Source organism: Nelusetta ayraudi, unplaced genomic scaffold (assembly GCF_046127955.1).
Source record: "Nelusetta ayraudi isolate G7.1 ecotype Tasmania unplaced genomic scaffold, CSIRO-AGI_Nayr_v1 ptg000160l, whole genome shotgun sequence".
NCBI lineage: Eukaryota > Metazoa > Chordata > Actinopteri > Tetraodontiformes > Monacanthidae > Nelusetta > Nelusetta ayraudi.
In genome coordinates this window covers 107-276,237 of record NW_027466210.1, presented here as the reverse complement: position 1 = coordinate 276,237, position 276,131 = coordinate 107, and the positions used below count along the sequence as shown (strand labels likewise).

At 47.4% G+C, this 276,131-nt stretch overlaps 19 protein-coding genes, 1 long non-coding RNA gene and 2 other non-coding genes across 39 annotated transcripts in view; 7 read left to right on the top strand and 15 right to left on the bottom strand.

Moving 5' to 3' along the window:
* kcnt1a (potassium sodium-activated channel subfamily T member 1a) overlaps positions 1–17,024 on the top strand; it is a 19,634-nt gene extending 2,610 nt beyond the window's left edge. The window contains exons 3-30 of one of the 3 annotated variants that reach the window (XM_076013862.1): positions 18–144; positions 807–854; positions 1,190–1,238; positions 1,432–1,491; positions 1,845–1,919; positions 2,800–2,883; positions 3,366–3,460; positions 3,875–4,055; positions 4,148–4,312; positions 4,509–4,645; positions 5,506–5,569; positions 5,760–5,868; positions 6,429–6,537; positions 7,622–7,771; positions 8,284–8,513; positions 8,599–8,818; positions 10,546–10,651; positions 10,768–10,940; positions 11,990–12,061; positions 12,153–12,287; positions 12,935–13,046; positions 13,225–13,326; positions 13,524–13,607; positions 13,692–13,820; positions 14,439–14,733; positions 14,833–14,895; positions 14,978–15,062; positions 15,412–17,024. In XM_076013862.1, coding sequence (XP_075869977.1) covers positions 18–144; positions 807–854; positions 1,190–1,238; positions 1,432–1,491; positions 1,845–1,919; positions 2,800–2,883; positions 3,366–3,460; positions 3,875–4,055; positions 4,148–4,312; positions 4,509–4,645; positions 5,506–5,569; positions 5,760–5,868; positions 6,429–6,537; positions 7,622–7,771; positions 8,284–8,513; positions 8,599–8,818; positions 10,546–10,651; positions 10,768–10,940; positions 11,990–12,061; positions 12,153–12,287; positions 12,935–13,046; positions 13,225–13,326; positions 13,524–13,607; positions 13,692–13,820; positions 14,439–14,733; positions 14,833–14,895; positions 14,978–15,062; positions 15,412–15,529 — 3,377 coding nt within the window. In that variant the 3' untranslated portion in view covers positions 15,530–17,024. Of the gene's footprint in view, positions 1–17; positions 145–806; positions 855–1,189; positions 1,239–1,431; positions 1,492–1,844; positions 1,920–2,799; positions 2,884–3,365; positions 3,461–3,874; positions 4,056–4,147; positions 4,313–4,508; positions 4,646–5,505; positions 5,570–5,759; positions 5,869–6,428; positions 6,538–7,621; positions 7,772–8,283; positions 8,514–8,598; positions 8,819–10,545; positions 10,652–10,767; positions 10,941–11,989; positions 12,062–12,152; positions 12,288–12,934; positions 13,047–13,224; positions 13,327–13,523; positions 13,608–13,691; positions 13,821–14,438; positions 14,896–14,977; positions 15,063–15,411 lie in introns of all 3 variants that reach the window. The other 2 variants (XM_076013861.1, XM_076013860.1) reach the window with 2 other exon arrangements.
* Positions 17,025–17,096: 72 nt separating this feature from the next.
* Positions 17,097–34,982, bottom strand: camsap1a (calmodulin regulated spectrin-associated protein 1a). The gene is made up of 21 exons (XM_076013863.1): positions 34,483–34,982; positions 33,693–33,920; positions 28,881–29,143; positions 27,591–27,752; positions 27,427–27,507; positions 26,532–26,564; positions 25,160–25,301; positions 24,605–24,744; positions 24,413–24,509; positions 24,195–24,321; positions 23,955–24,040; positions 23,535–23,619; positions 21,788–23,408; positions 21,164–21,679; positions 20,952–21,088; positions 20,645–20,853; positions 20,437–20,502; positions 19,883–19,970; positions 19,657–19,778; positions 18,813–18,931; positions 17,097–18,724 (listed from the first exon to the last, which is right to left on the bottom strand). The coding sequence occupies exons 2-21, from the start codon at positions 33,916–33,918 to the stop codon at positions 18,434–18,436; spliced, it is 4,611 nt and encodes a 1,536-aa protein (XP_075869978.1). The 5' UTR covers positions 33,919–33,920; positions 34,483–34,982; the 3' UTR covers positions 17,097–18,433.
* A 653-nt stretch (positions 34,983–35,635) lies between these two features.
* Positions 35,636–59,715, bottom strand: notch1a (notch receptor 1a). Of its 2 annotated transcripts, XM_076013807.1 has the most exons (33): positions 59,406–59,715; positions 58,120–58,201; positions 50,972–51,234; positions 50,533–50,871; positions 49,472–49,594; positions 49,155–49,388; positions 48,905–49,060; positions 48,612–48,797; positions 48,155–48,268; positions 47,442–47,555; positions 47,111–47,344; positions 46,917–47,027; positions 44,917–45,109; positions 44,679–44,824; positions 44,454–44,567; positions 43,710–43,829; positions 43,451–43,603; positions 43,129–43,357; positions 42,837–43,038; positions 42,591–42,744; positions 42,294–42,478; positions 42,054–42,186; positions 41,503–41,760; positions 41,302–41,414; positions 40,641–41,212; positions 39,892–40,332; positions 39,653–39,798; positions 39,356–39,569; positions 39,025–39,272; positions 38,596–38,894; positions 38,351–38,498; positions 38,152–38,249; positions 35,636–38,045 (listed from the first exon to the last, which is right to left on the bottom strand). In XM_076013807.1, the coding sequence occupies exons 1-33, from the start codon at positions 59,461–59,463 to the stop codon at positions 36,792–36,794; spliced, it is 7,434 nt and encodes a 2,477-aa protein (XP_075869922.1). In that variant the 5' UTR covers positions 59,464–59,715; the 3' UTR covers positions 35,636–36,791. The 2 variants fall into 2 exon arrangements, with proteins under 2 accessions (XP_075869922.1, XP_075869923.1); XM_076013808.1 differs by lacking the exon at positions 44,454–44,567.
* A 12,694-nt stretch (positions 59,716–72,409) lies between these two features.
* sec16a (SEC16 homolog A, endoplasmic reticulum export factor) lies at positions 72,410–88,435 on the top strand. Of its 6 annotated transcripts, XM_076013853.1 has the most exons (32): positions 72,410–72,496; positions 74,041–76,340; positions 76,944–77,516; positions 77,617–77,768; positions 77,955–78,043; positions 78,164–78,281; positions 78,388–78,586; positions 79,024–79,204; positions 79,297–79,439; positions 79,761–79,822; positions 79,910–80,048; positions 80,133–80,375; positions 80,480–80,577; positions 80,712–80,793; positions 80,880–80,997; positions 81,077–81,188; positions 81,275–81,380; positions 81,467–81,607; positions 81,707–81,820; positions 82,023–82,224; positions 82,317–82,762; positions 82,862–82,912; positions 83,421–83,585; positions 83,667–83,747; positions 83,870–83,926; positions 84,013–84,133; positions 84,214–84,360; positions 84,701–84,783; positions 84,877–84,948; positions 85,373–85,432; positions 87,112–87,180; positions 87,270–88,435. In XM_076013853.1, the coding sequence occupies exons 2-32, from the start codon at positions 74,094–74,096 to the stop codon at positions 87,342–87,344; spliced, it is 6,546 nt and encodes a 2,181-aa protein (XP_075869968.1). In that variant the 5' UTR covers positions 72,410–72,496; positions 74,041–74,093; the 3' UTR covers positions 87,345–88,435. The 6 variants fall into 6 exon arrangements, with proteins under 6 accessions (XP_075869968.1, XP_075869965.1, XP_075869966.1 ...); XM_076013850.1 differs by having other exon boundaries at positions 74,041–77,516; positions 84,214–84,351; XM_076013851.1 differs by having other exon boundaries at positions 74,041–77,516; positions 85,373–85,411.
* A 494-nt stretch (positions 88,436–88,929) lies between these two features.
* LOC142880153 (uncharacterized) lies at positions 88,930–91,380 on the bottom strand. The gene is made up of 6 exons (XM_076013857.1): positions 90,945–91,380; positions 90,626–90,740; positions 90,265–90,377; positions 90,064–90,163; positions 89,823–89,944; positions 88,930–89,501 (listed from the first exon to the last, which is right to left on the bottom strand). The coding sequence occupies exons 1-6, from the start codon at positions 91,036–91,038 to the stop codon at positions 89,398–89,400; spliced, it is 648 nt and encodes a 215-aa protein (XP_075869972.1). The 5' UTR covers positions 91,039–91,380; the 3' UTR covers positions 88,930–89,397.
* A 239-nt stretch (positions 91,381–91,619) lies between these two features.
* On the top strand, positions 91,620–93,116 carry rpl28 (ribosomal protein L28). The gene is made up of 5 exons (XM_076013859.1): positions 91,620–91,649; positions 92,141–92,228; positions 92,500–92,623; positions 92,734–92,852; positions 92,983–93,116. Exons 2-5 carry the CDS (start codon positions 92,148–92,150, stop codon positions 93,070–93,072), a joined length of 414 nt encoding a protein of 137 aa, XP_075869974.1. The 5' UTR covers positions 91,620–91,649; positions 92,141–92,147; the 3' UTR covers positions 93,073–93,116.
* A 2,451-nt stretch (positions 93,117–95,567) lies between these two features.
* On the bottom strand, positions 95,568–99,899 carry pdcl (phosducin-like). 2 transcript variants are annotated; one of them, XM_076013856.1, is made up of 4 exons: positions 99,756–99,899; positions 98,123–98,310; positions 97,766–97,965; positions 95,568–97,017 (listed from the first exon to the last, which is right to left on the bottom strand). In XM_076013856.1, exons 2-4 carry the CDS (start codon positions 98,295–98,297, stop codon positions 96,484–96,486), a joined length of 909 nt encoding a protein of 302 aa, XP_075869971.1. In that variant the 5' UTR covers positions 98,298–98,310; positions 99,756–99,899; the 3' UTR covers positions 95,568–96,483. The 2 variants fall into 2 exon arrangements, with proteins under 2 accessions (XP_075869971.1, XP_075869970.1); XM_076013855.1 differs by having other exon boundaries at positions 95,576–97,041; positions 97,784–97,965; positions 99,756–99,898.
* Positions 99,900–100,817: 918 nt separating this feature from the next.
* LOC142880151 (prostaglandin G/H synthase 1-like) lies at positions 100,818–109,868 on the bottom strand. The gene is made up of 11 exons (XM_076013854.1): positions 109,708–109,868; positions 109,516–109,602; positions 106,518–106,634; positions 105,622–105,762; positions 105,387–105,530; positions 104,668–104,849; positions 104,117–104,200; positions 103,796–104,042; positions 102,548–102,834; positions 101,653–101,800; positions 100,818–101,404 (listed from the first exon to the last, which is right to left on the bottom strand). The coding sequence occupies exons 1-11, from the start codon at positions 109,712–109,714 to the stop codon at positions 101,046–101,048; spliced, it is 1,803 nt and encodes a 600-aa protein (XP_075869969.1). The 5' UTR covers positions 109,715–109,868; the 3' UTR covers positions 100,818–101,045.
* Positions 109,869–111,242: 1,374 nt separating this feature from the next.
* Positions 111,243–113,309, bottom strand: rpl37 (ribosomal protein L37). The gene is made up of 4 exons (XM_076013865.1): positions 113,188–113,309; positions 112,312–112,447; positions 112,068–112,152; positions 111,243–111,354 (listed from the first exon to the last, which is right to left on the bottom strand). Exons 1-4 carry the CDS (start codon positions 113,188–113,190, stop codon positions 111,285–111,287), a joined length of 294 nt encoding a protein of 97 aa, XP_075869980.1. The 5' UTR covers positions 113,191–113,309; the 3' UTR covers positions 111,243–111,284.
* On the bottom strand, positions 111,645–111,723 carry LOC142880194 (small nucleolar RNA SNORD72). The gene has a single exon (XR_012925400.1). It is a non-coding gene; the product is annotated as a small nucleolar RNA SNORD72 (small nucleolar RNA).
* On the bottom strand, positions 112,531–112,610 carry LOC142880190 (small nucleolar RNA SNORD72). Its single transcript, XR_012925396.1, has one exon. It is a non-coding gene; the product is annotated as a small nucleolar RNA SNORD72 (small nucleolar RNA).
* A 1,933-nt stretch (positions 113,310–115,242) lies between the features above and the next one.
* Positions 115,243–128,491, top strand: st8sia5 (ST8 alpha-N-acetyl-neuraminide alpha-2,8-sialyltransferase 5). 4 transcript variants are annotated; one of them, XM_076013869.1, is made up of 10 exons: positions 115,243–115,351; positions 115,506–115,886; positions 119,799–119,906; positions 120,334–120,429; positions 122,781–122,873; positions 124,253–124,339; positions 125,378–125,522; positions 125,792–125,904; positions 126,024–126,116; positions 126,195–128,491. In XM_076013869.1, exons 2-10 carry the CDS (start codon positions 115,741–115,743, stop codon positions 126,655–126,657), a joined length of 1,344 nt encoding a protein of 447 aa, XP_075869984.1. In that variant the 5' UTR covers positions 115,243–115,351; positions 115,506–115,740; the 3' UTR covers positions 126,658–128,491. The 4 variants fall into 4 exon arrangements, with proteins under 4 accessions (XP_075869984.1, XP_075869983.1, XP_075869986.1 ...); XM_076013868.1 differs by lacking the exon at positions 115,243–115,351 and having other exon boundaries at positions 115,389–115,886; XM_076013871.1 differs by lacking the exons at positions 115,243–115,351; positions 120,334–120,429 and having other exon boundaries at positions 115,389–115,886.
* On the bottom strand, positions 124,732–125,343 carry LOC142880163 (uncharacterized). The gene is made up of 2 exons (XR_012925391.1): positions 125,052–125,343; positions 124,732–124,926 (listed from the first exon to the last, which is right to left on the bottom strand). It is a non-coding gene; the product is annotated as an uncharacterized LOC142880163 (long non-coding RNA).
* Positions 128,492–130,489: 1,998 nt separating the features above from the next.
* loxhd1a (lipoxygenase homology PLAT domains 1a) lies at positions 130,490–154,528 on the top strand. Its single transcript, XM_076013910.1, has 40 exons — positions 130,490–131,189; positions 134,348–134,462; positions 136,522–136,602; positions 137,649–137,833; positions 138,299–138,397; positions 138,586–138,734; positions 138,827–138,950; positions 139,156–139,406; positions 139,491–139,626; positions 139,718–139,878; positions 139,979–140,201; positions 140,286–140,440; positions 140,522–140,682; positions 140,810–140,886; positions 140,981–141,177; positions 141,262–141,454; positions 141,536–141,696; positions 141,778–142,111; positions 142,239–142,390; positions 143,194–143,327; positions 143,701–143,849; positions 143,970–144,074; positions 144,491–144,616; positions 144,696–144,863; positions 144,946–145,127; positions 145,223–145,339; positions 145,536–145,698; positions 145,801–145,955; positions 146,300–146,509; positions 146,595–146,718; positions 146,836–147,044; positions 147,159–147,344; positions 147,671–147,798; positions 147,880–147,997; positions 149,882–150,059; positions 151,125–151,310; positions 151,554–151,724; positions 152,002–152,140; positions 152,442–152,597; positions 153,473–154,528. Exons 1-40 carry the CDS (start codon positions 130,490–130,492, stop codon positions 153,951–153,953), a joined length of 7,239 nt encoding a protein of 2,412 aa, XP_075870025.1. The 3' UTR covers positions 153,954–154,528.
* A 2,244-nt stretch (positions 154,529–156,772) lies between these two features.
* On the bottom strand, positions 156,773–169,610 carry ark2ca (arkadia (RNF111) C-terminal like ring finger ubiquitin ligase 2Ca). Its single transcript, XM_076013880.1, has 8 exons — positions 169,353–169,610; positions 161,915–162,215; positions 161,679–161,807; positions 161,442–161,571; positions 160,971–161,075; positions 160,568–160,663; positions 160,013–160,116; positions 156,773–159,062 (listed from the first exon to the last, which is right to left on the bottom strand). The coding sequence occupies exons 1-8, from the start codon at positions 169,411–169,413 to the stop codon at positions 158,945–158,947; spliced, it is 1,044 nt and encodes a 347-aa protein (XP_075869995.1). The 5' UTR covers positions 169,414–169,610; the 3' UTR covers positions 156,773–158,944.
* A 2,720-nt stretch (positions 169,611–172,330) lies between these two features.
* On the bottom strand, positions 172,331–182,964 carry ark2n (arkadia (rnf111) N-terminal like PKA signaling regulator 2n). 4 transcript variants are annotated; one of them, XM_076013876.1, is made up of 5 exons: positions 182,710–182,964; positions 180,789–181,691; positions 176,051–176,221; positions 175,499–175,610; positions 172,331–174,867 (listed from the first exon to the last, which is right to left on the bottom strand). In XM_076013876.1, exons 2-5 carry the CDS (start codon positions 181,624–181,626, stop codon positions 174,678–174,680), a joined length of 1,311 nt encoding a protein of 436 aa, XP_075869991.1. In that variant the 5' UTR covers positions 181,627–181,691; positions 182,710–182,964; the 3' UTR covers positions 172,331–174,677. The 4 variants fall into 4 exon arrangements, with proteins under 4 accessions (XP_075869991.1, XP_075869990.1, XP_075869994.1 ...); XM_076013875.1 differs by having other exon boundaries at positions 180,789–181,694; positions 182,710–182,963; XM_076013879.1 differs by lacking the exon at positions 176,051–176,221 and having other exon boundaries at positions 180,789–181,694; positions 182,710–182,960.
* A 392-nt stretch (positions 182,965–183,356) lies between these two features.
* atp5fa1 (ATP synthase F1 subunit alpha) lies at positions 183,357–187,342 on the top strand. The gene is made up of 11 exons (XM_076013874.1): positions 183,357–183,509; positions 184,419–184,494; positions 184,592–184,761; positions 184,865–185,038; positions 185,133–185,299; positions 185,422–185,722; positions 185,810–186,034; positions 186,441–186,548; positions 186,642–186,786; positions 186,875–187,025; positions 187,114–187,342. Exons 1-11 carry the CDS (start codon positions 183,450–183,452, stop codon positions 187,190–187,192), a joined length of 1,656 nt encoding a protein of 551 aa, XP_075869989.1. The 5' UTR covers positions 183,357–183,449; the 3' UTR covers positions 187,193–187,342.
* Positions 187,343–187,597: 255 nt separating this feature from the next.
* hwa (huluwa) lies at positions 187,598–190,396 on the bottom strand. Its single transcript, XM_076013906.1, has 3 exons — positions 189,304–190,396; positions 188,214–188,403; positions 187,598–188,135 (listed from the first exon to the last, which is right to left on the bottom strand). Exons 1-3 carry the CDS (start codon positions 189,898–189,900, stop codon positions 187,969–187,971), a joined length of 954 nt encoding a protein of 317 aa, XP_075870021.1. The 5' UTR covers positions 189,901–190,396; the 3' UTR covers positions 187,598–187,968.
* A 749-nt stretch (positions 190,397–191,145) lies between these two features.
* Positions 191,146–195,196, bottom strand: LOC142880173 (dnaJ homolog subfamily B member 5). Its single transcript, XM_076013905.1, has 4 exons — positions 194,838–195,196; positions 193,713–193,971; positions 193,005–193,543; positions 191,146–192,024 (listed from the first exon to the last, which is right to left on the bottom strand). Exons 1-4 carry the CDS (start codon positions 194,943–194,945, stop codon positions 191,791–191,793), a joined length of 1,140 nt encoding a protein of 379 aa, XP_075870020.1. The 5' UTR covers positions 194,946–195,196; the 3' UTR covers positions 191,146–191,790.
* An 11,186-nt stretch (positions 195,197–206,382) lies between these two features.
* On the bottom strand, positions 206,383–221,286 carry thbs4b (thrombospondin 4b). The gene is made up of 22 exons (XM_076013866.1): positions 220,931–221,286; positions 217,559–217,756; positions 216,142–216,392; positions 215,592–215,694; positions 215,293–215,375; positions 215,143–215,194; positions 214,912–215,057; positions 214,200–214,337; positions 213,480–213,557; positions 213,206–213,358; positions 212,992–213,096; positions 212,583–212,690; positions 211,513–211,672; positions 210,354–210,472; positions 209,923–209,975; positions 209,632–209,825; positions 208,803–208,981; positions 208,489–208,537; positions 208,201–208,397; positions 207,935–208,107; positions 207,291–207,430; positions 206,383–206,975 (listed from the first exon to the last, which is right to left on the bottom strand). The coding sequence occupies exons 1-22, from the start codon at positions 220,995–220,997 to the stop codon at positions 206,917–206,919; spliced, it is 2,805 nt and encodes a 934-aa protein (XP_075869981.1). The 5' UTR covers positions 220,998–221,286; the 3' UTR covers positions 206,383–206,916.
* Positions 221,287–228,359: 7,073 nt separating this feature from the next.
* LOC142880141 (BCL2/adenovirus E1B 19 kDa protein-interacting protein 3) lies at positions 228,360–234,982 on the bottom strand. Its single transcript, XM_076013834.1, has 6 exons — positions 234,728–234,982; positions 231,754–231,904; positions 231,594–231,675; positions 230,731–230,804; positions 229,640–229,786; positions 228,360–229,277 (listed from the first exon to the last, which is right to left on the bottom strand). The coding sequence occupies exons 1-6, from the start codon at positions 234,768–234,770 to the stop codon at positions 229,229–229,231; spliced, it is 546 nt and encodes a 181-aa protein (XP_075869949.1). The 5' UTR covers positions 234,771–234,982; the 3' UTR covers positions 228,360–229,228.
* A 7,670-nt stretch (positions 234,983–242,652) lies between these two features.
* Positions 242,653–274,630, top strand: LOC142880175 (uncharacterized). 3 transcript variants are annotated; one of them, XM_076013908.1, is made up of 4 exons: positions 242,657–242,990; positions 249,368–253,113; positions 254,930–255,001; positions 274,092–274,630. In XM_076013908.1, the coding sequence occupies exons 2-4, from the start codon at positions 250,136–250,138 to the stop codon at positions 274,279–274,281; spliced, it is 3,240 nt and encodes a 1,079-aa protein (XP_075870023.1). In that variant the 5' UTR covers positions 242,657–242,990; positions 249,368–250,135; the 3' UTR covers positions 274,282–274,630. The 3 variants fall into 3 exon arrangements, with proteins under 3 accessions (XP_075870024.1, XP_075870023.1, XP_075870022.1); XM_076013907.1 differs by having other exon boundaries at positions 242,658–242,990; positions 254,927–255,001; XM_076013909.1 differs by lacking the exon at positions 254,930–255,001 and having other exon boundaries at positions 242,653–242,990.
* Positions 274,631–276,131: the final 1,501 nt, after the last annotated feature.

Genomic DNA, 276,131 nt, shown 5'->3' with positions numbered 1-276,131 from the left:
GTTTCCCTTCCCATCAGGTCTTCGAATCCGCGTGTTCAACTTCTCTCTGAAGCTGCTGACGTGTCTGCTGTACATGATCCGAGTGGTGACGGACAACCCCGCCCCCCACGGCTCCGGACAGCAGAGCGCTCCCAATGGAAAATGGTTTGTGGACAACCGCAAGTCAAGCTAGTGTTTTGTATCAAATTGCTGGAGAGTTAAAGGTTAAGTGTGTAATAGTTGGAGGTTTTGAGAAGAAACAGCGACGTCACGTGGTTACGGTTTTAGATCACAGCGCTCCCGCTCCTTCTCCCGAGCTTGCCAGGGAACTACAGTGGCCTGCACACACAAATCTACATACTATGCCCACTGTCAAAGCTGTCAGACGGGCTGGATTGTCCACACCAGCTTCCATAGACATATGGCAGTGCAAGACAGCAGCTAACTGGGAGCTAACACCAGACCCAGGTGTTATTTTCAGCCGAGGCTCCAGAGGCAAAGCCTAGTAGCAACGTGAATTATCTCAAAACAAAACCAAACTAAAAACACTCCCATAGATCTGCGGAAAACACTATATTTAGCCCTCTGTTTATAGCCTTTGGCAAAAAATGCTCAGGTTTAGTGAGAAGAGCCAACGAGATGGCAATGTAGTCAAACAAATCACGTCATATGAGAACTTTGAATATTACAGGAACTGATGAGATATGAATAAATCTAAAATTAAGCACAACCGTACGTACACATGTATAATACATTATATAATTAGAGGCATTTTTTTCTCTCTCTGCTAAATATTCTCTCTTCCTCCCATCGCCTCTCCTCTGCAGCATCGACTGCCAGTGGAACGGATCGGTGCAAGACAGAGAAATAAACTGGTAAGCGGCACAAGGTGTGATTTCTCTCGGGATCAAATTATTCCGCTGCCTCTGGTGGAAGCTGTAATCTGTTCAGATAGTTTGTTTGCTCTCAGCTGACACGAGAGAACAGAGGCGTTTAGTATCTGATGAAACATTTGGATCCGCTCACACCTGTCTTCTCAGCAAAGAGCAATGTGGACGCATCGGTTTCAATTTCCTCCGAATTGATAATTAGTATCCATCCCTTTTCAATACTCGGTTGCAGGGACATATTTTTGTATTCAATGAAATTCTAATGATTTGATAAATATATATGAAAATTAATACGTGTGGGTTTACACTTTGTCTTACAGGGAGTTGATTTTCTGGGTGGACAGAAAACTTCCTGTCTGGGCCATTCAAGTGAGTTGCAATTAAATATTTGCATGTCAAAACTAACATTTAAGGTTCTATATAATAATAATAATAAAAAAGTACATTTTATTATTATGAATTATGTAGAAGGTACAACAAGGAAGCGTTTTTTTTTTCAGGAAGCTGTAAACAGAGAGTTAAAATGTTGTGTGTTTGCTGCTTCCTGTTTCCTTTCACGCAGGTGATTGTGGCCATAATCAGTTTTCTGGAGACCATGTTGCTGATGTATCTGAGCTACAAGGTAACACAGAGAGAGAGAGAGAGAGAGAGACACACACACACACACTCCCTTCAGGCATGCTTACAGAATGCAGTCTTTACAACGAGCCACTTGCAGTGTGAGAGTGACAGTCCGTAAGTGAGCGCAATTAGCCAAAGTCATTCGTCACAGCCACACTCAGGATGGACGTTAATTGCAGGATCTGGTGGAGGTGAAGGATTAAGTGTTTCGGGGAGGAGGGGGAATTTGCAGAGCCACGTCAGGGCTTTATTTATTTTATTTATTTTTTGAGAACCTGCGCAGTGACTCACTCACTGTCTGTTGTTTTCCTTTGGGGTGAAAGTGGTAAAATGTCTGTGCATGTGTATTTTCAGGGGAACATTTGGGAGCAGATGTTCCAGGTGTCTTTTCTCCTGGAGATGATCAACACGGTTCCCTTCATCATCACGGTAAAAAAAAAAAAAAAAAAAAATGTTATTGTTATTTTGTATATTTACTCCAACTTACAAACTTTTCTTTTTGAGGATGACAAACACAAACTTTCCCCAATTTACTGTCCTCGTTTGGGAAATTTCATTAACAACAACAAATAAAAGCCACAAATGCTTGCCATTAGCGAGTGCAAGGCATAACTAGACAAATTCTGAAATTGTGCGGGGCTTCATAAAGAGTCCCAGCTGTGCTCTGGTTGAGCTGAGCTGCACTAAGAGCAAACAAATCCATCTGTTTGTCATTGCTTCATCGTCGAGGAGGTGCGGGCAGTCGTGTCGGCGTGCCACTGTTGAGCTTGTGATGGAAAATGACAAAGTAACCAATAAGGGGAATCTGGGACGGATTTTACACCTCTTGTAGGTCGTAAATCGTAAGCAATCTCAGCCACAACATCAGCTTTGGTGTTGCAATGTTAATGGGAGACACCTGGAACAAGTAGCAGCTTGTCAAGTTGTGAAGTTGCAACAGGAAGTGCGTTACTCTTACGGAAACGTTAATCTCATGAACACATTTGAAAAGAAAGCTCCATGTGTTATTGTTCTTTAATCAAAGGTTCAGTATTGGACTCATTTTCATCTTTAATTTCAATTCTGTGACGCAGCCTCACAAAATTAATCATCCAAAAGATCTCCCGAGCTCCAGAAAGTATCATATTTAGCTCTCTGTTTACAACCTCCCGCCAACACCCTCCAAAACATTTTCCTATTTGGCCGTTGGCTCAAACCAATCTCTGTTATTGTTGCAAATTCCATACGTTTCGTGAGTCACAAAGTAAATAACAGGAAGCTGGGAAGATTACATGACAGCCACTAAAATGTAATCCGCCGTGTTCCTCAGATCTTCTGGCCTTCAATACGGAACATCTTCATCCCGGTGTTCCTCAACTGCTGGCTGGCTAAGTGCGCCTTGGAGAACATGATCGTGAGTCACTCTGCCTCCCCCCCACTTCATCCCTCTCCTCCCCCCCGACCGTCCTCCAAAGACATTCCCTTAATTGTCTCCTGCTAATGACTTGTTTTCAATCAACACTTTAATGACTCGGTTAACGCAAGGCACCCTGAGCCTCGCTACTGGCGGGTCAGCCGACATCTATTCCCGCCACGACCATTACACGTCTTAACTGCGCCGACATCGAGGCTGCGGCGCCTCGGCAGCCGCTCGACACCCCCCCACACCCCCTCCCCGGCCTTTTCAGCTGCGTGCACCCCGCCGGGCGACTGCTGGAAGCCTCTTCTGCGTTTGATCACGCTGTTCCCCCCCATCACGTCCTCCCACGGCCGAGCCATCGTTGCATTTTCTTTTTTCCTACGAAAGCTAATGACGTGAGCGACGACTGACGATGACCCTGGCTGAAGGAACCAAATGTCTCATTTTTTGAGTGTGTTGTGTCTGTCGTCGGGCAGAATGACGTCCACAGAGCCATCCAGAGGACCAACTCGGCCATGTTCAACCAGGTGCTCATCCTGATCTGCACGCTGCTCTGCCTCGTCTTCACGGGGTTAGTCAGCCGGATCTATTTTGTTCTTCACTGGATGATGTGCCCAGTGGAGAAACTCTTATTATTTTTTTTAAATATTTATTTTACATCCTCAACGTACTTTCAACCGATAGGACGTCCTTACCAGGCCAGCAATCCTAAACACACCGACTAACTAAAATGCAAATGAGGACCTTCAGAATAGAAATACATCCATGCACCTCAGTCGTTCGGTGAGCTCAGAGAGGCCAAAAACATAATGCAGCCACTGTCACAGTGCCCCCTCCAGGACCGGGTGTCTTATTACAACGTAAATGATTGATTTCGTGCGCGGTGCACTGCTTAAGCAGCATGTTCACACGGTCCCAAGAGCTGTCGTACATTTTCGTAATCATGCCGTTTTTATTCACAAGTAACGTCAAGTGTTCTTCGCAGCACATGTGGCATCCAGCACCTGGAGCGAGCGGGGAAAAACCTCTCCCTCTTCAACTCCTTCTACTTCTGCATCGTCACCTTCTCCACGGTGGGCTTCGGGGACGTCACGCCTCGCATATGGCCCTCGCAGCTGCTGGTGGTCATCATGATCTGCGTGGCCCTGGTGGTGCTGCCCCTGCAGGTACTCAAGCGTCGGCATCCAAACCCCCGCAGTCCCCACATCACGCCCAACGTTCTCCGCCGCCGGCGTTGACTCGACTTGCTGTCCGTCAGTTCGAGGAGCTGATCTACCTGTGGATGGAGAGGCAGAAGTCCGGGGGGAACTACAGCCGGCACAGGGCGCAGACGGAGAAGCACGTGGTGCTCTGTGTCAGCGCGCTAAAGATAGATCTGCTCATGGATTTCCTCAACGAGTTCTACGCACATCCCAGACTGCAGGTAGTGAAACGGCGAGGTTTTTCTTGTCTCATGAGAAAACGCACAAGATTTAATCATAGGCTTGCATGCGATGTTTTGAAATCAATCCATTTTCCTGGGTCGCAGGGTTGTGGAGCCTGTCCCGACTATCACAGGGTGAACATCAGCCGCAGCTCTTTAATCTTCTTCTCGTTCTCCTTCTGCTCTTCTTGTGAAGGATTACTACGTGGTCATCCTGTGCCCCACGGAAATGGACATCCAGGTGCGGCGGGTGCTGCAGATACCCCTGTGGTCCCAGAGGGTCATCTACCTGCAAGGCTCGGTCCTCAAAGACCAGGACCTGCTGAGAGCAAAGTAAGCTGTTCTCTTTGGAAATGATCACCCTCACGTTGAGGACCCTGCGTTGCATAATTCCAGTTGTTATTATCAGGCAATTACAATCATGAGACAAACGAGGCAATCTCATCATCTTCAGGTGCTTCATCTCCATCTGTCCTCTGTTATTTGCTCCGCTGCTCTGCTTCAGGCTGATACTTATTTCTTCCATCAGCAGCTGCAGGTCAAAGGTCATTGGAAGGAGTTCCACAATTTCGCAGGGACATCGCTCTCTCCCTCACTCTTATTTTTCTCTCACCTCTCTTTTGTGGGCTTTTGTGCTTCATCGCGAGTTGTGTCACAGCGTACTGCTTCTTGGTTCAGGCTGTACCTTTGGCAAAAAGTTTTATTTATTTATTTATTTATAAAAAAAAAAAAAAAGAAGAGCCCAGTGTTTGTTGTTTTTTTCACAACCTGTGTCCCTTGCAGCATAAAAAAAAAAAACGGTGCAAAGTAAATGTGAAACCCTCCAACAGAAAGCAAGAAAAAGTTGCTGTGACTTGGGCAACGGTTGTGTAACTTCACTCCACCGCATATATTTTCCATGGGTTTGACAGAGCAATTAGGAGGGAGGAGATTAGCTGTCGACTTCCTGCACCTGGCACCATCACAGACCCCCACACACTTATTTTGCATTTTTGCACTCTCCCGTCAGCGCTAATGCTATGCGTGCACACAAACAGAGCGCATATACTGTACATTCCAGGACGGTCCATCTGTCCATCTGCATCTGGTCCATGTTGTATCTAGTTCCCTTTGCAGCTGATGTTGTGAACCTGATGTCCATAACGTTGTTGTTGTTGTTGTTGTTGTTGTTGTTGTTTGCTGCGCTGTGACAGAATGGATGACGCAGAGGCTTGCTTCATCCTGAGCAGCCGCAACGAGGTGGACCGCATGGCAGCGGTAAGCAGGAGCGTAATGAGCTCAGCTCATAGATGATTCATAATCATCTCTGAGCTGTCGTTCATGTGTGGACAGGAAGACAAGTCATTAATCAAACGATGTCAATTCAAGTGGATTTTCTTTTTCTTTTTCTTTTTCTGCAAAAATTTAAGAATGAAATAAGAAGGTTTGCGCATGTGCTCCCTGCTAGGACCACCAGACCATCCTGAGAGCCTGGGCGGTCAAGGACTTTGCCCCCAACTGCCCTCTCTACGTCCAGATACTCAAACCGGAAAATAAGTTCCATGTCAAATTCGCAGGTGAGAGTTTTTTTGGAACCGTCGGCATTTGCGGCCGCGGTGTTGATATTTAGATATTTTGTTCAGTCCAGTCCAGTTCTGGTCACTAGAAACACTCGTAAAATGTGTTTCCTCGGAGTTAGTTAGTTTGTTCCAGAAGGTATTTGACAAAAACCTTTTTGTTTTTCTTCCTCCCATCTTTCATTTCTTCTTTTTTCCATCTGTCCTTCCTTCTGTCAACCAACAACAAATGAGCAGTAATGAATAATGAATGGATAGAGGCGGGTGCCATCCTAACAGAGCTTGCTTTGTTGTCCGTGGGTTTGTCTAGACGTGAAAAAGAAACGTAAACTGCAATACAACACAAAGTCTCGCAACTCTTGTCGACAACGACAAACCGCACACATTTTCTGATTCAGGCCGTCTCGCGCTTGACTGGCAGAGCGGCACGTGTGGCCCAATGTGACATCATTAGGCGTCTTTCTCTGTGCAAGACACGATGAATAATGAAAAAAAAAAAAAAAAAAAAGGAACACACCTTCCACTTGGCATAAAACCTCTGATCATCTGCTCCCTTTCAGATCACGTCGTGTGCGAGGAGGAGTTCAAGTACGCCATGTTGGCCCTTAACTGCGTGTGTCCCGCCACCTCCACTCTGGTCACGCTCCTCGTGCACACCTCCCGCGGACGGTTAGTCACCTCGCGCTGCCGAAAAAGAACCTGCGATGGTCTCGGGGAAAAGTTCAGAATTTATTCGGGCATTGCTTTTTTTGTTGTTTTTTTTACGTCTGCGTATTGATCGGCCCGCTCAGCCGAACGAGCAACGGAGAGGTGAACAAGTCCAAGGAAAGACAAAAGTCTGAGTCCATTGTGCGACGCAACAGGAAGCTGAGAGGGCGAATAAATGCCATGAAAGAGAACAGGCAGAGCCGAGATGGCTTTTTTTTCTTTTTAGGATGTGCTCTGAAAAGCGGTGTGAAAAGCTCTCTGGTGGAAAATGATTTCTCACAGCATGCTTACGGATCACTTTTAAAAGCTGATGTCAATGGCTGAGGGAAGCTGCGTGGGGGGGCCGGTGGGGGAGGAGGGGATTAATGGGCTGTGGCACTGACTGTGTTCTTGACGTGTCTTTGAAAAGTGCAGCTTTGTGTGTTTTATTGCACAAAAGGCACAAAGGCTCCGAGTTTCCTGTCGCCGCCAAGATAGCAGCCTTGTTGCGCGTGTGCATTTTAATTCTCCTTTTTTTATGCAAATGTACACGTACGTTTTTTTAAAAAAACAAAAAAACAAAACATGGCTGCGACCGGAGACAAACTTTACACTTTGCAAAGTTTTTTTTTTTTTTTTTTTTTTTTTTTCCTGGGCAGAGATACGAGAGCTGCTAATTTGCTTGCCATCTAGTTCAGTCATTTTGACTGATGTTGCTCATTTTGTTCACCGGGAAAGTTGTCAGCCGGAAGATATCTGTAATGCTGTTACGCCTGACGACAGTGAGGGTGAAATCACATTCAGTGTATGAATTGTTGCCCGAGCCGACTCAAAATGATAATATCGTGACGATAAAGAAAATCAGAGTGGATCAGCGATTGCTGTGACTGCCAAAGTGGCGCACACTTTTCCAAATAATGACGATGACTGACTGATGACTGGAGGGAATGTTCAAAGGCAGCGGATGAGAGTGTGGATGCACGTTGAAAGAAGGCGACCGGGTTCCCTGATTTGACCTGCCTGATTCCTGTTTTGTGTGTTGCTACGCTGTCCTGCCTGAACCCAGAGAAGGACAGCAGTCTCCGGAGCAGTGGCAGCGCATGTACGGCTGCTGCTCGGGCAACGAGGTCTACCACATCCGACTGTGCGACAGCAAGTTCTTCGGAGAGTATAGCGGCAAGAGCTTCACGTACGCCTCCTTTCACGCTCACAAGAAGTGAGTGGACGCCTCGGCGACAGCATCACTTTTAGACGTCCGGGAAAAACAATCCATCACACATTAGCAAAACGAAACTCACTTTAGCAATGCTGGGAGTTCTCTAGTAATGTCAACACACTTGACAGGAAGTGTGGAGGTGTCTGGGAGTGTGTGTTAAAACACACAGCTTTCAAACACCCTACTTGATGTGGGTGTAATTTGGGATTTTCAAATCTGCCCCAATACAGTTTAAAAAGCAGGAATTATAGCAGTCAAATTCAGCCGTAATTAGCCTTTAGCACGCAGAAATGAAATGTGTCTGTTCTTTCTGGACTTTCACATATAAATGCAACAGTTTTTAATCTAAATTTAACTTGTTAAAAGTCAGACTATCTGTGTCGAGCAACAGCTAGCAGTGCATTAGCCAGGATGCCTACGCCACTGAATCACTTGTGGACTCTTATTTTACACTCACTTGCAAGTTAGCAAGCCTGTGACTTTCGCCACTAAGTCTTTCATGCGCCGCGCAGGTACGGAGTGTGTCTGATCGGTATCAAGCGCGAGGACGACAAGAGCATCCTGCTGAACCCCGGCCCACGCCACATCATGGCGGCCGCAGACACCTGCTACTACATCAACATGACCAAGGAGGAGAACTCCGCCTTCATCTTCAACCAGGAGGAGAGGAAGGGCCGCCCGGCCGGCGGCCTCTTCGACGGGCCCTCGCAGCTGCCGGTGCACAGCATCATCGCCAGCATGGGTGAGGGACCACCCGAGTTAGCTTGGCATCGGATCGCCGACCTATGATTATGTGATTTAAGGGTTTGTTTGGATTTTGCTCCCAGGAACCGTCGCCATTGACCTGCAGAACTCAAGTCCGCCCGATCCCTCCAGTGGCAAACTGGTCCCGCCGCCCACAGTGAACGGAACCGGGGGCCGGCGGCCGAGCATCGCCCCGGTTCAGGAGATCGCAGACTCCTCCTCCATTCTGCCGTGTGAGCTCCTCAGTGACCAATCAGAAGATGACTCTGTTTTCACGGACGAGAAAGGAGACTCGTCTACTGAGTAAGGTTTCTGCTTCTTTGCGTCTATTTATATGCAAAAACAGGTTTATTTCCGAGGAAATGTTTTTGAAAATCATTTCAACTTTCCTGATGGATGTACGTGTAATCTAAAAAATGATGTTTTCTCAATCGAATCCAAACACTTGCTTTTCCTCTCTGCATTTGATTGTATTTTTGCAGTGCCTGTAGTCAGACTTTAATTGCACTGCAGTCATTTTGATGACTAATCCTCCAGTTTATTTCTAATGACCCTAACTTGATGAGGTGCGTTTCCGTTCACCTTGGGAAAATGTGCAAGCTGAAATTAAACCAAAAAAAAAAAGCAAAAATGTTTTATTTCACTTCCATTGGCTGGTATTTGGTTTCATTCTAGTTGGCACATTTTGCAAAGCTCAAATGAAAATATCTTTGTATTTGTTGTTGTTGTTGTTGTTGTTGTATTAGACACAAATTCACAAATTCAGTGGAAATGGTTGGAAAGAAACCTCGGCAACAGCAGTGACAGTGATGTCCAGCTGTTACTGTGGAAATAAACCTGCAGAAATTTAAAACATCCGCTGCCATGGAGGGTTAGAGAACACACACACACACACACACACACACACACACACACACAAGAATTCTGTTCTTCCGATCGTTCCAGGCAGACGCAAACACCCCGAGCGCAGAGACAGAGGACTCTCAGGGGTGATTAAGCGAGGTCTAATTATCAAAGACGGTCTCAAACTCCCTGCCAGTGACAGCAGAGTGGGTCGCAGAGGCTGACAGAAAGTGCGAGTGGCTGGCTGCAGGCGGTAGAAATCACTTTAGAAATCGCCACCAGACTCCTGCTGGAGCTGAGTTGGTAAATGGTGGTTGAACTTGAGTGCATTTGGTCTATGGTGTTCATTAACCTCGATCTGGACTGTTGGAAGGAAGTTGGTTTTCTTTTTTCTTGGTATTGTGATCAAATGAAACCTCTTTATTCTGTGACTAAAAGTTCAGCAGCTTGCAGACATTTTCAACCTTTAAATTCTGCCAAGCTTTTAAACAGTCCGGTGTAGTAATGATGAAAAGCACGTGGTGGTGGATATTCCAGGTTTTACCTCCGATGCAGCAACTGCACTGTCTATTAACTCTAACTTCTGTTGCAGAGGTTTCTCTCACCATTTGATATCCCTGCTTTGAGACTTTTTTTACTCTTAAAATTTGAAGAGTAACCCACACATCACGCGTCAGGTGGTGATCTTTTTGACTGACAGTTGCTCTAAATGCCAAGCAAGTGTTTCGAGTGCAGTTTCGGGAAACGCGTCTTTCTCAAAAAGCCTTAAAAACTCACCTCATGCATTTGCATGACAGCTTTTTTTTTTTTTTTTTTTTTTACACCGACGTTCCGGCATAGCCTGTTTTCTATTTGCACATTTTTATTTTGTGAAATTTCAAGGTTAATGAAAACGCACCTCCTAAAAGAACAGAAATAGCGGGTTCCGTCGCCTGGCATGCCAGATGGAACGTTTCCTGCATCCCTCACATTTATCCCGTTCGCTAAAGAGCCAATATGAAGCCTTTGGAAGTGGGGTGGTGAAAGTGGAAGTTGAGCGGACAAAACTTTCTCTCGGTAACTCTTAGAAAAAAAAAAAAAAAAAAAGCAACGATTTCTGCGTCCGGGGGACCCGAGCATCCGCTGTGCTTGAGCCGAGCCGGCCATGACAAAAAATGAAAATGCGCTCCGCATGCTTTTACTTGCAGCTACGTGAAAGGTTACCCCCCGAACTCTCCATACATTGGGAGCTCGCCAACCCTGTGCCATCTGCTGGCTGAGAAAGCCCCGTTCTGCTGCCTACGCCTCGACCAGGTGGGCTCCACTCTCCCGCTCCTCGTCGAAACGCGAGTCGCCGACTGCCTCCGTCTGTCCTCGCCGCAAAAAACAAGGCCACCCCCGCCTCACCCTTTGTCACCTTGCTTTCCCAGGGCTGCAGGCACAACAGCTTCGAGGACGCCAAGGCCTACGGCTTCAAGAACAAGCTCATCATCGTGTCGGCCGAGACCGCCGGCAACGGCCTCTACAACTTCATCGTGCCGCTGCGGGCGTATTACCGGCCCAGGAAGGAGCTCAACCCCATCGTCCTGCTGCTGGACAACCCGTGAGTCCACCAGCGCGCAGAAACACAAGGAGTGGGGGGCTTTGTTCACACCAGGCGAGCCCGCGTCAGCAGCGGGCACTCAGGACGAGGCTGCGGAGGTGGTGGCGCTCTATTCTGGGTCCCGATGTGAGGTTACTTGCCTCTGCTCGCAGTGACGCCGTGTTTTTGAGCGACAGAGAAAAAATGGGATGGGGGGGGGGGGGGGCTAAAACGCCGCTCAGAGCGGCTCCAGACGGTAACCATGGCAACCGCGCTCGGCCTTGAACCTGAATGATATATATTGCAACAAGAGAGGGTGGGATGGAGAGACAGAGGGAGGGAGGGAGGGAGGGAGGGGCGAGGACGAAGTTTGTTTCACCGGAGAAACGCCGAGCGGACTTTTATTGACAAGCCTGACTCTTCAGTCTCTCTCTCAGCCCCCACACGCACGCACACTCCCGGGGAACTTGCCTTGGAAACGCACATATAGCCACGAGCGCGCTCCCTCGGCGCTCTCTCTCTCTCTCTCTCTCTCTCTCTCTCTCTCTCTCTCTCTCTCCCTCTCACGCCCTTCCCTCCGCTTTGCCAACACAAACACAAAAACACCCACACAGTCGGCAGACGCAATTCGGGCACTTACGGCAGGCGGCCTCGGTTCTGCAGTCGGCAGGAGGGGCCAGGTGCCTCACTAGGCGAGTCGCATTCTGACGGCAGTGTGACGCGCACGTCGCACGAGGAGGACAATTAGTAACAGTAATGATAATAACAATAATAAAGCGATCACAGACGAATCCATCCGCTAATGAGACGCTAAGTGGGGGGACGTCAGCGGTCTCGCTTTCATTTCTTTCCCGTTCCCCCCCTCCGGAGACAAACAGGAACTGTAACAATGAACGTGAACATTTTGAATGTCATTTTTCGAAGTCAAGCCGTTTCTCCACAAAAGTGCCCTAGAATAAAGATTTCTGAAAGCACTTAGTGTCGTTTAGAGAACGTATTTAGTGGATTTTCTTTTTCTGTCAAGTCGAAATCAATGCAGTTATTATTTGTGATTATTTTTTTTCTCCTAGGCCAGATAATCACTTTCTGGAAGCAATCTGCTGCTTCCCTATGGTCTACTACATGGCAGGGACCATAGACAAGTAAGTGCAGTAATCACCTCCTAATTGATTGCCTACATTTGTTGCCTTATTTCATGCCTGTGTTTTGTTTTGTTTTGCTTTTTTTTCCCAGTCTGGACAGCCTGCTGCAGTGCGGCATTATATACGCCGATAACCTGGTGGTTGTGGATAAGGAGAGCACGATGAGTGCCGAGGAAGATTACATGGCCGATGCCAAAACTATTGTCAACGTGCAGACAATGTTTCGGTAAACACACTCGAGTTTATCCATGTTGTTCACATCATGTCGTTTATGTTATGTTGTAACGCGCCTGCCGCTTTAAGCGTGTCCCAAATTGAATATTTCTGTCAGTCTGCGTCAGTTTAGTACCTGCACGAATCTCCATCAAACAAGTCGTGCCGCACCAACTGCCGCACCGTTTTGCACTGGGCTGAAGTGACAATGTGTTTTTTGAATCACCAAATTTCCAAACACACCACAAACTTATTGTCGCAGCTAAAGTTTGGAGTATTATCAGCTAAGGTTTCTTTAGCACTTTTAGAGTTTTGGACTTTTGTCACGTGAGGTTGCAAAGTGGACGGTGTGACAGCGTGAGGTCTATTTCAGTCTGGTCTATCATTCCAGGTGTGGTTGTATTATGTCACAACACATCATCTCTGAATGAAAGTTGACTACGTTTGTTGCCTGTGGAGATTTCATCAATGTGCTGCAGGAGTTTGTGAAGTATCCATTGTTTCCTGCTTACAAGACATCACTCTTGATATTAGTATGCACCCAATTGCATCTGGAACAGAAATATCAGGGACAACCGCAACAAAAAAAACTGATGTGATTGTTCCTCTTTTTTCGGTGATTGAGACACTTTTTTCATGTGGCACTTGTCTGTTTTCCAGATTGTTTCCTAGTCTCAGTATCATCACGGAGCTTACTCATCCATCCAACATGAGATTCATGCAGTTCAGAGCTAAGGACTGCTACTCACTGGCCCTCTCGAAGCTGGAGAAGGTGAGACATCACAAGAGGTTTCACCGCCAAATGGTATGCATTAATTGAACCGGACAACTCGGTGATCATTCCTTTAAACCATACGGCCTTTACACAGCCGTCCACTTCGCCCCATCACGACCACTTTTTTTCCGAGTTTGCTGGCTAAACGCTGCCAACCCTGCTTGTCCTTCCGCAGAAAGAGCGCGATAGAGGCTCCAACTTGGCCTTCATGTTTCGCCTACCTTTCGCCGCAGGCAGAGTGTTCAGCATCAGCATGCTGGACACTCTGCTCTATCAGGTTGGTACAATGTCGAGCACATCAGAGGACATTGCTGAAATACCAGGTGAAAGACATGAGTGCCTAACTGGCATACAGTCATGAAGCACAAGTGCCCTCTTGTGTTCAGCCATTGATATGAAAAACTGTTGTTTGCCCTCTCGTCTTAACTCACAGTTTTAAATTGTTTCTGTCTTTTGGGTTATGAACGGGAGCAGTCTTTTGTGAAAGACTACATGATCCCCATTGTAAGGCTGCTGCTGGGGCTGGACACCACCCCAGGGTCTGGATACCTCTGTGCTGTAAGTCAGAGGGGATACGAATCTCGAATCAAGCCCACATGACTCAATTCATTCAGCCCAGGTTGTGTTTATACCCTGTTTCAGATGAAAGTCACAGAGGAGGACCTGTGGATCGGAACGTACGGCAGACTGTTCCAGAAACTCTGCTCCTCCAGTGCTGAGATCCCCATCGGGATCTACCGGACTGAGTCCCACATTTTCTCGACTTCTGAGGTCAGTCGTCGTGCCGCTCTCGAAAAGACATATCGGTGCGATCTTAGTATAGGAATGTATAGCAATCCACTAAGGCCACGTTCAGACTGCCAGCCAAAATCCGATTTTTAACCCATCCAGATTGAAACCGGATGGCTCTTTTGTAGTCTGAACAGTCACAAATCACATGAAATCCAATTTTTGCAAAACGGATTGAAACCACTTTCGGGAGGTAGTTTCAAATGGCATTTGGACGGATGCGTTTCAGTCTGAACAGCTCCAAACACACCAATCGGTTTTGACTGTCCGTGACGTCACTCTACGCAACGCAGGACCCAATGCGTCAGACCAGAGAGTGCCATTCGAGGTGCGCAGCTTCAACGTAATGGAGCAGACAGAAGAAGTAGAAAACACCAGGTCGATAATGTGGGCCAGTCTGAACAGAGCCAGATCCCATTTGGACACTTGTTAAAAACAGTCAACAGTCAGCCCTAAAAATTGGATTTGACCTGAATCAGATTCGCCTGCAGTCTGAACACAGCCTAACTGTCCAAGACTAGACAAGACAAGAGGAACACTCTTTCTACTTTTCCCAGCTGCTCCAAGGTTTAAAAAATTCAGTCTCGTCTTTTCACCAAGTCACAGGTGTCGGTCAGCGTGGACGACTGCGAGGACACCAAGGAGAGGGTGGAGGAGCCGAGGGCCAACGAGCCGTCAGAGCACCCCCTCCTGAGGAAGAAGAGCATGCAGTGGGCCCGACGGCTGAGCAAGAAGAGCGTCAGGTGGCAGGGCGTGAGCCGGGACTCCAGCAAGGACCACGCTCAGCGCATCGCCCAGCAACGCCTCAACCTCTACCGCCGCTCCGAGAGGGAGGAGCTGTCGGAGCTGGTCCGCAACAGAATGAGGCACCTGGGCCTCCCCACGTCGGGATACCGTGGGCGTGCACGCCGCTCCAAGCCAAAAGTTTTTTCTCGTTTGTCTTCCTCAGTGTCGCTGACGCCAAGTCTCTCCCTTATTCAAATGCTGTTTGCAGAGGACCTCACAAATCTGACCGCCAGCGACGTCATGAACCGAGTCAACCTGGGCTACTTGCAAGGTGAAAGTTTGAACTACTAGCGCATGACGTATTGCCATAGTTGGTGGCGGGCCTGCTGAATGAGGCCATGTGTCTGTTTCAGATGAGCAGGACCATCATCAGAACACTCTGTCCTACGTCCTGATCAATCCGTCTCCTGACACGAGGCTGGAGCTCAACGACATTGTGTAAGGATGGGTCCGCCATTGGTTGTGTGGGTGGAAAGAATGTTTGCAAGTGTTAGCCCTTTAGCCCTGTTCCGTTCGAAGTTGAACTTGGCTTGGCTTCTTTGCAGTATATTTCGGATAGACTACAGAACCTTCCATGCACCCTTCCTCCTACATAGCGTTGAACATATGTCATTAAACCATTGATTCAGACATCTGTATTGGTCTGTATTTGGTTCTGACCAAATTATAGACTTTCATTCTGTTTCTTCAAGGCTTCACTTTAGAACGGGATGAAACACTTCCTGAATGCATGCAGGACTATTGAGCAGCTTCTCACAGTTTTTCTTCTTATCTTCATCCCGCTCAGCTACTTGATCCGATCGGACCCTCTGGCTCACGTCCCGGAGGAGCTTCCGCTTCACAGCAGCAGCCTGAAAGAGCGTCGCGAGCCCAGTACAGAGCCCAGAGAGGACACTCAACTCTGAAGAACACAACCGATCTCAAGGCCTACCCCCATGTCCATGTCCCTCTCAGCTCCCAAGCAGGTCGGGGCTGGAGGAGGAGGAGGTGGAGAAAGAGTTGGAGGAGGAAGAGGAGGAGGACAGCTAATCTAGCACTGCAGTCTGCAGCTGTTTTAATGAGTGCCTAGTGTTCGGCAGATGACGCACCCTCTCGCGTGTCATTTTGCTCCTCTTGTTACTGAACACTCAAATTGTATTAAACTGTATAAAAAGTGCTTTTAGATGACGGGTCAAAGGCCATCGTGTTATTACTAATAATCAGGATGTGAAGGAATTTCTATTTATCCTACAGTGTTGTCTTTAGAACTAGATATATAGGGCTGCCTATTTTTTAAAATGTCACTCAAGTCTCCTAATTTTGGACTAAATTATACAATTTGTCTCCACTATTTAGGAACGTGAGCTCCTTCAGGAAAAAACACAAACTCCAGGCTTTTAAAATTACCTCTAAAGTTCCCATATCATTCCCATGTTCCGGTCCTTAATCTTTATCAAGGGCCATCAAGTGCCTCAGCCTCAGTGGATTAGCCATCCAAAAACTTTATCGACCCATCAGAAAATAATATATTTAGCCTTCTGTTTACAGCCTTCTGCGAAACCCACGGTTTTAGCTTTAAGCTAAAACGCTTTTGGACTGCCAACGTGTACATACAAGGTACATATTCATGTTGGAAAACATTGGTCAGTTTGAGACCTATAAAAACGAACTGTTAACAATTGCATTTAATGTCGAAACACTTTGTGACATCATGTTGGATATTGCATCGAAGCCTTTATTTGAAGCTGATTCCCTAGAGGTAGTTATTCAGTGGTTTAGCGGTTAGTCAGTTATGTACTATGACGCAGTTACATATTCACTGCTGTGCAATTCTAGGTTTGGATGAGCTTTTAGGGTGACGCGAGCCGAGTTCAACCCTTTAAACAGGACTTGCCATATGTTTACTAGCGTGCCATGAACGGATTGATTTGGTTGGAACGATAATTGGTCATGCAAAAAAAAACTAATCTGCAGCAACGTTTTGTAGTTTTTCTAGCATAAAGATTGTTGTTTCAAAATCATTCCTACATTTTATCGGCTTGTAACGCGGAGAACGGCAGCCCTGCCGCTGACAGAGCAACTTAGAGCCAGACAAGATATTCTCCCCGGTACAAGCCGCTGGATCGTTAAAAAACAAACAAACAAAAAAACATTTTTAAACTCCCATTTTGAGGTAGAAAAACTGCATAATGCTGCTTCAACCTCAGCACTGCTCAGTGAAAGACTTTGCTTCTCTATTTGGTGGCTGTTTTGTCAAGTATGTATTTATAAAATGCTACGTCCTTGAAATAGGAGATTTTGACGGATAAATTATTACTATATAAATATATACAGTATCTATATTTAAATGTCGAACATATTTGTACTGTCTATTTTAATTTAAGCACTGAAGTGCTATATTATGAAAATAAATACTTAGAAGTTGAAGGGAGTTTGTCTGTTTGTGTTTGGAGTGGTCGAACGTGGGGCGACAATTTCAACAAGCACACACGCTCAGTGAGAAAATGTACCTAGGTGCATTTTATTTTGTCTTTTCAAAATAAATAAACATAAATATAACACGTTAAAATAAGACTTTGAACACCTCTGCGACAGCCTGCAACAGAACCTCGGAATAGTGACTGCTTTTGTCGTTAACTTATACGTAAGGTACAAAAAATACTACTCAGAAATGTACAAAATGCAGCAAACATAAATATATATATATGTATATCAAGTATTGTGCAGTCGTCCCCTTCCCCTCAACACACATACAAACATTACACCAGCTGCTGACGGCCACGACGGGGTAATTATTCTTGTTGAGCGGCCGAACGTCGGATTAAAACAGTAAAATTGTTCATCTCACCTGAACTCTGCGGGCACATGAAAGAGCAGCAAACATCCCAGTAGCATAGCTTAGCTCGTTTTGGTTTCGCAGTGAGAGCCGATTACAGATCTCAGGCGGCTCGTCTTGTACGTGTTGGAGTACGAGTATGAGGTTAATACAATATGACTTACTGCTGGAAAAGGTTTAAAATAATGCACTGAGCGTCCCCGTCCCCCACCCCCCACCCCCCACACCGCCGCCAGCTGTAAACACACCCTTTGTCTTCCAACCGTGGCAGCAGCTCGCTGTCTCTGAAGGTAAAAAAAAAAAAAAAAAAAAAAAAAACAGACAGCCGCAGACGTTAAAGCATAATCAAAGTGAGAAAAACCACATTCAGAGACAGGATGGCCTCACAGCGTCACCTTCAACGAGAACTCACGTCATACATCCCCCTTGATAACACTGGACTTCAACCCTCTCGCCATAACATCCATACTTCCGTTAAAAAAACTCCCTCTCCGTCAAAGCACTGACTAGTAGTTATAACATGTTTATAAACGCATGTTTGTTTTTTTTGCATGAATTGAATCAGAATCATTAATTGATTATTTTTTTGTTTTTTTGTTTTTTTTTAACAACACACTGAGTTCATGTTCACGTCCTACCTGTAGTTGCACTTGGTATCAGTAGTCTGCTCGCTCCTCTACTGAGCGTCGATTCAGTTCTTGACTCAGAGCTGCTACACCAGAGTCAGTCTGTCATCACTTGTGCCTATTCTCGGTGGGTTTACTTTCAAAGTAAAAAGACGAAAAAGAGTGACATGCAGAAGAGGAAGCTAACAAGACTAGAGAAATAAAATCAAGGATTTTTTTTGTGGGGGGGGTTCAATCTGCCACAAATGAGACTTGCTAAACCCCCACCTTACCGAGTCGCTGACCTCACGCGAACCTTTGTGGATGTCATTGGGTCCGGCCCAACAGCATTAAAAGTAAAGACACAGCGACGGAGAGTTTTCCTCTCCTCACTTCCTGCGTGCGCTCCCCGGCCTCTTGACCTGCCAGAGGTGGTTGTGGATGGTCAGGGCGTCCACGCTGACTGACACAGACTTGGCCGGGATGACGGTGAACTGCTTGCGGTCCGAGCTGTACTTGTACAGCTTGTCCACCATCTTTGCGCTGATGGCACGCGGCCCCGTGCCGGTGAACTTGACAATCTCCTCCGTGTCGGGCGAGTACGAGTAGATGCCGCGGAACTGGCAGCCGCCGTCCCGGAAGAGGATGATGAGGTGATTCGACTCACACTTTTCCAGCTCCTGCAGGGGGGAGGAAAGCAGTGAAGCATGACTTGCAAGTATTCAAACAAGTGCTGCGTATATTAAAGGCCAAGGCAGAGGCACCGACCTCCAGAACAGCATTCTTCTGGCTTTCATTCACTTTTCCAGCCAGACAACAGTGAGCGATGGCATTGATGATGATCGGCTTGTTCGACTTGGAACTCGGCTCCTTGAACAGTTTAGGACCTTGTGAAAATAAAAAGAAAGAAAGAAAGAAAGAAAGAAAGAAAGAAAGAAAGAAAGAAAGACAAAGAAAGAAGGAAAGAAAATAGCAAAGCAATTGGTTGAACTGATGAGAAAAACCTTTGGAAGAATATAAACCTTATACTTATGCTTTTAACTGTGGGTAACTGGGTTAATCCACCATCCATCCAGTCTACTCCAGTCGACTTTACTCACGAAATTTCATCTTTTTTAACGTCGACTTTATTGATGAAATTTTGTCTTTTTTACGGCAACTTTTTTTTTTTGCGAAATTTTGACTTTATTCATGAAATTTCAACTTAAAACTCGAAATGAAAAATTCAATAAAAGTCTCCTTCCTGTAATATTTTTTTCTATTTTTGTGGCCCTAATCCTCTTTCGTAGCTAATGTGTTTGGACATCACCAGACGGGTGATGTCCAAACACATTTGGTGTTGATTAAACTCTCTGGTACAGCAAGTGTGACAATAAGCAGGATTTCTGATGATGACAGAGTCTTGAGTAAGTTCAGTTAAGCACAGTGTTGTGCAATAATAAAGTCATTGAAGAAAGCAACTCAATAGTCAGTCCACATATTTTATGGTATTTTGGGTGCAACATCTTAATGGAGTGTTGCCACGTAACAAACAGCGCACAGAGAAAAAAAAAAAAACATCTTAAGAAAGAACACGTTAAAGTTCAGCTGAAAATGCTCAGTGTCTTCTGACCATTGTACTCCATGGAGGTGATGGAGGAGGCGATGGAGCCGTTCTCCCAGTCCCTCTCCATGTTCCTGCTGGATGCTCGGCTCAGGCCAGGGATGGACTCCATGGAGCACACGGAACCAGCCCTGGAGGACACGTCAGTCATCAATCATCAGTCACCAGTCGACCAGCGCCACCCATCTGTCACATATATCCAATGTCCCTGGGCGTGGACGCAGCAGGCTCTTACCTCTGAGACTCCGCCCCTCCGGAGATGACACTGTCCGCCTCGGTGGCCAGAGAGAGCGTCGATCCCAGGTGGCTGCAGCTCAGGTCGGCTGAAAAACACAGAAAGATGTTGACTTCACTCGAGAAAATACAGCTTTTCATGTTAAACAAAAAAAGGGCGGGGGGCGGGGGGGAGGGAAGACGTAACAAAAACAGGACACAACTCAGTCAGTCCCATATTGTGGCCATTTTTCCCAAAGAATTCTGTGAAACTTTTAAGACTTTTATTGTCATTGTACAGATTGACAATAATAACGTTGTACTAATAATACAATTATTGTATTAATAAGAATACAATTATAAAGGATGGACTTTTTTAATTTTCGAGACTCAAGACACATCGTTAGATAACATTGCTAAACTGAACACTGCATAATATGGGACCTTTACTTAAGGTTAGCTTTTCCTAACCTTAATAAAATAAAATAAAATAAGATAAAATAATATATTTGAAGGAAGAAATATGGGCAATGTATGGTTGACATGACATCATGCAGAGCAGGTTGGAAGGTTCACCTCCCCTGCTGCTGCCTGCTGCAGAGCCCTGGGCTTTGATCAGCACGGGCACCTTCTGAGGTTTACCTGCGTGACACACACACACACGTGCACCCACACACACACACATAGGGTGACCGCATACGGATGAAGTGCACGGTGTGACGCTGCGCATCACGCAGACGACGGCCGAGCGTGCCGCGTGTGGAAGGCAACGTCAGATTCTTACGTGTGGTGGAGCCCTTGGAGAGGCTGCTGTAGCCGTCGCGGTGCAGCGACTTGGGCCTGCTCCGCCTGGATTTGGTCCGGGGGCGGGGCTTGGCCAGACCCTGCTCCTCCATGAGAGCCTGCTGCTTCCTCCGCAGGTACTCCTGCTTGATGAGCTCCCGCCGCGCCTTCTCCTCCTCCTTGCGAATGCGATCCTCCTCCGCCTTGCGCCTGGAGGAGGAGGAGTCGTTAAGACAGGCGGCTGTCTGACACTTTTGTTTGTGTGTTTGAGTGTGTGTGTGTGTGTGTGTGTGTGTGTGTGTGTGTACCTGGTCTCGTCGCGTTTCAGCTCGCTCTCGGCCTCTTGCTGCTGTTTGCGCAGTCGGCTCTCCTCGGCTTTGCGCTGCTGCTTGAGGAGGAAGGCGGCGCGGCGTTTGGCCATCTCGTCCTCCGCCTTCTCTTCATCCTGGAAGATAAACGTTGTTCCGTGAGCTTCACAGGGGCATCGCAACGGCTAAAATTTCAACACACACAAGCGCACCTTGAAGAAGAACCCCAGGACGTTCCTCTGCTCGGGACCGCCGGCGGCGGCGTTCTCCGCCGGCTCCCTCAGCTCCGACAGGTCGACCTCGATCAGCTGACCTTTGACCCTGGCGTTTTCTGCTCCGCCGAAAGCCTCTTTCCCCGAGTCGGTGACGTCGCTCTTCTCCTCCGCCTGCGACGGAGACGTGGCGGCGCTGGAGGTCACCTCCGACTCCTCCGCTTCCTTCCTGGCGGCTCCGCCGTCCGGGACTCTGAAGGTGGAGTTTCTCTGAAGGTTCCTCTCCAGTCTGGAGGCCTCGGCGGTGGCGGCGGCGGCGGCGGCCACCTTCTGGTCTTCGTTGCACTTTCCTTGAGGGCTGAGCGTCACGCCGTCCCCGCTCTGCTTCCGCTCCGAGCCTCTCCTGCGCTGGCTGGAGCTCAGCTTGGGCGGGCGGCGGGCGGGGGCGGTGCCGCTGTCGCCGATGTCGACGAAGTGGACGGCAAAGCGCCGCGACTCCGAGGCGGAGGGCGGCGACTGCGGCGGCTCGTCGGGGGCGGCGTCAGCATCGTTGGCGTGCTCCTGAGTTGGCGGTGGTGGTGGCGGTGGTAGCGCTCGCGCTGGGGCTGGCACTGGCGCTGGCACTGGCGCTGGCACTGGCGCTGGGGCTGGCACTGGTGGCGCTGGCGCCGGAGGCGGCGACACCACGTGCTTCATGAGCAGGTCCTGCTGCAGCGAGAGCTGCATCATCTGCTGCTGGATGGAGGAGATGGCTTCGTTGAGGAGGTCGATGGAGTGCGAGCGCTCGCCGCCTCCGTCCGGCTCGTCGCTCAGCCTGTTGTCGCCGTGTCCTCGGCCGGCCTTCGCCTGCACCTTCAGCACCTCCAGGCAGGAGTCGTCCCGGCACGACTGGACCTTCGCTCGGCGCCGGTCGGCCATCTCCGCCGACTCCGAGTGCTTCATGGGCAGCGGCAGCGTGTCGCTCCTGCCGACGCCGCCGCCGCCCTTCTTCACGATGTTGAGGAAGGCGGCCTTGCCGAGCTTCAGCCGCTGCCGCGCCGACAGCGTCTCCACCTTCTTCTTCTGGTGCTCGATGGCCCGCCGCTGCTCCTCCAGCTGCATGTGGAGCTGCAGCAGCTCGGCAGGCACCGCCGAGGGACTCGGCAGGGGGAACGGCTCCTTGGCCACGCGGCCGCCGTCGCTCTTCAGCTGCCAGGGGGGGCAGGCGGTGGCCTCGGAGCCGTCGGGCGTGGTCTTCTGGGAGCTGCTGGCGCTGGAGAGGGCGTCGCGCAGGCCGAGCTTCAGCAGCTTCCGCTCTGCGAAACTGGTCATGCGGACGCCGGCGCTGACCGAGGCGCTGCAGCTGCTGGCCCAGGAGGCGGTGCTGAGGCAGGGGCTGGAGCGCCCGCTGCAGCAGTCCTCCTTGTCGTCGCGCTCGCTGACCTTCAGGTCGTCCCTCAGCTTCGCCGACTCGCCCTCGCCAAACTCGCACGCCGCCGGCCGGCCCCGCGCCCTCCTCGCCGCCTCGCGGCTCAGCAGCTCCGCCGCCGGCTCCTCGTCCTCCTCGTCCTCCTCCAGGTCGGCGATGTCCGAGTCGGAGTCCAGCCCCACCTCCATGCCGGTGGAGAAGGAGCTGTGGTGCTCCGGCTCCTCGGACAGATGCAGGTAGAAACCCTGCGGCTGTTTGTGGCCCGACCAGGACAGCGAGCCGTCGGTCGGCGGCCGGAAGGACTCGGCCTCGGGCGTGGAGGCGTTCGACTCGGAGCTCTTCCTCTGCGAGCCGCTCGGGACTTTCCTCGCCCCTCGGCCGTGACTCTCGCCGCTCTCCTCCTCCTTGTTCAGGCTGATGCTCTTCTCCTTGGCCGTTCTCGGGGCGGTGGGCATCAGCGGCTCCAGGTAGTAGCCGTCGGCCTGGCAGGGGGAGCGGCCGGCGCTCCTGGACGGCGTCGCGGCGCCGCCCGGCACTTCCAGCTCGTCCTGCTCCATGTCGCTGCCGAGGCGGCGGCGGGGGAGCGCCGCCGGGTGGATGATGGCCACAAGCTCCTCCTCCTCCACTTCCTCCACCTCGTCCTCGATGTGCACGTGGCTGAGCAGGCTCTGGCCGCTGAGCCTGTGCTGGTGGCCCGGCCGCAGCAGGTGCTTGGGGGTGGCGCTCGACAGGCTGGAGGCCAGGCTGTCCTTGCTGATGGTGCGGGCGAGGCTGACGCCGTCGGCGTCGTCCTCCAGCGGGTAGTGCAGAGCGTAGGGCACCGGCTGGGACACAGGCCTGGGAGGGAGGGACGAGGGCGGGGGGGGGGCAATAAATCAAGTTATGGCAACTCTTTTCTTTTGCAGCTGCACATTAAAAATGAGTCATTACATGTAATAACCCCAGAAGGCCGACCGCTCTCACCTCGGCCTTCTCTCTGGCCAGGCCAGCACTGATCCGTGGTGCTGTCCATCTGGACGTGCCACAGAGTTGGATCTGTTTCGCAGCTCTGCACACAGGAAACACGACGAAATAATGTGCCACACATATTGCATATTGGCACTATGAGGGGGATTCACACAGAATTTCTGGGACCATCACTGATATTGTGCTACTGGACGCACATTAGTAATTAAAACAAACAGTAATTGCTAAATAGTTTATTCAAATCAAAAGGCATGAGACCCCTCGTGGTGTCCCTGTGGTCTATAGTTGCAGCTGCTCACTGTCAAAATGTCAAATTACAATTTAGCCTTACAACTGACCCCAAATAAACAGACTAAAGTGACAAAGCATCACTTCCACAGTCTACAAGTGCATTCAACCTCACATTCTGTACAGTACCTGAAGGGCTCTCCTCGTCTGCTTTCTGATGCCTCTGTCTTAGTGGCAGCAAAGAGTGAGATGGGCTTAATGAGCTTGGCTTAGGGCTGAAAGAGAGAAAGGGAAAGGTTTGCGTTGAATATTACATACAGATCAGAATTTAGAGGCAATGTAACGTGCGATGATAATTTCTAGTGAGAAAGAGCAAACAGGAACAGCTCATGCGTGAAAGCGTTAGTAACACAGTTAGGGAGTAAATACTTGAGGTCAGGGCTGGAGGGCAAGGTCAAGGTGTCAGCGGAGTTGGATGTTGTCAGGAAACTACGCTTGCCGATGTTGGAGACACAAACGTGCGATCGCGAGCCCTTAGGCTGCAGCAGCATTCTCACTGGAGACGAAAACAACAAAGCAAACAAAAGCTGTTAGAAAATGGCAATGGAAAAACACACAATTTGAGGTGCATGATGTGTTTGTCGTACCGTCTCTGACTTCCTGAAGGTCTCTTGGCTGTACGAAATCTGGCTTCACGACTTCGAACCACCAAAAGAGCTCAGCGATGAAGACCATCACATTGTTCTGTTGAAGGTGGAACACAGAGAAGTGACAACCGAGCCTGCTTTCCAGTCAGACTAGGACAGCAGGATGGGACTTTTCTGGTTGTTTTTTTTTACCTTTAACACTGGTGGAGAATATAACAAGTCTTCAGGCCTGAGATAGAAGCATTTGTTCAGGTATTCCTGGGAAAATTCCTTGAGCAGCCGGATGTTGTACACGCTGTCTGCTATGGAGGGAACCTCCTTCAGACAGATATCTGCGGGGAGCACGAACAGCAGGTGGCTTCAGTAGCTGCGTTTCCATGACACTTCTTCGCAAAATGAAAGCGATAGTTCTAAAATTTCGACAAAGGCGGCTTGCAGGCGTTTCCATTGAATGGTGTGAAGCGTGTGAGTCGTAATTCGAAGAGAGGTTTTCGAAGTTTAGGCTTTTCCATTCCCAGTTTTTTATTGCAATATTTAGGTTTTGCGTAATTCTAGGGGTAATGGAAACGCAGGTAGTGTTACATGCAGCTATTCATGAGTGACGACAAACAGTGAAATTGGCTTCGAAAAACCAGACTTAAAAGCATACCTACTCCTATCAATGAATTCCACAGAAATTGGAAAAAATTGCTTCAATTTCTCCAAGTTTTTGGACCACGCGGCTCTGAAAACCAGTTGTTGCCGTACCTTCCAGTCTGATGAGCTCCGGGCAGTAGAAGTGGATCACGGCCAGCAGCGCAGCGCCATCGCACACGTCCTTCAACAGGTCATCCAACAGGGGGAAGTGCTGCAGCGTCCGACCCGAGAGGTGATCTCTCCTGTAGCGCACCTGCAACCGGGGCACAGGCGTGAGCGCGGCTCAGTACAGCACGTTCATGGGATCACCGTGTACTGCACACAAAACACCATTAACTTCTCTAAATGTCCTGTTACAACATTGTAGCAACACATTTCTTAATAATAACATAATAGGACATGAGATAACTGAGCGCACAATGTGCCTGTATGTGCCACATGACACCAGCGTGGGTAGACGTCTGGGCAGGAAGTGTGTTATACGGTGTTACGCAATTAAATTTGAACTGTTTTTTTTTTTTTTAATTATCTGAGCTGGATCGAGACAGCAAGTTGCAGAGAGTGACTGACGAACAAATGTGGATAATTACTGCGAAAAAAACCCACAAAAATTAGTGATGCAAAACAAAAGCAAGGAAAGAAAGTTTGTCGTTTCTTCATTTGCCAGTGAAAGGGCTCTTTGTCACCCACGCGCTGCTTGCCTGAATTGGTTTACACATCATTAAATTTCATTTCTGGAAATGCAACGCTTAAAGTGAACGTTTCTAATTTTTTATTTTTTTGCCTGACTTTACTTGAAGACAAATACACACACACACACACACACACTGGGGCTGTGCGATTAATCGATTTTAAATCGAAATCGGTCAAGATGATCTTAAAATCGATTTTTGCCTCTATTTACAAAATGTGAAAGTTTTGCACTTTATTCATTCATCGTTGTTCAAGATGATAGAAAAAAACTTGATGTTTGGCGAAAGACAGTTAAGGTTGTCACTTTATCCACAGGGAGATTCATTTGTGTTTGGTTCTTAAGTTATCACTTTATTCACAAACAAGGGAACTTCAGCTTTGTTCATGAAGAACCTGTTCATTTTCAATTGAAGCTTGGTGAAAGTGAGGTCCTCACTTCATTAATCCCAAGGGATTCATCTTTGTTTGGTCAGGAAGACTGTGAATGTTGTCACTTTACTAAACGGAGGATTTCAGTTGCACTTCATTCCCAGTGGGGAAATGTAGTTGCTATTTTTCTTAAAAAAAAATAAAGATGAAATATTTGAAATAATTAATTCTATTGTCTTTTGTAGTTTTACCAAAAATAATGAAATTAAAAATCGAGTTTTCAGAGAAAAAAAAAATCGGCATTTTATTTTTGTCCAAAATCGCCCAGCCCTAACACACAAACACACACACACAGACAGACACAACACGGACAATGACACACGATCACAGGGGGAGACGGACAGCTAGCGGTTGCACTTACAGGTACCAGCTTCCAGTACCATTTGGAGGGAGACTAGTGTCCAAGAGGCAGGGAGGGTTGGGAGGGTTATGGGAAGACACAAGGAGGGAGACCAGCAGACAAGTCAGAGGTCGAGGGTCACGCATTATGTCATGTGATTATCCCCCCGTGACGGCACGGAGGCGGACCTGATATCGAGGGGTTTTCTGGGGGGGGGGGGGCAGGGCTGGGGTGAGGGTTAGACAGAGAGTTAGGAAGGTTTGGCAAAGAAGAGAGACAGGCTGAATGGTTTCGCCGTGTTTGAGATTAATGCAACAGTGCGCCTGTGCATCCCCAGCAAAACAACAGTTATAGCTGGTTCCACTTCGGCCAAAAGCATGCAGAATACATTGTTGCACAGCGACGCCAAATGTTTCATCCCCGAAAACCAATGGGAGCGCTGGTCAAAAGCAAGGAGAACTAAACTGTTCAGTCTGTGAATGATGGATCGGGTGCTCATCAATTCACAGAGGAAGCGTCATCAAAAGGAATGAATCAACAAGAGAGAGAGGCAACAAGAAAATGCAGTATAGCATCGATGCAGAGGGAGTATCGTCATGAACATAATAAGCAGACACTCTGCAACTCATTAACAAATGAAACTAGGTAAGTTCATGTCATTGGTCAGTGTTGGTGTTTTTATATTTTCACAGACAAGAAAAGGGGATGTTTTGGTCTCCCCATCAGTTGACATTGATCTATTGTTGTTGTTGCTGAGATGCCGTCAGCGTAAGCATTCGTCATACTGTATTTCGAGAGTCAGAGTCAGAGTTCCAAAGTGAAAAACTGCTTTAAATCCACCCCAAAACGTAAACAGCCATCAAGGGGTAGAAGAGAATGCGAGACGCGGCTCTGGTGGCGCCACGCAGGCCGCTACCTTCTGGTGACTGGGCGACTCCAGCAGGTGGTGCTTCATCTTCAGCTCCTTGGCGGCGATCTCCCTCATCTTAATGTTGACCTGCAGCAGCCGGACCCCGCAGATTAGCGTACGAGGAAACGGCCGAGCGGCTAACTCCAGACTCTCTTTTTGTCGCTCCGTACCTTGTTGATCCAAAAGAGCATGGCGTCTTCCAGGTCGAAAGGCATCTCCTTGGAGGCACTGAAGTTGGAGAAACGCTTGACGCTGGACACCACCTTCTCCGTGCTGATCATCTCCACGACGTAGGCCATCATCAGGGCGTCGATGAGGTGGATGTGGCAGCTCTGGAGAGACATGACAACGTTTGTGTTCAGAAATTGTAAAAATAAATAAATACAAAAAAAACACACACACACACATACATATATATATATAAATATTAGGGTTGTCAGTCGCTTAAAATCTTTAATCGCGATTAATGGCATTAGTGTCCTGAGTTAATTCACGATTAATTGCACAGTTTTTTACCCGCTCCATATGTAACTTAACAAGATATGTATTGTGTTTCTTTTTCCTCTAGGCAAAATTGGAGAAGATAATAATAATTCCTTTGTGCCCCTTCCTACAGTTTTTTTCATGCACCACCACCCCCCCACACACACACAAATTTGCTTCGCTGCCCCCCCCCCACTTAGACGTGACTCTGCGCCACTTTGAGAAACACTGCTTTAATGGCAAGACTAGTAAAGCGTTTTAATAAGGGCAATTACAGTCACCTAACTAAGACTAAAATGGAATCTGCAGTGCGGTGACCCCACCAAAGAGCCCTGGAAGGCGGCCGGGTTTCAGACCACATGGTATTTTGGTATCACGTTATGCACGCAGTCTAAGAAATACTGACTCTGCAATCAATGGAGCTGCTCCATCACTGCATTACCATGGAAACTGGGTCGAATTTCATGACCGGAGAACGCAGAGAGTTTTTATGAGACCATCTCTGCGCTATTGCTGCATGACTCATTCACTGCTTTTCTTTCGTGCAAATGAACTGAAAGTAAAGCAGCAGGATGCAAAATGAACAATTTGGGGGAAAAAATAATTCTCCAAGCTTGGAATGTGGTTCCAAAGTTCCAACGTTAAGCCAATTATCAGAACTAGTGGAGCAGCGCTGCATGATAATTTATTCTGCCCCCATTAAAAAACAATTTTTAACAAATGATAATAACTTCCTTTATAAAATACTCAGCGTTAGCATCATCCTATAACTGTGTTTGGAATGGGACAAAAACCAGGCAGCTGCAATGAGTTTCACAGTGTCTCCACTGTCTGGTCGACCACTGTGACATCACAAAGGGCTGGTCTCAAAACTCCAAAATGTGTGTTTTTGCATACACTCTCTAAAGAGGGGAAGAAGCAAAGTTTTGCATAAAACTTTGACTAAAAAAGAACACAAATGTGCACCATCCACCCACCATCTTGATGGGAGCCGAGCTCAGATCCAGGTCGGAGACGGCCGTGTTGTCCATCTGCAGGACATAGATGCCCTTCCTGGACAGGGCCTGGAGGACAGACTGGTGGCTGTGGAGGGACGCGGCCTGCTCGGCGTGCAGGATGAGGCCGCACACCCTGCAGTAGAGCTCCCCGGAGAGCAGCAGGCGGATAATGGGGGGCTTGATGTGCTCCTGGTCATACTGGTCAGTGTAGAAGGGGTCCCGTAAGTCTGCAGGGATGTGATCTGGAAAAACATATGGTAAAGCTTTGTAGTACGATCCTTGTAATAAGCATTTTTAATAGGTAATAAGGACCCCATAAGCTGCTTATTGACATTAGTAAGTGTTAATAACACTGATTTAATATAGTTAATATGAGATAACTATGCACTTGTTTACGGTTAATTATGCTTTTTGCAGCTAGCGGATCTAAAGCGAGAACAATACCTTATTATGGCTAATAAATGGTTTATTATATATTTATCAATGGCTACAATTGACTTTGACCTGATGAAATTTGAAGAAAAAAAACGCACAACACAACTGTTCAAAAGACACCCAAAATTGTTTTAATTGCTGCATGAGGCATTAAAGGGTACTTATTACCTCTTCACTGATGCTTATTACAAGGACCTTAACGCTTATTACTGTTAATAAGCCTCTTATAGGGTAGTTATTACCTATTAACTAAGTAACGTGTATACCCCGAGATAGAATGAGAGTTGTTTGTTTCCTTTGACTTGTGTTTTAAATCACAAAGCGCATCGCAAATCGCAGCTTCATTAGCGCACGTGTCCGGCAAAGCTCGGCCATGTTACATAAGAGAGGGCAAACACTTTCAAGGTATTAGACTGTCTAAGAAGACGCACTGAGACAAAGTTGGCGGTTGCGCCGCATGCCGCACGGAGCAGCCTTCAAGGCCCTGTGGACGAGCTGGAGGCTTTATGGCAGTGAGCCGCGGGACTTAGCGGTGACACTTAAGCTGATGGTGTCGTCCCGGCCAGCGGGGTGGTTTCCTGCTCATGGGAACAGACATGGGGCGGCTATTTTTAAATGCCTCGGGCCACGTTAATCCAGAATTAAGGCGCTGGATGTCTCTCTTCGAGTAGCTGGTGATTTAGGTTGGAATAAACGAGGGGACTGAGAGGGAATTCTGAAAAAGGGTAACTTGGGTCAAAAAAAAAGTTAATCATTTGCAAAACCAATAAATAAATAAATTCTCGAAAGGTCTCACATTGCACTTGATCAACATTTGATGGATTCCTCCCCCCGTCCCCCCCCCCCCAAAAAAAAATGCTAATTTACCCTGTGGTTGCAGTCTCCAGCAAAAACATTGGGTTTTAGCTCAGCTTTAACCTCCATGTGTTTGGAGCGGTGCTGTTGTGTGTGTGGGATCTTTAAGTATTTTGGGTTCTCCCTGCTATTCTCACATATTGATCAGTGGCTCCACCCTTTTTTTGAATGAATCAATGATCAAAGCTTCACTGACCCTTTCCATCTCACATCAAACAATGAAGACCATAACTAGTAGCGCACACACGTACAGCAACCTCAGAGCTACACTGTGCATACAACGGAAACAGGGCCCTTTCCTGGAACGGACTTCCCACAGTTTGCGTCTCACTCTCGGCTGCGGCCATATGCTCACAAGAATTCTACTTTATGCGAGACGTTGCGCGTTTTGCAATCTTCACAGGACTGTCTCAATGTGGCATTTTTAAGATGATGATTCTTAACAAACACTGCAGACAGCGGCTGACATCTCTGATATCCCTTGCTGTCACTTCCTGAGCTCTAACGAGACAAGCAGTCCCAGGCTTAATTATTGTTCAGCCATGGATCATTATTTTCCGTTGGCATTTAAAGGATTGTTTTAGTTCTTTTTATTTCAGTGGATGAGTAACTAGGATTTGGAAAAAAAAAAAAAAGTGATTAACATTTTACGGCCTTAAGAATTTATGGGTACGAACGATCAGGCTCAGCTGCCCCCGAATGCCCCTCCATCGTCCATGGTTGCCATGGTGATGGGGATGGGGATGCCAGCATGGCCTGAGGTGGGGGCTGGGCTGCTGTCCCGTCTCCTCAGTGGGAGCTGCTCATTGGACGGTTTTATAGGTCCTGACATCAGGAGAGAGTGTGTGTGTGTGTGTGTTCGGATGGTGTGAAGAATTGGAAGAGCAGGGGGAGGTTAGGCCTGCGCTCTAATCCAACTTGCTAATACTACTTAGATATTTATTATCCACCTGATCCAAGCATTAAAGCCCAGCCCAGTGATTGTGTGTGCATGTGTGTGTGTGTGCGTGTGCAATGATGTGTGTGTGAAATCAAGCGGAGGGGGCGCAGGGAGAGGCAGACACATGGTGAGATTGATCAACAGATCTCTCCCAGACAGTCAGGACAGGGAAGTGCAGATGGTGCAGGTGGAAATGCAACTGCATTTCTTCCATTGGAAAAGAATGAAGGAAAAATGTACCCTGTTAAACATCAATAGTATTTTTAGAAAGTCATACGGAAAGTGTAAGCGTGGGGGCAAGATTTTCAAACATGACTGTTTAAACCACATGTCCATCGCCTACAAACGGACCAATCAGATTTGAGTATGGAATCCAGTGACATTTTAAGCCGGGCTTGCAAGAAATTAGTCTCACATTTTTTTGCCAAAGATTGCTGCAAAACAGTTTGAGTTTGCTGCACCATGAATGAAGCCGTCATGACTCTGGCCGCAATAAAGGGGACGCAAGCCTTCAGGTCCAAATCCCATTAAACACTTAAACATGTGATCGGCTGTGATGACTTTCACACACGCACACACACACACAAAATGCAGGCCACCCAGCGCTACAATGTTGGAGGGCCACAGCTCTAATCTAATAGGAGTGTTGTGCTTCTTCTTCGACCTCGGCGCTGACTGTCAGTGACCTGAAACTGGATCACAGTGCGCCAACACAACACAGGAAAACACTGACACTGACTTGTGGATACTCTTTGGCCCCTGTACGGCTTAGCTAGTGGTTAATCTCTGCAAGGTATTATTATTATTATTATTACTATTGGCAAATTTCATCTGATCTTTTCAAAACTTTATGGTTAACCACAAACTTTACTGTGACGTTTGTGTTACAAAGATTGCATAAAACTCAGCATATCCACAGGTTTATCCTGCCTTTGAATCAAAATAAATCTATTACTCTCCATTTTATAGAAAAGTGACGAACTCTAGCTAGCTATAGGTGTGACACAGATCAGGGAAGCCACTAATAACCTCACTGCTAAATTCAGGGTAAATCTTGTCAAAATGTGGAATGAAGATAACAGTTTATGTTTGTTTGTGTTTGTTTTGTGCGTTTATTCAATTAAAACTACTATTTGAGAGCCAAGCTGTGGTTGACATGTGCCACCGTCATGTATACAGGAAACTGTCAATGTCACGGAAGCTGCTTCACATGGACGAGATAGTGAACAAACTCAGTCTTAAGCTCCATGAGACATCTAAGTAATCTTGGCACCCTCATGCCAGCAGGAGCGAATCAGATTAGGAAAGCAGGAAGCCTGGCAGGGAGACTGTTTATTATGGGCACGTTGTTCTAGAACAGCGCAGTATTGGGTAACGCAGCGTTAAAGAGGTCCAGCAAAGCAGGGCTGATTAATGTCGGACTAGTGCTGATACAGTGCGGAGTCACTCTTTTCAACGTGTGCACACGTGAGATTCATAATGGATGCTTGGGCTTTTCAAGCTCTGCTGTGTGGTTGAACCACCTCTGAATTTTATAGTTGCAATCTACTGAGTCATCCTCCCCAGAGCAGGGCCTGCAGGACAGGAAACACTTACAGTCTGGTTTGGACAGTAAGATGATTACGATGACAAAGGGCTTTTACATTAACAGCAATCGGAATCTGCGCCCAATGACTCGTTGTTGTTTTGGTTTTTTTCAAGCTAGAAGATAAAATTTGCGGCTTGCGTGAGGGAAAGCAGCGGAGGTCCTGCTCACACGAGTGACACCAAAACCCACATTCAGGGAATAATTTAGCCCACATTCACTCACCACCCTGGACGTGATGTGTGGAGCGAGCGTTTTTAATTGTCCAAGTGGCTCTCGTCAGAGCGGGCGCGGCTAGTGACCTGTGCATAAAGGACTTTGTCTGATCGTGAGACGTCAGCCGCGGCCTTCACTCGCAAGCTCAGAGGTCCAGACTCCTTCTGAGCTTCTGTTGTTACATAATCTGCATGATATCTAATAACGCTGTGAAGACAACTCTGTCGCGGTCAGCAGAAAGTTTTGCAACTTTAAACGCGTGATACTTTGCTCGATTCCTTTAGTTTTGGTTTGATTTATGCTTAAACATTCTGAAAGGGACGTATTGTGACTACTGTCAGCTCTAACTCCAGTGGAGCAGCCTTGCATGCCGAGCCAGTAATAAAACTTGACCTCCTGAAAACAGCACATTTGTACCTCTGTTTACAGCCTTTGCCCTAAATGTTTGTTTCAGCTTCCTGCTAAAACACTTTTCTAGAGTTTGGAAAGGGGCAAACAGGGGGGATGTTGTCACTAAACTGGAAGAGGTAGAGGGGTGTCCCTTGTGACATCACAAAGGGATGATTTGCAAAAACTAAGTATTTTGGATGAAAGGGGATCTTTGAAGAAAATTGCAAAACAAATCAATTAAAAAAAACTCTAAGACAAAATGACTTTTGCAAACAAATCAAGTAAGATAAACAGGCAAGTAAACATACGACGTGTGAGTGAAACAAAACACGCAGGCACACACACAGACACACACAGTCTCAGGCCTTACCTGTGCCATAAGCTTTGGCGAACAGCCAGCGGAGATTTGCGTCTATTTTGGCTCTGGCAGAGTCATACAGTTCCAGAGGCACGACCTGAGCCTCCATGCCTCCTCCTCCTACACCTCCCCCTCTGGCATCATCATCATCATCACCATCAGCTGCTGCTGCTGCTGCTGGTGTTGGTGGTGCCCTCCTCCAGGTGCTGTCCCTGCCAGCACCCACATTGACATCCATCCCTGCATGGTAGATGCAAGGAAAAATATGATTGCCAATCCCAGCCATGACATCACCGAGATGGAGAACAACAACCAGGGCCTGTCCCACTGTCAGGCACCTGCTGTGCTGATGAATAGTGAGGTGTTGGGGGGTGGGGATGATCAAATGTCTCTGTTCGCGTCGTTAAAACCAAGTGCAAGAGCAGGTGTTGCCAATTTAAGCGGATGCGCCACCGAATAGAATCACATTTAATAGATTGATAGGATATCTGCACATTGTTTTAGCTGCTGGTCAGCTGCTGGTGTGGAGCAAAATGGGAAAATACCCACTGTGTGCTCGGTAGACACTGCCACGGTCTTAATTAGCTCGCCAGGAAGAAAGAAAAAAAACAACGAATAGTGGCATCTTCAAACGATATATATATATTTTTTTTTTTTTTTCGTGAACGTCAAAACGAAAATGGCTAATTAACTAAACTAGACGGAGCCCGACCTGCAGCGTTTGAAATACCACAAGCTAGGTTAGCTAGCTAAAGTCGCGCGCAGTGCGGTTTGAGTACAAATGGCACAACAAAAGGCTCACCTTCTACGAGCTCATTTGCTCCTCGCCGACAGCTCTCGCCTCCCGAGGTGGATGTGCTGTTAAAACATGCCTGCCTGTCTCCTGCTTCCAGCCGGAATAATAACACAGGGCTCCTCCCAGCGCGGCCACTCAAATCTCTGGCCTCTCAGGATAAAGCTGCGGCTGGCGGCTGATGGTCGTTAATCCAATAATAATAATACAGAGGGTTGGAGGGGAAAAAAATCCATTTGGCAAGCATTTTCCAGTGTGATTTCGAGGAAATTAATTACGTCTGCATGACAGCTGTCTCGGAGCGTGGCTGTCACCGTCCCGCGGTCGGATGGCTAGCCGGTGTAACGGTGCCTGCCTGGCCAGCCCTGTTGTCGGAGCCTGTCTCTATGGGGACGATTGTTATCCCTTGCCCAAGGGCTGGCTGGCAATATGACGGCCCGCCTGCTGGGGGTGCTGTTGCACAGCAAAAGCCCCACCGCTTTCGACTAGTGAACTTTCGACTGCTATGGTGAGTTTTCGCTGGTGTACGGTTGATCAAATTAAGCGGGATTGCGGCCTGAGAGGGACAATTTATGTCAGAAAGGAACCTTGATTAAAAAAAAAAAAAAAAAATGAAGTTACCTTGAATCGTTCGTTCGTTCATTCATTTCAAACACAAAAGAACAACAAAAGGTTCATTTTTATTCGCCACGTTTGTGGGTTGTCTCAGTAGATGTTATGTAAAAGTCTCAGGTTTGCAATGTTTTTGACGGTTCTTGACGAAAACCACACCTGCCCAGAATTGTTTCATTCTAAAAATCAAAAGGCATTCATATATCGCTACCAGAGGGTAATTCAACTCCAAAGTTTATCTATATTTATTTTTTTTATTTTTTTTTATTTTTTTAATCGCCTGGCATCAATATAGGTCTCTATTCTATTCTATCTCATTTTCATACTTTCTTAATTTGTTGTAACAATAAGAAGAAGAAGAAGAAGAAGAAGAAGAAGAAGAATTTGCAAGATGGTTCAGATGCATTGTTTATACGTATGTTATTGTCTAATAGGGAACATTGCTGATCAATTTTTTACAGTGTATCACCACTAGAGGGGGTTAGTTCTTTGTTCGAAATTAGGAAACCCTATCTGATTAGAAGAACATCGACAAAGGATAAACCAGAAATTAGTGCTTAACAGCAAGGTTTATTGACTGAGGACAATTTTTACAAAACATTTTAATCATGAAATACTTCTTTGCAAACTACAACTTTGCATGAACATTGATTCTGAATTACATCTTCTCCTTAAAAACATCTTTATCTTTGAATTAGTTTATAAAACATGACATTTAAACACCTTCGACCACACTCTTACACAAAGTGCAGGTGGTGTTGTTAAACGCACAAAGGTCCCTGTTTCTTCACACACAATGCTCTTCATGATGAAGACATTTTAGCAAGAAATCTCACAAGCATGTTGCTTTTCTTAGGAAAAACAAATCATCGCACTGGCACTATTTTAAACCGTGGCAATTGTGACATTTAAACATTCTAGTAGACGTCAGAAATTTAAGGACAAATCCACAATCATAGCACCAACCCAGATCTGTATTCAATATAAAATAAGTTTGCGTAAAAATGTTCTTTTCACGCGATAGGCTATTGTTTGTTCTGTGCGTCAAGGTCCCAAATCTCCAAAAGTAAAATGCATAAATCTGTGTTTACTCAGTTCAGTTACTCTCCAACATTTCACCAGAAGAGGGCAATGTAGAGAGCTGCATTATTTCACATATATCTGATCATCATCTAACACAGACTCAGTGATAAGACTAAGTAAAATGTAGCTCGGCATCAAAACCCGTGTCACTTACAAACACAAAGGAGGTTAAATTTTAATTAATTAATACTGAAAATTTTGAAATAATCTATAAAAATTGAAAAGAAATATGTACAAACGTAATGCAAATCCCCAAATAAAATTTATAAAGGCTGATGCATCGGAAGAATAAAATAAATCCCGTGAAATAACAACACAAAACACAAATAAATAGCCAGTGTATACATAAAGGAGGCTTTCTTTTTGAGAAGACACTCCTTCAAAACAGTTTCTTCTCTCCCATACAAAACATAAAAACAAAAAATAAAAAAGCATAAATATAAAAGCATCTTTTTTTATATTTCAGGTCAAAAAAAGCACATAAATAAATACAAAATAACTAAAGCTGTCCTTTGCGTTAGTATAAAAACTGATAAAATAGAGAGCTTCTTGAATCTTTAGTATTAACTTTGTCTTTTTGTCTTTTTTTTCCTCCATTCAGCAGTTCTGTTTCGCACAGGTCTCTACTTGAACTGGTCTGGGATCAGATTCATCTGTGAGTGGATACTCGTGGGCGGGCTGGAGATGCCTTCCGACCAATCGGACATGTTGGAATGTGGCGACGAGCTGGACCACTGGTCGGGGGAGCCTGGGGAGGGAGTCAGAAAAGGGTGGTCGGGCACCTGCAGCTGGTGGTTGGGCGTGTTGTCCATGGGGCCAGAATAGCTGTGCTGGGAGGGAGGCGTGAGAAACTGCGTGCCGAGGATCTGGGTCTCCTGTGGCATCACGGTGTGGATGGGCATGGAGCGGCCGTTGCTCTGCGCCATGTCGGAGCCGTTGAGCTCCACGTTGGGGAAGCCCTGGTTCAGCGGCTGCCCGGCGGTGGTGGAGTTGGAGTTCTGGTGCTGCAGCTGCCTGGAGCGAGCCTGCTGCATCATGTGCGCCGGCGAACCCAGGTGGCTCGTCTGCAGGTTTTGGTAGCCCATGATCTGAGACAGGGTGGCGGTGCTGACGCCCTGCAGGGCGCCCATCAGGTTGTGGGACATGGGCGGCCCCTGGGCGAAGCTGCCTTGCTGGCCTACGCCCGGGTGCATCCTGGTCATCCAGTCGCACTGTCCGCCTCTGCCTCCGCCCATGGGTGCGTTGCCCTGATTGTTGGGGCTGGACACGGGCAGGTGGGACAGACGCGGCGGGTTTGGGTCGAAAGGCATGCAGCCAACATCTTTCCCCATGCTCATCTGGCCCATGTGGTCGCCATTACCCTGCAGGTGGTTTAGAGACATGGGCGGAGACTGATGGAAGGGCGACGTCATGGGAGGAGAGGCCACGTCAGACAGGTAGCCGTGCGGCGACTCCAGAGAATCCACCGGGGAGAGGACGGCCGTTGTGTCCAGCAGGTTGCCCTTCCCGTCCAGCGACTTCTTCTTCTTCACCTTGCTGTCCTTGCCGCCGTCTTTGTTCCCCTTGCCGCCGGAGCTCAGCTTGCGAACCTTCTTGGCGGACAGGGCTGGCTTCAGGTTGCTAAGGTAGTCGTTGGGGGAGGAGAGGGGCGGCGAGAGGCTGGAGGTGCTGAGGGGGGCGCTGTGGAGCCCCGGGCTCCTGACCACGTTGTACTCGTCCAGGAGGCGGACGATGTCGTGGTGCATGCGCTCCTGGGCGATGTCTCGTGGCAGCTGGTCGAGGTGGTCGGTGATCTCGCGGTTGGCAAAGTGCTCCAGGAGGACCTTGGCCGTCTCGAAGCTGCCCTCACGGGCTGCGAGGAACAGTGGCGTCTCCTCCTACACAGCGAGACAGCAAAAAAAAAAAAACAATGAACATTTAACATTGCAAATGAGCAGAAACACCTTGAGGTAGACTTAGGTTCCATCAAAGCACATCACAAACCTTGTTGTCTTGCATGTCCTTGTTGGCGCCGTTTTTCAGCAGCACCACCGCCGCCTCCACGTTGTTCACGGCTGCGGCCCAGTGAAGAGCAGATTTACCTGTGGTGAAAGGGAGTAAGGGGGTTTACCATCATAGCACTTTGCAACTCATGCGCGGCATTCTGGTCTGGTGGAGACGAGTCGATCAGAACGCGGCGTACCGGAGTCGTCGGTGGCGTTGGCGTCGGCGTGGCAGTTGATAAGCTCCTCCACCATGCCGTCGACGGCCAAGCGGGCGGCCAGGATCAGCGGCGTCGTTCCGTCGTGCATGCGGGCGTCGAGGTCTGTGGCGCGGTTTCGGATTAGGATCTGCAAAGGGCGCGGTGCATTTAGTCAGTGAGAGGGCCGTCTTCTGTTTGAGCCGCAAAGAGAAACCGAAACATCTTCGGAGAAAGCCCCGCGTTACCTGGAAGACGCCCTGCGCGTCGGCGGCCACGGCGGCGTGGAGGGGCGTGCGGCCCATGTTGTCCTGGACGTTGGCGTCGGCGCTGGACTCCAGCAGGCGCTTGGCGGCGTCCGAGCGGGCGTAGCGGGCGGCCAGGTGGAGGGCGGTCTCGCCCGTGCGGTCCGTCTGGTTGTGGAGGTTGGCGCCCTGGTAGATGAAGTCGGTGATGATCTCCGCCGAGGGGTCTTCCTCCTCCTCGCTGTTGCCCGTCTCCAAGCCTCCGCCGCTGCAGGACGCGATCATCAGGGGGGTGAAACCATCTGGAGGTGGTGGAGACAAAGAGAGAAAGGCACTGTAATCTTCCCAAAAACAACAAAACTGTGCTTTTGATAGAGTTCACTGTACACTGCATTGCAGTATACTGGCAGAGGAAAGCCGTTTTGAACGTACCTGGCCCTCTAACGTTGACATCCATGCAGTCGTTCTCAATCTCTCCCTGAGGCGGAGTGGCAATGGACGCAATGCGAAGGTCGGCTGCATCCAGATGCTGCTGCGTCCACTTCCTCTGATCGGTGCGGTCGCCCAGGTCCAGCATGGCCTGCTCCTCGAACTGCCTGAAGCGCCTGCAGTCTGGGTCCTCGGTGTCCCATTCGTTTTGATTGTCGTCCATCAGGTTTATGTCAGAGTTCTTCATGGGCCTGTCGAAAAAGAGCCGAGCGGTTAGAGGAGGTAGGACGCTAAAAGACCAGGCTCAGGGTTGACAGGAAGCTGTCCTATCTACCTCAGTCCAACAGAATCCTCTCCCAGCGGCTCTCTGCGTTTCTTCTTGGTGGGCTCCGAAACTTTGAATCCCTCGGGGAACCAGAGCTGGCCGTGCTCTCGCCGGCGTTTCCGCGAGACCAGAACGCCGAGGCAGACGAAGCCCAGAGCAGCCAGGCCCAGGAAGACCACGTACATGGGGTAGAGCTCCAAACTGCGGTTCGTCGGTCTCACGCCTGGAGGAGAAGATTCGGGGTTATTCTGCCGTCCATGTTGATGCTGTTCAACATCATGAACTTAGTGACGTAGAGCCACGTACTGGTGACGGCCTCAATGTAGGGCACGTTGAGGTTCCCGCTGGAGGCCAGAGCTCCGAGGAACGCTGCCACGTCTGTGGCGCTCTGGAAGCACTCGCTGGACTGCTGGTAACACTGGCGGTTGTCGATCTCCAGGTAAACCACAGACCTGCAAGCAGAGGAGAGTCGAAACGTTAGCGGTTGCAGATTAATTATATGAACTGATGAAGATGATGATCAACAATTGATTAAGAGGCCCTACCCTTTGACTTGAAGGGGATCCAGCTCTCTGCGTTTCCGCGGGCTGACCATGGCGGACACGCTCTCCTTCATCTGACCCAGGACGTCGGCGGGCACTGAGGCCCACTCGGGCCAGCCGTCGGCGGAGCGCTTCAGCACGGTGTGCTTGACCAGGTCCTGTTCGTTGCCATAGTAAGGGAAGATCATGGGCTCCCCTTTGGCGTCGCGGCGGAACACCACGTTGGTGTGCAGGACGCTGCTGAGCTCTCGGAGGAAGGCCGACGAGCGGTTCTTGAGCTGCTCGGGTGGGATGTGGACCACCAGGACCAGGTGGCCGTCCGCCAGCTTCTCGGGCATGTTGTTGGCGCAGTCCAAGCCGTCCCACTCGCACTCGGCGTTGTTGCAGCCCTGGTCGCAGTGTCCATCGGCGTAGTGGTCTTTGCAGTACTGGTCGTACAGAGGGCTGCAGGGAAAGGAAGGAGGTGGGATTAGTTTTAGGGTAAAAGTCAGGGTGAAAGTTTTACCCTGATGAAGGCAATAAGCTGAAACGCGTAGGTCCAATCTTTTATCTGTGTGTCCCTGCCAAAATAAAGGCTTTTTACTTTATATGTAAAACAGAGTCGCCTTGGATTTCTCAGTTTCTCGTCCTGCACTTCACTTGTCCACTTCCCTTTTTTTTTTTTTTGTGCAAGGATTTAAGGATTAGTGTTTTAAGCGGCAATGGTGAAAGGTGGAAATATGTTTGCTTTGGTTTGGTTTTCGAAAACTTACTTGCACTGGCCCTCTTGTCCTTGACAGTCGAAGCCATCGTAGAGGCACCCTGGGCTGTTGCACTGGCCGTCGCACTTGCCGTCGTTGAAGTAGCGCCAGCACTGCAGAGCGGCCGAGCAGTTCTGCCAGGGGTCGTCGAAGTTCAGCGAGCAGTCGCCGCCGTCCCAGCCGCAGGCGTGGTTGTTACACAGCGAGTCGCAGATGTGGTTTCCCGCCCACTCGTCGCACTGCGGAATCTCGCAGCTGACCTCCACTTCCGGGGGCGGCGTGATGTCCCGGCCCAGGCCGCCGACAAAGGAATAGTCCAGAATGTGGCACAGCAGGCCGTTGAAGTTGCTGGGACAGCTGCAGCGGAAGAACGGCACATCTGGGGTGATCTGGCATGTGCCGCCGTTGTAGCACGGGTTAGATATGCACAGGCTGTCGGTGGGGGTCTGGCACTCGGGGCCGGTGAAGGTCGTCGGACAGAGGCAGCGCGGGCCGAGGTGGCCGGACACGCATGTGCCTCCATTCCGGCAGTTCAGGCTGCCGCAGGAGCGGGAATCGTACTCGCAAGAGGAGCCGGTGAAGCCCTGCAAGGAAGGAAACCGGTCAAGGTGATTGGCTACACTTGTGGCGGAGACGGCAGGGTTCAAGCGGCGGCCCAGGTGGTTTCACTCACCGGCGGACACTTGCAGATGTAACCGTGCGGGGTGTTGCTGGCGACGGCGCACGAGCCTCCGTTCCTGCAGGGTCTCCCCTTGCAGCCGTCAAACACCCTGTCGCAACGCTGGCCTGGAGGAGGGCCAGAGAAATGTCACCATCTGCATTTAAAATGTGCTCGGTCGAGCAGCGCACAAGAGAGAACGCGGCGAATACGTACCCGTGTATCCCGTGCGGCATTCGCAGCGGTAGCTGTTGGTGAGCTGCACGCAGTTGTAGGAGCCTCTGGGGTCGCAGGGGTCCGACAGGCACTCGTTGACGTCGCCCTCGCAGCGCTCGCCCACGTAGCCCGGCGGGCACAGGCACTGGTAGCCGCCGATGCGGTCCACGCACTTGCCGTTGTTGAAGCACTTGGGCTCGTTGGTCAGCGGGTCGGTGGAGGGGGTGCAGTCGTCCAGGTTGATCTCACAGTGGATGCCTGTTGAAAGGAGGAGGTCAAAAATGTACTTTTCAGAAACTTAAAAATATACCAAACAAATTAGTATAAAAATACTAATATAATACTAACAAAAAAAAAGATTACTAAGCTATTTTACAAGGACATCACAGGACGAATGAGAACCACAGTCTCTTTATTGAGGTAGCAGCTCTCAGGTCCAGCAGTTAAAGCGCAAAATGTTAAAAAGAAAGCAGAAAAATCTACAACTATAAGTGAAACTATGGCAATAAATAATTTTAGGAGTTACTATTATATTATTGTCACGTAGGTACCTTGTGTTCCTCTTGGACAGGAGCACTTGTACGTGTTGATGAGGTCGATGCAGGTGCCCCCATTCTGACAGGGCTGAGACTGGCACTCGTTGATCTCCTTGGAGCAGTTGACGCCGTGGTAACCCGGGACACACTGGCAGAAAAAAAAAGGCAATAGTGTTAAGAGAGTTGAATTTCGAAGGAAATTCCTAAATCTCGCAACGGGCGATGTTTCATTTCATTTCATTGGTGCCAACTTACCTCACAGCTGTAGCCTCCCAGGTAGTCGGTGCAGACGGCTCCATTCTGGCAGGGATTGGGCGAGCACTCGTCCACTTGCTCCTGGCAGTAGCTCCCAGTGTAGCCGGCCTGGCACCTGCAGTAGTGAGTGTTGCCCGCATCCAGACACTGGCCGGAGTTCCTGCACAGGTGAGCCACGTCCACCCCTAAAGACAAAGTCATGCAGGAAGGGAAATGGCAGGAAGTTAAATATGAGAATTACAGCTGTGTGTTTTAATGCGGTACTTGGGAAAAATAACTTTGGGGCGATCAGCGTACCTTGCCGTTTGGCCGCCACCTCACACGACACGCTGGGGATGTCGCAGTAGAGACCAGTCCACCCAGTCTGGCACTGGCAGGTGTATGAGGGGCCCTGCTGCCAGCACGAACCCCCGTTTTTACACGGGGAGGAATCACACCAGCGCACAAGACTCTGCAAGGGGAACGAAACAACACTTTTAATTGACTTTGCAGCTTAAAGAGAAAAAAAGGAAAGAGAAAATCACACTGGTAATTTTGTCCCACCTGGCAATTCACTCCAGTGAAACCATGAGGGCACGTGCACTTGTACGTCCCGTAACTGTCCAGGCAAGTCCCACCGTTGAGGCACGGCTTGGAGTCGCACTCGTTGATGTCATACTGGCAGTAGCTGCCGGTGAAGCCGGGCAGGCAGAGGCAAGTGAAGACGTTGATTCCGTCCACGCAGGTGCCGCCGTTGAAGCAAGAGCTGAAGGAGGGAACGGGAAACAAATATAAAAACTGCAAAACTTGGCCGTTGCTGCTAATTGCAAAATGCTAACAGGGCCGTGCGGGCTACCTGTCGGTGCAGTCGTTGGTGTTGATCTCGCAGTTGATGCCGCTGAAGCCCGGCGGGCAGGTGCAGGTGTAGCTGTTTACGAAGTCGGTGCAGTTGGCGCCGTTCTTGCAAGGGTTGCTCTCGCACTCGTTGATGTCCTGCTCGCACCTCGAACCCCGGAAGCCCGGCAGACACGTGCAGGAGAAGCTGTTGACGCCGTCGCGGCACAGACCGCCGTTGCTGCACGGATCTGAAAATGAAGAAAAAAAGTGAAGGGAGTGAGTTTTTTTTTTTTACACCAAGATGAGGTCACAGGAGAGTGAGAAATCTGTCTGTTCCTTACTGGGTTTGCAGTCGTCCGTGTCCGTCTCGCACCTCTGGCCGGTGTAGCCCGGCTGACACACGCACTGGTAGCCGCCCATCGTGTTCTGGCAAACGGCACCGTTGCGGCACGGGGCTTTGACGCACTCGTTGATGTCAATTTCACACGTTTGACCTTGAGAAGTCGGAAAAAGGCGGAAAAATCAGTGGTTTAAAAAGGTCACGTTGTAAATTGGTGCATTGCTACTTTGATGCAGGAGCAGGAATAGTTGGACGGATACCTTGCCATCCTTCGGGGCAGATGCAGGAGAAGCTTTGGTAGTCCTCAGATTCCTTACACACGCCACCATTTTTGCAGGGTCTGGGGCTGCACGGCGCTAGAAGGATCTCACAGTTGTCACCTGGTGGCAGAGGAAAAAAAAAAATCAGACTCAAAACATTGGATTCCCTCACAATATTTCTGGAGAGCAACTTTTTCAAGAGTGACATAAATCCCAGTTTAAATCCCTCTTCCTCATCCATTTCCATGTGGCTGCAGCCAAACAGGAAGGGCCTTTGTTTCCTGCCATTGTGCCATCACAGACAGGAAACAGGAAGTGGGGACGCAACTGGCGCAGGCTATAGTTTTCCCTCTACATTAGCCATTGTGGCATGTTGTTTCAAAACATTCAAAACACACACACACACACACACACACACACACACACACACACACACACACACACACACACACACACACACACACACACACACACAGCGTTGAGGCTGCAAGGCAGTCATGCAGACCTTCGCGCACAGAAACAAGCATCCCTGTCTGTGGCCGCTGGCTAACGCTAGGCTAACCAAAACAACAAAAACGGAGGGAACTTAATAAACCTTCTGCGTGCAAAGTGAAATTATGTTTATTTATGTTTGCATGCCTTTAGATTTCGACTGCGGTCAGCGACTGCCGGAAGTAAACAGTTAACAGTAAACCAAACCCGGTTTAAACCTAGCCTGATCCTTCTTGCGGCTACCCAACGTACCGGTGTAAGGCAGCAAGCAGTTGCACTTGTATCCAGCCACGCCATCGATGCAGGTGCCCTGGTTGAGGCAGGGGTTGGAGGCGCACTCGTTGATGTTAGTTTGGCAGTTAGGCCCTGCGTTGGCGGGATTAGAGAAGCTCGGGTTAAACACAAGCTAGGAGCTCACACACAAAATAAAAGGAAGTCAAACGGTGGAAAAGTGGACGCCGGACGTTGGCGATTTACCGGTGAAGCCGGCCCTGCAAGTGCAGTGGTATCCGCTGGTCATATCCCTGCAGGTCCCTCCGTTCATGCACGGGTTGGATTCACACTCGTTGTTGTTGATGTCACAGTTGCGTCCGCTCCAGCCAGAGTCGCATGTGCATTTGTAGCTAAAGCGCAACAGAAATTTGCATTAACGACGGTGTTTCACGGCGGGCACCACCTTCGCTTCTCTGCGAACTTGGACACATGGTCAACTCACCCGTTGATGAGATCCTGACAGTGGCCGTGGATGCAGGGGTTGCTGCTGCACTCGTCCACCTGCGACAGACAGGTGGCGTCGTTGTAGCCCTCCGGGCACAGGCAGGTGAAGCCGTTGATGCCGTCCACGCACGTGCCACCATTGTGGCACGGGTTGATGGCGCATTCGTCGATGTTGATGTTGCACATTGATCCTGGGCGGGGAAAATAACACGCACGCACACAGCATTAAAGATGACTGAAAAACGAATTTGACCGGTTTCTTCGGGATTTAAAGCCAGCATGTGGCAGCATTTTGGGTTTTACGACATTGAGAGGGAAAACGAAACTCGACAAAAGTCACAGTGTTTGCAAGCTGTGTCACGCTACAAACAAATATTGTGGGAACGCGGCGAACTTGAGGAACTTTTATCGCCTCCGCTGGCACATGGAGTCGGAGGAAAAGACCGATAATCTTCCAGTTGCTCTGAACCAGACAGCCAGTCCCAACACCAGGACAAAGCTGCCAATACAGTTGCAAAGGCCAATTACAAAATCCATTGGGACTTTGTCCTTCCTCGGTATGTTGCATGCTTTGGATTCATATATATATATATGAATCGTGATAAATCGCGATTCTCGATTAATCGCGAATTAACTGCATCGTAGCCCTCTGTATCGGAATGGAATTGAATCGTCAGGTAGCCAGCGATTCCCATCCCCAGTGGTTGCCCCGCTGGTCTCACAGCTGGACACCTTTTTTTGGTGTGGTGTGTGGTATGCTTTGAGGCTTTTACACGGTGCTCGCGAGGTGGCTTTCGGACAATAGTCACCAAAGCCTCCCTGGGTAATCAACAGGCCAAAGCTGGAGAAGCCCCGGTGTAAGCCCAGCCTGCTGGCGGCCCCCGGGAGACCCCTTCGCCTCTCCTGCTTTGATTGAAAGGGTCCCTTCTGAATAGGCAGAAGGAGCGTTTCAGGCGGGGGAGGGGTCGGCGGGGGGGATCTGCCAAGGGACTGGGGGGAGAGCGGCGGCTACTCTGCCTATTCACACACGCACAAATTTAAAAGCTACCCCCCCCCCGCCCCCCCTCACATACTCCCAGCCAGGGGGAGCTAACCTCACCCAGGGCTGTTTACAAGGACAGAAGGCCAGAGCCATTTCACACACAGCCGAGTAACAATTAACCCCCCCCCCCCGCCCACGATCCACTACCCCCGATCCTCCCTCCCTCCTCCTTCACCCCCCTCCCTTCATCAATCAGGAGGGGAGGGCCCAACTGCCTGATCTTCACTCACAATAGTCCTCTGTCCCTCGTCGTCCCGTCGTGCCCTCTGCACACAACACATTCAAACAAAAAGATGGAGGAGACCATGAGGAGGAGGTGAAGGGGGAAGGGGGGTGCGCTCAGAAGCCTGCACACATACACGTCTTTCTCCCCTGCCCCCCCACCGCCCCCTTCCCTTTCCAGAATAATCACACGGCCACTACCAGTCAGAACCGGCTCAATGAAAGGGAGAACCAAAAAAAAAATGAGGGAGGGAGAGAGAGAGAGAGAGAGAGAGAGAGGGGTCCAGTTTTGGATTTTAGGACCGCTGGCTGATCGAAAAACATCACATCACACGAGGTGGTAAACACATCCGCCGGGGAGCTTTCGAGGGCGTCTGCAGTTGCAGTGACGCATCCACACAATCAAACTGTCTGGTTTCTTTTCCCTTTTTTTTTCTCGGCGTTTCACCTTACAGACCAGGCGCGACGTCACGGCCCTTTGAAAAAAACGGGAACAAGGTTGGCGCATTGTGTGCGAACCAGGTTGCGGACTTGTTCTTTTCACCACCGGCCCCCTCCCTCACTCACCCCGCCCCCCCGGCCTCATTCATCGCTGGGAATCCTACACCATTGTTCCACAGGAGTGGACCCACCAGCCACCTGGCCCTACCTGCCCCTCCCAAAAAGCTCAGGGGACCCTCCACCCCCTCCCCCGCCACCACTGCACCTGTAAAACTCCGCCCACTGGCGCTCACCTGTGTAGCCGGGCTCACAGGCACATTCGTAGCCGTTGATTTTGTCGATGCACCGGCCGTAGTCGCAGGGTTGGCTCTTGCAGTCGTCCAGGTTGATCTCGCAGTTGAAACCTGCGGGTTTGGGACACACGTTGAGCAACACGGCAAAAAAATAATAATACAAGGTAACTCTGCCGATGTCTGACACGTCTTACCAGCGGTGCCTTTCGGGCAGGCGCAGATGTAGGAGTTCTCCCTGTCCTGGCAAGTGCCGCCGTTCTTGCAGGGCTGGCTGAGGCACTCGTTGATGTTGGTCTCGCACAGGCGGCCGGTGTAGCCGGGACGGCAGTAGCAGGTGAAGGAGGCCAGGCCATCCTTGCAGGTGCCGTAGTGGCAGGGGTCCGAGTAGCACTCGTTGATGTCGGTCTCGCAGTGCTGCCCCGTGTAACCTGGGGGGAAGAAGAAGAGTTTGGATTTGTAACAAGAACTCTAGAAGTAACTGGAAAAAAAATGATGCAGCCGTAAAAAAAAATATATGATGGGTACCTTCTGCACATTCACAGGTGTACTTGTTGGGCCCGTCTGTACACTTGGCTCCATTCTTGCAGGGAGTGCTGGCGCACTCGTCAATGTCCACCTGGCAAAGACTGCCTGAAAAACCTAAAAACACATAAGGAATGAAAAACAAACATTAAGATGAATGTTTTTTTTTAGAAACACTCTTCACCCTGACTCACTCTCTTCATTTTGTCTGATTTATAACTTTGAGTGGGATTCTGGGACAGTTGAAAGCGCCACTGGGCCATTTTAAAAATACAGCTTAAGACTCCACCCCCGCCTGCCCGGGCTCTTACTGTGCAGAGAAATCTTTCTTTCAAAGCACAACACAATAGCCTCTGGCTTACACACCGTAAAACCACCCTCCCCTGCCCCCTGCTCCCCCCTCTCCCATTATGGCGCTAAGCTCCAACACAAACTCAAGTGCCCGCCAAATATGCTAATGTCTCGGCAACATGGCCCACTGGCGCGTCTGCTAACTTCCACGAAAAAAAAAAAAAAAAAACACCATTAGTTAGTCGCACAAGTTAATAATTTACATCAAATCAGTTAGTCGTTATGTGGGGGGGGGCTTTACTGATTAACAGCTAAAATAAATGATCCACACTGTTGCAGCCGCTCATTGGTCGGACAGAATGGATGGATCCAATAAACCCAACCAACTTTCACTCCGTTAATTCCGGCGCCCGTCACGTTCTCACCTTTAGGACACTCGCAGTGGAAGGAGTTGATCTTGTCGACGCACTTGCCGTTGTTGAGGCAGGGCTGGCTGGCGCACTCGTCTGTGTTGATGTGGCAGAAGACGCCCTCGTACCCTGATATTCGACAAAAAAAAAAGAAAAATGGTAAATGGACTGCACTTACGTAGCGTTTTCCAGCACCCTCACAATGGCCTCTCATTCACCCACACACTCATACACCAATTAGTGGCTGCTGGCATGCAAGGCACTGCCAGCACCATTGGGAGCAATTTAGGGTGAAGTGTCTCGCCCAAGGACCCAACGACAGACTGGGATGGAGCGGGATTTGAACCGCCAACCTTTCGGTCATTGGACAACCCGTTCTACCTACAGTCGCCCCCAAATAAAGCCATTAATACACCTGGAGCCATCTCCATACTCTTTAGTCCGTCCTTTCTGTCCACGCCAAACGGCTTACCTGGCATGCAGATGCAGTGGAAGCCTCCGATCTGGTCCAGGCAGGTTGCGTCGTTGTGGCACGGGTTGGACATGCACTCGTTGACGTCCATCTCGCAACGGGGCCCCTCGTAGCCCTGGAGACACTTGCACTGGAACGAGCCTTTGGTGTTGAGGCAGCGGCCGCCGTGCTCACAGGGATTGGCACCTGCAACGTTTTAAGGAGCAGTTAGTCACACGGGCCGCCATTTGTTGCGGGATTTTCTGGGCGAAAGAGGGAAGTGAATAAAGACTGGTGGTAGCTTCAGAACTCACCAAGGGCGCACTCGTCTATGTCCAGGTTGCAGGCCGAGCCCGTGTAGCCGGGCGGGCAGGTGCAGATTGCCTTGCCGTTGACGGGGTTGGTGTCACAGTTGGAGCCCTTCTGGCACGGGTTGCTGATGCAGGCGTCGTCGAGGTGGCACAGCAGACCTGCACGAGCACAAGACAGAGAGAGACACGCCGTCAAAACCTGCACACCGTCTCATTACCTGGAGTCGTCAAGCAGAAGGACGAAGGGTCGCACCTGTGCGTCCGTGCGGGCACTCGCAGAAGAACGAGGCCACGCGGTCGTGGCAGGTGGCGCCGTGGTAGCAGGCGGCGCTGGCGCAGTCGTCGATGTTCTCGCTGCAGTCGTCGCCCGTCCAGCCGTTGACGCAGACGCAGTGGTAGCTGCCGTGCGTGTCGTGGCAGGTGCCGCCGTTCTGGCAGGCGTTGGGCATCAGCTCGCACTCGTCCACGTTCTCCGTGCAGTACTGGCCTGGAAGGCGAGCGGAAAGGTTGAAGGGCCCGACTCTGTACGAGTATTGAAGATGGAATGCATTCCGGTGGCAAAATTGTCACCTGTGTAATGGGGCGGGCACTGGCAGTTGTAGGTGTTGACGCCGTCCACGCACACGCCGCCATTCTGGCAGTTGTGGCCTGGGCAGTCGTCGATGTTGTGCTCGCAGTGCAGACCGTTGAAACCTGGAGAACGGGGAAAAAAAGACAACGGGCGAAATGAGACGTTGGCGAGGTGCACGGCAACACCAGACGTTATGTTGGAGCAGGTTCGCGGTTAATAATAATCAAGACTCTCCTGTCGTTTATTGCATCGGAGTCTCCTGAGCAACTGATAAGCTCCCTCTGCCCTCGTGCCAGATTTCTTTTTTTTTTTTTTTTTTTTTGGTCAAGCGCCTTGCCGAAGCGTGCGACTCATCTCCTTCCTTTAAACATCAAAGGCATGCGCGGGATTTTACAGCCCACAATGGGCTGATTAACAATCAGCCCCACAACTCAGCAGGTGCTCGCGCGGCCCCGCTATCTGGTCACATTCCAGCACGGACGCCCAGGGGAAGAGCCCAGCGTGAGTTAAACTTTAACGCTCAGCCTATGAATATCCCTTTTTTTCATTAAAGCTCAATCAGACAATTATAGCACCTACTAAAAAAACGAGGAGAGAGCGGTTTAACTTGGGTTAGACTAAAAAAAGTTGCCCTGACCGCTGCAATTTAGCCTAAACCGAGGTCATAAACCGTAGTTCAACACAACACCGCAAACAGCTCCAGGTGCCAGTGCAGGGGAGGTGCCAGAGTAGGGCCGCTGTGCTCAGCAGAAAAACAGGATGATATAGAATGTGTGCGAAAAAGCTCGGAACAGGGCGTGTCCGCGTATACGTCTCTGCAAATGCGCCCATCCCCGGCGTTGCCAGGCGGTTATCAGGAGGAAACGTCTGTGTGACCGCATCCTGCTGGTGCAGACTGGCAAAACGGAGCGAGTGGCTCTCGAGATTACGCGCTCTGATTTTACTACGTCAACAACAGACTTTGTGTTTTGAGGTCAACAGAGGCAGAAAGGTAAACAGGAGTCAGCCGCAGCGCTCGCCGCGACTGCCTCGAAGTGCGTCTCTGTGAGTTGTGACCTACCGGGCAGGCAGCTGCAGTCGAAGGTGGTGTCCCCCTTCTGGACGCAGGTGCCGCCGTTGAGGCACGGGGAGGGGCTGCAGGGCGTGTAGGGCACGTCGCAGTGCTGGCCGGTGAACTCCTGGGGGCAGCGGCAGTGGTACGAGCCCACCTCGTTCACGCACACGCCGCCGTTGAGGCACAGGGAGGGCATCCGGGAGCACTCGTTCACGTCCTGCTTGCACGTCTGGCCGTGGAAGGCCGGCGGGCAGGTGCAGACGTAGGCCGAGTCGAACGCCGAGCACTGGCCGCCGTTGGCGCACGGGTTGGAGGCGCACGGGTCGGCGAGATGGCACATTTTACCTTTAGAGGGAAAAGAATAGGGAAAAGTTACAGTCTGAGGAGGAACAGGGAGAGGAGGGGAGGTGAGGATCAGATCAGAGCGGCACTCATTCATGCGTACCTGACCAGCCTGGCGGGCAGCGGCAGCGGTAGAGGGTGAGGGTGACCAGGTCGCACGTTCCCCCATTGCGGCAGGGCGAGCTCATGCAGGCGTGGTTGGTGGGGGTCAGGCACAGCCGGTCGCTGAAGCCCAGGCGGCACACGCAGCTGAAGTCAAAGGTGTTGCCATGGGAGACAGCGCGGCACTCGCCGCCGTTGCGGCAGGGCGAGGGGCTGCAGGGGCTCGGGTACTGGCAGCGGCTGCCCACGTAGTCGCCGGGACACCTGGAGGAGGGTGAGAACGGATTGGATCAGTTGGAGGACGGGCGGGGTAGGATGTTTTCATTCAAACGATAATCCGAACAAAAGGCAGCAGGAGGAGAGGGAGGGATTAGCAGAAAGGGGGAGCAGACGGGGGGTGAAAGTTTTCCCGCTCTTGCATCGTCCCAGAGGTGGAGAGGGGGATCGGGCGGGCGGGCAGGCGCGGCGGCGTGTTGTTGTAGCACGCCGCGCGGGATTAGAGCCCCTCTGAACCCTGAAAACACATTCTGCCGGGACAACGGCCGTTCCCATCTACCTTTCACCCCACCGCTGTCCACACTCATCGCCAGTGACCAGAGAGATCAAGGGGACCGCGCCGGCACTGGGACGCCCTGCATGGCCGCGCTGCATTCAGAGGTCTAAGCCCCGGCCGGACTGAGCGACAGTCACATGACTTCAAACTTTTATGAAAAAAAAAAATAAAAAAAGAAGAAGAAGAAAAGAAAGAAAAAAACATTCTGCAGAAACTCAGTGTGAAGTGGTGATTTTCAACTGCTTTGGGTCCAATTTTAAGATGCTGAGTGACTTAAAAGAAATCTCTGGGAGATTGTTTACTTTTGAATTTAGCCTGTGTGTGTGTGTGTGTGTGTGTGTGTGTGTGTGTGTGTGTGTGTGTGTGTGTGTGTGTGTGTGTGTGTGCGTGCGTGTGGCTGCAGCGCGACACCAAGTGTTTATGCGTGAAAGGGGACGGCATCTGTTGGTCCCGGGCTATCTCCGCAGGGAGCAGGTGCGCATGTTAATGAAGGCAGCTGTTGGACAGGGTTCTTCCTCCTCCCCCTCTGTCCCCTCCCCCTCCTGTGTCCTCCTCCCCCTGTCCCCCCTGTCAGATGGGGGGGTAGGGGGAGGGTGCTGGCAAGCCGAACCTCTCCTCCGGGGACATAAAGGACCCATGTGAAGTCAGCTGTTGCAACTTCTGTCCCCTCGCCCACGCCGTGCTCCACGCTCAGTCCTAAATCCTCACTTCCTTACCTGTTTCCTCCTTCCACTTCCTTTTCTATCAAAAAAAGCCTATTTTTTCATCCACTTCTCCTCCTTAAGCCGACGCCAACTTTTATATCCGCTGACCTACTGAGTCTCTACACTGTTTTCTTAGACCCATTCAGTATTTTTTTAATCCAACTTTACAAAGCGACTCTCTGTAATGCAATAATTCTAATTTCATTACTGGTATTTCACATGAATAAATCCCTTTTTGTGCCCTTTTCAAAGACACTCAATGTCTTGAAAACCAATTTACTATTTGAGGCCAACTTAATTACAATTTCGCTGCGCTTGCAAACAGACAATAAAAGCTTGTCGACGTTTTCTTTATTTCTCTCCCTTTCCTTCACTGCTCTGTTTTCTCCTTCCTGCAGCCCTTGGGAGCTTTTTACGACTCGGAGCAGTTTGCTTTTTACAGCGTCTTCCTTATGTCACACGGGACTGCCGAAAACTCCCTTGTTTACTCAGTTAGGTGAGACCAATCACAGGGTTTTTTAACAGTCCCGTGTGCCCGCTCAGACTGTCGCAATTGGCAGAAGATTGTAAAAAGCAAAAAAAAAAAAAAAGAAGAAGCATTTGGGGAGGAGGACGTCTTTCTCTTTGAAGCCCTCTTGCTTCCAGCCCCCTCCTTCTACAGTCGCCGGGTGACTAATCAATGCTCAGGCAGAAATTGCCACTCGGCGGCCCAATGAAACAGATGTTACGACTGCCCTGCGTGAGCTTCTCGTGTGTCGTCCCACGCCAACTGTAATGGATCCCCTTTGTCCGGCGGTCGGCCCCGGCCCAGATAAAGATCCACCCACACGCTTGAAGAAAAAAAAAAAAAAAAAGCTAAAGCAGCAACACACACCACGGCAACAGGTCTCTCCCGGGCGCTGCAATGTCCCCTCAGGCCACAGCAGATGCTTCCCCGACCTCTGACCCTCCCACCCCAAAACACTTTTGTGACTGAGGGCCGGCCCCCTTTTGCCTTCTCTTCCCTCTCTCCTCACCAGACACCCCCGCTGCGCCTGATCTGCCATCTGCCACTCTGGGGGTGACTTTATCGGCCAACACAAACAGCAACACTGTGCGGCTGCAAAATGCCACCGCTGTGGAAAATGTTATGTAAATGATCCGGTGTGGCGTACAGTGATTCGGAGCGCCGGTGCGAGCCTTGCTACCTTCTTGTTGCGGCGTTCACTTAAGCGCCGACATTGCAAACCCTTGTTTTATTGGAGAGGTATTGTTTCCTCCTCATTCATTTTGTGGGGCGGACAGATGGATGTATCTAATTATCCAGCCGAGTTCTGACCTCTGAGTTTCATATTTCAGATTCATTGTGAAATTTACAATGCTGGTTCGTTTTGTCTCAGGTGATGAGGAATCATCTCTAATCCTCGATTTCTACGATCAAAGAAAAAATAATTTTGAGAAACACGCTTGTTTTGAATGACTTCCACAGCACTATTTCAAAATCAAACTAGGAGCCTAAAGTGATGTTTTAGTGACACAAAATGTTTTGGAAACGGACGATTCCCGGAATGATTAAGCAATTTCCTGTCTCGTACTAAACTGAGCGAGGTTAAGCAAGATTTATAGGGGTCAGTCACGGTGACAGGGGGTGAAACCCGCCTGACGAATGGCCACAAGATCTCTTTTTCGGGCAGAGCCGACTCGTTAACACAGACACGGGTGGCATCCTTTGCTGGGATAGTCTTTGGAGGTACCAGAAAAGCACACTTTCCAAACCTCGGATGGTTTCTGGAGACTCAGGAACTCATGGTGGAACACAAAAGGCAAACACCTGCCTTCTCCGATTGCTTCTGTCCTGTGATGGTTATCAGTGGCAACACATCAGCCTGAGTACCTTCAGCCTGGAGTCATTCACACAGTCCACCGTGATTCATCTCCCTTCTCCAGCTGATATATGGCATTAGGAAACGCGTGTTCCAGACAGCAGCTGATAAGGCACACTCTTATCTGATAATATCGCCTCTATTAAGAATTGTGCCGGAAAACTTACATGCAAACATTTTTATTGACCCTATTAACCCATTTAGCCACATCCTGTAACCTACTGGAACTGACGCACTCGGCCCTTTTAAACTAGTGTGCAGCTCTGCGAACACTCAGCACCCATTGAGGCCAACTAGACCCTTATCTCAGTGCTCTGGCAGCACGGCTTTGATGCTCTTAGTCTGAAAGTCTCCAGACTCGCAGGATCCTGATCCTCAACTCAAACTACTCTGAGGCCCTTTGTCCTCTTTTAAAAATGCGTGGAAATTATTGTCTTTGCGTCGACGGATTCTCCTCCGCCAGGGCGCTTTGAGGGTTTGTCCGAAGCAGTCTGATTAAGATTTGGAACGGGCAGAGTTTTAAGGCGATTGCACCCGCGGTTCCCTCATTCAGCGGTGCAACACAGGGCCCCTGGCATCTTGGGAATGGGCCCGGCCGGGGGAGTGGCAGCCTCAGAAGCTTAAACCCCAATGAAAGCCCAGCACCAGCAGGAGCACTTGACCCAGTCATGCACTTGTACGCTTCGGAATCGCGTAAGCCCACATGAAGTTGAGCCTTAACAGAGACCTGTTGGGGTAATCCTATAGGAGGACAAATGAAGAGCGGCATTCCTTGAGGGAACGGTGGACGTCTCTTTTTTTTTTTCTTCTTCCTCCTCTCGAGGTGCCAGGTCCGCTCCAGACAGCCCTCTTGTGTGAGACATTTTATCGGTAGTGCGCAACACCAGACAGCTCCGTGCAAGGTCACCGGGGTCTGATCGCACCAACCGTTGGAGACTTTCAGCCAAATTTTCAGTCTGGAGAGTCTATTTCCGTCTCGGGCCTCGAGAGGCACTTTGAGATGTTTATTATTAACAGCCACTTCGCACCAAAACAGTGTCTATTTCAGCAAAGCAGCACCGACAGTCAGTCAGACATGCGAAAGGCGCGCTGAGGCCGTCAACCTTTCAACCCTACCGTGCCCTCGTTACGGTCTCACGAGTACAACTAAATTTGGCTCTCACAATGCGCCGCCTCGCGCATCTTGAAGCCGCCGACACTCAAGGGAAACAGGAAGCTACAGACCTTCAGATAACCTCTTACTTCACAGAACTAAAAGTGAGGGTTTTCCCAATATGGGACCCTGCTGTTGTTTCAAATACGCCTCCATTTCTTTTTTTCAACCAAAAGGAGGCTTCGTGTGACAGTCTTGCAGTGCAGCTGCCATTAAGGATGATGACTAGAAACCCCAAAACTGAGTTTGCAGTTTTGCACTCAAACTCCTAATGTGAGTGGAATTGTTTGCAATTCGCTGGCATTAAATACATCATAGACTTTTATCACTTTAAAAATTAAGGTCTAACGTGGCGGCCCATGTTTTTTTTTCCTCTTGACGTCACCTTTTGTTTGACTGCCCTCAGCCTTTAAAGGAAGATTGCACCAAACCACAGATAAACAGGACGCTAGCCAGTTTCCTGGATGATCCGTATTGGGGAGATTTAAATTAAGGGTTGACTAATTTTAGCACGGAAGGACAACAAAACATCCTTTCTGTGAGGGATGTGGGGGGGAGGAAACGGCGCGCTAATTTGCGTCCGTACAGTGGCTTAATCTGGCTAAACCCATCCGCAAGACAACCGATTACGACGGTCTGCACTGTCACCGGTGAGTCTAAAGCCCTTATTCCACCATGCCAGCATGTGACTCCGCTCTCTGTTCTCCACACGCGTGGGAACCGGGCTGAAAGAGGATTTAACAAAAAAAAGAAAAAATCAGACCGACCGCTCAAATCTGTGTCGCCGTATGCTGACGCACAGCTGCGCAAGCCGCAACACTCGCAGCGACTCTCATAAGGGAAAACAAGCGTTGCATGCGTGCGTGTGTGCGACTTGGAAACGTGTTAACAATTACGAGCCCATTCATTAAGCATTATGACAGGACAACTCCCACACCCACACACACAGATGCACACACACAGCAAAATATCTTAGTTCTTCAGCCTATTTTTTTTTCACTTTCAACACATGTGCGCGGCATTAGCTTGTGCCATGTGTCGCCAAAGTTAAACTGGCGGATAGCGTCACTAAAACCTCAACACACGACACACAAGGTACGAGTTGCACCACTCTTGGAAGGCTCCGTCCGCGCCACCCCGACCACCACCAGAGAGCGGGAGATGCTGAATGTCACGGTGACTGATGGCCGCTTGGCTTCGGCGGGGGGGAATGAATGATTAATGGGAGGCGAGAGCGAAGAGGAAGGGAAGCCACTGCGAGTGGATGAAGTGATGCTCTTATCCTGTCTGTTTTTAATTGGGCCGAGCGGAGACGGGCGCCACAATAACAGCTTTGTAGAGGAGGGAGGGGGGTGTGGAGGGAGGGGAGAGGTTCTGTGGGGGGTGCGGGGTGAACGTGTGCACACGTGCGCCGGGCTGTGTGTGTGTGCGCGCGTGCGCGCGTGTGCACGATGAATATTCTGAATCGGCGGTCCCCAGCACTAGCATCTTGGGCTTTTCGACACCCCCTCCTGCACCCTCCCTTGTCCCTGCAGACCAGAGAAGCGCCTGCCATGACCACATGCCCCGAGGGGAAACCAGGCCACCCATGAGTGTCCTGACAGTTGAAAGAAAGAAAGAAAAAAAAAAAAAGCTCCACAACTGGAGCACGATGGAATTGTTACAGCCAAGAGTTGGAAAACGGACAATTTCCTAACTCGATCTCTTCATTTTTTCTTTTACCTCATCTTTTGTCTCCTACGTCCGAGGCGCCTCGCCGTGCTCCCCAAACTCACATGTAGGTCAGACTAACGAGACCATGCCTGCGTATTATGTGTCACCCGCAAACTATTAACATCAATCCGTGGTCAAAACAAACAGCCCACAATCTGCCGCTCTGTCTGTTCCCACTGGCTCGCCTTAAAATTTCTGCACTTTATTCCAATTAATCTCACTCTCTTGACATCCAATCCAATTACATCTCGCGGCCATCTGGCTTTCTAATGGAGATCATAAGCGGGTGAGGCGGGCGGGCGGGTGGGTGGCAGCGGTGGTTGGATCCATTCAGAAAGCAGGAGACAAGCCTTTTTTTTTTCCGGGAGGGGGCGGGGGGTTGGTTGGGGTTATGGCAGGGGTTTGGTGTGTGTGTTGTGGTGTTTGGGGTGGCTGTGGCATGATGGGAAGCCCCACTCAGATTAGTCACACAGCATTACTCTGACTGCAAGACAATGGGTGACGGGCGGCGGGCGAGCCCCAGCTGTCGCCCATGAAAGGGCAGAAAAACAAGATTTAGGGCTGGACGCGTCCTCTCACTTTGCTGCTGAAGGGGTCCTGCATTCATTAACCAGCCCAGTGAGGAGCAGAAGAGGAGGTTGGGGAGGGGAGCCGGGTTTGCGAGGTGGGCCTTTGTCCGGCCAGCCTTGCCTCACCTCTCGGGCAACCGCACGCCGCCTTCTTTTTTACTTTCTTCGCTCTTTTCTCCCTCTTGCTGGTGAATGTGTGCGGCCTCGTAAGCACAATGCGGCGCGGCTCCTCGCTGGGGTACAGCAACGCACCGGCACACAGAAGGAAAACCCCAAAAAAATGGGCCTCCGGTTGCTGGGCGCAGCGCCGGCTCAAAGGTTGGAATGAAAAGGGGGTAATATGTAGCCCCCTTGATTTCCTTCTCCCGCCCTCGCGGAGAAAAAAAAAAGAAGGGGGGGGGGACTTTCAAGTGGCGAAAATTACACCAGACTGCACTTCTAAAGGCTGCGAGAATTCCAAAGCACGACAACAAAAGCAGCAGTGAGCTCCAAATTTTTTTGTAGATGAATGCAGGCGCTGAGGTGGTCCAGCATCATCACGACGAGTTTCACTTGTTGAAGGTTTTTTTTTTTTGTTTTTTTTTTTGTTACTTACTTGCATTCTCCATTTCCGTTGGAGGTGGCTTCGCACCTTCCTCCGTTCAGGCATGATTCAGTGGGTAGGGAGCATTTCAGACCTGAAACAAACACAATACGATAAACACACAATGTTAAAAACTCCAAATGTTTGGGCTGAATTATTCATTGGAATGATGTTTAATGCACATTTATTCTGAGCGAGTTTCTTTTTTTATTATTATTATCGCGTGCACACGCTGCGACCCCGGGTTAATTTTTTTTTTTTTTTTTTTTTGATTTATTCCAAATTGATTTGCTACACACTTGGGCCCCGTAGGGGATAGCGGGGGAGCCTGTTGCGGACACCGGTGAGGCCGCAACAACGCGTGGTGCCTGGCTTTTTTTTTTTTTTTCTTTTTTTTTCTTGAGGGAGGGGGAGCATGAGAAGGGGGTGGGGGGGGGGCACGCTTTTTGCGGGGAGGGGGGAGGAGGAGGGGCTTAGGGGGGGGGGAGAAAGCGCAGCAGCAGCAGCAGCTGCGCGGCTCAGACGCGGAACAAAAGAAATCAGAGTCCAGCACGAGCCATAAAACACTCTCCTCGGGCATTGTTTACCGGGTGCAGACGGGAATAACAGCGACCCTCCTCCACCCGGCGCGCAACAGCACTCTCCCACACATGCGGGACAAAAGGGGGTGAGCGCCCTCCCCCCACACGCGCGCGCGTCCCTCCTGCCTGCCCACACCCCCCCCCCCCCTTCCCCCAAACACACGCACCAAACTTCCATTATGTCCTGCGTTATTTGAAACCCGCTTCCAAGATGCTGCAAAGATGGAATAAAGACACGGAGCTAAATCTTAAAAGAGAAAATATCGCCTTTTCTGATTGGAAACCACCAAGTGTAGTTACATGTACTATCAAAGTTTGATTGTATGAGTTTCAGCTCATTCAAACGGCTGCATTGCCAATTAGCATCCGAGATTAAAAAACGGCTTAGCCGGAAAACTAGACAACTTTCACAAAAGCGACCAGCGCTGCTGCTGCTGCTGCTGCTGCTGCACCTGGAGCGAACTCTTCCCACGACCGAGACAAGTTCCCGAAATAACCCCGCCGCCGGGTCTGGGGGAGGCGTGGGGGGGGGGGGGTGCTCTGGTGAGCGTTTTCTGCGGTTCACAGCTCCTCAACCAGAAACACACTCATATCGACACTTTCGAGAAAGAAACAAACAAACAAAAAGTTCCCAGAAGCTTTCCACTCGCGTCTCGCAGCCTCCGACTGCATGAACTTGATAATAGTCTTTTCATTTGGTTTCCTCTCACAACTTACCTTGTGAGATGACGATCGCTGGAATCAGAAATGTCAGTTTCACAAAGACACGATACATTCCTCCTCTTCAGCTTCACAAACGTCGTGGACTCCCGCGTAGGGTTGGCATAGATCCGCACTTTTGGTGGTGTACTCCAGATGTTGTCCGAGAAAGTGTGTATCCTCTGGCGGGCGAACAGGTAAAAATCCGGCAGTGAGGAAGAAGGGCGGGGAGAAAGAGAGAGGCGAGGGTCTCCGGAGCAGGACTCAGTTCATAGATGTTCACCTGATGCGTTCCGCGTTCTCAATGCAGTGTGCGGGCGAGGAGCGGACGACTCTCCAGAAGTTCCTCCCACCGCTCGGCCTTCTTTCCCTCCTCCTCCTCCTCCTCCTCCTCCTCCTCCTCCTCCTGCTGTTGCTGCTGCTGCTGCTGCTGCTGCTGCTCCCCTCCTCCACCTCCTCCACCTCTCCGGCCAAATAAAAGCCGCCACTCTCTGGCTGCCTGTTGCAAAAAGAACAAAACACCTCTATTCTATTCTGGGGGGAAAAAATTATATATACCATATATATATATATATATGACAAGGCTGTTTTGTGCTCTTTCCTATTAAAGTCGCACTGCTGTAACGCAGGCTGGCATTAGCCAGTCTCTTTGGAAATGTGATGCTCAGTTTTAAGTTAATTGCAATTAAAAGATTAAGGCATGTCCCATTTTTTTTCACTGGGGTTATGTCAAAATGGATTATCATTGTCATTAACATTAACATTTAAGCACCATTAGCGGATCGGGTTCTCAGCGCGTTGTTCTTTGTTTTAACGGTATTGTATTTGTTGAAGTGAAGTGAAGGATGCATACAGTGAAAAGACACCAAGACACAAATTTGATTATATAAAATATATACTTACAGTACATATACAGTACATATATATGTTTAGGTTGTGTTGTTTGATGGAATTGTTAGATTTTATGAAAGGCAAACAGGAACCTCAAACAACCTCTCACCTAAAGGTCGAAGATTCATTTATTTATAAAGTAGCTCTGTTGTTTTTTTTACGACTATTTGAAGCACATGGTGATATTTGTCCATTTATGAAGCCAGGTGATTTTTGCCTGAATGAGATGTTTGAGCGCACAGGATTAAAATGCTAGTGTATGAACTGTGGGACTGGAGAAGCAAAATGTTTTGCACGCGGCCTCGTGTGCGTGCATTGCACAGAATCCCGATCTCTGCGCAGTCGGCCCCTCATCTTGAACTTATTTGCACCGCCGTCGTTTAATAAACTGAGCACATAATTAGTTTCTGTTGCACTTTTATCCCGAGCTCGTAAATCCTCTCGGATCTTTACTGAAGCTTCCAAAATGCATCATCTCGCCACAAGTAAAGCATGCTAGGAGACATGACTACGCTAACTGCACTGATATACGGCATGACAGTGAGAGCATGTCTGCGCCAGATTTTACCCCCACTCCGCCCCCCCAACCACCGTCTCAGGGCAAGTGAAACTGTGAGGGAGTATCTGCAGAGTTTCAGCACCCCAGGGCAAAGATTATTTTATTATGATCCCACGCACATGCTGGTCCTTCTGCTGGCTCGACTGCCAAATGGACGGATGCCAAAAGGGGCTCGGTCTCTCGAGGTGCAAGAAGTGTGGGAAACACCGGGGGCTGGAGACGAGGATCACGGGAGAAAGTGTGAGCAATTTTTTTTATTGCATAACAGTTTAGAGGCACACAAATGAAAGGTGTCGGAGCGACGATCGACAAAGAGATGTGCACGGGCATGCAGCGCGGCGGAGGGGAGAAAAACACCTGACCGTCCGTGAGAAAAGTCAAATCAGCCAGGCACACGCTCAGACCGAGCCCAGCCCGCTGTCAACACACGCCTTCCTGTATCGCCAACACGTGGCCAAGGCGCGGCCTGCTCCACAAAGTGCTGATTTGTTAGAAGTTCGGCGAGCAGAGCGAGTCTTATCTGCAGCAAAATCTCATTAAATCTCTTGCTTGCCGTGCAAGACTCTCTCTCCCTCTCCCTCTCTCTCGCTTTGACTGTTGAGACGTATTTGTTTTTTCGAGTGGAAATTTAAGGCCATGGGAAAATGCACCACAATTGATTCACAAGATTGGGAATGGGGGGGGAAACCCAAAGCTCGGAAAACAAACTCCATCAAAGCTTAATATAGAAGCAAAACAGAAAAGGTCGATGCGCAGTGCAAGATAACAGAGTAATTTCTTTAAGCTTGAATATAAATACGAGTGCCCTCTGCTGCGTAAACTCAGGCGGCACAGACTCTGACCCGCAGCACATTGCGTATCCTTCACCTCATACTCCCTTCCTTCCTTCCTTCCTTCCTTCCTTCCTTCTTTCCCTTCTTCCCTGGGAGCCCGGAAGGGAGAGAGGCCAGAGGCTAAGATAAAAAAAAAATGTGGCTTTCTTGACAAGAACTACATGATGTCAGCTCGCTATCAGACCTCAAAGTTTGAACAGAGCCTGAGGCAACATGTTTTCATTGTGTTGGGCCTGCGGCAACGTCTCAAAATGGCAGGATGACTCAAGCAGTTATCTCATGTGCAGGAAGGACTAAATTCTAATACGTGGTCCAATTACATGGCAAGCTAAGCAAATATTTGAATTATTCAAAGCTAAGAAAACCCAACAAAAAAAAAAGCCTAGTCAGTGGTTTGGGGCCTGGTTCGTCCTGCAGACGTTCTTTATTGTGAATGCCAGTTTAGCAAACCTGTAAGTCAGCTCAGCCAGTGCCAGCTCCCAAGTATCAAGAATCAGTGTAGAGGATTAAACAAAATCTGTCCAAAGTCATTCTGCAGAAACACAGAATAATTTCAAGACTTTACATATATCAAAACAACTCTCACCCAAACATAACAAGCACCATCTTAATTTGCAGATTTTTTTTTAAAGGCACTTGGTAGGTCATATTTCCAATTATCAAGCAATAATTCTGCCTTTTCCTTTTTTTTTCTCCCAAAGCATCATTTTACTTTACAGTCCTAAGAAAGGAGAGTTTGGCTAATCTGCTGTTATCTGTTGTCGCACAAGGTTTCTTCACACTCTTGTCTCTGTCCATCAGATAGGCCAGTGTTTACTGGGCAACCGAGACCGAGTGGGCCGCTGTTTGTTGGAAAACAAAGCTCTTTGTGGGCTAAGGCTAAGATAAGCGATTGGGAAAGTTCATTTGTTTCTTTTTATCAGGGGGAGCCCTAACAGGACTCTTCTGACACCAGCACGAGTGGGGCCTCTGTTTGTTTTCACTCGATGCCGAGATCAGAGAACAGAGGTTCTCAGGTGTCACAATTATCACTTGGCTCTGATGGCCTCGGCAATCAGCATATATGCAATCCAGTCGTGTGTGCGTGTGTGTGGCTCATGCTAATGCCGGGCAGGCCCAGGCACTCACCAATTAAAATAGAGTGCCAGAGATCAAGCACTTTGCCACATGAGCATTGCACCTAATCCCCGGGAGCAGGAAAGACCAAACCTACATGTCACAACATAGTTGAAGAAAGGCCAAGAGAGCCTTGTGTTCTTAAGAAAAACAGTTAAAGAACACTTTGCATATTGTAATTGAATAACAGCTGAGCTGTAACCTGGCAAACCAGACAAATGTTTTCCAAAGCCTTGGGATTTGTTGCACGTACCCAACTGAAAAAAAGCCCCTGTATGAAAAAGGAGATAAAAAGTTATGTTGATGCTAACGTTAGCTCTGCATAGCGATTCACTGGCATTTAGTGCTTCCTCTTCGTCTTCTTCGGTGGCTTCTACAGGTGGCCTGCGACAGTTGCTTCCTGTTTTGTCGCAACTACGGGGAGCTGATTGCTTGTGGTAACTAATGCGGTCGTAAGTATGGTGAATGGTCTCTGACAGAGATGGGAGACGCACGTGAGCGGTGAAATTTATCGTGCACGGTGCTGGATTTAAACCACCGAGGGCAACCTGTCGGCAGTACTGCTAAAACATTTATCACAACATGCAAACAAAGCTTTTAAGTCAGTTTCGGAAACTTAGCTCTGTAAAATGTGGATTAAATCGTGACTGAATCTGTGAAATTTTCTGCCGAAAAATAATTTCATGTTACGGCAATACAAACATTTTCCAGATGTTTCTCCTGCATTTTCTTCTTTCCAAATCGACACATTCCTGTGTGTGTGTTTTTGTTGGAGAACAATTAAAAACAGGAAGGGGGCCAGGCTCCGAGCTGTCCTGGATGAGCTCGAGGCAACAACGGCATTGGTCCTTCCCCCGTCTTTTAATACCTGAGGTGAGAAGAGGGCAGGAAATAGGCCCTAGTTCACGAGTTTGTGTCAGAGAACAACTGGGAGGGAAGCAACTCTCACCTGACACGCACGCACCCTAAATGCAGAAATCCACTGTGTCAGTAAAATGTTAAGAAAAAAAAGAAACTGTAATTAGATTTGCTGCCCCACTAAGCAGCAGAAGAGGACATTGCGGGGTCTTGGCTGGAGTGCAGCGGAGTGGGGCCAGGCACGCAGTTGGCCTATAGAGGACTGCTGATCCGATCCATAATGGCTGCAAGAGGGGGTCAGGGTAGCACAGTTGGGGGCCTGTCTTCACCTTTGTGGCTCGCTAACAACCTTTAACCATCCTTGTCTGCCTGTCTGTCTGGCTGACTGTCTGTGCAGGCCTTTATACCCATCGGCCCTCTCAATAGGAGTCCCAATAGACCCGTAAATACCGCAACACAGGCACAAAAAATGAAAATAAAATCATTGTCGTGTACCTCAAACTTGCCCAATTATGACAAGTCGAAATCGAGGGAAAGAAGCGGCGAGATGGTGGAAGGGGGGGAACAAAGTGGAAAAGGATAAATGTGATCAGCGAAAATGATCCCCGGTCCCCGGTCGATTTTCTGCCGTGTCCAGAAAACGCCAGCCGCCCGTTCAGGTGCACAACTGCACACTCGGGGAAACACTCTTGTGTGCGTCTGCACATGCACAATGTGCGTCTGCGCGAGCACAAAGAGTGGGAATATCCACCGTGAGGGGAGATATTTGTTCAGCCGGGGAATTTACTGATGAGATTAGCTCTGGTTAGGGGGTTTGGGGGAGTGGAATGTAAACAAGCAGAGAGAAAGGACCCCCACCACCCCCACCACCACCACCACCACCACCGCCACCATCCCTTTTGCGCTCAAGCTGCGAGTATTAAAATATTAAGCGAGGTTGCAGGCAATTTGCATAGAACCAAAAACAAAAGCATTTGTTTGAAAAAAAAAAGAAGAAGCGTTAATCGCCTTTACTACGTGTGGGAGTGGACACCTCAGAGGACGGAGGTGGATTCTAAACCAGGACATCCTGTGCAAGGATTGCAAATGTTGACTTTCCTCCTCCGAAGCCCCCGATTGGCTCCACCAAGTGGGATTTTAGCACTGTTTTTCTGGCTGCTCTCTTCTAAGCCGTGGCGTGATAGTTGATGTAGTGTGAGGGGCCAAAAGTAGCACGCTGCAAAATTAAAGCCACAGTGTCAAAAGTTGCCTGTAAGCTTAATTCTAAAAGTGTTAAGCCCCCAGGAAAACCATTTATACAATTAGACCTTCCCATCTTCGGAGTTCCCCCGTTGCCTTGGGAGGTTACTGTCGCCATAAGGAAAAGTCCGGGGATCACCGTCACCATCAAAGGCCCAACATCTGTCTTTGTGTGCGGTGACTGAAGCGAAATTTCACTGAAAATTGTCATTTCCCTGAATGCAGCCTGGATAATACCAAAATGATGATGTCCAGGAATTATCCTGCAAAGAGGATTTTGCTGTGTAGTGACACACACACTCTCTCTCTCTCTCTCTCTCTCTCTCTCTCTCACACACACACACACACACACACACACACACACACACACACACACACACACACACATACACTTTTGTCCAGGGAAATAGACCTCATCATGTGATCATGTTTACCACTAAGTAAACATCCACTTCAGAGAAAAACTACTGTACTACTGCTTGTGGCAAGAGTGTTGGGTCCATCATGATGGATGTGGAAGTCTGTTCCCACGAGACGTTGCCTTTAGTCAAAGGGCCTGCGTGAGTGTGTGATTTGAAAAAAAAAAAAAAGGAGAAAAAAAAAGAGGTCAACAGACACTAGCTTCCATCCACCACTTAGTTCTGGGTTCATTACAAATCCGTCCAGAGCGGAGCGAGCGCTAAGACACTCCAAATTAACCCTGAGAGTGACAGAAGCAGCGTCAGCTGTCCCCGGTATCACTTTCCATCCAAATGGTATGGACGGGGGGTCCGACAACTGTCACCCTGACCTTGCCTCTCCACACCACTCTCACCAGACTCGCTGCACTCTCTGCGGTGGGAGGGCGGGCTGAGACCAGCGACATCCACCGCTTCCCCCCCTGTCTCTGCGGAAACGCGGCCATCTGCCAGGCCCCCCCGACATGAACTTGTGATTCAGGTTGAGGTTCGGGTTGCTTTGTTGAAAACCTGTTGGCAAATTTACTTTTGCTGGTACCGAAATAGAGAATGCAGCCGTCCTCGAACGGCGCAGAAAACACAAAGAGGAAGTACCAGAGAGAACCTGCATAACTGCTGGAAGACACGGCCGAAATGAGTCGGATGAAAGAGATTCGGATAGAAAGATAAACGCGCTCAACACAAATTCCATTTCAATAAATCGCTGGGGAATAAATATGTGCGAAATCTGCCTGTTATGAAGAACAGCAGCAGCTGAGGCAAAGCTGTGTTCTTTAGTGCTTGAAAATAATTATCCAGACAAGACTGAAGTGATCTCCTGACAAAGAGTATAATTAGCCCTCTGTTTACAGCTTCCTGCCAACACTGACGCTACGTTGGGACCTTCCACGTGTTTTGAAACGGGACAAAAAAAAAACAAGGCGACCAGATGGTAGTTACAGAGGCGGTGGAAACACCTGGAGGTTGGCCACTAACCTGGGAGAAGTATCAGTGAGACCTGTGCGCCTTTTGTGACATCACAGATGACCGATTTTGAAAGTGAGTTTTAGCACATTCTCTCTGAAAGTTGAAACAAAAGATGTCGAAGACTCTCCTCATTTTCAATGACAGGTCAGAAACAGACATTCGCTGCGTTTCCAAAATAAAAGCGTTATTTCTAAAAATTTCGACAAAGTGCAATTGCGATTTGCAGGTGTTTCCATTAACTTGTGTGAATTGCCGTATTTCTAAATTCTAAAATCTCATCCTGTGAGATTTTACAAGAATTAGGTTTTCTTTTGTTTGTTTAGCTGTGTTTAGCTGTGTGTGCTGTCAAAGAACGGTTGCTATATTTTTCTCTTTGATTTTCCATGATGCGTTTGCGATATACCTCTATATCGATTCGTCTGAAAAACCACCTCGTGAGAGCATCAAAACCTTTTAGCCATATATGAGAGGTTTTGCGAAGTTTAGGTGTTTCCATGACCCGTTTTTTTATTGCGATATTTCGTTTTTTGCGCAATTCTAGGGGTCATGGAAACGCAGAAAATGTTAAATGTAAACATAACACGGGACCTTTAAAATGCCGATTGATTTGAAGAAAATTTCCCATGAGGCTGCAGGTTTGGTGACAGCTGTCTGTCTAATCAATGAGACAGTTGCTAAGGTGGCGACGGGGTTGTTGAAAAAAAAAAAAGCAACGGGAACTCGTGAGCCTATTCATAACAGACGACTTGAGCCGCGGCTCTGGAATTAGCTATTTCTGTACACGTCAGATGGTAAGTGTGCGACGTACGGAGCAGGCGGACGCTCTTTTGTCGACGCGTCGAGGCCACTCGCGGCCACTACGGCCCGCTGCCAAGGAATGCCCCCCCTCTGCTCAGAGCCAGGACTCTGTCTTCGCATTAAACCGTTTCCTGATATACGATCGAGACCCCCGTTCTTTCCAGCCGGGGCCGAGCGAGGGAGGCGACGGAGGGCAGCGTCCTCTGGGGGATGCTGCCGGGGGGCGTGCGAGGCAGCGGCCTGCGTGCCGTCGGCCAGCCGCCCGAGAGGGAGGCACATGGTGCCAACAGCTGCCGCGGTGAAACGCTAACCCCTCTAAACGCTCCGGCCAGTAAACAACGCAGGGCCGAGCACATGCCAGTGAGGAGGGGTGCTGGTGGGGGGGGGAGGAGCGGCAAAGGGGGCGAAGGAAGGGGAATGAGGAGGCCCAGCTGACGGCGTGGAGAAAGGAGAATTGACCCCTGTGAAATGGCTTATTAAAGTGCGGCGGTGGTTACCATTCTGGGCGGTGGGTGGCGGTGGCGGTGGCGGTTGAGGGTGGTGGTGGTGTTGGGGGTCCTGCACGGGGGGGGGGGGGGACAAGACAGTGAGAGAAACCTAAAACCGCCTCTGGCAAAAGCTGAGCAGCGTGCAGCGACGCAAGCCACCACAGGTGGGCGGGAGGCGGCGGGCGGGAGGCGAGATCCATCCCACACTTTTATTATTATTAGATATCGTTATTTGCATAGACGGAACGCGCGGCGTGCGTGAGATACTCATGACGGGCGCGTTTATTTTCTGACCCCAGACACTCTGGCAGGCGGAGCTTTTTATAAATCACCTCGATAACCAAGTTGGGAGGGGGCAGGGGGGCTTTGAGGTTGGTATACATCCTTCATCCTAGTGTTGTAGTACTCAAGACCGGTCTTGGTCTCAAGACCGGTCTAAAGACCACTTTTTAAGGGTCTCAGTCTTGTCTCGGCCTCGGACTGGGTCTTTTTTTTTTTTTAAGTTTATTTTATTGACAAATGAGGTTCACCCCTAAACAGCCTGTTGCTGCAGCCTTCGCAGCCACCGACGATTCCCATGCTCCGGGGCCTTGGAGGGAGTGGCAGGAACAGATGTGACATCCACTCTCCCTCACCCGGCCCCGGCCCTCCTACTCGGCCCTCCGCCGCTCGGAAAACAATCCATCTTCCCCTTATAAAAACATTACACTCTGCGTCCGTCATCCCGTCTAACGAGCCTCCCCGCAATCAAGCGGGGGGGGAAACATAAAGTGATACCTCGTCGTCTCGTGCCGTCGTAATTGCATCCAGTCGTGACGTGGTTCTATCACATTAATTGAATGGCGGCGTTCCGGTCCGTTGTTTCTCTTCATTCTCACCGTTTAGCCACTGAAGTACCTGAAAACAGTAAAATGACAGACATGCCTATAAAAAAAGCTTAGTAAGGGACATGAAGAAGAAGAGCATGAGAATTTATCATTTATCTTTCAAGCGACTACGCCCCCATCTGGTTAAATTCTCACCAGGCCCGAGGGCAGGCAGGCGTGCCCTGTGTCTGCATAATGATTAAGGAGAGCGAGTTACAGCGCAGGGCGGCTTGTTCAGGCCGTGTAACGGATTAACTTCAGTGTTAGTTGTGTTTCTTAAGTGTTTTTCTTGAAATCATTATCATTAATTGAAGCCGTGGAATGTTTCTGCGTGTGAGAACACATTCGATACTATAGTAATTGATTGTTTTTCTATTTTACAGATTTATTTCAATTCAATATATCATTATCCTCAGAATCCTTTAATTTGTCTACCACTTGGAAATATGTAATTTAAAAAAAATTATATTTGTCATGAATTTAATTTCTTTTCTTTCCTTCTCATGACTATTGACATTGCAGTTTCTCACTGAAGGCATCAAAACTATGTACAAACACACTTGGAATTATATAGGGAACAATAAAAGTGGAAAAGAACTCTCACATGTTTTACATTTAAATTATTCAAAATAGCCACCTTTCATAAAAAGCATATTCAGAGTTATTTAACATGTTTTCATATATGCAACTATGCAGCATGTTTTCTTTGCTGCATAGTTGCATATATCTTGCTCATATGTTTGATGTCTTAAGTGTAGAAAGTTGCATGAGAAGGTGTGTCCAAACTTTTGACTGGTAGTGTATTTACATTATGACATCATCATTATTATTCAAAGTTAAGCTTAAACCTGGCTTACGACAGCTAAACCTCAAAGTTCTGTTTGCACAAGTAATTCAGTTCGCGGAAAAAATGGTGATCTTCCCCCGGTTTCATGTGAACACTACAGAAAGGGACGGGTTTCCCACGCAAGCAAGAAGACTGCTGAAAGCTGTGGATTTTTTTGTTTTTTTTTTGGGGTTGTTTTTTTTTTTTTTTACAAATGGTTGAGAAAGATTCCCCAGATACGTGATGCTGATGATACCAACCTAATCTCTGCATCCTGCGGTGTGAAACCAGGCCCACACCTGTCCGTGCAATCTCCTCTAGCGCCCTGTTGACCACGGCGGCGTGTGTCATGTGCACGGTGCGTGTGTTTGTATGTGAAGGAGACTGAGAGGGAAATAAAACAAAGAAGATGCTCCGCACACCCCATTGTTTGATTCCTAGCACCGCTGCTCAAGGAAACCGCCTGCTGGCCTCTAATCTGATCGCTCACACACACACACACACACACACACACACACACACACACACACACACACACACACACACACACACACCTGCCACATATGCTACGGCAGCATGCGGGCCTCTGCAGAGATGAACTCACTCTGGGGGCCATTGTTCGGAGACCCTGTGCCATCAACGGACTGCTGGGCTCCGGCCTTATCAGCCATTTTGACAGCGGTTTAACCAAACATAAGCCACCCGCCTGGCTTTCCTGTAAACAAGACTTTAACGACAAGGCCACGGAAGACAAACACAGTGGCGCATACACGGCGCACTGACAGGAAGTGGTTGCAGGCCAAAGATACCATTGATTAACCAGGCCTTGCTGTGACAAAGTGATCACAGCGCTTAGATATCCATTGTGCTAAAAGTTCAGCATTCAGTCATAACTCGGCCGTCTTTGCCGCTGCGTGACTTTGCTTTTCTCTTTTCATACACAGAAGCTTTTTCCAAACCAAGTGCCCCATACTTGGAAACAGCAGTTAAATACTTGATACAATTGAACAATACAAAGTCAACCCGCTTGTTTGGTTATTAGATGCGTCATGCGGACAGGCCTCGGAAATGTACACTGTTTACACTGCGCAGAGGGGAACTGGCTCAGAGGTTCGATGTGTAATGGCAAGGTCTGTTCTAACCTGCCCGCGGATGTGTAATCTCCTCACACACACACGCACACACACACACACACACGCACACACACTCACCGAGGTTTCGGCTAACAAGTCTGAGCAAAAGGTGGAAAATGAAGCGTGTTCACATGTAGGTTGACACGCTGCGGGAATTTAAGCGGCAGAAGGTCAGAGAAACTTCTGGCATCGTGTTCTGTGCTCACAGGTCGACAAGTGCCATGGTTCCTGTGCCCTGAGGACCGTGAGTTCAAGTATTCTTGTCCTGTTTTGCCCTTTGGAAATACTCGACCTCATTACGAATAATGACTTCACGAGTAGCGACCCTATGTCTTTGTAAACTGAAGCTTCTCTGATTGCTTGACGACATGCCAATTATTTTGGAGGTGCAATTTCATGATGTGCAAGACTGTAACGCGTCCTTTAACATGAACACCGAGCTAGACATCTGTCCCTGCGGAGCACGTCATGAATACAAACTGGTTGCTCATGTTATTCAAGAGGACAGCACAGCCACCAAAGGCTCTTCTAACACTGGTTTAAACCACACCTGAGGCTACTCTTCTTCAACTTACTCTTACCTATTCATCTCAGCTATATGCCCTTACTCTTCCACGAAATAAAAGCTACAAATGCCAACAGGGTAATCAAAAATGTAACATGAAAGAAAGGTATGAAATTTTTTTTTTTTTTTAATGTAAAATTGAAGAAAAGCAATGAGGAGTGTGAGGTAATCCTTCTTTCGAAGCCCCTCCCCTGCCAACTCTGCCAAATAAAAAGTGAGAGAGAATATGGCATGCATAATTTACCACTGCTTACCCCTAACTTCTGCATATTTCAGCTGATGTCACAGAATGGCCTGTAGCGCGATACATTATAAACTGGCCCTTCAACTGTACTGCTGACTCTGTAACAAGCAGATATAAGCGCATCAGTAGACATCATAAAGTTCCGCAGAGGCTGCTTCCTCGACAAATCAATTTAGTCTAAGTAAAGAAATCACGATGAGACAATTAATAGATTGCGGGTTACCTCCGCTACGAGTTTCAAGTCAATCGGATAGTTGAGTTATATGTTGACATAGTGCCCTCTGGTGGACAAAATCAATTAGCCAGCTGCTTTTCAGGAACTTGAGCACAATACGAGGGAGCCAGTCGACTTTTACCTTCCGCAAAATCATAGAATACTAAGGGTATATGTTTATTATTGCTTTATGTTGTTTATTATTTACTCTATTTTAATTTTTATACATCATATTTTCTTCCCCAGTGATTTGTTATAATGTTGTTTACATATATGTACACATATTTGCATATATAAATTGTAGTTTCCCTTCAGAACACATCATTTATCATGTGACAATCCGTGCGGGAACTTAAATGTTTAATGCATGGATGTTAGTGTGTTTTGCACATTGCATTGTAGTGTGTTTAAGTGAACAAAACGTGGATTTTGGCTCTGCTTCTACAAGATGTACAGTGTGACATCCTCCTCTCCTCAGTGCAAGCATCAGGGTCCCAAACTGGTTGGCCACAAGTTAATCCTTCTTGTAGCACTAGTCTACATCAGTCTCCACTGGAGAAGATCCACTCCCTCTGCCCCAGGCCTGCGACACTGACGCTCTTCCACCTGCTGTCTTATCCCATTGACAGTGTTCTACAAATCTCCGTAACCAAACTCCTCTGTTTGATTGTATTGTAAAAGATAAACAATGTATCAAAATGAAATGCAACAATTGTTGTGACAACGGTATGCAGCACTGAACTTGTAATTTCAATAAATGTAAAGATTTCAACATGAAATGGCAGGCATTTCTAACGTCTAATTATTGTAATGTTAATGTTGAAGACAGGACATCCGGGTTGACGCGATAGTTGCTTGGATACTTTATGCTTAATTTAAAAAAAAAAAAAAAAAAGATGGACGTATTTCCACTTTGCTCAAATGACCTTTAACAGGACCCGCCCTCTGATGACGCAACTGTTGTTTGGCCCGTGACGCTGCATGTACACGTAGCCCAGAAGGATGTGTTCATTGAAGATGGTGGCGGTGTGTCAGACTCGCTGCCCTGCACATTTGTAAGAATTTATTCCTATTTGTACACATTTCTGACATCGGGTAAGAGTCGGCGTAGGGTGTAACTTAACGTGTTAAGCTGTACACGTTTTAATGCGATTTCTGTTACTAGTACGAAACTGTTGATCCTGCACTTAGCACTGGCGACCTAGCCAGTGTCGCTAGCTTAGCACCAATGCTAACGTTAGCTGAGCGGACCCGGAGCCGATAAATGATCCTCGACGAGCGGCCAGTGACCTGTACCTGCTTGGTGTTTGCTAGTTGACAGCTTCGAAAATCGTGGGTGGTGAAAGGATCGTTTACTCCCGACCGGTGATAGCTCATAGTTTTACAGCGAAATTACGAATCTGGATGATTATTTTGCTGAGTACGGCGTTTGGGACGTGCATAGCAGGGTAACTTAGCGTTACCGTTAGCTGTTGATCCCTGAAATATTTCCTCATCGGTAACTCCATTTGTAAATTAACCAGATTGTGACAGGGGAAAAAAGCAACATCCGGACCGTGTAGAATCTAACCAACGTATAACAATCGCCAGGATTTATTTGGTGTGTGTTTTATTGTGCCAACTTTGTAATCTTATTTCCTATGGTTTGTTGCTGGAGGTTCATGTCGCTGATGCTAAACGTTAGCCTTGTGGAATAGGTTATTGTTTGTGGTGAATTATAAACCCGGATCGCATGAAATGTCTGTTGTTGCTTGTTTGGTCATCTTCTCACAGCTTGTTATCTAAGAGCATTTGTTTGTTTTGTTTTCCCCGCGTCGCCTTTCAGTAGTAAAAACGCTTGAGTCCCTTCCTTGTTAGCTTCACCAGTCCACTGACAGATGTAATTTCCAAGTGTATTTGATATATCTGCAAGATACAATCGGAACATTGCTAGTGATGATATGTTTCTCGTTCTTACGTGGCATCCGTTAAAATCAGGAACCAGTCTTAAAACAGACTAAATCGCACTGGGTTCTGACATTATGCTACCTATATCATGCTAACTGGGTTCTGATACTGTGTTTCCTATGTCCTGCTATCAGTTCCTAGTTAACTCTTGCTTTCTAACAATGGACTTAATCAACACGTTCTCAGAAAATGCGGTGTCTCAATCACCTTATTCACGGACTACCAGTCAGTTGTGTCTGAAAGCTACAAAATAAGGAAATCCCTTCAGATGAGGCCTGGTATACAGAAGTATTTAGTATTAAACAGTTGTACAGACGCATATTATGGACAAAATGCTGAACAATTTATTTGCTGTGACTTGATTTGTTTTTCTGTATGTTCTTTGTGGAGAGTAAAACAAACGCAGCTTTCTGTAATAATTGTTTTTATCTTGTGACACAAAATGCAACATAGTATTTATTACTAGCAACATTTCCATTGTTTAATATCATGACATTTTTCTTTCGACTGCTGCCCCTGACTGAAGTAGGATTTGCCACGTTGGATGTGCCATCTGTTTGCACAGGATCACCAACTTTTGGTCAAATAAAGGCGTGGTGCACATCATTAGTTGCATGTTTTTGTTTAACTATCCCTCCATGTTTCTTTACAGCTCAGACTGACTTCAGCCTCTTTAGTGACGTCGGACCTGCAAGCTCCTCAGTCATGCAGCCCCCTCCTCGGACTGGTCCTCCAGGAGCCTCTGGCCCTCCGCCCTCGGGACCCAATATGTTCCGAAGGACAAGGCCTCACAAGCATCCAGCTGCAGCTGCAGCCCCGATGCCACCAGTTACTCAACCCATGACAGACCCATTTGCCTTTGTGAGAGCACCCCCTCCTATGGCGGCAGGGGGTCTACCAACAGTACCCAACAATGGCCCTCCCCAAATGCAAGCCGCGCCTAACACCGCGTACTCCCAACCTGGCCCAGGGCTGGTTCCGCATTCACATCCACCAGAGGTTGTCCAGGGTGGTCTTCCGGGCCCCTCATCGTCATCATCATCAACATCATCTTTTCCTGCTTTGACTCTGTTCAGCCCCCATGGTACAGCATCCCCCAGCTTTGCCCCAGCACCCATTCCAGCAGGATATGCGTCCTACTCGCTGGGGGAGCAGGCTTATTTTAATTCGAAAGAACAGACGCCATCCACCGCCTCAGAGCCACCACACATGGCCTCAGGCCCAGTACCGTCTCAAACCGCTTCCAATCAGGAATTTTACGGACAGCCACCCCCTCAGCCTGTGCCCTTCCAGCCTTTACCCCCCCAAAACCCCTCCACCCCGTGGCCTTCCGACCACGGAAGCAGGCCTCCATCGGTTCAGAACTATTTTCAGCCTACTAATGACCCTCCGCAGCAATCTTTTAATTTACCTGCACAGAGCCAAATGTACCCCTCAGCCCAACAGTCCATGGTGCCGCCCCATCACCCCAATCCTACCACAACGCCACAACCTGGTCACCCTCAGGACCAAGCCCCTCCTCCTTTTCAGAATCCTGCCAGTTCTCAATGGCCTGATCCAAATGCGCCACAGCATCATAATTCCCATTTCCAAATGCAGGGCTACTTCACTCAGAGCTCTACGCCACAAGACTCGTGGTTCAACCAACCTCCGTCGGACTCGGGCTACCATCAAATGGGAACGAGCATGGACCACCCTCAGTCCAGGCCTGACTCGGCTAGCTCTCACCATCTGTCAAACACTGGGCCTGGGGCTAACTCTGCCCCTGTCCCGGTTCCGTACTCCCAGGAGTCTGGTACTCTCTCAATGTTCTTTAATGACAATGATGTAGAAAATGAAGAAACTCTGGCTGGAGAGAAAAACAAGGCAGTAAACGGTGGCCCTGGATCATTTCACCATCACAGCCATCCACAACCCTACACAGGCCATGGAGATGGCCCTCTGGATTATCAAGGACCCCCCTTGCAAGACCATTCACAAATACCATACATGAACGACGGCAACTGCTCAGCTCAGGGCGTAACCCTGAAGCCTCACAATTCCCACAATGAGCATGTCGAGAATTTGGAATGTGTCCCAAACTTGGAAGTTCTACCAAGTGAAACCCTTGGCGCTGCTGCTGCTGCTGCTGCTGCTGCTGTAGTAGACCAGTTTGAGACTGGCCCCAACTTGGAGACACCAGATTCCATTTCCAGACCAATGAGATCTGCAAGTGTGTCATCCAATTACAGCAATATGAGCCACGGCAGTGGGACGGCCTCTCGCCGGCATCAGGGAGTGATGGGTACTTTCATTCAGCAGGAGAGTCCACGCCTCACCGATGAAGCCCACTTGCCCTTGGCCACTGGCGGCTACTTTGAACAGATTGACACTTCCCCGGCTGGAGACGTGGCCGCGCAGCAGAGTTCCCTGGAGCAGACGTGGCCTTCCACACCGAGCCCTCCCAAACCAACTGGGGTCTTTCAGGCCAGTGCCAACAGTTCTTTTGAACCTGTGCGCTCACACGGAGTTGGGGTACGCCCTCCTGAAGTTGACCGGGCTAAGGTAGTAGCGGAAGGTGGAGCAGATTCCACTCCAGGAAACCTGGAGCAGCCGCCTGATAATATGGAAAATATCTATAGTTCTGGGCAACCCCTGTCCGCTGGGGTGGGAGTTGTCCCTCATCTGGCACATCCCGTCATTCACTCCCACTCTAGACCTTCATCCCGTGCTTTTGGGGCTAGCCGACCATGTGAGAGCCCTGCTACTACTTTGTGGGCACAGAATGACCCGACTAGCTTGGCTGCTAATATTCTCCTAGCCCCTGCTGCCCCAACTGTTCTTGCCCCTTTACGCGAGCCCAGTGCTGATGTCATCCAGCCTCCTGAGGACGGCCCACTGGACCTACAGCCTGCCCATAGATCCCAGCCCTCCTCACAACAACACTTGGAGAACCTCGAGAACCCACCTAAGGTGAGTGAGGCAGAGCCAGCCGACCCACAAGGCATCCAGGGGTATGCGTCTCTGCTTGTGCCCGACTCGCTCCAGCAGCCTGTTTTGATTGCCCCTCCAGTTTCCAGTTACAGTGTGATTACCCCCAGCACCTCTGCTCTGGAAAGCAGTCCGACTAGTGCCGCAGAATCTGCCTGTAATTTGTCAGCAAGACCAATCGCACAGGGGCTTGGTGCTGGTACTTCCAAGTCCGCTTCAGTCGCTTCAAGCCAGAATCCACTGTTTGCACCAGGGCCAATCAACTTCAGTCCTTCAGCCTCTCACCAGAACCCTCTAAATCTGACCCATGACAAAGCGGACGCAAAATCAGACCCAGCGGCTCCGTCACAGCCTCAGCAAGTTCGCCCTCCTCTCTCAAGAGGCCAGTCGCAGGGTGGTGACAACCACTCTTCTCTTCAAGTTAATCCTCAGGCCTCTCTTGTGACTACTGCTGCCTCCAATCAGCCGTCAAATTACGAACTCCTTGATTTTTCTATGCACCAATCACAAAACCAAATTCAGGCTTCCAGCCATCCTTCCCCTCTCCACGAATCGCAGCAGTCTGCTAATGGGTTTTACCTGCAGGTCACCAAAGATGCTCAGCAGGGCATAAAGGTGAAAGGAAATCCACCTGCACAGACGCCGGCCCTTTCGTCCAACATGCAGACAGCACCACCGACAGCTTCCCACGCAACTGCGAGCGCTCCGCCGCCAGCTGAGCCCAAGAAGACATCTGATCCCAGTGTCGCGGCACAGGGACCGAATGTCGTACCTGTTGTTCCAGTGAGTGGAGCACCAACCTCCCAGGGTCAGTACCCTGTTCCTGCGCATGGTCCTGCACCAGGAAGTGCTCCCCCTCCTTTCAATGCATACCCTCAAGGCCCCCAAGGTCCCGTACCTCCAGGAACTTCCCAGCCAGCTCCTACAGAGCCACCACGACCACCCTCGTCTGCTGGCAGCCATCACGGAAGCCAGCACGGCAGCCAGCACGGTAGCCAGCATGGCAGCCAGCATGGCCACGGGCCCTCTTATCCGCCTCCCGGACAGATGTATAGTGGCTATTATGGCTATTATGGAGAATACAATGACGGTAGAGCAGCTTATCCTCCGGGCCAGTACCCACCGTATCCTGGAGATCCGAGATATAAATATTACCAGGTATATTAAAGTTTACCTCTTGTTTTTTAGGTTTTTTTTCAGATGTGTGGGTTGGAAACTTCTGCTGTAATAGAAATTGTGTTTATTTCCTGTCCCTCAGGACGGTTTTTACAGGGGCAGAAACGATCCTTGGTATGGCAAGTATAAAGGACAGCCAGCAGCTTATCGAGATCCAAATTACACATATAGAGAGCCTCCACCAGAGCGACCCAGCTCCAGAGCTAGCCAGTACTCTGACAGACCTTCTTCCAGGTCAGTGAAAAAGCTTCAGTCCCCCCCTGTCCTTAGTATCGCTAATCTGCTCCGTTTTTAATACAGTTTCTTTCTGCAGTTTAAAGTCAAATATGCCCAAGAATCCTCCACGCATAACCTAGTTTGTATATTATGTGTATAATTAGTTTATCACTTGTTTTAATGGTAGTTTTCTTTCCTCCACAGGCAAGGCTATCCTGAAGATTACCAGAGAGCAAACCAAAGTGCCTACAGTGATCATTATGTAGATTACCCCAAGCCTTATGATTATTCAGGTATGAGCTACTCAGCCGAAAGCTACACTCACTAAAAACGTACAAGCCAGAATCATTGTAACCTCGCCGGGTTTTTTTGTTTTGTTTTTTTCCGTCTTTCCCACTCGCTGTCCATAACAGGATACAACTACGGACAGTATGACCCTCATTACAAGGCATACTATGATTCCTATTGGTCTAATCATGATGAGAGCTACAGAGGCAGAGACTACTACAATTCAACCGTCTATCCACCCAGGTATGTCTTTTAAAAAAGGTTTGCGCGTTACAATGTAAGATTGCGTGTGATCTAAGATTATGTGATCTATCTAGAACTAACTTCTACAACAATCTTCTGCCCACAGGACCGAGGACTACGACAATCAGTGGCAGTACTATCCCGGGTACGATACCAGCTTTGACGACGACTACCGGCGGCCCAGAGACGCGAGCGCGGACGATTTCGACCGGCGCAGCGTCCGCAGCGAGCACTCTGCACGCAGCGTTCAAAGCTCCCACAGCCACCACAGCAGACGAAGCAGCTTCAGCTCACAGTCACAGCAGGTCATTTATTGTTTGTTTGTTTGTTTTTTTGGAGCGTGTAGGATTTTTCTGAACAACTTCTCCAGTCAGCCCAGGTGTAAAAGCTCCCTCAATCTCGCTCCCGGCAAGAAATGAACATTTTTATCTTTTCAGCCCTTGAACTCTTATCACTCGCTCCTAAGTCCACAGCAAGAGTGTTGCGCTCAAACGTCCCCTTCATCGTCTCATTTCTGCTATTATCCACGCTTTGCTCCTGTCTCATGATCATTCTCGGGTCTCAGCTCTCCCATTCACTAGCATTTTAAGTATTTATGTCTCCCCGGGCATGATGGAAAAACAAAGAGTAAGATTCAGTCGGAAGCACGTATTTGAACACAATGATAACTTTGACGTAATGCATTGGCAGTATAAAGCTCAGGTCGAAGCTGTCGTGTTCATGTTGTCCTCTCATCTTGCAGAGCCAGGTATACAGGAACCAGCCTGACCCAGTGTCAGCGGCCTATGACACCACAGTGTCCACTTTGGCTGCTGAGTACTCGTACGGGCCGTACGCGCACCAGGCGGACGCTTCCCAGAACTACTACTCCATGTATCCCTCTGAGTACAACGCAGACAACACCTGGAGCGCTCCTGAGCAACGTAAGCTGAGTCCTTAGTTTTGGCTCTTTGCGAGTCATGTTGCCAGTACAACTGTATAATCTGGCTGTGCCCCCTTTCTCTCCCCCCTCCAGCTCCTCCTCGTCCTGCAACCCCAGAAAAGTTCACCGTGCCCCACCGCTGTGCCCGCTTCGGACCAGGCGGTCATCTCATCCAAGTTCTGCCCAATCTGCCTTCAGATGGACAGCCTGCTCTTGTGGACATCCACAGCATGGAGGTACATTTAGGGTTTTAGTTTTTTTTAATGTGAATTTATTGAGCGTTTATTTTTAAACAGTTTGCATGGCAGCTAACTCATGACAACTGAAGCCATGAAATCAGATTATTGCTGGAAAAAGAACCAGATTAAATTTAACTCACAGCAGCACAGAGACAAAAGCCTGAGTTGTTTTATTTACTCTGAAGTTTAACGTAAGAAACCTCATTGAAAAGATGCCCGTCTGGATGTGGTTTCCGTGTGTTTGTGTTAAACGGTCACCTGGTGAGTTTTATTGCCCAACATTACTAGACTTAATTTGAACTATTTCTCCATTGGCAGACGATCCTGCAGGACAGCCGAGATCAGACGGAACTCCGGGGCTTCCCCGGGCCTCTCGTCAAGTAAGTGCAAAAGGTTTTTGCTGATACATTTTTTTTAGTCAGTCATCACAAGACCATGAAAGCTGATATTGAAAAATGCTTCATCAGGGAGGAGACGCACAAGGTGGATGTGATAAAGTTCTCCCAGAGCAAAGCCCTGGAGTGTTCGCGAGACAACGACCTCTTGGACAGGGACTCTGCCTGTCTGCTCTGGGACTTCATTATGCTTCTCTGCAGACAGAACGGGGTAGGAGGATCGAAATTAGGCCCGTTGTGAGCATTGATTGTCTTGTGTGTTTGCCTGAACGCAACTTTGCTTGCTTTTCTTTAGACCGTGGTGGGGACGGACATTGCCGACCTCTTGTTGAAGGAGCACCGCTCCGTTTGGCTGCCAGGCAAAAGTCCCAATGAGGCAAACCTCATCGATTTTAACAACGAACCACTGGCACGGGCCGAGGAAGAGCCGGGCGCCGGACCACTGTCCCTCCTGTCGGACACGTTCATGACCGTCCCGGAGAACGTCGGCAAAGAGACGGAGCGCTTCAGGGAGCTGCTGCTGTTTGGCAGGAAGAAGGTCAGAAAATCAGTTTCAACGTACTGTATATCACGGAAACTGAGCCTGTAGTTTGTGCTTGGATATCGAACTCAAGAGCCTTGCATTCTTGTCTAATCAAACAGGATGCACTTGAAGCAGCTATGAAAGGAGGACTGTGGGGCCACGCCCTGCTCTTAGCCAGTAAAATGGACAACCGGACTCACGCACGTGTCATGATAAGGTAAAAAAGAAAAGAAAAAAATACCACGTGTGTGTATATAAATAAAGAAAATATATATAAATATATATTTTTGTGAGTGGACATCTAAATATGTTTTGATGCACTGCTGAATTGTTCTATATTTTCTTGTGCAGGTTTGCCAACAGTTTGCCCATCAATGATCCTCTTCAGACAGTGTACCAGCTGATGTCGGGAAGGATGCCTGCATCCGCCACTGTATGTACTGCCTGTGTATTCGCTTCCATTCCGTCTTGCTGCGTATTCGCCCTCCCTCAAGATGAATCTCTGTGTTGCCTCTCCAGTGCTGTGGAGAGGAGAAGTGGGGTGACTGGCGCCCTCACCTGGCCATGGTTTTGTCCAATCTCACACACAGCCAAGACCTGGATACCCGCACCATCAGCACCATGGGTGACACTCTTGGTATGCACCGGTCCTCTTTACCGCAAAGTTCATCTCGCCTTCCACGCTGTTTCTCAACAATTATTCTGTTTTGTGGCAGCATCCAAAGGGCTGATCGACGCCGCCCACTTTTGCTACTTGATGGCCCAGGTTGGTCTGGGAGTTTACACCAAGAAGAGCACCAAGATGGTTCTCATTGGCTCCAACCACAGGTCAGACACAGAGCCACAGGCAACAACACTGTTCGATGGTTGTGCGTCTCCCGTGTGACTGAATCCCTCCGTCCTCCTCGTTCCAGTTTGCCCTTCTCCCACTTTGCCACCAATGAAGCCATTCAGAGGACCGAGGCCTACGAGTACGCTCAGTCGCTGGGCTCCCAGCCGTGCTCGTTGCCCAACTTCCAGGTACAATGGATTTTAAGTCAAACAAATAAAACAAACAGCAGACGTGAGCTAAGGCCGTGTTTCTGCCACTTATCGTCTCTTTTCAGGTGTTCAAGTTGATCTATGCATGCCGATTGGCTGAAGCGGGACTGAGTGCGCAGGCCTTTCACTACTGTGAAGTGATCTCCAGGACTGTCCTCCAGCAGCCGGGTTACTATTCGCCTATTTTCATAAGCCAAATCATCCAGGTGGGAACCCCAGCTGTCTGTTAGTGACCATGTCTAATCAGTTATTTTGTTTTTTTACTAAATTATACTATCTCACTAATATTTTTTTTTTGTCAACAGATGTCAGAAAAGCTGCGATTCTTTGATCCGCAACTGAAGGAGAAGCCAGAAATTGAGCTGTTCAACGAGCCCGAATGGCTGATCCACCTCAGACAGTTGGATGGACAGATCAGGGTAAAGAAAACTGGAAATGTTTGTTTCTGTTTGCATATAATTTATTTATTCACGCAAAGCCTTTCTGTACAGCAGTGCATCTCTTTGCTTGTGGTTTTTAAAGGCGCAGTGTCACATTTATTTCCCTTCTGCTTTCCGTTAAGTTCAAATTGAAAACAATTTGTCTAAATGAAGCCGGAGACTCATTCCTTGGTGTTTTTAGACGGGGCAGATTAAATACAGCGAAGACAGAAGAACTCCGACCCAGTTCGAGTGCAGCACCCCAAGTTCAGACATGGATGAGTCCAGTCCATCTGAACCTTACAACATGCCTGTGGAGATGGACGGGCCCGCACCTGACAACCCGCTGATGAGCACCTTGCTGCCTGGGCCTCCTCCGCAGGGAGTGCAGCTCATGCCTCCAGGTGCGTCTTTGCACTGCCGAGCCTTCTTCTTTTTTTTTTAATACTTTACAATCGGATAACACCAAAAAAACCTCACTTGTATCTTTTCCCAGCTCCGACCTCCATCCTCCAAGATGGCATGCCGCCTCCTCAGATTCCTCACGAGGTGCCCCAGTTCTACCCGGTGCCCCCCAGTGGACCGCCGGGCCAGATCCCCATGTCCGGCTACCCCTCTCAGGATCCTGGTTTCGCACCTCCACCCTTCCAGCCCCAACCGGAACAGTTAGAAACGTACCCGGCGCCTCCGCAGCCGGGACCCCCGCCTCATCAGCCGGGCCAGATGTCGCCACACGTGCCCCCTCAGGTGCAGCATTCCCCCGTGCAGATGAATCCGCCTGTGTTCCACATGCCCCAGCACGTGCCCCAGCACATGCCCCCTTCCCCCGGCCACATGCCCCACATGGAGCACCTGCCCCGGTCCACGCCAGAGATGTCCTCCTCCCCACCGAGAAGCTCCTTCACGCCGCAGAAGGATTTCTACGACCAAATGGCTCACATGGTCAGTATTGTTACTGGGTAGGGTTTGCAGCACATATTAAAAAAACAAAATAAAAACTGTGTTTTTGTGTTGAGCTTGAGGTCATTTCTGTCACTGCAGGGCCCGGGGAGGAGGTCAAGGACAACATCGCAATCATCTCTCACTCACATGGTGTGTTTTTTTTGCAGCCTGTTAAATTATGCTTTCAGTGAGGTTTCCCAGTCTACAGCCACACTGGCTGCATTTCCATTACCCATAGAATTGCACAAAACCTAAATATCGCTAATGGAAACACTTACATTTTGAAAATATCTCTAAAACGGAGGAGGACAGAATATTTTTTACAAGTAATCAAAGAGAAAAATATAACAACCATTCCTGACAGAAAACGAACGTCAACAAACAAAAGCCAACGTAATTCTCGTCAATCGCGTGGGACGAGATTTTGCGAGATTTACGGCTCATGCGATTGACACCATTCAATGGAAACACCTGCAAATCGCAATTGTACTTTGTCGAAATTTTAGAAATATTGCTTTTATTATCTGAAAAAAATGTAATGGAAACACAGCTACTGCCATACCAAAACCAGCCTTCTGCTTTTTTAAAAAAATAAAAATAAAATGAAAATAAAGCCCTTCGTACAACATTGATATCAAGTTTTTTTTCTGGTCTACAGGCACCAGGTCGCCGCTCACGCACCACGTCCGAGTCGTCCACTCACTCGGGCGGAAGGGAGAGAAGCAACTCGGCCATCAAGCAGACCTCTCCTCCGCCTCCTTCAATTCCTGAACAGCCCCGCAAGGAAGAGCAGAAGAAAGAGAGGAGGGACTCCCCAAAGAAGGTTCGCACTCGCTCAGAAGCTCTGCGTTTCTCCTGTCCCATGTGCCAGTGATCTCAGGAGTTTAAAATTCCTTTGCTACAGAGCCGTGTTGGTGGCTGGATAAAAAACTGGCTGTGGAAAGGGAAGAATGAGGCTCACTTGCCAGCTGACGACAAACCATCTGTAAGTTCCTGGATTTTTTTTTTCTCTTAGAATTCTCTGCATTTGGTTCTCAGCTACTCAAGTATGAGTTTATGCCCTTCACTACAAGTGGTACCGGGACTGATGATGTTCGTATTTGTCAGATTGTGTGGGACGAGACGAAGCAGAAGTGGGTCGACTTGAACGAGCCGGAGGAGGAGGTCCGTAAGACAGTGTACAAGACAGAAGTGTCTCTCTGTGGCGGCAAAACTTTTGCAAATAAACATTTTTTGTTTTGTTCTACCAGAGCAAGCCCCTCGCACCTCCACCATCCGGCTTCCCCTCGATGCCTCAGATGCCGAGGCCCGGAGGCCCCGGCGGCCCGCCGGGTGGTGGCCCGCCTGTCAACATGTTCTCCAGGAAGGCGGGTGAGTCGACGGTGTTAAAGCCTCACAGACACAAGGGTTGCTCTGTTCCGTCCCGCTCTGATGCGTTTGCTTCTTACCAGGTCCGAGGAGCAGATACGTGGATGTCCTGAACCCAGGTGGTACCACTAAACCCGGCGGGTTGGCACCGCCCCCTGCAGACATCTTTGCACCTCTGGCCCCGATGGCCATGCCTGCAAATCTGTTTGTGCCTAGCTCAGGTGTGTGTCGTGAGTAAAAGCTTTTAAATCATGGGTTGACTTTGCATACATATGTAAAAAAAAATTAAAACAACAACAATTAATCAATTATCAATTCATTGTTCATTAAGAATTTAATTGATTAAATTAAATTTGTCGCAATTAATTGAACATTTTTTTACACTGAATAATGTGTTCCTTACACATTTTTCATTGTGAAATTTAGGTTCTCAGGAAAAAAAATCACCGCTGATCAATTAATCGTTAATCGGTTGATACGGTCAATCAACTAACAACAAGTGCATTATTAGACAATTTGCATCCTCAGTTTCAATATCTGAGGGAAGTAAATCCACCATCTCTGTTGCAGCGCCTGACGATCAGCAGCCTCTAGAGGGCAGCGAAGGAGGAAACCAGGAGCAGAACTCTCCCCACGCCAGTGCGGCTCCGCAGGTAACTCAGCTTCTATGGGAAAAACTAAATCCTACGTTGATGAATGAATGAATTTATGTTTTTCCCCTGTTGGGATGTAATGCATATTTTCAGATGTTCAATCCAACTTTGGTGCCACCTGCCCCGGAAGTCCCTGTAGTGCCTGATGGCTCACAGTCTGGAGAGGTGAGACCAGCCGTTCTCGTTTCGCGCTTCACTCGTTGCCATCGTGCCACCACTGAATTGTGCTCAAAAAACCTTAACCAGCCAGTGCAGTTTTGCCTGTATGTATTAATTGAAGTTAACATCAGAGATGGTCTGGTGGGGAGGGGAGGGGAGGGGGTAATGCATGCATGTCAGCAAGTCTTTGCCCATCTTCATGCTAAATTCACTGCTCTGATGAAATGAAATCTCCATTTGCTTTATAATTGAATTCTCTTTATCTCATGTTTCTAGTCATCAATTTTTTTTTTTTTTGATATTCTGAACTGTTGGATAATTTATACAACTCTAATCTTGTGCATGGGCAATAATTAACGTGTTTGTGGTTTTGTGTTTTTTGCTCTCTGCTCTTTGTTTGTTTTGTTTTTTTACCTCTTGCTGTCCGTAGCTGTCACGTTCTAGCTCAATGAGTTCTTTATCACGCGAAGTGAGTCAGCATTTAAACCAGGTACCTCTGGCTGGACCTTCAGCGGTCCACCCCCATCCACCACCTTCACCACCTCCCCCTATGGCTGTCCCCCACTCACCCACCCACCCACCCAGCTCGCCACATCACCAGTAGCACGCTTCGTCGTAGGGCTGCAACGATTAGTCGACGTAATCGATTGTAATCGCTGAAATTGATGCGTCGACGCGCCCTGTTGTTGTTGTTGTTGTTGTTGTAAATTGCTGAACGATAAAATCACACTCCAGCCGCTACGTGCTCATTTGTACCTGCAGTGCAGTACTGCACACTGAGGGTGGCAGTGTCGCTCGTTGTTTACAACCTGCAAAAAACAGAGAAGAACGGCTTCTCCTTCTTCTTCTTCTTCTTCTCTGAAAAGGCTCGAAAACTCCGACCCAAAGTTTCTTAAGTTTAGGAATATTTCATAGAAAATGAAGCAGCGAAACACGTTAGGTGCAAACTCTGTGAAGCTCACCTAGCATTCCATGCTAACACTACGGCGGCCCGCGAACACCGACACCCCGGAGTCGCTGACCGCCGAGACGAGTTCACAAATAACGTCGAGGAGAATCATTTTGTGGTTATTTAAAACAACAAATAAACAAAACGAAAAACTTATATGCTTATTTGTTAATTAATCATCAGCCTACGACGCAAAAACATACGTAACTTTTTTCGCACGTCGGAAAATCATGGAACAAGCTAGCTGAGCGAACGATAGTTCATTTAGGTAAATGCGCACTTTACGGCAGTAATTAGTGAATTATAGCCCCTGCCAATACTAGCTAGCGTTTACACTGATTTGTAACTCTTATCACTCATTAACTATGTTATTTAGGGCATATTTAATTCGATAGCTATTCAAGTTAAAATACATCTGTTTACGGTATTTAACTGCGATAAACATTGCATATGATCTTTAAATCGTGAATTAATATACCTATGATATTTTACGTTGAAAAATGTAACAGCTATGTCACAGATAAATGCTTTGTGTGTCATTATTTTAGATGTATTTTAAAAAAAAAAAAAAAAACGTATGTTGTCAGAGTCCATTATAACAGGTGTGAAGATTTAAGCAAGTTAGGCTTAACAAAAGTCCAAAATAGGTGGCAAAAATAAAGAAGATAATCGTGAATAATCCAAAAAAAATACTCAATAGATTAGTCGACAACAAAAATAATTGTTGCAGCCCTACTCCGCCGGTCGCCCCCCCCCCACCACCACTGCACAGTCTAACCCACGAGTGTCTGCATGCGGTCCTGCATGCCATCTCCAGCATCTTTTTCTAATTCAAGGAGAGACAATAAGTTAATGAGAATAATTTTTAAACCACATTCGACTTCATGTTTTGCGTTAGCCACAACACGACCCCAGGCCTTATTTATTTTGCAACAGATCCTCCGTCTTTGTAAGCGATGCCAGATTTAGAGATTCAAATGCGCGAGATGCTGGAGGCGGCTGCAGGACAATTAGTCTGCTTGCAACACGACAACACAGCTCTCAGTCACTAATCACTCAACCCGGTCTGCATGGCGACTAAAACCAGCAAAGCCCTGCCTCACTCGACTCATCAACCTCTTGTTGTGTGACGCTGTCCAATCACGTCGCGGCACCAGCAGTGCATCGACCCCCTTTATCGCTGCCCGTGACAGTAACGGTGTAACCTCCATGTGTTCCAGAATCATCCTGGCCAGGCAGCCCCGCCCACCGGAGGCGTCACCTTCTATAACCCTGCACAGTTTGCACAGGTAAGGATAAGACGAAGGAAAATAAAATTCTTTGGAGGTTTTCAAAATTCCTTTCCCCGCCCCTCACAGTGTTCTTTCTTTGCTCTCAGACAAGTGCGCCATCAGGTGGTGGACACCGCGCCGGCCGTCTGGGCGGTCAGCGGCAGTACCCGGTGTTGAAATGAAATGATCTCGGCGAGCGATTTGCTTAGAGACTTGTTGGATTCGCCCGCTCTGCCGAGTAAATGAAGCACATGGACATGCAGCTCTCGCTCTCTCTTTAAAGGACCCGTCTCTGTTTGCCTGCACGCCCTCACAAGATCATAATCAACAACAGCCTCCAGCCTGTCTGTCTCTGTCCAGCAGCTTCGACCGCCTCCGTCTTCACATCTTTACTTGTCAGCCGCCGCGTTTGAGAACTCCGATTTTTCAACTCACTTTAGCCCCGAAGGTCACATAAACACGAGTATCCCAGGCCCTGTTTTAGTTTTCCCTAAATGTGTGAAGTCCAAATGTCTATGGTTAACTATAATGTATATGATGACTGAGAGAGAAAATGGTGCTTTTGTTGTTTGGTTTTTTTTGGATCATGTGAGAATGAATCACGCCTGTATGTTTGATGTCTTTCAGTCACCCTCCAGTTAAGAGCAGACATGGTTTGACACGGGGAAAGTGACTCCAGGCCTCGAGCCGAGACCTGGAGGAGAGAACGTTTTTTTTTTTGGGTGCTGCTCATTACAGATATTTATTCGAATGTCCTTCCAGCCCATGAACGACTCCTGACTGAAAAGACGTGTCCGGGGTGGCGTTTTTCGTCCAAAGTCAGGTTCTGGTTTTACCTCCATCAGTCTGACGGCATCTACTGTAAAGACGACGTTGAGCGGCCAGAGCTGCATTTTAAATGTTGCTAGAATATGAATCTATCCAAATATTTGTATATCAGATTGATTGTATTTATGAACTGTAGGCATAAACGTGTGTGTGTGTGAGTGTGAGTGGAGAGCAACTAATTTCCTTCCTGGTTAGCTTTGAAGAGATGCATTTATAACTCACAAGACGTCGATTCATATTATCATTTGTATTGACTGCTTCTACAGACGAATAAAACCTAAAGATGAGAAAATAAAATGATAAAATGGGAGCTTCTCGCCTTTCCCCGTAATCGTGATTCACTTCTAGGATTTCAAAATTGAGCCCCGGTGTTTCTGATTTTGTAGACGGGCAGATTATGATCAAAGGGTCCTTTGCTGTTTCAGAAGAGAAATTACCCCCCACCCCCCACCAAAAAAATAAATAAATACCGAAGTGTTTTAGCATTTCTTCTGTAAAATTCTTGAAATGAAATGGTAAATACGACAAATGTAAACTAAAAGTAATAAAGTTATTTTCTGCGCTCCGTAGCACTAACAAAAGATCTCTGTTGTCTTTGTTTATGAAAGAATTTAGGGGTTAGAAAAAACTAACTTTACCTTTTTTTTTTAACCAACATTTAAAGTTAGTTAACTGGGGTGTGAGGAAAGTGACAATTTTGAATTTAGATATCGTGTAAAAAGCTTGATATAGAAACAATATATTCATGGAGATGTTATAAAAGTACACAATGTTGGAAGGAATTGCAGCTTGTAAAATTACACATTTTTCTCTAGTAGTGAAAAGCCCCTTATTATATTATAGTGTTTCTACATTCCATAGTGTGCTTGGTTTTGTTCTGTTTTATTATTGTTAGTCCGCTCCAGTGGAGACTGCAATGAAAAATGAATATTGAAAAACTGGTATAACATGGAACCTTTAATAAAAACATATCAAATATGGATTATCATAAATAAGTAGGAAGACAGAATTATTTTTCTTGTTAGCAAAAACATCTTACCAAATAACTTTAGATACAGCAGGAAACAGCATATTCAAAGTGCCACATAACACGATGGCACCTTTTTAAAATCCAGTTGTCAAATGTGACATAATACTGGCCAAATCTAAATAACTGTGCTTTTATCTAGTTGAGGTTTATTTTGATAATTATATTAATTTTATTTCAATGTATTAATCTCTTTAAAACAAGATAAACTGCAGCTTATAAGCAAAGAATCTTTTTTCTTTTTTGATCCTCATGGGGTGACATGTCAACCCTTCCCTTTCGGATGACATTCTAGAAATTCCCGCATGTACAGTAATTCACTCTACACAATATCTGGTAGTGTGACTTGTTTTACCCTGCGGCGTTTGATCAGAAAGGCTTCAATTGTCCAGCGCTGCTTGTGCTTTCTGAACAGCCTTGGCCAGCGTTGACTGGTCACAGAGCAGCTGCTGCAGAGCGGCTGAGTCCATCTCCAGCAGCATTCCTATACAAATATGCACAATGGTGATCGTAAGCACATTTACGATGTTCATGCAGTCATTCTCTTGTTTCGTACTTTTTTTCCACTCCCTAAGAATGACAATATTTTGTCTGAGATATTTTTAAGCAACCTCAGCTCAAACCAATAGTTAATAACTGGCAAAAATAGTAATACCAAAATAGTGTCATTGTTTATAAAGGAGCGGGACAACATTTCACCGCTAGGTGTCGTAGTTCTGCAAGAAAGCGACTCTCCGTGTTTCAAAATAAATAGTTTTAAAGAACCCTAGTATGCGTGGACAAAGTCACAAATGTATCACTGCACCTGTAATATCATTTGCTCGAAGTGGATCCAGTTTCTCCACCAGTGAGAAGAGCTTGTCTCCCAGCCGCTCCTTGTCATCAGCATCTGATGAGTCACTGGCATCGGTTTCCTCCACGGCCTGCCTGGAACAAAACAGCACAAAGAAGGATTTACCTGTGGTGTTGCAATAAATGTTTTCTTTTTCTGTTCAATTCATTTTCTTTTCATAGTTGCACTCAGAAAGCATCAATAAATCACATACTCCTGCAGTGTCTTCAGGGCGAAGTTCACCTTCTCTTCAAGGAGTTTGGGATTAGACAGAAGGTTCAAAACAGCCTCTTTATGTTGCTCCAACAGCATCCCTGTTCAAGAAAAGCCTTCTGTCATCAATCAGATCAGCTGACATGATGTCATTTCCTCACTGGCATCTCTAAACAACACTGATTCATTTAAGAGCTCCTACCTGTGATTTTCTGAGAGTGGCCAGTGTTGTACACGTCCACCAAGTCAAACAGCTGCTCCCCCAGAGAGTCCGAGGACGCAGACGCATCATCCTCATCCTTACATGGCTCTTTGCTGGAGACAGAGTGGAGGTGGCATGGCTTATGAACCTATGGCCAATGATTATGCATTTCACGGCTTATTGTTTTAGAAATCGTACACCAGCAAAAACCTGCTAAGGCTGATTAGACAATACAATTTCTGATGCATGCAATACTCATCGCCCAGGTTGTATATTTGCCTCAGAGAAACTGAAAAGACTAGCTTGTTAGTGATGCTGGGACAAACTCATCAGTCTTGATAACAGGTGGGTGTTGCAGAACCTGGACTCTTGTGCCACCTGCAGGGCCCCGAATGCTTTATCCACAGCTGCAGTGAGAACAGCTTCATCCTGCAGTATCCGGGTTATGACAGGAACGGGCAGCTCAAGCAACATACCTAAGACACAAGTGTTAGGACAAAAAACAAACAAAAAAAGAAACACACACTCTGAAACTTGAAAATTTAAAAATCCACAACAAAACCGAACTAAAACCATGAACATTTTTACATTCAATGTACATCCATAAAAGGTAGCATAGCAACCCTTTGGTTCTCAAGCTAACTTGCCTCATTGTACAGTGATGAGGCAAGTCTCCTCACCTGTGAGTTTCCCAGCGTCCTCCTTGTGTTTAGAGTAAATCGCAGTGTACAGCTGCTCCCCAAGTGTCTCCAAATCCTCTTCATGTTCATCCATTTTTGACTCACAATAACAAAATGCTTTCAGGTACTTTGCTGCAACATGCTAATTTTATTTTCTAAAACAAGTGACTGATTGCTGGCATACTAGTACACAACCCTCAATGAAATTTCGATATAAAGTAGAAAATATGTATCAAATAGATGTGGTATATCTAATTATTCAAAAGACGGTTTATAAATTGTGGTCGTACTATTGATTCCGTGCTCGTCCTCAACGTCACCAAATATTAAGAATAAAAAATAAACCCCGTTGAGAGTGATGTATCTGCTATTTGGAACCGTTTGACGGCAGTCTGTAAACACGAGTCGCATGCTAGTGACGCCATTGCTCGTCGCCACATACTTCAACGAGAACGTGTTACTCCGCGGCGCACCGTAAAGTAGGTCCCCTAACATCACACTCAAATTATTATAAATTCAATGGTTTTTGATGGTATATTCATCTTTTAAAAAATATTCCATATCAATTCCATGTATTTATGATTTGCTGACATGTAGATTTAAAGAGAAATGTTTGCCGGAACGTATTTGTATGGCGCAATGATATGTGACAAAAGACCCGTAAAGCGGTTTCCGCCTTCTCCAGTCCTTTTCCTCCGCTAAAAGGTAACGTGGTGGCCTCGCCTGCTAACTGCTAGGGGTAAAAGTGTTATATTTTGGTGTTCTTCGTTTCGATTGGAGTCTCATAAAGTGAAATTGTGTCCCCGTGGTGTTATTCTGCACACATTGTGTTCTTAAAAACGTCTGTTCGAAGTGTAGAAGCAGAGATATCTGAGCTCCCAGCTCAGCCTTTCGGCCTGGCCGTGCCGCGTCGGTCCCATGTAGTGAGCAGTGAAGCTAACGTTAGCACAGTGTGCTTCACGCCGTACGATTGTTGCGTTTGAAATACTTAAGTACCATCTGGTATCAAACCTCAGTACCGTGGCGGAAATGTTACTTTAGTGTTGGCCACGGTCGTTAGCAAGGAAGATCCACGTAGACTGCTTTGGCTAAACCTATATGCTAAGGAATTAAATTACGCCTGTCACTCAAATGACGCCTGTCTAAGTTATTGAATTGTCGGGTTTTTTTCCCTCACACGTGTCCTTCCTTTGCAGGTTCATCATGTCGTCCCATTTGCAGTGGATGGTCATCAGGAACTGCTCCAGCTTCCTCCTCAAGAGGAACGGACAGACATACAGCACCGTAAGTAACTGTTTACCAGGCCGAACGACGTTCGAATTTGGTTAAACATGAAATGCTGGTTACATTGTGACATCTCACCCTACTAAATATCACTGGAATGATATTTTGTCGGACTGGGCAGAGACAGAATTCACTATTTGATACCGTTTAGTTGATTGCATTAGCGTTGACCCCTGAGCTTTTACCATGCTAGAATAATTTATGAATTAAAGTTTTTACGACTGTGACTCCCCGACTGTGTTCGTTTCATTTTAATCCACTCGTCTTACAGGAACCCAACAACCTGAAGGCAAGGAACTCTTTCCGCTTCAATGGTTTGGTGCACAAGAAGACCGTCGGTGTGCAGCCGGCAGCCGATGGCAAGGGAGTCGTGGTCGTGCTGAAGAAGCGCAGAGGTAGTCTATCATTTGTTGGCATTATTATTATTTTTTTTTTTTTTTAAAGTTCCTCAGTGGCGTGTTGACATCAAGAGCCGAGTCGCTGAAACCTTTTTAACGTTGCACAGGTCAGAACAAACCCGTCTCCTCTTATGAGAAGATCACCATCAACAAGAACTCTCGTGCCACCCTCAACAGCGTGAGACACATTATCAGGAAGAACAAGTACAGGAAGGACCTGCGCATGGTGAGCTCAGCTTCAGATTTTAAATTTTTTTTTACAACATTAAGATCTAAGAAAAATTGTCTGTTGTTTCAAGTGAATTGATTTTTTATATGTAGCTGTATTTCACCGTTGTCTGTATTTGTGTTCCCAGGCTGCCCTGCGTCGTGCCAGCGCTATTCTGAAGAGCCAGAAGCCTGTTGTGGTCAAGAAGAAGCGCACCAGGGCTGCCAAGACAGCATAAACACATGATTAATCAATAAAATGTTCATGTTTGGAGAAAAAAAACCCTCAACTGTCTGTTTCATAATGTGTCTTATGTGTTTTTTGTGACTGCTGGAACTTACGGGCGATTGAACAACGTTGTTCAAGAGCAATTCCGTATTTGGTGGTAATAATTTAATCAGTTTTTGGGATATTGTGAAACTCGTGACTGCTTGGAGATTTTTTTTTCAGTAATGCTTTAGAACAATGGCCTGACGTCCATCCTTCACGTGACAGTTGACAACCAGTTTTTAAAAAGTTCTGAATCATATCTACAGTTTTCAATGGCTCACTTATATTCTACTTTGATCATTTATTATTCAATTTTAACTTAAAGTTTGAATGGTGTATAAACATTTGGAATATTTCAAGTGGATCATACAGAAGCATGCGGCTGCTTTGGCGATTGTGGTCGCTGGTGTGGAAGCGATGGATGGATTTTAAAGCAGCCCTGCGGCGGCTTTCCACCCGTGGCCTTGGAAAGAGACCGTTGTCACCTCCCCTCTGCAGACAAAGCATCGAGCACCGCGCAGTCCTGCAGTGAAACAAACTTTTCTCTTTGAATGGGATTCACTTTCCCCTACGAGAGGCACCACCGTCCGAAGATGTGATTTTTGTCCCCGGAACCAAGGCCGCCATGAGGGGACCGAAGCCGCTGCTATTCTTGGCGCCCCTCGTCCTGCTGGTCCTGCCGACGTTGAACTTTGAGCTTCAGGATACCATCCATGCTCTGATCGAGGAAAACATCCACCTTCACGACCAGCTGGAGAACCTGACCAATGCCCTGAAGGAGCTCAAACGGATGCTGTGGCACCACGCAAATGGTACTCGGTTATGTAGTATGCAGCCAATTAAATAATCAATGCAACAGCTATGATTGTACATGGATGTCATAATGTTCTAAGAATTATTTAGATATATTCATTGAGCTCCTTAAGAGTTGTTAAACAGATATTTAAATTTGGACTATACAAAACATTTGTATATTTGGACACTTCTCTTTAAATGTCAACCAATTTCCTAACTCTCAAGTCGTAGGGTTGCACAGCTTTTATTGGTGCAGTTAGAGCATATGTTGTTGAACTCACAAATACTAATCACAAGCTAAAAGTGTATGATAATAAGAAACAAGCTCTAGAAATTTGTTGTGTGAGGCAAAGCAAAGTTTTTCACTAGAACTAATTTCCTGTTTGTGTTACTATCACTTAACTATGCTTTTCTGGTATGTATTTATTTGAATGCACATGTGCAACAACCTTCACTGTTTGAATAAGCTTTTCGGTGTGTTCTGACAGAACCGGACCACCACGAGCACCACGAGCATCACGAGCATCACGACGAGAGCGTGCAGCATCTGTGGGACGAGTGGTCGGCACACGGTGTGTATCACTCTTCGGACACGTTGGCTCATTAACAAAACCCAGAGGCTCCTAATGGAAAGAGTGCATTAAGGGTGCGGAGGCCATTTGTTAATTTGCATCGACCCTCCTGGAGGTCACGTCCCTCGTGGACCACAATGAACACAGGAGGGGATTTTAGTTTGGCTTTGAAAAAATATAGATTTAGAAAGTTTTGAAAAAAGACTGAGCCGTTATGACCTGATTTTTCTCTTCTGGCAGGAATCAGTGCGGAGACCCATCTGCTCCTGGAGCAAACTTTTTGTGAACACAACTCTGCAACATCCCTCCACCAGGGAACTGCTGTCCCACTGCTATTGCTGCTGCTGCTGCCCGTCCTCATCCTGCTGCTGATGCGCCGTCTGTAGGATACGAGGGCGCTGATGCACTTCACACATCTTTCACTGCCGTGGATATAGCCTTTTTTTTTTTTTTTTTTTTAGTCCTGCATTAGCTAAAGGCTCACTTGCACCAGTGCAAATATAACAAACCACTGCATTGTAATTTTCTTTTCTTCTTTTCCGGCTCCTGTTCAGTCCGACTGCTGGCCAGGATCGAGTAAGTTGACCCAAGCTGTGCTGCAGCGAATTACCTTCAGGGAGAGCACTGAACCGGAAACAGGCTTGTCGATGCTGCCGGATCAGCGGCGCAGAGGAGGCCGTGTCGCTGTAGGTTAAAGCTGTAGTTTAAAGCTTTCATTGCTTTTACTGTGGCCATGAGGACAAGTCTTTTTTTTTTTTTCTTAGTCACCCAAAGCAATGTCTTCAGTAACTAACCATATTTATTTTTTGATGCATAAAGGCCAACTTGAGCTTGACTTCACAGCAGGCAAGTTGTCTCAAGCACAGCTGCAGCTGGTTCATAATTAAGAGTAAACATCCACAACACCTGTGTTTGAAAAGCAAGAACCTCTGCTGTGGCCACAGTTGTCTGTGACAGTTTGTGCATCTGATAAATGGATAGAATTTAGGATGAGTGGACACGGAGTGGCAATTTAAAGGCTCAGTATGTAGTTTTTATTGGCTTTCAAAGGGATGTAGAAGCCGCAATGAGAATTCCGAAAATGAAGTCTTTAGATATCAGTTTGTTGGAAACAAATTTGTTTTTCTGCTTCAAAGTAGAGCATTTTCTGCCTCAAACAAAATGTCCCACAGTGCTGATGAGCAATTTGCAATTTCACCGGGATCCCAAGAACTCCCCAGAAGAAGGAATTTATAAGAACTGGCATTGAAAATAAGTGTGGCGTGAGCCCACTGCGTGGATTAGCAACACAAGCAGTGACATGTTTGAGCAATAAAAAGCTGAATGAAAAACACCTTTGTCTGAGGAATTTGAATGTTTAGTTGTTTTTTTTCTTCCCGAAAGCAAATTGGCAACTAGCAGATAAAACACTGTACATTATGAAATATACAAGCATTTATTTATTTGCAAAATTCTTTACCATTAGATGAGACGAGATCTCTAAACGCTAAACTAAATGGACTCTAATTCATTGCGTCACGCTCGTCTTGGTTGACAGACAAGCCAAACGACAAGAGACGCGTTCGGTCCAAACGTGTTTATTTTATCCCACTATTTTAAAATGGTACCACACACATACAAAAAAAATATATAAAATCAACTCCAGAGCCTGTATGAACTCTGGAGTCAATCAGAACGAGTGAAACAAAAACATCAAAATATCTTTTACAACACTGAATAAATAGATAACAACCATAGTTGCAACAAAACATTAAAACTAACACCTGCACCGTCCTGCACTGAGAAATATAACTTATGCTGATCAAGGAATGATTTGACAAAACCCCCTCGTACTATGTGTGAACCTCGCATTTGGCTTCAAGCTCGTCGTACGTTGCGCCGTGACTAAAGCTTAGGCTCCTCCCCCGGTCCACCGTCGCTACAAAAAAGGTCCTCTTACACGTCCATGCAGACTGTACATGTGTTGTTGTTGCTTTTTTTTTTTACAAGCTTCGGATGCGCGGTTACGGCTCCTAGTCGATGTCCAGGTCGGAGTCGTCGCTCAGCACCGTCTGTATGATGGTTCCGTTGCGGACCACCTGCTTGCCGAGGTGGGGGATCTTGTCGGTGAGCAGGCCGTGCTCCTGCAGCAGCACCTCCACGTCCACGGCGAAGAAGTCGTCGCCGAGCTGGTCGGTCAGCCGCACAAAGTTGCCCACCATGTCCCCGCCCTGGTAGACGAGCAGCGCGGGCAGGGCGCTGTCCCGGAACAGCTCGCTGGTGCTGATGCACGAGCTGCGCACGCTGCAGAACTTGATGCGCGTGTACTCCTGCGCGAGGCACAGCAGGCTGCCCCTCATGGCCTCGCAGCCCGGCACGTCCGGCTCGTAGATGTGGATGATCACGATCGTGTGCCGGTCCTCCTTGTCCAGCGCGTCCAGGAAGTCCTGGCCGTCGTTGAGCTCGAAGACCTGCGCGAAGCGTTTGACGGTGTAGTGGTGGCGCTTCATCTCCTCCATGCGCTGCATGCGGTACTGCTGCAGGAAGGCTTCGTCGTCGTCGTCGTCCTCGTCCTCGTCTTGGATGGCCAGCTGGACAGAGGAGAAACGTTGGACGTTTCGGTCATGTTCGCATGTATACATGGGCTTTTCTTTATTTCTGTCCACATGCAAAAATATTTTTTTTAGTACACTGAACATTTAAAAAAAAAAAGAAAAGAAAATTCTATCACTATTATTACTACTGTTGAGCTGAATTTCAGAATCTCAGGAATACTACACTTCCCAGAGTGCAGCAGCAAGGAGGTGCTTGACGCCTGATCATCACTGATTTAGAGCACCTGGGAAGGACTGGGTCCTGATTGTTGTTTTGTTTGTTTTTTCAAATGAGGAATGAGGTTGAATTAACATATTTCATTTTTAGTTTAGATTAAGTAAAAATATAGAATATATTAGGATATATATTCTGTTAAATGTTAACTAAACTGTTGATTATTCTTTACTCATTTAAAAAGCTTAAAATGTGGACACTTTCTAAAAATGTGATTATTCTTTATTTAATTTAAAAGGCTTAATGAATTGATTAAAGTAAAATGTTTAATGTGCCAACTTTGGTTTTGTGTTTGAGGAGTTAACTTTTTTTTCTGTCTTTAAAGGTTCACAACCTGTTGTGGAAGACCAACCAACCAACTAAAAGAAAATAAAAGTTTGGAAACCTAAATTGAGTTGTCTTTGGAGGGAAATAGAAGTGGACTTGACAACGATTAAACTACGATTGGCTTGTTTTCTTTGATTGAAAGGATCTTTTGCGCCTGACGTGTGTTTGCAGGCGCACCTTGTCTTTGATTTTTTCCTGAAGCTGCTTCTTCTTCTCCTCGTCCTTCTCCAGGTCGAGGTCCGAGCGGCAGGTCATGGAGAGCTTCTTGATCAACCGCTCCATCTCCCTCTTCTGCTCCTGCTTCTGCTCCACCTTCATCTGCTTGTACTTCCTGAAGTCGTTAATGACGCCTTTCGGTCCTGCGAAAGATAAACCGGCATTGTTTGTTGTGTTGTGACTTGGAATATTTCTGCAGTCCCTTGAATTTAACCGACACATGCCACCGCGCATCTCCGTCTTTCACACCAAGGTGTGGGTGTGTGTGTGTGTGTGTGTGTGTGTGTGTTCTATCATCACCTGTGTTGACAGCGCTTCCATCTGTGCTCTGGTAAATCTCAGGCTCGCTGGCGGTAGCGTCCCGGATGGTCTTGCTTTCTCCTTCCCCGTCCTCATTGTCGCTGCCCTCGTCCTCGCTGCTGCTGCAGTAGTACTGCAGCTTCTCCCCGAGGATCTTGTCATCCAGAGTCGTCATGGCAACCGTTTGCCTGTTAGAAGTAGGCGATGCAACTTAGTAAGACAACTTTGTGGAGGTGCTATTCTAATGCATCGTAATGTTAGCATAGTCTTTGTAGAACAACAAAAACAAAATAAAAACACTGCAGTCAAATCCGGTTGGATTTTGGTCCAATAATATGCACAGTTGTGCGCTGACAGATCACAACAAACACAATACATCCGCTTCATCTTGAAGACTGAGGCACCTTATAGAGTCACTGGAGCGTGCTGATGGACGCTGACAGCCTTCTAAGCCCATTGGGGGGAAAACAACGACAGAAAATAGGACATCTACACTAAACCTAGCTTAAGGGAGGGCGTCAATATGAACCAAATTTCCTTTAATGAAGCACTGAGCCGTGACTAAGCTTCACTTGTTGGCCCAGATGGGGTGACAACCAGGGCGACATCCATCATAACGCTTCGGATTAGGAGGTAAAAGTAATGGCGACTGCAACATGGACAGCCAACCCCACTCCAGTCCGCTACACACGACAATAACATTTTGATGTGCAGAAGTTCCCCCCCAAAAAACGAAGATTTAGCGGTCAGTTTTGCCTCGAGACAAGTCAGTGACAGTCAGCATGGTTTGCAAGCTTGTACCGTGTATTCTTATCAACTACTCGGCCCAGGGTCGACAGAAAAGAGGATAACTGCTATCCAATTAGCCTGGTGACTGAGCAGGACCCGAGCAACAACACAGCGAGCAGTAGGGGGGGGGAATATGTTACATGAGCTTAATCCACCACTAGCAAAAAAGAGTCCATCACTGACTGACCATTAGAGTCTACACAGCAACTACACACACTCACGATTCTAGTCTCACTTTGACTCGTAGCCGAATAATATTGGTAAAATATGTCGCTAGCTTAACTGTCCTTTCCTGAGTGACAAGCAGAGCGACATTCATTAAACTATCTCAATTTAGTCGGATGGAGAGGTAAAAAACAATGGTTTAATAAGTGTGCAGCTAGCCGTGTATTGATTGCGAAACAAAACACGAACAATCCACTATATTTGACATTCAAATATAAGAGACAGGGAACAGGAAGTGTAAAGGTTTAGACCACGGAAGAACGGAGTCGAGGGTGTTCAGTCTGTTTGACAGCTTGAGAAGTTCACGATAATGGTCGAACGTGTTAACGAATCTTTTGGCATGCATTCTAATAAACCATAGGGTCTAAATATGAGAGAAAAATAGTCTAATGACTATCCAGTTTGCCGTTTTATTAAGCACGACCAGGGCCAAAGCAGTGATGCTAACAATAGCTACATTAGCTATCGCCTCCACAACTAGCTTACGTTGACAATCAAGGAGAGACGGGCGTTAACAGAGCAAATATTGCGTTTGAGTTTCAACAGCTTACATACGCCGACTTAAAAAAAAAGAAAAAGAAAAAAGGAAGAGGCAACGGATGTACCATTTCGATCTTACCTGGATTTATGGCCAACTAACAGTGGTAATGTACAGATGCTGCTTCCACTGCTCCTGGTTAAACTGGAACAAACCACCCAGCCCAGTGATGCCTTCGTTGCCGTCGTAAATATGCGATCTAAATAGCTATCTAGACATCTTTCGTTTATGACTCTCAAGTTATACTACGAACTCGACCCAATTTTTCCTACACAGAAGTTATTTGTTATTTGAGTTTTCATTTTTGTCTCTCGGATTGCGAACACGAATTTTAAAGGTTTAGAGAACAGCTTTGGACGAAATTGTTGGCGATTAATGCATACTTTTCAAGAGCACTTGAAGGCAGCACGATACCACGGGCTTATCCCTCTGACGTAAAAAGCAATGAATTATTTAGATGGATGAAGATGTGCCTTGTCCTATTTAAGGTATCTTTGTTATTGCAGTTAAATAAATAAATAAATAAAAATCTAAATAAAATCTAAATTCTGCACTGTCGTTCCATAGAGGAATAAAAAAAACTGAAAAATGGTGGTGTAAAATGTACTTAAAACACAGTACAAGACAACATTATCCTTAATAAAGGAGATGGCAAATCAAAATAAATATTCGTTTGGATGGTTGTATTTGTCTGACGTCAAGTTTCTAGATTTCAAGAAGAATGTCATCCTCCACCACTAGATGGGGGTGTTGTTAAAGATTCTGACGCTAGCGAATCTGACTCATGAATTTCCTTCCTTGTTATTACTTCATTTCCTCCTTTGAAAACGACATTTGTAAATGATTTGATTTGGGAGAGTATTGTTAGTATTGCTAACTGCTCTTTGGTCACAATTTATTAAATAAAAATAAAGTAAATATTTACTTTTCTGTAGCTCCTAATAAAAATCTGAGCCTGAGAAATGAATGAGCACACAGCACTGTGAACACAAAGAATTTAATCACGACCAACTGAAATGATTCATCATGAATTTTGAATTCTAATATCTACGAGAAATTGATGATGTCATTTGGAAAACGATCTGGTGACAACATTGTTGATCATTCACATACTGGTGAATAAAAACCGCTTGGCACGCTGCATTAAAAGAATCAAATTTCCTATTTGTTCATTCGACCGTGAGACAAACTGGGCAGATAAAAATAAATGATTTTCCTTCCAAGTCTGAGGGTGTAATTTTCCGGCAGTACTTAGACAGACTTAACTGGATGGATGTCATCTACACAAACATTTAAAACACTCAAACGCGTAACAACAGCCCCAGTTTCTATCTTCATTTTGGGATGTTAAACACTGGCGCCTGCTGAGGGTCATAGCTCGTCCGTCCTTGCTTTGCTGCCGTCGCGTCGGTGTGACTTCTCCCCGTGCGGAATTCGAAAGGCCACGTAAGGGCACGTCTTAACATTTAAACAGACGAGTTTCTTGAGAGTGGCCGAGTTCACCATGTCAAACCCGACTTGGCCTCCGAATGTGCTGGGCTTCCAGTACTCGGGGGAACAAATGGGGTTTCCTAAGAGGCCCTTCAGTGAAAATGGGGCTCCCATCTCGACGATGCTCTCTCCAAATATGGCACCCGGTCTCGCTCTCTCCAGCATGAGGCCGGGGTAAAATTCAACAGCGTCGATGTCACCGTAGAACTCTTCCAGTTCCCGGGCGATTTCTTCGTTGTCTGCAAAATGGTGACCGCAATTAAAGTACAGTTTAGCGAATATATATAAATCTAACAATGTGCATTATTTATCACACGTTTTGCTGTGACCGGAGACTTCTTTTAACAAACGGGAGACGTTGTAAAACCATAAAGGAAAGAAGAGCCTAAATGGAACGGTGCCTTTTAAGGCAAGCATGTCTGTTCGGGTTCTCGTCATGGACGTGTTAAAAGTGGATATCACTGGTGTTCGAAGGCTGTCGTCTCACCGGTGAATTCCCTGAACGAGGCGTAGGGCTTGAGGTTGAAGCGCTTCCTGTACTCATTGTAGGGCTGCACACGGAGCTCACGTCCCTCCTTTATGGTCCTCACAGCGACGTTGGTCACCTGCGCGGGTATGTTGTGGCCGCCGTTGATCTGCGGGAGGGGGGGGGGGGGGATTACAGTGTCCTGGAGACAGTTCTGAAGTTGTTCCCTCATATTCTAATTTCCGCCAGCGCTGGACACCCATTGTGGATGAGATCTGATTTGCGTGTATTGCTGTAAATGAATGTATATGAGTGAAAATAGTTCTCTGTGTTGAAATCCCTGTTCTTGCTGCCTGCTGAGTCATATTTCTCAATCACAGCTAAGCAGTCAAGCACATAGTATGTACATAGTAGATGCTGGTCAGCCAGTTCTGTGAACATTGTCTATATTCTTCTTAATATATATTTTTTAAAATTTTTTAAATCTTATAATTTACTATTTCATTCCCATATTTTGATCTATTGTTCCTGCAGCTGTAAGGTGCAACTTTCCCATGGGAGTTTAAGGTCTATTCTATTCTATTGTATTCTGTTCTAAACTAATATGTGTGGACTGGCTACTGAAAGTTAGCAGACTGGTTTTGAAGCGTCCCTGCTTGCGAAAGGATTTTCTTGGGTTCTGGCCAACGTCAATGCTTCACACGGATCAAATCTCATCCTTGCAATCTCAGCCACGACTAAAGAAAGAAAGAACCTTATCGCCCCGACTGGGCACCTTTTCAGAATGCCAGGGCTTAACAGGGCAGGTACGATTAGGTCACCAGGTCAAATATCCTTTCCAGGTACATCAGACATGAGACATAACTACTTCACCAAATGTTAGTTTCGGACGACATGATTGTCTTTGGTTTGCTACCTGGCCAGCGACCTGCCTGGAGAAGGAGGCCACAATCTTCTCGATGCCGTAGTGCGTGAGGACGGAGGTGTTGTAGAGGAACTGCTTGTACGACAGCTCGTCTCCGTCGATGACGAAGCTGTCGGGCATGAGCGGGTGCCAGTGGTAGAGGTGGCTGAACTCCAGAGCGATGCGGTTCCCGTACTGGAAGTGGGAATTGAAGAGCAGGGTGGGGTCGAACTTCAGCTGCAGCATGTAGCCGCTGAGGTGCTGCACGTACTCCTCGATCACTATTTTGATGGTCTCACCTGAGAGAGAGAAAGAGAGATAGAGAGATAGACAGATAGGTAGATAGAGAGAGAGAGAGACGAGCAGAATAGCACATTTTCAAACTTTAAGACAACAGTGGCACCTGCAGAAATTGGCCAGTAGGGGGCCAATGAACTAGAAAGCCTTAACGTTAAACAGAATTTCATGCATTTGATTCGATTATCGATTAATTGTCGATTGAGAATTTAATCGATTAAAGTAAATTAGTCGCAATTAATTGAACATTTCTTACACAGGTAGTTAATATCATTATAACAGTGTCCATCAATCGATCAATAAGGTCAATCAACTAACAATTAATGAAATAATCGATCATTTGCATCACTATTGTACTGTATATAGTATATATATAAGTCTACTCAAAATTTAGAACTCCACACTGGCTGAAATTATTCATTTTTCATTTCAGGCTGTTGCTGCTGAATGTTGAGGTTAGGGAAAGCCAACAGTGTCAGAGTAAGTGCGTACCTGCACCTCGTAGCACCGTTGATCTTGACTGAATGAATCAGACCCAAGGCTTTAGTGTAAGCGCGCTGAGCTAAGACTTCAGATATGTAAACATGAAAGAGTTGCAATAACTGGATACCTTGCGAAGGCAGGCCTGTTTGTCTCTCCAGCAGAGAATTTAATAAACACTTTTAATGTCATATCTGTTTATGCAATGGTGCATCCAGCAGCCGTGTAACCTCCAAAACCGTCAGTGTTGCTTTTTGCCATGCTAACGCTTTGCTTTGGTATTTCTCACCTCCGTTTTCCCCAAAAATGCTAAAAACGCTTTTCTGCGATTGTTCATTTACAGGGGTGGTGCACTTTGTTTTAATATTGCAATACTTCCCTTTTTGACTGACTCATTGGCCGAAAAATTTCAGTGAATTTAATGTGAACAAGGTGTTCAAAATAAAACCTATCTGCGCGTGTGCACATCCAGCTCACTCTCACCGATGATGATGAGTCGCGCGGTCTGGAAGAGCTGCTCGTCGTCCCAGGTGGGATGCTCCGCCCTCAGGACGTCGCACACTCGGTTGTGCTCCCGCAGCCACAGCGTGGCGTACATTCCCAAACCGGGAAGGAGTCCGAACACCTCGTGGCCGATGGCGATCTTGTCCTGAGGGGGGATCCAGGGTGGGTAGTTCATCCTGATGGGAACCTCGTCCACAGTGGGAGGGTACATCTCGCCGTTGACCAGCTGTTGAGAAGACAACAGTCGTGAGATTCGTCTCTGTGGTGAAAAAAACATCGATGAAACCTTCGATTCTTTACCTGATACTTGAGTTTTCCGTCTTTGAGAAGCCGCAGCTGGAGCTGGCGTTGCAGGTTGTCCCCGTATACGTGTCCTGCATCCACCTGCGCGTCACGAGAGCAAAAGTCAGGAGAAATATATGGCTTGGGATCCAATTTACATCATGCCCACTAGTGCGTGTTCATTCGTTTTCATGCTGACTCAGATTTTGATTGAAACAGTCAGTAGAAAGTTCAAAGTAACAGAAGTCCAAAATGTTTAATTCAATTAATCAGTTCATAAAATCAAAAGTATTAATGTTATTTCAAAAGCATATTCATTACTGTTCAAAAATCAAAGCCTTTATTTTGCAAACAAAGCTTAGTTCAAATCCATTCACTCTTTATTTAGAACTTTTGTCGTTAGTTAATTAATTTATTTGTGTTGCGCAGTTAATTAAAGCAATTTTTAAGTGCATGGCCATTGTTTTTTCAACAAACTAGCCCTTTAAAATGGCACACAATAACAGTATTACCATTTTATAACAGTGTAATTACATAACCGTGTGGCTACAAGCTGCAAACAGACTGACCCCATGACTGAGAGCCTTAGTGAAGCCCAGGCCCATGCGGTTGAAGGTCTTAAAGAACTGGTGGGTGAAGTGCTGCGCGAAAAAGGCGAACATGAGGTTGGAGCCCTGTGGGTCGGGCCTGAACGTCCTTCTCTTCAGCAGCCGCTCCACCAGCAGCTCAGGGTCGGGCAGCCCAGCTTTGCCTGAGTGAGAGAAAAAAAAAGACAAAATCATACAAGTCAAAGGTGTCTCGGATACATCCAGCTGCTAGTCACGATACTGTAGCGGTGCGTCTGTCAAAACAGCCCTGGTAGAGTTAATGCATCACGCCGCACTGGCGAAGCGTCCAAGGTCAACAAACCTCTGACAAGTTGCTGCGCAGGAAACCCGAGCCTTAGCTGAAAGAACATAAAGGGCTGCGAGATGAAACTCGAACGTATTATTATGTTTTATCTTGTTCAAATATTATTTTTGGACTCCAGTGGAGCTGCTTTGTACAAATGACAACACCAATATCTTTCTAGATCTCTGGGAAACAGCATATTTAGCCCGCTGTTTAAAGCTTCCAGCTCAGTTTTAGCTTCCAGCAGCAAGTAAAAGATGCAGAGGATGGTCTTCTCTTATTCCTGGGAATAACTCACTGAGAAGACGGAGGCACATCATCAATATTATTATCAGAAAGAATATTGAATATAAAAATATTATATATATATCATAAAATTGATATAAAGCCTCCTAACCTTTGACCCCCAGAGGAGTGGGACAGTCCTCTGGCACTGGGGGCAGCAGCCGCGTGTAGTAGCTGAGATTATAGTAGGATTCCCAGTTGAGGTAGCCATATTTTGAGTTGTAGGTCGGCGGGCTGGGAATCAGGTTGGACCTCACTGTCAAGCAAAAAAAGACATATTAAAAAGAAAATAGCCGATTAGAGACAGTAAATACGTGACAGTGGATTTGAAGTTGAACTTGACAAACCTGTGAGAACCAGCCGCATGAGAACATCTCGTAGGAAGGTGTTGTTGACGATGTCCCACAGCCAGTGGAAGTGGGTGAGAATGTAATGCACAACATTTGGTTTGGGCTTCAAGAAGTGACGCACCCTGGTCCAGAACTCAGCTGCGGGGAAAACAAGACGAAACTTTAAATGATCGTCAAGACGGGAAAATTCAATTCTATCTCTATTTGGCCCTAAGCTTTCAGGGAAGTTCCGATAGTTCCGATCTCAACCTACAAAGCCTCATTCATTATCTTGCCGGCCTTCAATAGAGGCCGGCAGATTTTTATTGCTGTAAAATTTCAATGTATTCCATCACCCCTCCACAAAAGGTGGGAGGATTGAGAGTATCGAGTGATTACTCAGAAAAGAAATCCAAAGAAGGCCAAGAAGAGAGAGTTCAGGCTGGATGCTACTCTATTCCTCCCCTTTGATTATTCTCTCTGGACCGGCTACACAATGACTAATTGTTTTGCCGCCTGATGAGAGTGATGTAACTGCATAACTGTCAGCCAAACACATCACATTTGATTAGGCACCACAGTGACAGAGGGTCGCCGGTGGCTGTGAAGCTGACTTGGCAGAGTGAGCTGATGGCTCACTGAGGAGATTGAGGCAAGCGGTTTGAAGGCAGCCATTCTCCTCACGTCTCCACTTCTGTTTTTTTTTTTTCGCCCTGATATTTGAGTCTAGGCAAGAACCTCGGAATCTCTGTGTCTGGTGCTGCTCTATTTCCTAATCAAAACAAGTTTTGTTTTCTTGTTTTCCCTCAGACTACCATCCAAGCCTTCCCATCTTATGAACAAAAAGAATATTTCAAATTCCTCCAAAAGCAATAAATCCATGGAGGATATGAAGGACACACTGGGGGACTCACGGACAGTGCAGTTCTCTCCGTAGTAGCCGGTGCGCGTGCAGTCACACTCGTAGCTGCTCTCGCCATATCTCACGCACACTCCCCAGTGCTGGCAAGGCAGATAGCAGCAGGGGTTCACTGTGGAAAAGAGGAGCAAGACATCTGTGGGAAAGGCAGATCCGCCCAAGAGACGGCTGGGGAAAAACCTGACATTTGCAGTTGCAATTATCGCAGAAGACTTCCAGTTCTGGCCGGCTGGCTGACAACACGGTTGCATCACCTCACCTCCGGTCTGCACTATCTGGAAGTGCACGCCTTGTATCGAGAAGTGACGCCTGCGATTGAGCTCACGGTAGCGGTCACAGTCACTTCCACGTGATACAAAAATAGACAAATAAATCAAGATGTGCATCTACTACAGAGTGCTTTTGGAGGATGTTTCGCCCCTGTTTATGACAATATACTGATAGTTGACACCAATTGTAGACAAATCCACAGTTACGGATGACTTATATGTTGTAAAAAGAAAATGAAAAAGCACATAGTCAGTCTGTTTGGTTTCTATGTGATAGACTGTCTTTTTCAAAAATATACAAATTCCAGGTTGTATAAGAAGACAAGGATATGCTTGAAAAAGGTTAACTGAGGTAAACTGACTGCACGTGACATTTCCCTCCCTGAGACAGATGTGCAAGCGACGTCATACACTCGACGACGCCCTAACGACGACTGTGGCAAAAGTTGACGAAACTGCAAAAACTGCAGAGATTTATCTGGCTTACATTCTGTTTGTTAGCGATCCGTTAGTCATAGGGCGTCGCATTTTCTGGTGTTAACGCAGATGACCGCAGACCCCCCCCCCAAACCCCCAATAGAAACAGAATCAAACTGCTGAGATTTAATGTAAATCCTTTACTATTCAAACAGCAAGGAGTGGTGCAATGGTTTTTAGCTAGATAAGCCAGGCTTTGTTCTGAAGGCCGGTAAATAGGGGGCGGAAGACAAGAAACAGACCCGTTGGCGTAGAGTTTGTACACGCTGAGATCAGGTGAACAACTTTTAATCCCTTTTGCATGACGTCATGGACGACACATAAATAAATAATAATTGTCTGTACCAGGCTCTGCCTTAAGATTCACGCACGTGGCAAATGCGCATTCGAATGGATCAATCAATCTACAGTTACCCGCGAAGGGCACAAAAGGCATTGCTGGGAACAATTCACATTCCCCGACATGCAAAGGCATGCCTCCCCCCTTCCCTGCCAATACCACCCCCATCCTTCCGCTGCAGAGATCAGTCACACACACCAATCTAATCTGCATCTGTCTGTAAAGGAAAAACACAGAAACCCCGGTGGAGGTGGAAGAAGATGGCTAAACTTGCTTTTGTCTACACTACACCAAGGCAGGGTGTCTGGTTGCACCTATCCACGCAAGAGGACATGGGCAAGAACGAGAGCCAATGAATGGCCTGACGCAAGAGTGGTACCGTGAAAAAATAAATAAATAAATAAATTATTAAAAAATAATATTATTATTATTATTGGTTAAGTGTTTGTTAATATCTGTAAAGTGCACTTTAGTTCAAAGAAATGAAAAAAAAAAAACATCCACTAACATCTCTTACGCTACTGTTAGTAATGCATCTGCCAGCAGTTTCGAATACATTTGCATGAAACAGACTGCAAACGACAGAACAATTGGATGGATAAGTACTGAGATGTGAGCCTCACACCAGAAAATGTGGTATGTGGCAGTGCGGGCTCGACAGGAAAAGTAGTGTCTGGAACTGCATAACTTTAAAAAAATGGACTCTTTTTTTTTTTTTTTTTGTTACAACATCACACTTTCAGAATCATTGTTTGAGCCACGCATGGGTAGAGTTAGGACTACTAGACTAGTATAACATTTGATGTCTGTTTGAAAAAAAAAAATGGGACATTCAAAGACACTTCACGTAAAAATTGATCAACCCTCGCCGAAATTCCCGTGGACATCTCGAGTCATGCCCACTTTCACCAAAACGATAAACCCTGCTTTATGGATGCTGTTCAACGGTGAGCCTTTTCCTCTCCCTAGGTGCTCACTATAGTGAAAGGCTTAACATAGCATGTCTGAAATCAGTAATCAAATTCCTCCCAATTTCTTTTGACAAAGTAGAAGTGGGCATGACTTGAGATATCCAGGTGGAAATTTGGTGATGGTCGGTCACTGTTTTTGGACATTAGGCTACGTTAAGGTTTTTACGTTAAGCGTTTTAGGACGGCACCGCCAAAACAAACAAAAAAAAAAAGAAAAAAAAAAAGCCACACAATGAATCCCTTTCATGCTCACTCTTTCCAAGGAAAATAAGCCATCAACCACGAAATATGTTATGTTTTTTGGGAAGTGTTTCAGCCATGTTATTTTTACAGGAGCCTGCCGCAGCCTGTCTTTGTTTTGAGGGCCCCTGCAAAGGCTAAAGTGACAACTTGACACACGGGGGTGCGAGGAAGACCTGAGCAAGCTGCAGAAATAAAGAACCCCCCCCCACCACCACCACCACCACCACACACACACACACACACACACACACACACACACACACACACCCTCTCTCTATCTCTCTGCCCTGATGGACTTGCGTTTCTTGAACATTATCCTTCAATGAGTCAAGTTGGAAAAATGAAAGTCACATTGGAGAGGTGACATTTAAAAAAAATCACAGAGGGGAAACCAAAAATTTGCTTGTAGATAGATAGATAGATAGATAGATAGATAGATAGACACTCCGGTCCCGGTGCAGCCAAGTGTAAAAGACAACAGAATAAATAACTAATTATAAAAATAGAATGTGCAATAAATAAAAGAAAATGAGAATAAGATAACACAACACCGGCACAACAAATAACATCACAAAAATAAGGTAGTGTGCAAAGTTAAAGTGACAACGAGACCAGTGAAAGTGACGAGACATAAATATATAAAGACAGAAAGCCAACCCAATTATCAATGTCCAGGTGGAGCTTCTCACCCACCTGAGTCAGAGGCAGCCACGTCGTCACCCCGGCATGACGGCAGTCTCAGGAGCAGGAGAAAAGCCAAAAGTGACCCTAGGGCAGAGGCTTTGCACAAAGTTCGGAATCAAGCTGTGCGTCTGGGAAAGAGTTGCAAAGGGGGGGTGAAAAAGGCGGAAAGACTCCTCCGCGCGGAGAGTCTCGTGTACTCACATCTCATTACAGCAGCCGCGATTCAGGAAAACGTCATTCCAACTTTTAAGAGAAGACACGGAGGGGTAAAAAAAAAGCCTGACTCGGTGGAAGGTCCGAGGGCAGAGGACGGAGAGCGGCCGAGTGATCCGACAGGTTCTCCCGTCTGGCTGCAACAGCGCAGCTGCACGTTAGTATCCTGGGACGTCGACTACCGCCCCCTGCTGGTTGACTAGGACGACTACATGCATGCACGTTTGTCGGGAATGTTCACAGAAAATATATTTTAAAAAACATGTTTTCAAGAAAATGGAGACTCGTTTCCTAAAATGAATCAATGTTTTTGATGTCCAAAGTAATTTGACATTTCTTTTTGTTATGGACTGTAGAGTTGTTATGGACAAAATCCAGAGCAAGTCAATGTTTGGGACTGCAGAAACCTGGTGTTGCAATACAGCCAGACCCTTACAGATCGGCTTGCTCTTATTGTACGTAATGTTGATTTTACTGACAAATAAAACAATTATTTATTTTTAGAAAAACAAATGTTTACATATGTTTATGATATTTCTCCCTGGGAGATTACACATTGACCCTACAAATCTGACAGTATGTCGTTGTTTAATATAATTACATCTCCTCGGTCAGCTTGTTTCCTTCAAACATCGTATGAGGAAAGTTTATGGCAACCTTGTCAACATAATAGGATTTTTAAAAAAATAGTATAGAATACGGTGTCAACGGGTTCGGGCAGATTCTTGGCAGCCAAAAGGGGAAACCCAGTGCCAGCATGGAAATACCAATCCTGAGAAATGCCTGCAGCCTTATCTGTGACTGACTGCAGACCTCCACCTCTGTAGACACAGGTTATATTAAATTCCAGATGCATCAACAGATTAACACTTGTTTAGAGTCTGGTACTGCAGATGTGGCAAGCAAAAATAAATAAATCCAATAACTCAGAACTAAACAAGTATAACCTTGGAGGATCTTTATCAAAGAATAGAAGTCTCATCTTTGTCAGTGAAGAATTATCCATGGACAGGATTCTGCAGTTTCCTCAACGTGGTTGGTCTCCACTGACAAACTCCAGCTGCTACCATAAAATTTAACCTTCTCATCTGTAAACCCAACTTCCCTCCCAGGCAAAATCCAAGAGATTGCATCATGGTTTGGTCCTGGCTAAATATTTACGCTAGTTTTGCTGTTAAAGATGTCAGGAATGAGAGTCAAGCACTTACTTACACACACACACGCACGCACGCACGCACACACACACACTTGTAGTTATGGGACACAGGATAACAGCTGAGGTTTTCTCAGTGGATCTAAGCTGTCTGTTCAGCATTAAAAAAAAATGGACATATCCACTTAATTGACAAGAACAGGACTAAATTCTCATTGAACAGTTTATTTTAGAACTGCGGTCACAGCTGAAAAATGACATTTAAATGTTACTATATGAGTGGTCTAGACATGTACATGGTATTGTCACTCCATTTATAGCCATGAAAATGCAATAAACTCAAAACAAAAGTAAAGACAGAACAGAGCACTTGTTTTATACCATCCAATTTATTTAATCAAAAACGTGTGTTTTAGGATGAGCTGGATGCGGCCACTGCAGCACGTCTGGGTTTGGGGGTGGTTCCTTCCCTGAAGCCATTCCTGGAAGATAAAAACAATAGTGAGGCTGACACGTTCAACATCTAATTCATTATTATTATTATTATTATTATTATTATTATTTTATCAGTAAACTTCAACTTACTTAAACTATTCTATGTGGTTATATGCAGAACATTAAGATATTAAGTGAGGTCAAATTTTTGCCAATGTACAGGACAGTGTCCATTTCTATATATAAATAAATAAATAAAATTCAGGCTTCTCTTTCCTTTTACTGGAACCACATTTGAGTTGCACAGACACATTTCAATGTCACTGACTTGAAATATTGCTCACCTCAGCAAAAAGGCTGAAATCACTTTGAATTCATTTGTTCAGACATTTATTTTGAAGCATCATTGGTGAGCCGCATTAATGTGTCTAATTACATACATTAGAAACTCACTTTCACTTTAAAAATCCTGAAAATGTCCACAATTGGGTTTACAGTGAACTATATTGTCTCAAATGCTAGTGGATGTTATTTTATGACTTCCTGCTATCCTGACCAGTTTAATTCAATATTGTTGGAACCGATAAACAACTCTGTGGTGTAATGGTACTACTAATTTGACATGGCTGTTTATGGATGCGTCCACAAAAAAACCCACAATCAATCATGACAGACACACAGCTCATTCAGAATTTTAAATTCTGCCTTGTTTGCATCAAGCCAAATACATTTCAGTGAGGGACGAGACCAAGCAGCTCACCTGAATCTGCGGTAGACAACCTTGAGGTGTCTCAGACGGCCAGTACCAGTGGTGCTCCTTCTCTTGGCCTTTGCACTCCAGTTGTCTACAAAACAAAGACATGTGCATCACAGAACTGTCTTTTTTTCTTACACATTCTTAATTCCATCCGCAGACATACCCACTGACACTGAGCACAACAACAAGCACCCCTCATGACACTGAACACAAATCATAAGTTTAGTACTAAAAATGGAATACATACACTTTCTCTTGCGCTTCTCAGGGTACCCGCACTTGCCACATGAGGACTTCTGGAGGTGGTAAGCCTTGGCCCCACAACGACGGCACAGAGTGTGCGTCTTGTTCCGGCGCTTACCAAAAGATGACGTTCCCTTGGTCTAACGAGAAACAGGAAACAATGAAATTAAAAGATAGGGTCAGAAAGTGCACAAAGCTGTTCAACGCTCGATTACTTCTCACTGTCTTGTCTCAGCACAGAAAAATGAATCACAGTAAGTCATATGTTCAGACATTTGTGTTTGAATACATCACTGACAAGACTTGAGTGGCAAAGAATTTGACGTGAGATGTCAACTTGGTACAATGATATAACTGCAATTCAACCATACGTCGACTTCATCCAAACACGCATACCATACAAATATCACTTTAATTTGTAACTGAAGATTTGAGGCACAGGAATACGCTATTGTTTATTCTAAAGACACAGCATGCTAACCCAGTGCGAGGAGACAGTACTGCAATACACAGTTAGCAAGTTAAGCTAACCGCTAAAGTTACTCGACTACAACTGGCCCCTCCAAAAAGGACCCCGATTCCTTTCAGTTACTTGCAAAGTACAACTGGTTATGCCCGAAATAATCTAATAGTTGTTATTCCCCCAAATGCACCAAGACCATTGAAGCATTTAGCCGCAATGCTATATGGCAACATATGAACGCTGCCAGGCTCCGATGGTAAAAGCGTTAAATCCTTTAAAATGACGTTATATTTTATCAATAGTCAAACTAGATAGTAGGAACAGTTTTCCGACATCAGTTTACAAACGTTGCGAGTCAGATAACTTTAGATTAAGACAGATGTTAGAGGATTTCTGTGTTCCAACCTAACAGCTTACCATTTTCGTCCGGTGGCTAAGGGAAAAGAGGCCGGAAGGGGCGCGTGCACACCATCAAATTACATCCGTCATATTTCCTGTGTTACAAAGAAAGGTGACCGCGCAGACGACCCGTCTCGAAAAAAAAAAACAAAAAAAACAACAACCCGAAAACATTTTACGTCCAAAACCCAAATCAGACAGCGTTTTTAGACGCATATTTTCATTTACATTAAAACATAAAATGAAATTCCTGTTTCTAAATTCTTTTTTACCCGAGTTAAACAATTCCGTCCACAAACATCACAATACAGCAAAACTAAAGATTGGTCTACATACATGAAAGATGCCCTATTAATATTACATGTTCAGAAACGTTTATTAGCCTGTTAGCGTATGTAAGTTTGTCAAAACTGCATCCGAATGTTTTGCCCGAGGACCTAGACTGTTCTGTAGCGACACCCAGAGGAGGGAAGTTGAAAGTTGTGTCATACGGGGATGATTCTTCATTGAGTTTTTTGCTTACTTATTCTCACCTATATATCTGAAAAATAAATAATCATTATATGGACAAACATTATAACAAATGTGCAAACCAAGGTTGTATCCAAGTGTTTTTTTTTGTTACATTATTCTCATTGTGATCTATTATACTGAACCAAGAGTATGTGGCATTGCTAATGTAATGTTAGGCACGTTGGTGTCACATGTTTGTTGTACACCAACAACAAACATGTATTTTAAAGCAGTTTTTTATTGTGTATAAGTGTGAAAATCAAGCATGTGGTTGAAATGTGGATTGGTGTTGCTTGCTGATCTATTCCTACTGGTATACCTGGGCCTTTGAATGCTCAGTGTGTAATGTACAGACACCTGGACATAAAACTGAAAACAAAATAAATGTGTTTAGTGAAATAAAGTAACTAAAATCTGATTTCTTATTGGTTTGTAAAAATTTTCGATTCAATATTTCTCACCACTGCTATTGTTTAGTTGTCGCCAAAGGTGCTCAATTGTAAAGAAAAATGTTACAAGGTATTTTTCATGTTGATGCTATTTAGAGCCCTGCTGACAGGATGGATCTTGAAACTGAAGTGTATGCTGACACAGAGTGGAAGGAAGGATGCATATAAGCAAGAAGCGACGCCACATTTAGTACCCTGTTGTCCAGCAGATTAACAGTCGGGATGATCTGCCCCATGATGCAAGTTCCTGGTGGTGACACAGGGAGTAAGACAGCAAACCCAGCACAGAAATGAGCCTCTTCTGTCGGGTCAGAGGGTCACTGAGCTGAGAGAAACAAAGTCCCAACACGCTCACTTTTAGAGATATTACGTGTCTGTCCAACTGGGAGGAGCCCGGGGGTAGACCCAGATCATACTAGTGGGACTACATATTCAATCTGGCTTGGCACTGTCTCAATGTCCTGAGGGCCGGAGCTTAAAGTAGGATGTCTGGGCGCAGCCTGTTGCAATACTTGACCCAAATATGATAGGCAGCTAGAAATAAGATGGCTGCAACTTTAAGTAATGAGATTAGTAATAAGAATTCAGCGTTTAATCTTAATTCGGAGTCAGTGACGCAAATCAAGAGCTACAGGGTAGCACATTTAACAGTGGTGATATCTCAGTCAAACAGTTTTGGAAGCAGGCTGTGGTTGATATAACATGTTAGAAACACCTGGGCTTTTCCTTCTTGTTCTATCAGGTTTATGCTTGCCTGTAACTCAAACTCTCCACCTGATATCAAATCCTTCTACTTTTGTGGAGAGTCCATACTTGAAGTGTCCTTCTAGAATAGAGCACAGATAAGGATTTTACAGCCTCAGCAATTACATATTCAGTGGCGCTCCTTCAATGTAATTCCAGTGGGAGATGCTTATCTGTCACTTAATGTAGTGGTGAAAGAGCCAGATAAACCAGTCAGTCATTTTCCACCCGGACAGGTACATCAACACAAAGAAGATGTGTGACCTTGTGTTTTTCCGGTTGGGGAGCACGTTAATGGGAGGCAGCGCGCGAGCAGCTCCCGAGGAGAACTGAGAGAAGGCGCGCCCTCTTCCTTTTACATTGCAGTCACGCAGCTTTGCTCGGATTTGAGGTGCAGCGTGGTGAAGGATGCGAGCCGCTCTCCTCCGCGCAAACGCTCCCCCCTCGCGCACGTCGTGCATTTCTAATTGAAAGAGGTTGGTCCGTTTTGCGTTTGGAGCAAGCGCGTTTACATTTGGTTAATTCGCATGTGATAGAGCCGAGAAAAACAACACAATCCCCCCCACCGACTACGTGTTTTTTTTTTTTTTTTAGGCTTTGTAGCATTAACGCTCAAGGGTTCATTTGCAGGGGGAAGCGGACGCCGATTCCTCGCGCAGCTGCGGTCATATCCGCCGATTGATGCGATTCGTGGCGGTGATGCTGCGGCATGGAAACAATGGTAAACGGGGTTGGGAAAAAAAAAAATAGCCTAAAAGAAAGCGAAGTGATGGATATCGTCCCGTCCAGAGGGTAGAAGGCAGCAACGGTGCCGGTTCTGAATGCAGCGGGGAGAGACACCTGAGCGGGTGTCACCGTCAGCCGGATGCTGCGCCGAAGGATGGCATATGTCGACCCCTCGTCGGGGAAAGACATACTCGGCAACAGATCTCTTTGTTTCATATTCATTTGCGCATTTGGACTCGTTACCCTCCTGCAGCAGATCCTCTATGGGAAAAACTACATCAAGAGGTAGGTGTTGTGTTTGCTTTTGATCCTCCCTAATTGGCAATTAAAGCTCAGGCCTGGTTTATACCGCAGTTTTCTTCTATTTCTCGTGGTGATAAACAACATTGGAAGCATGCCTTTTAATTGATATATTTATATGTATTGCTGATGCATAGATTATGTGCTTACATGGATGCATGGGGGTATTCTGACACATCAGAGGGAGCACTTATTGGGCAGGGGGTATGGGGGGGGGGGGGGGGGGGAAAGAAGCTTTACTTGGCTGCAAAGGACAATAGCAATTAACCATCCATCTTTTTTTCCCAGCGGCATAGAAGCAGTTTCCATTGGATTTATTTTCATTGGTATTTCTCTGAAAAAAAAAAAAGAAGCATCACATTCATACCATACACAGCGCTCTGCCAGTGTATGGTAATGGTTTTTTTCCCTTACTTTCACCAGAGATTTTTTTTGGGTTGTTTTTTCTGTTTCAGCCTCCTTGACTGGTCGTAGCCTACATCTCATGTAATTTTTAAACATCAAAAAGAAAGAAAAGAAGCCGTGACTGCAGAAGTCAACAACGATGCCAGCAAACGCTACAGATGTGTGTTTCTTCTGGGTCCTCAGTTTAATAATTTATTTGACCATGGGCTGCACTTAACTGAACACACAGCCACTGCAGAGCCTTGTTTTGTAATTCCTCTGCAACAGAAGGGCCTGCTGATGTCCCGCGTCATTTCACGAGTCGAACTCAGGGGAGCGTTTTCGCCGTCAAACCTCATGTCCCTTTAATAACAAACAACAACAAGCAACAAAACAAATCCTGAGACTTGAGACGAGCAGATTCTGAGAAGCCAGGATGTTTGATTTTGAGAACGTCACAACGCACCGAACAATCTGAAAATATCTTTGTCCCCACTGACAGATTTGCTTCCCCCCAAAACAATTTTTTTCCAAACAGCACATATATGTTTACAACGATGCAAACATACATGCGCTGCAGTCTGGAGACCCGCCTCCCCCGCCCTCCTTCACAGCCTAAACCAACCAACCAACCAACCCCACCCCTCCCTCCCCCTAGCTGCCACCCCGCTGGGCTGTTCTGACGGTACCACATGGATTCATGGCATCCCGACACATCCGCAGTGGAATGCATGAATCCAGAGCCGACACGCACCTTTCTTACTCCGCCTGCCTGCAGCCTCCCGAGGCCGCTCTGCTACTCTCACTCCGCCTGGGAGGCAATTAGAAAAAAAAAGAAAAAAAAGTGGGGAAGCAGGCAGCACAGGGGGGGTGGAAACCAGCTGGCTCAGCAGCAGCCATTTTGCTACAGCCTGCCTACACACACACACACACACACGCACACACCTCGGTGCAAGCGGAGGCTGGAGGGGGATATGGAGATAACGGCGGGGAGAATGCTGAAATCTGTGTGTGTGTGTGTTTTTTTTTTTTGTGTGTGTGTGTGTGTGTGTGTGTGTGCACGCGCGTATGGCCATGTGTGATGCAGAGAAGATGGGAGAGAAGATGTCATCTCCCAGTCACAGTCACATGGGTTCGAACACACCCAAGCCACAGCCGTATCCAGGGACTGGGGGACGTGCTGGGCTGGCAGGGTGTCTGTCGTGACAGAACCTAAATTTAGAGGCAGTCAGAGGAGACATTTGGGTTGGCTTGGATTGAGAAAAAAAAAAGCAAATAACAAACAGCACCAGAGCCAAACTGGAGCCAAATTCTGCTCCTGTAATGTGGGTGGACGGGCTTAAAAGTCAAAATCAGTCGTCGAGGGAGCTGAACTCGATGGATCCGTCTCTTTGCGTTACGCGGGACGGCATTTGAGGAGTCGCATGAATAGACCTGCCTGCCTTTTCTCCGGCCAGATTAGCTTGAAGTTCCACGGAAAATGCAAGACTGATTGTCACGCTTCTGTAAATGAAGACATGTCATCTTTCAACTCTATCTGACTCAAGGAGGTTGAGGTCTAAAAATAGTCCCCGGGCAGAAAGAGTTGTGCCGAGGGGCCATCGGCTGAAAGTGGGTTGGTTTTAATGGAAAATGAGGATGGTGCATTATTTGCCCTCAACTCCTTCACGAGTTAAAATGTTGATAATTGCATTCCTCGAGAAAGGAAATATCTTGAATAGGAGTTCCAGTTGTTCAATTGTTCTTTAGGTGAACGTTAGAAATAAATTAAACAAAGTGTGCATTTATACCTGCAACAGCTTTTCATATTTAGATCACTTGAATAGAATTTACTGCAAACAAACAACAAAAAAACCTTGAGTTAAACCATCCACTGTCCTTTACTGGCCCTCTGACGAGCAGATAAGTACTGCAGAGCAACTAAGTGCTCGTTGTTTGTCTCATCTAATGCTTATAGATCCCTGTCTGAAACGTCCTCATAATTGAGTCGGTGGGAGGCAAATGGGTTTTTATTATGTCAAGCGAGGAAGGGAGCGGACTGATTTGTGAGTCAGAGGCAAACAAGCCGAAACATTGGAAAGTGTCACTTTTTAAACACTCTGCGCTCCCAGGGACAGATTGACATTTTGGCAAACTTGCCAAGATATAAATAGGGTTTGATGAGCGGCCCAGCATCCACATTGGGAATGTAGTTTCAGCACTGTATTTACCATAAAAAAAAAAAAAAAAACAGCTGTGTAATGTTCCATTATCATTTCAGAGCGTGGTGAATGTGCAGGTCTCTACTCCTCCGCAGGAGCGTTTTGGAGCTGGAGGAGGGAACGGACCTATTCGTATGACTGGAGGGATTAAGCCAGTAGGCGAAATTGCCAAAACTGTTGAACTATCCTTTTAGGTTTTGCCAGAGGCTGTGAGCAGAGGGCCAAGAGTGCTCTACTGTGGGGACCCGTAGAGATTTTTTGATATTTCACCACGCGAGGCCTCTCCGCCGGATGAAAAAGATCCAACTCGATGCGAGACTTTCCTAAAAAGCATCTCTCTGAAAAGAAATAGCTGTGGTTTTTCTGCTCGGCGGCTGGCTGCGCGCGAGGAAAAAAAAAAAACGCAGCCGAGTGTCATTGACGCGTCAAAGTAGCACTCACAGAGCACGGCTGCAGAGATGCGCTGGTGGAAGCTCACGCCGATGAATTTCCCCTCACATAATGGAGCCAGAGAAGCCTCGCTGTGGCCGGTGTCTCTGTTGAGTTGGGCAGAACACCCACGGAGCACTCAGTGGAGTGAGTCACACGTGGACGCATAATGATGAGCCCAGAGTCAGAGAAGTCGGACGCCCGCGGACATTTTGATGTGTGGTGCTGGGTCAGTGCGCTCACAGATGAGGACAAATTCCACGAGAAAGTGCAAAATTGATGGATTATTATTTCCTGACAGATTATTTGATCCTGGTTTTATTGATTGCTTTCACTTAATCCATACAAAAACCAACCAATGTGCTCCTGTTCAAAAAACTCACTTCAGCAAACTTTGGTGATGATGGAGAATTACTGAGTAAGATGACTGATACATATACACACAACTAAACTGTGTATATATAGTAGTAGTTTCAGTAGAGCAGTCTGCTTTCGATTTCACATTTATGAATCACAACTGAGTGTGAGTATAGTAAGTGATATATTAACATATGAGGTCTAACAGTTATGCAGGTCAGACAGGATTGAATGGAACAACACAAATATCACAGCATGACACAAAAAGTGAACTGTGCCTGGTTTGACTTTCTTTCTAACTGTTTTCCTTGAGCCTTAACGTTGCTCCAGCTCACTGTATTTATTCATGTGTTCATGAGTGTGCACATTTGAGTTGTGTGAATTATTATTATTATTATTATTATTATTATTATTATTATTATTATTTTTTTTTTTAAAGGTGCAAGGGTGTTGGTTGTGTGTGTTCTGACATTTACGCAACAAGGACGCTAAACGCTATTGTGAACTGCCTGCATTTTCTTACTAGTTCGCAACAGTTTAGCCGACTCAAAGGGGACGAGACAGGAAATTGGACCGGTCCTGTTAATTTCTCGGATGATGGATCTCTGAAGCCGGCCAGAAATGGAAGGAAAAGGTACCTTTCCAGCGTGACTGACTGCACAACACCTCTGAGGGAAAGAGAGTGTGTGTGTGTGTGTGTGTGTGTGTGTGTGAGAGCGAGAGCGAGAGAGAGAGAGAGAGAGACAGAGAGAGAGTGAGAGAGAGAGAGAGAGAGAGAGAGAGAGAGAGAGAGAGAAAGACAACACAAGTTTCAGATGCATCGTAGTGATGAAGCCAGAACGCTTGCATGTGTGGACAGGGGCTCATGGGAAGCTTTACAGAGTAATGGGGATTAACTCCTGTACAGCAGCATATTCACATCTCTTTTGTTTGTCCTTTTCTTCCTTTCTAAAAAACCTCTACTTGTTTCTGAGAGCGGCAGGTTTAGGAAGTGAGTGCTGATGTCATCAGGGCCGCATCACGCTTTCAGCCTCTAACTTGACCTGTCTGCATGTTGACAGATGTTTCCGTCAGAATTTACAGCCTGATTCACAGATCTCCGTAATAGTCACACCCTGCCTAGCCGATATTAAGAAGAAAAAAAAACGCCCTCAAAGGTAGGCCTGTTTGAAGGCATTTTTAAATATTTTATTTTCACAGAAACCCAAAGAATGCCTCTTTTTGTTCCATTAGTTTTCCCTTCTTTCTTTCTTTTTAATTTTTTGACAAATTAAAGGTACAAACTCTCATATTTTTGCAGTGGTGGTTGCACTTCAGATTTGCTCCTTTTTGCATGTTGTCTGATCCCGTTCACCTTGACCCCCCTCCCCCTCCCCCTCCCCCTCCCCGCAGATGTCCGTCCCCCCCCCCCGTCCTTCCCCGAAGCTGCTTGAACCTGCGGCTTCCTGTCGATGTACCGGCTTCTCCTCGTTCCCTTCTGTATCCCATCCAGCACCATCTCCAAAATGCCTTGTCCTGCCCGAAAACCTGTGTCTCATGTGTTCTGCACAGCTTTGTGTGTGCACGCCATGTACATATCGTGGACGACTGCTCTCTACTGCCCCCCTCCCCCCGCTCCCCTTCTCACATCTGCATTGTCTCTCTCTGCGACGTGGATAGAACCCCCCCCCCCCCCGCTGGTCCAGGAACGTAACAGAATCCCCCCAACCGCCCGCCTACAAAAACAAGTTTCCAACCATGATTTGCACACAGCCAAAATTAGTCTGGATTGGTTAGAGATCGACATCGACCTGAGATGAAGATGCCTAGAAACACGTGCAATCGTAGCTAAAAACGAGCATGAGAAGCTTTGACAGGGAACGTCAGGAACACGCCGCACCATCAGCCGGATGTAGACAACCAGTTCCATCGTTTCTCATCCGTATGATTTCATCCCCGGCATCTTGTTCTGTTCTGTGCATCCCTTCACCGTACTGCTTGCCGTCTTCTGTTTCTTTTCTTCCTCTTTTCAATGACTGCCATTGTTCCCATGGTTTTTTACACTCATGTCATTTTGCCTCCACAGCCGCGGGTGACGTCCCGCGACACTCAGACGCATTCCGAATCCATTGAATGTCGCGAGCACATTCCGTTTAATTCTCATTCATGTAGATCTGTAAAACACAAGTGCTGAAATCTCAAAATGCTCAAAATGTGAAGACATTCCCATGCTAATGTTCTAGCATTTTGGGACTGTTTGGAGCTAAAATGTATAATGCTAAAGCTCATTAACATGTATAATGAATATATATATCTATATATATATATATATATATATATATATATATATATATATATATATATATATATATATATATATATATATACATGAATATACATGAATAATCAATAATTCATAATTAATGCAAAAGAAAAATGGCAATAATTAATTCATCTAAAAGAGTAAGCAGCGAAAAAAAAGAAAATATTTGTGCAGTAATGCTGCTCAATAAAAAATGCTAAAAAAAAAAAAAGGGAAAATGTGCAGTATTGTCACTTTGACAGCACTCTTTTCAACGTCAATGTTTGTCCACACAGCAGCATAAAAGTGGATGACGGCCTTAATTTTAGATCGCTGTGTCCACTGCTTCAATGTAATAATAAAAAGCCTCCATCCTGACCACCCTCTTGTCCAAACACACACTCCCACGAGCGCACTCCTATTCATGTTGCACGCTGATTGCATGGGATTAAGAAAAACCAGACACATTCGCTGCAAGTCACGAGGCATCAGCATCCACACTTACTGACACCTCAGTGTTAATTTTAGACAACCAACACGAAAAACACACGATTTATGTCTTTCTTTTTGGGTTCACGTTGCCATTTCAATAAGATGCTCTTATACATGTGTCAATGTAAAAAAGGAAAGGCCTTTTATTTATGATTAGATGTTTGCATGCACATCTGTGTATGTGTTTATCTGCACGATGCACCAACAAGTCCCCTGTGTAATAATGCAACCGTCCAACGTGACATCACATTATCGCCCGTATGCATTGAATAACACATGGGTAGATTTTATCACTGCAGCTCGGTCACAGCACGCTGCTATAGCCCTCTAGCAGGCTATGCACTGGAATCGAGGTTGTCCTCCTTTTCAGGCTGCCTCCTTTCAACCCAGTATGCCAGAGCCAAACCATTAAAGTTGCCATCAAATCAATTAAATCAGTAAAAATATGAGAGGTGTTATTGTTCTGCGCTCAGCACAGTCAACTTAAGAACCACAATATAAATAGAATCGGATGAAAGTGTCCCAGTGTTTCCATGTCCTTGTATGTGACGCCCCCCGAGTCTCATCCCTTCTGTCATGTGTCACCCAACAATCCGACACTTTTCTTCTTTTCTTTCTTTTCAAAGTCCAACCGACACATTTTGATCAATGTACATGTAAAATGTCGACTGCATCTTTCCTCCATGTGTTGCCGTGACACTATTTGGGCGACGATGACGCTGTCTATCCCTCCAGGTTTCTGGAAAATTATGATGGATCCTTTGAGTTCAACTCCACTGCGTGCAGGGAGCTCAGACAGGAGATCATGGACGTCAAAGTCCTGACAATGTGAGTGATCCGGACATGGCAGGCAAATGTTTACCTCTCTGCGCCGCATAAAGTAATGCTGAAGCAGCGTGCGGATGTACTGCGCGCAAGTCATGAAAACTACATATGTCATACAGTGTTTACAATGTACAGAAGCGTATTGGATTCACTTGGAAAAGAAAAAGCTCTGTTTTTCGCTGTAATTATGTCTGTTTTTTGATGTTTGATCTTTATTGAGAGCTGGATTTAGTGCGATCAGTTGGACATATATGGCATGCTCCACGGATACGAGATGATGCATTTGAAATGCATTCAGGCTGGCTACGTGGTGACCCAAGAGACGATCAGGAAGCACGGCGTGGAGCTGAGGCGCCGCTAAATTACCACGAAAAACAGGGAAAAATTAGTCTGAAAAATATCACACAGAAAAACAGAAAAAAATAAATGACTCCAAAAACAGGGAAAAAAATAATTACCGCGAAAAACAGAGCTTTTTTTTTTCTCCAAGTGAATGCAATACGCTTCCGTAACAATGCAAGCACACTTATAATCGTGTCCCACACTGTGTTTGTATCCTGTGTCTTTAACGGGCACAGCAGGAAGGGAATGCTTGCTGGTGCAGCTCATTCCAGTGTGAGTTTGGTATTAGCTGGAGAACAAGGTTGTTAAAGAGAATCAAATATATATTATTTCTGCTCTGAAAGGGACATAAACATCTCCACTTTTTCATCCATGTGGGCATGTTCTCCTAAGTCAGCGGATTTATCTTTAGATACCTCCCTTCAAAGCGACCGTTGCGTCGAATTAATGGGAAACCAATTGACCGGCCAAGACACAAAGTGGCCGCAATGCTGATGACGCACAAGAGACACTTTGTGTGTCTACTTTAGGACTTACAGAAAACTATGAGTCCCCCATTTATGCAACACCGTTTATTATTTGGTCAGATTTATCACGCTCTGCGTCAATAGCCGAGGCCAATCCGAGGTTCGCCTCTCCTCCAATGTGACAGTGAACATTGTCCAGTGACCTTCAGCTCCGGAACCCGGCGGCTGTCGAAACTTAAATGTCGAACATCGTCTCAGCCAGCGCGAGTGGCTGAGAGCCACGCCTGGCTGAGACAGAAAGCAGCTGCTGTCGCTCTGCCAGAGAGACGGGAAGACACGTAACGGTGCCACCCTGTCTCCCAGAGCAAATCACATCTCCCAGTCAAGTATCAGTTCAAGGGCGGCTATTTGCAGACAAGAGGCACCCACTCAGAGATCCTGATCCAGTTGTAAGCACACGGCAGAGTTGACCAACTTTTCCCTCCGTTTGCTTCTTTCCCAGTCTGCGAGCTGTCATGTTTTGGCACCACTGTGATTTTCCTCATTTCACTAAACCCTCTGCCTGCATGACAGGGTGAAAACCTCAGACCTGTTTGAGAGATGGAGAAACTTGCAGGTGTGCAAATGGGAGCAGAACAAGGAGGAGACGAGCAACTTCAAGTAAGAACTAGAGATCTTAGACAGCTAAGATCTCCAACATTTCCTCACTCCTCTTTTTTTTAATTTTTTTTTTTTTTTTAATAATTTTTTAGGTTTATTTATCTATTTATTTTTAATCATTCTGAATTAAATTTTGATTTGGCAACCTGGTATGCCAGATCAAACTTTTCTTTTTTCAAAGGGACCCTACAGTGGCCACTTCCAGATCTAATAAATGAATTTTGGTTTCCCCTCCCCTATCTGCTCCATCCGTGGCTCCGCCTTGTAACAGCCTACACAACTATGATAACCAGGCTGTTTCTTTCAATGGAAAGCCGCCTCAGAATCTGAACGGCTCATTTTGAGGCAATGGCATGGAAAAAGGCAGCCCGTCTAGAAACACTGTCGTCAAAGAGTGTTGTGTTAGTTGGCAAACCAGTAACGCAAAAGACCCTTTTGAATGTGTCCAAGTTTTTCAGAAACCCAATGCTAATCTTTTATAGCAGCAGTCACTGTTTCCAGCTGTCAGTCTCCTCTTCCTGGTCTTCTTCCGAGTTTTTTCTACTTCTCACGTACTTCTAGGCTCTTTATTTTTTAAGGAAACGAACCTGTCAAAACAAACAGAAACCAATATCATCTTGCGCCACTCCGAAAAAACCTTAGCATTAGTGGTAATGAAAGATCGTCAACCAAGACTATATTAGTCCATACATGTTCCATGGTGGCATGTCACCTCCAGCCCAAGACCTCACAATCTCTCTGTGACACTGTTAAATCTTCCATGGAGTCTGAGAACTCTGTCAGTGGAGTTTAAAAGCTTCTCAGAGTCTTATTGTCCACCTGAAGGAACCCCTGAAAGCCATTTAGTTTAGTACAGTAAGACCATAAGGAAAGATTTTATAATGATATTTCTATACTTACAGACATTGGGGTCATTGGGCTTTCAAACAATGAGGTAAAACCAATTTCAACACAAGAGTGAAGCTATTTTTGGATGCGACCGTCCCCCGGTTGTGTCCGGATGAGCTGACCACAGTGCTCTGCTCTGTCCTCTTGAAGGATGTCTCTGTCTCGCTGCTGCAACGCCCCATCCTTCCTGTTCACCACCAAGAGGAACACTCCCGCTGGAACCAAGCTGAGGTACGAGGTGGACACCAGCGGCATCCTGTCCATCACCACCGAGGTCTTCAAGATGTTCCCTGACGTGAGTTCATCACCTTCTCAAGTTCAAGACCGCACCAAACGAGACCAAGACCTTGTCTTGACTGGTCGAAAATCCAGAGTCAGCCCAGTCCGAGACCGAGACAAGACCGAGTAAAAATGCCCCCGAGTCCGGGATGAGACCAAGGCCTTTAAAAAGAGGTCTTGAGACCAATCTCGAGTACTACAATACTACTTTTGTCCCACCTGGGCGTGTAAGCTGCATTTGAATATTCCAAGTAAATTGTGTGTGTGTGTGTGTGCTCCCCGCAGGACATGCCCTATTCCAAATCCCAGTTCAAGAAGTGCGCTGTGGTCGGAAACGGTGGCATCATCAAGACCAGCAAGTGCGGGAAGGAGATTGACTCAGCGGACTTTGTGTTTAGGTAGGCCTCACACGGCACAGCGGCGCTCGCTGCCAATTTGAAGTCTTGAGGGTGTTCGTCATCAAAATTAAAACTCAATATTGTCACAGATTAGCATGAGTTTCTTTCCCTTTCTGCAGGTGCAACATCCCTCCCATCAATGAGAAGTACGCGGCCGACGTCGGCACCAAAACAGATCTGGTGACCATAAATCCGAGCATCATCACTGAGAGGTAATGTCTCCGCCCCCATCGACCTAGCCTCCCCTGCCCCCTGTGCGTCTCCTCACACCTCCATCTCTTTCCGTGCAGGTTCCAGAAGCTGGAGAAGTGGCGGCGCCCGTTCTACGAGGTCCTCCAGAACTACGAGAACGCGTCCGTGGTGCTCCCGGCGTTCTACAACACCCGCAACACCGACGTGTCCTTCCGGGTCAAGTACATGCTGGACGACTTTGACTCGCAGAGGGGCGTGTTCTTCTTCCACCCGCAGTACCTGCTCAACGTGCAGCGCTTCTGGGCGGTGCAGGGCGTGCGCGCCAAGAGGCTGAGCAGCGGCCTGATGCTGGTGACCGCCGCCATGGAGATGTGCGAGGAGGTCCACCTCTACGGCTTCTGGGCGTTTCCCATGAACCCCTCCGGCGTCTTCATCACCCACCACTACTATGACAATGTCAAGCCGCGGCCGGGCTTCCACGCCATGCCCAACGAGATTTTTAATTTCATTCACATGCACACGCGCGGGATCGTCCGCGTGCACACAGGGCAGTGCACGTGATTCCCGAGTTTGTTCAGTTCAAATCAGGTTGTGTTTTTCTTCATTTTCCCCCCCGTATTTCTGCCTGTTAGACAGAGAGGCAGCCACCTAAGTGAACACATCCACAGTTGCTTGCTTTACTTCACCCTCCCTATTTATAATGTCTACCTTCAGATTTTTATTTTTTAGATTTATCTATTGTTTTTTGTTTTTAATATGGCCCACGACTGGCCGTCAATGACTACAGTTACCCTCGACTGGCACCATAGGATGCTTGTTTTTAAATGTGAACGGTGTTCTTCATTGTGATGCAGTTTTTGTGTGAAGTTTTCTAGTGGCTCTGCTTGTACAGACGTGTTGTTTTCTACTAGACGTTGCACAAATATTTACCGGGCTGCAGTGTGGCGTGTCTTTGTGCTCGCCCCTCTCCTCCTTCCCCCCCACACACTTTATCTCAGACACCTCACAGGTGGGCCAACTTAAAAAAAAATGGACTGTAAGTAAAATCAAATCCAAAAGCCACAAGCCCAAAATGATGAATGAAGGCTGGCCACACACTAGGTGATAGTCTAAACTTCAAGAAAAGAAATGTTGTGGCCTGCAGACATATGGACAGTATTTACTAGACTTGTTTTCTTACAATAAAATCCTCTGAACTCCAATGACTCAAGGTCGCACGTGACTTCATCCGCTCTTTATGTAAATATCGTAAATAGCGATCGTGTTTGCTATTTATGATTCAGTATCACTGTGGTTCTGACTCAATTGGGGTTAAAAACAATTGTATTGAGGTCAGACACTTGATGCCGGACTCACGTAATATGTCCAGCATAAGCAGGTAAAATTCAACCATCAGTTGTCAGCTTTTGTAATCTATTTCACCAAGTTTACCAGGTAAATCTTTTGAAGATTAGCACCACGGCCTGTTTTCAGCGGCCAATCTCCCCCCGCCACCCTTTTAAATAAATTTCTGTTGAAATCAGAATGAAAAGTAATTTTAAATAAAACAGATTTTAACAATTCTACTGCTTTAGCTAAACCTGGAAAAGCCAAACAGAGCTCGCCCTCTCGCTGTCATTCATGTCTTAAAGCCATGCTGCCTTATGGGATATCACACGGCGCACCCATGTGTTTTGGTTTTCCCTTCCTGCTAATCTCCGACATCACGGACTGAATCTTAGTTGGTCTTCCTGAGTCATAGGGGACATTTGAGCGCGAGTGTGCCGGCGCTCGCCAGCTTGTGTTTTCCGTAGGAGCAAAGTGAAGTCTTGACTCTCTGTGAAATCCACTCATAACCACGTGATGCTCTGCATGACTGCTCTATACTTGGCTTTGTGTGTGCCTGCCTCGATGATCACTGAAATATGTTTACACTTATGCCTCGACTGACCTTCACGGAATTGTATACTCAAACCTTCACGCAGAAACGTAACAGGTGGGTGTGTCGCAGCGAGTTGCACAGTAGCGGATGCTGAGCTCAGCCATTTAAAAAAAAAAAAAAAAAAAAAAATTGAGAGTGATGATGTCGTTTGCAGCCCTTATATGAAGTGTTAGAAACATTTATCATCCGATAGCAATTCCACCGTTTTGTCATTCCTTTTTTTTTTTTTTTTTACCTGCTTAGCTTTGCATTGTGTTTCTTTTGTTTTTCTAAAAGGCACCCGTTGTGTCTTTGTTGTATTAAGAGGTTTAAGTTGATCAAATCTGAGTTCCAGCTAAATCATAAATGGAAAAGACAGGAAACTGGTCTGTGGGCTGAAGGGAGGGAATAACGTAGCTGCAGTGTTTCTTAACTGACTCTTGGACATTCTTTCTACTGTAATTGTGTTTGTAAATAAACTTGTTTGGAATTTTCTCACTTGCACTTTTATGGGATGTTTATTTTGCACGTGTTTGTTTCTGATATCTGACAATCTGAAGCTTTTCCAGAAGTAAAAATGGGATTTTTTTTTTTTGCTTGGCGCTGATGGGAAAGTGCCAGACCTGCTCCCAGATGACACGAGACTCATTATGGTTAACTGGTCATTTCAGACTAGTTAACCTGTGGTTTGTCCGGTACAATTAGCTCTCGCCAAGCAAACGCTCTGTCAACATCTCAATTATTAAGCAGCAACTGGTGTCCAGTCATCGACTCTAACTGTTGAGGTCTTCAAGTTCCACCGTGTCCTCCAAATTGTTTGGGGAAATTAGTTAAAGACTCAGGCATCTCAGAGCAAAACTAAGTTTATATTGTGGTTTTTGTCCTTTTGGCACAATAGATAAAAAGTGTACTTTTGTTTAGCAACATTAAAGAAAATGTGGCAGGTGGCCTGCAACACATCAAGACAGACACAAAAGTGGCCTTTTCTAATCACAAAGATATCCGTAAGTAAGTAGATCACACAACCCCATTATCAGATTGCATTGAAATCATGCAGCGTGGTGTGAGCACCTGGTGAGATATGATTCCTTGGCATATTGGGTCAAATAAGGTTTAGGTTCGCTGCCATGCGCCAGTTGGGTAATGTGACGCTGAAAGATCAATAAAGTCTGAAATTAAACTCTCTGCCCTTCTCTCCCGAGGCCGCATTGTCAGGTAGCAGGTGGCGGCAATAACGCTAATGGGATAATTTGGCTCGCGGTCAGGTGCAGATGTGCGCAGCGTCTCAACGAGAGGGAACCGTGTGCACGGGGGGGGGGGAATTAATGCCTTTCCAAACAAACAGAGATAACGCAAATCCGAGTTTGCTGGATTTTCTCTGCAGTCGTCAGGGATTTAGCTGCTGATGAGTCAGCGAGTCAGTTTTATTCAAATGAAGCTTTTAGAGATTTTTGCTAGACCACATTTAGTCATACAATAAAGTTTTGAGCAAATACACAAAAACAAGAAGCTGATACTGACAAATGTTCTAAAGCGCGACATGAAATTCTATCTGAAACAGTCAAGGTGACAAAGTGCTGATGTTAACTGATCCTCTGTGAGTGCAGCAGACCTATGCAGGGACAGTCTCACACCTCAAACAGTCACACAACCATAAATATGCGATCGACTTGATTGTTTCCACGCCAGGAGTTACAGTGTAAACAACTGGTTTTGCTGCTTCCTGCACTGATACCTCCTCCAGGTTTAGTGGAGAAGGTATGACACTTACTTGTTTATGTCCACTTCCAAACATATCACATTTTAGTAGGAAGCTCTTTTTTGGAGAGGCTGATTGTAAACAGAGTGCTAAATATGCTGTTTTAAGACAAAATATCTATTCTTGGGGCGGTTGTAATTAACCGTGCAAGACTGCTCCACTGCAGACAGGGATGACAAATAAAGACGTGCAAATGGAGGGACCTTTCTGTAAATGAATTTGAAAGACACACAAGCAAATAGTTCCCACTCTGCACACAAGAATCCAAGTTCCTCCGCTGCATCGCTCCTTTCTGAATGAACAAAAGGCAACTAGTTGTAAGCAAGAGCCTGTGTGTGTGCGTGTGTGCATGCACGTTTGACTGCAGCGAGACGTCCCGGGCCCGTAAAGCGATCCTGACACCATGAATAATAGAGAGTGCTGAGGCAGGGAGGATACCTTTTCTGCACAAGGCTCCTTTTTCACAGGGCTTTCTCCTGCCAGTCACGTGACCGCTGAGGTGACAGTAATTTTTCATGAGTGTTGCGCGCTGGCGTCTCGGCAGGTTCCACCGACGCCCAGGTACTCGATGTCCGGAGTAGCCGTGTGAGTGGCCCGACTCTGCTTACCTGCCCTGAACCCCGATGACCGCAGAGCCACCGCTGCAGCCAAGGGTCAAATGAATTGTCTTACACAATTAGAAACTCAAGGCAGCCGTTACGAAACTAAAGGCCAGGCAAGTGGATGAATAAAAGATGCCGTCCAAACAGAAGAAATCCACAGCTTCGGAAGAAACCGAAGAAGTCGATGACGAGGTTGAGGGGACGGAGCCGCAGCTGAAGGACGGCCCAGCGGACGCCGCCAAAGGTGAGAAGAGTCGGAAGAAGCACAAGAGTAGGGAGAGATCAGAGGCCAAGGAGGCCACAGACAGGGAGAAGAAGAAGAAAGAGGGCGAGAAGGATAAAAAGAAGAAAAAGAAACCAGATGACGAGGCTAAAGATGGATTGATTGGAAACAAATCTCAGGAAGATGAGCAAAACAACAACAACGGCCCCACCAACGATTCCAAAAGGGAAGAGTCTAAGTCCGCAGAGGAAGTGACAGAAGGCGCGAAGGAGGAAAAGAAGAAAAAGAAGAAGAAATCTCCCGGAGATAACCCGACGGAGGAAGCGATGGGATCCAAGGACAAGAAGTCTAAGGACGGCAAGAAGAAGAAGAAGTCCCACAACGATGACGACGAGGAGCCCCTGATTGAGGAGGAGGAGGAGGATGCAAAGAAGAAGAAAAAGAAGAAGGCAAAGAAGGGCTCGGCCGACAGTGACGAGGACAAGAAGAAAAAGGGTAAAAAGTCCAAAAGCAAGCAGGTGGACTACGCCGCCATGTACCAGAAGGAGCTGCTGGAATACCACACAGACTCTTCCGATGGCTACGAGGATGAGTATTACAAAAAGAAAGGTAGGAAAAGAAGGAAAGAATGAAAGAGATCTCACACAACTGCAGCTGGAATCCAACACCTGCCTTTTTAAAGGCTTGGCGAGGGTCAAATCAATTTTCAGCGGTGAGCTGGGGAGCACCGCAGGGAATCCCCTGCTGCTGTAATTGTTCCCGCGTGAAAGCTCAGTTATGTTCCACATGATTAGAGGCCAACAGAAGGTCGGGGCAGACGAGCGCTGGGTGCCGTCCCAGTGGCAGGACAGCTGCTGGAGCCAGGGCAGGGCACGGCCTCCAACCAGGACACGTGCGAGCAGTAATTAATATACAGCTGCACATCCGCTGGTGAAAAAAAATCCAAGTGGGGTGCGAGGTATGCAGACTAAGTGTGGTATTACTCAAACAACTCCAACCAAGTTTCAAAAAAAGCTATTTTTCCAAAATGTAGAAGTTGAACCTCATACTACACAATTTAATCAGACATTCAAACCATGACATTTGACCTGAGATTATGAAGCAGATATGCAGGTGGTGTTGCTGTAGCAACCTTTAAAAGGTGGGACGACTTTGCTTTTCCCATTTGGTATTTGCGGGTGACTCATGGCTTTTGGTTACCATGGAAAACAAGCTGAACTTCAGACTCTTGACTTATTGGCAAGTGCTTGATTGTAGTGCAATAGAGTTCCAATTTGCCATGCGAACACTTCGCTAAACTCAAATACAAGTTACTGCCATAAATGTACAGGTCCTGTGGTCATTTTTACATTCTAAACCCAGTCTCCATGCTGCTGTCAGACTGCTTCTAAATCGATTTTCCCCAGACAGCCTGTTGAGGAAAAGATTAGATTTGCTCTTTGTGCTGCTGTGCTTCATACTGAGCAGCTCCTGTCGCACTGCATTTGACTGTGTTGTGTCTAAAGTTGCGGTTAACATTTTGAAATTGGGTTTTGGGCAGCCTGCCGGACTGGGCACCATCTGTAGCATCAGATGGAAAATTGCATTAGATGTGATGTTTGTATGCTCGCCTAATCTTACGGGGGGAGATGGATTTTGATGCAATCTGGACATGCCAAAGAAAAAAGATTAAAAAAGAATCAAGGAATGTGACTCACAGTCTGTTCAGGTGCCGATACACAAGTTTCTGGGAGCAGCAAAATGCACATAAACAGAAAACACCATCAGATTTATATCAGTGAGATTATCATTGTGGTTGGTTCACACAGTCCTCTGACTCTCTGAGGCATTGCTCACTTTCAGCAGACCAACGGTCCTACTCTTTAATCTGGTTGTAATAGCTCTGCTCACTGTTAATTATGTGTCCAAGTTCCTGTCGGACAAGCTGAATTGCTTTTTATCAGGTCTTGGCCCCTCCAGCTTGATAATCTGTCTCCCTGCTCTGTTTCCTTGAAGCTCTTAGATCGGATTCATCTCCTCCTGCATTCCTTCCCCAAGTTGATTATAATATAGGATTACTTTGGCCTTGTTTTTGCTTCACCTTGGCTGTTGTTTGACCCAAATTCACACAGGCTGTCCAGTCTTACATATTACATAATGGCCAGTCTTACATAACCAGGAAAGGTGTGGGGTGGGTTTACCTTTACATGCTGTAACACAACCTGTCTATAGATTAACACCTGGATAAGCGAAGCTATTGAGTCACAGGCAGCAGCCAAGCGTTGGCCAACCTCTCGCTGAAGACTGAGTTTGACTTCATATGAATAAAAGTGTAAAATATTAGGGCTGTCAAACGATTCATTTTTTTAATCGTGATTCATCTCAGAATCTTCATAGTTAACTGCGATTAATCACAGTTTGAATTGCATGTGTAAAAATCTGTTATTTTGCATTTCAAGGTAGTTTTAACCCCATAATGCAAAGTATTCCAGCGGGGCCCACTACAGGGTAGTAAAAGGGACAAAAAGGCTTAGGCCGGATGCAAATTTCCCTGCAGAGACACAAGATAAGCAGCCACTGGACTCTTTCTGAGTTGATTGAGACAGAAGCTTGAACAACTGCGCCCTGTCAGATAGCAAGAACTGCCTGCCGATGTCACTTTTTCAATGCATTTGTTAAGCAGTACAATGGTCCTTCCCTTAATTTTGTTCACATTGCAAAACATGTTCATGTTGCTTTGCCAAGGAACCCAGAGGAGGAGGACTTTGGATTTTGACAGACTATGCAGACTGAAGAAGTGCTTTTGGTCAAAGTAAACAGGATGAACGATAAGCTTAAAAAAAAAAAAAAAAAAAAAGGAAAAAAAATACCCTTATAAAAACCAAAGCAAGCTGGACTTCCTGTGGTAAACAGCTGTTTGCAGAGAGACCATTGAGCAGGGAGTGAATACTGGAATGGAGCTGATAAACTGTGTGCTGACGAGCTGATGAGCTGACAATAACCAGATGGGCTTCATCACTGAGGCAGAGCAGGTGTGGATCGTTGTGAGAGGCTGACCAAACTGTGCAGAAGGAGGGGCCAGAAAAGACAAACGCCATCAACGGAACTCTCACCCAGTAGCACGTTGTCATAAATATGTGTCTACTCTGTCAGTGACCTCCACAGAAATATCCAAATTCCATCATTGAGCTGTATTTTTAGCTGCGCTTCCCACTTTATCCAGAGAGCACCTTGTTTTCTAAATATGCGGAAGGTCCAAAAAATGTGCATTTGTAACAGAAAATGAAGACTTGGACTTACTTGCAGGAGGCTGTAAATAGATGTTTACAAGTTGTTTTCTGAAACTTCACAGTGTTGAGGGTGAACAGTAAAGAGCAGAAAACAGATGTAACATTGGACTTTTTATTAAAGAGTGATGAAGCCAAAAGACCCCCCCCCCCCACCTGTCTCCTTTTTTGGTCGGCTGCCTTCCTCTTGCAAACTTGGCAACTTTACACACACAAAGCAGAGTTTTTACCCCATTTACCTCCCAGTAGACCAGGCGCCAGACAAAGAGACGCGTGTTTGTTGAAATTTGAGACATGCTCGGCCAGCATGTCTCGCCAGGCATAGAATCGCTGCAGATTTGCCGCATTGAATTCTCTGGCAGCGATGCATGCGATGAAACACAACACTGCCAACATGATTCATAGATCATTGGGTGTGAGGACACAGTGCTGCTTTTTTTTGGGGTTCGTTTTGTCTTTTCAGGATGCTCTTTGTGACCTCTCCTTTCGTCTGTCTTTCAGTGTACGAGGTGGTCACTGTCAGCGGTGATGTAAAAGGAGCTGGGACGGATGCTAATGTGTTTGTTACCCTCTTTGGGGACTTTGGCGTCTCGCCAAAGGTTCACCTGGCAAGCAAGTGAGTCGAAAGAGTTGACACCAGTGTGGCTATCTTCGTAAACATCACATTTGGAAAAGAGAGTCACTTTATCTTGCTCTTTTTTATTTTCACAGTCCGATGAATCCATTGGTTATCAGTCTCAGCTTGTCATTTATCAAATGTAAAATTTTAGTCTCCTTTTTTCCCCCTCTTCAATCTTCAGCACAGCAAAGAGGTATTATCTTTTGATCCTGCCAAACTATGTGACTGTCCTTGTGTTGGGTTGTGTTGTGCCTAAAACACTGTATAGGAGACAATTCCTGCTGAACGACAACCTCTCAAAGTTGCCAGCATTCAAAGGCCCAACGTGTTCATTCATCAGAGGGGCATCGAGGGGCATGCGGCAACTGATGTCAGTCCCCGTTTTCTGACATCCCCTCTTTCTTACACCAGCTTAAGCTTCAGCAGCCAGGTTTAAATCAGGAACATCATACAACACAACAAAATATGTCTGTGTTGTTTATGCAACATTATATGTATACTACTACAAAATTACAAAAACTATTAAGCAAAATACACGTCTGAATCTTTTAAAGTCAATTGCATGAAATGAAACCCCTTTAAAATGTTCCACGTTGGGTCTTTCAATTAAATGAAGTGTCAAACACAGACCCTGTAGTGTTTTGGCTTCAAGGTTTTGGTCATGAAGCAGGAATGTCCCCTGTATACAGTCCCCACTCCCTCCAAAAAAAGTCTTGGACACAGAATATCTGGAGTAAGGAGGAACTATGTGACATGGCCGGTCTTCTTTTCCATTCAGAGGCAAATGAAAGAAGACCACGATGTCAGTTCCGAGGATGATCAGATGACTCTCGGGGGATCCTATCGGCGGACGGCCCCCTTTATCACAGTAGACATTGACTGACAGCTCGGATTACCGGCGCGGCGTAAAGGATATACCGAGTTATTGTACGTCGCACGGGAGCGTGTCGCCGGCCACTCGCGGTGGTCTCATTCAGCGCCGACGTGCCCTGTATTCAGTGTCTTCTCCACGCTGAGAGGCCGCATGGCCGCTCAGCTGGTGGAACACGATACATGGACATTGACGTGTCACTTGGGTCATTAACTGAGCATTCTGCACAGCCAAGGAGTTTCACCTTACTCCAATATAGACACGGTCCTGCCTGTATGATTGATTGAGAGTCTTCAACATGATACAGTTAAGAAACGGGGAAGTATAGCCGGTGATCGAATGATAGAACATGCCAAGTCTTTGGAAAATCAGTGTGATTGAGGCGGATTCAGATTGCATGATTTCCAAAGTTTGCATTGTGTTTGTTCACTGTCACTGCATTAGCATCCCTTTCCCCCATTGTTCTCCCTCAAGTAATTGGAAGAAATAGGAAACAAATGGCACACATCCATCCATGAACCTGGCACAAGAGTTAGAATTTTTCCTGAATACCCATCTGGTAAAGAGTCCACAGAAAACCTGGAGGGAGACTGAACAAACCTTCTGTCTGTCACAGTCAAAGCTGACCAAAAAAAATCCCATCCAGGTCTAATAAAACTGCAGCTGCTGCAACATCTGAGCTAATTGCTACAGCAGCAGCTAGGCTTGCTGTCACTTCCTCTCTATCTTCTTCATGTTTCCCCTGGGGCCTTTTAGAGGCAGCAGTTGCCTCCTGGTCTCGTCACAGCTGAATGGAAGGTCATTAGTTGCATCACATGAAAACTGACTGCAAATTTCAAAGGTGAAATTGTTTGACGGTACGCAGGCCGTTACATTGCTGAGGTAGAAAACTGTGAGAGGTGGAGAACAGATGGAGATGAGGGTCAGGAATTCTCTTTCAATGAAGGAAAGAGGGTCAAATTCATTGTGTCTGCCGGAGGCTCTTCACTGTTCCTGTGACTGAGGGTTAGAATCCCTATTATCCCACTGCCATGCGTCTGCCGGTCAACATAAACCGGATGAGTAATTTTTCTTTTTCAGAGAGCTAAATTTAGGTTTCTTTTTTTCCTGGACTGTTTATTTCTTAACTGCACGCTTGGTTTGAATGGAATTTCTGACATCTTTCACATGTCCTTGATTTTCCAGGAGCCGAACTGCCTTTGAAAGGAACAAAACCGATGTTTTCCGCATCAAAACGCACAACGTTGGGCCTCTAAAGAAGATGAGGTACCCAACTCCATCTGGTTGCGATACATGTGATGAATCTGAATAGTAGTAGTAGTAAATAGTGTCTAGATGTTGTTTTCATATGACTGTCATATGACTGATCTCTGATGATGAGGACTTTGATTTCATATAATAATAATAATAATAATAATAATAATAATAATAATAATAATAAAACACACTCCCTCTTTGCTCTTCTTGCACTGCTGCAGATAATACACAAAACACAACAGATTAACAACACTGTTAATGTTTCACAGTTGGTTGAACTTCAGGCAGGATAACAGCAGCTTATGTAGGGGATCACACACACACACACACACACACACACACACACACACACACACACACACACACACACACACACACACACACACACACACACACACACTTCTCACTTATTCTCTTCAACTGTGCTGCTGGCCATCAACGGATTTGAACCAAGTGGCAGTAGGTTAAGCCCCATCTGCTGTTGCTGTTGGCAAGTTATTTGTCTTAGTGAGAGTGAGGGGAAAGAGCAAAGCAAAAATGCAGATATAGTACGAGTGTTGATGTGCTGATTGCATTATTGGCACTGGTTCTAGTCCTTCAAAAATATTTCGACAGGAAAAAGCCAGATGAGACTGAAATGCATCTGATCACTCCAATTATGCTGCACAGTGTGAATAATTACACAATGACGCCAAGAAGCCGCTGGCACCTCCGAGCGCTCTCCAGCTTATGTGTCTAAAAATACCTCTTTTTTCGAATACAGCAGAGCAGAGATTATTCCGCTTATGTTGATTTAAAATGACATTTGCCACCAACCCGGAAGATTACAAAGCGCTTGCAGCCTTTTAGATGTTGCTCAAACAGCTTTGCTTTAGCCCGGGTCTATTATTCAGAGGCCTGGCTACAACTTTGTGTCAGCCGGTGAACTGCTTCACAAGAAACAAGCGTGGGCGGGTGTGTCCGTGTGACGCGAGAAGCTCTATTGTTTTCTCTCTCTCCGTCTCCTCTCCCCTCGATTCCCCACGGCAATAACTCATGTCACATTGGCCGCCCAGGATCGAGCACGACAACACGGGGATGAACGCCAGCTGGTTCCTGGACAGGGTGGTGGTCACCGACATGAGCCGTCCCCACTTGCGCTTCTGCTTCGCCTGCAACAACTGGCTGAGCCGGGAGGAAGGGGACAACCTGTACGTCAGAGACCTGTTGGGCAGCTTGAATCCCATGGACGTCCCAAAATGTAGGTCGCCCCTGGGACCACTGTGTAAAAACAAGAAAGTGGACGCAAATGTTCACAGAGATTAAAATGTAAAAAAGAAAAGAAGAAGAGATGATTGAAATTTCCAGAACATCCACCACTGGCATCAGATGATGAAGGGAAAGACCAAAAAAATACATTTAATATTTGAAGAGGTCCTCATGTTTCCAGGTAAATACCCAGAGTTGCAATGTGAGCCAACAGCTCAGTCCCTGAAATCAATCAAGCGGCTGCTCGTAAAGCCCAAAAAGCTGATGTAAAGCCTTCATGACACTGCATGGGCAATGTGGCTCACCAACCACACAATGAATATTTAACCTGGAAAGCATCCCAGCGAGGGGCAGAGAGGAACAGTTGAGAAGTGCAACTAATCACCATTACGGATCGGATTATTGTTTTCTTTTCTTTTGTTTTTTTGACGGTCGTGACTTCACACGTGCCTTGCAGTGAACAAGTACATTGTGAGCGTGTTCACGGCTGACATGAAAGGAAGTGGAACTGATGCCGACGTCTTCCTGAACATCTTCGGAGAGTACGGTGACACAGGTAGAGCAACCACTACTGCGACAGCAATCCTTTTCTATTTTTTGTACATCTTAAAGTTTACAAAAACACCCATCAATACATGTTAGTTGCTTGTGATTGATTATCACTGCAAAAAATGTAATAAGCAATTTCAATGTAAGCAGATGTTCTTAATCAACCTGTCCAATCCTGCAAACCCCTTTCCTAAGGAGAGAGACGACTGGACAGCGACAAAGACAACTTTGAACGCGGCTCAGAAGACAAATTCACGATAGAGTCGCCGAACCTGGGTAGGCTGAAGAAAATCACCATCGGCCACAACAACAGAGGCTCCTCAGCCGGCTGGTTTCTGGACAAGGCATGTGCAGCAACACACACGTTTTGTGCACTGGAAGTGTGTATGTCAACGCACATGCTTGATCACGTCGGTGTGCCGTGTGTCGCTACCAGGTCGTGATCGACGACATGGGCAATAAAGAGGTGTACGAGTTCCCTGTGAACCGCTGGTTTGCCATGGACGAAGACGACGGCAAAATACAGAGGGACGTGTTGGTCGGCTCCATGCAACCCATGGGTGAGAGCTGCTCAGGGCAACAGCTCGTTCTTTTCGAGCTTCCAGTTTGGACACCATTTGGAAGATTGGAGAGGATTTGAGTCTATCCCAGCTGTTAACATTTTAGGCTGATAAATGAATGCCATGTTACGGTACTGTTAAATATTATACAATCCTATTGACTGATGGATAGGTTTATTTCCTTTTGTACCCTATCATTCCTTAGGAATTATTTACAATGTTCAAGTGATGACTGGAGATGTGAGGGGCGCGGGCACCAACTCTAAGATCCACATGGTCATGCACGGCTCCAAGGGCTCGAAGAACAGCGGCAAAGTCTTCCTGGAGGGCGGTGCGTTCGAGCGTGGCCTCATTGACATTTTCAACGTGGAGATCTGCGAGCTCATCAGCCCCCTCAGCAGGGTCACCATCGGGCATGACAACGGCGCTGTCGGGGCTGGATGGTATTGTGAAAAGGTACCGTTTGGCCGCTCCGTTCTTTGTTGCAAAAACAAACCCGTTAATTAGAATTCTCTCATTGGGCCTTCGTTCCTCTTCCAGGTGGTGATATACTGTCCATTCACGGGCATCGAACAGACGTTTCCGTGCGGGATGTGGCTGGATGAGGACGAAGGGGATGGCCTGATCGAGAGGGAGCTGTACGAGATGGTGTCACTCAGGCAGAAGAAGCAGAAGAGTGGGTGACCTCAAGTGAATCACACAATCCTTCTCTTGGATTTGCGTTTAAAATGTCATATTACTTTCGACCCCCCCCCTCTTGACTGCAGAGTTCCCATGGTCCTTGTGGATCTGGACGTCGGATGTAAAGGGGGCAGGTACCGACGCCCAGGTGTTTCTGCAAATCTTTGGCGAGAGGGGCAAGTCGGATGAGATCAAACTGGAGAACAACTCGGACAGTTTTGAGCAGGCCCAGCTTGATAAATTCATGGTCAGGCCAAGAGTGCCTCCTAAACTGAGTGCCTTACTATCCTGATAGGTTAGAAGATCTCATTGATCTGCATCGTCTTGTCTTGTATGTGGCACCTTAGATTGAAATGCCAGACGTGGGGAAGCTACTGAAGCTGCGCATCTGGCACGAGAAGAGACACCCATTTTCTGGTTGGCATCTAGCAAAGGTGACTTTGCTTAAGACCCTGACGACGGAGAAATATTCCTTCACTTGCGGCCGCTGGCTGGACGTAAACGAGGACGACAACGAGATCGTCAGAGAACTCCCAGCCATGGGCACGCTCATCGATGAGCCACTTCCCTGTGAGTGCATTGGCACGTGGGCACGTAACGCTGCATTTTAACACCGAGATGTGTCACCAAACGAACGTCACCTTTGTGCCACAGTGCTAAAATATCGTGTGACCATCTGCACCGGCAACGTTGGCGGTAGCGGCACCGATGCCAGCGTCTTCCTCAACATCATCGGTGACCTGGGCGACACCGGGGAGCGTCTCATGATCATGAGCAAGAACAACGTCAACAAGTTTGAGAAAGGCAACGTAAGCGCAGAACGGCGTAAGCAGAAAATTCAAAAAATTTGACAAAATACTCTGCAAAAATTGTGTCTATGTTCCAATCAGCACGATGAGTTTCTCATTGAGTCTGTGTCCCTGGGTCGGGTGCACCGGGTGCGGGTCGGCCATGATGGCCGAGGTGGAGGCTGTGGCTGGTTCCTGGATAAAGTGATGGTCAGGGAGGAAGGTCAGCCAGAGTCCATGGCCACTGAGTTCCCCTGTTTTAGGCAAGCACCACATTTTCCTTTAAAATCTTTGAACAAAGTCAAAAGACGTACGTTCCCATCCTCAAAGAACATGCCACATATTAGAAACTACTTTGTAGCAAAGTAATGTGAATGAATTCATCTCCAGGTGGCTGGATCGTAACGAGGATGACGGGCAGATCGTCCGTGAGTTGGTTCCAGCTGGAGATGGCCTACGTCTATTTAGTAAGCGTGATAATAACATAATAACACAAACCCCGAGCACAGTCGCAGAAGCTTCTTGATTGGTGTGTTTTGGACTAATTTTTACTTTCAATAGACGTCAGCTACCATATAGCCATCAAGACGGGCAGTGTGAATGGGGCCAGCTCGGATTCCAAAGTGTTTGTCAAGCTGTATGGAGAGAAGGGCGACACCAGCAAGATGATACTGGCGGTTTCCGACAACGACCTAAGGAACTACTTTGAGACGGGGCGCACTGACATCTTCACCATTGAGACCTTTGACATTGGCCAAGCAAGTTCCTCACAACACGTACAGAATCTGGGGATCACACACTTGTGCTTACCTTTTTAATTGATTCAAAACTGTGTTTTGTAGGTGAACCGTCTTCTGATTGGTCACACCAACGAAGGTCTGCGTGCCGGCTGGTTCCTGGACAGCGTGCAGATCTCTGTGCCAGTTCACGGGCAGCAGTACATGTTCCCGAGCCACCGCTGGCTCTGCAAAGACGAGGCCGACGGCAAAGTGGAGGTGGAAATCTACCCCAGCGAGGTCTTGGATATTGAAAAGTGTAAATAACAGCTTATATCCCCCTAAAATTTAGTTCAACAGTGATAAATGACTAATGGCTCTGGTATGTCTTCTTTGAAAGTGATCAACTACGAGGTAACAGTGGTCACGGGCGATGTGCGGGCAGCCGGCACCAATGCCAACGTCTTCTGTCAGATTTATGGCGAGGAAGGGAAAACAGAGGTTCTGTCCCTCAAAAGCCGCTCCAACAATTTTGAGCGAGGCACCACTGAGATCTTCAAGGTCTGCGTGAAGCTTTTGATATCGGATCAACGAACCTCAGAAGTCTCTGGTTTGATCACTCTGCCATCGCCCGCATTGCAGATTGAGGCTCAGGATGTCGGGAAGCTCTACAAGATGCGCATCTGCCACGACGGCAAGGGCATCGGAGACGGCTGGTTCCTGGAGACGGTGGACATCAAGCTGCTGACGATGGCCATGGTGCGGGTCGAGGTGAAGAAGGAGGAGACCAAGAAGGACAAGAAGAAGGACAAGAAGAAGAAGAAGAAGGAAGAGGAGGAGGAAGTGGAGACGGTGGAGGAGCTGCAGGAGGTGGTGGAGACTTTCTCGTTCCCCTGCCACCGCTGGCTGGCGCGGGATGAGGAGGATGGGGAGATCGTAGTGGAGCTGCTGACCGAGGACAACGAAGACCTGGAGGGTGAGAAGAGCGCGTGACGTCGGACGTGTTGACCTGCTTGTTGTTTACCCTCGGAGGCGAGGTGGTTTGTTTTCAGCCGGATGTTCTAAATGAAAGGCACTGTGCCTTATTGTGTTTTCTCTCTCAGTGAACTCATATGAGGTCCACGTGTTTACTGGGACCATGTGGGGGGCCGGGACCGACGCTAATGTTTACGTCAACATTTACGGGGAGACTGGCGACACAGGGGAGCGACGACTCAGGAAGTCAAACAATCTGAACAAATTTGAGAAAGGACAGGTGTGTTTTAGCTGACCGCAGTGTATCTCTGCATTTTCAAGTGTTTTATGGTTTAACATAATATCTGACAATGTGAACACATGCAGGCAGACAGGCTCCCATATTTTCATGTCATTTAATTGCAGACTCCAATAGAGTGGCCTGGCATGATTAATGACCCATAAATCCTATAGTGCTCCAGAAAACTGCATATTTGGCCCTCTATGTACAGCCTTCTGCAAAAATACTGAACGCGAGTAGTTTTAGCTTCCAGCTATTCATATAATTTAATTTATTTCAAGCAAGTGAATTAAGCATTTCACAGCACAAATTACCTGCATACAACAGTATCTGATAATAGAAAAACTAAAAGGAGTGGGAAGATGAAAACTCATTTAATCCCACCCACATTTTTCCTCTATAACTAGCCTGATACAATAATGTATCAATTACTTCCTATCAGTGTTCCTTTGTTAGACTATGCATTACATGTTGCAGTCAAATAATCCAGAGTCAAAGAGTTCAGCAACGGAGGATAAGTGGAAAATTTAAGCTTGATAACATTTGCTGATCCTGAAATTCCCCTTAACCAAACGCAGTCAAGCTGTATGTCAAGCCTGTTGGTTTCACCATGACTGAGATGGTTATCTATGATATGGTGTACTGGATACCCCACTGCTGTCAAACAAATGCTGGATCTAAAGAGCCACGCGGGTTAAATACAGATCAGATTAATAAGTGATGAGGGTCTTGCAAAGCGCTAGCGGGCCTGTGTGACATGTCTTGACCAAGTGTGACGCCGGCTTGTTCCTCGGGTGACCCAGGAGGACGTTTTCGACATCGCGGCCGTTGACCTGGGCGTCCTGAAGAAGCTGAGGATCCGCCATGACAACAGTCAGGCCAGCGCCGGCTGGTTTTTGGACAGAGTGGAGATCGTGGACAACAAAGATGACACCACGTAAGAGGAAACGTCAGGAGGGCAGGCATCCATCCAGCAACAGTGCGACTGACGATTTCTATCCATTTGAACTATTTCCACATCCACTCGCTGACAATCAGATAAATCACCCATTTTCAAGTCATTTAAAAGGTACAAATCAGTGATGGAGGGTTTTACAAAATGTCACCCGATGGCACAGCAGAGATCATTTATACTCAAAGAGCTCCACTCTGTGGTCTGAAACGGTACTGTGAGATGCATGACTTCTCAGGGATGGCTCCCTTAAGCCTCACGATGAGACACTTTTCCAGAGAAAGCAATGTGTTGTTGTGGCGCTATGCCACATAAGGTGTGTATTAATGTCTCTCTCTGTGTGTGTGTGTGTGTGCAGGTACTTCTTCCCCTGTAAGCGCTGGCTGGCTGTTGATGAGGATGACGGGCAGCTGGCTCGTGAGCTGGTGCCTGTGGACGAGGCCTTTATGAGGAAGGGCGACGACGAAGACGAAGACTCTGAAGCCACTCTTGGCCTGGAGCAGAAAGGTAACTGCAATATTGCATGAGCTCTGAGAAAAGGAGAGAACTGCTACAGGAGAGGGTGCATCATGTTGAATTGCAGTGGTCCCAATATTTGTTTCCATTTGTTATTTGTTATTTCTTCAGCCATGTCAACAACGTACACCTTGAGGATAAAAACAGGTGACAAGGAATATGCAGGAACGGATGCTAATGTTTTTATGACCCTATACGGCACCAAGGATGACACTGGTAATTCTACACACTTTTATCTGCATGCATATGTAAAAACAGCGGCACTGCAATAGGGAAAACAGACATGTAGTTGTTCCTGTTTGATTGGTCGACAGCATTGTTAAGATGAAACCACGTAATATCTTTGATAGATATAGAAACTCACTGAGATGTGCCAACCTTCTCGAAAGGAGGTTTTCAGACTACTTTTTCTGTACTATATTTTTCTACAACATAAAGCCACTTTTGGAAAATAACATCAGTTTGTCAGCGTTTGTCGAGCAGTGAGAGGTAAAGGTTCGGAATGTTTACCAGCTGATGCATGAAAGCACTGGCAATGTATATTTAGAGGGCTGCCTGGGGCCAAAGGAATCTCTAGAAATGCCCCTGTCAATTAAAACAGGCCAGTAAAACTCTGATGTGCATCCCTGCAGGGATTATCAACTTGAAGGCCTCAAAGACACACAAAAACAAATTTGAGCGGGGAATGACTGACGAGTTCACGGTGGAAGCTGTGGACATCGGGCCGCTGAAGAAACTTCGTATTGGACACGATAACTGCGGTACAGCAGGAAGGACCTCCTGACCAGCCGACTACACAATTTCACCTGATGATCGAGTTCATGTTTTACATTTCAGGGGGAGGATCCGCTGGCTGGTTCCTTGACTGGGTGGAAATCGACGCCCCGTCGCTTGGACAAAAGTTGCGCTTCCCGTGCGGCCGCTGGCTGGACAAAGGAGAGGATGACGGGGCCATCGTCCGGGACCTTTTCCCAAACTCACTTCAGACGCAGTTCTACACACCCTGTATGTGTGCAGGAGAGCGCACGACACACTTGGTGCCGGCAGTTATTTCATCCATTTCATATAATTTTCTCCCATCCCGCAGTTGTTCCATATGAGATCAAAATCTTCACGAGCGACGTGTTTGCTGCCGGCACCGACGCCGACGTCTTCATCGTCCTGTACGGACGAAACGCCGTTTGCACCCAGCAGAAGTCCCTGTGCGTCAACAAGAGGGAGAGGAGGATGTACTTTGAGAGGGGAGCTGAGGACATGTTCATCGTTGAGGTTGGGATTCAGCTCAAGGGAATTATTTAGCTGGCTTCCGTCAATGTGATATGGGTATCATGTATGAGCACATTTGCTAATGACTTGGTGTGCAGCTTGCAGACGTGGGAGACATTATTGAGAAGATCCGAATTGGCCACGACAACCGTGGAGTGAACCCTGGGTGGCACATGGACCGAGTGGAGATCAGACGTTTGCTCAGGAAGGGGAAGGTACAGATACAGAATTTGTTTTTTGTTTTTTTGTTTTTTTTCCCAAAGGACCCTTATTGTGGAAATTCTTTTCCTCTTTGGTACATGAAATTATGAGCAGAGGGAGCGTCCTCACACATCAGTCAGTGACACTTTTGGTCAATAGGGGGTGATGTTCTCCCTAAAGATGGAAACCAAAACACTCCTTTCTTTCCAGGGCTCAGAAACTGTAATCTTTCCCTGTGAATGTTGGCTCGCTAAGTCAGAGGACGATAAGGAGACGGTTAGAGAGCTGGTGCCCTCCAATATCATCACTGAGAAACTCTCACGGGATGGAAACCTCAAAGTCACTGATGTGGACGTAGAAGATGCTCTGGAAAGTAAGTCAACGAGTCAAGAGGATAATTTGCTCTGACAGAATTTCCACTCGTAAAAACCAGAGACTAATGAGTTTCTGTTGGGCCTCGTCTGACCTTTTACAGCTCACACCTACAAAGTGTCTGTGATGACAGGCGATGTGTACGGTGCAGGGACCGATGCCAACGTCTTCCTCACCATTTATGGGGACCAGGGAGACACGGGAGAGAGGAAACTGAGAAAGTCAGAGACAAACGGCAACAAGTTTGAACGGGGAGCCGTAAGAAAGCAAACATTTTGTTTTCAGCCTCTTTTTAAAGGTTCCCATATGATGAAGAAATAGGAAAATGAGAAAAGTCCTTTTATTTACTTTTCTGCTTGCTCTGTAGAAGGTCCAATAAAGTCAAGTGCTTTCTGCAAGGTTGTAAACAGAGGGCTAAATGGAGATTTGGAGATCAGGAGAGTTGTGAAGATTTTTAGATCATTAAAACTGTCTCCACTTGACTCTGAGATAAAACAAACAAACAATAGAGATTTGAAGATGGGACCTTTAAGATGATCCAAAGAAACGCTTCCATAATAATATGTACTTTCATCAGTGACCATTGTTTTTCCCTCCCGCAGGTGGATAAGTTCACCATAGAGGCGGTTGACCTCGGACAGGTGTACAAGATCAAAATACACCATGACAATAGCATGATGAGCGCAGACTGGTACTTGGACCAGGTGGAGGTGGTGGACGAGGACACGAAGGAGGTCTTCCTCTTCCTGTGCGAGCGCTGGCTGTCCAGGAAGAGGGAGGACCGTCGCATTGATAGAGTCTTCTATGTCAAGGTAGGACTCCCGTCTCCGGGAAAATGTGAAGGTCGTAGCTGTTTGAGCTAATCTGCATCGCTGCGTCTTCTTTTTTTTCTTTCAGGGCTACGAAGGAGTTCGAGAAAGCCTCGACAGTAAAAAGAATTCCTCCGTGACGGTGAAAAGCGTCGACAGTAACATGAACAAAAAGAGCAAAAAGAAGAAAGAGGAAGAAATTGAGCTCCCGAGTAAGAAAACTCCTCTACGTGACTCACGTCCTCACCTAAGACAGTATGAAAGCACTGATCTGAGAGACATTTGCAGCCAATTTTCAGCTCCAATACTGCTTTGCTCTTCCTGCGCAGTCATACCGTACCACATCACCATCTGCACTGGCCTGGAGCGTGACGCTAGCACCACCAGCAGGGCCTACGTGATCATAATCGGGGCCAATCACACCCAGACAGAGAGGCTGTGGCTGGACCTGGCCGATGGGAGGAAGGGCTTCGAGGCCGGCTCGCTGGAGAGCTTCGAGTCCCGGGGTTCAGATGTGGGGGAAATCAAAAAGGTTGAGGTGAGAGGTTGGCTGGGATTGGTTTTCAGAGTTCGGCGAGGACTGGACACCCACATGCGCGGAGCACACATACGCACACACACAGCCAGTAAGTGCCTCTCCCACTGCCTGCAGCTCGGCCACGATGGGGCCACTCCGGAGAGCTGCTGGTTGGTTGATGAGCTGTCTGTTGCCGTGCCAACCAAAGGGGTCAAATATGTCTTTGCTTGCAAGTGCTGGCTGGCCAAAGACCGAGGGGACGGTTTGACTGCCAGGGTGTTCAACACGCTGGACGCCGAGGGCGTCTCTATCTCCAGGAAGGTACATACATTTCAGGCAGTTTAATGGCAAGTGCAGAGAATTCTTAGCGTGCAATTCTCAATAAAAGAAGCTAAATTAAAATGTGCCTTCGAGGCCCAGTGTGTAAGATGTAGTGGCATCTAGTGGTAGGAAAGTATACTACAAAAACACCAGTTTATTTAGAACCAGAAGCCTTCATATTTAAAAATTAAAGTACAATCTGATTGGTCGGCTAAATCACAACTTTGATTGCTTTTCAACAAATGATAAGATCATGATGATACCGAATGAGGTGATTGACATCTGTCCCTGGTGGAAACACATGCACTCTTTTTCCTTTCCCTCAGGTGATTTACGAGGTGACCGTTGCGACAGGAGACGTGCAGAACGCCGGAACGGACACCGAGATCTACATGTCTGTGTTTGGAGCCAACGGCAGCACCGAGGAGATGCTGCTGCAGAAGAACGAGGACAGGTGAACTCGCAGCCATCAGATGAAAGAAGAAGAAGAAGAAAAACTGCAGGTTCTGAACTTCTCCTCTCTGGTGGACCGCAGGTTCGAGCGCGGTCAGGAGGACACCTTCAACATGGAGATAGACGACATCGCCCCGCTCAGGAAAATGAGGCTCCGCATCGATGGTTCTGGCAGTCGGCCTGACTGGTTTCTGGATCAGGTGCGTTGAGTCTTAAAACATTTTCCACGAAAGGAAGTCCTTAAGATAAGCTGAGTACAGTCGAAACAATGTTTAAATGTTGTATTCTTACATTAAATCCCCAGTGTGTTAGATCTAGTAGCATCTAACGGTAAGAAAGCCTGCGATCGGCTTTCTGAGTAATTTCGTAATCACTATAGTGATATGGACTGTTTGCCACTAGCGTATGGATTTTGCCTGGAAATCCAGTTGTTGACGAGTGCAAAAAAAAAATCAATAGACCTGGTTGGGAAATAAGAATTATACTCTTGCTTTAAACTGAATTGACAGACACTTGTTTAATCGATGTGTGAATTCAGCTTAATTGGTCGAACGTTCAGCAGCTCCAATAAGGAAGAAAAAAAAGGTTTAAAGAGGATTAGCCATTGGCATGAGAGTTCCTCAGCGTCTTATCAAAAGCTAATTGGTTTCTAGGAAGAGAAACCGAGGAGCCGATCCATTAATCATAAAGGCAGAACAGTAACAACAACAACAAAAAAAAGCAGCGTCTATCGGCCGCTTCCAAGATCAATAGTACAGAGCAGTGGGTTTGTTTTTGTTTTCTCACTGTATGCTGGAGGTCAGAGGATCGGCAGTCTATTGTGTCGCGCACACACACACACACACACACACACACACGGTCAATGATTCATCCACCCACAGACACAGACAGAGAGACACATGCAGACGAGCCCAGAGTTCCTGGAGAGAACATATTGACCCAATTTGTTCAAAATGCTGTTTCTGCATCACACACACACACACACACACACACACACACACACACACACACACACACACACACACACACACACACACACACACACACACAAAATAATAAGCCCATAATGCTCCTCCATTTTTTTTTCCTCTGAAGGAAAATAAATAAATCCATAATTGCGACTTTATGCCAGGGCAGCAAAAATCATCTGCTGTGTTAATGAATGCAGCTTTCTTTGCCTCCTCCGATGACCCCGTGTGGGTAACATCTTAGCAGCCTACCCACAAACTCACTTGCACGCTGCCTCCAGCCGAAACACTTTGATGCAACTGAACACATTTCCTGTGCAAAAGTCTCTTCTGGTCAGAGCGGCGGGCCTGCAGAGTGGCGCCGCAGTCAGGAGCGATACACCGGCCTGTCCGTCGGCGGCACCGTCGCGCTCGCTGGCTGCCAGCGTCTCCTTGACTTGACCCAGCGTGCAGCCTTTGTGTGTTCGGCATCACAAGCAGATGTGTGCGCCTTTATGGATTTGTGTGTCGAAATGGACTCAACGGCGTGCCGGGCGAAATGCCAGTTTAGTAAGCCGCCCGAATAAATATGCAGAGCGGCAAGCTCGCGCCAGCGCGGCTGCCTGCGATGAGACCTTTTGTTTTCCAGAGTAATGGGATGTTACCCACGGATGGCGGCTGAAAATCCTGGATTTAAAAAGGGGTTTATCTGTGATTTGTTGAGATGCTAATTCATGATCATGGCTGAGATTTCATCAGGTGTTTAGTGGTTTTAAAAGGTCCCCTTATTATACAAAATGGATTGATTCCTAAGAAAACAAGCCAGTACATTCCCTAGAAATTAGTCCATCCTTTACTTATTTTGATTGTAACCACCATTTGTGATGTCACAAAGGGCACACTCCAAGCCAGAGATTTTTTCTGGGAAGATCAACCGCATTGTAGCTGCAGGAGACTCTAAACAGAGGGTTAAATATGCTGTTTTCCAGAGCTCCATCAAGTTTTAAATTAAAATGAATCAATCAAGTTCCTCCAATGGAGTCCGTGATCAAAATATGAGCCCTTTCTCACGTTTGTTCCACCAGGGTTAAACTGTAGCATTTCACAGGTGTGATAAAGAGAACTCTGTGCACCCAGGTCATCATGCGCAACCTGACCACGGAGGAGGTGTCCGTGTTCACCTACGAGGAGTGGCTCTCCAGGACGCGGGGGCCCAAGAGGACCGTGATCTGCGAGATGGCTGCGGTGGTGGACGAGGAGGTGATGGTGGAGGAGACCACTTACACCATCCAGATCAAGACTGGGGACGTCGCAGGTTCGAATCCCCCGTCTGAATTAAGACTACTTGGCTGCAAAGGTCGCAAAACAAGGCATTTGAGGTGTTTCTAGCTTCAATTGGAACCCTAGACACACACAACTTGGCTTCATTATCCCCCTCAAGAGCCCCCACCCCCACCCCCACCCTGTGTATTAATTCTGTAGTGCTGCCGATCAGTCTGATAGCGTATGCAAAAGTCTGGGCCGACTTCAAAGGACCGTCTCCTTGCCTTCGGCACTTTCTAGAAGCTAAGATATAGCTGTGTGCTACCACTGAGGCTCTGTGAGGAATTCTGAGCCAGACACACACACACACACACACACACACACACACACACACATTAGAAATGTTCTCTTTTTTGGGTTTTCTGCAGAGGGGTTTTGCATGTGACAAGCGTATAAAGAGAAGAGAATCAATTCAAGCGTGTCAAGGTTAATTTTCCGAGCGGTTTCATCACTTAAGATACATAATCGAGCTGTGGGTTGAAATGCAGAATTGTAGCCACAGACGAGGGTTGAATCTAGGACACGAGGAGGGAAAAAAAAACACATGGTGCAGACGCGAGGGAGGTTCGTGCTCCATGTTGTGTAACGCGTTCACCCGCTTGTCTGAGCGAGAGTCATAAAATAGGACAAAAAAAACAGAGATATTTTTTTCAATGGTTATGAGATAGCGTAGGGTTGCATAAAGAGGCAGGATGTCATTCCTGAAAGACAATGAGCAGATGAAAAAATAATTAATGGAACCAACCAACAATTATGTTTCTCCAAATCTGTCTCATGTCTTTCATGTGTCCCTCTGGGCCAGAGCTCATAGAAAACACTTTTCAAGTAGAGGTCCTGGAAGGTGATTGGTAGAAGGTGCTACATTGGTTAGGTACCAACTTTGGCCCGAGACGCGCTGGCATAGGTTGCAAGCAACTCAGTGACCCCGAGAGCAGTAAAGTGGCCTCAGGCGAGGGGGAAAGCCGAGCAGGAGGGGATTCAGCCAGGCCGAGTAGAGCAAGAAAGCAGAATTAGATTAGCTGATGCTCAACAGGTCGACTGTCTCCTGTCTGTGCAGCCGCAGGCACCGACGCCAAGGTGTGGATCATCGTTTTCGGGGAGAACGGAGACACGGGCACACTGTTGCTGAGGGACAGCAACAAGTCCAACAAGTTTGAGCGCAAGCAGGTGGACATGTTCCGCTTCTCCGACATCCTGAGTCTGGGGGAGCTGTCCAAAGTGCGAGTGTGGCACAACAACTCAGGTGAGACACGCTAACTGAGTCTCTGAAAGTGAAATCACTTTGTTGTTTTCTTCTTTCTGTAACAACACAAACGCCCACGGTTTTCCGTCAGACAGCTCAAGAGACGCCTGAGTCACCGCTTTCTAATTACGGTCCAACTTTACACCGTTGAAGCTTTCATTGAGCTGCACTGACGACCGTTTTGAAAGACCCTGAACGGCTGATGAAACAGTAATAACTGTACCTCACCCGTGTCATTCCCAGGCGTCGCTCCGGGCTGGTTCTTGGAGTACGTGGAAGTGAAGGACGAGCTCCTGGACAAAACATTCCGGTTCCCCTGCGACCGCTGGCTGGCGAAGAACGACGACGACGGGCAGATAATGAGAGAGCTGGCCTGCGCCAACAACGACTACTTGGACCTCAACGAGAAGACGAGTAAGGCCGGGACGGGTGGCTGATTGTTTTTTTTTTCTTTAAAGTTTCATTAGTGATGATTACAGCCCTAAGTGACGGTGATCCCTGTGGTCGTCATGGCAACAAGAGGGAGCAGAGTCCCTGAAAGCTGCTTTTGGAAAATGAATCATACCCCACCGTAAAATTTGGCCTCATTTTTTTTTTTTTTTATTTGTGTGTGACATAAGAGAGAGGATGAGACGTTACGCACCGGTCACACTTGATTAATTGGTACATTTGCATCTTTTTTTGGGGATAGAGTACGAAATTTGTGTCACAACGGCGGACGCAGAAGATGCTGAAACCAAAGAGAACGCCTGGGTGATACTGGAGGGGAAGAAGGGCCAGTCAAAAGAATTTGTGATGGAGAACTCCTCCAAGAAGAAGAGGTTCATGCGGTAGGTGTTTGCTGCTGGATTAACTCCACATTTAAAAAAAAAAATAAAATAAAAAAGCTTAAAGAAACGTGCTTTCGCTCACTTAAATTCTCCTGCTCCACTTAGAATGATAATCCTCTCAGTACCGAGTATTTAACCCCAGACCTGCGCTACTACTATGAATAATACCATCTGAGTGAAAAAATAAAATCATTCAAACACACAGCTCAAGGTGACCATAGGGTGGCATCAAAAAAGTTGTAGCAGGTGGTTTGAGGTGAGCAGAAGCAAACCCCCAACACGCTTTTCTCTCCATTTCCAGGGGAAACGTTGACAGGTTTGAGTTTTCATCCAAGAACCTGGGCGACATCGCCGGTATCTGCCTGGGCCACACGCCCAAGGACGGGAAGAAAGTGAAGGGGGAGGTGTACTGGCGCGTGAAGGAGGTCGTCATCACGGAGAAGGAGCTGGGAAACAAGTGAGCTGCTGTCGTCGCTCACGCACGTTCACCACACTTTTCCTCCCACCCCATCATCTTCATCCCATATTGCAGTGCAGCACACCTCAGTCATTAATCTGGAATAGGGTATATAGTGGTGGGGAGGCAGAAGATTGAGATGACTCACCTGGAGGTCGGGGAGCAGAGCTGGAAAGTGTCTCATGGCAGCGGGGGAGTGAGTGTGGAGCTGGTGGAGCTCTGCTGGGGCTGATTGCAGGGGTGGAGCCACAGGTGTGGTTGATTGCTGGAGTGGGGCCACAGGTGTGGCTGATTGACTGAGTGAGGGCAGGTGTGGCCCTAGTGGAAGAAGCTCCTGAATTTGAATGAGTGTCAGGCTTCCAGAGCTGGAGAAGTGAAGCAAGCCAAAAAGAATCATTGCCATTTCTGAAGAGTTTCCTGAAAGACCAGAGACACATATTACTATTTTTAAACAACATTGTTAAAGCATTTCTGTTGAAAATGATTAGTCCTTAATTATGCATTACAGCAAGGTCATTATCTTGATTATTTTTTTCTTAAACTCTCAAAAAAACAAACAAAAAAAAACAGAAAAACATCTCCAGAAAACAGCATTTTTAGCCCGCTGTTTACAACCTCCTCCGAAAATGATCAGTTTTGGCTTCCAGTGATTCTTGGATCCCCCATATTTTGTTGATATCAGTGCCCTTTGTGACATCACAAAGCGTGATGATGGACGATGCATGGACTTTCCTCCTTTCTGTGGAGACACGTTCTACTGTCAGGAAACCACTGGGAAAGTACATTTTGAATTTTGGACCCTTCAGCAACAATAAAAATTCCATTCCATTGTTCGTTATCTCAGCTTCTCACTTCTGTGGAATTTCAACCTGCAGGTACATCTTCATTTGCAACGCCCAGATCCCCCTCTCGCCGAAGAGGGACGAATTCCTGACCTTCGAGTGCACAAAGACCACGGAGAGCTTCGCCAGCAAGGCCCGCAGCCTGGTGCCCGTCAAGTACGAGATCATCGTCATCACGGGCGACGAGAAGGGGGCGGGCACCGACGCCAACGTCTTCCTCACCATCTACGGCACCAACGGCGACTCGGGCTGCCGGCAGTTGCGGCAGAAGTTCCGCAACCTTTTCGAGCGCGAGCAGACGGACCGCTTCCTGCTGGAGATGCTGGACATGGGGGAGCTGCTGAAGGTGCGCGTGGAGCACGACAACAGCGGCCTCAGTCCCGGCTGGCTGCTGGGCCGCGTGGAGGTCACCAACACGGCCAGCGGCGTCACCACCATCTTCCTCTGCGGGAAGTGGTTGGACACCGAGAGGGCGGACGGGCAGCTCGCCAGGGTCCTCCACCCAAAATATTAAGATCTTTATCCCAGGACCAAAGAACTTTATAGACCCCAGTTTCCACCAGTCTAGATTTAGTCCCGCTCCAGGATTAGTTCTTTCTTTTTTTTTTAAAGACACGGCTTCTTTGGGATCAGGGGCTACAGACTCGTGGGGGAGGGGCTGTTGTCATAGGTCAGGTTTTTATTTCACCAGGAAGCTTTGTGCCCAAGTCGAATCAGCAGAATTGCGGAGTAACTCCTTCCTGTTTGTACTGACGCTGCTTTTGTGTTTCGCCGTTGACGCAGACGTGAGGGAATAGCAGCGGCAGACTGACAACAACGGTTCAGGCCTTGCCTAGCATTTTTTGAACTGAAATTCTGAGTATGTATTGCTCAGGAAATGAGACAGAAGTTTTCTTGTATTGAAACATATTATTACACTCATAATATTTATTACAACATGGACACTGTACTGTGGAACGTGAATTTAGTGAAATATTCTCACGTTCTCTGAGGTCAGGAAACTAAATGTGCCATTGTTTTTAATGTCAGGGATGGTTTTCTTATGCTTTGTTATAATGGAAGTTTGTAAAAGAATAAAGTCTGTTTTTTTACTCTTATGTCTCTTCAGGACTGTTTCTTTTCAAATATCAGCACTCCATTTTATTGTCTTTCCACATCAGGAGTTGACTCTGAGACGACCAAATCTGTCTCCGTTATGCTTTTCTTTTCTTTCTTTTTTTGCAATATGAGACACAAACACAAATACTTGGCCATTTTCTCCATTTATTACAAAAAGAGCACATACAAAAGGATAATATACAAGCAATGAAATAAATTTGAAATAAAAAACAAAACAGAACAGTTTGGGTTTAGCAATGCAAAGTCAGAAATCATTATCGTTATTATTAGTAGTAATAAATAAAGTACAAAATTCCACCACATGTGAATCTAACATTTACTCATAATAAGCTCATCCATTTCGTCAACACACTCACCACCATTAATGCGCTATTGCTTTAATATTAATGATAAATAGTTCTATTTTGAGATAAAATATCCTATATTGAAAAACATTGCGCAGTCACAGCTAAACAGCAGATTTTCATATACAAGGATGGCGGCAGCCCTTTCACTGGCACTTTTTTGGGGATTTTTTTTTTGTTTTGTCTTTTCCCCCCTCAGCTTTGTTGTTTTTTTGAGTTTCAAACAGCAACAAAATCAATATTTTTTCTGTTATAATCTTTGTATATATTTTCACCATATATTATTAAACCACTGAAACCTGAGAAAACATGCATTTTGTTTTATAATTTTTTTTAGAAAACGTTGTGCTTTAGAATCCTTGATTTCCTTTTAGAAGGTGAAAGGAAACAGAGGATAGAGACTGAGATGTGAGACAGACGGTTGGTTGGAAAAAAAAAAAACGCAGAAGAGCAGAACATAGGAGGTAAACAGTAAACAAAAAAAAAGAACCATGGAAGAATTTTTGCAGTGTTTGAAAAAGCCCACAGTGAGACATGCCTCTTGAAACGACTTGTTTTCACAATATGGAATCGCTGGACTGCGACAAAACCACAGCTGTTCTGGCCAGTTTGGGATTTTTGAGGATAATGGCTTTTTGTAGTCACCTCTTGCAGCTCCTTCATGACTCATTCTCTTTTGAATTAATTATGCAACCAATAAGGCATGGTGGCTTTATGGACTGACTTATTGTTAATGCTTTCAGTCATATGAAAATATCCCCTAAAACACATAAAGCGAGGCACTTGTCATGTCTAAAAAGAAGAAGAAGAAGAAGAAGAACAAACAAAGAAGAAGAAGCACTGAGGGGAAAGAAAAAACAGCCTGAGAAATTAAAACTCTGGACAAAAAAAAAGGGGAACATGCTTCACAGATGAGCATCACAATAATAAGACCTGCAGTGCATCGTGAGAAGCAGAGCACAAAAAGGAAGTAGGGTTGATCAGAGTAAATCATCCAAACGGTTTTCTGCCAGTGAGAGGGTTCCCATAGTCAAACCAAGTGAGTGCAAAAAAGAAAAGAAAAGAACAGGAACACAAACTAAAACCCAAATACTTCATTGATTGCAGTTTTTTTTTTGTCCACTACTTCACAGCATGAAGACGGGGAGAGATAGATAGATAGATAGATAGATAGATAGAGAGAGAGAGAGAGTGAGTGAGAGAGAGAGAGGTGGGGGGTGGAGCTGACAAATTGCATTGAATGGAATGTAACCAAGATCCACAGCACCACATGGGGAGGAAAGGTAGAGTGACATAGCGAGAGAGAAAGAGAGAGAGAGTGGGGGGGGAGTAAGAAAGAGAGAGTGGGCTCAGTAGCTCAGGTTTGGACAGTAAACATCGCAGTTAGCTCGCGGTGATCGAACAGCCCGCCTTGTTGTTATTATTATTATTTTTTTCTTTTTTCTTTTTTGTCTTCTGTTCACTTTAGCAGTAAAAGAAAAATAAAGATCAAGACTGCATGCAAAGCATTCCCATCAAAAACAATGCAGCAAAAAAAAAAAGAAATGAGGTAATCGTTTTTTTTAATAGCATTTTTGTGTTATTTCTAAATAAATAAATTATGATTCAGTCACCCTCCCACGCGCCAAACAAACAAAAAGAAACTATGTATAAAAAATTAAATACATAACCACAATATCTACAGTTAGTAATAAATTATGATTGTTAAATACTTAAGGCATCTCAACTGACAACACCCTGTGTAAACTATGAGGACTTCGTCACAGATGACTCCACTACAGCAGGGGGCAGTGTCAACACTGGCAGTGCACAAACCAGGAAGAATATCAAGAGATTGTGGGACCCTCTGAACTATTTCTTCTTTTTAAAAAAAAAAAGAAGAAAAAAAAAGTAAAATTAATTTAATTTTAATCCTCCTCGATCACAGTGCATAGGACCAGTCCAGGTCCTGAAGGCATCCTCGTCACACATGGCCCCAGTGAAACCAGCAAGACGGAAATGTGTGTGTGTGGTGTGAGTGGGTGTGGACTTGTTTTAACAGCCCAAATGTTTTCCTGTGTGTTTGCTGTCTCGTCTCCTGCGTGTGTGTGTGTGTGTGTGTGTGTGTGTGCACTGCAAGAGCGAACTGCCCCCGTCGCATCACCACCACCACGTTCTACATGTTCTAGCGAAACAGCATAGCAACCAGCGTAGCAACCATGAGGGGAGGTCTGTCACAGGAATACACGAGATCAATACGCAAGCTCTCCTCTTGCTGCCGGAGGGGGGGGGGAAAGAAGCACTGCAGCAGGATGGATCTACATCTAGAAAACGCAACACCGAGGATTTTTTTTTTCTTTTCTGGATACATCTACTGTTACATGTGCTTGTTCTTTAGGCAGTTAGGTAAACATCGACCAGGATCCCGGTGCTGCCACCAAAAGAAAAGGAAAGGAAGGGTTGAACACACGCTACAAGTCAGGGAAAGCAGCCACTGACACCGTGCTCAAAATTGTAATGTATTCATTTTTTATTTATTTTTTTGTCTGTTGTTTGTTAAGTTTTAACTAGATAGTCCCAGCTCAGATTCCACAAAGTCATGCAAAGCCATCTGTGCACCTTTTTTAAGACGTAGAAGCGCTACGGGAACTTGCAGCCCAAAATCAATGGCAGAAAAACAAAACAAACAAAAAAAATACATGCAAGTTTTTAGCACACACTGTTCTGCCCCTGAGCCGGGTGAAGATGCAGGTAAAGGGCAGCTAAGAATCTTCCTCCCACGTTAGTCTACTCTGCATTGCACAACGCTTTTCCTTTTTTTCCTCCCCATCCATTTTTTTCTTGTTTTTTTTGGCTTTGTGTTGTATAAGAACTCAAGTGGCCATGCCATTCATCCGCAGCAGGTAAATGTCAAGGTGTTGCCCCCAAACCACTTGGAACAAACACGCTAGCACTCTCCGGCCAAGCACGCATTTGTGTGACACACTCTCCACACATACAGACACACGCACACACGGTCTTGTGTGCTCAGACCAAGCTACAAGAAAGAGACAGAGCATTTTGGTTAAAAAAAAAAGAAAATACTAAGAAAAGAAAAGAAAACACTTTCTATTTTTATAAAACACACAACGACTCGATCACTGGGCTCGGTTTTCCGTGGAAGCGATAGAGAAGTACTCGCACGACAGCATCGTCACATGACACTGACCACCCGAAAGGTGAATGCACGACCATATTGCAAAAATGTCCAAAGCTGCATGATAGAATTCAAACACTATAGCTAGCTGGTGCTGCGCATCATCGCCCCCCTGTGGAGGGGGGTAAAGGGCGACGGCGCACCGTCACTTGGTTGGTTACTGCTACCCTACGACGACCACAGATGATCTTTTTCGGTAAACATGGCATCAGAGCAAGTAGGTTTTGCTTGTGTGGCACAATATTCATTTTTGATTGAATTGTGTTTTTCCGACAGAGAGAAATATATATATTTATATATATATATATGTGGATAGATATAAAGAGAGAAAGAGAGTAGCCAGCTCATTGTGGGGTTATGCATTTTTCCACCGTCGGGATATTACAGTAAGTCATGGCTTTGAGGACATGCTACACAGTCCGGGGCTACCTACAGTACGACAACACCACAGCGACAACAACCCACTTACAACCAGCAAGCTACAAGTAAACCCTGTGTACATGAGTCTGCGCATTTGTGTGTGTGTGTGTGTGTGTGTGTGTGTGTGTGTATATATGTGTGTGTTTGATTTGCCTCCAGAAGGATGTGCTTCTATAGAAAGAGAGAGCTCCGTGTGGACCCTCGTGCAGTTAGTTATCCTGGCTTGGCTCAGTAAGCGTGAGTCAGAAAAGTGTGGCGATATCACGTGAAGTCTGGAGACATTTGGCAAAAAAGCACCCGAGGTGGGACTAGACGGGGGCGGGGCCGACGAGCCGGGGGCGGGGGAGGAGCGTTGACTAAAGCAGGGAACCACGCGGCGGTGATTGACAAGGTTTGAGGGGGGAGGGGGAGTCGGAGGTCGGTCGGGGGTGGGCTGTTTGAGTCCCATCAGCTGTCGGGGTTCAGCTGTGTTTCGATGTCAACCCGACAGATCGGACACTTCCGGCTGGTGGCCAGCCACTGGTCCACGCAGCCCTGGTGGAAGAGGTGCATGCAGGGTAATCTCCTGGAGGACGGAAAGAGAGAGAAGGAGAAGAAGAAGAAGAAGAAGAAGAAGAAGGAGAAAAAAAAAAGCAGGTTTCAGCGTTGTTGATTGGCATTGACAAGCACGAGTCTGCCGACGACATGTGCAGCAGCGTGCCCACGGACTTGAGTGAGCTCACTCCGGCACGCAGGCACTGCTACTTCTTCTCGTTGACTCATCGGCCTCACGCGCCTGTCGGACAGCTGTACGCTGTAAACCGACACTCTCCCCGTCAACCTTCCCTCCCCCTACCCATGCACTTCCCCTGGCGCCCAGATTTCCCTCCGCGGCAGTTCCTTAAATGAACACGAAGGTGCGTTTAGCTAAAAGACTTGAGTTAAAACACTTAAACCCTCCGGCGGACAGTAAAATGAGATCAATAGTAGCTCCAGTAACGGGCCATTTAATGCCGAGACGCAGCCCGCAGCTAGTTAGCGGCTCGGTTTAGCAGAGTGACAGCAAACAGGTGGGAACAAGCGGCCCGGCTCCGGTGCTCTGTCGGGAAATCTAAATTGTCTTATCCATTGTTGTGTCAGCTGCTTGAAGCTGAATCAGGAAGATTATAGTTGGACTTGTTTTAATGCAGAGACAGTTTAATGTTTCGTGCGTGCGGGCGGTTCGCTGATGGTCAGAGATATATCGGGCGGTTCACACATTATCAGGTCGCTAATGCGGTGACACAAGATCCAACAGCTGTTATGCAATACACCATTACTGTTCTGTCTTATATTCCGAGAAAAAAAAAAAAAAAAAAAAAGACCCAGCAACTTGACAGAGCTAGCAATTACCGAGTCTTTCTGAAACTCCCGGTCGTGTTTCCTAAAGCCTTTGAATCCAAAAAAAACGATGCTTGAGTCAGCGGAGTGACTCACGATTCGCGCCTACCGGGCAGAAAACAAATGGTGCTCGCGGTTCTGTGAAGGGTTTCTGACCTGACGTCTTCACCGTCCTCCAACATGGACAAGCAGATGGTGCATTTCTCATCCACATCTGTCTCCTCCTCCTCCTCCCCGATCTTCAGCTGCAGGGGCTTTCTCTGTACACAGGTCAGATCGGATAGGTTTTAGAGAACAAAGAAAAAAAGCCCACGCTGGATTCATAATAAAGGTTCCACATTATGCCCTTTATCGGATCTTCATTTGTTTCACTGCAGACCCTTGAGCAGTTATCAGATAGGTCAGAAAACAGCATGTTTATTCGTTTATTTACAGGTTCTTACAAAATAAAAGCTCGCTTGTAACTTCCTGCTAAAACTGATGCTCTGTTGGGGTTGAGTGTTGTCTGACCTAGGAGAGGCATCAGTGCCCTTTGTGACATCACAATGAGCTGATTTACAGCAATGTTGTTGGTAAAAAGAAAAGAAGTGATGGATGGACTGTTCTCTTTTCTTTGGAGTTTACAGAAAGGTGACAAACACGTCTGAAAACACTGACATGGAACATTTGAACCGTTGAACCGATGCAATGCTATTGTTTTGACCATGTTACCTTCTTATATTTGTGTGGAAAGGTGAACCTCTCGATGGTTGTCTGAACTGCTCCTCTGCTGACACTCCCCAGTCGGTCCTCTAACTGCAGCAGCTCCTGATAGAGAGAGAAGCAGAGACAAGAGTGGAATTTAACAAATCCCTGTCTTACGAGTTAAATGGAACGGGATTTGAAATTCTCATGCGATGAAAAAACATCTGCAATTTGTGCGACTGTGGAGACAGTTAAGACCACGGCAGCCGCTGAGTGAAGCTACAGATGAAACAGTGTTCTGTCAACTTGCGCCAGAGCTCCCGAATACACTGAAATACACGCTCAGTGGGGCGGCTCTGCTACAAGGCTTTACTGTAATGCATGGACGGCAGCTGGGTGCATGCAGCGTATTCATTGGGCAGTCACTTACCTCGTAACTCTCTCGCACGGCCGTGGCGTGCCGCGATGGATTCAGGCTCTGCAGCGCCAACAGGTGCAGCTGGGGGTAGGGGTAGTTTCTGATCTCGTGCACAACCTGATCAAAAAAAAGAGATAAAACTCTTTGTCACATAGCGGCAATGCTAACAGTGCAGTCAGCACTCAACTCGGTGCTTGAGGTGCAAAAATATAAAAGCTTATCTGCTAAAGAAAATACATTAAGTAATGTAATAATTAGCAGTGGTTGTCAAGTCTTGTCAGAGAGATTTCATGTCTTTTTTTTTTTCTTTGCACCCACATCTTTTGGACACATCCTATCGGTCGAGGGAGATCATTAGCATCCTCTCGATATTCACACAGGAGATGCAAAAAAAAAAAAAAAAAAAAAAAAAAAAAAAAAAAAGAGCGAGAGAGAAGAGGGTGTTATTTAATTTCTGAATTTAAAAATAGCCTGATGACTCACCACTTGTGCAGAGGATGTGTTCCTGGGGAAGTGGTGCATTCGCGGGGAGGCCAGGTAGTGCTGATAGTGCTGCGGGAGCTGCTGGAGCTGGTACTGGTGGTGCGGGAGGCCAGCGTCCACGCTGAGGTCCCTGCGGACGGACGGGCGACAGGATGAGTGTCATGGTCGGCGCTCCCTGACAGCCAAACAGAGGGGACAAGCGGAGCCCCCTTTGCTTATCTCAGACAGGTGACTCACCAGTCGGTGCCCTCGGCCAGGTACCGCTGCTGCTGCTGTGTCATCGGCTGGGGAACATGGAGGGGAGCGGAGTACTCGTAGCCTGAGCGCAGCCTGTGAGGGTTGAGAGGGATACGCTCCTGGGCTCTTCTGCAAAAATCAAACAGAAGAGATCAAATGTTTGCATCCCCCACCACTCCCCCCGCCCCCAACAACCTCCACCCTTTAGCGGCACCACACTGGGGAGGACAGCCTACCTGGAATGCGGGAGAATCCTGCGGTGCTGCGCTTCGAGAAGCTGCTGCTGGATGAGGTATTGCTGGTGTAAGGCCTGAGGTAGGAATGGAGGCCCCGGAACATCCTGGAACTGGGGGGGCGCAGGCAGGGTGGTGAGGGGCGGATGATGTGCCGGGGGCAGGTGGGCGGCCAGGCCGTTCTGCGGCGGCTGGCCGGCGTGTCCTAGTGGGAACTCTGCTGAGATGGGCGCCTGGGGAGAGCCCAGGTGAAAGTGTCGGCACGAGGTAGCATGGCTGTGTTGATGCCTGGTGAAGTGTGCTCCTGGGAGAGGGGGCGACAACGCAAGCGGTCAGGGATTGGAGCCCGCAGAGGCCTGCTGGTGCCTCTCACTCAAACCAGACACGGCGGGAAGGAAAGCGGGACACGCTGACGGGAGGGATGGCAAATACTTTCTGGCAACCTCACGCACGCAAACACGTCACTGCGGGCCCTCGCCGAGTGGATGTGATGGCGGGAGGCTGAATTGGGCCCCGCAAGGTTTTGAAAACCCCCCACCACCCAGATTTATGGGTAAGACTCTCACAGGCTCGCTTCCATGCTGCTAAAGAGTCAAGCTTGGCAGCGAGGAGTCATTTCTTGCGGCTCTATTCTTTATGCAAGCTGCCATTCAATGGGAAGCCCTGAATCCTAGCAACAATGCCAGAGAGCAGCTGGCAGGGAGAGGAGCCAGGATGCCTCCAACCTTTGATTCCCAGGTAGGAATCTTGTCTGTTTTGTATATATTTTTTAAATACTCAATACTTAATCTTGGATTATTTTTGAGTATTAACAGACTTGCGCCATAAACCTGCCTCTACTTTCACTGAAAAAATGCAGGAGTAAAAGTGTGGAAAGTAAACTGCCACCTTGAGTATAAATGATTCTTATTTTTTCAATTCTGGTTCTGACTCTGTTGCTGAAGATCCAGACTTCAACAAGGCACTAACATCATTCAGAGAGATTTCTAGTGCGAGGACATAGTCCTTGAGTCAGTGCTTTACTACATGCTGCCATCCAATGGGATTCCCCGACTTGGTCCAAGGGATGAGGACCCCACGCTGACCCAGTCGCAGGAGAGCCAAACTTGCCGACAAAGCAGCGTGATCAATCTCTGGTCACGGGACCCGTCAACTGTCACAATGGCAATAGCTAAGATGAGAGGAGACAGGAGGCAGACAAGGCGGCAGATGGGAGGGGACACAAATATTGAAACCCCTGCCGATCGACGTCTGAACACGCTGAACACAGACTGCACCCAGTGGGCTGTCTGCACACTCGTTGCGCAGCCCGCAGGGAGGAGGGATCCTCGTTAACAACTTGGGCCGTTTCCAAGATGACCCACAGCGCCGGGGGCTATCCTGGTGTCCACCACTCCCTTTCAATTCCAATGGATCCGGCCTCTAAAATGATGTCTCGTCTCCACAAAAGCGCCCCGATTGCATCGGCCATAAGATGTTCGGCGTCTGCTTCAAACTCCCGCCCGCCGCTCTCCCTTCATTTCAGAGGGGACGCCAGATTGTATATTAGTCCCAGTGAATCAGCGCGGCGTCGGATCGCGACGAGCAATCGATACAAATTACTCTGAGACGAGAGAGGACGGCTGGAGGGAGGCAGCGAGGAGGAGAACAACAAGTTACTACTTCAGGCCCATTATGCTCTACAGCTCTGTGGGAACAGAGGGTCTCGAGGACATGGCTGTGGACAATGTGCTGCGAGGGAATTAACGAGCGCCTCAAGCTGAGTCACGTTAAGACCGGACTTGCTAAACAGAACATGAGGCGACAAGAGTTTGTGTCGCACGAAGCGGGGGGCGGATCTGTTTGCATTCTGTGTCAAAACCCAAGGATCAGCATAGAGCTTTCAAAGGTCCAATCCATCCATCCTCTTGCGAGCATCGCGAACTCAAAAGGTCACGTATAATGCAAAATCGACTTCAATGCACTCATCTGTGTCGGTAGCTTGTCACTGAACGCCGCAGAAATTTGTTTTTAGTAAACGTGTGCTAAAATACCCAGTTCAGGAAAACTGAAATCTGCCACTTGTGATGTCACAAAGGGCAATTTCCCCCGGGAAGGTGTTCGTCCTGCCTAATGAGACCACCTGTGGATACCTTGACTTGATAGCAAAAAGCTATAAATGAGACTCGCTGTTTTCTGGATAATTAAATTCTTCCATTACGGAGATAATGTGAAAATGGGCCCTTCAAGATATATTAAAAATAAAGAATTTGAGAAATCGTCTCCTTTTTATGTTTTCTTTTACTTTGAACAGCCTCAGCTGACGCCGGGTGTCAACCCCCCCCCGCCCCCGACAAACGACAAACTGCTCCTTTAGCTATTGCCATTCTTCCGACGCGTTGTCGTTAGCCTGCGCCGCGCGACGGCCTCGGGACACGGGGATCCGTTGAACCTTGAAAGCCGCGGGCAAACTGAAGACGTCATTTGGCGGAGGAACTGGAGCAGAAACGTCAGACTGGTTTTTGGGAATCGAGGAGTGGAGGCTGTGTGACGCCCTTTGTGTAACGCCCGTGACCCGCTAAGGCCCGACTCGGCGCTCGGCTTGGAGTAAATACCAGATCACTTTGTCTCTGGGCTCCCTCACAGCGTGAGTGTCTGACATTAATATCTGACATATTGCAGCGCTGCCAGCACAGGCTGGCCACTGATGTGACTGTCGGGTTCCCTGCTTTTGATTTTTGCCCTACAGAAGAAAGAGGGAGAGGGGGAAAAAAATAAATAAAATATATATATATATATATATATATATTCACGATTGGTGCAGAGCAAGATCCCCAATGATTCAATCCACCCAGAATTCCGTGCACTTGGCTGACAAACAGAGCCAACGCGCACCTCCCCTCCCCTCATCCCAGAGCTCCTGAACAGGCAGACACCCTCCCCCATGCTTTGGCTGCGGCATGGCGTCCCAGTGTGAGTGACAGCCTGTAAGCCCTGCCCAGCAGCAACTGCAGCAGCCTGACATCGAACCTGGCTCCCTCCCCTCCCTCCCTCACCCCTTCCACTCCCCTCCCCTCCCCTGCCACACATAATCCTGTCTCCTGCATGGTGCGGTGGTCTTCCATCATGTTGCACTGCGAGCTGTTTGCATGCAGCGCGCCCTCTCGAAAGCCCCCTCGGCATGCTGAGCAGGCCTTTTATAATGTAATAATAATAATAATGTATGTATGAGGGAAATGGGCCTCGGTGCTCAGAAGCTGGACTGAAGATCTGCATACAAACAGCACTGCGTTGCACACATGAACACGGACGCACATACACCCACACACATAGAGCGGCTGACCTTGATGTTACACGCCGGTCAAATGAGGACACATGCGGAGCTGCTGCATGAAAGACAAAATGTCTGATGTTGGCGTGTTCAAATGTCAGCAGCGCAGCAGCCACTCCGAGGGGAGTGCAAGCATCGCGGCTGTTAAGGAGTTATTGAGGGGGCTGTCTGAGGGGAGAAGACGAGCGCGAGTGGCGCGCTCGCTGCGTCTCAGACACACCTTGTTTATGCACATACTGTAAATAACTCGGGACTATTTCAGACGCGGCGAACAGATGCGGGACTCAAGTGACTGGAATGCGACAGCCAGCCGTCCTGGGAAGACTTCTTCTCGTCTTAACGTGGAGAGTTGCTGGCGTTACGTCTAAGATAAAAGTGAGTTTGAGATGATTAACGCCGGGGATATTTGACATCATCTCAAAAAGGTGCTGAAATCAATTAAAGTGTCAAGGAGTTTTGTTTTTTAAATCAACGTACATAGTGAGAAGAAATCTAATTTAGGTAGTCACATTACAGAGAATTATTAATATACATTTGATTTGATATGAACGACACAGAAATTAGCTAAACTTTTCTGTGTTCTTAACCGTACAGTTCAGAAAAGTATCCCTTTATGATGTCACAAAGGGTGCAGCGACCTAAATGACACCTCTTCCAGGTTAGTGTGACCATCACTTGCCAAATGTTTGTTCTCTGCAGCTCTATGTTACAGCCTATCTAACTACAACAAACAGTCACCAACAGGTCTAAAAACTCCCAGACAGACGTTGCTATATTTTAAATTTAAAAGGGGTTTGTGTCCCAAACTATGCTGGATTCCATTTCATGGCCTAGATACAGTGGGCTACATTACCAAATGAAGATGTACTTTGTTGTACAATGAGCATTTGCGGTGTTGCAGGAAGGATTTTCTTACATTCCATGAGATGAAGAAGCTATGAAATGTTTAAGTCAGGGTTAAGAACATCGAGACAATAAAACTAAGTACATTCATTGTTGTGTTCTTTTGTTGTTTTTTATGCTTTCAACTGCAATAAACAAGACAGAAATAATGGATTTTCTCATCTTACTTTGTCACTAAGATAATGACTTCTATTACTACTCAACGGGTTAAAGAAAACCCCCAAAATGATGTTTTTAATCTAATATTCCAATTGGATTTAGATAAAACAGACTGTTCCTATGTAGTTTAATGCTAAAATAACCAGCTTACATAAAGAAGGGGCTATTTTCTACATTGCCTGAGGTCGTTTCAAATGTAAACGTACCGCCGATGAGTGGATGAGCGGGCGGGAGGCTGCTTTGTTCTGTACAGGACAGTTGTATGGATTAGGCAGAATGACAGCGTTTCTCATCAAAGGCAAAAACGTTTCGCGGCCAATGTGCCTTTGTTTCACCCCAATGGACAGAACATTTTGTTTGCATCTAGTCTAAAAAGTTAGCAGAGCATCAACTTGAAGAGAATGAGAGCACATAGAGAGTGAGGGGGGATGCCCTCGGTGACAGCACGGTGTGGAGGGGAAGGAACACATGGAAAATCAGCAAAAAGCACACTGAGGGTTAGAAAGAAAACTACAGTCTTTATTGGGAGATATTAGTACGTGTGGCACTGTGTGATAATAGTAATAATAAGCGGAAAATCTACGTCATAACCATGAAAATACCATGCAGATAGAGACCAAAGGCAAGGCCTGGCCATGCTCTCTGTAGGGTTAACAGAACAGAAGCAGCATCCAATGAGTAGATGTGTATGCTTACAGCACAGTTCAGTATAGCAGGGACATCTCTACACAGAGTTTACATTGGAATCTGCCGTTTAATGTGGAGAGAAACAAAATAGTTAAAAAAAAAAAAAAAGTATAAAAAATGACCATGCATTAGGTTCTAATACAAGAACATGAGGTAGAGAAAACCACAACCAAAGAATAAAAAGACATTTTCATTCTAAAACAAAAAAAGGAGTTCTACAGCAGTGCAGGATATACACATCCCTGTAAAATGGATAGCATTCTGGAGGTGTCTGAGGAAACACTCAGGGGCTGTGAATGGCAGTGGACGGACAGAATAGTGCGATTTGCTATTATTTATGTTTATGCTCGACAAAAGAGCCAGAGTCTCGCCAATTTACGGTGACTCATTAAATCAATTCAGCCGGCATGAACAAAGGCCCTCGCACGTGGACCGGGATTATGACCAGCTGTCTGGGATGCCACTATAACAGGTGCAGTGGACCATAAAATGGTGCAAAACAACATTTCACAAATCATCGATCTTTTAGTCTGGAGTGTGTCGTGCCCAATTGGTGAGTTACAGCCGGGCGATTTTTGGAAAGGATGACCGCAGTCGTGACAAAAGCTGGTACAATGCACCTTTGGAGTGAGTCTAAAGGGTGCGTGTGTGTGTGTGTAGTAGTAGTGGTGGTAGGGGGAGAGGGGGGGGGGGGGGGGAATGGAGGCATATTTTTTTTTCGATCAAGCCTGGCTGTAATCGAATCAGCGGTGGCGGGGTGGGGGTGGCGGTTAGAGGGGGATCAAAATGTATCCACTTTACAGAAATTTACAGCAGAATGTAGTCTATCCACACTGAATGGGAGAATCACAATGACAGTCTGTAGTAAAAAAGTCTAATGCTACAATGGGTTATTCACTGAAGAGCAACATGACAGTTTTTGGTTTAGGTAAAGACAAACTGCTTGGTGTGTTTCTACAGGAGGTGTTATTCTTTAGTTACACAGAAGGATACGGCATGAGTGGGTGCAAGTGTGGTTTGCTTTTTTTTTTTTTTTTTTAATGCCAATGTCGTCTTCAGATGGAAAAAAAGAGGAAAATGAGGAAGAAGGGGGGTTTCACAATACAGCTAGATGCAGAGAACAGGCAGAGGCTACGGCAGACAGCAGCAGATGATCGTTAGCTACACAATGGAGGGGGGGACAAAGGTCTGAGAAATGCGGAATGTAGAGCCAGCCTCGATACTATGGAACAGGAAAAAAGAACACAAATAAAAGCACAATGAAATCATTGGTGCTACTGCATGTACTTGTAACAAATGCAAGTCACAGGATCACTAGCACTGCTACGACTACTACTACTACTACTATTATTATTACATAATCAACACAGATAGCCCGCTGCAGTGGAGATTATTTGTTCTTATTTGGTGACTAATTCGGCGTGCGGTTTGCGGGGGTGGGGGTGGGGGCGGGGGGGCACAGATTTGTGCGGTTGGGATTTTCACCGCAACACCAATACCAAGTAACAGCGGCGACGGCGCGGTTTACGGGGATTTTATTAATATTAATATTATTATTATTGTGACGTTTTAGTACTTCAAGAACGTTACATTATTATTTTTTTTAAAGCTACAGATAAAGCATAAACATACAGGTAAATGTCACAATTTCATAGCCAACCATATACGTGTGTGTCGACAACAGCGGCTACACAAAAATAAGGGAGGGGAGGGGAGGGGAGGGGAACGTCGCATGTCATTATCGGCGGTCAAGATGGCCAAATTAATCACAAATCCACAAAGGGATGAGGTGGGATTATTAGCTAAAGCCGAGCTATTAAAATGGAAGTGTCACTCACAAACACGCACGCACACATACACACATACATACATACATACATACAAAAGATGGAAACCTAGCTAGCGGCTGTTATTTGGTTTTATTAGTCGCACCGGATTGTCGCGGATGCACGTAAAAACGCCGCGCGGTGGCGAATGAAGAGTAGCACGCGCACCGCTGAGCAGCTGAAGGGGGATGAAATAAAAGGAGGCAGAAGCGGGGCTGCCATTTGACAGCTGCGCTCACTTCACAAGCGGTTAGGAGGGCCTAAAACGCCCAGACACATGGTCCTTAGACACATTCGTCACTTTAGGTCGTGCCTAAATGGCATTCTGTGTACGGTTTTGGGGCGAAATTCACGCCGTAGCGAGGCTAATGGATGAGCTAACGAGCCCGGACAGCCGCGGCGATGCTGGCTTCTTGCTAGCAGGTGTCAGCTCTGTTTACATCGTTCGAGGACATTTAAAACAGGAGGAGAAGAAGAACGAACGAACGGGGTTGCCGACGAGGTTTTTTTTTTTGGTTAGGGTTAGGGTGGATAAATATACAGAGACCAGTCATACCTCTGTTTCTAACTGAGCCGAAGACGGGGAGAACCAGATATCCGACATGTACTAACACCATCCTGGGTCCTTCTTTGTTGTGTGGGTAGCCAGAGAGACAGATGGTCCATGGAAATGATCCCCTCCAGTCCCCAGCAGATTCAAATGGACAGGCTGCGCCGACTGCACACACCGAGCCGGCTAGCCAATCACTGTAGCCTTTCGAGCAGGACCCTCCGGCTTTGGCACCGCGCTCCACCAATGGGGTGAGAGCGGGGGCGGGGACGTCTGTGTTTTGGATAGTGCTTATTTGAGATTTGACATACATACTACGGAAATAGAGGCCTGCCTACATTGTCAATTGTATGGTGTACATATGTATACATATTCTTCAAGATGATGTTTTCTGTAGGGAAACTTAATTTCGATTTTGGTTGTTCAGTGTAATGTTTTAAGACGAATATGTAAAAAAAAAAAAAAAAAAAAAAAAGTATACAACTACATAACTTGAAATGTGTTTGAGAAAGTTGGCTGGCAAACTGAGGCTCCTTCAACCAATAGCATAACAATGCTGATGTTTTCTAGGTGTCACTGACCTCAGAAGCTCAAGACTTGCCTGACTGGGGTTATCTGGAGAAAAGGCAGAAAAACATACAGGTTCATTGTACTGTCTATCTGAAATGCAGCGGAACCAACAGAGGAGCAAAACGAGTGTCAAAATTGGTTCAGCATCACAGTGGTAGAAGACAACGACATGCCGGGTTTGCCACTTTCCTGCTAGATAGGTAAGCTAACAAAGTGCAAAGCATCTAACGTCCATCTAAGCTAAGACAAAAAAAAAAAAAAAAACAGACCGTAATAACATAATCGCGTTTATCTTCTAACAGCAGCTGAAGTCCTCACAGTCCCACCAAGAGTTTTGGCATTGTCAAAATTAGATAAATTTAAGGTTAAGTTCCTAACTCACTATGTTAGCATTATTGATGGATACATCTAGTTGTTCTACATCACATTTCACTGAAACAAAGAGGATTTTCCTAAACTCATTTGACATATTATTATTCTATTACAACCTTTAATTAACATTGGTTTTGAGCCTCATGTCAATTAATTTGGATGTGGCTTAATCCCAGTCTGAGCCCTCCCACACAGTTTATTTAGAGAGAGAAAATCTTAGTCAATTTTGTCTTAAATATAATCCCCAGTAATTAATATAACATATTTTGCCTACATGACAGCTTCCGTAAATGGTATAAGCACATTTTACTGGGACAGCTGTAATGTCAGGAGGAAGTTTTTAAGCACTGACATGATCAAACATGTTTGGTCTCACATCTAACATCAAGAATGCTGCACAACAACCACAGATAGTTCCTTTTTCACCCCCACCTTTTCTACTCCCTTGATAAAAGCTGCCGCCCGAGACAAAAAAAAAAATAAAAAAAAAATCAAAGTTTCAGGTGACTAATCACATGTCAAGGCAGCAGCAGCAACACGCAGCTGTTTCCAGACAGTAGGCCTGATCAACTCTACACCTCGGGGTTATTGTTGTTTAGTATTTCAAAAGGTTTCATTAATAACCTTGTGTTGACGACTGATGGGTTTCTCAAAGCGTCTCCTGAAGACACTAAAGACTTTACCGTGACTCACGTCTCACCATTTGTGCTTCTGTCAGTGCATTTCTCTCTTAACACAGTAAGACAGTAAACATAATATTATAGGTTCTTAAGAATCAGACAATCAGATGAAATACTTTTGTGTTTGTGCCCACTGGGCTTTGTCGCCTCAATCTACTTCTAGCTGGATGCAGCCAGCTCAGTGGCCTGTCCCTGTGTTGAACCATTTTTCTGTCTTCCTCCGCCGTAAGTGTTAAGCCTGAAGGGTGAAGGAACAGATGGGCATAAGGAGGCTGAGGGGGTCACAAAACTCTTAGTCCCATATGTCCCCGTCTTCTATTTCCCACGTCTAATGCTCTAAGCCTGTGGTGCTGCACAAAGACTCTTTCACAGTGCTGCACCCTCAGACTAGGTCAAAGGATGCAATCAGTTCAACTCGTCTGTAATAACGGAGCTTAGACTTAAATTCTCTCAAACCTTTGCCTCAAACATAGCACACTGTGGCCCAAAAAATACAAAATCTTCTACAAAAATTTTCATCAAAGATACACAAACACAAACAAATTTCCAGAAACCTTTGATTAACATGAACACTTTTCTAAGAAAACAAAAAAGGGTCCAGATAAATGACACATGGATATCAGTAACAGGTAAAAGCAATGTATCGCGTGACACCTGCTGACAACTGGCAGCTGAAGTCGAGCTATCGTTTTCTTCTTCTCTGGCACAGAGCCTTCTAACAGGCCAGAGCAATCCGGTCATAACCCGGAATAAAGCACTCAAGCTGCATCTTTCACCACTACAAAGGCATCCGCGGGAGAATTTATATCTGTGTTTGCAGAGTGAGCCAGCGCACTCACTGCTGCTGCTGCTGCTGCGGCCGCCACCACCACCACCACCCTGTAAAAATTAGCATACAGCTGATGTTCTGCCCCCAGGGTGAAAAGAGCTGGCTAAAGGGCTTTGGTTGAAGGGGACGGGCCCCGCCGCTGAATTGCTCCGCTCTCTCATTGTTCTCTTCACGTGAACTCCATATGTCCCCCTAGTGGCAGGTGTCACTGCGTGACCCCTGACCCGACATGCCACTTTTTGTGAATGTGGGCCAAGTTGCATTGTTAGCGGCCAGGCAGTTGTCTAGACTTTTTGTCTGTAGAATAGTACTTAGAAAAAAATGATAAGACCCCTCATTAAAAGTTGTGCCTGTGCAGATGATTATTGTTGCTTGTATACACATGTCCAAAATGATCAGTTCAAACATGAGTAAAAAAAAAATATATATTCCTATGTGATGTATGGTAATAGTTAAAAGCCAAGAGCGCATGCAGCTGTTAAAAAGAAAGAAACCACTTGTTTTTTAGATACAGGAAAACTTCCACACAACACTTTCATTAAATAACGCTCTATTTATTTAATCTTAAAATAGTTTTTTTTTTGTTTGTTCTACAGACATTTCAGAGGAAGTCAAGGACTTGCAGAAGCAACAAAATAAACACTTTTTTTTGTTAATTTACAACACTGAGTTAGGTGAAACAAATAAACCATTATAATAATAATAATAATAATAATAATGATAGGGGAGCAAAGTTAAACCACTACTGAGGAGGATATCTGACTTTAGGTTGAAGACATGACCGAACATGCTATGTGCAGCCATAACCAAACAGTGCCGCCCCTGTTTTCTACCAAACGTCTATTGCTAGAGACATGAGCCTTATATTAACATTTCACAACAACAACAATAACAAAAAAAAAAAAGAAGCAGAGAGCAGTCTGGTAGAACTCCATTTGCAGCAGTAGCAGCATACAGTGGAAGTAACTGGCCGAGGAAAAACTGAAGAAAACAAACCCACTTAGAAAGTCTGGAAACAGAATTCACCCACAGGCTTTCAACATTTGGACAAATAATAATTTGGAACTGGGGAAGAAAACTAAATGGGAAAAACAAAAATTCCACTCAGACTTTGGTTTGGTTTCATATATTTATACTCTCCCTTCCCTTCTGTGACCAGCAGAAGTAAAATAATTTGACTAGAATTTTCAAGCATCACTTGAGTAAAGTGTTAATCCACATGCAGTGAAAGCAATTTGTGACCACATCAAGCTAGATCATTAGTTACAGAGACCGGCGTGCAGCCAGCGGACGCACGACGGGACAAAAATAAAACGAGACCACGCGAGAAGATCAGGGTACAAAGTTCATAAAAGTCTCCTCGGTAAACACACAAACTCACCATCACGTTCACTGTTTTTGTGTGCGCGTGTGCTAAATTCACCTCTATTAATAAAATATCTATCGTTGATAGCAAAATCTGTTGCTTTGTAAGGTAAAAGAATAAGCTTTGAAACAGTTCTAAAAGGAAATAGTGCACGTTTCAAAGCATTTTTAGGCCGCCTTGCTTTGCAGTACTCGAGATGGAAAGAAATACATTTCCACAGTTTGCTGTAAAGGGGTTTTCCCCACCCGAAAGTCGGAGGCGTTTGCTTCCCGCTGAGCTCAAGTCATGTACGCAAGCGATGATTCAGCCCTGCGGGGTCGTACATTCACTGATCACCACAGAAACCCGGGACACTCAGACCGCCCATCTCCCAACGCAGAATATGCAAAACAAACAGGCTTTCTATTGCTGTTACATGACCACTGTGGTATTGCAGTGGTGGAAATGAGCAGTGTTTGCGTTTCGTGCCCAGAGTCTGTGTTTTTTTTTTTTTTTTTTACATCAGTGGCTTTGTTGTGATTAAAGTTAAACGGTGCAGTGACATGGGGGGCAACAGAAACCATAGAAAAAAAAAAAACATTTGGAAAATGGCATTGATCTGATGAGTGCCAACAGAGGATCTGTCTATTGCGATGCAAAGTTACAGCTAGCCGCGGTTCAGCTTAGCACAAGGATAGAAAATGCGTGAAAGTGTGTGCCAGCGTTTTGTTTCGGTCTGGGGGATTATTGTTGATAGGATGGATTTGTGGGTGTTGGCTGATACCGACCGTCCTGTTTACAATGTTTTCGCTCATCTAGATTCCATCCTCATATTTTGAAGAGATATGATAATGTCGTCGATTTTTCAGACTAAGTTTCCCCCCCCTCCCAAAAAACACAGAAAAACAACATACAGCAAAGCACTCGAAGCAGATCTATCGCAGTTTGAAACCAGTGGTGAGACTTAAAGAGCACAAAATCCTTGCTGTCAATCCACAATGAAATGTAAAAAAAGAAAAGAAAAAAAGAAGACATAAAAACATATCAGCAGGCACCTTGGACTGCAGATAATACCAAACTCATTTAGAACATATGCCGTTGTAGTGAAATGAGTCCCCACGACTGTTCTCGGGGGGTAACTGAGGTATTAAATGAAGGTAGGGTATTGCTATTGCTTACAGATAAATCACGGTTACGAGCATTTCAGCCAGCACCCGAGGTGCTGATCCACTTCTTTAGTACGACTAAACTTAGAGCTGTTGGGATCCGGTCGGATGGGGAGGGTGCAAACAAAACAAAACAAAAAAAAATCACATCAGTAGAATGGCTTTAAAACATGATGGTTGGAGAGGAAGTTTTAAAAATTGCAGGCGGTTAGGTGGCGAGGAGCAGGAAGCGTCCCGGAGCGGTCACGGGTCCGGGCCGCCACTCTAAAGGGTTTGTTCAGCCGCAGTCACGGAAGGCAAAGGCAGAGACGGACGAGGAGAAAGCAAACGGCGCGGCGGAGGAAGTCCTCGGCGTACGGGGGGGGGCGTTCAAAGCAGGAGCTTGTGGCCCCCGTCCTCGTCCAGCGTCAGGTCCACCACTTCGGGCGGCGACACCCAGGTGGGCTGAGGGGAAACAGTAGTCCAGAGCTGTGCTTGGTTTGTGCTGTTCAGCTGCTCCACCGGCGCGTCCTTCCAGGAGGACAGGCTCTTTATCACGCCGCCGCTCGGATGTGCACACCTGCGAGCGGCGAGAAATGGAGCAAGGGAAGGGACAGCGGGAGTGTCAGCGAAAAAAGACTGAAAAAAAATGAAGAAGGCTGCAAAACTGTTTGCTCCACAGTTGCCGACCTCTGAGAATGCTGCTACCTTTTTTCTCTCTCTCTGGCCCACTGCGCTGTTTTTTTAGCTGTACAGAAAACTTTTCCTCTGACCTCAAGGTCCTGCAATCCACTTTGAATTAAGTTGTGCAATATGGATCATGCAAACAGGAAGAACGAGCACACTCAAGGTGGAAAAATTGTTGGTTCTCGGCCAAAGAATGAAAATCAAAAAGGGCCAGCCACAAGTTTTCACTCACTCGTCAACAGACTAACGCGGACCGGTTTCGACAAAGAGTCTTCGTCAATGTGCTGAGTGGGGGATAAATAGCCAACACCACAGCTACTCGGCTGCGTGGCATCAAACAATCAGGACTCAGGAAGAAGACTCTTTGTTGAATCCGGTTTGTTTTAGTTGATTCGTGATTAAATATATTTTTGGAAGGACACGGTGTGTCTGGCCCTTTTGGACTCTTTTCAATATATGTGCAGTGTCATACGAGATGCATGTATCTCGATATGTGCAGGCCGGCGTTTCTCGCCAATATTTACCGTGATTTCTCTTGCACCCCGACTATTTCCACCTCGCTGTCAGAAGAGGCAATGTTAATCTGGCCTTTGAGATGAGAACCCTCCTTGCGCGACAGCTCCACCTGCATGTGCCCTGAAACAAAGAAAGAAAGAAAGGAAAAATAAAATAAGGGGAGGGGAGGGGACAAGGAGTCACATTTGGTGAAGAGGACCAGAGGCGGCAGGCCTGCGGCTGCTTTGAAGTCAGGCAGAAACAACAACGGTGATATCAAATAAATCAATCAATAAAATGGTTTCATGGATGGACAGTGACAAATTGACAGTGACATTGGACAAAACACAGACTGTCAACTTATCCTGGTGTGAAAGGTCAATTACAACTGTACTGAGGCAGAACAGACTCTAACAGCACCAAAAGCGAAACCAGACGGGGTCGGAGAAGCCGTCAAAAAAAAAAAAAAAAAAAAAAAGGCGATGGAAAGTGGCATCTCTTTGCACCCCGCCCGCCTCTAAAAGTCTTCAGTGTGAGGAGTGGAAACGATCGGTTTGGGGTTTACCGGGTTTGTAACTGACCTGAGATAGAGCTCAGCGCTCTTATACACCCGGAGTGAGCTGCCAAATCCTGGCCTCTGTGTGTTTTTAGCTCATGCGTTATCACGCTGGGCCGGACTGTCTCCACACTCATACTCTCCTGGTTAGAATCAGTGTCTGAAATATCAAAGTGACCCACTACTGGCGGCCCGTCTGCAGGAAACAAAGAGAACACTTCATTATTCAAATCATGCCTGGAATCAGGAAGAGGAGGAGGCGGAGGAGGACGGTTTAGACCCTGCTGCCTGCAACATCTGGATTATCAATGAAAGAAAGAACAGCCCGTATACCCCAGATTGAAAAAGGGTGAAGTGTGCGATTCATGGCGTTTGGTACATTTTTATTATATTATGACGCTAGTTTTGAATTTCGGAGTGGTTGCGTCTGGAGTGCAGAATAATAAATCCCATTTTAGACAGATTTTTTTTTCCTTCTCTGTTTATTGCTTTCAAAATAACAGCCATTCACATAAAAACTACATAAGGATACAGTTGTTACAAAAAAAATGTTCAAATTCGAATCAGTCAGTGAATGAAACGTAGTGGGACACAAGAGACTGAGTAACAGAAAGAAACGCTCCGTGGAAGAGCTGGAACACTTATCTCTGTTATACCCTGTGAAGGAGTCCCACCAGACGGATACACACACACACACACACACACACTGCTGTTCAGAAGAACGTCGAGAGAGTGTGAGTATGTGTGTGTGTGCACCGTCTAGACAGTGGTTGATGCAAGGTTACCAAATTTACTAAAGTCTTGCCAATGTAAAAGGCCAAGTTTAATTTTTTTTTTTGTTGACAAACAAACAAACAAAATAACAGACTCATGTAAACCAGGATAGTCTCTTTGGTAAACAATGGACTGTCCTTAGTGTTGCTTCACATGCATACATATTGTGTGTCCGTATGCGCAAGGCTCCCTTTATGTTAACGTAACAAACGAACAACAAGGAAAAAAAAAACACTGATAATTGTACAATCTGAACTGAAAGGCAACAGGTCAACACAATCCAACTAAAAAAAACAAAACAAAAAAAAAATGATAAAAATGTTCCACCGATCGCCGGGTACTAGCATAAAGCGATGCTACACCTCACACACATGCCGGTGATGAACTAATGTGGTCTTGCACATCCTACATACTAATTTAATCACATGCAAACAGGTGGGGAGAGAAAGGCTCCTGTCATCGCTCTACCTACACACACACACACACACACACACACACACGCACACACACATTTCAAAGATCTAAAAACAAGTATGATGAGGCCAAAGAGTGTTAGCAGGGATTGTAACCAGCACACCGTCTCCATCCGCATTAGTTTGAGTAGTTTAAAAGTCCCAAATTATGTAAAATTCCCATTTATTTATTTTTTAGAAACAACATTTATTTCAGGTCCATGGATGAACCGGACAGGAAGTCCATCCTGCTTGCTCCAATTTTCTGACTTGCGAAAACATACAATTATGGAAAATAAGCCCTTTGTGATGTCGCAAAGGGCACTCACATCTCACTGACATCACCAGACAGGTGTTCTGTCCACCAGCCTCACGGCTGCTTTGCTTTTGTGGTCAAAACCACACAACATTAGTCATCGTGGCCGTCAGCTAAAAGTTAGCATATTTAGGCTGCAAACAGAGATTTTTGTTTTCCGGATATCTATAGAAGTAATGAAGAAATGTTATTGGATAATAAATAGTGATGCGAGGCTGCTCCACTGGAGTCCGGATGAAAAGGAGGCATTTGAGATTGTGGGGGTATACGGGACCTTTACAGAGGAGGGGGCTGCGGAAGACGAGCCCCCGCCTCAGAGGGACCACAGGATCGGAACCGGAGAAGGCCACTTCATCACTCAGGCATTAGTAAACATGCGCCACGCTGCGGCTGTATCGCCGCTATACTGGATTTTGTTAGTCTGATGCTCGGCTCGGGCTTTTCAGTTCAACGCCAAGCGGCAGAAATAAAGGCAGAGCCCTGCAGGGACACCTGCACATCAGTGCAAACGAAAAGACTGGCAACGCGTAGAAAGGTTATAGAGGATCAGATTTGAGGCTATTAAGATTGTAGCTCATGGCAGCGTGGGAGAAACCCTTAACTTATGTGACGCCCATCATTTATATATCGGTGACTAAAAATAAACTCTGGGCCCCGTTTTCTGTCTCACTAGTTTCTCGTTACTGCACAAAAGCAGCGATAGCAGCAAATATGACGAGGAAAAAAAAAAAAACACGCCTACTCTATGTGTATTAGCATGTTTGAAAACAAACAGGGTGCACTAGTATACAGTGTTTACATTTATTGGCAATATTTCCAATGCTTTTCTTTCTTTTTTTTCTTCTTTTTTTTTTTAAAACTTAGTAAAGCTTTGCCACCAACATAAAGGTTGCCAGAACATTCTGAACCGTTTACATTAATGCGCCAACAGCTCCGAATAGAAGAATATATTGTTGCGGCTAAATGTCTATTAAAAAAAAAAAAAAATCACTTGATGCTTTATCCTTCCAGCACAAAATTAGAATGGCAAGGTGCACGCAATCGAGCAGCAGTAGCCCAGCAAGCATGTTCAAGATGGCTGCGGCTGTCACGCGCAGTCCGCACGACAGACGTGTTTTGTGTGTAGGTGTGCGTGTACGTGTGTGTTCAGCTGGCAAACAGAAAACATAAAAAGCAAACAGGCTGTACAGTAGAAGCCCTGAATTGTCAGTCTGTGTATTGTTGCGCCCTGCGTCCGTGTCTCGGCTGCTGCAGAGATCAAGCGGGTGAGTTGAGTCTTTCTGAACGTCAAATATCACAGTGATCGAGTGCCGACGGACACGCTGGGTTCGGGTCTGGCCCCCGTCACCGAGTCACCTTTCAAATGGCCGGCCGAGGCCGAGCTCGAGTCGACGGCTTATCTATTCCGTGACCTTGGGGGTGTGGGGGGGGAATAAATGTACTCATACAGCCATTTGCCATGCTCTCTGCATCAGCCCATCCTAAACTTAGCTAGCGTCAAAAACAGGCGAGGAGTGGAAGTGGAGCCGGAACCTAAACGTTGAGGAGACCAGAGTCCGGAACGCCCAGGTTTCCATTCTGCACTTCAGGTAGCATGTTGTTGTTGTTCATGGGGGTCGGGGCCAGACTGTTGCTCTCCCGGGCCAGCATGTAGGCGGCCATGGTCTCTGCCGACTCGGACGACGGCAGGAAGGAACTGGGCGGGGTCGGCCGCGGCTCCTGCGGACCCTCTAGCGCATCGCTCGAGCGTTTGGACGAGTCGTTGTCCGAGTCCATGTGCGCCAGCTTTTCCATCCAGACGCGGAAGCGCTCCTCGGTCTGCCTCTGCATCACGGCAAAGCGGGTCATGGCCTCCTCCAGAACGCTGCCGATGCCGTTCCTGTCCCACGTGCCGCTGTCCAGCAGCCCATGAATCTGGGCGCCCACGCCGGATCTCTCCGATGACCGTCTGAAGCCAGCTTTAAAGACATTGAGGCCAAGCCATAAGAAAACAGAGCAGCACTTTCAGGCGTCGGAAGGTGGACTTTTTTTTTTTTTTTTTTTTTTTGCATTTAAGAAAAAAATGAGTTTGTTTCTTTGGTTACGTGCAGATCGACTCTTTCATGCTGATGGACTACATCATGCAGTTGTAGCACTCGGATTTGTGCGCTGAATGTAAAAATGGTTGGAAACATTTAATGCAGTACAGATTCCTCAAGGACGGCAACTGGATGTCTCAGGCAAATGATTTAGGTGGTTGGAAAAAAAAAAGAGAGCTCTTGACCGCGTGAATTTCTTTTATTTTTAGAAATGCACTAGACTATTTGACCTTTTCCCCCCCACAATCTTGGTACGCGTGGTAACTTTGGGTCTTCACTCAACTCACCTGTTCATTTCTACACCAGCAGCGGAGTACTTGAAGCACAGAGCTATCGCGCTGAGCGTTCAGTGCGTGGAGTGTGCATCTAATTTTACTTTGAGGTCGCCAGATGTCTTTCTTTACTCGGCACCATTACAGCATTTGCGTCTTCTTGCCAATAACACACGCGAGATCCGGATAAGCCAAAGAACACACAACAGAAAAGAGAACCGCGTCCCTGCGCCGTCTCGACAGATTAAAATGTATGATAGACATAATAAATCCGAACAAACACAGAGGTTGTGTCCCGCTGAACGGCCGGGGTGCCAGAGGCCGAGGACGTAGCGGCTCGCTCGCTGAACTAAAAGACCTTCTGATGATAGAGTTGAGATTAACACAGAGTCTGAGTGCGTCTTGTGTGTTTTGAAGGATGCCCACTAGACTTGTTCACACTGCATGCAAATGAGACGATGAGACAAAAGTTGGAAGAGTGTAAAACTACAACACGTGATCTGGCCAAAGGCCCTTCTAGACAGCGGAACAGCCAAGATATTAAGACGTGACGGATGAGGACAGATGAGTGGACAGAACCAAAAAGAGGAGCTGGTTAAGACAGACAGAAGAAGGCAGGGTGTGTGTGTGTGTGTGTGTGTGTGGCTGCTGAGAGGCAGCGGATATGTTTCTGTACCTAGCAAACACTTCCATCTGTGTTACCTGAATACCTACCAAACGGATCTTCAGAAAATCCCCGCTGCATTATATCTGGACCTAATATCTTCAATCAGTTGCTTATATTTTACTCAGCTCGGCTATGTTTTATGTGTGGTTGTAGTACTATGGATAGTGGTGGTCGCGTGTCGTGTCATGAACGTTTGGCTGTTACCTGAAATATCAGTCTTGATTGTCTTGCTGCCTCCTGAGGTGTCGTCTTCCTCGTCGTCGGAGGAGCTGGTGCTGGAGTCGCACGTGAGCTCGCTGTCACTCGTACTGCTGTCCTGCAGCAGGTTGTATTTTTTACGCGCCGCCGCCTCCCGCTTTTGCCTCAGCAGGCGCATTCGCTCCTTGTGTTTCTGGCTCCGGTGACCTTTTCCCTTGGCCAGCTTGCCGTTGGTTTGCTTCTCCGGCCCCCCGGCGGCCAGCGCGGTGGGCTGGCAGCGGTTCTTTTTCGCGGCCATCGCGTTGGGAGGCATCTCGCTCTCCGAGTGCGACCGCCGAGACTTCCGGCCCCCGGGCCCGGCGGCGGATGCATGCTTGCTAGCCGCGTGGCCGGGGTCGTTGCCCGTTTCCATGCTGCCGTCTTGCTCTTCCACCGCACGAGGCGCGGCGCATTCTTCTCCGGAGGAGAGCGTATCCGAGTCCGCCAGGTGGCCGCTGGATGATGGCGAGAGCATGCAGGGGTTAGAGGAGTCACTTTCGTAGACGTGATGTTGCGCGGGTTTCTCGCTCCCTGTGGACGCATGCTGGGACTCGGGGGAGTCCCTGCGGAGCTCCTTCATTAGACAAGGCATGGAGAGGAGACTCTGCTCGCCCTCTGTGTTCAAGGGGCTGTCGGCCTCCTTCTCCCTGGGCGGAGAGCTGGTACTGGTGGTGGTCTCCGTTTTCAGCTGCTCGTCCAGCTCTCCATGCACAGAGGTCGAGGCTGATTGCGCTTCGTCAAGGCACTCCAGGGGGCACTCGGCATCGACAAGCTCCTCTGCCTTTTCTGAATCAGCCATCTTCATGCTATTTGAGCCCAGACCCCAAAGGTCCAACAAATATGGACCAATGTGCCTGGACTGAAGTTCACCTGCTGGAGGAGAAATCAAACAATTGATTGATTACAATTCATACTCAAGATCTGTGCAAGTTGTTGATGCAGGAGGAATAGCACTGGCTCGATAAGATATTCTGATAAAATAATTATTGCGCCTGTTGACTGCTTATACAGTGTAAAAAGGGATCTACGTTGTCTCTGTCAGAATTGAAGAAGACATATCAAATAAGTTCCTCAAAGTTTTCAAGCTGGAGGGGAACTTCCGTCTGCCAAAGAAGGTCAGTTCTCAGAATATTCTAAGAACCATCAAGAGTGCAACGAGGTGGCTTGTCAAGAACAACAAAAAGAAAGTGCATAGCCATATTTTGCTTTACCAATTGGAAATAACTTAAAGGGGTTTTAAAAAAAATAAATAGAAACATCTTTTTAAACATATAACTTTGGTTCTCGGGTTTGAGCACAAAAACGCATGCATCTATGAGCTTCCATGACGCATAAATGAAGATTCACTCCCCGAAGCAAACCGAAGCCCCGAGCAAATCAACGCTACATTTATTTTTTTTTTTAATAGCCTTGCCCCACTATACAGCAATTAATCATTAGCATTAAAGTCAAATCTGACAACGAAAATGTAATACAACTCCTATTACCTATTCATTTTTTAGCTTGAGACAAAGATTACTCTGTCTTCAATCGTGCTGAACGGCCCAGTTTAGATGAATCAGTTCTGATTGAATTTGTTCACTTTTGATGGGTCTCTGGCCGGCGGAGGCTGACTCGGGCAGAAATCCAGACGCTACTTTTAGCTGCGCAGGGAAGCTAACGGCGGTCACAACCTTGCACCCTACAAACTTGGCGCGCGGAGAGCGGGCACGTCACATAAACATTTTCGGGTTGCAGCACAGCTGTCAAGCAACGTCCTATAAATGGAAACGGTATCTAGCCATCCAGAGGCGCGACGACCGGGATAATGTCAGCCGCTAACGGCTAAAGCTATCTCGGCTAGATGGTTAGCTGAATGTGAGCAGCGCTGACGATAGGTGTAACTTACCGCGGCGTTAGTTATGTACTTTTCTTGGCGCCAGACATTTCAGCATCTTCGGTGATCTGCAGCCTTTTTGTCCCACGATGCAAACGCGTTGCAACACCGAATGTGGATCCGTGCTACTTGGAAGAATTTGGATGTATTTCGGCGCAGTATGCTCGCACCTACGCGAGCCCCTTTAGCCGTTAGCCGATAGCTGTGTGTTTATTTTAAAATGTCTCCATCAGACGTCCGTCTTTCACAAAGATACGTGCGCCATTTCCGGTCTTTTCTGGTAGTCGAGCGCCCCCACCGGTCCAGAGTTGTTAATACAGAAACGGAAGTTGCCAAAGGACAAGGGCAGAAGTCAGTGTCAGGGAAAACGCAGTTTGCGTTTAATGAAAAACGATGCGAAAACAAATCCGAATCTCTTGTACTGCACTTTTACATAGTAAATTCTGATACATACAACACTTATATTCTGTGTATCACGTGCAAGCATATGTCAGCGAAGGCAACACCAATATAAATACAATATATATTAATACAGTATATATTGAGTTTAAAGGGTTGTGAGATAAATAAAAAAAAATCAACCCGAGACAAAAAAGTAGTTTACTAAATAGAGTTAGCTGAAACGAAAAAAGAAAGATAAAAAAAGCATTTCACTTAACTACTTCCGGGTAACGGTGACCTTTCTACAACTCGTCGCCCTGTCCGCCATCCTTCTCTCTTCGCCACAGAGCAGAACGGACTAGGACGCCAACATGCTGTCAGTACGCGTTGCAGCGGCTCTTGCCCGCACTCTGCCTCGTCGGGCTGGATTCGTAAGTATACCGCCATTCTTCCTATTCGTTCGGAGCCGTCCTCTGTCTCAAAATGCCTACTTAATTCTAGTGAAACGCAGCTGCGGTGGTAGCGCTTTGCATGCAGCCGTCTTTGCGCCCGAGGACACCGGGCCCTTCACAGGAGTTAACGATAGCTAGTTCCTGTGCATGAAGTTGACCTCCTTGTAATTTAACATAAAAGACAATATAGCGTCTCATTCAGAATGCAGCGCTGTCCTGTTATTTATCTCTATGTTAATGCGTCGTCAAAACCAATGACTTTGCTGAATTGAAGGAATTATCATTGTAGCACTAAAGGTCAGGTTTGGGTTTCCGCACGATAGCTTGACGGTTTTGTATTTGGTGGTTCATTAATATTAAGATGTTTTTGACCGTGCAATTACATTTCAGGATTTTTTACTCTGATTGTGGAATGCAGCCGTTGCTAAGGCCTCTCCTGTGACATTGCAGTTTGAATGACTCCCGTTATTAGAAAATAAAAGTCAAACTACTCAGTGCTTCCTCTAATACAGATTAACTGCGTAGTTTGCACGGCAGTTTGCATATTGTTTGAATCATGCGTATTATATCTATGTAAAATCAGTAATTCATTCATTTAAAAATTGAATGTTGTTGGGTCAAGCTTCATCCTCTACCCCCTGCCGCCCAATATTTTTCTTGTTTTTTTTTCTTGTTTTTTTTTTTTTTTTTTAAACATCCAATTTAATGCGCATTTAGATTATTTCCTCTAAAATAAGCAATTTCCAAATTCAATAAAATGATAAATTAATATTTTTGGTATTTTGCACGAAAAAGAAAAGTGATTTGCATGAATTTATTTGGTTCTTTAGAGTTGAAGGTTGGACACTAAGACAAATAATTTTTTTGCACAATTTCATTTGTCAAAAGGTGTCAAAGAACGTTGCTGCAGCATGCATCGGAGCAAAGAATCTGCATACTGGCCGTCCCTGGCTGCAGAAAACTGGTAAAGAAATTGTTTCAATAGTCAACTGCATAAGACATGGCAAAAATCTAAAGTGAGTTAATCTTTGTTCATCAAATATACAAAATGAAACTCGTAGGCACAGCCGAGGTGTCTTCCATTCTGGAGGAGAAGATCCTGGGGGCTGACACCAGCGCCGACCTGGAGGAGACCGGCCGCGTGCTGTCCATCGGTGACGGTATTGCCAGAGTGTACGGTCTGAGGAACGTCCAGGCTGAGGAGATGGTGGAGTTCTCCTCTGGGCTGAAGGTATGTTTTTAATGTAGAGTTGTCAGTTGCTTGTTTCTTGTTTGACTATATTTGACTGTTGTAAAAATATTAAGGTTGCAGTATTGTTTCCTCCTCTGTTTAGGGAATGTCTCTGAACTTGGAGCCGGACAACGTCGGTGTTGTGGTGTTTGGTAACGACAAGCTGATCAAGGAAGGCGACATTGTCAAGAGAACCGGCGCCATTGTGGACGTACCAGTTGGCGAAGAGCTCCTGGGACGCGTCGTCGATGCTCTGGGAAACGCCATCGATGGAAAGGTACAGGGTCTTTACAGAAGAAAATTCTGCAGAGTTAGAAGTTAAAATTTCACCTTCTTGATTGTTTTTTATGTTTTTTTTTTTTCTCCCTCAGGGGCCCCTTGGCTCCCAAACCCGCAGGCGTGTGGGTCTGAAGGCCCCTGGCATCATTCCCCGCATCTCTGTGAGGGAGCCCATGCAGACTGGCATCAAGGCCGTGGACAGCTTGGTCCCCATTGGTCGTGGACAGCGTGAGCTCATCATTGGAGACAGGCAGACTGGGTAAGAATCTCTTTCAAAAGGGACTCTTGCGCTGATTCTCAGCGGCCAGGGAAAAGCTTTCAATCAGTCCGTACTCATATATTTTTAAAAAAAATATATTAATATGTTATTTTAATTTGCAGCAAAACCGCCATTGCCATCGACACCATCATCAACCAGAAGCGCTTCAACGAGGGAACCGACGAGAAGAAGAAGCTGTACTGCATCTACGTGGCCATTGGCCAGAAGAGGTCCACCGTGGCCCAGCTGGTGAAGAGGCTGACGGACGCGGACGCCATGAAGTACACCATCGTGGTGTCTGCCACCGCCTCCGACGCCGCTCCGCTGCAGTACCTGGCCCCCTATTCTGGCTGCTCCATGGGAGAGTACTTCAGGGACAACGGCAAGCACGCCCTCATCATCTACGACGATCTGTCCAAGCAGGTCTGGTCCAGTTTGCGTCATCGGTTATCTTAAGAGATGTCAAGAATTAAACAAATGTGCTCACCCTTGGTTGTCTTCGACCTGCAGGCTGTCGCCTACCGTCAGATGTCTCTGCTGCTTCGCCGTCCCCCCGGTCGCGAGGCCTACCCCGGAGACGTCTTCTACCTGCATTCCCGTCTGCTGGAGAGAGCCGCCAAGATGAACGACAACTTCGGCGGCGGCTCCCTGACCGCGCTTCCCGTCATCGAGACGCAGGCTGGCGACGTGTCTGCCTACATTCCCACCAACGTCATCTCCATCACCGACGGACAGGTGGGTCTGCAAGCGCCGGCTCGCCTCGCATCCAACTCAAAGGCCACCAACTAGGGATGTTAACAATTATCAGATTAAATGCCAATTAAGAATTGAATCGATTAAATTAAATTAAATTAGTCGCAATTAATTAAACATTTTTTACACAGGTAGTTGATATCTTTATATCAGTGCAGCGGCAGGAAAGAGCAATTCACCTGTAGATACTGTGATGGTCATAATATACACACAATAAACACATTTTTCATTGTGAAATTTAGGTTCTCAGGAAAAAATGCTGCTTATCAATTAATCGTTAATCGATAGATAAGGTCAATCAATTATCGATTCATGAATTAATCGATAATTTGCATCCTCACCACCAACAATCACCAATTGCTGCTTCTTTTTTTTTCCCCCTTTGAAGATCTTCTTGGAGACTGAGCTGTTCTACAAGGGCATCCGTCCAGCCATCAACGTCGGCCTGTCTGTGTCCCGTGTCGGCTCCGCTGCCCAGACCAGGGCCATGAAGCAGGTCGGCCTCCCTTTGAAAACCAATCCCGTCCAAGGTCTTATCACCGTGAACACTGTTGCATTGTTGATTGCCGATTTGTGATCCTTGTTGCAGGTGGCCGGTACCATGAAGCTGGAGCTGGCCCAGTACCGTGAGGTTGCTGCCTTCGCTCAGTTCGGTTCTGACTTGGACGCCGCCACTCAGCAGCTGCTGAACCGCGGCGTCCGTCTGACCGAGCTCCTCAAGCAGGGACAGTACTGTGAGTGTTCACGACCGCCGACCACACTTTCCGCCGCTGTCTTTGTCTATTCTGTACTGTCGTCTGACTGTGTTCTCCCGGCTCTCAGCTCCAATGGCCATTGAAGAGCAGGTGACAGTCATCTATGCTGGTGTGAGGGGACACCTGGACAAAATGGAGCCCAGCAAGATCACCAAGTTCGAGAAGGCCTTCCTGCAGCACATCCTGAGCCAGCACCAAGACCTGTTGGCCGCTATCAGGTAAGTCAGCGGAACCATAAATGGGACTGCCGTCCCTGCTGCGTCCTCGAAGATGTTTTCTAACAAATCTTTCCTTTACTCATTGCAGGGCTGACGGCAAAATCAGCGAGGCATCCGATGCCAAACTCAAGCAAATTGTGTTGAATTTCCTCTCCAGCTTTGAGTGAAGCGACGCGCTTTCACCCTGTCGTGATCCATGTTTGCATAGTGAAGCGTCGGTTGTACTTTTATGAACTTTAAAAGAAAAAAAATTCAAGTGGCACTTGATCTTTAATGTACAGTTATCTCACGAGAGAATAAAATATTCCAACAACCAATGTGTTTACGGCATCTTCCTTTGTTTGACGCTCAGCTGCTTGAAAACAGGTCAACACAAACTACCAGCAATGTGGCAACAAAATAAACTTATTGAGTAATGCTACTGGGGCCAAAAGAGCTTTTTCTCAATTTAACAAGTCAATTTTTAAACATAACAGTGCCATCTGCTGGTAAAGGGATTAAAATGAGGGAAACCTGATCCTCAGTTTTCACATATTTTAAGCTGGAAAAAAGGAAATGAGGACTTTGGTCAAAAGTGTTTATTAGTGTGAAAAAAGCATTTTAAGCAATATTGGTGATGTTAATCCGTGGGTTTTAAATGAATTTACAAGAAAGAGCCCCAATGAACCTAAAATTGTGTCTTAAAGTGAAGAAAGTGCAGATAAGAAATAGTGGAGGTGCAGAGTTAGCGTTACAAAAAAGAACAATAGTGACTGACGTGTTTTTTTTTTTCAATGAAAAAACATTTGTTGCAGCTCGTGTCAAGACAGTAATTATTAGTGAGACAAGAGAGTTAGAATTAATCAAATTACACGAAATACAAATAAAAGAATAAATAAATAGAATAAATACAAAATAAATAAATACATAAATATGCAATAAAACTTTACTCTGGCTGAGATGATTATACCCAGTATTGTTTGGTGTGCACTGCAGGTCTGTGGTGTTTGTGTTTGGGCACATTGTTCTGCTTGACGTAGCAGGGGTCGTAATAATCCCACTCCAACGCCGAGGACACTGCGCCGTTGGACAGAGCGTCGCTGTCGGCTGAGAGGATCCGCAGAGAGACGCCTGAAAACACAAACATGGTCCGTATCCGCCATATATGGAAAGGCCACCATACTCATCGGAATGTGCAGCGTACTGTACCTGCACTGGCACCAAAGTCACTGTCCAACCCCGGACCCACGGCCGATGCGTTTATACCAGACACCTCAGACAGACGCTCAATGTACGCGCACTCCATCTCCGCTTTGTCAGGCATGTGCACGCCGACCATTGGGTTCAAATCCAACATCTCGAAGGTGGTGCTCTGATGAATGTGGCCGACACGATCTGCCTGCACCAGTGAAGAAAGTTCATCTCAGGCTTTGGAAAAAAAAAAAAAAAGTCAAGCATTCCGTTTTGACATTGTTATGTGGCCTTTGATCACTTCATCTGCCAGTGGTTATAATACGACACAGAAACTGAACCAAGTCAAAAACATTTACAGAAACAAAAATAGTACAGCGGGTTGGAAACTCTACCATCTTCTCTACTTTAACATCAAAACACAAAAGGGCAGGCAAAAAGTTTCCTCGTTAGTTGAACATTTTGTAACCTGAGGCAGCAGTTTCCCTCCAACAGTACTGACAACTTTCTGGACTGCAATAAAATCCTCATTTCATAGAACAAGTAACATTTAAAAGGCATATCAAATAGTTGGCATCTTTCAGCATCTTTTTTCCCCAAGATTCTTTTGGTTAGATGTAAGAAGAAGATGTTGCTGGTCAGGTGAGTAGTAAATGAAGACATACTAGGTTAAGACAACAAGCCTACAGTTTTCAATGGGCAGCCGGATTGTCTTACAAGACATAGCAAATATTTAATTGAGAAATCATAACTGTAAACTGGTCTACAACAACGGTCCTCTCAAAAGTCCCCAATTCCACCCATGCTTAGGTTATTTGATCCCAGACTCCAGTACAACAGCCTCACAATATTGAATTATCTAAAACATCCAGATCTCCAGCATCTTCTGATTCCAGAATCATGAAAAAAAAGCTGCAACAACAACATCTAGCTGTGCTGACACTACTCTAGGACAGGTATTAGTGCTCTTTGTGACATCACAAAGATTGTCAGAACTGGGAAGTGGGTCACTGACAGGCTAGAGACACATATATATTTTTTTTTTTTTTTTGCGTAATGTGGGACCTTTCCGGCCTCATCCCGATGATTCGGACTTCTACCCACTCACCTCTGGAGAGTTTGGTGGAACCATGATCACTCTGGTCTCAGCCTCTGAGTCAGTCGATTGCGGAAACACCGGCGCACTTCTGCACCATCCAGCCTTGCCGACGATGTACGTGCGTAGACCGGAGTGCAGGTCAAGCCGCGGGGAGAAACCGACCGCGGAGGAGGCGGGCCGGATGCTGCTCGGCGCCCTGAGGGACCCGGAGCCGGTGGCGCCGTCGGGCCTCAGGTACCTGAACCTGTGGTCCATCCCGGCGGCGCGCTCCCTGGACGAGGCCCTGGAGGAGGTGACGGGATGGTGCAGGACGGGCTCCGACAGAGACATGCAGGCGCTCCGGGCGTGTTGCAGCGCCGGGAAGCCCACGTCGGAAACCCGTCCGACCCTCTGGATGGTGGACTGCAGCAACATCCCCTCCGCGTCCTCTCGCTTCCGCCGGCTTTTGATCTTGGACAGGGCGAGTAACTTGTAGCCCAGGAACAGGCAGTTGAGCAGGAGCAGGACGACCACGCAGGGGATGAGCAGGAGGACCACCAGGGTCAGATTTGTCACCGGGAAAACTTCAACCAGACCCGGAGGTGTAGTCTGAACTATCTGCGACATTTCATCCCAGCGGACATGGAGGATGAATTTTAGAGAAATCTCGGAATCTCGGAATGATCTCAACTTCCAGCACGTCGTGTCAGAATGCGCAGGTGCTCCGACGTGTCAATCAATATGGACTACTTTTTTGTTGTTGTTGCGTGGATGTGTTTTTCACTTCCGTTTTTTTTTCCTTACAAATGTAAACAGACTCAATCGTGATCGTGGCCGCTCAACCCCTGTCGTCCTCATCGTTGTGCACTAATACTGTTTTGGAGGTACAGGGCAGCGGACCAACAGGTGCAACTTGTTAGAACGTTACAGGCTGTCATTGCGATATTTAGCCGCCAGATGGCAGCATAGAGCTAATCGATGCCGTCTCAAACCGCTGAAGTATCCACCGACTGAAACGTAGTCGTAGAACGAATAATTCCTGACATTGTTTTCTGCGATTGTTTATCACGACTTGTAGCTGTTTGTTTTTGCCAAATTCATAATGACAGAATTTAGTTTTTTTTTTCTCCCCCGTTTTTCAAAAAAAAACACCAAAAACTGATGGGATTCTTTTCTCAGTGACCCCGTGACCATAAACGTGTTATGTGAGCTGGAACTAAAGCTGTGAATGCAGGATGATTGAAAACCTCGCCTAGTTGATTATGCATCTCCTGGATCGCTCACGAAGCAGATCCTTATGTAAGTCCTTTTGGATCTTGCAATCCAGCGCTACCTGGGAAAAGAAGTTGTGCAGGGAGTGACAGAGCTGGGCTGGCTGCAATATTGGGTACTGATAAAAACAAAAAAACAAAACAAAAACAAAAAACAGAGGGATGTATGGTGGTGCCAAGCTTTTGAGCTGTAGAACTTAGCTCCTGTGTACAATGTCCTAAAGTCCCCTTATTTGAGTGGGGAATGGATCAGCTATCCATCTGGCTATGTAGGAAGTTCTGATTAGTTCAGTTGCGTCTCTGCCTTGTGAAAACAAGCAGCTTTGCATTGGCAACTTATTTCTGTTTGTGAGATGTGTGGCTTTGGCAGTTATTATTTGGCAGGTTAGCCTGTATGCGTTTTTAATAAGATTTAACAGGTGTTGGTGAAAGACTTGTTTTTTTGATTTGCACTTTTGCCATTTGGGGGATTTGGCTTATTGCACTCTTCAGTGGATATGCAGTTATGGGCTAATGAGCTGGGCTGAGTTCAGCTATCACTCACGAGGAGCGATTCATTGTATTCTGCCTTTATCTTCAAGATCATAGAAAGTGGGTTTTTATCACAGACAGGTGTAAAATGTCATGTTTTTCTTTATTTTTCATGCCTTAAAACAAGTTTCTATAGCAGATAGTAATACATTACAGAATACTGCAGAATCTACACAAACATTTCAAATGATTCAATAGAACATTTGACAAATGAATCTCTTAGAGACAATGTATTTGCATTTTTGCACACAAAGGAGATCTTTGTACACAAGTATATTTCGCTATTGTAGTAAACCAATGCAAAAAAGATCAGTCATATGAGCACCATATAACTCTCGTAAAGTCCTCTTTTCAAGTGTGTCGCCGACCTTCAGGTTTAAAGAAAGTCTATACAGACTTACATAGCACACTGCTATCCTGCTGAAAAGGCTCGCAAGCATAACAGTACAGATTCACCTTTTCCATCAAGAGAAAAGCTATTAGGTCAACGGATGTCCTCAGATACCAAAGACCCCCATTCATCAGGTCTCCACTCACTGCTCAGGTGCCGGCAGAAAGTCTCATCGACCTACAACTTTAGCTCGCCGCCGCCAAACACAATTGAGAGGTTGTGATTGGTTGTGATACTAGCACCTCGGGCAAGGCTGTGTTAACAAGTTAGACGCTAAACGAAGGCGCGGCCGCGTCTGTCAGGCCACTCGGGGTGCAGAGCAGGCTAGCACTGGCCCAGGCTGTGCTTGATGATCTCGCGCGACTGCGGCGGGATCCGGTCGGGGAAGAGCACCTGGAACTCCACCACCAGGTCGCCCCGCTGCGACGGGCTCTTAGGCACGGGCAGGCCTTCGCCCCTCAGCCTCCGGATGGCTCCCGGCTTGATGACGTCGCTGCACGGCAGGGGCATCATGCGGTTGTCAAGCGTCGGGACGTTGACGGTGCAGCCGCAGAGAGCCTGCAGGAGGAGCAACAAAAGAGGGGGAAAAAACCGGTTAAGTGAGTTCTGCAGACCTGCTATATAAAGACCGTGTTTCGTAAGGGCTGCTGTGTGGCCTGACTGAGATGAAGTGGCCTCGCTTGGGAGGCAAAAAAATCAATTAGAAGGCTGCTCTTTAAAAGTGTCAGGTTACATAAGTGATGAATGTGGGGCTCCTGTCTCCGATAAGGCATAACGTTTTTTTTATTTTATTTTCCACGTTACACAACCCGGCCGGTGCTACAGATGTTAGAATGGATGCACTATTTACCGGCTGTGTGTGGGAGTTAAGTGCTTTAGTGACTGAAAGGAGCCACAGGAAGATGGAGGAGCTCTTTGAAATGCCAGTCTCTGTGACTGCTACCCCGCTAATCCGCGTGTGGGCTGGTGGAAGCGAGAGCCAGAGACGGAGCGAGCCGAGCAAAGATATAAAATAAATAAAAAAACACGCTGCCCCTCTGCACGCCTGCTATAGGCAGAGGAGTCTGCGGCACAGCCCGCATAGTAGTTGAGAGTCAAGTGCAATTCGTGGGGGCAGTCAGCACAGCGCCGGGGCTAAATTTAGCGCCCGCTCCCTCTCTCGCGCTCTGCGTGCGCTGATGAGGTAAGTGCGATGTTGGCAGGCAGGCGCTGGAGCTGCCGCCCTCCTAGCGGGGGTCTGCAGGTCCACTGTGAACTGGGGGACTCAGAGGATTGCGACCAGAACAATGGGTTCTGTTTTGAAAGCCCTCAAACCTTTTGTTCCTTGTGACTCGGGAGGCGCTTGGCGGGTTACGCAAGCGGCGAAGACGCGGTGGATGGATTTCACGCCGCTCCCCGTGTAGGTGTACGCGGTTGGCAGGTGCATATGGTGCGTACTTAAAGGCCATTCATGTGTTTCGTAATTGACTGTTTGAGCACTGACGAGCTCTAGAACTGTTTTTTTTTTTTTTTTTTCGCACCGGAGGATCCAAACTCACCTCTTTGAGGGTGATCTGGGCCGTGTAGAGAATGTTGGAGCCGTCTCTCTTGTACTGGCTGTGCTCCTTGTCCCTGAGAATGAAGGTGATGTCGGCGGGGGTGCTGTTGGGCGTCTCGTCCCCTTCCCTGGGGAAGGTGATCTTGGTGCCCGCCCTCCAGCCTTTCTTCACCACCACGTTCAGCACCTTCTCCTCCGTCCGCAGGCTGCGGCTGTCTGGGTTGAGGCGGCTGCGGGTGATCTTCACATGCTTGGTGCAGCCTTGCATCACCTCGTCCAGGGTCACCAGGAGCTCGTGCACCACCTCTTTGCCCTGCAGCCGCCGCTGGCCCCGGGGCAGATTGCCGCCGTCCTGGGCCGGGAACCCGCCCACGTGGCTGAAGGGGAACCGCCGGAACGGGTTGAAGAGGTCGTCCTCGGCGTCGAAGTCGAAGAAGTCAAAGTGGTCCGAGCCATTGAAGAAGGTGGCGTGGGGGTCGCCTTGGAAATTGTTGCGGAAAACTTTGCCTTGGTTGGCCAGTGACATTCCATTTTTAAGGCCTGGAAGGACAAAGAAAATCAACTGAATTAAAAGATGTGCCTTCTGAACACCTGATTTCCATTAAATTGTTCTGCTACAAAACTGAATAATTGATCATCCACCAGCTATCTGGCCTGCTCAGCCCATTTTCACCTCAGTAGTGTTATCATTAATGATGTTCCAGCTCACCTTCTTCTCCAAACTGGTCGTATATGCTTCTCTTCTGGGTGTCGGTCAGGATCTCGTAGGCCTCTGCGATCTCCTTGAACTTGTCCTCTGCGTCGGTGTCGCTGTTCTTGTCTGGGTGGAACTTGAGGGCCAACTTTCTGTAGGCCTTCTTGATCTCGTCCTCGTTGGACTCGGGGGAGACGCCCAGGACTTTGTAGAAGTCCTTCCCTGGGGGCTTGATTGACAGGCAGGGCGTGTCCTGCTCAGACTTGCTGCTTTCCTGGTGGAGACAAACATTGACGGGACACAAGGTTTAGTCTTTGTTGTACAGACATTCATTTATTCCTCTTAAAGTCTTCAATATTAAATGTTGCATAACAATGTGATAATTAATGACTAATAGACTTGCAGACAGGGCTTCACGGGATGCAAATTTATGCGTGCTGAGCATCCTCCACACCAAATGCTGCACTTTGTGCCTTGTTAAGATGCAGAAAATTCACCCATCGGCATGAGATACTCTCTGGGAAAACACCCATTTCACATGCAGCTGTCTCAGCTGCGCATGAATTTTTTATGCTGATCCACAACGTTAGGGAAGCAGTATGGGCTGGGGTGGGGTGCGGTGGAGAGGACCCGTGAGGGACTTAAAGCTTTTCTCCCCCCCAACTCCCTCCACCTCGACGACAGAGATCCTGCGCTCCGATTGGCTGAGAGCGAATCAGCCTGTTTTCGCATTTGAATGAGCCCACAGCAACAGTCAATGATCGTTAAGACCGGAAACACGGCGAAATAAAGCGCACCGCTTTCCTCCAACGCCGTGTGGAACCCACGTTAGAGGACCCGCGAGTAACTTTTAAATATCACATACAACGGAATATGAAATACAGGTGTACGGTTATCGTTAGACCGCTTTCATTCACCGACTTCAAGCCACACACTTGTCAGGAGGCGATCGTATTTCTACGTCCCAGAATCTGTACTTGCGTTTTTACGTCACAGTTTAGGTCCGACTAACATGATCAATTTGCAATATACCATTCAATGCCGTAGTAAATATTTAACACTTGCCCCTTTAACTGAAGTTATTAAATTAATTTAATAATAAAAAAAAAAAAAAGAGAGAGAGAAGAGAATCCCACTCACCGCTGATGATGACGATCCCGAGCTGTCACCTCTGTGCATGACTCGCACTTTGCACTTGACATTGACATTTTTGTGCTTCACTCCGAACTGGGTCCAGATGAGAACCATGATGGATGCTGCTGGTTAAGTGAACTTGAAAAGTTCGACTGCTCGGAAAAGAAGGGAAGGGACGAAGGCTACGTGTCGCTGTCCAGGCGCGTTGGTGCTGAAACTCGGGCTTCAGTCTCTCGCTCGGTGCTGTGCTGTGCTGTGCTGTGCTGTGCTGTGCTGTGCTGTGCGAGAGCTCTGCTCGATTCTGTGATGAGTACGGCCGCTCGGGCTCCTTTTTACTATCCACTCACCCACCCACGCTGCGTGACCGAGCTTTCCCCAGCTCCGCCCCCTTTCCCTCACGCACCGGCAGGGGATGCCGGTGCCCGTCGCGCCCCGCGTCAGGCCATTGGTGGGCCGGCGATGATCACGCGGATGTTGCGGCCCCCTTTCTCCATCTCGAGACTTGCTTCCGGAGTTCTTGAAAGCCGAGTGGACCAGACAGTCACGACACACTAGTCAGACTTCCTCTTCTCTTTTTCTTCCACCCTCCCTCCCGTCTCTGTTCTCGCGCAGGCAGACGTGAACAGAACACGCAGAGATGTGAGATGTCGCTGGCTGCCCAGACCAGACAGCATCCAGACAGTTATACAAATGTCCTCAGGTGGCTTTTTGGTGCACGCTGTCCATCTACCAGCTCGAACAGCAGAACAAAAAGGCTCAGCTCAGGTTTGTTGTTGGTCAGACAGAAGACAGGCGGTGCTGATGTCGGACCATGGTCTAATGCAGGTAAAGTTACACCAACAACCTATAAAATGCCTTGTATTATTCTACAATCCACCTTGGGAAATAAGTGTTATTCTTTAATATTGATGAATATCAATAAGACATGATTATATAATCATTCAGCAAGCGCCCACCCCCTCCAGACATTGTATAACATTGCTATGAGGAGCAGTATGTTCAAAGAAACTCATTTTGTTAAGCAGGAAGCAGCGTGACTGAGGGAGCTCTCAGCCCTTTTGCTCGCCTATACTGGTGGGAGGGGAGCAAGTCAGCGTGTCCTCAGTTGCCTTCACATGGATAATGATAAAAATATTCTAAGGAGTCAGCTCCTTGAGCTTGTAGACACTCACTGTGGGAGAGATATGCGCATAGAAGGGCAACGCTGCCAGCCGGATGATAAGAAAAAAAGATCTGAATATATATAATATATATATATATATATGTATATATATAATCTCTATACCCACTTCCTCCTGCACTCAGGGTCCTGGAGGTCTGCTGTAGCCTATCCCAGCTGTTATGGGGCGAATGCAGGGTGACACCCTGGACGAGCTGCCAGTTCATCACTAGGCACCATCAAACATGTTGAGTTTTGCGACAGGGAATTTTATCCTTCAAAAAAAAAAGTAAAAAAATTCCAGGACAGCAAGAGAAAATGGAATCAAAAATGTCCAAGTAGCAGAAAAGTTTCCTTGAGTAATGTTCTTCATTAAAGTGAAGTAAGATGCATGGTGTTCATCTCTCCCAGGAACGCCGCAAAATGATCTTCTCACACATTTAAAAGAAAAAAGGAAAAGAAAATTGCCGTTATTAAAACATCCACTGAACAACACTTTAAATGCTTCCAGGTTTATTTCCTGGAGCCGAAATTAAACCGGACCCAGCGGTTGTGTTAATGGAGTTCCCGGGGAAAGGTCAACGAGCTTCAGAGGCGCAATTTAATAAAGCCTTCTGTAGCCATTAGCCTGTGCCAGTGTTTTCTGAAATGTGTCCACCCACGTGTTTCTACCGAGTTCCTGCCGTTCCTGCACTTTGGTGTCTCAGACAATAATTGCGAGAATCTGAGTGAAAATGAGTTGCTAAAAAAAAAAAAAAAAAAAATAGCAACAAGCAGCTGTGGGGGGAAAGTGCAGACTCGAGTTATGTAAGCGAAGGTGTGGAAAAAAAACAACCCTTGTGTTATTATCGCGGTGTTCGAATATCCTCCTGTCTGTGAAAATTTCTGGTCTCACCTCCTTCTGATTGACTGACGGAGGTGGACCGTCTGCCAGAAATAATGGTACTTTGGAAATTCCACATTGGCACTATGCTAATGAAGAAAACTGCAACAATGATGGAGAATAAAGTTGCCTTCCTAGCTAAATCACAAAGCATTGTTAGAAATTAATATTTTGCGTTCTTGGTTAACGCCCAGTCTAATGCATAAAATAATGTGGTTTTTGTCCCATGGTGCAGAACAGAACAGAGTGGAAAGAATGTTACACGGACACTTTTCGCCTCTAAAAGAAGGAAAGAACAAAGGAAAGAGGGCAGCAAGTATGTATGTAAGTAAGTATATACAGTAAGTAAGGAAGGAAAGTGGGTAGAAAGGAGGGCAAGTACAGAACTGGGTGAGTTCTTCTGCAGCAGATTTGTTAGGCGTTAATGTATACACATTTGTTGATGGTCGTTGGCTGAAGTACAGCTGTAGCCGCGCGCGTAGCTCTGAATGTATTTATGTAGACAACGTTGGAGGTAACCATAATGAGAATGTTGTTTGCGTTTGTGAAGCTGGACTGCTCAGCTGTTATGGCTATTGGACAGCCGTTTCAGACACAGGTTATAATATTAAGACCAGAAGCAAGGAGAAAGAGCCATTGTCTAACTGTCAACATGTTGGAACGGTGATTGTGTAACTATCATCTTCATCATTCTTCTTGAAAACCACCCTAACCCACCGGCATATTCCAGAATGTGCCTCTAAGTCTAAAGTCTTTATCATTTGTCTTATATCCGCTTATCGTCTTTACATAAACGGCTCAGATGAATGTTGGCTGATGACAAAACCCCCATGAAAGGAAAGCAGTTGCTTCATAGCTCTAAATATAAATACTTGTGACTACGCTCTCCCCAAAAGACTCAGCACTGTTATATATTTAGCCTTTTGTCCACGCCTCCCTCCCATACATGGTTGGTCCTTGGCGGGTGACAAACACGGCTGGTCATCTTTTTGAAAGTTGCCTCTTTTTTTTTTTTTCCCAGTCTCGCTGATATAAAAGAGTCTCCAATTCCACTACCCTTTTTTTCCTTCTTTTTTTTTTCTTTCTTTTTTATTTATTTGTTTATTTAGATTTAGATTTAGATTTTTAGATTTTTAGATTTTTTTTTTTCTCTATTTCTTCCCTTTTTTTTAACCTGTGGTATGGATCTCTTGGGTCTGAAATAAAGAAATATATATGTATATATATGTATATATATATATATATATATATATATATATCCATATCCAGCTCATCCTCACACTACGGGATTACGTCGACAGCGTAAAGCCGCGGATATGGAGATGGGTGTCAGGGAGCGTACATACATGGCAGCTCTTCCTGCTGTGATGCTCCAGCGTGGCCAATCCGGGCATGGAATTTCCTGGGGATTCTCCTGTCATCACACAGGAAGCGGTCGACAAATTTGGTTGGGAACGCGTAGAGGCTGGCAGCGTCACGCGCCAGATCGCAGCTCTTACATAGTATTCACAGATTGGGCGGCATAGTGCGAAGCAGAGCAGACTCTTACATAGCACCCATGCCCACGGGAACAGTCTGACTCTGTGTTTGGCCTGTTTAAGAAAGAAAGAAAGAAAGAAAAAAAAATAATTGCACATTCAACTGTCTCCCTCGCAGAAAGACATTCATCTGTGCCTGTCAGTCTGGAGAGATAATAACGATAATTAAAGTCTCAGCTGTTCCCTTGTTTTTATTCCGAGGTGGCTGATCCCACATCCCTCGTAGTAAAATCCACTCCACTTCTTTTGTTCTCAGCGTGGTGGAGAACAACGCTGTAATTTGGAGCACAGACTGTATAGTCTTCTGGTAGAGGTTAGCTGTTAACCTTGGCACACTTAACTTAACTTCCCGGCGGTCCTTCAATCTGAACTTTTGCATCTTTTTCTTGAGAAACGTAGCATTGCTTATTAAAACAACCTTGAAATGATCAGCTGTGCAAAGAAAGAAAATGGTGAATAATGAGCTTTACTGGGTTAGTGCAGCGTTCAGTTTTGAAAAAGGGACTTTGAGAAAATCTGCGCCTTGGTCATTTCAGGTCAGTTGCCAGTTTGGCCTCTTCAGACAAAATATATTAAAAGGTTAGCACATCTCCTTGTTGTGTTTTCCCTAGTTTAATGTGCAGACAAACTAAATTGTGCCGGAGAAGAAGATTACAAAAGAAGAAGATTGGCTGACCCAGTTATTCCGCCATTAAAGACTTAAATGGCAACCTTTGGTGTCAGTGCGACGATCGCGAGACCCACCCTGACGTCTCCACCCCCCCGCGCTGTGAATCTACTTACAATTACGAAACAACCTGACCTACATCGTTACGCGATGCCTCTTCTGCCAAACAGGATGCAGGAGAAGACACAGCTGCTGCCAGACGACCTCGTTCGTTTAACTTTGCTTGTGCGCAGGCGTGTTTATTTCTTCACACCTTCATTTCCCTCCTCATGTCATGCTGTTATGAGTTTTTTTCCTCCTTTCTTTTCTTTGTGGGAGCGGTAGGTGGTGCCGGCAGGGACCTCCGGAAGGTGAATCACTCTGCTGTGAGCAACAAAAGCACAGGCACAGAGGGAAGTGACACCTCAACTCAAACTCTCTCTTGTCGCGCCACTGCCCGCCTGTCCTTTAAAGGTCGCTCAAGGATGAATCGACATTGTGTAAGAGGCTGAATTTCTTCTTCTTTTTTTTTCTGCAACGTAAGGTGACATGCTTTTACCTCAGGCCTACAAGATGGAATTCGGTGAAGTTTCCTTGAAGATGCCCTTCAGAGGATTGAAAAAATAGATCTCTGAGTGGGAGAAACCCAAAGCCAGACAAAACGAGTTATATTTTTTCACGGGGACAAAAATCAGACGTTGTCACTTGCTCACTGTCTGGCACCTTCTCCACCCCGTGTGCCGCAGCACCCACACATGTTGGGGCGTGTGACTGACTGTCTCCTGTGCGTGTTGACAGCGGCCAGACTCCCAGTCCCTGTGCAGCCGGCGGGCAGATGGCGGAGGAGTCTCGCACAGACTCGCTCCGAAAAAGAACGTTTTTTAGGTACAAACCCAGACAGAGTTGACTCCATCCGCTGACAGTTCTTCAGCTTGTTTATTTTTTTATTTCTCTTAAATGGAGACGAGGGGTAGGAGGATGGCGTGCTGCATGTGCAGATGGAAGCCCAGCAAGATAAGCTGGAGGAAAGAGGAGCCTAAATTGAAGCGGAGACGGCTCTAAAAGGGAGGTTGCGGGGGAAATTGGACTCTCTGGACAACAGAAGGCAGAGACGGATTACTCCTGGCAGATAAGACGGTGTGCTGCCTGGCTGGGGAAGCGCTCTGCAAATTCTCCCTGGCAGCCAATTGTCTGCACAAATCCGAGTGCTCCTGCTGCAGCATTTTAATCACGTCGTTATTTCATTATTCCCATTGTCAGTCCTCATCCCCCCCCCCGCCCCCCCCGAATCAGACTCCGGCGGAGCAGCCTTGCATGGTAAATTTAACTCCGGAAAACAGCATATTTGTCCCTGCGGTTACAGTCAGATCCTTCAATGCAGATGCTTAATTGGACCTTATTGGCTTCTATTTACACTAGGCAGAGGCCAAAAACACTGCAGTCTCAGAGGGAGGAAGCACCTCTTGACTGGGACTGTTGTCACTGACCTGCAAGAGTATCATTGACCTTCGTGATGTCATGAGGGGTTGATTTCCAGACCACTGTGGCTTGGCACACACTGTGCCAAACTGATAGACAATGTTTGTCCAGCGGATTTCACATAATGTGAGACCTTTAAATCACCTTCACCACTAAGTTTAGACTATCTATCTATCTATCTATCTATCTATCTATCTGTCTGTCTATCAATCGATCTCAAACATATCTTAGGTGAATTTGCTGCTCTTTATTATAAACTTTTCTATTGATACTAATGATGAGCCATGTGTCACAGCTATAATACTTGAGCATTCACCTCACATCTGATTCTGTGATTTTCCACAGTTTTATATAACGTGGCGGTGACTCCACTCATTCCTGGGAAAGTGCTGCCACCTGCTGAGGAAACCAAGTGCACTGCAGGCGGATTCCATATCGATTAAGCACTCAGAAAACATTTCTCAATCCAGCGCCAGCCATTTTATGTAACAAACATTATTATGTAACAGAAGAAAAAAAAAATAATAAGGAAAAAAAAAATAAAAAAAAAAATCAAGTTTTGCTGCACTGCTCCGAACAAATAAACATCCGCAGAGGCAAAATTGTCATCATGGGGCATCTCAGATTCACAGCAGGAGCCCTCTGCACTGCCAAACACAAATTTGCACCCTCTTTGTTCCCTCTTCTGCGCAGGCTGATTCTCTCTCCTTAATTGTTTCTTGCAGCGGCGCTTCTACTCCACCGCGAGAGGACAGAAGGAGACGGCCTGCAGGTGGCCGGTACGTGGGAGGAAACGAGGAGCGGGATGAGGGTCGACAGGCGGAAAGGCCGCGTGTGGCCCGGTAATACAAGCTGAAAGGGGGACGGCAGAGCGTGACGTGTGACGTCTGGGGGTTTGTGTGTGGCATCTATGGCGCTGAGTTCCTGCAGAAAGAGCCTTGCCTGCTATCACAACAGACAAGCGGTGGCCTTATTATGCTATGATAGAGCGCCCCGCAAACAATTTTGCAAACACATTCGATTTGAGGAGCGGTCCAAAAAAACAGAGCTCTATTTGGGGAAAAACAAAGATGCCACAGTGGCCTCGGAGCGAGCACAGCTCCCGCTGCCAACATTATTGCGTATTTTCATTCAAATGGCCGAGACTTCTTAGCCGACGGCGTGCCAGCAGCGGAGGCCAACATGGCACCGCGACTGACAGTCAGAGATAAAAGGCAGAGGGGGCCAGAAGGATGAGACCTCCCCTTCCAAGGACTGTCATAGCTGCACACACGGCCAGCCGGCTGTGACGGTGATGGGGCCGGATGGACCCCCTCCGTCCCCTGACATCTGAACAGTTGGCGACGTTTTAATGTGGCCGCTTCGATCACGAGGCGACGCGGCCACCTCGGCTTTAGCCACACATCCAGTAATGTCGCTGCGACCGGAGGGACGTACTGAGGCTTTCCGTTGAGTCATTAAGCGCGGTGCAGTCGGTAATGTAGTGGGACGGCTCCCTCGTGGGCCCAATGGTCGTTTGCGTCTATTTAAACTGAGGCTGGTCTGGAACCTGCTGGTGCTGAAGCGGCTGGACGGCTGAGATTTCAGTGTGGAAGTCTCGCACATTCATCTTGCCAGCCTCTCATCTGAAGGGACCAATTTTTTCCAGTGGCCGCTTGAGGTACTGCAGCAACCTTGAAGTACGCATTTTGAAAGGAAGTTGCGTCATGCGTACTCGGAAATACGCACTTGTTTTAGCCGATTCCAAGGATGCACCGCTACTATCCTTCGCGTACTTGTGTATCCCATGATGCCTTGCGTGCTGCTGCAAAGCATCGTAGGATCCTGGGAAGAAATGAACGGCCTGTTCTGGCAAAGACACGACATATACATTTAAATATTGAAGTTTCACATAAAGTATCCAGTTTTTAACGTAGGATTTTACTTATTTGACCATCCAACGCCATCGTTAGATGGCGAACCAATGGTTAGCTTGATGCTATAAAAACGTCACTTCCAGGGTTGGCCAGCAGGAGGGAACGGCGGTGACACAACGAGGAAATACGCCGAAGGCTGGACCGTCCCGAGTGGTTACCGGGGAGGCGGGGTTCGATCCGTCCTTCTAGGCTGGGTTCTCGAAGAACGCTTCCTTCAGACGGAGGACACTCGGTCTCAAGGGTGCAGAACCTGAATTGAGACACAGCATTGGTGTGTTGTGCGCAGCCTTGATTGGAGGATGAGCTGCAGGTGAGCGTAAACCTGGTGATTGAGGGCAGGTGAGCAGAGTAAGGAGTAGAGTGCAATGTGAGCAGTGGAAAAATAGAGTTCAGGTGAGGAAATGAGCAGGTACTGCGACAATTTGACGACCCTTGTGGAGATTAGGATTCTTCTCCAGATGGATTTCGGGAATATAATGCTATGGATTCAGGAAAAGACTCCTTTTTGGGCCAGGTAAGAGAAAATAAATATATATCATCTTCATCTCAAAATGTCTCTCTCTATTCAGATAGATTAAACAGATGTATGAAAACAAGATAAAATGAATTTGATTAAAACTGAATAAAAATATCTTGAAGCGACACCATCAAAGCCTGGCAAGTTAAGGAATGGGTGAGCATTGCTTGTTAAAAGCGAAGCGGCGCCAACCATAATAGGCTGTCTGTCTTCCGCAGAGCAGTGTTTGTCAGCGCTTTTATCTGGAAATAAATAAATAACCAAATAAACAAACAGTTATTTCAAAAGACTTCAGAAGAGGCTTTGTGTCTGAGCGCAATCAGGGAGCCATTGTTAAGAGGAAAGTGGTGCATCGCTACCGCAGGCTGCTTGCAGTGATTTAACAATACGGACGGGAATAATGTGTGTTTATTAAAGAGAGACGGGGAGGTGGGGGGTCGGCTTTCTCAAAGTTTACTGCTTCCTGCTGCTGCTTTGCCTTTCGTCGCTCGGGCTCAGCTGCGGAAGCGTCCGCGGCCAACAGCATCTGCCGCCCTGTTTTCAGATTCTCAGAGTTTTCCCAAGGTGAAATGTGAGCGTTTGCAGTTGACGGGAGGGGGGGGGGGGCACTGTGAAGGTAGAGCGAGTATGAAAAGCAGAGAGGTGAGGCCCTGGAGGGGAGGAGAGGCTGACGAGGACTTCAAGGAATCAGACAGGAACAATGTCTGGCCTGCACTTAAAGGAGCGACACGCAAAATCCAGCACATTTGGGGGAACGAATGCTTGCGATTTAACATGATCGGGTTTAACCCAGTCCAGTTCCATTGTGTGAGTGACTGTGATGTTGAAAGCCTGTTATGTTGGTTCTTGTGTTTGAGCATATTACAGTTTGGAAACACGGTGGATTGTGACTGGTTGAATCGTGTGTCAGTCACGTGCGTAACTGACCACTGAAATAAGATTTATTTATTTTATTTTTTGGGGGGTGTTTAGAGCGACACTCCAAAACCCGGCCAGGTTTTGGGTCATTGCTGACCCCTTTCACGGTCTCTCCCGGGCGATGAATGCTGATTATTTTATCAAAAGCTCACCTTTTGTGGGGGGGGAAAAAAAAAACTGGAACTGTAGGGCCTGATGCAACACCCTGGCAAGGAATGATACTCGGATGGAGCTTGTGAAGTGAATCGCCGTCAGAAGCGGCGGATCTCCGGGGCTCCTTCACGGTGGGTGACGGTTGCGGGCCTCAGAAGTTCTTGCCGGTGCAGCAGCTGCGCGTTTGGAAGGAAGGCAACGTCTTTTTCATGCAAAAGACAAAGACGTCGCAGTCGCACCTTTTTAAATTTTTTTTTTTTTTTAATCCTCTGTGTCCCGGCCACGTCCCTTTTTATGATTACATCCCACATTGTGGTTGTACATCACACCTGAATGACGCCTGATTGTCATTCATCTTCACCTGCCCTGTCACAAATTATAGGTTCCTTCCCCCCCCCCCGCCCCCCTCCTCCTCTGACACCAAATGCAGCAATCAGTGCGATTCCCTTCGCTCCCCGAGGTGGAAGCCTTTCCTGCGGAGGAGTCTCGGCTAGAATAGAATCCTCGCCGCCAGTTTCCGCTTCCATTTTCTCCCCTTTTCTTTTTCATCCCCGCATTTTTTTTTTCTCCGAGGGAGTGATCAAAGCCGACTTCCCAAAGAGCTTCCCGCTTTTCTTTTCTTTCTTTCCCCCCCCCCCCCTTTTTGCCGTCAACATCCTCAGTCACAGTCCTCGGCATGAAAGGCCGCCTGTGTCTCCGCCGCTCGGCGAGAGGCTGAACCTCTTGATCTCTCACTTCTGTCGGTCGCCTCTTTGCTCGCTGTGTGATGACACCTGAGAATCCGCAGTTTGCGGAACAGAACTCTGCAATAACCTTTCAACGGGAACCTTTGCCATGATCCACAGGCTCCCCTTCCAACCTGCGTGCGCGTCTGGCCTGGAGAACGTTCACCTTTTTACGACGCTTCTATATTCAGTCTGACTTCAGTTGTCCTGACTTTGCTCTTTGCCAGCAATCCTTGCATTTGCATTTGAAAAAAAAACAAAAACAAAAAAAAAACGCTTTTGCTATCGCGTGGTACTGGAACTGCCGTCAAACTGAGGTCACATTTGTTCCAATTTGAATACCTGCTGCAGAGCGGCTTTTTACTTATTCATATCAGGATGGGCATAAATCAATAGCTCGCTGAGGGGCGTAATTATCGGTTTTGTTATGCAAATGGGGCCTCGCGGAGCGACGGAGGCGCACTGGGATCAAGAGTGAGTTGCCCGAGAGACAAACAACCACACAATGGCGCGCGTCAATAAATGATTAAAACGGAGACTCAGACGCATCTCCAACCTGACTAGTTGCTGCCTTTGTGACTCATTTAGGCCAAACCCAGTGCAGCTATCAGCATTTTTCTAATTGCCAACTGCATTTTAAATGTCCCGTGATGCAACCGCATCTGCGTCTCAGAGGTCAGTGGAGCTGCGTTGCATAATACATGGATTAAATACAATAATTTTCACATTTAGCCCTCTGTTTACAGCTGCCAGCAAATGTCAGCTTCAACGTGATGCTTTGTTGGAGAGCCCACATGTTTTGAACCAACACAAGGAGTTCTCGGAGGTCAGAGTGGCATTGCCACGTACCTGGGAGATTTATCAGTGCACCTTTGTGACGTCACAAAGGGCTCATTTACGTTTCATCTCCCACTTTGTGAAAAGTAAAACAGCAGAAGAAGCAAAGGATGAAACTTCCTCAGCTCTGGGAAGTTCATCACTTTGGACATTTAAGATTTCAGGAAACACGCCCCCCCCCCCCCCCCCCCCCCCGCACATTTTCCTGTGAGCATGCGAGCCACTGAACTCCATTCAATACAAATCACAGGGATGATCTTCTCCTCTGTTGCTCCCTTTGAGTGAGAGAGGAAAATCAAAGCGCTCTTATCTCGCAGCTGAGTCGGCTTGATTAAAGAGAAATATGAAGGACTCTGCGTGATTTTTTTTGCGTAGCTCCTTCCTGCACTGTCAGAATCTTAAAAGCGTACACGGCTCATCTGGAAAGGACCCCTGAGTGCGAGCGAAAGAACAGAGCGTCCCGACTGACCTCAGCAGCCAAATGAGGAGAGGAAGTCGCTCATTAGGAAGTCAATTCCTCCTAAAAAAAAAAAAGGAAAAAAAAAAAGCCTTAAACTTCAAGTTGTAAAAATGTTTTTTTTATTGTGCAGACCGCAGGCCTCCCTGTGCAATGGGGGGAGTCAGGATATGGGGATTGTTACATCAGGATCCTTTATTGCACCGTTTTTTCTTTTCTTTCTTTTTTTGGCTGTAAATTTGTACTTGGCACGTACAGCTGTTAGAAATCCTCAGTTAAAAGCACCAAGGAAGCCTCTTGTTTCAAATAAATAGACGTTTCACGACAGTTTAAAGCCCTTTATTTGACCAGCTTCATGACTACACACATATAAAAGAATCAAGATCTCAAGGATGGAAAGAGAAATCCAGGATGTACCAGGCTTTAACTTATTCAAGGGCACCGACTGGGCCGAGACACCGTCGGAAATATGAGTCACGCGAAGCTCGGTCCCTCGATTTTCTCTACAGGAGTGAATGGAAAAACAAAACAAATATCCCCCCAAAATAGCACAGACTTGACCGCTAGGCTGCTGTCGCCTATACCTAATAGTAATATTTTGCAATCAGCGACGTATTGTTATATCTTCACTTTATTTTCTGCACTAAGTTCAGTAAAAACATAACTTATCATTTAGCACAGTAAGCTGAAATAGTTAGCATGAGGATGAGACCCAAAACAGAGAATACGCACATACAGTACAAACGTTGTGGTCATCCAAGCACGGAAACTGTACAGACACACATACAAAAAACATACACACACACACGCACGCACGCGCACACACGCATACACACAGTCGTCTTGTTTCCCAGCCTTTAGAGCCCGTCGACTCCGTGCTGAGTGCTGAACTCCTGGAAGTCCTCAGGGATGGTGTCTGCGGAGGTCAGGAGACGAGCTCAGAACAGGGCCGAGGCCGAGCTAACGCTAAACACAGCTACTGTTCGTTAGCCTAAGTCATATTTGAACGTTTTCGGAAAACAAGAAAAAACACATTTTTTTTTTTTAGCAAGCACATTGGTAAAGTTGGGCAGATATCACAATTTGGCCCAAAAAAAATCACTTGGGCAACTATGCTGTTAGGCTAACGTGTTGTTGCTTGACACTTACGCTGAACCTCTGACGGTCCCGCAAAGTTCAGCATACGTTCAGATGGAATGAGAGAGAGTGTGGGTTTAAGTCGTAGCCTTACCGTTGCAGCGGTACTTCAGATTGGACCAGATGATGTTTTCTTGAGAGAAGCAGAAAACACCCAGTCGCCCTCCTCTCATGGTGGTGTCAATCGTCACGCCAGAGTCGGCCACCAGCTCGGTTCCCTCATAAAACCGGGCTCTGCACAGAAGAGGCCTTATTTGTCTCGGATACATTTTGAGAATTTTGGGCAGTGGACCTTGATAAAAAGGTGGTCCGGCTCTCCGAAACTGCTGTTAATTCAGCCGCTGAAGCTCGCAGTACCTCCCTGAGCTTATCAAAACTAAAATCTGAAGACTTCTTTCCCTTCAAGGGACACAAACTACGACAGAATATTTCCCGGACAAGTCCTGCTGAAAAAAAACCCTGACTCAAACAGGAGCTTTTAAAGATGGATCTGCAAGTATTCAGACTTGAAATCTTGCCAAATGCCTTGCAGTGTGAAGTGTATTCGCAAAATGTCTTTGCAAAACATTTCGAAAGGACTTTTTTTTTTTTTTTAGGGCTGGCATTGATTAGCATTGATTAGCACGGCACTCTCTATTCATTTCAACACAAGCAAAGTTGTCCTTATCAAACCGAATGATTACAACCTTTTCTAGAAATATGAAACCTTGGATTCGTCTGTCGCGGTTGTTGCCGTACCTGATGTAGCCGACCTGCGGGCGGTGCTGCAGGTACCAGCGGTACGACACCTTGTCCTTCCAGCCGACGTTCCTGGGGTCCTTCCACAGCAGACGCACCTGGTCGTTGGTGTCCCCCGTGTGCCACAGCGAGTTCCTCAGGTGCTCCCCGGGCCCGGATGTCGACTTCACTGCCTGTTGGGGTCGCCGGCATTGGACGGCAGAGTCAGCTGACGGGAAGGGGAAGGCTAGAAATCTACGTGAGGGGAAAGTGAACAAGTCCCCCACCTTGAGCTGAATGCCGGGTTCGGCCACGGCTCTGAAGGGCGTCGCCTGCCAGTAGGTCTGCTCCGTCTGCTTCCACATCACCACGTAGAAGGACGACGAGTCCTGGTAGCCGAAGATGAAGCCGGCGTAGTCGTCGTCGGTCACCGTGTTGACGTGGAACGTGCCCTCGAAGTCCACGCCGCTGAAAGCAGTGTAGCCTGAGTGCAGAAAACGAAGAGAGAAAAGTGATTGAATTTGATTTTCTTTTTGTCCTGTTGGGAATGTGGCGTGTTGTTAGATCAGACTCACCAACGGCAAGTCCCGGGTCGCTATTCATGGTCTGAACAATCTCCATTCCCTGTAGGAGACGTAAACAGTTGGCAGTAAAGTAGTTTCAAAATGTATTTGCAAGGGAGAGAAATAGCCGCCATTCCGTTGATGGCAAATTCAATTTTATGGCAAATGCAGTTTGATTTTGCTGCGATACACAAGAAAGTCAAGGTAAAAAAAACAAAACTGCAATTCGAAACACTATCAAAGTTGATTTTGTTTCACTGTTAGAGATAAATAACTTGGAGACAAAAAAACCAAAAAACTTTTATCTGTTTTGTTTGAGAGCAAACCTGGTTCAAAACAACCCAGTTGGGGTCAATCTGGGCGTCGCCCTCGGGGTCCAGCACCACCGTCTGATAGGCCCTGAAGTCCGTCAAGGTAACCTCGGCGTTCTCGGGACAGTTGTCGATCCTGTCGATCACTTTGTCCTGGTCGAAGTCCGACTCACAAACGTCTCCGACGCCGTCGTCTGGGAAGGAGGGAAGGAGAAATCAGTACTTCGACCCTCTCTATTCTATCCATTAATCAGCCAGAAATGAACCAGATCGATTGGATTATTGCTTTTGTTCTCTGGCAACCGTTAAAAACTGAGACGATGCTCCACTTTCTCACTCTGCCGTGTCTACTTCAAAGCCATCCGCTCCTCTGTCTTTTTTTTTTAAAGCCTCCTGGCCCTGTCACTGCGGGGGACGCTTCAACAAAAATGTCAAGAGGGCCGAGCCCCTGAAGAAAAGTGGTGTCCTTTTTGAGAAGCGGCAGAGCTGCAAGGTCTGATATAAAACATTCAGAATAAGCCGCCAAAGTGCACAATGTTTCTTTTTTAAAAGGGCAGCTTGTTTTTCTGGGGTAAAAAAAAAAAAAAAAAAAATGAAGAGTTATTGTTCAGGGCTGCTTCAAAATGTAAAGTTTGGCTTCAAATTTGTCTCGGGCTCTGCTGCCAGTACAACTTGTTTGAAGCTTTAAAAATAATTTCAGATGCAGTGTGTCATAACGAAGATATGCAAGCAGAAACATGGCAACTTGTAGTATACAGAAGAAGGAAGAAATGAGAAAAGCCCACACTTTTCAGAGAGTTTGTGGTTAAAAACTATCTGCAAAGTTAATAGACGACAGGCTCACTGTTGTCGTCGGTCTGGTCAGGGTTCGGCACCAGCCTGCAGTTGTCGGGCCCCGGCGGCACAGTGTCGGGGATCCCGTCGTTGTCGTCGTCGTCGTCGCACTCGTCTCCCTGCCCGTCTTTGTCCGTGTCCAGCTGAGAGCTGTTGATTACGAACGGGCAATTATCCTTGGTGTCCTGATGGCCGTCGCCATCGCTGCAGGGGGGAGAGAGAGACACGTTCAACGAGGCGTGAGTACGAACCAAAGCAGGGGCCGCAAATGCCATCGAGACGTGAAAGGTGGCGTTGTTACCTGTCTTGGTTTGTGTCGCACGAGTCTCCAACCAGGTCGTTGTCAATGTCAGACTGAAACGAGGGCAAAGAGTTGGCCGAGTGCGTCGCAACAACCTGAAACTAGTCTTTTAAACTGACGAAAGAATGGCTAGCTTCCTTTCATCAAGTTGCTGAAACATTTAAAGGCCCAGTGGGCGAAGATTTGGAGACCTCTACTGGCCAGAAATCATATTGCGGGCGGTGTTGGCACCAAAACCCGCTTTGCTGATTTCCCACTTTGTCTCACATCTTTCCTAATTCAGTAGTAAAGCCACGGAACCCCAAGCAGGTCCATGTTCTGGGCTGTGGTAGATAGTGTGTAAGTGAAACAATAACCCTGATCAAAGCAGCACTCAAACTATATGGGTCAATGTCGCCACCAGAGCAGCAATCTCCTGTGCCGCCGCCCACCTGATTCGGGTTGGGGATGTCGGGGCAGCTGTCGCAGGCGTCTCCCACGCCGTCTCCGTCCTGGTCCAGCTGGTCTCTGTTCTGGACACGCTGGCAGTTGTCCAGAATGTTCTTCAGGCCTGTTGGACACATACGACGACTCAGTTGTCTTCTGGCGTCATCAGCAGGTTGAATCTCAGTCACAGTTAAGTCAGACGCGACGAGTCGAGCGGTGCTAGCTATCTTGAATGTTGCTGTAAACATTTTGGGGGGATTTCAGCCTGAGAAGAAAGACGCTTCATGAACACAAAGTAATTCCTTTAAAATCTAAATATATTTGAACGCAGACCGAAAAGATGACAAACAAAGCATGCAATGTATGTATTGCATGCTTTTCTATTTACCATACCTAAATCACTTTTGGAAATTTGATTATCACTGACAAGAAGACAATTTCAAAAAAAAATCTTTGCGGTTCTCGGATCAAATTGATCATTTAGATTACTCTTGGGGAACACTCTTTGTCCGAATTAAGACATTTGGAATTTTGGCTGCGTTATGCCATGTTGTCTGGCGTCTAACCACAAGGGTGCACTGTTGCATTTTCCAAGTGGGAGAACGCCTGTTGGCGCTCTGATGCTATTTTTCATTCTTCGCAGGAAGGCAGCAGCAGCAGCAGCAGCAACAGCCACAAATACATAAAGGTCACATAACTGCGATAAGGAAAAAACCAACTCGTCTCCTGTGGGGATTTTTTTTTTTTTTTTTCCAGGTGTAATCATAGCGGTGAATGATCAAAGTTTAGTTTTGCCTCCAGGGTCACACCGCAACCGGCCTTCAATTCCTGCGTCTGGCTCCTCACTTGGCTTGTGGATCCACACGTCCACACTCCAACACAAGTGCATATTTCTTTAGAAGGGAATGTCATTTATTTCTGTGTATGTATGCATGCATGTATATATGTATTATGTACATACAGGTTTATATGTCTGTCTGTCTGCACACGTGTATATACATATTCATATACACATATGTTTTTAATTAAACCCCTATGAGTGTGAATGTTCCCTGCACAATTTACTACAAGCACAAGTCACAGTGCCTGTGCTTTGTGACTGTGTTGCCTGTTGTATAAGCGCCAGCGTCAGGCCCCCCCCCCCGATGCCGTCCTGCTCCGTACCGTCGCCGTCCATGTCGTCGTCGCAGGCGTCCCCTTTGCCGTCGCCGTCCGTGTCCCTCTGGTCCGGGTTCTCCACCATGCGGCAGTTGTCGCAGGCGTCGCCGTGGCTGTCCTTGTCGCTGTTCTTCTGGTCCACGTTGGGCTTCAGCCAGCAGTTGTCCTGCCATGCGCACACACACACACACACACACACAGACAGACAGACACAGAGAACAAAGGTCTCATTCATGCTGTGTTTCCAAGGGTCTATATACGACAATAAACAACCTCGCCTACTTTATAGATGCCAAGGCAGAGTGAGGAGGTGCATCTTGTTATCTGCAGCATCTGAGGTTGCTGTTTATTCAATTTTGAAATTTTTATGCTTTAACTACCTTCAGAACTCATCACTGTTTGAGGCCAGTTGTGTAGTATTTAAAAATCCAAAATGATCGAAATAGGCTCTGGATGGAATAAAACAAGGTCAAGTGTGTCATCTAACGACAGTGCTTGTTGCTGGTAAGCCTTCTGACCATTACATGGTTCTAAATCTTACACTTTGGGCCTTTAAGTTTGTGTTCCAACTGTTTTTAACGCAACTGTCTTTCTATTAAGGCTTCTGCACAATGCAAAATCCTGTGTTTTCTTTTCTTTTCTTTTTTAAAAAAAACTATGAGTATCTAATCTCTCAGTGAACTTCCCAGAAATTACAACAGCGCACTCTTGGCTTTTTATAATTTGCATAACTAAGGCAGCCCGACCTTGTATGTATTTGAACAACTGGTTCTTCTCACAGTGTTTGTTATGTTGCAACCCAGGTCTGAGTTTGCCGATACATATGTCAGTGTTTTTGACTGTTTTTGTCCTTCCTTTAACCAAAACATTCTTCTTTATCTGAACCACATGAGTAATTTTGTCTTAAGTCCAGCATAACTGAAAACATCTTTTTTGACAAAGCACAATTTGCTGAGTCATCAAAGGAAGCAGCTTCATGAGAACGTACTCGTTCTGATCCCCAGAATTGTGTTTGAGAAATGTAATTAAAAAAAAAAAAAAGTTTTCTTCTCATCGTTCTCATCGTTCCCACCGACCTGCTCGTTAGGAATACCGTCACCGTCGGCATCGTCATCGCAGGCGTCGCCTTGGCCGTCCCTGTCGGCGTCCTCTTGACCCGAGTTGGGGATGTACATGCAGTTATCCTGAAGGAGATTTTTTATTTTTTTTACATTCAAAATTCATGAAGAAGAAGAAGAATGAAAAAGCAGAAACTTAAATGGCTGCTAGGTTGCTCAGATTTCAAACGTCACTCACCCATTTGCCAAAATTTAATGGAAAGTCTTTTCAAATGGAGGACTGTCAATTGATTTGGATTTAAAGCTGACTGGCCAAAAAAAGGTTCATCCAATCACCTTCCAAGCTATGTCTCACTTCTGAAAATGCCCGCTGTGGGCTCCTTTCTCAGGCGGATGTCCATCTTTCTCATGGTTGCAATTTTCTCACCTTTCTGCAGCTGGAGTCTTTGCATTTCAGCTTCTCATCGGGGTATCCGTCAATGTCTGTGTCCTTGCCACAGAGGTATCCATTTCCAGCCCAGCCGATGCCACACTGGGAAGAAGAATGAAGAATGAAACCCCCCAGGATTGAATGAAAGAAAAAAAAAAAAACATATAGAGTTCTCAGTTAAAAAAAAAAAAGAAAAGAAAAAAGGTGCTACCTGACAAGTGATGGAGCCGTCCCTCTCTGGGATACACTGGGCGTTGACGTCACACGGGTTGGTCAGGCTGTTGCCGCAGCTGATCTCCGGCTTGCAGCCCTTCACCTGATCCCCTGTGAAGCCGGTCTTGCAGCTGCCGCAGTGGTAGGAGCCCTGTGCACGAGCCAAACACATCTGGTTTCTGCTTTGAACGGTGATTGCAAAGAAGGACCCAGATGGGGCGCAGAGAACCGCGTTGTGTCGCGTTCGGATGATATCGTCTGGCCGTTCCTACCACAGAGTTGTGACACAGCGATTCGGGGGTGCAGCCGCCGTTGTCGGGCCCTTTGCATTCGTCGATGTCGTCGCAGACCTGAAATTAAACAGGGTTATAATCTCAAACCGGCGTTTTTCTTAAGTGTTCGAAGGAATCGAGCTTGTGACGTTGAGAGTCGCTCATCGCCCTGCACTCGTTACCGCCATGGCCCATAAGAAAAAAAAATCATTTGATGTTTCCGTTTCTGACGTCCTGTGATTTATTACCAGTTGCCCCCCCAATTTTTTCCGACCAGAAAATCTCACATGGTTTCATTTAGATTAACTATAAACCATAAACGTTGGCCAGAGGGGGAGGAATTATCCTGAACTCAGAGTGCAAAACATGTTTACAGATTCAACTAACAAACAATCTGAGAAGCACTGAACAGTATGACCCCCTTTGTTGTGGGACCTGAAGAGAATTTCCACTGAAGATCCAGAGGTTGTTAAACTCAAAAATACATTAATCTTAATTTCATTTGTGTCATTTTTTTTTTACGGAGAGACAAGAAGCGGCGTTTAAACAATCCATTCCCTTTGTCCTTTATGCGATAAAGGATCCACTGCATATTAAAGCTCCCCACATCAATGACATGCTAATGCGGAATCGCTGTTCTTTGTTGTTGTTGAATCCTGACTGGCTGGTTTCCAGGACTGTGAAGGCATCGAGCCGTCCGCGTTCCACCGCGTCTGTTACCTGTTTGTTGGTCTGCGCAAACAGAACGCCGACTCCCTCCACTGGCGTGCCGGTGAAGCCCAGCGGGCAGGCCTCGCAGCGGTAGCCCGGGGCCGTGTTGACGCACTTCACTCCGGGGAAGCAGGGGTTAAACTGACACTGCAGGAAGGGGAACGAGAGAGGGGAAAGGAGGACAGTTGAGCGCCGCCGAGAGCTGCAAAATGCATGTGGCCCTCGCCGGGAGAGTCGGCCAAGGCTTTTAGGTTTGATGACACTCTGGCTCATGCAAAAGAGGGAATGCGGAAGTGGGGGAGTACTTAAAAAAAGGGTCGGTGCAAACAAGGAGACCCGCACGCACCCACACACACACACACACACACACACTTTGGCTCCTAACTTCAACCGAAACTTTTCTGCTTTACCTGTGGCTTTGGTTTGCTGAACACTCATTATTCCACATTAGCTTCTTTGAAGTGCCTTTAGACCCTGCGGGCCACTTTGCAGATTCAATCTCAATGCTGTTATTTTTTTTTTATCTTTTCTAAAAAGTCTGAAAAATACCCCGCTCTGATATCTTGAAACAAAAAAAAAAAAAAAAAAAAAAAATGAAACGGTCTTACGTCACCTGGCTTTGAACTCAGAAAAGCAGGTTTTGTCAATGAAAAGCTCCACCGGCAGCAGTGGCGGCCGTGTGGGTTTTAAAGACGGGACGGGACACCCGCTTCCCGCTCACCTCGTCCACGTCGTCGCAGCTGAAGCCGTCCCCGGTGTAGCCGTCGGGACACGGTCCGCAGTCCACGCCGTCCGTCGTCTCGATGCACATGTCCTCGCGGAAACAGATGCCCGGGACGCACCTGGGTTTCACCACGCCGCCCAGGCCTGCAGACACCAGAGCGGCGGAGGAGGAGAATGATTGGTCGGTGTAATTTTATTATCAGCGGGAGCCTATTTGACGTGATCTCACCGCAGGCCTGACACTCTGAGATGGTGTTTCTGAGGAACGAGGTCTCTTTGACCTGCGGGGGGGGGGTCAAACGCAAGCAGGTTTGCAAAAGCCGACATGAGGGGGCTGAGGAAGTGGAGATTAAGTGGCCTCGGAGCGGGGCGACTTTACCTGCTGAATGAGGACGTCCCTCAGCTCATTTATCACCTTCGTTAACTCCAGCATTTGGTTGGACAGCTGCTTGGTGTTGACCCCTGAGAGAAAAGGCGCCGTTATTTGCTGAACCGCAGCACTGGCCCTCTCAAGCGACCCTGCCTTCTGTCAAGCCACCGGTGTGTTTTTTTTGTTTTTTTTTCTCGCGGGCCCCCTCCCACCCAGGCTTCTGCTTCTGCCGGCCGGGGGTTTGTTTTTCTTTGGAAACATTTGGCCATCACTGTAGGCGTTTCCCCTTCAGCTGTAACGGCTCTTACCCAGGGTCTGGACAGAGTCTCTTTGTTGGAAGTGGCAGTCTTGCAGCGAAGCCACATTCTCAAATGTGTCCCCGACCACCAGCTTGAGCTCATCCAAACTCTCCTGTTGGAACAGAACGGGGCAAAATTTGCAGTCACCCGTACGAAGCCGGCTGAACTTTGTTGGAAAGTTGAAGTTGGTGTTGCAGCCTTGCTAAAGGGCACTAGCCTTGGAAACTGGTGGAAATATAGAGTTGTTGAAACAACTAATAGCCAGCTATAGTGAACCTATAAGTAACTTAAAGGCATTACTTCAATCAGCATGGCCTTAATAATAAAAAAAAAATCATATTTAAAGGCCGACTGTGTAAATTAATGTTTTTACTGGTTTAGCGCTAGCTAGCTAGCTCAACAGTGATACCCTCTCATTTCTCCCTTTTTTGTTGTACAATATTTTCAAAGTCGCCCAGCTTAACCTCCCATAGAAGGTCCCTGGAAAGTGTTTGCCTCCCGCTAACCTAACAGGAAGTCATTGGCCACTGTGTGGAAATGCTGCCGATTTACTGCTCACCTGGTCTCTGGCTTGCATGGTCTTCAGATCCACCGTGCCGTAGCCCTGTGGCAAACCCTGGAAGGCGGCGGGCAGATCCCTGACCGTCTCCACCAGCCTGCAGTCCAGATGCAGCTCCACCCCGCCCGGACCGGGCGGCAGCATCCCCTTCAGGTGGAACAGCAGCCGGTGCTGTTGGCCGTCAGCCAGCACCAGGTTGTTGAAGGTTACCGAGCTCATCCTCCTGTCGGTGCGCTGATAGCGTAACACGGCTTTGAGGGGAGAGATCAGGGGGGAAGTGGAAGTGATGGTGGGCAAAGAGGAGATAACGTTGGAAAAAAACAGGGGGGTGGTGGGGGATTACACTGAGTGTTCGCCGTGAAGATTCCATTCAAGCCTCAGCCACAACAATAATCTTATGTGTTTTCACATTTGGCTCGTCTGAATTGGGAGTTTCTCAGACTATACGCTCGCTCGGGTGCACGAGGCCAAACTGCTCTCTGCTCTGCATGGAGGGATTTGTTTGCTGTGCGGGAGTAAACAGGGCCGCCTTCATTACCTCTCGCTGTCCACTAATATATGATTTGGCGGAATTAAGAACATCTGCTGAGATTTTGACATTGAAAATGAAAAATGGTCTGAAAAATAGTCGGATCTAAGCGGATGAGTTCGGCTCAGTTTACAGAAATAGTGCAACATTGACCAGGCAGTCTAAATTGATCATGTTTGATCTGGCTCTTTGTTTATAATCTAACTGTTCATTATTATTCATAAAACAGTGTTTATCTTCCATCCATAGCGGACTAATGGAGCTGGTAATCAGTCATCTCTTAAGGAGATAAACAAAAACGCAAGTGCAGTCAAGCTTCAGAGTTGAATTTCACTGTCTCCCTGTGGGCTGCCTGCTCTCGCCAGTAGGGGGCTTGCTCTTTTTAGAAAACGACACAGTATTTTGAAATTGGTTTGCAGTTTTCAAGTGAGCGCCGTGACTGTGCAATGTTTCACTGCATTGACCAACATCCCCTCAACTTCTTTTACCTTCTCTCTTCTCTGCCTTGAGCTTGAACGTAACATTTGCTCCATTCTGCGTTTTGTTCCTCTCAACGCTCGTTTTGGTTGGCATCAATCCCCGGGGCAACGCGCTTGGCCTTCAGCCACTAATGGTTAGTCTGTCACCGACTGTGTTTATCCCCTGTGTGGCGATGACTTAAAGTGCGCTGATTCTAGTTGTACAAATGGTTTTCAGATCCCCTTATAATCAAAACCACCTGGCTACTGGAATGACAGCGGTGGAGAAACCGGAAAGAATTTCCTAAACGGAGACGATTTTCTCCATAGGTGCCGCGGAAATCGACGGAGATTAACAGCAGTTTTGAAAGAATAAACACAGCTAAGTAAAATTTAAAAGGCGCCCCGGCCTCTTTTATTTGTGTCCTACCTCTGTTGAGCTTCCCCATCACGGTGAACTCAAAGTACTTGCTGCTGTCCCTCGGGTTGTACAAGCTAAACACAGAGGTTCCGGTCCTGGGCTGCAACTTGAAGGAGGTGAGGATGAAAGCCTCCTTCACTCCCTGCTCGATTAGGCCCCCCTGCAGCAGGTCTGGCAGGCAGTCGGGCGAGGTGAGCAGATCGTAGACTGTTGACAGGGAAGAGGAAGCAGGGAGAGACGATGAAGAGCTGCAGTAAAGGATCGCAGGACATCGTCAACATACGCGGTGCTCCAATATTGGAAGGGACTCGCTGCACGAGTCGAGAATGATGGTGTTGCCGCGACACTCACAGCTCTTTGTCTGAGAAGTGGTGCATCAGTTACTCAGGGGTAACGTCGATGTTAGACTCTATCCGGATGTTGTTTTGGACATGTGAGGCATCCAAACTGCAGCTCGTCTGGGCAGAAATATGGCCTATGCGTGCTGGTCCTTCCTTAGTTCTCCTGTTCTGACCTGGCAGGATGATGCTGCCAGTGGTGAATGAATATCAAGCCATGCAAGTTTGTGAAATTCTTTTTAGAATCACCAGTGCGTGGTGATGCATTCTGTTTGCATTTCTGATGTTACTGTTCTTTAATCAGTCACCGCGCTGAGGTCTTGTTTCTGAGGTATGACCGTGCATTGGACGATGGTGTTGACCTGACATTTGCCTTAGAAATTGTGTGTCTATTCACGGTGATGTCAACATAAAACTACATGAAACATTGGTCATTTAAACAGCAGTTAATGTGGACAAAAGTATTTATTTTAGCCCTAGTTAATAGGCTACAGCAACCAGACTGCCGCCGCACAATTGCACACATGCCATTCCTTTAATACAGTGGCGCGGTGAGCCGGGCCGGGCCGTGAGAGAATGTGCAGTGAATCTCTAGTCCGCCATCTGCTCACATCATGAATACACAAGTACCTTGAAAGCGGTCTGCTCGGCCCACTCGGCCCGGGGAGCAAAATTGGTCCCAAATGCTCCGAGATTGGCCGTTGTCAACCAAGATTGCGAGGCATGAACCCCCCCAGATGAGATCCCCCTCCTGCGCACCGTCCCCCCTGGGCCTTGTCTTGTACATTATGTATCTCAGTTATCTCAGCGCAGGGGGCTTTTCAAACATGCGCCTCTTGTATTAAAAAAAAAAAAAAAAAGGTCACTTACGTAATATTGCCTGCATGACTTGCACAAAAAGTAGGTTCTCCGTTTTTTTTTTACGACATTGTGTGAGCGTTCATATCACCCCGTTTGTTTGTTTTCTGAGTTACTGAAACACCAGGCTTCTCATTTATCCTCTGGATGGACTGGGGGGCTTTGTCCAGGTCGGGGTCACCTGCAGGTTTTCTGACCAAGTGCATCATTTCCTCCCCGCCAACTGACCTCCGATTTCAGGCTCCATAAAACAAGCCAAGTTGAAAGTCACAGAGTAATCCAGCACCGCCGTCCTCTACTTAACACCGGCGTTTCACTCCGTCAGATTTAAAGACCACCGTAAAAAAAAAAAAAACCTAACTAATGGTCAGAGTAGCCGTCTTTAACGTTTGACTGCTCTTATTTATCGCAGCGTTGCAGTCTGTCGTAGCCTTCGTGAATCCCGTCATCGGCATCGGCGAGTGATTAAGGTAAACGGTGAGGTCATGCTTCTGAAGCAGCCGCGGGAAGCCCAGGCGGCGCTTGGATCTTTATCGTCATGTGAATTCCTCTCAGGCGGGGATTGCGCAGACATTAGGCGAGTTTCCATTACCTACTTGGAACTACTGCATTTACGCAAATGACGGAAGAAAATCTGGTATAAATCCACTTCATTGGGTTAAAAGTTTATGCCCTGGCTTGAGGTGTTTTTTTTTTTTTCCTCAGTACTATCCTTCGTCAAGGCTTCCAGTAGGAGAAATACGCGCTGTGTCGATTATAACTTAGTTAATATCTACAAGGTGGACAAACACAAGATGACACAATTTTTTTTGTTATTTTTGTTAAAACAGAAAGTATTGGTTTCAGCGACGGGCTTGGCATTGCACACAGTGAAAACACGAGTAGCACGAGAGGATTGACTGGGAGACAAATAGCTTTTGAAAGATCATGATCTGGGTGAAGTCATCCCTTAGACATAAATATTGATCAGTAACTTCAGCAACCCGCCGCCGAGGCAGTCCAGCTTGTTAAAAATAAATAAATAAGTAAAAACCCCTCTTTATTTACCGTCGCTGTAAATCAACCCTGCTCAGTTTAAACACAGCGAATTCCAGTCGTGCAAGACAATGAGCCATTTCGCCAAAGAAATGATAGATGACGAGCCCCATTAATACAGACTTGTTTAATGCATGACATCAGGCCGGGCCTCGCGAGTAAAAAGAAAAAAAAAAAAAAAAAAAAAAGATTGCCGGGGATTAATGGGAGCGTGAAAAGCTACGCCATCAATTACCAGAGTGATTTGTGAGGAGCTGATAAACTGTAAACAGCAGCGGCTTCCACAAGCGGCTGCGGCAGAGTTTCTGACCTTCAGCCAACAGCGGAGCGAGAAAGGGGGCGGAGTCTGTACACGTGAATGACCTCTGATTATTCCCATGTGTGTTGTTTCGCTGAGACTTTGCTTGCATTAATACGAGCTGGAGGGCCTGGAGCGCCCGGCCCCTCCCCTACCCGCGCCGGAGCAAATGAAGCAGATCTGGCCGTGTAGGTACGGAAGGCGGGGGTGACTTTACTTCAGCAGAGAGCGAGAGAGAGTCAGACTTCCTTTCTACCTTTTTGTGCTGCAAATGCAAATGCAAAAAAAAAGTGTTGGACTTCTTCACCTTTTCTGTTACTGACGGGGATATTTAGCATTTCATCCTCCCCTCAGTGAGTATCACACGCCGTGTCTAATCCTTTGTGTTCTTTGGGGCCCCGCATATCATATTCTCTTTCACTGTGTCTGCTTTATCCATTATGCATTGCGACTCATACATACGGCGGTTTAAAAAAAGAAAAGAAAAAATCTTCAGCTGCGAAGCCATTGAATCTTTTCTGACAGATAATGAAAAAGACGGAAGGTGGTTTCAAGAGAGCCAGGAAGTCCGAAAGGAACAAAAATGTAAAAATAAAAAAAAAAAAGAAAGAAAGAAAAATTGCAGACCTCATTCTTTGGAGAGTGAGTTAAAATCTAAAACAGAAAACAACATTTTTTGCCTTTTTTTTTGTCATGCCCTGCAGCAAGTAGAGCTACCGTCGGCGCTGATTATCGCGAGTCATTATGACACGTAAAAATGTAATGACGTTTTAAATTATTGATACAGAGGAAAGCAAGAAAGAAAACCAGAAAAAAAAAAAACCCCTCCACACATCATAAAGCGAAACTCACCCAAAGCCTGGCCGTCCACGTGCAGAAGCAGCTGTGAGGCCAGAATCAGGGCCGTCCAAACGCCCATTTTGTCCGTCCAGCTGGCCCGGGATCAGCAGTTTTCTGTCACGAAGAACCTCGCTCGGTGGCACTTTCAGGTGTGTGTCCGTTTCCCCCCCCGCTGCGAGCCGCTTGCTGCTTCCTCTGAATCAACAGCGAGTCTGGTCTGCCATGCGAAGGCTTTGCAGAAGCTGCAGGATTCGGTGTGTGGCTGAGAAGATTGCAGGAGTCTCTCTGAGGGAGGAGCGTCGGGGCCCCAAACCTGCTTTTAAGACCTTTTCCTCAAGACGGCCCCATACAGAGAAGGAGTGACCAGTGGCTCTATTGCATTGGCTCCCAATGGCTGCCTACTCCTTGGGGCTCCCGCATAGCAGCGATGCATGTGAAATGCTCCCAATCCTGCTGTGTTTGACAGCTGTAATCGTGTTCCAACCTGGTCAGAGGGATTATTTTTAGTACTTAAAAAAAAGAAGCATTTTCTCTACCCTGAAATGTGGAGGAGTTTTCTCCACTTTTCCTCCACGTGTCACCTTCATCCCTCCACATTCACGGGGCAAAGTCAGGAAATGAGCCCAGTGGAACGTGTGCACTTAACAAGATGTGTTAACCCGGCTCAGGCGGGCCCTCAGACAGGCTGCTGGCACGGGGCCTTCAGGTCGTCAGCATGTCTGGCACCGGGCGACTCGCCACATTTGGCAGGGATGAGGGGTGTCGGCTCCTAATGGTGCTTGTTTTTCACCCCCATTTCCTCTGCCCGTTGCATCTTATTTATTCAAGGATTTCTTTTCCTCAATCGGGGAGTGGAACGCCATGGGGTCGTTTGAAGAGGAAGTCAAAATAGGTCTTGTCAAGTAATGATGCTTAAATCCTTCCCCACGTCAATAAAACCCCCTGGGTCCAGGCCTTCCAGAATGATGTCCTCTCTTAAAGTATAAACACAAGTATCTATGGCAACAAACCGCAGTAAATGAGTCATAGTTTCCATATGTTTACCGCAGGTGTTCCTTGAAGTTACCACCGGTCTGGTATGCCAAATGATACGGACTTGTATCCGTCCAGGACACAGGACAGCCTGAGTTTTATCTGCCTTTTTTGATTTGTTGTCAGGTTTGATCCTCTGCAGATGCTCCGGAGCTTTTTTGGATCGCGCCGACCTCCAAGCACGGCCGGCACAGCGCGGTCGGGACCACATCAGTCTTCGCCGGAGGATCTGGCCTGAGTCACATCCACGGCGCGGCTGATGAGGTCAGACGGCGAACGCTGATAAAAACAAAAACCCACAAAGCCCAAAAGTCTCTGACACCATCTGCTGACTATTTAGCAGAGGCGATACCATGACCAAACCTGGGACCTCAAGAGAATTCATGGGGGTAACTCGACTTCTCTTTTATAAGACGGTGGCAGCCGTGAAACATTACAGCATCGCCACAAAATGTGCTCGAAGTAAGTGGTGTTTGCAAACCAGCATTTTTAAGAGGCTTTCAAAAAAAAAAAAAAAAAAAAAAAAATCAAAGGTCTGAAAGTTATCAATGTTTGACCAGTCGGAAAACACACAACAGAAGGAGGAAGTCGGGAATGCTGCCAATGAATCAATTAAAATGTATTTATTTGGACTGAATCCAACCATCTGTGCTAAATTTCAACATCTGAGAGAACTCGGCGTAAGCATAATAGCGGTTAGATGTGCGACTGCAGGGCCATTCATTAAGCCGCTCACATTTTATTGGCCGCCCGCCAGAGAATACAGCGATATTTACCGTACGTTCAACCGCGTCCTTCCTCCAAGACGTCCGTTTATAAAGGAATTTACGTCGACGCCCTCGTCTCGGAAGGAATTGGACGCACACTTTATGACACAGCAAAGCCCGGCTGGCGGTGGCCGTAAGTCTCTCCGGCGCCGCCAAGTGCTCATTACGCTGTGGGGTACGCCGTCTTACGCGCCGCCCGCCGTCCTTACCTGATGAAGTTACGGATCAGCGGCCGCCTGTCAGCGAGTTCGCCGCCGCCGTCGCCACCGCCGCCACCGCCGCCACCTGATCCAGCAGCTCATTAAATCTGCGGCATCCATCAAAAACCCTCCAAACCTCCAGTCTGGCACCGCGTCCCGACTCTACCAGCACCAAAACTACGGTATTAAATTGCCCGAATATTTGGTATTAGACAGACTGTAACCCTGAACCCCAGGCAGGGGCCTTAATAAACGGAGCCACATCCTGCGGCATATTTTTTTTGGGGGGCTGCAAAACTCTTGAGCCAAATTGGTGCGTCATGGCGGATGAAGCCGTCGCGTTTCCTGGAACCGTCTAACGCGGCGCGGAGGGGCATGAATACAAATGATACATCAAAAAAAAAAAAAAAGTGGGAGATTTGAAAATTAATCATAAAATTTATTCCGGGCTAATGCGGGATGAGAGGAGTCGGGGGGGAGAGAGGGGGGTTCGAAAGGCCCCCGGCTCATTACAATTGTAGATTGTAATTGAGTCCTTGGCCTTGAGCTATTTGGAACAAATGAATGTATAAATACGTGTTTGTTCCGGCGGAATGGGAGCGCGACTCGCAAGCCCGGGCTCTTTGGAAAAAAGCAGCGGCGTCACGAGCGTCTCGAGAATGCGTCTCGGGAGAAAGAAATCGCCATAAATCTTCAATTCCATTTACCTGACCCAATCGGAACGGCCCGCCTTCGCATTAGCCTGTAAAATCACTCATTTGTAGACGCCGTAACATAAACCTGAAACGTCCTTTCTCGGAAGAAGAGGATGAATAATAATAATAAAAAAAAAGAAAATGCGGCCATTTCGCCAGAAGGACGGATGATTGGTGCACGTAGGAGTGCAGAATGTGGCGGGGCGGGGTGGGGTGGGGGTGGGGTGAGGTGAGGTGGGGGGGGGCAATAGTTCCTAAAAACAACAATGCGGTTTCTGAGAAGGTTCCAGAATTATGCAACGCTGCTCAATAAATGTGTTCTCCTGCAAAAAAAAAAAAAAAAGAGAGAGGGAGGGAAAAAAAAAAAAAAAAAATGGTGCCGAGGCGGAGCTGATGGATCTGCCATGTGTGGACCCCGAGTTCACCCTCGCTCCGTCCAGCTGCCCCGTCACTCACTCGCTCGCACACACTCACTCACTCCGTCTCACCTCGAGTCCTTGCACTCCACACTCACGCTGTGGATGGAAGCTGCTGCAAATCAGTGCTGGAGTCACTTGACCCCATTTCTGCCCCTTCGCTGCTCTGTTATCTTTTGTCTTCTCTGACAGACCTCAGCTCTTCCCACCGCTCCTTCCTGTCTCCCCTCTCTTAGATATTTACATCTCAACACTGTTCTCGGCTTTGAACTCGCCCATCCAGGATCGAGCGGCAATCGATAGATGTATCTTTAGTTTCCTCCGCTGGTCAAAAAAATAAAGCTGGAATATTTGGAATACGACTCCTCACATCTTTGCCAGAGACGCAAAGGCGAACAAGCGAAATCATTTCTTTTCTCCGCCGGTGAAGTTCTGGTGAAGCATCCTGGGGAATTCAGCCCGTTACCCGCCTCACATTTATTTTTAAATCTTCCCTTCAGCGTCAGAGAGCATGCTTTGTAGCGCGGCGTGAAGTGAATTAAACAACTGCTACGGGATGCGAGCGCAAACAAAGGAGAGGGCAAAAAAGAAACAAAACGCATGCATTAAGCAGCGTGTTTACACAGGGTGAATAGCGCCGCATTGTCCTCCGCCGAGTCCCGCGGCCAGGTGCTCTCATCAATCCTTCACATTTCTGGCACCGCTGAGGCCGAGCATGTCTGAGCAAGCGAGGTCGGCAGCAGAGGGCGGCCATTGGTCCGGACGCTCGCGGCTGTTCTCTGAGAGTGCTTCTCTCTCGGAAACATGCAGCAGGAAACTGCTCCATGAGCATGTTCAACTTCCTCGGCCGTGAAACAATCCCTCCTGTGCCTCTCACCATTAATGATGTTCATGGCCAAAGGTGTCTTTGTCGTGCGAGAGGGCCAGTTGACCTCGACCAACCGACCAATTTTTTGTCTTTCAACTCGCAGCTTACAAATCAGGCTAAGCAGATTAGCCAGGTCGCTAAAACACTGGGGGCTTTTCTATTGATTAGTCAATGCAGTAGCTCCATATCACACCTCACGGTGTTTAAACCTCTTTTTAACTCTTCTTTGGAGTGCCAACATGTTTGGCGCCGTTCCTTATATCCCATCTGTCACGTGAGGCCGCGCTAACCTCTGCAGCATTAGCAAGACTCACCGCCACTTCCTGTTCTGTTTTCTTCAGTGGTTTTCGTGGTGATGGATCATCACCATTTGTTGTTTATTAACGCAGTTTTGTGAGCTGGAGGGGCAGGAAACCCCCCACTGATGTCACGCTCAACTCGCTTCTGCAGCCAACATGGCAACATTCATCTTTCCTTGAGTTTGATAAGGCTGAATATCATTTTTTTTTTTTATAGCTCCTTTGAATGCAACAGTTTGCAGGTGCGGGCGCGTTTGAGAGGCAGGCCGACTTCAAACAAGCAGGCTGAGGCTCGGGCCACTCCAAACACTCAGTATGCATATCAGCACCTTGAGAGGAGAGCGTCAGCTGACCTTATTGGATTCTTGAAAGGAAAGTAGAAAATGATTGATTGCCTAACTGGATTTGCAGGCGCACACCTCTCAGCCTCGGCCAAACAGATGGTGCCTTTTCAAAACATTCGGACCGAAACGCGCTTATAACCAAGTGTGATTTTCCCCCGAACACCAGCCCTCACCTGCGGCCCTGGCCCCTCCGCAAAAGTGCAGATTTGTACAAGGCAAATATCAGTGAAGCCATTGTGAGGCAGCCTAAAAGATATTTGGCCATCTATTTTATTTATTTTATACAAAAATCTTTTTTTTTCTGGAATTCTTTTACCCACCCGTCGGAAGCAATGTGTGTTGGGCGGTGCCAGGCTGCAGTCGTCCTTTTAACTTTGCACATTGTCCTAGATTCCACCCTCCAAAACCCATTAATCCTCAGCTCGGGGCAAACAGACAGTCACAGGTGGGATGTGCTGTTGTAAATCACCGTCTTCTCGCACAGTTGCTGTGAACTTTTGTGACTTCTTCATACCATGGGACCGGGTTCACAGGTTGCAAACCTGTAATATCTGAGCTGCAAAGGAGGGCGACCGCAGTGGTGCGCAGACCTTGAATGCCTCATGCGCAGCCCCTTTGCCCTCAAAATGTGACGGCGCAGATTTTCAGATGCAAGCGCGACATGCTAATAACGGTCAGTAACCAATAACAACCTCAATCCGTCCTCATGCCCCGACTGGACTCTCCGTCCGAGGAGAGCGCGGCCGAATTGTGGGAGAAATCTATTCATTTCCTGAAGCGCAGAGCTCTCAGACATCTGTCTCTCTGGGAAATGCATTACCACCCTCAACCCTCCAGCCCCCGAGTAGCCAGACGGAGGAAATAGGGGGTCGAGTTTCACAGAGTGTGGACGCAACAAAGAAACTCAAGTCGAATGTGGCTCGGCCGCGAGCGTCCAAAAGAGGGTCGCTGATTTGAGCCTTTCAGTGGCCTCGATCGAGCACATGCACACGCAAGGGAGACGGGAGCGGGAAATGCGCTTGACAGCGTCATGTGACGCAAAGCTTTCAGAGCGATGACACCGAAGACGTCCGAGGTGAAGTTTGACCAGGTGGTGAAGTATGACCATGAACTAATGCTGCAGGCATTTATGATTTGGAGCGGCACTTTCTTGGAAGGAACGTTGCGTTTTGACCTTGAAACCGGAGAAAAATGACTCAGAAAAAAAAAGAAAAAAAAAAGGGACCGAACTCCATTGTTCAAAGCAGCTGCACCAGATTTCCATTCTCGAATCTCTCATCCATCTTCCTGCTTCCAACACAAACTGTTTGCATTGGGTCCTTTCAGTCCTGAGCAGGAAGCAACTGCGTCCACCTGTCAACTCTCCTCACTCGAACTATTCGGGTTGGTTCTGGTGCACACGCAGCTCAAAACTATGACCTGGATTTTTGGTCTATTCTGATCTGCAGGAAGTGACAACAAAATGCGACAGTCATTATCATTATTATAATACCAGAAAGTGATGGTGCGTTTATAATTGAGTTTTGCTCTCATGCACGCAGCCTGAAAAATAAACGCTGCCTCTCACTTCCTGTCCTTAATCTGCTGATACTCAAACAAACCTCTGTTTTTATTACTTCTTACTATTTCTCCTTTTCTTGCGTTTTCTGGTATTTTCTTCCTCGCATCCTCACATTTTGAAAAAAAAACAAAGGCTTCGACACCCTTCTGTGTGTCCTTTTAGACACTGGGGTTTCTGAATGATGCAGCTGGATAGCTAATCAGATGTTTCCAATTCACATTTGCTGGTCGGAAGTACAGAGTGCATACCACGACAGTAATCAACCATTTAAGGAAACATATTTTTGAATTGCATAATGCTGAAACCACTTGTTTTAATGTTCTATCGACGGTCCGACGGCTCCCTGGGTCGACCAAACGCGAGTGAAAGTTACTCGGAGCTTGTGCAATTTGTGCGAGGACGCTCCATCGGTTAAACCCGTGTCAAACATGTGGCCGCTGCTTCCCACGTGTTGCGTTTGGGGTGTTACATGAAGATGGATGTGCGAATGGAAACCAGCTGCACTTGCGAGCGCCCGAGCCAAGACACCCTGGCTGCTGCTGCACCGTCAGCTCGCTGCGTCTAGGAGCCGCTTAACAAGCCCAGCGGGGGGCCCTCACATCAAACACTCCACTAATGGCTGATAAAGTCGTTGGGGCCCGGACCGGCCGGACAACAAATGGGCACATTTGGTCTAAAGGCGGCGCGGCGAGCGTCAATGCGCTTGTCAGGCCCACCGCTCGAAACGCCCGGCCAGCTATTTTCATTGGATGTTAAGAGGAAACAGGTTTCTGGTTTATGGGAAAGCAATAAAACGTCAAAACCTGCACTCGTCAAAGACAGGGAACACTGAAGTCAGGCTGATGTAAGGCACGAGGAACCGCAGAGGCGGACTGGACTGACACGCCGGTGCAGTGCCATAACATTTCACCCCAAGCTTGGTCAGACAGGAAGAGGGAGTCAGCGCCGCTGAGGTATAAGATCACCCATAAAACACGCAGATCGGGGGCAGATCGGTGATTTAAACTGATCTAAAGGAGTAAATAACTTTCTAAATGGGTTCTGCAGCGTGTCGCCGTCTGTATTTAGATATATCTCACTAGCAGCCGACGGTGGACCGTGAAAAACCCGCCGCGGTGCCGCGTAATTTAAGATGTGTTGTTGCCAAAGCTCGGTTGCATTTACCAAACGAGATGAACATGTGCCCCAAGACGAGGCCGAGCGGGAGCATAAAACAATAAAAACAAGAATAAAAAAAAAAAAAAAAAACAAGAAGCCCATTAAGGATTTTGAGGACTGAAGTTTAATGGAATTGTGATTGTTTTTTGTTGGAGGTCAAACATTTAATTGGTTTTACTGGACAGAACAAAGCAACAGCCGGAGCCACTCCTACAGTCGGCCGGGACACTAAATCTCTCTACTTTACGAGCAGAACCACTCTGAGCGGCTCCGTCTCTAACAGATTGCTTCTGACAAACGACAGACATTTCGCTTTTTTTTTTTTTTTTTTCTTTTTTTCTTTTTTTTCTTTTTTTTCTTTCAAAGGCCGAGCAGGAAAGGCTACCGCATAGTATCATTTTTCATGCGGGCAGACTCTTCCCAACGATCCGCTTTCATCTTCTCCTACCAAAGGGATTCATTATTGTTCCAGCCCGGCTAAAGCCTCTCTTCCCTTCTTCCCCTCCTCCCGTCCCGTATCTGGACAATCGCTCCTCTCTTTCAGCGCTTCGTCTGGCTGAGATCAGTGCTGCGCTCGCTTGCTCGGCGAGAGTAGCAGTGACCTCAGCCTGACTCAGCGGGGCGGCGGCGGCGGCAGCAGCGTCCGCCCGCTCTGCTCCCGGAGCCCCCCTGCGACATGCACGGGCTGACAGCAGGGGCCTGGCGGACAGGCGCTGCAGGGCTGACACACACGTACGGACACACAGAGACGCACAGGCAGGGTCCTAATGTTGCCCCGTGACGAAAAGCAAAGGAGGCAAATTAATAACGGTGGACGGGGAGGGGAGAGGAGGAGGAGGAGGAGGAGGAGGAGGAGGGGGCGGGGAGGTCGACTGCGACCTTACTGGCCGGACTCTTAGCGGACGTGTGTGTGGAGGGGTGGGGTGAGGTTGGGGGAGGGCGGGGTCGGCCGCTGGGCTTCGGTCGGATGTCACAGCGTGCTAGTTGTGGAAGCGGCCAGACGCTTTCCTATGTAGATTCTGCAAGGAGAAAGCAGTGATTGATCATCAGTTGACCAGCAAGTCCACACAGGCCATTTTTGTGTGCAAGCTAGCGGCTGCCGTCGTTTTGCAGCAACGTACGCAACACTTAATAACCTTAAAACTGTAAAAGTAAGTGTTTATTTAAGAGTGAAATGCATTTGCCAATCGCAAGTCACTTCTTCAAGCTAGGGTTGAGCTCAATACTCTGTGGGTGATCAAAACTGCGGACAAACAAAGGGAAAAACCTGATTGGCAGTGAGAAACTAGAAACTTGTCCTAGAGTATTTTATGCAAAATCAAATGAAAAATCTCGACACAACACTCAGCGCGCTCGTAATTTACTGTTGCAGGGGTCTCACCCGACTCCGAGCGTGAGCAGGTGCGAGGCCAGCAGGGAGGGGCCGAGGACGAGGAGAACGTCGGAGGAGAAGATCCCCCTCTTCATCACGTCCGTCTTCCTGATGCTGAGAGAGCCCTGCTGCTTCGGGTGCTGGAACACAAACTCCCTGGGCAGCAAAAAGTGGAGGGCCAAAGTTGAGAGAGAGAGAGAGAGAGAGAGAGAGAGAGAGAGAGAGAGAGAGAGAGAGAGAGAGAGAGAGAGAGAGAGAGAGAGAGAGAGAGAGAGAGAGAGAGAGAGAGAGAGAGAGAGAGAGAGAGAGAGAGGAGGGGATGAAGGGGATGAAGGAATAAATAGATAAATAAATAAAACAATAAATAAATAACTCAGCCCGTGTAATGAGAACACAAGAGAGGGGATGCTGGACAGGTAGTAAAGCACTCTGAGTCTGAGGCCGGTGAAGCTAATACCTGTCAACGAGACTTATTGTACTGCGGAAGATTAAATGTCAAGCGTGGCCGAGTGAATAAATAAAGAGGGCGATTCGTGCGCGTCTCGAACGCTCGGTAAACAAAATTTAAAGCGGGTCTGCTACTTGCTGTCAAATCCAAAATAAAGACAGGGAAGAGGTTAAAAGATAAAATAAATCTGCCCGCTTTTTTCCCCCCAGTCTAAAAAGCCCAAAGAAGTGCCTCTTTCATATGACAGTTTATAATGAAATTTGAATGCGCCTGTTCGAAAGGGTCTAGTGAGGTAATTATTTCCTCGCAAACAAGCTCAGCTTCTCCTCTGGCAACTTCTCGGTAATGAGACCACCTGTGTTAGCGAGGAAGAGAAAAAAAAGCAGCCGCAGAATGCAACCTCCTGTGCGCAAACAAAAGCGAGTTTTAACGTTCTGTTTGCTCACGTTCAATAAAGTATGGCAGAGATTTTGTGGTGGAGGAAAGAAAACACTTTTTTTTTTTTCCCACTTCATGTGCGAAGCTTAAGTTCAGCAAGTGCTTCTTGAAAAGTTATCAGAGCCTTCGATGTGTTTGAGGGCAGTGCAGAAGCAGCAGCCAAGTGCCAACATTTTGACAGGGCTATGATTGAACCAGAGGGGTGTGGCCTTACTTTGGAGGCATGTTTTCAGGTCTACTGGACCAGTCCCACACCCAGTCAGTGTCGGCCCGTCGATCCACCTCCTCCTGGGAAAAACAATTGCAGAAATCATTATTCTTATTTTAGAAGAGATAAAAAATACGGAAGAGAATTAGGGCCACAAGAAGAGAAAAAACATCATTAGGAATTTTTTTGAGAATAAAGATGAAATTTCATGAGTAAAATTGGCATTTCGAGAATACAATCGAAATTTCGTGATTAAAGTCAATGTAAATAAAGTTGAAATTCCAAGACTAAAGTCAGAAGTCGAACGGCTCTGCACAAGCTTATTGGAGTACCAGTTTGCGGTTTACTTCAACTTTATTCATGAAATTTCAACTTAAAACTCGAAATCGAAACTTTAAAAAAAAAAAATCTCCTTCCTGTCTTATTTTTTTTCTTCTTCTGGCCCTTAACCTCTTTCGTAGATAAATAATTTGGTATTTGAAAACCTGTGCAAGGCTGCTAATTTAAACTTTGTATCTCATCCTATAGAGTCGGATGGTATAGTTTCATATCTTATGACATGCATGATGCATAGCATCCTCTTCTGTCACGTTATATCCTCCCCTGCCGCAACATATCAAAGATCGTAATGCATCACATAACATTGTATCCTTTCCCATCCTATCCCATAGTACGGTAGGTATTGTATTTCATGGTATTACGGCATCCTATTGCATTGTATAGTCCCCTATCATCTTGTGCTACATCCTATCTTATCCTTCCAGGACGTCAAGTGTCACGTATCAAGGAAACTTAATCCACAATGTTCCTGCAGACCGGAACGGCTTTAAATTTACGTGACATTGAAACGGAGGAGGGTGCAGCAATACCTGTATGGTGACACAGTCGCTGTCCTGGTCACTGTTTGGTCTCTGGGCTCCGGGCGACTGTGGGGTCCCAACCTGCGGAGGACTGAGAACGACGGTCACTCACACGCACTCATTTTTTTTTTTGTTGCACAAACGTAACGAGACAAAGTGAAACCCCTACCTGTCTCGACTCCTCTCACACTCCAGCTGGGCCTCCAGCAGGATTCTCTCCAGCTCCCCCTGCAGGGTGGAGGAGATGCTGTCTTCCGGCCCCGTCAGACTCTCCCTGCGGCTCACGGCGGCGATGAGCTCCTCCAGCTCCACCCAAGAGCCTGATGGGTTACAAAAAAAAAAAAAAAAAAGAGTGGAGGAGTTCATTACGGAGGTGCAGCCGTCAGCAGCAGGGGGAGGAGGAAGAGAACAGCGGGGGCGTCAGAGACTCACACTTAGATGGTAATGAGCGACAAGAGGGGTCATGATGAGGAAGCAAACACGCCTCTCGCCTTTAACAGTGTTTATATGGAGCTAAAGACTCGGAATCAATTAATATCCCCCTCGGTTCCTTTAATTAAATGATGAGCAGATATCCATTGATCAGCCGCGATCAAAGAGGTCGACTTGTCGAATAAATGATAATGAGTCCCCCGCATCCTCCTCATCAGGACCACCTCCATGCGCGAGTGAACTTTCATCTGCACGCATTTTTATTATTCTTGCTTTAACGACGCGACGGGGCTGAATGCTGATTGTGTCATTTGCTGAAGTTTGAGGCCGAGCGCCGCGCCGCCCCGCGGCGGATCGTATTTCATGAAAAGATAAAGAAATCCCAACGAGCGACAAGAACTCAGTCGGCGAGGCCGGTGACGTCGCCGGCGGCGCCGCGTTCGCTCGCCGTGAACTGCGGTGTTTTGAGACTTCTCACTCGGCGCGCTCAGACCATCAAGTATTTAGCGCGGAGGTTCGCCATGTCGAACATGAAAGGGAGAAAGTTCAGTAGCTACGCAACAAACCGTGTTTGATCTGAGGAGCTGAGTCACGGCGGTTGTCAGCCTGAGTTACTCAAACTGCATCCAGGTCTGTGAGTGATTCAGATCGCTAATATTTTACGGGGGGGTTTCTTCTTTTTTTGGGGGGGGGGGTTATTATTTTTTCGGGCTTGCAGCTTGTTTCAAATACTTTTTTCCTCCCCCGCAATACCAAAGCTCCTTGTTTGTGTTTGCGCGGTTAGCCGGTGGCAACTTAAAAGCGCCGTCACAGGTGTCCCGACGCGACCCGACCCGACGCGACCCGAGGGGAGGTGCGTGCAGGGTGGATGTACCTTTTGCGCGTGCGTGGCTGCGTGATGTTGTTGTTGTTGTTTTACACACGCATGCAAACCCGGGGCTGATCCATCGCCATCAATGAGGTCCCGGGGACGCACGCTCGCACGCACGCACGCATGCACGCACGCAGCCGCGCTCATGAATGGACGGCGGCGGGTCAGCGGGTGCACAGGGCAGGGAAAAGAGATTTACACGTGCACGCTCAGCGCGAGCGTGTGCGTGCGTGCGTGCGTGCTCAGCGCAGAGCCAAACAGTGGGGCAGGGCTAACTCGGGCTGACAGCATGCTTGCTTACGTAAGGTTTTATTTCTGTCAGAGATTAGCCACTCAGCCGCTCCTCCTCCTCCTCCTCACCTCCCCCCCCACCCACCCACCCCCCACCCTCTTGCTGCATCCCTCCCTGACATCAGGAGGCCCCCTTTCATAAATCTCAACACCTCATCTGCCCACCAGTGGCGCTCCTTCCGCCTCGCGTGACGCCTCGCAAATTGTCACTTTTACGCGCGTTTGCGACACAAGCGGCGGCAGGCCGAGGCCGGGCCGAGCTGGGAGCAAAAGCCGGCGCTGACAGTGAGGGTGGCGGGGGGTGGGGGTGGGAGGGGTGATGGGGACTGTGCCATTGGCCTAGTTATTCCTCCACAGAGGGGAGTTGTGACATAACCGGCGTTGCCTCGCTGCCTGACTTATCTGTCACCATTTCGGCGGCACTAAACCAGTTTCTGCCGCGCACATTCATGAGAGCCGATGCCAAATCTGCTTTATGTAACGTTTGGGAGGGCTGGGATGAGGAGGGGGGGGTGGGGTGTGGGGGGGGAGACGCAGTAAAGGCTGAATGAACGCCAGCATCGCCACAGAGTCGCGGCTGTGAGCGTCTGGAGGGGAGGAGGAGGAGGACGAGGAGGAGGTGGTGTGTCGTCCTTTGGTTCCTCCTTTCAGAAGGAGTGTTGCTGTTCTGTGTCGGATTAACTTTTTTTCATGAGGGCGTTGAGCATCACAGAGAAGGATAGACACTGGAATCACTGCAGTGCGCCGGGCCCGTGAAAATATCACACAAACAGACAAATCTTTGGCTTGAAAGGCCTGAAATTGAACAATTGAATCTTTCTTAAAACGGATTGTTGTCCTGTTTTAGAATGAACAAAACTAAATATTTATTATATTTAAATGTATGTGTTGCACATATAAATATGTTCCTTTTTACATGTTAATGACATCTTTGATTACGATTTTAAGGTTATCTTTGCGGAAATAACAAATCATAATGTTCATTTGGCTAATTTGTCGTTGAGAACGCACTCTGTGATTCTATTAACTGGAAACAAAACCATTCCAAAAAAAAAAAATCCATAGTCATCTAAATTTTTTTGCCTTCAAGGCCATGAACTCAAGGGCGTTCCCCATTCCACACCTGCATAACACTTCCTCCCAGTATGCTGTAAGCCAGCATGCTTGGCGGCCGGGGAATGTGCCGGAGCTATAAGCGTCGAGAAATCTCAACGTCTTAATTGGCTTACGGTGATACAAACAGGTGAGTCATGGAATCCGTTTATACGGTGACGCCGGTCGGTGGCAACAACCGGATGACGAGGAGAAAAGTTGCCGGTGTGCACGAGGATAAAAACAAAACAACAAGCGGTGTTTACACATGACCCAGACGATGCTCATTGTTTATCCTCCACACCAAACGCACACAGTGTCAGTTTAGCCGCACGCTGAGAACTTTTAAGGAAGAAGAAGAAGAAGAAGAAGAGGAAAAAAGACCTGCAACCCGGATAGATAATTATTACATAAGCAGCCCGGCAGCGGCCCTGCATGGTGCGCCTCCATCACTCACCGTAGAGTCCGTCGTCTGGTGTCTGCGAGCCGGACAGAGACATGCTGGAGAGCCGGAGAGCAGAGGAGAGCAGAGGAGAGGATGGAGCTCGGTGGGATGCTGCTGATGGTCCTCCTCCTCTTTCTTCTTCTTCTTTTTCTTCTTCTTCTTCTTCCTCTGGTTCTTCTTCCTTCCTCCTGTCGTGTCCGCTTCTTCCTCTCAGCCACTGTTGTGTTTGTGTTGTGGGGCTAAAACCGGGCACCGGCACAGCACTAATCCCATGCCCCCACCCCCAGCACCACCACCCTCCTCCCTTCCTCCCTCCCTCCCTCCATCCCTCCCCTGCTCTCCTCCTCCCAATGAGCTCTGCTCCACACGTGTCCGCAGCAGGGAGGTAAACAAAAGAGGCCGAGGGTTGAGCTCCGCGGGGTCACAGGGCCGCCCCGGGTGTGCGAACCAAACGCCTACCTGTCATCACGCTGGCTCCCGCCTCTTTGGATGACACATAGTAAACCTGATCAGCCAGTAGTTGTGTTTCCATTGCAGTTTTTCACAAAATAAAAGCGATATTTCTAAAATTTCAACAAAACCCAATTGCGATTTGCGGGTGTTTCCATTGAACGGTGTGAAGCGCATCAGCTGTAATTCTCGTCAGATTTGCTTTTGTTTGTTTACCTTTGTTTTTTACCAGTGTTTTTGAAAGTTTAGGTGTTTCCATTACCAATTTATTATTGCGATATTTAGGTTTTGTGCAATTCTCGGGGCAATGGTGGCGGGAAGCTACGGAGTGAGTCTTACATGACCAATCAGTCGTGAGTGATGGGGGTCGCTGACATTGCAGAGAGGTTTTTTTTTTTTTTTTTTTTTTTTTCCAAACCGGAGTGATTTTGGGTTTCCTGCCCGAGGTTGCACAGCGGGGAGTCTGGCTGAAGCGGCGCTGGTTGGCTCCGAGTCTGGACCTCGACACTGTGGCCCACTTCCAAACTCCCCTTCACCACCAAAGTGTCACCACCAATCAAGTGACCATGGCAGCCGCGGACGAGGCCGCTACCAATGAAGGGATGCAGGGGACGATAGGAGTGAGGTGCATCCTGGGAAATGAGTTCCTGGATTCTTCTCTGTCGGAGCGGCCGCGCCGAGTACAGGAGCCCTGTACAGTATTGCGAGGACATTGTGAAATAAATCAGGTGGCTGCACACACACACACACACACGCGCACACATCCACTCTGTTCACGTGTCAGTTATTGACATACGGCTCACCAAAAACTGCCAAGATTACTGAGGAGGAAAAGCTTCCAGCGTGTGTGCTGGGGCGCTGCGAGACTCCCAGCTGTGAATAATGATTCGCCGCTCAGTCCAGTCAGCTCTTGTATTCCAGCCCCCTTTAACTGGAATATAGCACAGCGCACATCATTTATTTGACGGGTTCACGGATGGATTACGGGACGACGACGGCGGCGGCGGCGGCGGGGCCTCCGGGCCACAGACTTCGAAGTGACTTTTCCTGATTCGCTTTTTGTCTTCCCCCCCGCCCCCCCCGAGTAACCGCAAGTCCTGCTGCCGCTGCTGGTTGAAAACGACACCAGATTTCCTGCTTTTCAGTTCAGCGATGAGAAAAAGAGGCCGGCTTGTGCAGAAGCCTGAAAAAAAAAAGAAGAAGAAAACAACTAAAAGTGCAACCGGTCCGCAGTCAGCGCTCAACACGCTTACGCTGCGCGCGTGTGCACATATATCAAACATATATTCAAATGCGGCTGCAGAGGCTGAAGTGGCGGCTTTTGATGTGAGCCGCATGAACTTCAAATGAAAGCGACCCGGAGCGGATCAGCGTACGCCTGCCGCGTCATCACATCATCGGCATCGTCTTACGGAGAACATGGGCCGACTCTGTGTTTGTAGCGCTCCTTCACCGCAAAGTGAATCGATAGCGTGTTTCCGATCCCCCCCCGCACCCCTCCCCACCACTCCTTTCCCCCTCTCCTCCGATGTATGCGTGTGGATGAGGCCCCGTGGCCGGTGATTCATGTGTGACTGTGACATTCCTTCAAGACGCTCGGCGGCGCCTGTGACATCAGCGGTGCACTGGCTCAGCCCCCTGGATTCCGAGCACACGGAAGCACAAGCGCAAACAAACAAATGCGGGGAATCGTCGCACGGAACCATCAGAGCGTTGCACTTTGTCCTTCTGACACCAGGTTACCGCAGAGCGGACGCAGAAGAATTGAAGGTCAAACGAGCGAGCTGAAGAAAAGCTGATTTCATTGATTTTTTTTTTTTTTTTTTAAGGACAAAATAAACATTTGTAAAATGCATTTTGATAAACCTCATCGTTTACCTTGGGATCTCTTCAGAACAATATCACCACCTGGTGGAGAGCAGCAAAAAAAAAAAAAAAAAAAGAAGAAGAATGGGACAAGACCTAAAGACTTGGGCTGGGTTCATGTCAGAGCTGCAGAGCTGCAGAGCTGCAGCTCCTCTGAACTTTGATGCAGGATGCGTTTGCACAGAAGTTTAAATGATGCCATATCCTGATATAGCAGCAGCAGCAGCAGCAGCAGCAGCAGCAGCAGCAGCAGCAGCAGCTCTTCTTATCTGTACATCTTCTTCTCCATTTATTATGTTGCAGAGCAGCGTTTTTTTCCTCTCCCCTCCCTCTCCGGTCCTCCAGAAGAGGACGGACGCAGAAAGTCATTAATCGGCGGCAGAAACAAAGCAGCCAAAAGTTCCCTCATCCATCAAAGCAAGTTAAGATCTCTGACAATGTCCCGGGCCCTGGCCCACATCAAAGAGGGAAAAACGCCAGCCGTCCAGTCCTCTGGTCCGGCCCGCCTCCTTCATCCATCACGCCCGAAAATGAGATAGCGTAATAATAAAATCTCGCAGGTAATGGCCACGGTTAGAGTTGGCCATTACACGCGTCCCTTTTAAACTGCAGCCCTGTATTACTGGGGCCGTGATTGATGACTTGATGTGAGCGCATGTCCAAGTATTTGCTTAAAGTTGCACCCAGCAGGTCAGACGGAGGAGTCTGATTAATGAGGGGCCACCGGAAAAAACTGGTGGTGCTCTTCCTCCGCGCGCAAACCAAGAACGTTGCTGTTACACCACCGGAGGCTTTTTTTGGGCCGATAATGACAAATTTTTTTGTCTGCGCTCCACATGAGAGGACCGAGCTGAGGAGACGAGCGCGGAAAAATACAGAAGAAGAAGATTCAGGCAACAGCTTGCACTTCTCCTCTGGAGGAGGAGCGGTTTGAACCGCAGGGCCGCGATGCTGGTTCAGATCACAGGATTTGTTCGAACAACACGCGGCTGCCGTCTGATGTTGAGGCACAAAGCACGACGAGAGGATGGTGGGGAAGTTTGAGGTTTGTTACAAAGCTGAAAAAATGTCTCATTTTGAGAGCACAAATGGATTTTTAAAAAATCCCTTTGTGATGTCACAAAAGGCGCTGATACTTCTTCAGGGTCAGCAGCGAGATCCCCTGGCAGGCGCTGGCTCCGCCCTCTCGTTTTTGTCCCCTTTCAAACGTGTTAAAGTTCAAGGAATGTATCAGTTTTAGCAGGAACCTTTTAACAAGCCTTTTTTTTGGGTGAATGCTGCAAACAGAGGGCTAAAAATGCTGTTTTCCATCCAGGGTCAAGGCAGCTCCATTTGGTGTCCATTGACAACATGGAATCTGCTGTATTTTGAGACGTACAATTGTGTTCACTAACTTTTTATTCCATTTTCTATTGATATGTTGATGAACTTTTAGCTCAAAATTAATGAAAGTAGAATTGCAAATTATTAGAATTTTATTTTTGCCACTGCGGCGAGTAATCACTCGTCAAATCTTCGAGTTTCAACACAGATTTATGCAGAGAGCGCTGTTAAACATAAATAAATAAATAAATAAATAAATAAATGCCCTATTCCAAACACGCTTTGTTCCTGGCTAGCATACGTATACACCAATGGAAAAAACAACAACATGACAGTCAATAAGGGCCATTTAAAAAGGAACAAATTCTGTTTGCGCGGGGTGACTCCTCCGAGTCTCACTAATTACGTCTCGGGAAGGAAACATCTGCCGCGGCGCAGCACTGTGCAAACAGCCGCTGTGTCTCCAGCCCTAAACGCCACCTCCTAAACACTCGAAGCAGGAGCCCTTTGTCATCGGCAAACTCAAGGTCCCGCCTGTGGCTGCCGCTCTCAAAGCCTCGCAGAGTCTGTTCCCCTTTCATTCCCTCGCACTGCCGCATCTGCTGCCTCTCTTTTTCCGACGCGGACGTGTAACACCGCGACTGCCTTTCAGCCCAGACTCACAAGCACCTCGTCTGCCAGGTGCAGAACCCGAAGCCTGAGGCCCGCGTCCCGTTTTGTAGTGTTTTCTAGTGTTACATCACAGGTAGCCTTTAGTTTAGCAGACGTTCTCGGCCGGCGTTTATGTCGTCAAAACAACATTAAAAATGCCCCAAAAAATGTGAAAGTTGGAAAATGTGCTTAGCAGGCAATGGCAGCAGGACCTTGATAAGTGGGCGGAGTCAAGTTGTCACCTCCTGGACACACCTGCAGTGAGAGCTGAGGCCTGACAGTGTTTGGATAGGCCTGAAGGAAAGCACAGAGTGGGCTAAAATGAGGTAAGCTAAGCTCAGATATTCTATATATTAAACAAACTACTTAAAAAACTATTTGATGAATATTGAGACTGTAGTCTGTGGAATGTAGAATTTGTTGTTCAGATTATGTCTTTCTTAGTAGGTAAAAGTTTCCAGTGTTTGGGATTAATAATAGGTCTGTTTGTTGTTGCTAAAGGCTAACTAGTGCTAAGCTAGCCCAGACTGTCTCTCCAGGCAGTTATTCCGCAATTAATTCCAGACTGGCCCCTACTTGCCTCTGATTGGCCCATACTGCTTTCTTCTACGCCGAACTGGAAGCCAATCAGAGGAGAGTAGGGGCGGGTCTCTCCACGGCACATACTCTTCCTGTTTGTCCCCGGGGATGTGAGCCTGAGTCAGTGCTCTACCTTTACATGCTGTTATACAATGAAAACTGCTTATTAATTTATATATATATAAAAAAAAAAGAATACTACTGGTGAATGCTGAAGAGATGTGTATATTAACACACGCATCGGTCTCATTTGGAGCGATCATTTACATGAAAAATTACAATGGGCCATTCTTTTTCATGTCGCACTGACACACTGTTCATCATAACAACAGTGATGGATGAGAAATTATTCAATCTGGACGTGAAACATTTATTAAAAAAAAAAAAAAAAATCTTCCGTGCTTCTCAGGCCCGGTGGCGAAAGGTAGATATGACTTTACTGTTGACTGTCGGGTGAAAAAAAAAACCCAAACATGTTATTTCAGCACGGGTGTCTGTGAAGTATCGCATTCCGAGCCGCTGCAGATGTCTGTTTATCATCTTCTGTTGTTTACGCTGCGCGCAAGACTTATGTGCGAGAACACACCAGGGAGAAATTAGCACAAAGGCCTGTTTGCAAAAAAAAAAAAAAACAACACATGCCGGGTTGCGTGCGTGTGTGTGTGTGTGTGCGTGCGTGCGTGCTCACGGGTTTGACTCTACATTCATGTATTCCATAGGTACATTATTATCTCCCATTATTGTAGCAACGTCTGAGAGGTTAGCGGCGTCCCTTCAGCTCCCATTACTGAGCGAAAAAAAGCCGCGGGTGTCGCGGCACTCTCTCCATGAAATTGTATTTGAAATCCATTCACAGAAACGGGGTGGGGGTGGGGGGGTGGGGGGTGGAGGGAGGTTAAAAAAAAAAAAAGAAAAAAAGTGGAACATCTGAGAGATGTAAAAACAAGATTCGCCGGCATGTTAATGTAAGTGTGTTAGCGGGGAGGGAGGGAGTGGCGATGATAAGAAGGAGATAATAGAAAGGAAGTGATAAAAAAAAAAAAAAAAAAAAAAGCGGGACCAGATATCTGGGCTGTTAAGGCGTCTAGGTAAAGACTTTATCTCTCCGTCTTCTGCTGCGCCGAGCACTTTCCGTCCAGCCCTGTTGCAGCGACGGCGGGGTCGAAGCTGCAACGTTGACCTTTTTACAAAGGGGTCGCCGTGTTATTCCCACTGCAGCGGAGTATTCCGCTCCCCAGACTGCAGTGCAGCGTCTTTCACGGAGGTAATTATCCGAAACACTGTCACTTCTCAACACACGGGCTATTCTAACGCGTCTGTCGCCGGTTGCGACTAAACAGTTTGCCGAATGAATTGAAAGGTCGGCATTACAAATATTTTCAGATCTTTGTTTGTCATGCACAAATAATTATTTGTTCCGCTGAGGGAAGGTACGGCAAGTAGACGCGTGTGAGCGCCGGGGGGGTGGCGTTTTCTTTTATTGAGCCACTGCACATTTTTTATGTTTGGAAAAAAGAAAATCCCACGGCAGGCACGCCACAAACCAAAGATGTCATAAAACGACTCCTTTTCAGCCTAATAATGACAATATAGTGCTAATTTATCTACACTCACCCAGTGTGAAACGCGGTGGTGTTTAGATGCCCTGGGAGGAAGCGAGGGAGGAAAGTGGGCCCACATTCCTTTGAACGCACAGCCACTCCACAATGGAATGTTGTTGTTTTTGTTTTGTTTTTTGGACCGGTTAAGTGAAATTGGACAATTTTTCACGGCACACCTGACAATGGCTGACGGTACACTAGCGAGCGGTGGAGGAACTCTGCGCTGAGGTGACTCTCTGAGAATCGCTCTTTCAAACTTTTTCAATTAAGAAAAGAGGTGGGGAAACGGCACTCTCTCACTGAGCAGAGTGTCGCGCCGCTCGCCCGTGCACGCATGGATGCGTTGTCGTTTTATGCATTCAGGGAAGGCCGAGAGGACGCCGGAGCGCCTTAACCTCCGACAGCCACCGATTGGCTGCCGCGCTTCCGGAAGGACCGCCGGTCCGCGCGTCTCTATTATCCTGCTGGTCACGGCAACAAACCCCCCCACCCTCACACCCCCACCCCGCTGTGGAAATCTGTGGAATAATTCCACCTGTCTGTTCCCATCTCCTTCCTCTTCCTCCCGCCCCCTCGCCTTCCTCTTCCTCTCCTTCCTTCCTTCCTTCCTTCCTGCTACCTCCGTTGCGTGACCTTTCCGCGTTCCTCTCCAGCTGACCGTGGCGTCCTGTCAGCTAACCCCCCCCCACACACACACACACACCCTCTCCCCCTCGCCACACCCCCCCTGCTGCCCCCTGAACCCCACCCCCCCTTCTATCCTCCATCCCTGGCTTGGGCCCCACCCCGTGGATCACTTTTTGCCTCTCTCTCTCTCTCTCTCTCTCTCCTCCCTCTTTGCCCTCTGCAGCTGTACATACTCTGCTTTTTAATTAGACCGACTGGCAGGCTCCGCCTCCCCCTGCCTCCCCCCCATCTTCCCTCCCCGTTCCCCCACAACCCCTTCTCCCTTTCCCCACCTATGCTTTTCATTTTTATTTATTTTTTTCCCCCTCTCTGGCGGGGGAAGCTCGCGCAGAGAAGAGAGGGGGGTCACGATGGAGGCAGGCTGGAGGGAGGAGGGGGGGAGGGAGCGCGAGAGGAGAGGAACAAGACGGGGAGAAAGTGAGTGAGAGGAGCATCCGCGAGGACAACCGCCTGTTTTGCTCACTCCGGTCTTCTTGCTCCCCCTCCTGTCCGTTCACTTCCACTTCCACGGCGCAACGCACGCTCACACACGCGCGCGTTAGAAGAGAGAAAGAAAGGAAAGAAAGGCTCGGTTAGCGCTGACGGGGAAGGACGGATAAAAACGGGGCTCCCACGTGAGGGGCATGAGCGCGAGGAAGGGGAGGCGAGGCTGAGGTAGAGAGGAGGAAGACGCGCAGAGGAGCGGGAGTGGGGGGAGGGAGCGCGGGGAGAGGGGGGGGGGGACGAGAGAGGAGGAGGAGGAGGGGGGGGGGTGAGGTAGAGGAGAGGGAGTCAAGAGAGGAGCAGATGGACTCGGCACAGAGGAAGGGGAACGGTGTGGAGCAGCAGCGGCAGCAGCAGCGGCAGTAGCGGCGGCGGCGGCGGTGACAGAGAGGTGGAATTAAAGGCGAGCAAGCGACGGCACCCGGGGATGGAAGAGCGGGCAGGGGAGACGCGGTGAGCGCGAGGAGAGCAGAGGAGAGGAGGGGGGAGGAGAAGAGGGGAAGAGAGGAGCCTTTCTCCCTCTTTTTTTTAATTTTTTTTTTTTTTTATGCTGGTGGTGGTGGAGGGAGACGGAGAGCAAACAGAGGGTGAAGAAGGAGAAGGAGAAAGAAGCAGGAAGAGGCAGAGAGATGTTGGTACGTGTGACTCAGTTCTGTGTATGTTGGTGGGATGTGTGTGTGTGTGTGTGTGTGTAGGGGGGGCATAAACAGTACGGCGGTGATCTCCCCCTCCTCCTCCTCCTCATCATCTTCATCCTCATCAGCAGCAGCGCCGACCGCAGCATCATCACCATAGAGATGACAAAAAGCAAAAGAAGATGAGACAAGAGCCCGGCGTGCAAGCCAGTGTGTGTTTGTGTTTGTGTGTGTGTTGTGTGTTGTGTGTGTGTTCAGCCCAGCAGACGTCGGAGTGTCTCGGACTTGGCGCTTTGTTTTGGCTCTTCTGCCACCGGGCCGGACTGACAAAAAAACAGGAAAGAAGAAACGCAGGGTCGGCGCTCCGCATGTGCACACAAATACATTTGTTGTTGTTGTTGTTGTTGTTGTTGTTTTTGTTGTTGTTGTTTGTCGCAGGCGTGCACGTAGGAGGGTTGTGCAGGCACGTACGTGTGTGTTTTAGACAAACGGGGGTGTGTTCTCGCGCCTGTGCACGGCAGCGTGGACGCTTTTGGGAGCGCGCGCGCCTCATTTTGGACGCAGGGATTTGCCTTGATGCAGGTGTGGGAGTTTATCGTTTTCATCCCTCAGCGCAGATTGAGACGCTTCTTTTTCATTTTAGTGAGGAGCTGAAGATCTAGAATCGAAAAAAATTGTAAGCGATGTAAGCTTTTTGTTTTTGTAGTTTCCATCAGCGCTGCACTGCATATTTTTTCATGAGTTGGACTGTTCCCTCTCCCTCTCTCTCACTGTGTGTGTGTGTGTGTGTGTGTGTGTGTGTGTGTGTGTGTGTGTGTGTCTGTGTGTGGTTGCAGGATGGCACGCAGAAAGTTGGAGGAGGAGGAGGAGGAGGAGGAGGAGGAGGATGCACCGAGTGAGGGAATTCCATTTGTATGGATCTGTGTGTGTGTGTGTGTGTGTGTGTGTGTGTGTGTGTGTGTGTGCTTGTTAGTGCGTGCAGCATACATGAGCCAGATCTCGTGCATGCTGTTCCGCTCATGCGAGCATTCGCCTCTGTTTAACTTGTGCGGGAGAAAAACATTTAATGCATTTCAGCGACTCGAAAGCTTCTTCTTTTTTTTCCCTTCTTCTTCTGCGTTTGCACGACTCGTTCAGGAGCAGCGGCAAGGATTCCACTCAGCCAACTTCTGGGGACGCATGCCAGAAAATGTAATTGCACATGCACGCAACCTTGACATGAGATTAAAAAAAAACAAAAAAACAAAACAAAAAAAAACGACAACACGCATAACGAGACTCGGTACGTGCAATCTAGGTGCACGTTCGTCGGCGTGCTGTTAATCCCGGCCCGTCGTCGCGCGGCTCCTTCCCTCCCTTTTATCTCATCTCATCGAGTCTCCTCATCCGTGGGGGTCGGCTGTCTATCTCAGCCGCCCCGGTCAGCCCTCGCGCTGACTTGTGAGTCCGATTTCCGCTCCTGAAGCGGCCGAGGTCGCCTTCCACGTGCAGGAGGAGCTGCCAGCCGCCGGCCAGGTGTTTTTTCTGTCGGCAGCGGGCGGCAGCAGCAGCAGCAGCAGCAGCAGCAGCAGCCTCGTAGCTACGGCGGTGATGCCCTCTCAGGACATCGGCTCGGACAGGGACAGTGGTCGCCCGGTGGCCCCCCCAGTGGAGATGCGCGCCCTCGGTCTGCGCTGCTTTCCATGTGTCAGCAGAGCCACCTGTTCTCCCCTGTTTCCTCACAGGATGCAGAGACAATAAGCCGGCACACTGAAAAAAATTGTCCTCATTCAGACGGAGCAACAAGACAATTAGGCAGCAGAAGGAGCGCTGAGAGGCAAACGGCGTTTACTCTGGCCGCCGTTCAAAGGTGCTCCGATTTTGCTCACAGTTGGCCAAGTTTGCTCATCGAAATCCATCGACCTACATTTAAGGAGGGGACGGGGAATGGGAGTGGTGGTGGGGGAGGTAGTGGAGGGGGGGTCCGTACCAGGCGGAGGATTTGGTCAGATGGAACAAATCACTTCTGGCACTCGCGCGCTCCTCAAGTTAAAAGTAATCTCCGGACTCCCTTCCAAGGAATCTGGAACGACGGAGGCGTCTGTCGTCATCGTTCTCCTGACTCGGTCACTTTGGCTCCGCTCGAGCCGGCCTCGACATCGGGAGCGATGTGTAACCTTGGGGTGTCACATTTGTCACGAAGGTTTTTTTTTTTCTCCTTCCGGGAGGTCAAAACTGCAGGAGCGAATGACTTGTAAGATCAAACCGTCTGTTCGCGCAACGCCGCACGGACAAGCGTCCGCTGCAGCTGACTTGTTGATGCAGAAATGTTGCTTCCTTTTCATTTGATGATGCGCAACAATTCAAAAAATAACGATGACGGCTGAGGGCGAAAAAAAGAGAACTTCAGCGAAACATAAATCAGCCCAGACGCACATGTATATTTGAAAAGCAAAAAATATGCATTATGCACCCCGCGCTTTACTTTCATAAATTATATATTTACGGATAAACACTACAAGTGGACTGCGCTTGGCTTCTTGTTATCACTTGTTCATCTATCAGCTGTGCCATACATTAAGCCGTCGGCCGATGACATTGGCGTAAAAAGCGATGACCTCAACATCCAGGCAAACACCGAGCATGTGTCTCCCAACGACCTGCTGTGTAAAAGGTCAATATTCCGAATCCTCGGCATCTGTCTTCATTGTCTCCTGTAGGGACGTATTGAGCCCCGAAGCAGCTGCAGGCAACCACCACCCGGCAGCAAGCTGCTCGCCGCCGCTCAACGCCGCCCGCTGCAGCCATGCGCAATTTGGTGATTGGCGACGTTTTGTTTTCAAGCGCTATAATGTCGCCCGCTCGTGTGGCGCGGCCGACTGTCGAAGCCAAGCGGAGTCGCTTAACTTCAGAGGCCTAATAGGGAAACAGCTTTAAAACCCCTTTAGCCACTGATTATTTAAGAGCAGCTGCTGATGTATGGCCGTCTGCCTGCCAGGTACGCTCTCCCCCCGACAAACAAACTAACAAACCAGCACCTCCAGCGTGCGGCAACACGAGAGTCTGGCAGCAGGATCCACTGCAACTCCAGCATGCGCTGCGCCGCCTCGCATATTTAATAAATTAGGGCTCTTAATTTAATTTGTATTTGTTAGTTTGCTTGATCAGGCGAATCACTGTTCCCACTGTTTTTTTCCCCCCGTTTTTGTTTATGAGCTTACCGCTTCTTTTTCCTCGTGCCCGCTAGTTTTTCATTTGCTTTCTTTTCACTGCAGAACATTGTCTGTTTTCTTGACGGCTGGGGCCGGGCTTGGCTGAGCCGCACGCAACGCTTACCTAACAAAACGCTCATCTCGCCCCTGAATTTAAGGTCTTCTACTAGAGCTCTGTACCCTCCTCCATCCCAGCCCCACACGTGGGAGCGCAGGCCCAACTCTTAACCCTTCCTCTGGCTCTCAGCACCAATAACCGATCATATAGCTTTTCTTAGTTCCTCTCCAGTTCCCCCTTAAACGCCCTGACACGCTGATGCTCCTGATTTACCACTTCACTGAACCCTAACCATGACATTTCCTCTGCTGCCAGGGGTTTTTCCCTCCTGCTTTGCTCTTCCACACCCCCGCCCCCACTCCCTACTTATTCTGATTCCTGCTCTTCCCTGTTTTGCTACGTGTCTCATGGCATCTCTAAATATAACCGAGCATGTCTACCTCCTCGTCTTCCTCTTCCTCTCCCTGCCTCCACTTCATCTCGGCCCCGTCTGACAAATTTAAGCGCGCCTCGACAATCCGATCTGACGTGCCTTTACATAACAATTCAATCCCCGGCACCTTGCGCCTTCCTACTCGCAGCAGGAACCAAAGGTGTGTTATTGGCTCGAATGCAATTATTAACGACTACTGGAAGTGTTGGAGTACTATTGGATTTGCGCCGCAATAATTTAGCCTTTCTGTGTTTTTAAAGAATTGGACATATTTCCCCCAAGTCCGCTCTGATGTGACCTTAGCATGTTAATTAGACGGTCGTAAAAGCCGCACACACTTGCGGCAGAAGAGGAACCAATATTCACAGTAAAGCCTTCTCAGAGAGGCAGCCAACTAGCAATGAGGCACTAGTAAATCCTGAATAATAACCGAGGCAAGAATTATGACCCCTGCTGACATTATGCCGTTGCACACCTACCTCCTCCTCCCGCCCCAGTGATTTATCTCTTGTCTGCCAATAGGGCTAAACATGAAAATGTCACATGTGGGAAAAAGGCCGGCCTCAGCCACTGGAGTGAGCCCATGCAGCATTAAAGAGGGTCCGGATTCATTAAACTGTCAGCGTAAATTTTGATCCGAGGGTAGTTTGCGGGATGGAGGAGGGAGAAACTGGTGTGGCTGTTGGGATTTAAAGTTAAAAAATAAAAGAGAGGGATTGCTGCAGAGGTGGATGTGGTGAATGAGGAATAGATGGTACAAGGGACAGAGGTGAAGCATAAAAAAAAAAACAGATGGTAGGGAGATAAAAGGGAGGTAGCATCAAGATGACACCCCCATAGAGTGAATCGGCCTAATGGCTCTTGCGACGGATGGATGGAACTCTGAGGACAATCTGTCAGGGTGAATGTTAAAAGTAGAGTGCTTTTTTTTCTTCTTTTTTTTTCTTTTTTACAAGAGATGACTATGAAGACCGACGGCCGAAGTGAAATGGGATATTAATGAAAGGGAGCAGAAGTGGAAACATGACTTTATCCCGGAAGAAAGAGCTGCAGGAAGGAAGGGTGGGGGAAAAAAAAAAAATCAAGGTCAGATGTATGTTGCGACTCAGAATAGCACAGTAACATGCTATCGATTTAGCTCTTCGTTGGTGTTTGGCCTCTGTGCTGAAAGAGCAAGACATTTAAAAAAAAAAACAGCAAATTGGTGGAGAGGAGTAGTGGACAAAGACTGGACCGCTCAGCACAGAATCAGTTGGATACTGCTGCGAGCCAACGGCAAGCAATGCATACAAATTAAAACGGCTAATCGCTTCACTCGGCCGCTCGCTCAATATCCTGTAATATTTAATTTCAACAAATCCAAGACCATCTCGTGACCCCAATCAGTATTTTTTTCCCTGCAAAGCTGGCAAGCTGATGATGATACATTTGGTCCGACTCGAGAAGCTGATTCTGAGCTAGCCGTCGTTGACGTTGACGTGCTTACTGATATTCCAGTATCTGACTACTCAAATCACATGGATCAGTTAAGAAGATAACTCAGAGTGACAAAAAATAGCGTGGAATTGTGTAGTTTGTTTCCAAAATGGCCAGAGTATCAGTGTTGACGCTAAAGGCTGATGTTTGCAGCACCAACCTAATAATCAGGGTTTTCGTTTCTTAAAAGGGGTTGACAAAGCAGGCGTGAGTGGAACGAAGATCCTCCTCCTCCTCTTCACAAACCCCGAACATGAGAAAGCAGAAGGACAAAACAGTGGACGCAAATAAAAGTGGCAGGCCCTCCGGTATCACTCTCCCTAAATAACCTGGGAGATGTTGAAGGAGTCACTAATTACCACAACATCCCCCTCCACCCTGCACAGACAAGAAAAGGGATTTGGAGTAACAGCCAGTCACATTCGCACACAGAATTAACCCGCGCCTGTCAAGTGTCAGAGGCAATCACGGGGAGATAACAAGGCGACGATCCATAGATCGTGTTAAGGCAAATGGCAGTATCACGCCTGACTGCCGGTGGCACGGCGACAGGAAATGGTAGTGATATATACTGGTAGCGCGGCCATGGATCGTCAAAAACAGACTGCAGAATTGGAGTGACGAAAACATAGTACTGAATACAGCGAGGCGGACAGACTGTCACACAGTGGCCGCGTGAATCGGAAGGGGATGTCACCATGGCAGATCATCAGGGGCCGATAACCAGGCTGCAGACCATTTAACATGCAGGAAACAGAAAATAAATTTGCGTCATGCGAGCATGACAAGGAAGTAGCGGCCTAATGAGACGCAATAATGTGCGCGGGACTGCTTCAGAACTTTCAACTGTAATGTTACGAGTGAAATGTGAGTGCAAATATCACCTACAAAGCAGTACATTAGCTTTGAATATGAAACTGCAAAAAAGCGAAAATCTCAGAAACACACTTTGGCTTTGATTACAATTTCTTTCACTTCATGATGGTTTTTGTTTCATTTTCATGACAATGGAAAGTCTTTGCCATCTTTTGCCTCATACCTTTTCCTTTTTAAAATTATGGGCTGACACTTTATCTCACACGTTCTAAAAGCAGCTGTCGCTCTTATTGTCCCAAGGAACACGAGCATCCCGCCTCATAGAAAATGCAATATGGAAACGATTACAGTCTCTCACACCTCTTCTTCTTTTCTTTGTCTTTCTGCTTTTTTTTCTTTTCAGGGAGCTCACGCTGTCTTCGACTGTGAGAGAATGAGTCACTGAGTGAAGAGCAAGAGGGATGATGATAAAATCGCAAGGAACGGAGAGGGAAGGGTGAAAAACATTGAAACCGATATGGGGAATTACAAAGACTCATCCCAGACTCTGGCCATCCAATCATCTGTGGGCCTAGGGGACGGCCCACGTGCAAAGGAAGAGGCTGACAAGTAGACGAGCCAATGTGACAGACGCAGAAAGGATGGATGGGCCGAATTCCTGCTTATTTGTCCGTAACCTTTCTAGCTTTATCAGGAGTATTTCCCCTTGCAGAGTTTGAGGGGAATGGGAGAAAGAAGGCTGAACTTCAGAGGACATGGAGCTCTTCAGACTCTTCTTACTTTGCCGGTTGAAAGTATATTTGATGCTGCATATGTTTATTTTTGTACAAAGGTAATAGACAAGTAAGGGTGGTTGGTGATCAGATTTTAATCACTTTGCTCACCACACACCTTGAACTGTGAACATTATTTTCTAAAGGACAATCTTGCGTAGAAAGTCCGTGTTGGTTAGATTCGAACCTTAGTGACTGCAACCAATCCTGCGGCGCGCCTGTTTCTCCTCTGTGATGCAACTGGAACTCGATCAACTGCGCGTATGCCTCGTTCTTGCAGTATGTAGATTGTGACGAGATCATTTCCCTCGCTGACGCACTGACACAACAAAGCCTTTCGCAACAACAAACTGCCTGCAGAGCCTGTGGATGTCGGGGGAGCGAGAGCGACAGGAGCAATGGTGAGCAAAGAGCCAGATCACTTGCTTACAGGCCAAACCAACGGCAAGAGCACCTTGTCGGACAAATTGCCCGGGACGATGACTGTGCGCTCCGTGCTACTGAACAGAGACTCGCCGGATATTGAGAGTCGTCTGCGGCGGCGACGTAACCGTACGCACCAGGTCCGCTTCAAAGACCTGGAGGACGGCAGCAGCAGCAGCGGCAACAGTGGGACGGGAGAGAACAATAGCCATCAGAAGCCTGCCACGGACTGTGACAGCCCACATCCTCATCGCAAACACAGCAGTAGGTCCCCTCAGCCATGGAGCGACAGGGACGGACTGCGGGCGGGTGGTCTGCCAGGCCAGACCTCCGTGGTGGGGGCCGTACGCGGCGACATGGCAAGCACTATAGAAGTGGTGGCTGCATTTCTGGCCAGAGCGCCCCCTCATCCGCTGACGCCAGGTCCGACTCGTCGATGCTGGGCACCACCGCAGATAAACTCCCTAACCCTGCCCATGACGCGCAGGGCCAGTACCAGCACCAGCACAGCCATCCAGACCTCCCCATGCCTGAAAAAGCCCCAATCCTTCTCTTCCACGCATGCACGTAGCCACAGCCTTGGAGACTCGATGGGCGTTGAGGGGGATGACGAGCACGACTCTCAAGATGAGTACCTTACACACAACCATGTGTTGTCCAAGGATCAGAACGGTCCGCCTTCCAGGCTCGGGGATCGATCTTCCTTAGAGCGAAGGTCAAAAACATCCCGAACGGACATGAAATCGGCCGTCAGCACCGCCAAAAACTCCAGGCACAGCTGCCCGCCCTCCGTTCTTCACAACACTGAGCCATGTCACTGCTCCTCGGCATCCAGTCGAGACGTCCCCAAGCGTCCGGGAAGCAGCACCCCTTCGGTGGCCAGGAGGAGAAAGCGGCTAAACAGGACAACAAGCGATCCTGGTAAGGAAGTCCACTACTGCACCACTCTCACTCAGACCGAAAGCCCCACGCCACCGTCTCAACAACCATCAGCCACTAAACTTTGTACCACTCAAGTTCAGACGGAGAGCCATTCCACGCCTTACAATTCCAAGTACTGCACCGCCCAAAGCCAAACGGAGAGTACTCATCAGTCTTCTTCATCGACGAGCAAAAAGCAATGCACAACTCACACCAAGATCACAAACTGTTCTCCGGCCCAGCTTCCAAACATGGAACCAACGTGCACCACCGAAATTCAGACAGACTCGCCCTGTCACTCCTCTCCGAGCCATCAACCTTGCACTATCCCGACACAAACCTGCAGCCCCTGTCCCTCCCCTCCGCTTAAAACCCCATCCAACTCTGTACAAATTCAGTCCCTGCAGAGTCCTGCATCCCCACCTGAGACTCAAGACCCCCCTGACACCCAAATAACTACTGTGCCTTACTGCGCCTCCCCTCAGCCAACACAGATCTCAGAACACATCCCCGCGCCTCCTCCCTCCTCACCGGCAAAGACATCTGGCTCGGACCCATCTCCCCCTGTAGCAACTTCAAACATTTGCGCCACCGCTGTATCTACCACCGTCGAGCTCCCTGCTTCCGATTGCTCCGTTGTGTCACCAACAACAACCACTAGCACAGTTGTCATCTGCTCCAGTTCTTCCTCCGCCGCACCACCTTGCTCAACCCCAAACGTCGCTTCTGCGACACCTCACACCGCATCAATATCCACCGTAGCCTGCGCCATCACCACATCAGCCGTCATCCCTAGTGCACCTTCCAGTGGGTCCACCACATATCAAACCGCTGCAACAAGTATCGCTGATCAACCACCACATAATGCGTCCAGTGCTGCATCTGAAGCAAGTCCCGTCCAGTGTACTTTCACCGCCCAAACGACTCTCTCGTGCACCTCTATATCATATTACTCCACTACGCATACAATTGGTCCAGCTGGTCCCCTTGCCGCTAACTCAAGTTCCACTTCGCCTCCTTACACCACTGTCATACAAACTTTGTCCCATTGCAACATCCCTTGTCATGCTCTGCAAAATGCCGCTGCTGCTAACAAAGGAATAACTCCCTACTCATCCCCGGTCCCGAAACTAAAATCTTGCACTTCGCCACCACCACTTGTGAAAACATATGCACCCACTCTTCTGAACGCGCAGGCCAGCGCAACACCAACTAAAGCTGTGCCGCTGTACTCTTCCACTTTTCGCGCCGCGCCGCCGTACACCCCCCCCTCTCAGGCCCTGCAAAATGCTCAGGATAAGAGGGGCATTCGGCTTCCGCCTCCTCCGCCGCCACCGCCACCCTACACACCGCGCAAGACGGGGAACGATCCGCCAGGTACCGCGATCCGAACACCCATGCTCAGGGCAGACAGCAGGGCCTGCAAGAAGGACAAAGATGCGGATGAAAAAAAGGAAGATAAAAAATGTCCAGGCTCTCCCAAGCTCTTTGAAAGAGCCAGTTCCCTGAAGCACAGAGCTCAAACTCCACCAGTTGCTGTGATAAAAGGAGAGAAGCAGTCCTCCTCCTCCTCCTCCCCTGCCAAGGCCTGTTTTAAGCCCAGCTGCCTCAGCTCAGCCCAGGCTCAGCTCGGGGTGTTACACAAAATGCTCTGCTCTGGAGCCAGCGCTAGGCCCAACACCCCCAACAGCCAAAACCCACTCCTTCCTAACCCACAAGGTTGCTCTGGAGCCAGGGGTTGCCTGGCTTCCGGTGAGCAGCCTACAGCCGGGCCGCTGACTGCCAGTCAGAGTGACACAATAAGACAAGTGCAAGAAATTCTAGGAGGGCTGATGTCTGGGGCCAGGTGTAAACTGGACCCAGCCAGGGTGACAGAAAAGCTTCTTGGCCCCAATGGACCTCTGCACGACATCCGTAGCCTGCAGACCCAGCTACAGAGCCTGGAAGGGGTCCTAGAGACAAGTCAGAACACCATCAAGGTCTTGCTGGATGTCATTCAAGACCTGGAGAAGAAAGAAGCCGAGAGAGATGGGTGAGGCAATCTTCCATTTTCATTGAGTTCACAGTGAAAGACTGAGAAGGTAATGTCTGTGCACTTTGTCGACAAGAGAGAATTAAAAAACAAAACAAAAACAAAACAACATTTCTAGCTCAGTTAGACCTTTTTAGACCCTCTTATTTAAGCTGTTGACGGTTTGGATGTGCTTTCTTGTAGTGTTTCTTGAGCAACTCCATTTCAGAGTCACATTCAAGATTAAAGAAAAATAATTTTCTGACGCAGATATCTATCTTTTAGATACATTTTCACCATGCTGAATACTAAGACTAAGACTTAAAATTTGACAGTAAATATGTTACTTTTTTGCAACTGACACAGAATGGATATACCGTATCATGGATTACCTCCAACAAGGTTTGTTTTTTGTTTGTTTTTTGTTTTTTTTAAAGAAAAAAAAAGAAAGCAGGTGGCCCCTGCTATTGTTAGTTTTTGGTATTTTGTGGAAATCTGCAAATGAACTGCCAATGTTGTTGAAGCCTTCTCGTTTACCGAGGTGAGACGAGGGTCAGTGACGCGCAACGCTAATGCAGGGGAGGCGTGACGATGCAATGGCAGAGTTTGACTTCTCTCTCCTGGAACGGAGCAGACGAGTGGGTTGTAGCGGGCCGATCGGAAAAAAAGGGAATGCACAAGCCATGTGCAGCAACATCGCTGCATCATGTGCTGCGAGCGCACGTAAGATGGTAGGAGCTTTGCCGTGATGCGGCTCGCCCTATTTATAGCCAATCCCCGGCATTGTAAGCATTGTAAACACTTTGGCAAGGAAGCTGCGTGGACAGAGCGCCGCGTTGAATTTGGTGAGTAAGAGCAGGCAAAGGGAGAGGAGGAAGTGGGCTGAGCAACGTGCAAGGAAAACAAAAAAGAAAGAAACAAAAAAACCACAGGAGGCAGGGGGAGGTTAGTTATTTTTATGAAGCTCCGTGTCACTCATCCCCATCTGACTTTCAAATTCGTGCCATGTCAGATGAAGGGGGAGCAGTGCGGGGAGGATCTGTGAAACCTAGCTTCCTCTACGGGCTTGAGCGGGGCGGGGCAGCGTGACTGATGGGAATCGGGCTCCTGTCTGTCGTCAAAGATGAGCCAATGCCACTTGGTGTAAAAACCCCTTTTTTACCGTTCTCATCAAGTCTTTAATTAATCTGCTCCCTGCATTGTAAGCTGCTTAGCGATCGCACCAAAATAGGGTGCGATGTGGGGCCGACAGAAGTCTTGGATAGGCAGAGCGATAGACTTGGATGGAAGCGTGTCGATGAATCTGCGGAAAGCCCTGACTGATATCTGAGAGGCCTAATCCAAATCACGCTGTTTACACTAATGCCAGCTCTAGACTTCTTCTTCTTCTTCTTCTTCTTCTTCTTCTTCTCCTTCTTCTTCTTCTTCTTCTTCTTCTCCTCCTCCTTCTTCTTCTTCTTCTTTCCGTACCTCCCCCCCAATAAAGTGACACATCTTGCATGTAAGAACTCATGCTCTGGCACTGAGTGTGAAAGTGTAATGCATGCAGACTTGACTTTTATCTCATAAGCATTATTTTATGCCCGGAGAAATCCAGCGACTCATGGTTTACGTAACGGCCCGCGCCTGTTGGAACGGCTATCGTTCATTAAAAAATTATCAGGGTGGATTTCAGAGACGATATTGGTGTGTGTGTGGTTTTTTTGGGGGGGGCGTGTGTGTGTTAGACACGTGGCTCAGCTGCCTAAGACTGTCTTTTGCAAAGGCCCGTGCACACGCGAGGCACAATGTCAATCTCGTACCCCTGATATGTCATCTCCGCGCTTCTCCACAGAAGACATTCCTACAGGACGGGACAGGACATTGAGAACTGCGGCACCTGCAGGGACTGCGCGTGCATCATCTACAGGTACGCGGACAGGACGCGTCCTCGCGCGAGGCCATGCATCATTTATCTGCTTGTTTTACATGTGAGCCCGAGCAGTGCGTGTCTCGGCGTGCGGTTGTGTGCATCGCCGCTGTCATTTTGCATCGCGTCACTTTTTGGGGAATGCAGCGTTACGGCTCGATGGGGTTGTTGTTCTGCTCCGTGTGACAGCACAGCCGGATGCAGCACTCTGGAGTATGGCACACACACACACACACACACACACACACACACTCACACACACCAGTGCAGGTCTGATCGCCCGGCGACGCTTTGAAACATTTATTAAGAGCCATCACACGCTTTCTCAAGTGCCCCCCCTCTCAGATTTAATCAAGTAACAAAACACTCTTAAGTCATGCAGCCCTGCTTTTCCTCCCCACTCCTCTGCACCTGTCATTTTTAGAGTCGCCTCATCTCGCAGTATCCCAGCACGCACGCACACACAGACAAAGAGTTTCACTGTGATCGTTCCGCTGCGAGATCTGAATTGAAACTGATCAATTAACAAACAGGATTTCACACTTTACAGGAGGCTTATTATAAAAGGAAAGTGAGGATTGCTTTGAAATTAAAAATCTCCGTCTTTCGTTTTCGGCACAGACTTAGAAGGAGGAAAATAGATTTCTTGGAGTGACATTAAACAGACGAAACACGGAAATATGGTCATTTCTAACGCAGCTTAATAGCATATAATATAGAGTTTAAGAATGTACATGCATTTTTACATATATTTTGCTGCTATTATTATACCATAATATTTTAATTTCAATTTTATATTATGTATACATTTTTTTTTCTACCTATCTTAGACTGGACAGAATATGATGGTGTGATTAACCTTGAGCAAAAACATGTTCATCTTAGCACTAATACAACTGTTAGAGGATTCATTTTGAAATGTCTGGATTAGTTTTTTTCAATGAACAGTGGTTCTTTTAATGGTAAGGAACATATAGCAGGTTGTAGTTAAAGTGAAGTTAAAATGAAAATTATTATAGTTTTAGTCACTGTGCTGTGTTTCATGCCCTGCACTTCTGCAGTGGGTCATGCAGGTTTGATCCACAGATAATATTCAAGATTTTTTTTTTTTTTGAATCAAAGCTGTTTCAAAACACAATTTCCTCCTGTCATCATCTAATCTGGACTGATCTGATTTGACCATCATGACTGCGCGTAGCTTTTAGGCTGTGTTGGTAGCATTTTAAGTAATTATTTCGCAGCTGCTGCTGGCGTCCTGCTTTCAATACCACAATAAGTGTGAGCAAAAGTGGTGCGTTAATGCAAATTCTTGATGGCAAAACCACAATTTGAATGTTTTTCCTTCTTCAACCAAGTAAATCTTTAAACACACACACAAAAAAAAAAACAACCAAAACAATCTGAGTTTTTGGGGGGAATTAGGAAAATAACCTGTGTCCATTTGTGCAGCCTTGAGTTCTGCCACCACATCGCTCACCCAGTCTGTTATTTCCCTGCGGCACAATTAAGTATGCACTCCAGCACCTTATTAGGGGGCCGTTAATACGTGCCACACTGTACACAGTGAGGTTTGTCAGATAAATATTGATATGTCGGATGATGTAGAGGTCTCATTATGGGTTAAGGCGGCACTCTGATTATTAAACTTTCATGTAAACACCTCCGAGGGGTTATATTAGTCATATTATGTCAGAAATCCAAAAGCATAACCCAATTAACGGGCCCAGATTCATCATCCGTCTTCTAAATTGCAGACGGGAGCTGTGAGATGTGGCGCATACACCTCGGACTGACTTTTTTATTTTTTTTTTCTAATGCCGCATTCTCACCTACTCACTCATTTATTATTTATGATTGTTTGGCACTAATAAGGTGTTTTCCTGTAGCCGCGGCACGCCACTAGGGTTGAACTGATTATCAAACAAATGGTATTTGCATTTGGTCGCAAGGTTGAATTACTGCAACCCGAGTAAATGAGTCAGTCAAACCGTTTTCCTAATCAAGATGGGGGATTGTTTTTTTTTTATGTTCCAATTTATTTATAGAGTGCATGCAAATGTGAGGAAACAACCGAGAAGAAATGAAAGTGGGGGTGGACGTGAAGAAAAGACAGCTGGGGGGAGAGGGGGGGGCGGGGGTGGGGGGGAGGAGAGGAGGGGAGAGTTAAAAAAAAAAAAGAAAACAGATCTTCCAGAAGAGATCTGAGATTAAGAAATGGAACAAGAAAGAATGAGAGCAGAGGAGGAAGAAGAAGCCCATCAAGAAAAAGATCCATTCAGAAACCATATTCAGCTTCATCTTCAAAGATTAGAATACAGCGGCGAGGGGTTACGGCTCAGGAGCGTTTGGACAAGCGAGGGGAAAGTTTTATTTCATCTCCCAGAAAAGGGAATGAGAAATACAGACGAGGACAGCGTATGGAGACTAACAGGACAGCAGATCTCTCTCTTTTTTTTTTTTTTTTGCACTGAATTACCTTATTCGATTCCCCAGGGCTGATGGTTTTCGCGGCCACATGTGGGTTTATCACTCAATCGACCTGTCAAGCTGACATGCTTCTTTCCCCCGTCGTGACAAGAGGATTTTCTGACTTTGAGAAGGGAGCAGATTTTCATTTCTTTGGGGCTCATCTCCAGCTCAGTTTTTTTTTTTGGTGGGGGGGAAGGGTGGGAGTGGGGGGGGGGGCTGAATAAAATAAATAAATAAAAAAGAGGGAGAGAGAATTTGGCAGTGATAGAGGAAGAAAAGGTAATAAAGTGAAGCCTGAGAAGCGGTGAGTGATGGAAAAGCCGTAAAATCTGACAGGACAGATTCCATCAATTAAAAAGCTTCTTGAAGAAGTCGCACTGGCCGGAGAAAAGCACGACTCAGCACATCACACGGAATCAATCAAGCTGAAAAGCTCAGACAGGAACTAATTCAGATTTATTTATATTGCCCTCACCGAAGAGGAGCCACCCCCCACCCCAAAAAAGCCCAGTAACCTGAGTCAACCTGTAGCTGCTGGATGGAATTTAAAGCTGCTTTCTGTCTGGTGGCCACCGTTCCACTGTGTCTTTCCATGGACATACTGAAAAACACTAACATACTTGACTTACTTTACTTCATAATGATGTTTTAATGATGATACATTAGATGACGATGTGTTCCACATCCAGAGAAACCTCACACCGTAAAAAGAGATCATTACTCAAACAATGACATTTGTTAAACCTTGTTTAAGAGCAAATAAGTGTAAAAAATATATATAGTACAGTATATATAGTTTGCGGTGATAGAGTAGAATGGAATAGAACCCCCTCACCGCCATTGTAACCAGGACGTATACGAGTTATAAGAGGTACAGACATAAATCACACCAGCACTGCAAACAGAATGAAATAAAATAAATACTAATCAAATGCAGAGGAAGACGAGCTTTATTGCGCCGAGAAACGGCACTGAAGCAGTTTATGAGAGGAGGGAGTTCAAAGTTCTCGTCGCCGAGGGAGGCGAGCTCCTTGGAAGTCTTCATTTGTCTGGTTGCGAAAGGAAACACTTCAAATGGCTGTTTGTGCTCGAGTGACAAGGTGCCCTGTTCACATTTCTCTCGATGCCTTTTAGAATAATATCAAGGTTTTAAAGCTACGTTGTTAATGCAACCCATAAAATATTTTCCAAAAGATTAACTTTTCGACAAAGTTCTCCTCAAATAAGAGCTCAAGCAAAACTATTTTAATGAGTTCAGGTGTGTGTGTGTGTGTGTGTGTGTGTGTGTGTGTGTGTGTGTGTGTGTGTTTGCGTCCCGGCTTTGTTCTCCTGCAGCATCTCTCAGCACAGGGATTATGTGAAAAGGCAAATGACACTTTATGGAAATGCAGATGGATTGCTCTTCCACGCGGCAGCCGAATATTTTATTTTTCAACATTCCGGACCGGAGCGGCGCGGGGCCTTCCTCTCGTATCCGACGTATTTATCCCGACGCGTCGACTCGCATGTTAATGTGCGAATCTGATTACAGGAGCGGAGCCGGACTGTTAATTACGGACTGTTACCGAGTTGAGATTTGCTCCGTTATTCTCGGCGCTAATGGAGAACGGGGCTGCGTGGAACAAAGTTGGGAGGTCTAACAAGGAGTCTTTGTGCTTAATCCCCGAGGAGTGCGTGTGCTCGTGCGTGCGTGCGCGTGTGTGCGTGTAGAGCAGCAGCACCCGCCTGCCGCCGCTGCTCCCTCCGTTGCTTCTTGATCTCGCATTTCACTGAAGGATCTGGACGGGTTGTTAGCCGCAGATGGATTAGCGGCTCTCCGGACTTCGTGTTTCCAGCCAAACCATGAGTCCACTAAGAGTCTGTTTTTCGTTTTTTGCCCCCCTCCTCCCTCAAAAACAAATCCGTCATCGCCTTTTACTGAACAGCGGGTAATTGAGAAAAAACAAAAAAAGAAAAGAAGGTTCGCTGAGGAGGCACTCCTGCCGTGTCTCTCTTTTCTCTTATCTGCGGGGATGCCACTCGCACCCGTTTGATATGCAGCGCCGTGGCCTGATTTCACGCTCCGCATTGTTCTCCCTCCGCACGCCGGCTCTTGTTGAGCATGTTTATTTTGTCAATGGGACGCCACGTCCGCTCGGCTGATACGCATCTGCATGCCAGGCGCTGCTGCGTCGGGGGGCGGGTCGCCTGGAGGCTTCCTTCCTCCGGCGAAGCGTCCAAGGCCCCGTGGGACGGACGGTGCTTGGCGGCAGCGAAGGCCGCGTGACAAAGCGCCCACCTCGCGGCTCGCCGTCGCGAAAAAAGTAAAAAAAAAAAAAAAAAAGCATTTCCCGACGCACGTCTCGGCGGAGGCGACAGCGCGTGACAGGTTTTGGGATCTTTCGAGCTGCTGAGCAAGAGGCACGTTGAGTTGCAGGAGTGTGAGAGTTCGGTAGCACACAAACCTGAGCTCAACTGCACAGAACCATCCTCGAGTTTCACAGGCGGAAGAGAGAAACCAACCCACCCGGTGCGTCTGCACGTACCCAGCATGAAACACACAACAGAGGGCAATTGTAAGGAACACGCAGTGAATGCTGAACAGCAAAACGCCGCCGTTGACGATTTTGTTCTGGTGATTTCGTGCCAGCTAAGTGCTCTCCTCTGCCACTAGGGGACTGCTAATGTCACAGGAGCGGCGCATTTTTGTTTTTTGCTATTACTGTTGGTGGTTACAGCAGGAATCCAGAGAGGATGGAACTCCATCTTTCTCCATACGTTCCATTTGTGCAACTCCAGAACAGTTACATGGACCTCAAAAGGCCACCGGAGCATCCAGCGACTCAGGAGACCGGCGTTGGTTTCAATCTTGCACAAACTTTTTCTTTAATGTCTCTCACCACATGCAACCCCCCCCCCCTCCCCTCAACCCCCAACCACCCGACCACCACCACCACCAGCCCGCACTCCCACCCCACTTCCCTTTCACCTCTCCCTCAGACAAACGCCCTAACTTTAGCGTGCGGTGAAATATTCATCCGCATTAAAAATTGACGGCGGGCGCTTTAAGAGATTTTAAAAAGTAATAATAGCGTTCGGGAAGACCTGGAGAAAGGCCCAACGGCAGACGCGCTCTTCCCGCCGATCCCTTCCGGTGATGCCGCCGAGGCTTCCGCGGTGTGAAGTGGCGGGACGGCGACGCTCCGGAAATGTGATGGGTGAAAGCGACAGGCGACAAGCGTTTGTCAGTCATGGCGGAGTGAAGTGCTGCCGTGGGCCCTGGTGCAAGGCAGCCTCCGTCGTCTGAGTGCTACACTTCCTAGCTCAGGCTCACCGTCGTCCCTTCTTTTTCCTTATATTCAGGGCTGTTGAAGTTAACGCGTTAATGATGCGTTAACTTTGCGTTAACTTTGAGTTAACGCGTTAAGTCAAACTCCTTCCAACGGCACTCATTTTATTAACGCCTAGTTCACACCGGTGGCAAAAGCGCCCGACAGGAAGTCACTCAAAGAAACACGAGACAATATGGTAAATTTTCAAAATAAAAACAATTTCCAAAAATACCGCGATTGACAAATGCGATCATTTTTGTGTACGTTATATTTGTCAGTATCTCCTATCAATCAGAGTGCGAGAGAGATGAAATAAACAAACATACAAACGCACGCATGCACACACACACACACACACACACACACACACACACACACACACACAAGGAATTGTTTTATTTGTAAATCTTAATGGTTAGGAGCATTGGCTTGAGAATACCTCAAGGTTTGAGGGTTTTTGGGAGAGTATCTGGACATTGGAATTGGAATGTTCAAATGAAAATAAAAATAGAATATTTCCACACGGGAATTATTATTGTCCCCTCCAATTTTTCCTAGAGTATACGAAACACAATAAATATATTGTTAAGTTACATATAGAGCAGGGTAAAAAGAAAATTGCACTTCATTTGCGATTAATCGTGAGTTAACTCAGGACACTAAAGTGATTAATCGTGATTAAAACATTTTGATCGAGTGACAGCCCTACTTATTTTCCTTTGATTTCCCATTTTCCCATGCGGCTCCATAAGTCCATAGTGGTCCAGCTCAAATACTCTCCACAACGCTCCCTCCCCCTCTCAATCTGTATCCACTGACACAGTCTCACTCTACTCAGGTAGAGCAGCAGCAGGGGAGAGGGGTGAGACTGGTGTCAGGGAGGAGGTGCTCCGTTTCCTCGTCCTCCTCTTCCAGAACCTGCGTCTGCGCGGCGTTTATTCAGGGGAAAAAGCGACATCTCCTCCAAAATAAACCCTGCGCCCTCGGCAGCGCCTTGCGTTAACCCCTCCCACTCCGGCCCCTCCGCCCTCTGCCGTCTGAAAGCAGGGGGGTGGTGTGCAAGCAAATTCTAAGATGAACTTCTCATGTTCGAGATCGCGGGGGATATTTCCGAAACCTGGATCAGCGCCTCCAGCCACTCATTAAAGATTGACAAGCCTCTGCCATTATCATAACAGCAAAGAAGTGGGAGAGAAGAAGAAGAAGACAGAGGGGAAGAAGGAGAGGAGGGGGAAAAGCATGGACGCATTAAAGTTTGAAGGAGGAGGTTAAAAGGCGGAGGGAGAGGTAATGTGCTCCCAGGTTTGAGGGAGCAACAAAGCAAAAGAGACAGAGGGAATAAACACCAGAGTACATTATGACTCTGTGTGCGTGCGTGTGTGTCTGTGAGTGTGCGCATGCATGTGTGCATGTGTGGAGGCGGTACAAGTGCATTTTAAAGCATCTTCAACAAAACGAATGTGACAGCTCGGTATCTGCCGAATTGTTTTTCTATTTTTTGTTTTGAATAGACTGCACTATTCTGCTAAATGTAATGTTTTGTCAGTAGTGTGCATCGAGGAGCCTGTTTGATGCCGTCCTTCCCCGAGGTGCCCGTGTACGAGGCGGCCAATGGGTTTTCTGTTTTGAAATGGGGAAAAAAACAAAAATTGGGAAACAAGATGTCTTCGAAATAGGGATGAAAAAAAAAATCAATTCCGTTTTTTTGGGAGGTTTAAAAAACTATTTTGGCTTGAACGCCTAAACAGAAGCTGGTGTGTGGACTTTTTTTTTTTTTAGCATTTAATCCATTGCATCAGATTTTTTCAAGTATCTGCCTTTAAACTTTAACTTTGCTGACACTCGAAAAAGTTTCTATGGAGTTTTTTTTACAGTCGAGTAGAATATTATTCATATTTTAAGATGAAGCAGAAAAAAGCAAGCCCCCATTAAGCCGCTAACACCCCTGGCACCTTTTAAAAGTGCTCTCTAAAACCTGAGCTAAACTTCAGCAGCTTCAGCAGCACCAGCAAAAAAATGCTCTCTTAAACCTGAACATTTTTCTTGAAAACCTCCAATTCATCGTGGTGTTATCATTAAAAGGTCTTAAAAAGTACGACATGATCGTGATGTCATATGAGGTCGAGGTTGCATCTGGCACTTATTACGGAAAAATGACCAGGAGTGCAACAGGTCTTTAGAGAAGCCCGTCAAGGCAGCGCTGGGTCTGGATTGGTTTCAGCCTGAGTGCCTGTTGCTGCTGTTCCTAATTAGCGGCTTGATGCCTTCATTTAGCGCCGCAGTCGTTTCCGACGGCATCCGACCCAGAGTGACTCTGAATGAGAATGTCTGATCTGCGGCTGCTTGATTTAATGTCTTTTTCTCCCCCCGTCTTTCACTTCATTTTAACAGATCGGATCTGATGTGATCTCGTAACATTAGAAGCTGGAAAAGAAATGTGACGGGTGTCACACCAGACACTCCCTAAACCTTTCAACACACTCAAACCTGCAAGTGCGTGTCCTCGTCGACGCTCTTGCGTCTTGCAGTCGTGACGAATTCAAACGTGCTCGAGTCCCGAATCAAAGCGATCACTGTCACAGAAGGAGAGAGAGAGAGAAAAAAAAAAAGCAAGGCTGACTTTCAGAGCAGGAGCGGCCCTACGTGACTCATCAGGAGGGAGCCGGGGTGGGGGTGGGGCCAGGGACGAGGGCCGGCTTTAACAAGTGTGCCAATTTAAACTCATGTGAAACGTGGTCGTTGCCAGGCATTAGAAAAAAGAAAAGGAAAAGAAAAGGTTGCGGCTCTTTTCGAACAAGGTTGGCAGGAGCAAACACGGTTCTGTTTAAAGGTTCTCATGGCAGCGGATGCAGCGTCTTGCCGTTCGGACTTCTGTGCTGTGAAGGCCAAAGAGAGAGACAGAGAGAGAGAGAGAGAGAGAGAGAGAGAGAGAGAAAATAAAAAACAGTGCGCCCGCAGAGATTGACTCCCTGGATAAGCCTCTCGCCGGCACAAGCCGGGCTGTCAGCCGGATGGATTTTTTTTTTTTCCTTCCCCCTGAAAAATTAGGGTTCGATTTATAGCACAGGGGGAAGCACATAAGCCGGTGTGGGGATTAAAACAGGAGGAGTCATTGTTCTCTCCGTCCCTATCCCCCAGGTAGCGAGACAACGAATGCAGGCTGCAGAAACGCCGCGAGTGACGACGGCTGCACGGGAAGCAGCAGAGCGGTCCAGAGTTCGACGTAAACCGGTGGGATTTTAGGGGAACGGACCTTTAATTTCATCGGCCGTGTTTCTCCAGACTGGTCAATGCCCGGGACGAAATGATTCAGTGATTGTTTATTTTTCGCTGATCGATTGACGACAAATATTTGAACACTTTGGAGGACTCGTGCACTCCAAAGCCCGCACGCAGCCAGTTTCGTACAGTTCATTTGCTCTCAAAGCCGACACGGGAATGAGATTAGGCCGCAAGGCATTGTGGGTAAACACAGCCTCGGCAAGCACGCCTGTACCAGGGTGCGCAGCGTTAAGCAGCAGACGAGCCGCGGGGCCGCTTGTTCACTTGTTTGTGTCGACTTTCGACCTCGGAGTAATTGCTGCGGGTCTTTGTAACGGAAAAAAAAAAAAAAAAAAAAGCCAGCCCTGTTTAATTGGAAGGTGGCTTCCCGCACGGTGTCATGTGATCGCCGCAGCGTCAGCGTAGCGGAGAACGCAGAGAACGCGACGGTGTGTTTCCTTAGCGGGCGCTGGTCATGGGCCATACAATGGGCCATACAAAGACTGTTTTCAAGATAAACAGAGTGCACATATGCTGTGAGACGTTTGCGTCGGTGCCATTTACACTTCAGACGCCAATCGGGACCAACGGGTCGTCGATGCACAGGCGGCGCGCCGAAGGTCTCTCCAGCCAGCACGCCGTCAGACTTCAGAGATGCGATTTGCTCCGCTCTGATGTTTTCAAATCGCCAGCTTGTTGGTATCCGGCGGGGGAATTGATCAGAACATGAAAAGGGTTTTCCGCCTCACTGTATAGCGGGAATCACAAAGGCGGGGGGGTGGGGGGGGGATGGGCCCGCGAGAGATAAATGGAAGGTGATAGAAAGACGACGTGAGAGGAAAATAAGAGCTGGTGTGTTTTGGGTTTAACTGGATATGAGAGGCTCCAGATTGGGGAGGGCGGAGATTTGTCAGATTCTTCGCGTTGACCTTTTTTTTTGCTAACAACCCTGTCAGAGCTCAGCGCTTGTGTGCGTGCGTGCCTGTGTGTGTGTGTGTGTGCGTGTGTGCACGTGCGTCCCCAGCGGACGGGGGAGGAGGGGGCTGATAATGGAGAGGTGGTGTGCGTGTGTGCGTGTGAGATGTGTAAAGGGCAGGCCCGGCGGCTCTTCTGCAGCAATCCATCTTGGCCGCCAGCGCAACAGGCGTCTCGCCATCGAGGGCAGGAGAGGGGGGGCGGAGCCTAGCATCAGCCTCCTTCCGATGGAAGAAAAAAAGAAAAGAAACGGTAGACGCAGCTAAACGAAACTTGAGTTTCGTTGGCTGCTCTTTAACCGCGGACCCGGGTGACGTTTCCTCTCTAATCACCCACGTAACCGCTCCGGAGTTTCACACACTGGCCACGGCCGCATGTGTGCAGCTGCGGCGCGAAAACGTGTCGTCCGTCCACCGGTGCGTTTTTTAATTTTATTCTTTTTTTTGTTTTGTTTTCTTGCGGAGGAAATGACACAGACACGATTGCCGGCTGTGAAACAGAGGGAGCGAGAGACACCGGTCGACAGAGATGGATGGATGGATGAGTAGAGAGAGAGAGAGAGAGAGAGCGAGAGAGGGGCCTCGCTCACGCTGTTTGGCAATAATCACGGCGGCCAAAGTTGTGCCAACAGTGGGTGCCAGATGGTGCCCGTCATCCGGCGAGCCGCATCTCTTCTGAACGTCAGCGGGAGGAGAGAGAGGAAGATCAAGAGTGGCATGTGGAACAGCGGCGGCGCTGCCTAATGTGGATGATGTGTCATGGAAATACTAATCACGCTGGAATCACACCCACAAGCTAAATTAGATCCCTAAATCGCTTCCACCGGCGCCCACGCTCCCCCCCCCCACCCGCTTTGCCGGCACTGCTGCTCCCATCATTAACGAGGATCATTGATAAATGAGATATTGGAGGCCCAGGGCGAACGCCACAATCGTGTTTTTTTACTTTGACTATAGCCACAGTATTGTATATGGGGAGCAACGTATGACGGGGTAATGCATTGTAATGATTTGCCTTTATTGATTCTTCATCAAGAGGAGCCTGGCAAAACCCGGGTTCCTGCCGCAGCGAGAGAGCCGGAATTAAAGCGATTTAATCACTTTTGACGTGCGCTCCCGACTCCCAGCGATCGTATTGATCCTCTGAAGCCGGCGTAATGGCGCCGCGTTGTAAGGAGGAAAAAAACAAGCCTCCCTCAAGGACATCTTTGTCCGCGGCGAAGCTCGAACCGGAGCACGAACCTCGGACGGAGAAGCAGTCGGAGAAAGGGAAATGAAAACGTAGAAAAAGTGCCCCCCCCGCCCCCCCACCCCCAAAAAAAGTGCCTTGTTGTGCCAAATTGGTTTCACCAAGCGTGTTCTCACAATACTCTGCCTGTCAGTCAAATGAGAGAAGGAACATTTTAATGTCTCTGTTGTCTTGACATTTTCCCCTCCCCTGTTCTTGATCCAAAAAAAGCAAAAAAAAAGCAAAAGCGAAATATGGACAAACCCGTCAGCGCGTTGCTGCGCCTCTGCGGACGCGATCGATCCCGCTCGCTAATTGTCGCTGTTTACTTTGTTCCTGCGGCGGCCACCCCGCCACCCCGCTGTCACCTCGCCGGCCCAGATCTCGTCCGTCAGAGCCTTCCGCTCCGGCGGCCGCCACTCGATACAAACAGGTGCTGAGTGCGGCCGGCCGTCCGCTCTCGCCTTTCATTTCACCTCAGCCGACTCCTCTGCCGCGGCCGCGCTAACCTTCGGAGGGACTATTTATAACCTGCTGGAAATCATTGCGCAGGCACCGGGCGGCGCCGCGCGGCTGATGGGAGTTGGATAAATATTAATTGTGGGCAGGTTGCAGAGAACAAAAAAAAAAAAGATAAATCTTGGCTTTGGCGTTGGGGACAGACGGGGAGGGAAAAAAACAACACACCTTATGGCAAACGCTGGGCTATATTTTGCCTGTGACGCCACCAGACCGGGAGGCAGAATTTGGGTCTTGTTTATTAGATGCCAGGTCCCAATTAGCATCCCAACACAGACCGGGAGGTGGTGGTGGTGGTGGGGGGGGTCACGCCCCAGATGGAGGGGGCCTTTAAACAATGGAGGACCACAGACCTGCACCACTGCCCGACGCTCACAGCCGTCGCTAACGGTTGCTCGCCACTCCGGCACAGGTTTGCACACACAGGTTTTTAGGTAAGATCGTCGCACCGATATTTAGAATTTGCGTCTCTGCACAGCTAAAACTTTGCCAGCAGATATTTCCAGTGTTTGGTTGCTTCTTTTTGTTTTGTTTTTTTTGTTTGTTTTTTGAAATTTGCATCGCTACATCAGTAGCATGCCCCCTGCTCGTCCTCGCCATGCCGCCGCATCAATCAGCTCGTTTACGAGCGGACTGAAGGCCGAATTCACGGCCGACCCGTGAAGAAGACCCCGCAAGGCTCGGCCGTGACCCCGGCTCCGGGTTCAGAGTGTAAACACAGCAGCCTTCCTCCGCAACGAGCCGTACGGAGGAAACAAAGCGATTAGAGCGGAAGGTCGCCCCCGAGGCGGACGCAGGTTAACACCGACGGGATTTTCTTTTCTGCGGGGAATAAAATGAAAACTGATCATTGCAAAAACCGTAATAAGCTGCTGTTGGGGCGGCGGGACTCTCTCTTTGCCTTCTGAAACTCAGCTGAGCTCAGTTAGCAGAACAAACAGTGGGGGGAAGAAACGGGGCCCCGGCCGCCACCGCCGTTGCAAAAAAGGTCAAATTGTCAACTGGAGACGTAAATATTAGCTGCCGTTGTGAAGTGCTGGACAAAGACGGCAGTGGGAGGTGAGGGATTCACTGTTAAATGGAGTCAGATCTCAGGAAATCCCAGACAGCAGGGTTCCGTCTTTCACTCCACAGTGCCTGGAAATCGACTGACCTTGCGAAACGCGACATCGTAATGTGAGCTGACCCGCGCCGTGTTTTTTCGGTAAAAAAAGGAGATCCACCTGCCAGCGACTTTTAGCAACCTGCGATTAGCATAAATTAGCCCGCACCGGCCCGCTCCCCCGGCGGGAGGCATAAATCACTCGACCACTCGTCCCCCTGAGGTACGACTCGTGTTTACAGAGTCGCCGTCTTCCTTCCCCCCCCCCGCCCGCCCCCCCGCCTCATCCCGCCGGCTTCCTCCTCCCAGCAGCACAAACCAGAGCGACGTCCCCTCCGCCCCTCCACCCCCTCCGCCCCTCCGTCCTCGGCATCAATCCACGTCGCCTCCAAACCCGCCGCCCTGCGAGGCTCCCGCAGACCTTCAGCGTCCTTAATGAGATTTATCTCCCCAAGCCTTCCAACCAGCTTGATGTATAGACGCGCAGGAATGCAGGACCGGTGATTTCTTTCTACCTTTTTTTTTCTTCTTCTTCTTCTTCTTGCCTTCAAATGGGATCCTGTCCTGGCGGTTGCGCGGCCACGCTGCGGGAGCCTCCTTCAGTCACAATCAGGCTCAGGACGGCGGGCAGAACTCTGCCGAGCGCCGCAGGTTAATTGAGTGAAACTGACGACAACGGAACCTGACCGCCGGCCGGCCGACTGGGAGCCCGGCTTGACATCCGACCTTAATTATCCCATTATCTGCTCATGTGAGACAATCTCTCCCGATCACAAGTTTATTATCTGGAGCCGCGCCCGGCGACGCGTTCCGACGCCGATTTAATCGCGTCATCTCCCGCCGTCGGAAATTGTTTCAAAGATTGGTTTTCGCCAGCTTGGCCGGACGGACGACGCCAGGCCGAGGCCCCCGTGCGTTCCTCAAACCGAGATTTGAGGGATTTTCTTTGTTGGACAAAGATTTGTTGTTTCTGGTAGCTGCGTGCCAACCAGTTGAGTTGAAGATTTTTTTTCCTGACTAAAAGTGAGAGAGGACAAAGCTTTGACGTGGTTGATGCACCATTTTTCAGAAAAGGGGGGAATGATTGTTTATTTCCATCATCAATGTCATCAAACTACTTCTACATGGAGCGGAAGCGAGACGGCCATTAGTTGATTACTGGGAAATTGGGACCGCAAGGTCAAATTTTTCCAGTTTGAGCACTTTTCCAGGAGCCTTCTAAGTATTTCCAGTGTTTTAGCCTCCAGCAGGAAAAGCCACTGTATTGTAAAGAAGAAAATGACTTTATTGTCCACTTGGAGGGATTTACAGGCACAGAAAATAGGAATAGGTGCAGTAAACCTCTGGCAGCGTTGCCAACTCGCCTGATGTGCGTCTTTGTCTTTGGGCCGTGGGAGGAAGACGGAGCTCCTGGAGGGAACCGCACACAGTAGGCACAGAGCCGACACGCAAACTCCAGTCCACTCCACTAAACCTCGCTGTCAAGCGACAGTGCCAGCACGTGTTTGAATGAAATCCATCCATCCATTTTCAATACTGTTGCTGAGCTCAGGGTCACGGGGTTCTGCTGGAGCCTCTCCCAGCTGTCATAGGGCGAAGGCAGGGTGACACCCTGGACAAGTCGCCAGTTCATCGCAGGGCCACACAGAGACAAACAACCATTCACAGCCACATACACACTTATGGACAATTTAGAGTTACCAATTCACCTCACATGCACGTCTTTGGACTGTGAGAGGAAGCCGGAGAACCCGGAGAGAACCCACGCAGAATTAAATCACCCTTGAATTAAATCACAATTATAATTCTTTCCAAATTAAATCCAATGAAGGCCACCGCTCTGCTAGATTCTTTCAAAAGTGGAGCCGCCTGCGAGCCGCTGCCTCGTTACACCTGTTACATCCCAAACGAGATTCACTGTGACAGCTGAGTAGCTGCTGGGACCCTCGCAGAATACAAGTCCGGGGGATGGAGGGTAGTGGGGGGGGGGGGGGGGGGGGGCAGAGGGTGGGGTGGGGGGGGGGGGGGGGGAGTTGCAGATGCTCGGGCTGCACACTATAAATATGGAAGTGGCTGTGTTTGTCTGCATGTTGATGGGGCTGGTGTGTCTGTGTGTGTCTGTGTGTGTCTGTGTACTGAATCTATCTGCGGTGTTGTTGTGCGTGGTCGTGTGGAGGCGGGTGAAGGGGAGGGGGGGTGGGGGGCAATGGTGGGGGCGTGGCCGCTCCTCATCAGCACGCTGCAGAGGTTGAGTGCTCCTCTAATTCCTGCCGAAAATGAAACGTCCCCCTTTTTTCACCGTGCGCGTGCATGTGTGAGCGCGAGGAGGGACGCACACAGAGAGACACGGCGCGTGCAGGAGGGGGAGAAGAGTCGTGCGCAGATGTTTCGACTTGATTGCCTCCGCTGCTGCCGTCGGAAAATCTCCGGCGCCGCTCGGCAGAAAGAAAGTGCAGGAGCGACGGAGAGAGAGAGAGAGAGAGAGAGAGAGAGAGAGAGAGAGACCTCCTCCTGCTGCCGTTCGCGGTATGAATGTTTCATAGACAGGAAGCATGAAAATGAGATGAGGCCTCTTTTTTAAGCGCTGTTGTGCGACGGCGTTCTGGCCGTGTTTTTGCCCCGTCGTGGCTTTTTTATCCAACGTGAAAAGCATCCGACCGCCGACGCCGCTCGGGTGTCTTAACGGCGTTCTAAATATCCCCCGCTAATTCGTCTAACCGGCCGGGGTTCACCTTGGATCGCGGGCGGACCGCGTGGCATCTCTGATTCAAATCCCCCCCCCCCCCCCCCGGAGAGATGCGTCGGTGGGGGGTAGAGCTCCAGCGCAAGGTCACCCACTGAATGATAAAAAGGAAAAAAAAAAAGAAGAGAGAGATCGTGCAGGAAGAGTCTTTATGGATGCGCAGAGTGAGGTGACAGCGCGAAGAGGGTCGGCGCTAAAGTGTTAGCGGGCAAAAGATGTGATTCGTCGGAAGTTGAACGGACCGTCCTGCGTCGTGTCGGGGAAGTTCCCTGGACGTCTCTACGTTTGCGCAGATTCAGACGTAGCTGCCCTGCGATTGACCTCCAACATCGTGGGGGGGAAAAAAAACTAAACATCCTACAAGACTGCAACTCCATCAAGCTGGGGCACGCAGATGAGGCTAGCAGACTAGCTAAATCAACTTGTCATCCCTGCGTCCTCCACCTTCCTGAAGCTCACATCACGTCCTGAGTTTGTTTTGTTTTTTTTTGTTTTTTTTTCAATAAAGCGGCCCAGTAATTTGCCCTCCGGCGGCAGCGCCCCGAGGTTCGGGCTGCAACCCTCAGCTTGAAAATAAAAGAGCGAGTGGGGGGGAGGAGGAGGTGGAGAAGTGTGTCAGGTTAACAGCTCCCGCTGCAGTCTGTGCACTGAGTGTGCAGATAATTAAGGTTGAGGGTGGACAGCTCCCCGCAGCACCGCCGTTCATCACGCCGGGAAAGCCGCTAACTTCATTTTGCCGCGATAACGATAAGCCTTGCGCAGGCAGCGGCCAGAATCGCTGGCGTCTCAACACCGGAGATGCGGCTCGTTCGTCTTGCCGTCTGATTTTTTTAGCGGAGCGGTCAGTTCACAAAGAGGTGGCAAGTCAAGCCAGGCGGCCTTTTCTTTTTTTTTATCAGATGGCGACACCATCGTTGAAACGACAGCGAGCTCACTCATGGGCAAGCAGCGTGGTCTGGCTATCTGTAACGAGTCCGTTAGCTTTGTGTTGGTATAACTGCTAGCAGAGCTGCTCGCTGCCCTGTTAAAACACAAGAGGAAGAAGAAGACGAAACAAGTTTCAGTTTTAGCCGTGGCTGTTAGCGGTTAGCGGTAGTTTTAGCAGCGCTGGTAGCTATTTTTTTGCACTTCAATAACAAGCAATGAACGAACAATTAAACAAACGAGGCTCAAAGCCGTTTTGTTTCGCTCGACCTCTGACCCTCTGCAGCCAATCAGCTTCCTCCTCCTTGCGTGTGCGCTTCACACGCCACCTCGTGCACTCCGGCCTTTGCTCGAAAACATTTCTGACCGGACATAACGACGGGTTTAGCCGCCGCGTTCTTCCCCCTTTTGCAGACCCTCTCTCCGCACGGTTAGCGGCGCCGAATGACTTTGTCGTTTTCGCCACGGCGGCGTTTTATACAAGGTCTGCGATCTTGTTTCAGTCGGCGGGGTCCTCCCGGCTCTCGCCAAACAGCTTTAGATGGAGTGGTTTTCTTTCTTCTTTTTTTTTTCTCCCCCCCCCCCCCCCTTTTTTTCCTCCCCTTGCTGTAAATGTCGCTGAGTGAAGAAATCCTCTCCACAGCTCTTTGTACCCACTCACTTCCCTCCGCTGTGCGCTCCGCCCGTGCTCCCGCTGACTGCACCGTGCACTCCCGTCTAGAGTTTTGATGTTTGTTTATTTATTTCTTTGTATTCCTGCTTGTTATTTCGCCCGGTTCATTTGAATAGTAGTGGGCAACCGAGTGGTTAAGTGACTAAGGGAGTGGGAGTTCTGTGGCCAGATGGACACAAAAATGTGAGAGACCGACTTTTGTTATCGTGGAAAAAAAACAAAAACTAAACCAAACAAAAAAACTCCCAGCGCTGCTGCCGCTGCTGCCGCTGCCGCTGCTGCCGCTACTGCCGCCGCTGCCGCTGCCGCCGCTGCCGCTGCCGCCGCTGCCGCTGCTGCTGCTGCTGCCGCTGCCGCCGCCACACTCGGCCCTCGCTGCTGCTTCCTCTGCAGCACTCCACTCCTTGTATCATCAACCGAAGGGAGTCCTTCTCCTCTCCCGCATCTGCGCCGTGATGAGAAACAGCCGCTAACTAGGCCACTGCATAATAAGCAAGAATAGCAGTAAAAGTGAAAAAAGAAAAGGATTTAAAAAAAAAAAAAAAAAGGATTTGGTTCATGATGTGTGTGTGTGTGTGTGTGTGTGTGTGGGGGGGGGGGGGGGGGGGGGGAGAGAGCGGCGGTGGCAGCACGCAAACTGCTGACGGAAAGATTTTGGCGCCGGGATGGGGGGGGGAAAGCAAATATTGTTCTTATTGCTTTTATTGCAGATGCCTTCATCTATTATTGCTTACCTTCACCTATGGCGTCTGCAGAGGTGCATCAGAGTTCACGTCTCATTTTCAGCAGCAAAGCCCCCCTGAGCTACTCTGTCTGTCATGTGACTGACAGTCGCCATGCTGACTTCTCTCCTTTGCTGCGTGCGTGCGTCCTGGGATCCGTCCTCGCGCTGCAACGTTTCTCTCACGCTCAGCGTTTTAGCGGCTTAATTCACCTCGTCAACAACCCCCCCCCACTTTATATCTTTCACCTGCCGATGCCTTTTTCCCTCCCGCGCGCTCTCGCCGTCGGTCTGTATTCACCAGCGGTGGAAGGAAGAAGGAGTCTTGTTCTTTCTCCCTCCGCACAGACCACCTCGCTCTGGCCTTGGTTTTTCCGCCGCGGCCTTTTGTCGTGAGTTCATTGTCGAGCCGTCAGGCTGTAACTTTACTGTTGTAAACCCGCCCCCGCTCCTCCGCCCACCGCCCCCATCCCCGACTTACCGCTGCATGCTCAGCACCGCACGGCGAGCCAGACACAGTTAACAACTCGTAGGTGAACATAATGGAGCGTTTCAAAGCGGAGGAAAAAAAAAAAAAGTCTTTTTCTTTCTTTTTCTCTGTTTAGTTCCTCTGCGGGATTTGAGGAAGGCACAAAAGAGAGAGTTGCCGCGTAGTTGCGCTGAAATGAAATTGAACAAAACGAATAATTCCTCCGCACATTGTTTCCTAACCTTGATCATAAGTTTTGCCAACCTTCGGACGAAAAACATTTTTAGTCAGATTCCTTTTTGCGGTGAGGAAGCCAGGAGTTTTGGAACGATCAGATGGCTTTTATTTTGCAACATGGCTCTTTTTCACATTAAAAAAACAAAACAATGAAAGGCTGCAGGCTTTTCCAGGTGGACAAAATAGTTGTGCTGTCCTCCAAAATGGCTTTGGAACGAGTTTAGTTTAGCATCCGCTGCTAGCCAATAGGAAGCCTCGAGCTGATTAAATTCTCCTTTCAGTGTGAACCAGCAGAAGGTTTGCCCAATTCCCTTTCAATCTGCCACCTTCCAAATGATTTCTCTGGGCTTCTCACGTGTGAGAGAAGTCAAAAAAATTGGGTTTTGGATTTTGCCGGCCGCGTGCATGAAGAACCAACACACTAACACACTGTGTCTGTGTGTCTCTCTCTCTCTCCAGCGTGGAGCACGACTTCCGGCTGCAGGAAGGGCAGGTGGTCCGCACGTGGAAGGTGGGCGACCCCCCGGAGGGCATGCCACAGCCGGCCACGCCCCAGCCGGCCACGCCCAGCCACGAGGACTTGCCCCAAGCCGTGGGGCCGCCCGCCACCACCAAGAAGAGCAGGAAGAAGTGCTTCTGGTTCCTCTGAGAGGGAAGCAGGGCTCCACAGAGGACAGAGCAAGAGACATTTTTGATGCCGCGGCGCACCGAGGGGAGAAAAAAAAACAAAAATAAAGCTACAAAAACGGACTTTTGGATGGAGTTTTGATACGAAAGAGGTGAAAAAAAAAACGAAACAAAAACAAGTGCAGAGCGACGGGGAATTGAAATGCGAAACGCGGAACTGTGGGAGGAGAACAAAAGTGACAAAAGGCTACGATTTGAATGGTTTGACTGGGGCACAGATGTTGTTACTGCACTTAAAATGCCTCTTCAGCTGCACGTAGGTTTGACGGCAGGCGCTGGGAAGCTAAAGTGCTGAAGTCAAACGAAAATCCCCCCCAAAAAAACAAAAAGAAAAAACAAGTTCAGCCGACAATGTGAGTCACACTTTTTGGAGCGACTGGAAAAATATAAACAGAATATACTGTAAAAGTGGAGGGTGGGTTGGGAGGGGAGGGGGCAAAGTCCAAGAGGCAATACAGCAGAGAGTATTTATAAAAGATGAAAGAAATAATATCTATCGGCAAAAATACACATAAAAAGAAAAGGATTAAAAAATAAATAAATAAGAGGAGAGTGATTCATCTTCATTATTGGACTAATGAGGGTCAGAACACCAGCTTTTATACCCAGAGACATTTAAAAAGAGAGAGAAAGAGAATTATTATGACCTGGATTTAAAACTTTTATCATGCCGTAATTGACAATTGTGTCCACACACACACACACACACACACACACACACACACACACACACACAAAATCATATGCACTCCACACACACAGAGACGCAGACACACACGCGCGCACATCAAATGAACTTATTTACATGGAAAGCATATTTAAATGGAGGAAATGAGTGAGTCGAGTTCTGTAAATATCAGAGCTATTCTGCTTTGGATGCTATATTTCAGATATGGATTACTGCTCTATAAAAGTATTTTACCACAGCCGGCTGAGTGTGTGCGCTTCCTTCCTTCCTTCCTTCCTGCCCACTCCACCAATCCTTCATTGTCATTTCGCATGCGGCGGCGATGCCTCCATACCATGGAGTCGCTGTGCGAGGGGCGGCGAACCTCCAGATGAGTCGGCGTCTGCGGCTCCCCTCAGCTCATTATTTTGATTGGTTCTCTCTCATTACTCTAACAGCCTTGTTTCGGGCCATCTGTTAAAAACAAAATCTCACAGTGCACCACCTGCTTGGCACCGCACGGCAAACTGTTGGACACGGGGGAGGTAACTGAGATGTATGGACTGTAAAATAGGGCTAATCAGACAGAGGGGGGGGGGGGTGGGGGGGGGGGGGGATTGGATCTACATTATTCAGACGGCCAAAAGCGCGATTAAGTTAGCGCTAATCTGCAATGATGGAGGCAACCTTTAACCGTTTCGTCTCGGTCAGCGACGTCCCTTTGAATAAACAAATGTAGGAATGAAAACTAGACTGATTTCACATTCATTTGGAAAAGAGTCCACAGAGAGCGCTGAGTGTGGAGAGGAAATCAACCCGGAAGGTGGTTGGGCAAACCTTCTGTCCGTCACATATGAACAAGAAGGCGAACCAGGTTCCCTCGACAAGTTGGCAAAAGCCAAGTTATTGAATTGATGTGCGACATCTCGCATCGATTTTTATAGCATTCAGCTGAACTGGCCAGAGTAACTCAGCATTGAAGGAAAAACCTGGAGTGACGTTGAGCTTTGCTCTGGTCGAAGGGGTTTACAAGCTAGCTGCAACTTCCCGTTTGGCCAGACTGTTGCCGTAGCTTCCCGACCTGGATCGTCCAGTGTCCGGTGTCACGTTGCTGAACTAGATAAGAGTGGATTTATTTTATTCGC

Bases quoted from the DNA above. Each gene is read 5' to 3' on its own strand.
- thbs4b (XM_076013866.1), bottom strand. From the start codon at position 220,997: ATGGGCGTTTGGACGGCCCTGATTCTGGCCTCACAGCTGCTTCTGCAC. The intron at 216,393-217,558 runs GTAGGACACAAA...CTCCCCTCAAAG, and splicing joins GATGGGGAAGCTCAACAGAG to CCGTGTTACGCTATCAGCGC. The intron at 215,695-216,141 runs GTGAGCAGTAAA...CTGTTCCAACAG, and splicing joins CCATGCAAGCCAGAGACCAG to GAGAGTTTGGATGAGCTCAA.
- st8sia5 (XM_076013869.1), top strand. From the start codon at position 115,741: ATGCTGCGCCGAAGGATGGCATATGTCGACCCCTCGTCGGGGAAAGAC. The intron at 122,874-124,252 runs GTGAGTGATCCG...CCTGCATGACAG, and splicing joins GACGTCAAAGTCCTGACAAT to GGTGAAAACCTCAGACCTGT. The intron at 124,340-125,377 runs GTAAGAACTAGA...GTCCTCTTGAAG, and splicing joins GAGGAGACGAGCAACTTCAA to GATGTCTCTGTCTCGCTGCT.
- sec16a (XM_076013848.1), top strand. From the start codon at position 74,094: ATGCAGCCCCCTCCTCGGACTGGTCCTCCAGGAGCCTCTGGCCCTCCG. The intron at 81,189-81,274 runs GTCAGACACAGA...TCCTCGTTCCAG, and splicing joins CTCATTGGCTCCAACCACAG to TTTGCCCTTCTCCCACTTTG. The intron at 82,225-82,316 runs GTGCGTCTTTGC...ATCTTTTCCCAG, and splicing joins AGTGCAGCTCATGCCTCCAG to CTCCGACCTCCATCCTCCAA.
- ark2n (XM_076013876.1), bottom strand. From the start codon at position 181,626: ATGAAGATGGCTGATTCAGAAAAGGCAGAGGAGCTTGTCGATGCCGAG. The intron at 176,222-180,788 runs GTAACAGCCAAA...TGTTTCCTGCAG, and splicing joins AATCAAGACTGATATTTCAG to ACGGGCCGCCAGTAGTGGGT. The intron at 175,611-176,050 runs GTCAGTTACAAA...TCTTTGTTTCAG, and splicing joins AGCGCTGAGCTCTATCTCAG to GGCACATGCAGGTGGAGCTG.
- loxhd1a (XM_076013910.1), top strand. From the start codon at position 130,490: ATGCCGTCCAAACAGAAGAAATCCACAGCTTCGGAAGAAACCGAAGAA. The intron at 145,340-145,535 runs GTACAGATACAG...CTTTCTTTCCAG, and splicing joins GTTTGCTCAGGAAGGGGAAG to GGCTCAGAAACTGTAATCTT. The intron at 146,719-146,835 runs GTAAGAAAACTC...CTTCCTGCGCAG, and splicing joins GGAAGAAATTGAGCTCCCGA to TCATACCGTACCACATCACC.
- camsap1a (XM_076013863.1), bottom strand. From the start codon at position 33,918: ATGGATGTCAATGTGGGTGCTGGCAGGGACAGCACCTGGAGGAGGGCA. The intron at 25,302-26,531 runs GTAAGTGCAACC...CCCCGGTTGCAG, and splicing joins GGTACTGGAAGCTGGTACCT to GTGCGCTACAGGAGAGATCA. The intron at 23,620-23,954 runs GTACTGTACAGA...TCCTGTGTGCAG, and splicing joins AGACGAGGAGAGCCCTTCAG to AGCTGCGAAACAGATCCAAC.
- LOC142880141 (XM_076013834.1), bottom strand. From the start codon at position 234,770: ATGTCTCTGTCCGGCTCGCAGACACCAGACGACGGACTCTACG. The intron at 231,676-231,753 runs GTAGGGGTTTCA...CGTCGTTCTCAG, and splicing joins TGTGAGAGGAGTCGAGACAG to TCCTCCGCAGGTTGGGACCC. The intron at 230,805-231,593 runs GTATTGCTGCAC...TGTTTTTCCCAG, and splicing joins GCGACTGTGTCACCATACAG to GAGGAGGTGGATCGACGGGC.
- rpl28 (XM_076013859.1), top strand. From the start codon at position 92,148: ATGTCGTCCCATTTGCAGTGGATGGTCATCAGGAACTGCTCCAGCTTC. The intron at 92,229-92,499 runs GTAAGTAACTGT...CTCGTCTTACAG, and splicing joins ACGGACAGACATACAGCACC to GAACCCAACAACCTGAAGGC. The intron at 92,624-92,733 runs GTAGTCTATCAT...AACGTTGCACAG, and splicing joins CGTGCTGAAGAAGCGCAGAG to GTCAGAACAAACCCGTCTCC.
- pdcl (XM_076013855.1), bottom strand. From the start codon at position 98,297: ATGACGACTCTGGATGACAAGATCCTCGGGGAGAAGCTGCAGTACTAC. The intron at 97,966-98,122 runs GTGATGATAGAA...TATCTTTCGCAG, and splicing joins TGGAAGCGCTGTCAACACAG to GACCGAAAGGCGTCATTAAC. The intron at 97,042-97,783 runs GTGCGCCTGCAA...TCCTCTGTCCAG, and splicing joins AGGAAAAAATCAAAGACAAG to CTGGCCATCCAAGACGAGGA.
- LOC142880175 (XM_076013907.1), top strand. From the start codon at position 250,136: ATGGTGAGCAAAGAGCCAGATCACTTGCTTACAGGCCAAACCAACGGC. The intron at 253,114-254,926 runs GTGAGGCAATCT...GCTTCTCCACAG, and splicing joins AAAGAAGCCGAGAGAGATGG to AAGACATTCCTACAGGACGG. The intron at 255,002-274,091 runs GTACGCGGACAG...CTCTCTCTCCAG, and splicing joins TGCGCGTGCATCATCTACAG to CGTGGAGCACGACTTCCGGC.
- atp5fa1 (XM_076013874.1), top strand. From the start codon at position 183,450: ATGCTGTCAGTACGCGTTGCAGCGGCTCTTGCCCGCACTCTGCCTCGT. The intron at 184,762-184,864 runs GTATGTTTTTAA...TCCTCTGTTTAG, and splicing joins AGTTCTCCTCTGGGCTGAAG to GGAATGTCTCTGAACTTGGA. The intron at 185,039-185,132 runs GTACAGGGTCTT...TTTCTCCCTCAG, and splicing joins GAAACGCCATCGATGGAAAG to GGGCCCCTTGGCTCCCAAAC.
- LOC142880151 (XM_076013854.1), bottom strand. The intron at 106,635-109,515 runs GTGGGTGAGAAG...TCTTTTCCACAG, and splicing joins CGTGGCTGCCTCTGACTCAG to TGAACCCCTGCTGCTATCTG. The intron at 104,201-104,667 runs GTCAGTCTGTTT...CGTGACGCGCAG, and splicing joins CTAAGGCTCTCAGTCATGGG to GTGGATGCAGGACACGTATA.
- LOC142880173 (XM_076013905.1), bottom strand. From the start codon at position 194,945: ATGGTTCTCATCTGGACCCAGTTCGGAGTGAAGCACAAAAATGTCAAT. The intron at 193,972-194,837 runs GTGAGTGGGATT...TGTCTCCACCAG, and splicing joins CGGGATCGTCATCATCAGCG to GAAAGCAGCAAGTCTGAGCA. The intron at 193,544-193,712 runs GTGAGCTGGAAC...TTGTCCTTCCAG, and splicing joins CGACCAGTTTGGAGAAGAAG to GCCTTAAAAATGGAATGTCA.
- hwa (XM_076013906.1), bottom strand. From the start codon at position 189,900: ATGTCGCAGATAGTTCAGACTACACCTCCGGGTCTGGTTGAAGTTTTC. The intron at 188,404-189,303 runs GTGAGTGGGTAG...TCACTGGTGCAG, and splicing joins TTCCACCAAACTCTCCAGAG to GCAGATCGTGTCGGCCACAT. The intron at 188,136-188,213 runs GTACAGTACGCT...TTGTGTTTTCAG, and splicing joins TGACTTTGGTGCCAGTGCAG to GCGTCTCTCTGCGGATCCTC.
- rpl37 (XM_076013865.1), bottom strand. The intron at 112,153-112,311 runs GTATGTATTCCA...TTTGTTTTGTAG, and splicing joins TGAGAAGCGCAAGAGAAAGT to ACAACTGGAGTGCAAAGGCC. The intron at 111,355-112,067 runs GTGAGCTGCTTG...TTTATCTTCCAG, and splicing joins GTTGTCTACCGCAGATTCAG to GAATGGCTTCAGGGAAGGAA.
- LOC142880153 (XM_076013857.1), bottom strand. From the start codon at position 91,038: ATGGATGAACATGAAGAGGATTTGGAGACACTTGGGGAGCAGCTGTAC. The intron at 90,741-90,944 runs GTGAGGAGACTT...CTTGTGTCTTAG, and splicing joins GGACGCTGGGAAACTCACAG to GTATGTTGCTTGAGCTGCCC. The intron at 89,945-90,063 runs GTATGTGATTTA...GTTTTGTTCCAG, and splicing joins GCCCTGAAGACACTGCAGGA to GCAGGCCGTGGAGGAAACCG.
- ark2ca (XM_076013880.1), bottom strand. From the start codon at position 169,413: ATGGTGTTAGTACATGTCGGATATCTGGTTCTCCCCGTCTTCGGCTCA. The intron at 161,808-161,914 runs GTAGGCTGTCCT...TGATTTTTGCAG, and splicing joins AGGATTCTCCCGCATTCCAG to AAGAGCCCAGGAGCGTATCC. The intron at 161,076-161,441 runs GTGAGTCATCAG...TTTTTTGATCAG, and splicing joins ACACATCCTCTGCACAAGTG to GTTGTGCACGAGATCAGAAA.
- notch1a (XM_076013807.1), bottom strand. From the start codon at position 59,463: ATGTATCGTGTCTTTGTGAAACTGACATTTCTGATTCCAGCGATCGTC. The intron at 51,235-58,119 runs GTAAGTAACAAA...ACCCTCCTCCAG, and splicing joins AACGGAAATGGAGAATGCAA to GTGTCCCGGCGACTACGTGG. The intron at 42,479-42,590 runs GTACGCTGATCG...CTTTGTCTTTAG, and splicing joins GGTGGCGGCCAAACGGCAAG to GGGTGGACGTGGCTCACCTG.